The sequence below is a fragment of the Apteryx mantelli genome, chromosome 14 (assembly GCF_036417845.1).
Source record: "Apteryx mantelli isolate bAptMan1 chromosome 14, bAptMan1.hap1, whole genome shotgun sequence".
Classification (NCBI taxonomy): domain Eukaryota; kingdom Metazoa; phylum Chordata; class Aves; order Apterygiformes; family Apterygidae; genus Apteryx; species Apteryx mantelli.
In genome coordinates this window covers 275,240-524,552 of record NC_089991.1, presented here as the reverse complement: position 1 = coordinate 524,552, position 249,313 = coordinate 275,240, and the positions used below count along the sequence as shown (strand labels likewise).

Below are 249,313 nucleotides of genomic sequence, written 5' to 3'. Positions count from 1 at the left end.
CCCTTGCGGAATATGCTGGGAGAAGCTTTCTTAGGGAAGAGCTGGCATCCAAACCACCACACGCGGGTGCGCCACCGAGCCATTCCCATTCCCGATCCCGACCCCCCCTCGTTCCCGCGGCTGCCCCCCCCCCGCCCGGGCGCGTCCCGCGCCGCCGCCTCGCGCCGCCCTTCCCGCCTTCGCCGTTGAACGCTCACCAAGAGCCCGCGCCGCGCCGCCCCTCACACCGCCGCGCCGCGCATGCGCGCCCCCCCCCCCCCCGCCGCCGCCGCCGCCGCCGCCGCCGCGCCCGCGCTGTGCGCAGCGCACGGGTGGCGCGGGGCGGCGCTGGGCAGCGCGAGCGGGAAGGCGGCGGCGGGAGCGGCTCGGCCCGGCCCCGAGGACTGAGGCCGAGGCGGGCCTGGCCTGGCCTGGCGGTCTCGGGAATCTGCCGCAGCTCGCCTTTCAGCTTAGCGCGCCTAGGGTTTGAGGGCCGGGCCGTGCCGTGCCGGGCCGTGCCGTGCCGTGGGGCGGGCGGGCCTCGTCGGCGCCCAGCCCTGTGGCGGCGGCAGCGTCGCCTCCGCTCCGGGCCGCCGTGAGGCGGCGGGTGCGCGCCGCCCCGGGGCTTTCTGTTTGCTGTCCACAAGGTAATTAAAAAACAAACAAACAACAAAAAAGGCAACATTTTGCGGTCGTCTTGAATAGGCGATACCGTGTTCTCGTTTGGGGTTTTGCTCGGTATGAAGGTGCACATTGCCGCAGGACATCTGGGCATCGCTTAAGCATTAATAAAGCACCTGTTCACACCTCTGGTGTGCGGACCGCGTTTGTCGCTTCAGTTACGAATCGTTAGGGTGGCAGTCGTAACAGTTCCTGAGTAGTTTGCTTCATCTGCTTATTTTAGAGTGCTCACAGAGCACGTTGGTATAATTATTGCTGCATTAAGACAATGGTGGCTGGGAACCATCTGGTTGGTGTCACCCTGAGAAGTAATTGGATTTTTTTTGAGTGCTAGGTGGGTGCGTGAGAGCACTGAGTAACTGGTTGCCTCGAGTCCCCGCTGCGTTGTGCCGTCTGACGAAGGCGCGCAGCAGAAGATGGTGCTGCTGCAGCTTGAGCCCCAGTTCTCTCCTGCCTTCGAGTTCCTTGCACATAGGCTCTTGTAGGCGGCTGTAGCCTGTATTCCCAGCAGTGTGTATACAAAGAACACCTTAATCTCTGCTTTTGCCAGTGTCATATAGATCTTCTGTATGTTAGTGGTCAGAAGAGTTCCTTAAGTTTTATATGCGGTTATGCAACGCTTAATAAAGTATTGTGTGGCTTAATGCTGTCATGCTGAGCAGAAGAGTCCGCTAGCTCTGTCCCTTGGAGGTTTTCAGTGTGGAAGAACAGATCGGTGCAAACATTTGGGTTCCTATCTGCTTCGTTAAGCACCAGTTAAAGTTCTGACCTTTAATCATTATTTAAGGGACAGGAATTTACAGTGGGAGCCCTTCAGCCCTTCCCAGTGCTTTCAGGCAGGCAGGGTTCTTGTTGCCTAGGTAAGAGTTAAGTAAACACCAAAGTGTTGCCAGTAAGAAAAAGTATAGGACTAGAAATAAGGAAAAGATTGAAAATTAAAGTTTAGTTTTTTGTTTTTTGTTTTTTTAACCAAAATTCTCAACAGAGATTTTAGAGTTTGAGGGTGGGCTCATTTCCCAGGAGAAACACTGAAGAAAATCTACTTTTTAAACGGGAAGCTAGAAGGTCTGCTGGATGTTTCCACATTTATTGAAACATGGAAGAAAAATTAGTTTCAAAGCTACAGAGCTTTTTGCCAAAAAAGAAAAGGTCTTTCAGCTAGCCCTGGTCTTAACTGGTAGTTATTGTACACGGCGAGTGCTAGCGTACGTGAAGGGAGTTCCTGATCTTGGCCAGGTTGTCTAAGGCAGTTGTCCCTGCAGACGGGGAAACCAGGCGGCTGTGGCTGACCCCGTGCGCTAGTCTGCTGCAGGGGGCTGAGGACAGGTCAGACAAGGCAGCTTCTTGGCCATGGCAGTGCTCTGACAATCAGAGCTGGATGTGTGGTCTGGAGGGAGAAGGAGAGTACAGCACGGACTCCTTTCAGGTACTACGGCTGATTTTACTATGACTAAATTTACCCATTAGGAGGAAAAAAATGTAATGCTGAAATGACTTACTTTTGCAAATGACAGAATTTTTTTTCAGATTGCCAAGAAGATGACTTTTTCTAAGGGAATATATTTCCTGGCTCATGTTTACTCGGATTTCTCCCTCAAGGATAGGAGGGAGCGCGTTTATGCAGGTTAGTTCATACAAGTCAACAGCTGTTAGACCAGTCTTTTCTCCCCAGAGATTTGAAGTGCGAATTATAAAAACTGGAAAAAAAATATGCAGTCAAGCCCATCTGAGACAAGAACATTTTTATGTATAAAATTTTCTTTATATATATGGTCAGGATAATAGTAATATTTCAGATTCTCTAACCTAACCAAACCAATAAGCAAATACCTTTTTTAATGATCATGACAAGGTTTATTTTGTTGTTATTCCCTTATTGTTCAAAACTTTTTTATTATTTATTGTTTAGTCATCACAGGGGCACTGTAAGACTTAGACCCTTGAATTACTTTGATAATTGTTATTTGGTAAAATGCATCTAAAAGAGTATTTTCATGAAGCAAAAAAACTAATGACTTGCTGTGTTCTCAGCTGCTTTAGTTCAAGGTGTAGGATTTTGTGTGTGAGTGGATATGAGTATGTGCATATGTGCTCTGGGAATTGCCAAGCTCTCAGTTAAATCTGCTGCATCATTAAGTTTTGTGTTTTAAATTCAGCATTTCAGCCGTTGTTGTTCTGAACAAGAATCATTATATGCTTTCAAACAGCATAAAGGCCAGTGCTTTTTAGGGCCTGAAAAACCTGCCTTTGAAGTTGTGACTTGGCATGTTCATGTGTTCTTCCCATTTGTGGATGGATGAGGGAGGAAGACTGCATGCTTGTTCCAACTCCAGAGCAAAGAGTATATACTGCCTCTTAGACAGTGGAAAATAACACTGCACCAAAGGTAACTGAAGGTAAAATATAAAAGAATTGAGGCAGAGAGCACCTGATTTGTTTGAGATTGTGCTTCGTCCAGAGGCATGTGGTTTAATTGTGGTGGTGTAGGTCACTGAACATTCATGCACTTGCATTAAACAGTTACTGGAAAGTGTAGATTATAGACCCTCATTGACAGGCATTGAATTTCCAGGGGTCTCAAGTATGCTGTTCAGAGGAAACATTTTGTGATTAATGATCATCAAAATGGATAGAAAGTTTAATGACATATCAGACACTAAACCGCATCTTTGTGTCTTCCCCAAATATAGATACTTTCCAAAATACTGGAGGCATTCTGATAAGTAGAGTGTAAAAGTAAATAACAGTTAAACTTCACTTTGTATCTGAAATAAACCCATCTATGTGGATACCATTTTCAGATAGAGGGAGGTAATGTTTTGGGTTTTGAATTACCAAAAATCAGGTTGAGACTGATTTGTCTTGAGGCATCCTGCTGGCATTTTTGTTATGGAAACTTGTTGCACAGAAAGGAGTTGCACTGTGACTTGCATTGAGGCACTGAACTATTAAAAATTACTTATGCTGCAGAGAAAGTAAGTCTTGTGTTTCTCGTATCATCTTAAAGCTTCCCAACAAAGGTGCTGTTTTGTAAGTATTGTTTTGTTTTTGGTTGAAAAATATGATAGCAGATCTTTAACTCTTCTGGTGAATTTGTTTGTGTCTTACCTTGAGAGTTACCAATTATGTTTTAGCAGGTGTTTTAACTAACAATATTAAATTTGTTTCTGCTGGTATCAATTATTTCAATCTGAAATCTTCCCCCATCTACTTGTTATGAACCTTGAGAAGAAAGAACTAGTTTAGACTGGAACAAGCATCATTTTCAGATGTAAGCCCAGCAGGATTTTGAATGTCGAACTATACTGAGGAGTGCTGCTTGGTGGTGGTGGTTGTCTGTTGTTTTTTAAATTCTGTCACATTTTTAACAGAAATGTGCAAGTAATGTGCAGTTAGGCCTCCTTCGGGGTGCCAATCTCCGAATACTTTAGTGAAATGAAATTCTCAGAGCACTGTGAAAAAAATGTAGGCAATGTTATGAAAACATGGATCATTTGTTTGCCAGGGTCTACTGTTTCTAGGAATAGAACATGCATTGACTTCTTATCCTGAGTAGCCACCAGATTAATTTCAGCTTTTGGTCTTAATTTTTGACATTTGCTAACCTTTAAATGCTTTACACTGCAGCTGTATTAATGTCAGTGTAGCTTTCGTGTGTGTTAGGTGCCTAACATTTTTAATGGTATTCAGTTATTAGTGTTTGGAAAGATTTCTATGCTTATAAACACATCTATCACATTTTATCTGATTGTTTTGAAGAATCCACAAATGACCGTGAGTTTGATGGCAGTTTTTCCATGTTCTGTAAGCATTTCTCAGGCCCAGCTGCTGCTGAAGAGGTTCACTCAAGAATTTTCAGCAATGGGGACATGAAGTTGGACATCTGAACTCTACAAAGTACTAAGCACCTACAAAAGATAAGCCATTTATTTCCTTATATAAAGGTAGGGATGCATGATTATGCAAGCTGTTTTCAGCTGAAATGTAAGTGTCTCACAGGAGTCTGAGACATTGAGAAAAATTATCTAGAACTCCTGATTTCCATTTATAATGTCTGACTCCTGTGGTATTGCCTCCTGTCTTCTCTAACAATTGAATCCAGACAGATGTGTTAAAAGTGGCCTGAATAATAGATTCAGCATCTTAGTTTGCATTCAAACAGTCCCTTTATGGTTGAATGTAGGCTTGCAAGGAATTTTGCTGTGGGCCTAGAAATACACCAGCAAAGCCTTATTAATCGTTCCAGGAATGACTTCCATAATCCACAGCAGTGTCTTAAGAAAAATCGTATTTTATCTTGCACCCCTGAAACCTGGTCATGCTTGGATGGAGCATGCTGGAGAGGGCATGACAGTCCTCTCAGTCTTCTGCCAGATGCTGTGTCTGCAATATTTGAACCTATCCAGGCATTCATGACCCCATGAGTATTGCTTTGGAGGTCCTTGTCAGACTTTCTGACAGCAGCTCGCTGTAAGTTTATGTCTGACTTTGAATCACAGAGAAGGGAGTGTGTATAGAAGGAAATAAACTCAAGGGAAAGCTGAGTTTGGGAGGGAAAAGGGGGGATGAGGATGAAATATTTGAATATCTGTAGGAAATGGAAAGAATAGAAGCTTTCTGGAAGTTCTGCAATGCCTGTTGGTGATCTAATTGGAGCTTTGATAAGAGTGAACATGAATCTCAAACATGCTGTGCAGTTTGCAGAATTTTGGCCAGGATCTTCACTTTCATAAACATCATGGTTTATTAAAGTTTTGGCCCAACAGTCTCCGACAGGATTTATTCCTGTTCTCACTGCTGCAGCTTTCACGTTAACACCCTGGGATCATTTATTCCTGCTTTGTGCTGGTAATGCTGAGAGGGGCATAGAGGGTTTCTATGCCCTTGGTACCTCCTGACTCCAAGAGAAAAGCTTGAATACTACTATATTACAAAAAGCAGGTTGGAAAAGCAGCCTCTAATAACTGAGTCCCCATTTTCTATGTGGGGGAAGGATTAGATGTTTGATTTAAAAGATGCTGTTCTATTTTATTTTTTTTTAAGCCTTATTGCTGACCTCACTTCAGCAAATTCTCTGTGAACCATGTAGAGTTTGTAGTTTAGTCATCATCTGTCATTCTTGGACTTTTTTCTTTTAAAATGCCAATTCTTGCAAAGATAGAATTTCACTAATGAAGTACATGTCTTGTGATTCTGATGTATAAAAAAGCTTGCCTGCAAGCTTGGTCTCTCTCTTCTCTGCATGCAAATTAAATGCCTTTTTATTCTAAGAAATGGAAGAACTCTTTAAAAATCAAATATGACTGGGGAAAGACTGCACGCAGCTACTGATTATTTTTATGATGTCTGCTGCTAACTGCATTGCATTCAGTTCTGAAACTAAATGAGTCATGAATGCTGTATATCAGTGGGAGACCATCTATTTGAGTTGCATATGACAATCTGTATTAATGTTGATGGGTTTGGGTGATGTACACAAAAAGAGACCATTTCACAGTGTGCATAAGGTTATGATACATAGTAGTTAAAAGGACTGGGAGTATGCATGCTTTTTACTTCCCAGCCCACCTGTTGACATATCATGTGACCATAAGATAGCATTAATTTTTATGTGTAATCATAGTTATTTCTCAGAGTAATCGTTAGCATTCCAGCTCCTTGAATGAGAACTATCACACAAGCACTGTGATTTTTTTTGTACGCAAACCTATTCATGAAGCATTCATTTTGCAGAAGTTTACTTAGAGCTTTACTTAAAGCTTGTGTTTCCATACTAGATTTTTCTCCCCCAATTGTTTTTCTCAAGGTACCTATTATAAAAGGGTTTTAAAAAAACTCAAGAAAATGAAGCTCAGATGGTGGTCATTGTGGCAAATGAAGAGGAACACTTAAGTAAATTGAGATGGATTTTCTTTCTCTTTTCTGACATGGATAGATATGACTCATATTAACCCAAATGTGAGCATAGATGGCCTGTGCAGAGTTGGAATGGAAGGCCTGGAGTATAACCTAATGTGTAAAGAAGACTGAAGTCAAGGAAAATCCCTTTGTATTTGGAGTACTAGCCAGGGCAGTATGAAAGGGCTAGGGAGAATTTTTTTTTTGCACAGAACAAAGAACAGGTTTTTTTAAGGATAGACACAGAGTGAGGAGGACTGGAGGAAAAATCAGCTTTCATAAACCATGGTAGTGTGTTTCTGATTTCTCCCCTTCCCACTCCACTTCGTATGTGGTTCTTATGATGTCTGCAGTGCATTCGTAGCTGTGAGTGCAATAACAGGTAGAGATAACTGAGCTGAAAGGAAAGTAGGTACAACAGTACTGGTGCTGACAGAGGTTGATACACCTTGTTCTTTGAGTGGATTTTGCAGCTGATCTTGCAAAAGTCCTGATACCTGATCTAGTTAGTTTTAAATTGCAGTTATTGGCATAGCATAGAGACTGCACTATAGAGAGAATCTATTTAGTGAAGGATAGTCAGTAGCCCCTGGTTTAAATCTCAATATTTCTCTTCAGTGCAGTATTCCAATAATCTACAAATGGGAAGCTGTTGACAACAGGTTGAGAATAATAGAGGAGATTTGAGAATAATAAAGGACATTGTTAAATTTTTTGGAAAACTGAAACCTTTACAGTTGCCATCTTGAATCTTGCAGACAAACAGAAAAGCATGCTTGAATGCTGTTTTATTGTATGTCTGTGCAGACTGCTGCCATGTAGTGAATACTTCAAAAGCTGCTGCTGGCAAAACTCTTGTTAAGTGAAATAAATTCCTTTAATGAAAAACTAATCTGTGTCCAGTAGCCACAGAGCTGATCTGCTTTTGGAGACTTAAATCCTTGTGCTTGCTTTGTGTGTTCAGTTAGTGTAAAGTAGGAGATGATAGAACTCAGACAATACTGTTGCACAGATGTGTCCTGAAAAGCAATTTCAGCAGCATTCTTCTGCAAGTTTCAAGTTCTTTTGCAATAGGACTGGAGAGAGGACTGCAGTACCTATTTCATTAGAATCCAGATGAGTTGCTTTTTTTGCTTTCTTCCATTAGTTTTTTCCATTAGCTTGTGAATAGTAGGAGAAATCTGGGTGTGAGAGAGTCTGCGTGACTGTTGCTTGATGGTGAAAGGGTCAGTGCCAGCAAACATGTTTCTGTGCTCTACTTCTTGAGGTTCTCACTGCCAAAAAGAATGGGTGGTGCATGTATTTGATATCAATCAGCCAACATCATTTGATTTTTTTTTTTTTTTCCTTCTCTGTCTTTCTGTCCTTCCTGCCCCAAGCTGCTGAACAGCAGCAAGAGCACAGAGCAAAGATACTTTCTCCCTGGGAAGTACTCCATTAGTACATGCAAATGAATGCAGCTCAAGAAGCCTGCTTGGCACTGAAAGAGAAGTGCACAAGGATTTCTAGCTGGAATAATACAGATCCTTTTGCAAAAGGAGTACAACTGGTGAGAAGGGAGGATGACAATTTTGGGCCTGTATAAAATGAGGTGAGGTCAAGCCATTGATATACCCCAGGGTAACTGAGTGTGAATGCAGTTCTTTTTTGTAGTATTGTTCATTGTTGGCAAAGCGCAACGTCACACCAGTCATCCAAAACTTTGGTTCTTCCTATTGTGGTTTATTTTAACACTGCAATGCTTCTTTAAGGTGAGAAATGTACCTTTATCTCATACTGCCATTTGGGGAGGAGAGAGCCATAGAAACCTGTGTTCATTGGCATTCCTGCTTCATCCTCTGTTTGGACTAGCTTCCCTGAAGGAGAACTAGCTTGTCCCTCTTGGGAGGAAGGTCTGTCATGATGAGTACCATCCTTTTTCCTCGCTCAGATGCAGGAGTGCTAACCCCATTCTCTCCCTAAATTTGCACTGTGCCTGATATCCTTGTGTTGAATGACACTGTGCTTCTGTCTCATTCTTAAGTTAATTGAAAGGGATTGTTTCTCTGTGTGTGTTGCCTATGCGCTAATAACAAATCATAATCACTATACAGGCACTTGCAGTGTTTTTTATCTCTACAGTGCTCACAGTGCTTCCTCAGCCTATAGAAGAGTTATGTCTCCAGAAACACAGATGCTTGCTGTATATATGTGTATAGAGCAACAGTTTTTCTAATGCTCTCCAAATCTGCTTGAAAATAACTGTCTGTGCTTGATTTTGATATGACTTTTTGCTCATATTAGCTCTTCACAATTAGTTTTTTCTTTCCCCATTTTGTCACTGCTTGTCTAGTGTTCTTTTGATTTGATTACAATAAACGGGGTTTTGCATTAGTTTGCCTGGCTTTTGTTCTGACTAGCCATGAAAAGTTAATGGGGCCCACATTTCTCTGGTTAGTTGTTATTTTATTAGCTCGGAGTCTCCTGCTCGGTGGCTGAAAGCACAAGAAATGTGTAGAAGCTACAGAAGTGCAGATCTGTGGATTGGGAGCCCAGATGAAATGGTATTTCATGGAGCTGGTGTGGGAGGGCAATAGAACTATGAATGAAGAATTTTTTTTAAAGTTTCACATATTTATTTTCCACTGTCTGCCCTGCAGTTTTGTCAAATATAGCCTTATAATACTAATAATTTGGAAAAAAATATTATTATATTCCAACCTATTTTGTGCTGCCTTGATGCTGACAAAATTGGCTGTTTTTTGATTCCAAGTGAACTTTTCTGGATTGGATTGAATAGCAGACAGACAGAAAACATATGAGTTTAGTCAAATGGAAAGTCAGCAGATAAAGAACTCAGATGGTATAGCTATAATTACCTAGTAAATGTTTTGAAGACCAGACCCCAGATGTAAATGAGTGTAAAGAACATCTGTTAAGACTGGTAGAGCTGTACCAGTTTATGCTGCTTAGGATCTGGTCCTTGATGTGAGATTCTGGATTGCAGATGGACTGGTTTGGAATATAAAATATGAATAGTGCCAAAGTTCCAGCAGTCTGTCATCCTGGGCAAAGAAGCACTGACATTTCCAGAAATAAGAAAAAATGAAATTATTTCATGACATTTCTCTTCATTTTTTTAAGTAAGAACTTTGTTTCAGAATCAGAATGCAGTAGGTACAGTGAGCAGATCTGTAAATTGCTGTGATAATGATTGATGAGGGATCATGCCCAGTGGGACCTGAATGGGTTCATGTTGTTGTGTGTGGAGAAATCATTTCTTCTGAAAGTGGTAGAAGTTGTTTTAGTTATTTTTGAAGATTGTCTGAGCTCCTAGGTAATACATTTGTGAGCTAAAGGGTTGAGTTTGGAGCTGAGAAATACATAATTTCAGCTTATTGAATGAGATTTGGGGCAAATTACCTGATTTGTTTTGCCCTCATTTTCCTCTAGAGAACTATTGCAGTACTTGCCTGCCTTTCTACAGAGGTCTGGAATGAGAATTTTTTTTGTGTATATGGGCTTTGTAATGAAAAAAAGACATTACGATTAATGTGGTCTGTAGCTGAATGTTCTGGCATTGGTATTTTATTTAAGAATAGTAATGAAAAGAAACACTGCCTTTTCTTTAAGGAAACTGAGGAATTTGATTCTTGCTATTGATTGCAAAACTTGATTCTGACAGCTTTTCCTATACTCATGCAAGTTCACCGCTAAGCAGAAAGTCAACATAAGAGCACAGACTATTTGAGTCTATTCACAACGTATATTGAGGATGTGAGTGATATTTGTATTTGTCCTTTTCAGGGACTGAATTTCACCCTTGAAAACAGATCTAGCTTTAGGTGAATAGAAAGCCTCCCTAGGCTGCTAAGAGGATTAATGTTGAAGAGCTTGGTGCTCTTCTGTCACAGTGGGAGCTCTCACATGGGAACAGTTCAGGGATGCAAGTTATTCCATATCCCGTAACTTGTATTTTACTTTTGGGTCATCCATGACTGGAGAGAGAACTGGAAGATGTGGTGGTATCAAAGCATCATCCAGGAGCATTGCAAAATTACCTTTTGAGGATAAGTAGAGTTGGCTCTGTAAGAAACTGAATGCAAGATTCAGAAGGGTGTTTGGAAGGAAGGGTTTTGGGACAGGGTACCCCAAATTCATGGAGAATAGTAATACTCAGACAGGTCCTCTGCACCTGTAAGAGTGTAGCTCCATTGGTGTCATTTAGAGCTATGTCCCTTTCCACAGATTTACAAAAATACAGTAAGAAAAAGAGGTATTTTAATTTTAGCTCTCCAAAAAAAAGCACACAGTGTTGTTTCTTGTCACTCCAAGTGAAGAATACAGTAGTAACATTAGGACAGCTTCAGTTTTGGCATTAATTTGTGTGTCAAAAGTACGTTTGTGTGAAAGGATTAACTTCATCTCTTTCATTTCTTCACAGAGAATAACATGATCATGGATACTGGCAGTTCATTTCCCCTGTACCAGAGAATGCTGCCTCTTTGGCAAAACGGCTACTGTGTCTGTACGGTGTCTTCTAAAATGTTCTGCAGGCCTGTTTGCAAGGTATTGGAAATACCTTTGTCTCATCTCAGTGGTAGACTTGCTGTGTTTTTAGTATGAAGGAAACCATACTAGTTCTTATCATAGAAAATTTATTCAGGAGGCCATGCTGCCATGATTTGTGATTGTGTGATTTAAACAGGTTACAGAGATAATATATTCTATGCAAATACTAGTTATTCTGGGAATGCATGTTTGTTCACTGAACTGTAATGTTCTCTGACCGCTGAGGGAAAGCCATAATACAGACAAATATTATGATGGATTGCTTAGTGAGTTCAAGCCTCTCTGTTTCAAAAACTGTTGCCTCCATGATGATGCAGCTTTGTTCTGATAAAAGTTACAAATTCAGGTACAATTCGGAACTAGCTGAAGCTCCAGCTGATGGTTTTGTTTAGCTTTTTTGTGTATTTTATCTGTCTCATGACTTAAATGGATGCACATTTTAAAGCGCTTGTGTGGACAAAAGCAGAATTTCTACATCCACATTTTAAGACTTCTGCTTGCTTTTATGTATCTTCTTTCTTGAAGTTCTGTATGAATTTTCAGGATTATCTGCAGTCATTGTGGAGGTCTTGTCATCTTATTTGTTTTGTATTTCATTTCTTACATTGATTTACCACAAGAAAGCAAATAATGTTAATTATCCTAATGAAAAGGGTGATATAAACTGTGTATTAAAGGTGTGTTTTCTGTAAGAATTTGTTATATTTGATTACAGAAGAAATTGGCATATAGATAGCGGCACAAATTTAAACTGTACTCATGAAAGCGTCCAATGTCGACTTATGAGTTAATACAATAGTAGAGTAGCATTTCCGATTTGAATGTAGATGAACAGGATTCAGTATGAATGTTTCTTTTTCTTTTAGATTGATTCATATAAAGGCTTGACCTCAGATTGTTGCTATTATGTTTATTATAGAATGTAGTATGAGAGCATTTGTGGATTTTTTTTTATTGTTGTTGTTTTGGGTAGTTATAATTCCATAGCTTTTTTTTTTTTTAATACAAGCTGTTTTGAAAAGAAGAAAGAGGATATTTATACTGCAATACCTCCCTGTTCCACAAGAGACTGATTTAAAGGAAACTCTCTGTGCTTTTCTGATTGTACAACAATGATGGTGAGGGGGATGGATTATTTGCTTTAGTAATATTTACCTACACTAATTTATTTGAACAGACTTTTGTATATTAAGAGATATCAGAGTGGATGTGTTCAGCTCAAGCAAAATGGGGGACTTCTGGCAACTGCTTGTCCCACATGCCAGCAGTAGGTCTGTGAGGGACGAGCAGATACTAATAAAATGAGCAGCAGTTCTGGCTGGATCCAGGCAGGTTCTTATATGATGCCTAATTCTATACTGTCTGCCTGCTTGAATATGCATTTTGCCTGAGGAATATTTGGGCAGATTCCAGAGATAGCAAACTATGGGCTAGATAAATTGGCATAAATTGGTTTAGCTCATCGAGGTCAGAAGAGCTGTGTCAATTACAGCAGCAGAGTATCTCTCTTCCTCCCTTCTCAGTGCCTCTTTTGATTATGGATTGCTGTGCAAGAACAGGTTTGGAAAAATGGACTGATAAGCAGCTTTTAATGCATTCTGAATTAGTTTTGAAAGATGTTTTTTGCCATTTTATCCTATTCACCCACTAACTGAAATTGAGCTGCTGTTTTGTTTGCTGTACTGCTTTGTGTTAGATGGTTTGCCGCTCAAAGTAGAAACTACTGGAATAAATAAAACAGTTGTATGAAATGCTGCAATCACTACAGAAATAGCTAGTTGGCTTGAGTAAAATACTTCTCATGGGCATTCTGCTGGAAAAGCACTACATACATTTTCAATCTGAAAGGACTCTAGATCAATCCTGCTGTTAAAGCTTTTGATATTCAGACTGCAAAACAATTTGCAAATAAATAAGGATCTAAAAAATAATACTGTGCAGTGTGGAAGGTGCCTGAAGCTTTCTTGCTTACTGGTTACCTTTCTCCTTATGATTTGTGTCAAGATGTAGGTGGATGGGAACTAGACTTCAGCTAAGACATAGTATTTTTCTCTCTTACACAAAATGGTCCTGAATGCACTGGGTACATAAGCCAAATGGAAATACTATTTTTTTAGTTTGTGATGTTAATTAAACTTGGGTGTTCCAAGCTCCTGTGCTGACGGTAACGGATCTCTCTCTGCCTTTCCCCTAGGCTGCTGAGCCCTCTGTGTGCAGGAGATTTGTCCTGCCCTCCAAGCCTCCCTGCCTTGCCTACTAGGTCCTCGGAGACCCTCCTTCATGTGGCCTCATGGACAGAAGTAGCTCTGAGCTCTTCCTGATTAGCTGTATCCTGACGGTGTGCCCTCAATCCTTCCTTCCCTTAGAAATGAAGTAGCTTTGAGTTCCTCTCAAGAAAAGACGATATCCACCCGAGTGCTTACGTGCAACATGAAGTTGGGAGCTCAGATTTACAAGGCTATATCTGGTAAACATGTTATAACTGCATTTTGGCTTGTACAGAAAGATCATGTGTGCTGCTCCCCCCCCCCCAGACCTGTAAAATCATTTCAGTCCGGTAATGTAGAACTTAGGGATTATGCAAGAGTTTGCCTGTATGTGCATGGTGTTAGAAAATTGATTTGTTTTATTTTAAGACTATTTAACTGAAATCCAAAAGCACCTGGTTGCTCATCCTCTGTTCTTGACCCTTTCTTTTGTACTTGGTTCTTAGCTGTGAGGTGTATGCATCTGTAGACTACATTCCTGGGCAATATGGATATGAATGTAAGAATATGTGGCAAGGCTGCAGTGATAACCAGCCTTGTAACAGGTTGGCTCAGCTCCATGATGAAAAAGCCAAGTGTTTGCTACCCTTCAGTGTTTTTGGCTGCCAAAGGAGTAAGTACTAAGATAGGTTACTACAAAACAGTCAGTATTAGACCACATTTTATGATGAACTAATATGCATGATCAGTCAAAACCAGACAACAGAAAAATTAGCTTGCTTAGTTCCAGGGTCAGGAAATTACTAACTGAAAGGCTAGAATGCAAGCATACTTTGGTATGGGCACATAAGTAAATTACTCAGGGGACTGCAAATCGCTGAACTTTAGTATTTGACTGTATATATGCTGGAAGCCCACTCCAGCTGTGGATAAAAATTTGCCAGTTCAGACTTCCTTTATGGCCTTACTCTGCAACAGAGATGGTCTCATTTTTTTCCCTGGAGCCAACTGCAGTGGCTCATCTGGACTGGATTATTCATCTATACCTTTCACTGATGTTTTTTGTTTCCCATTTGTCCTAGTCTAAATGAGGACAATTGTCAGGGAGTCTGAAAAGTGACCTCTTTATGAAAGAGCCTACCTTGATGTCATGAGATATTGCTGTTATCCCATAATTCATGGAGGAGGTAGGACAACAGGGCATGAGTCCCATCCTATGGTGCTGATTCATTCTTAGCTTCTATACAAAAACTGCTAGGTTTCCATCTGGTAGCCTATATACAGATGGTATGATTTCAGTTTTTTGTCCTGGATGTTCCCTCCCATTTGATGCACTTCACTTTTCTAAAAGGTGGTCACCTCTAACCTCTAGTCCTCGGGGAATGGGAAGAGAAGGGTCACCACTCCACAGGTATCATGCACATGCTATGTTTTATAGCCAGATTTGCTGCTGTTCTTTATCATGAATATTGGAGTTACTGAAGCACGCTTTTCCCGACTTGCAGATTCTTGCTTTTGGATATAGAGTTGAGTGACTGCCTCATCAAAAAACACATCCCTATGCTTTTTCTGTGATTATTTTCCCAATAAGATAAAGGTATTAAATTATTTGTATGTTTTCGCTTTCATCCCAAGATCCAGGTGCTATTGCAATGAGCACCGGGTGTGTGCTTTCCAAATGTGAAGGAACAATCCCTATACTAATCTGTGATTTCAAAAGCAAAAACAGGCAGAGAATGAGAGGGGTTCTAGCACACAGACAAAGTAATCTTAGACTTTTGTGGTCTAATTCTGTTAACCCTTTTGTAATGAAACATGCTGAATTCTCTTCGCTTTTCAGTTTCCTCATCGTTTTCTGTCCCTGCTCTCTGTCCCAGGGTTTCTCTGTAAAAGGTAGTAGCTCACAAAGCAAGCAGTAATTTAAAGTAAATATAATGGATTCAGAGCTGAAGAAGTGGAATGTTGTGCTGAATGGCATATGCATAATTACTGTAGACCACATTGCTATATTCCAGAAGCCGTCTGGAAGAACACCTATGTTTTGGATCACTGTTTCTAAAGTTTTGCTTTGAGCAGTGTGCTTTTCCCTGTGCTTGTGTATGGTAGAAACAGAGGTAGCTAGGATTATAGAGTTACATCAGTGTTACAAAGCCCAGAGAGGTCCAAGAAAAATGAACAACATACTAAAAGTTAATTATATCATGCTCTTCAAGCTGTCTGATTTTTCCCTTGCGTTTCTTTACCTTAATGATGCAATTAACTGAACTTTTTCTGAAACTTATTTCATTACAAAGAAGAGACTAATGCTACTGACATTAGGATATGACTACTATGGTAATTGGTGCTGCAGGCATGCAGTTTGCATTCACAAATGTAATTGGGCACGAAGATGTTGATAAATGTTGGTTTTGTGTCTTTTCACCTCTGACTGTGATGTTCACATGCAGCAAAGTAATGCTATTGGGTTTAGGAGCTGTGATGAACTTTTCAATGGGATTCTGTTAAGCAAGGTGTATTATTATGAGTAATTGAGCTTGGGAGACAGTAAGGTTGGCCTTTTACATTTGTGAAGATGGCTCATGAGGTTTTCATAATTGAATATGTTGTATATTGCTTCTTTCCGTGTGAGGGTCAGCAAAAAGCATAAGCTTTCAATGCATCCCACTTATTCTGTGAAGATACAGGAGAAGTAGGACTAGAACATGTCCACTCTTCAGCCCTCTATTCTGTGAATTTTTCTCCATGGAAAAAACTGTGGGTAGCTTTGAAAATAAAGAATGTCATTTTTATAATGGGTAAATGCATGTGATCACTGCTGTGTTTTTCTTGGTCAGTGTGTGCATGTATGTGTGGTGTTTTCTGGGGGGTTTTTGTTGGTTTTTTTGAGTGAAAAATGTTCAGAAAAGCAGGTTGGCATTACTAGAACAGATACTGTTATTAATTCCTAAGAGCTAATGAGAAGTCCTGGAAGGATGCCACTTTCACCTGCAGTCAGTTCAGAGCTGCTCAACATGTTTGGTTAGAGAGCAAGGAAGAACTGGTACAGTTATTAAACTTACTTGCTTCCTCCTGTTAATAGATCTGTTCATCTAATCTCACAAATCTTTGAGCTGGTAACTCAGATGTGTAATGGCTCACACTGAGAATCAGAACATCCCTCTGGCGTAGAGCTTCAGGAACCCTAGAAAAGCTTTGCCAGACATCTTTGGAATGTATTTGATGTGGTTTAATTTTATTTAATCAAAATTAAAAAGGGAAGACATTATTAATAGGGAAGGAAAGACTTATCATCTAAGAGTCTGATTTGCTTTTGCTTCATATCAAACAAAAAAAAATAATCCACCAGTAAAATCACAACTGGCTTTTCTTCCTGCTCCCTTTTTGTTTTTGGAACAGGTAGCATTGGATGAAGTTATTTCTGTCTGAGTCATCACAGACAGGATCACAAAATATAAATGAGGATGACATATGGTCATGGGTACACAGAAAGAATGCACTCAGCACCTTGAAATGGTTTGTATGTAAAATAATCTTAGTTTTTAGATTTTTAGTTAATAAAAATCTTAGTTTTAGTTGTCCAAGGTTATTTGCAATCCCAAATGATGTGGACACTGTTTTAATAAATGTGGGGTTTTGTTTTGTTTTTTAAGAAACCTTACAAATGTTGGTAATAGGAAATTTCAGATACTGGCATCCTAGTCTGTTCCCTTTTATCTGTGCAAGAAAATATATATGACCTGTTTCACACACTAATGATGGTCTGTCTGTGTTTGTTTTTCCATTAAGAGAATTGATTCGGTGTTCTAGTGTTATAGAAGGTGTGATTGAAAGGGACCTCCTCCAACTGCAGAGCCTGTTCCCTGCTGTCACAGAAACCACATTGCATAATCCTGTCTGTAGATGTAGCAAGTTCTATTTTAAAACTGCTTAGATTGTCATCTTGTGCCTTATTTTGGAATGGTGTTCCAGAATTTCAGTCTTCTGTTAGAAATCATTCTTGAAATTTCTAGCCTGAACTTATTCGTGGCCATTTTTTCCTGTTCCGTGCTTATGCAATGTTGTCTGAAATAGCTGTTTTTCCACCTCATGTATTTATGGAGTGCAGTCATATCTCCTGTCCGGCTTCATTTTTACAAGGTACAAGAGGCAAACTCTTTAAAAAAAATGAATTCTCCAAAAATGAACTTCCTTTTCCCTTAATCACTGTAGTAGCCTGCTGTGCGCTTGTTTTGGTTCTGAATACATCCTTTTTCAACACGAGTAGCCAGATGGTACTGCAGTATAACATTATAGTAAAAACTAATAAAGCAATTACAGATTTATACTGATAAAGCACAACCATTGACTCTTTCTCTCTGGTGTTAGCAATACCTATTGATAATGCTTTACAGCTTTTCTGTTGTCATTATTACATAATGCTTCTCATATTAAAAATCCTCTCAGTTTACCACAGTCTTAGCATGCTGGATGGGTACTGTGATCTGTATGAAAAGGATTAAGAGCGTGTCTGCATCTTGGTCCAGAGTGCTGTACAGAGGTGCCTTAGCAAGGGTGAACTCCAGGTGGTGCTTACATGGAGCAGAGTGCATGTCACCATGTTGAACTAACTCATTCCTGAAAGCAGGATGGTTACTTTGATGTGTTGCTGTACCCAGGCTAATTAACGTTATTCACATTGCTTATCAGCTCAAGTGCGATCCAATACAGAGCAGCTGAATGACGCAGTTCTGTAGAGCTAGTATGGGGTCTAGGAGCTGCATGGATCTCTGAACAGCATTTCCATTGCATGTTTAGATATGTCCCAAGTTCTCTATTCTGTCCTTGAATTCTAGTAACCTCATTGTTTGTTGCTAAGGAGTAGCAGTCCTGTACCTTTTATTAATTCTTGACAAACACTCTCATGTTCATCATATTTCCTTCTGGCTCTGTAGCAGACTCGCCTTTTTAACCGTTCCTTTTCCAGTCCTGTTTTATGAGCCTTTCTTACATTGTTGACTTCTCCCTAGCTTACCAACATGTAGGTATTCTATGAAAGAACTGCTCTCCCTAACTTGACATGTTTATTTTATTTTCTGCAATAGAAATCAGAAAGAACAGTGAGGGGCAGAGGCATGTGGAAGTGTCAACTGATGAAAACTGGCATAACCTGCTGTCTGTCAATGATGCATTCCTGAAAAGTGTGACAATTAATGATTTGATAGATAGCAGAGTAATTTTTCCTATAAGAATGCCATAACAGAGAAGGAGGAAAATGCGTGTACTTCATAAGTTTCTGCAACTGAAATGCACAGGGACAGTATGCATGGTGTGGAGGGAGAGAGACTATCTCCCCTTTCTTTGTAAGGGGACTACTGGTAGTTAGAGATTTGCTTTGATTCTCTCTGTGATTGACTGGCCACAATTTCTGCTGAATTAAGTATCTTAGGTAGTCAGCTAGGACCAAGTGTTATGTAGTCATTTCTTTAAAAATTCAGCAAGTGAAGTAACACATGCAGCAGATGATGCACACTTTATCCCTATAAAATAACCTGTAATATGAACTAATTTATTGTAACATAAACAGGTCATCCATGGAACTTTTTTCATCCTTCAGTTCTGGATGTATTCATATGCATTTGGGATTGGGTTGATCTTTTCAAAGCAAATACAGCCTGCTCTCTACCCTGATGGCATGTTAGCAAGAGCAGAATATATAAAGCAGAGAGCCTAGTGCTTTGGCTGTATGTTGTAGAAAAGTAAGTGCTTGTTTTGACAAGAAACTGAATTGGTTATCAGTGGATTCATGCAAAGTGCCACACTTATTATTTTTGAATCCCTTTACCAAGAGCAATATTGTAGGAGGAATATGGAGCTTCAGTTAAACTTCCCATTGATATAGTTTTTGTCTAGTAGTTTTCTGTGTAGATCATGTCCTCTGGAAGAACTTCAGATTCTGAAATCCTGTTCTGTCTTAAATTCTAGTGACCCCTAGCTGAAGATTCCTAACACTTCACTATCACAGGTATGAAAAGCTATTATTCAGCATGTTTTGCAGAGGGGAACTCAGACCCTAAAGAAATCTGGCAGGGATTGGTATGTTCAAAAACTCTCTTTTAACTTGTGCTGCTGGATACTTTGAATTACATTATGAAAAGGATGTCCAAGGTGTTTTCAGAACAAGCCATGTAGCAGTGCATATCAGGAGCCTGTGTGGATGCCATTATCAAGTGCTGTGCCAAAGGTCATGGGAGTGTAAATTGAGTAAATGTCCCCCTTCCCCCACACACTTTTTTTTTTTTTTTTTTTTTTTTTTTTTTAAGCTGGATCTGTTTGGTAGAAGGAATTTTGGTAGCAGTACTCCACACCTGGAGTTTTGTTCTTTCACCAGTTATTTTCTCAGAACTGGTGTAATTCTTCCAAATTAACAATCTACAAGCAAGGAATGTAGTTTGGCTGTAGCACATCCACATCCTTTTACAAGCCAGTCCTTTCATGAAATTGTACAGCTCCATCTTACTGATTCTTGTACGGATAAGTAGATGATATCCTCCATTATGCTTTATTGAGGAAAAAATGACCATAGATGTACTGTGCCTGGATAGAAAATTTTCTTGACCGTGTGAGCCATGGACAAATCTTGTGAATCAGGTGTGTCTCTGTGCCAATATGAGGGAGAGCTCTGTTTATTTTTATTTTTATTTTATTGTTTTGAAAAAACATACCTGAGCTGCTGTCCTGCTTCAGAGAGAAATAAATCCCTATGCAGAGGGCTGGCTAACAGTGCTGCTGTCAGTTTTATTCTGCTGCTTAAATGAGTGTAGATGAGATCTAAATGGTAAAGTGATTTGGGCTGTCTGTCTACAGATGTGAGTTTTACCTTCGGCAGCTTTGTTAACAGAGAGGTGGAAAGTGCTAGCAGAGCCATTTTCACATGAACTAAACTGGCGTTTATTCTTTATGTCCAGCCAAATAGATATTTGGGGATGTGGATATGGCTTCCAAGTGTATGGATTCAATACCAGAAGCTAATTGAATCTGTGACCTTAAGAAGAGGAGCAATTACATCTCCCTGCTCTTTTAAAAATAACTGCATATCAGAATAGAAGTAACGATGTGTGCATCTGTTGTGAGAGGGATATGAAAAGCTAAATTTCAGAGAAAACAACTTTTAAAGTTAGAAGGAAATGATTAGTCTATTACTTGTTCTTTTCCCTTTTCTTGTTGCCAGGCAAGTATGGCTTGAAATGTTCTCTTGGTCTAAGCTGGCAGTAGTGGAATGGGGCATGTCACTTTAAAGGAAGGAACAATGTCTGAGCTGGACTGCAGTCAGACTTTTGCAGCTGTTCTAGAGGAGCAAATCTCTTGAAGCTCAAATCATCTGCTGAAAAGGTGCACTGTCACAGAGGAGAGTAACTCCTACTGGGAAGGAAGCCTGATACCATCTAAAACAGAAATCATAAGGTTGAAAGGGACAGTAAAAGGTCATCTAGGTCATCTCTCTTGCCCTTGGGTAGGAAGGCAGAATCCACTGTGTAGATATACTTTCTGAGGTCTCGCTAGGAGGACCAGGAAAAGACTGCAACTCTTCGTCCTCTGATGGATAACTGTCAGCAGTTCATGTTGTATGTGTCAAAGCCATTCACAGATGGCTGAAAGATTTTTCTGTGGAATGTTTGGATTAACTGTCTTTGAATGAGGAACATAAGTAGTTGGGCAACCATTCATTATGCATGTTGAGTCACAGTGAGGAGTAACAGCGAGAACAACTTTGAATATTTTTTTTATTAATAGTTTTTCAGATCCTGAAAGATCGATTGCTGCAATGTAAGTGAGTCCATGGTGGGACTGTTGTCTAATTCCACTTATTCTGAAATTTTGAACACTGGAATCTTTTGCACAAGGATAAGGGAAAGGTATGGTGAGACCAGATATTCATGGTCCAGAGGGACAGTCCTCCTCATTCTCCCAGGTTCACACACAGACATATAAACTAATGGGATTTCTTGCAGGATTCATGGTCTTATGGGACCCAGTAGGCACTGCTAGCTGTGATAATACACCAGAGAAAAACGGAAATCAAGGATGATTGACTTGAAGATGGCATCCCAGCAGAAACCGTGTAATTAGAGCTTTCATCAGACAGGCGCAAAATGTTCCAAGGCTGAAAGGTCATGGCTTGGATCTGCAGAGCAGCATCATGATGCATGAGTAAGGCTTGTCATATGTGTTTTGTGTGAAGGGGAGATGATGAGGATGAGGGAGAGTGGGACATGATGTTTCTCTAGACCTCAGTGTGCAAATTGTGCCCCTGCTAATGCATGGGCCATAAGCTTTTAGTCTGCACCAGCATTCAGTATACATGATTTTGTGTATTTGTATTTACACTATGGGTAGGGAGGAAGGGCTAGGAGGGAATGCAGTTCTGGTTCAGGTTCATTAAGAGTCCAGAATAATACTTTGCATTCAGATCTTCAAGAAAAGTAAAATCATGTTTTGAATGGTGTTTTTTGGTTTGGGTTCTCCCTGGCTCCCCGGGGAAGCGTTGTTATGAGAGTCATGCTTGATTTGCAGCAGAATTAAAGGTTTGGGGGCTTTGGGATCCAGTAAGGCATACAGCCAGCTGTTCAGAGTCCTCAGGCTTCTGCTCCAAGTTCCCCCTGACAGTGTGCTCCACTTCCATGACTGGTCCCCTGGGACTCCTCTGCTCAACTGGCATGTGGCCAAGATCAGGAGGGAGTAGCGTGGTTTTCAGAGGTGTTACCCAGCATGTCTGTAAAATGCTGGACTTCATCAGATGTTGGACTTTAACTCACCAGTTCAGCCTATTCCAAAAATTTCCCTTGTCACGGGTATGCTGGAAGTAGAAAATGCAATCTGCAAAAGCAAAGTCAGAATGGATTTCCAAATGTCAGAGGTGAGAAAATAAGTGAGAAAATATTGCCACCAGCTTTGCCATAACAACATTTTCCTTCTCTACTGGCTGCTGGAAGTTGGAGTATTAGAGAGCTTTTCTTTTTCTTAGAAAGTATATTAACCATGGTACTGTCTTAACACTGGGGTTTCTCTTTTGCTCATTTTTCAGGTTAGTTGGAAGAGTAGTTGGAAACACCAATAAAAATTGTAATGCCCTTCACCATGATAAAGTACTTGTTCAAACAGCTAATTACCTTTTAAACCAGAACTTTGTCTTTAAAACAACAGAAGGTAAGTAGTTGGTTAAGCTTTTGTTCTGTGGGGTTCTTTTTTTTTTTTTTAACCGGCCCTGTGTTTCCCATTGACTTTTTCTTTTTACTTCAGTTAAAATGGACAATCAGTGAAGTCAGGGCATAATCCTGGCTTTGTCATGAACACACATTGGCACAAAGTAAAAGAAAGTGCAAAGCAAGGATGGGGTTCTGGATTGTATTGCTATTGCATGAATAAGCTAGAAGCAAGTGATACCATGGATGCACAACTTGCTTTCTCTTTCCCTCAGATGCTTTGAAGATCTGTCATTAACCTGGAGTCTGAGCACCTCACTAGCGTTGGTATATTCATCTCTAATTCCTAGGAACTCTGAGCTGACACATCAGCAGAGCTCAGCGTAGCCTCAAGCTGAGGTATTAGCTTCATTTTGAAAACAGAACAGATAGATTAGAGTCACCTGAGCCAATAGCCCTGCCTTTTATTAGGGTTTAGTTTCAGTGTCCTACCTAACTGCTGCCAGTCCAGTTAAGGCAGTAGACAGGGTTAGGTAGAGAATCTATATGAGCCGAAGAAATTTTGGAATTCCAGTTACTGGGCATTTTTCCTTTCCAGTTTCCACTAGTGAAGCACTCTGCAGTAAAAGACCATCTTGGAGCAGTGTGTTTTCTGTGAAGCCTTATTAGGGTCTGCCTAGTCCCCTAATATTTCATGCCCTGCGGATGATATTTTCTTCACCACAGGTAGCTGATAAGGGAAGTTATAGACCTCTTTCTAATTTTGTGCTTAGCAAAACTGGTCAAAACACTGACTGTGATGAATTTGGGAAATACTGTCCACTACGTGTTTTTAGAAGTCTGAGGCAAAATCCTGGAAGTATTCAGATCTTGCTTCATAGCACAATAGTTCTGTTAATTTAAGGGAATCATTCTGTTGCTGATGATCAGACCTTGTATTCTTTCACATTCTGGTGAAATAATACCAAGCTGTGCTCCTACTGATAACTCTTTGCAGAAATGGATCACCAACATCATCTCTAAAAGATCTGGATGAGCAAGCTGAGCTATAAACTCCAGTCAAACACTCAGGTCATGCATGATGCAACCAGTTACCATTTCTGTCTTCTACTCTTTTACCTAAAGGTGACAGTTTTTCTTGTAGAGGGAGGAGTTTTCTTGGTTATATTCTGCCCCAAAATGGGAAATGCATGGAGGAAATAACTGCAGTCATCTCACAAGTTCCCTCATTGAAGTGAGGCTATTGAAGATCTAGCCCAGATGAGCTGTTACAAACACTCATGTGCCTTCCTAAACGAGAATTTTGAGGTCCAGGGTGTTACTGACATTCTGTAACATGCTGCAACCCTAAATCAATGTGTCACATTGTCACTACATTCCTGGGCTGTGCTGCTGTTGATTGTGTGGCAGCCTCTTCAAGGGCCCTGAAATATGCAGTGCTTGTGTCATTGATGCAAGCCATGTACCTCAAGGGCAGGTTCGCTAGCCTAACAGCAAGTGTCATTCATTAACTGACATTCCTGATTTACTTAGCTTTTCTTTTGACTGGTCCTATTTAAAAGCACCATTGCCAGTAGCATATGACACTGGCCGCAGATGCTTCTTACTACAACAGCCCAACAAAGATCCCTGTCGCCTGTTGCCCCACTATCCCAGTTACTTGCCTGTTAAACTTGCATAACAGATCTGCCCTGGATGCTCCTACTGTGAAGCAGTATTCACGGTTCCATGGTGTAATGCAAACCACTGAACCACCGAGGTGAAGCTGTGACACCCAGCTGCTTCAGTCTTCTCTTTGACATTCATTGCTCTCTCCCAGCAGCATCATATGCCTCCAGAGAGTTTGTAGCGCAGCCGTCTGGAGCAGAGAGTGGTAAAGAGAGATCCATTGACTTCTAGTAACTCAGCCTAGATTGCTGCCACAACATAAACTGTGGACTATCAATAAAAGCCAGACAGCAGAGAAGAATCCCTGAGGCACAGGGAAGGCTCAGGTTTTATTCACAGTGTGTGAAAAGGATGTGATAAGCTGTTTTTTGCTATTCAAACTTCTACAGCTCCTGAGAGGTGCCCCCTTTCTTCCCTCTTTCCCTCAAGCACAGGAGCTTGTGCTGTTAATTCTCAGCTGTGCCAATTACACACCAGCTTTACTGAAGGCTTTTGATTGACTGAGGAGGTGTGTTCATATTAAATCTTCAATGACATTGTTAAAGCCAGTTGGACCCCACACAGGTGCAGAATTTGTCTGAGATGTGTCCTAGATGTGGTATCTGCCTTTCTCTTCTCCCTGTTTTCTCAGTTCCTGAAGCAGAGGATACCATGTGTAAATGGTGGATGTTAGTGGTGGCATCAGTTCTCTCCTCAGTTCACTTGTGAGCATGCTTGTTGCACAGAGAACTTTCCATTTGAGAAGAGCAGCGCCATTAGAAAAGGATGATGTGAAAGGGCAAGAGAGTGAATCACAGACTCAGGGCTCAACCTTCTTCAAGGAGAAGGTTCTCAAAGTCCCAGAGCTGCAGACACTTTAATTAGGCAATGAAGAATATGTTCACTTTAGATAATGTGGCTTCAAGAAGTAGAATTGAAGCAGAGGAAACACGAATTGATCTTTAAAATATCCTGTCAGATGCAGAAAAGTTTGAGTTGAATTCTGTTGTCTCTCAACTCATGTTATTAACATTCCTAATCTTTCTGTGAGCTCTTGCAGTTTCAGGAGCTCCTGCAGTTTCAAGAAATTCAATCTGCCGGAAAGAACATCTCTCTTGTTTGTCTGTTGGCAGCAGTGAAAGGGATAACCCAAAACACATATAGTCAAAAGTCTTCCCTTAAGTAGTCTGTCTTTTGCTCAAAAGTGTTAACCAGTGTTTTTTGTGTTTGTTTTTCAAGGCAGTTTAATAAACTGAAACAGGAAATCATGGCTGTGCTCTGATGATGATTTAGCAGATGTTTGAGGTTTTTAAAGGTATTGTTAATGGACTCTAACTGTATTTGTTAATGTGATGCCAAAAGCTAAAGCTGTATTTATGCTGAAGGAGATTAGTTTAAGCCTACTGGTGCCCTTTCTTAATAACAGTTTGACTTTCAGAACTGCATCATTAAGCACTTCAGCCCAGGGACAGAGCCTGGTGTTTGTCCACCAAATTCTGCTATCAGTTTAACACATTTCAGTCTCAGAATGCTTTAAGCATCATGCACAGTGGAAAAGAATCAGTCCTACCCCAAGAAAGTGAAGAATGACTGAAGCCATCCAAAGCAAAACAGTTTGATACAATTTGATGCCTGTCAAAAAACAAGTTCAGTTTACCTGGACCATTATTATAGAAACATGATACAGGATGCAGGGCATCACTGAGGATAAAGCCTTGTGCTTGCTTAAGGAGTTTTCCCAGAGGTATGCTTTGTTCTGGTATATAATAGCTATTTGATATTTTACTCATCTGAGCTCTAATATAAAGATGTGCAGCATAAAATAAGTTAGTGGGCATCAGTGTTTCCCTTTCGCAAGTGTTGCATAACTGAAAAGCCCAAATAGATCTTAGTGGTTCTTCAGTCTCTGGGGCACTGAAGAAATGCCATGTGGTCCCTCAGTGTAATTCTGACAGCATTTTTGAAGAACCCTGTTGTGTATAGTGCATTAAGAACTGACATGGACAGAAGGTGGTAAGGGAAACATGTCACTGCTGCTTCGTAATACAGTTCCAAAAAGCTGGTGAGCAGCCTTTCCTGCTAGAATTTCTGGAGAATAAGTATGTTGCCTTTGTATGAACTGAGGAAGCTGAACAGCGGATAAAAAACGGAAGGAAAAAGCTCAAGTTGTAATGCAAGGTGATTAGGCAAAAAAATTAACATGAACAGATTGTTTTCTTTTGTGAAGACAATCAGAACAGCTGACCAGCATGTGTATTGGCCCCACGCTGTTCTGGGAAGATCCTGCTGCTGAATCTTCGCTTTGAAAGTGCAGTTTTATCTTAAGGGGATCAGTTGTCTGAAAATTAAAGTATGCAGAATACTGTCTAACTAGTAGCCCCAGCTCTGTGCTGCAATCAGCAGGAGTTGGTTCAGTTCTGAGGTATTGTTCCTTTCAGGTCAGTGGGAATGCTTAAGTGTCTCTGTCTCTCTCTCTCTCTCTCTCTCTCTTTTTTTTTTCTTCATTATCTCTTTGGAGGCATGAAAGAGACATTTGCACCAGGTTTAACAGAGCTGTGATTGAGCTGTGTAAATTCTGAAAGGAAGCTAATTAGTTTCCACTTCAGGCAGTAACAACCAGCAGTGTGGAAGTCCCCTTCCTCCATGGACTCTGGATTTCTCTGGCACGTAATAAGGTAAATGAGCACTTTGCAACACAGTTCATGTATATCCATAGAGGTTGGAAGAGAGATTCCTGACCCAGGGCTAGTGAGACAAGAAGTTCCAGGAGATGCAGCTGACATTCTGGACTCACTGATGGCAGCAGCAAAATTTCTTCTACATTAACTCTCCCACCACCCAAACTGTTTAGCACTTTCTTCTTTTTTGTTTAAAGCTCAGCCCCAGAATATGCGGGAAATACCCAGCCCCCAGTCCTGTTGGCTGTGGGAGGAGTTTGGACCTTACACCTCCCAGGAGTTGAAGCTGTTGGTTCTTGAGGATAAAGGTACTAATTGTATCTGTCAAATATAAACTTAAAAAAAAAACTAAACCCTTTTCGTTGTTTAACTTACCCATCCCTGCCTTTTATTCAAGCCAGTGTATCATATTGGCAGTGTTTCACATAATCTACTGAAGACAACAATGCTTTTGTGCACTGTCACACTTGAAACTGTTGTCCTTAGAGAAGGAGTCCCCTCTCAGAATTTTTTTAGCAAATGTCATCTCTCATGACTCTTAAGGGCCCTTCAGAGGAATAATATAGTTCCGCGGTTATGGTTTTTTTTGTTTTTCAGTGTAGGGTTTGCAGTTTGTTTATTAACAGACAGTAGTTTTATCCTTAGCTGGAATAAATGAGTCCTCGATTTCATTTGGGTTAGACAAGTCAACTGACACCAGGAACAGATTGGCCTGTTCAGAAAAACCTGACTACCTGCTTGTGAAACAGTGCTGCTGGAAGAGAAGCCTGGGCAGGTAGCTCCTCCACATGGCTCTGTGGAATAGCAAAGGAAACGGGCTCCAGAAGCTGCCTTTTCTAGGTGTTTCAGAAGTGGGAACTATCGACTAGTCAGTCATGACCCCCCACGTGCAGAATTCACCTCTCAAGTGATGACTCTGGGTGCACATATCTGAACCAAGATGCCGTGTCATTGCTTGTTAGGCTGTGCGGGGTTAGCCCTGGAGAGACTAACGTAAGTCAAGAGTGACCCTTTGTGGCTAATTGCAGAATTGCTGTCTCTGAATGGAAACCTCACTCCTCTAGGACTGAATATGGGCAGCTTCAGGAGTCATCTGTGGTGAGCTGAAAGCACAGGGGAAACTAAATGAAGCAGATTGAAAAAATCAAAACACCAGTTTTAAGTTCGACTGGATGTATATATCCATATCTGTGCCTTTGAACAAGTGGCTACCCTTTAGAATTGCAAAGCATCCAAAATGCTTCCAATTCAGTAGAAGTTTGAGCGCTCCTGTGAAACTGGGCCTGCCCACTTTAACCATTAGAAGAATTGCAGTTTGCCAGCAGTGGGTATTAAAATCTGACATACAGAAGACATATGAGAAAGTTAAAGATCATCAGAGGGTTACTGCTGAGATATGACTGCTGAACATAGATTCACTCCTTTCAGGACCTAGATTTCCAGGAAGTACATACTATAAATAAGGCTAAACTCTATTTTAATAAGCTGTTGCTTAAAAAAAAAAAAAAAGAGAGAGAGAGAGACTTTGGTACATGAAATGAAAAATGTGTGGTTGAATTGTTAAAATCATGAAGGAGTAAGAGAGAATAAAACATTTTTAAAATTCCATGGCAGCAATAAGGGGCCTTGATCTCTCTGACCTTTGTAGAGCCTATGAGGTTTGTTGTGTGCACACAGGCTGGGATGGGGGTGAAGGATTTCAGTATGCCAGTGAAATTGCAGAGGGCATTTGATTTATTGCTGGGCTCCATCAGAATACAGAGATCAGCTTTGCTGTTCTTGCATAAACATCTTGGGATCTGTAATGAACTATTACAATGAAGCTTTTGTTTTTTATTCCCTAACCCTTTCTGATATTACTGTTTATAGCTGCTTTACTGCCTGTACCCTCTAGTGAAGGAAAAGAATCTGCATGAAACAAAACGGGTAAATAATTCTCCAAAAATAAGGGTGAGAGCTCCTCTTGAAGAGATTTCTGGAGTTGATTTTCTGTGTATTTGCTGTCTCTTCTCCATTAGAAGGCACCAGAGATCTCCCATAAGGCAGCAGTGTTATCGCTTGTGTCTTACCGTACAGTGAAAATAAGTGAGAAGCTAGAAGTGTCTGTTCTAATTTCTGCATGACAGACAGTACCCTGCTTAGCCCCCCATCTCTTCCTTACGTTTCTGCTTGGCCTGTTTCAGTGTAGGCATGCCCCACAGCTGTGTGCTCTCTGCACTGAAGACCCCTGCGTCTGGAAGTTTTGCTTCTGCTTCCCAACTCTGAGTGAGACCAGGAATAGATCTTCATCTCTTGCCCAGAGATGTCCTTGCACAGTAGGATTCTGAGGAAGGGCAGGATCTCTATTGCTTCTGTAATTTTGAACTCTGATCTCCTTTCAGTCTTAGTCCTTTGGGGTCTACCATTTGCTTTGTTGCTGGAATTCAGTGTAAGAACCCTGAGGAAAATCCATGCAAGTGATTCTGATGTCAGCTTTTAATTGTATTTCAGACATTCAGCTTGTAAGTACACATAGGCTAGACAGTAGCTTTGTTTTCCTTTCAGATAGGTAGTTTCCTAGATTCAGGTCTCAATGCCATATGCTGCATGCATAGGAGCAAGCCTGTTTCCAGCGTGTTGCCTAAATAGTAAAGCTGGACAAATGGGCGTCAGGAGAAATAAAGGAAGAATGCAAGGATGACTATGGATAATGGAAAAGAGAACTGCAGTTCATTCCCTAGCCTATCTACGTACAATGCCCCTATTCTGTGCAGTAGTTTGGTAGCCTGTTACCCAGGCAAGTGGATTAGTTCAGTTAATGAGTGTCTGCTTTTGGAGCAGAAAGTCCTTTTTTCTATTCTCACTGAAAAAAATCCCTACTTGGCACATGCCTCATTTTTGGGTTGACCAAGTAGGAAAGTTCCATTTTTTTCTTATGAAAACAGGGGTAATTTTTAGTGAAATATTTTTGAGAAAGTATGCTCTCATTTTTTATTATAGGTTAAGCAAAGCCCCAGTGAAGGGGATTTAGACACTTAGGCTCTTTGTTCACCTTGGAAAATTAATCCCACTTCAGCTTTGAATAGGTACTAAGCTGAGTAGTGTATAATCCACTTCCAAGTGGTGACTGGATAGCCAAAGCTAGGCTGGAACGTGAGCCACTCCTGGAATAGGCTGGGGGCCGAGGTTGTCTGTTCTCCAGCAGTTGTTTCAGGAGAGCTGCCTTTCTGGTGTTTCATTTGCTGGGGTTTTGGCCTGCTCTGGAACTCTGCTTTAATATTTTATTACTGTCAATGTACATAGATATTGAAACACTCTGGATGACCTCTGTACAGAAAACAACTCTGAATTAATATTTTTGTAACATTTTTACTTCTAACTCCACTCACTATTCTGTGGTTTGTGGGGTTTTTTGGTTTTTTTTTTCTGGATCCTAGCTTTTGTTGAACATAAAATCTTAAGGATTAAAAAAAAAAAAGATTCTAATGACTTAATAAAATTTGAAAATTTTTACCTTTAAGTCATTAATATAAAAGATGAAATAGAAAGCATCCTTAATGTGCAGCAATTTTACACTGTTCAGGAACAGCTGCTTTAAGTGTGCAAAGGACCTCAAATGGATCTTCTGAAAGATAATATCTGTTTGTTTTTTTAAATCAGTGTTAGCCTCAAAATGGTGTAATCAGTTTTTATTCTTACTACTGGAGCTGGAGCTGTGCCTGTAAGAACAGCATTGCTTGTCCTCTGTGAACTCCCAGATCCAAGCTAACTGCATGAGAGCGCTGGGGAGCTCCTGGTTTTGTTTTGTTTCTGCTTGGAATAAGAAGTATACTATTTGCATTTGCAGAAAAAACTCTTCAGCAAGAAACACTATATCTGAACAGCAATAGGAAAAACAACTGAAATGAACAAGTAAACTTGAAAGCTGCCATAGGGGAGCAGACTTTCCTCTCCTTTGATAGGCGAATGGCTATGGCGCTTGCCAAAGATGCAGGAGACTCACTCCACATTTTTTCCTCTGCTTGAGGGAATCTGGACATGCTGCTAAGAGCTCTCCTTCCTATGCTGATGCTGTATGGCAGGATTTGACAGCCTTTGATGTGTCAGTTTGCATTACACTTTAGCAAATTCAGAATCAATTAGGCTGATAGGAACTCATCAGGATCTGGGAGGCGCTGTGTCTGACGAGGCAGGTTCCTCCTGATCAGCCGCCTGGTGGTACTGTGCCATCCTGCAAGATCTGAGTTCATAATTTACCAGTTCAGAGCTCTTTGGAGCTCGGAGCTGCTTCTCCTGGTCCTGTGACTGGCAGTTACTAGCTCTGCCTCCTGCCATTGAACCCTGCTTGTTTACTGGCTTCGGTGTCCATGTTGTAGGTCACTGACCCTGAGCCTTGGGCAGGGAAGGGAATCTCAAGTCTCTCCTGTTGTTAAAGCTGTAGATAAATAATTAAACATTCCCTAAGGCAAGAACCTGTTATCCTAACCCACCAGAGACAGTTTTATTTTGCTCTCTCTCTGTTCCAGTCACTGAATTATTTTACTCAGCTGGAATAACTGCTTGCAAAATCCTCATCCTGTTTATAAGAGTGGTCAGGTAGTCTCCCAAGGACAGGGTGTTCAAGTCCTTCTGACAGAGAGAACTGAATTGTCTCCAGGGCCATGGTAAATATTCTTACCTCTAGACTGTGTAGTAAAGATGAGTGTCCTCTGCTTTACCTTTACAGTGTATCTAGCCTCTCTGTCCTCCTGCAGCCCTCATGTTTATTTTTCAGTAAACTTGAGTTGGTGAATTTGACCAAATTTCACAGATAGTTCTAGGGGGGTGAACTGCATTTTAGCTCATTTATTCTTCTCCAAGTAATAAATGAATCGGGGTAAACTTGGATAAATTGCTCCGAGTTCTAGCTGTCCTGGAGGAAGGACAGGAGCCGTAGAGTTTAAGCTCAGTCCCAACATCCATGAATGAGAGAAGACAGTGTTTCCTTCTGCAAGGAAGAACATGGACAACAAAATGAGAAACTTCATATCTGTTTTTTTTATAGGAGCCTTTCAAACAGGAATGTGTCCATCTGGACAGAGGAGACGCATGCTCACTAGGATTCAGCCCTATAAAGAGTGGAGCGACTTTGGCTGTGCTCCGATGGAGATCTTGCTTAACTTGAAGATGTGAGTTATCCTATTGAAGTCAGGGCGATTAGCCCAGTCTTTAAGGTTGAATAGAGAATTAAGAGCTGTGCTGGTCTGGAGCCAGAGTTCTCAGCACCTTGTAATGATGACCCTTTCAGAGGAGGGAAAGACTGAGGGTAATTCCTTGCTTTGATATATAGTACATCTGGGTAGATGGGAGACAGTTACAGATCCTGACCCTTACTAATAGCAATAAAAATCTATGGCATCACATGAGTTAAAAACAAGCAAATAAAAACCAGACTAACCAGCAACAAAAGAAACATTTCATAAAAGCATCTCAAAACAGCAGAACATTTTCTGTTATGGTGGGATGATCAGAAAAGGTGGTCCTTCTCCCTGGTCACAGGAAATGTCTTGTAAATAGTAGCTAAAAAGTGCTGATCTGTAAAGTGGTTAAAAGACACAATGTACCTTTGATGCTTCTGCAGTTGAAGAATCGTTGCCAATTTGATCAGCATTAATTACAGTTGCAGGGCTTTGCCACATCCGAGAGCTGTTTTTTTCCCTTTATCTAACAGCATTATTTATTCAGTCCCCCCTTACATCTTCCCCTGTGTGTATATGTGTGTGGCAGTATATTTGCATGTTTCTCCCCTGCTTTCCTGTGTACTTCACCTCTTGTGACTGCTGCAAGCTCCTCCTGCAATCTGCAAAGGGAGATTTCCCTGCAATAGAGGCTTGGATCCCAGTCCCCTTGCCACAGAGCAGGACCCCGCACTTGCACACATTTATCTAAACTGCATAGCAGCTTGCTGCCACAACTGATATTTCATCTTATTTCCTCTCAGCTGCAGCTTCAGGTTGTTTCTGTCTACTACTATTTCAGTCTCATTTGCTGCTTCCTTCCCCTTCTGATAAGGTAGGTGGTTTCTTTTGTTTGACTCTCTAAGATTCCTGATCGGGAACTGCATCATCCCTGTATTGATCTGCTTCCAGCATGATTTTCCTCTTTGGTTTGGGTGGGGTAGCTTACTTGCACCTGACTACAGCTTGGAATACTGTTTTTTTGCAGACAATAACTTAGTCACTTTCTGCAATAGGGTAAACATTTTCAAGCTGGGAAGTTACATGACCACGCTGCCAGAGGAACAGCTCCAACAGGATCAGAAACAAAGGTGACACAGAGTAATGCCTGTTCTCTGTTCCTTTCTAAACTTTATTGTAGTTACAGAAGGGCTCAGAATAATCTTTGGTTTCTCTGAGGCAGAAGTGTTGGGACAAAAGTAATAATATAGTCTCATATTGTTGTGTTCCTGGTGAGTTTCAGTTGTTCAGCAGAACAGCGGTAGTACCCCTTCCCCCCAAACAGTGCTCAGGCTATAAAGAGGTGATAAGAGAAATCATTTCAGAATCCATCTGAGTTAGTGGCTCTCCTCTGACTTGATTAGCTGTTCTTACTGTTTGTGTTAATCACACTAAGCTCTGTTCCCCATTGGAGCGTGTGTCCTGTTTGCAGTGTGAGTGTAAATCCCTAGAGATGACACACAAGTGGTTGTATGTCCTCTGCTTTACTTTGTTTTTTTGTTTAGCTATTGAGGATAAAATATGCCTGGAAATTGCAGGATGCACTGCACCAGCTCCAGAAGTGGGTGCATGGGCGTATCCAAACAGCTGTATCTCATGCCTGTAAAATTTATGTTGTGGCAGTAAGATTGACTGATGAGACCTGGGGACCACTGGTCACTGGGGCTTCTGCCACTCTGTTCATGGAACAATGAGTGGTCTGAACATAAGGTTAATACAGAAACATGAGTAGTTTTAGCCCTAGTGAAAGTAATGATTTTAATCGTTTTGTAAATTCTCAGTATGAAACAGCAGAATGTTTATCATTACTGTCCCCTGGGTGCATCTTATAAAGCTATTAATCTTAATAAATATTACCCAGACTGTCTCTGAAATTAGCTTCGCTGCAAGGAAAACCTTCACTCTTTTCTCATAGCTTTTATGTATCAATGTATTTTCAAAAACAAATTAAGAAGCTATTGACTCCTATACAAGAAAGTTTCACTAAACAGCTGACCTTCTTGGCTGCTACCATAAGTTCACTATGGTGTAGAAGCATCAGTATGGGCACTTGATTTATGGCTATTACCTCCAAAGGTGTATTACATTGAAGAGTAAGTTTTGGGGCTTGAAAAGAGGTGCTTGTGTATTTTTGTTTCAGACTGATGGCCCAATCTGTTCCATTCAGAGGCCCCCAACAGTTTTCTGCTTTCTTTGTTTTATTGTTTGAGCTTGTTTTAGTCCTCCGAGATGAGAACTCCTCCAAGATGAGAACTTGTGATTTTTAGCTTTTTTAATAGTTTGCACTGGGGATTTTTGGCCTTTTGAAAAATGCACCCTTCCCTGCTCTTTGCTGGGGATAGTGAGTTCTAAGTGACTGGACCACGGCAGCAGTCTGGGTGGGTTGCAGTTTAGTTTGTTTGTAAAAGGCTTTGGAGAGAAAGTACCTTGTGTATCTCTGATTTGTTCGGGTACCTTTTGGTAGTGCTGGAGACTTCTCAACTCCAGTTGACTTGGAGAGGATAGATACTATTGCAGATTCAGCCACTACGATGCTTTGTGCAGCTGCCGCAGTTTGATCTGCAGTTTGATTCCTAGGATTGTAATATTGGGGATGAATTTTACCATAGCCCAGTTCAGGAAGACACCTAGATATAGGGGTAGCTTTTTAACTTCAGACAAACTTTGGGACCTGCGTAGAGGAAATCTCCTGACCAAGAGCATGAGGTTAGAGTTGAGTGCTTGGCTAAGTGATAGAGGTGAAATTAAAGTTAGCTGGAGAGAAGCAGCTGAGTGTGATGGTGCAAGGAAGGGGGCAGGGGAGCAGGAGAGAGAATGGAAGAGTGAGAAGTGGCTGGCAGCTGCATCTGTTATCTTGCTCATCTGGCAAGCAGGCAGGACCTGGCTGAGCCTCAGCAGAGGAGGTCAGGTCTATCTGCAGCTGTCAGCAATCCCTAAAAGGCCATGTGAGAGAGCAGATTCACAGGTAGGAGACAAAACTCCAGTCAAGAGGTAGAGGCTATTTCTGGTGTCTTAGGGAGCAGATGATCTTTCCTGTTTCAAAAATCCATATTCTGGCAGCTGAAAAGCAAAATCCATTCAGACAAATGAAGAGCAAATCTTGGAAGAACCCCAGTCCCAACCTCCCCCCCTTTCCCTGTCCTGCTCTCTGCTGTGCTTCACCTTCCATGCTGATTCTTAGAAGGCTTTTGGCTCACCTCTCCAGGGTGCGTATCTGATCTCACTACTCTGTGTGCTTTTTTCCAAGGGTCCCTGCCTGGGGAGGAGGGAAGGGACCAAACTCCCCTCCCCCCCCCCGAAAACACATATGTCAGTGTCTCACTTGAGCTCCTCCTGCATTTCTAATTCCACTCTAAGCTCTTTATACCCTCTGACCTCTAAATCTGTTGACTTCATGACCCCTGCTTCTCTTTCCTTGTCCCCATCCTTTACCCTCTTTTACTTTTTCTGCTTTAGGTTGAGCTCCTTCAACTCTGGATGGATGAAAACAGTTACAAAGTCTGTGTATATAGTTAATCATTAAGATTGAATTGGCAGTCCATACTCATGCGGCAGTCCCACTGGCGTGACCAGGCAGTGAGGACATCAGGACTGTCTCAAGAATTGTTTTTCTCCCACACTTTTTTTGTATAATCCCTCTTTTATGTGTTTCAATAACATGACTTTGTTGCTTTAAAGTGAAAAATTAAAGCCATTCAGTAGCTGTGTTTCCAGAGCGCAAATCTAAGAAAAATGAATTAGCCCAAATTGCACCTTTAAATGTTCAGTGAAAACATGAATGTCCTGGAAAACAGTCCTGGCTCGACAAAATCTACCAGTAGATTTTGCTGCCTTGTTACTCTCTTTTTATTCTTTTGTGTGCTTTATACTTGCAACAAGAAATAAATGCTGTGTATATCACGTGGATGTCAGTATCAAAATAAGTGCATATCAGTGCCTTGCATGTAAACACTTTAAAAATAAAACTGCCACTCTACCTATGTAAGAGTGTTTAAAACTATCTTGAGTATCACCACACTATACAGAATCATATCCTCCAGTGTAAATATATATGTTTGGGGAAGAATTGGAAAATTTAAAGCCTGTTTTCTGTCTGCTTCTGGACAGACCTGCTCTTCTGCCATGTAAGAAACAAACCAATCACTGTAACCAGCATTAAGCCATAAATCAGATTTTTTTTTTTGTTCATATCCAAAAAATTTTTTGAAGAAACTGAATGGTAACAGCACCTTGATTTTCCTTGAAATCTTTTTATTAAAAAAAAATGACATGATTTTATCCCAAGACTTTTGTAACAGCTTGGGACCCTAGCTTAAATCGAAAGGTTGCCACTTTGAATTTCTTCTTATATAGCTTTTACACTTTCGGGTGACCTTAGTAGCCAGAAGTGCCTTTTTTATTTTATCTGTCAAAGTCACTGTGGTTGTTTTATTTTGGATATTGACCTTGCTACAACTAGTCATGCTTTATCATCTCTTAATTCATCATAACATCACTGAAGCTACAAAATATCATGTAGTGGATGATCCAGGAAACATGAGCCGGATCCTCTTATCATTTGGTCTGTTACTCTGTTTGTACTTAACTTAGTGGGCAACAGTCCTGGTCTAGGTTACAAGATTACTATGTTACTAGGTTTCACTCGTAAAATTGATCATAATATGCTTTTTTGATACTCAGTTTTGTCTCTAGAGCAGTCAATGTCCAGTGAGAAGTTTACAGTCTGCTAAATGCTTCTGAATCCTTAATGATGATAAATTTTTGCCTCCTGTCTTCTCTTGGACACAACCGCAGACTGTTGCACAGGTCTGCTGAGAGCGAGCCACGTGATAGCGCTGGCCTGGATGCGCTGAGTTCAAGGATGGTAACATTACTGTAAGAGAGACGTGAGAGAGAGCTTGGTTTGGGAAGAACACACCATGGGCGCTAACACCTCCAGCAAGTCACCACCCTTTGATGAAAGTGAAGAAGGTAAGAGCTTTTTTTAATTGTTTTCTGGGATTACAAAGTTCATGAATACAGTATCCTGAGGGCAGCACAAGCCTGAGGTTCACTGTCAGCTCCCATGCTGGGATCTCCAAATGCCCAGACATCTTGATTAAGCAAAGATATGTCAAGCCTTGTAGCAGAACCATGCCTTTGGATCTACCTCAGAGCTATGGTCAAATGTCAGGTAGTCCTTTTGCCTCCCAGCATCTGTGGTTGTGCACTGAGAGAATAACTCTCTAGCAGAGAATTGTTTTTGAGAAGTGTCTGGGACACTGCCAGATAGTTTGAGGGCAGGGAAGAAATGCTGCTGTTTGGGAGGCAGCAAGGTTTTGTTTCAAAGATCACAGCACGAGGAGGATTGGTTTTAAGTGTGGTGAGAAGACAGCTTGAGCAATGCATATGCCCATTCCTGATTTGGACTTGGTGGGAGAGCCACTTAGAAACAGTCAGCAGCAAAAGAGTTAGAGGTTCTTAGTGACTGCGCAGCTGGGCAGATGTACAAGTTGTCACCGTGAAACTAGCACTCAGGTGTGGTAGCCTGGAAAAGAAGAATATATTGCTGAGAGCAGTTTTGGAGGCCAGCATCACTATGCTGCCAAGATTAGAGATAGTCATTAAAAGATTGTTTCATAAATATATTTCCTGTAGCATGAGTCAGTTTACTAACTGCCATATGGAATTCCACATGGATACATTAATAAAATGCATATGTAAATAAATATAGTGAGGTATGTGAGAACCTAGATGACTCGTGTAAACTGCTGGCTCAGCAATAAGATAACTCTAATCAAATATTAAACAATTTTGAATTGTTGAAATGCTCAGTTTATCCTAGGAGACTCCCATTCTCCCCAGGTAAGTTCTCAATTTGTTTCAGCACTCCGTGGAAAACACATGATGTTTATGAGGTCCAGCAAAACACTGAATGTTGCACATATGTCAGGGGAGGGGTGGTTAGGGCAGATCTGATTGTGATTCTTTTACGCTGAAGTTTGCTGACAGCTTTTATAGAGGAACTAGGGCCAGGAATCTCCAGCACCTTCATATCCAACAACTTTGCCATGCTTCTGCAGGAAATTTATAGAAGACAGTAACCTCAGAGTCCCTTCACCCATCTTCATCGCTTTCGCTATGAGGTCACCTTACCTTTCTGTGGCTTCCTGGCACACTGCGCTCAGCTGCAGTCTGAAGGAGTAATGCTTACAGGAGATGGCTGGGAGTCAGGAGGCTCAGGACTTAGTTTTGGTTTTCCTACTGGCTCAATTGACATCTCTGTAACTCAGTTAATTGTAGCTGTTTTCCCCTGTTCTCACTTGTTTCAGGGGCTGCGTAAGCAAAAAAGCTGCATCACTGTAGCTTTGTTAACATGATTAAGAAATGTAGGTTTGGATAAACTGTTATTCTCAAGCAGCAGTGGTTTCATGGGTGGTTCTAGACATACATGGAACGATTCAAAAAATCTGATGTTACAGTTTCACTTAGTTTGTAGTTAACAGTAGAAGAACTGCTGACAGAAATTTTATCACAAAAAAGGTGTGTTCACTTCTCCTAGGCACTTGATCATCAGTGAACAAGTCAGAAAGATGCAATGAGAAGTTGGTGCAGTGATGTGAGTAGGGGAGAACAGCCAGACAGCCTGAGATGTAGCATGCCACCTGGAAGCAATCGGGTTGGAGATGCAAGCTCTGGGAAGGAGGCAGGATGGAGGAGCTCTGGGATCCTATGGGTAGGGGAAGGGAAGTTCTGTTCTGATCGTTAGTGACAGAAATGGCATCGATAGACTTCTGCCACAGACTCCATTAAGCTGTCATTAATAGAGAAAGCCTTTAAAACTGTGGATGTAAAGGGGGAAGGGGGAGGGGACATTGGCCAAAACTTGGTCTTTCTCACTCAGTGCCTCAAGGACAAGGGTCTCAAGGAGCAACTCACTTTCATTCTGAAGAGCAACACTGGAAATGCAGTGATTATATTCAGAGTAGTGCATTAAGTGCCCATGATACCAAAGCCTTCTGCTCAAGGCTGTGGCCATCCCACCATTCAGTGTGGGGTGTGGTTTTCAGTGTGTAGCTATTGATGCATGTGGCTGCTTTTGGAAGGGAAAAGTGATTCTGTGCGGCAGCATGTTCCCCTTGCTGTCCCGGATCACCCTGTTGTGGTTCCTGCCCTTCCCTGTGCTCCTCCATTTGTCATCCTGTAGAGGAGATTTCACACATGGCACTTCCTCAGAGGCTGCATTCATTGCTGTTGCCCTCCAAGCACAATGAGATCATGTGGAATCATTTCCATTCGTATGCTCTGCATTGCTGGGCCAATAATGAAAGCTGAATGTATGTGGCTATTTGGCTAAAGAGGCTGTTGCTCCCAAATTATTAATACAATTGTTTGGAATTTTTCTTTTCTTTTGCATTAAAGTAACTGAAAAGTAATCAGTGCTGCAAGACTTTTCTGGGGATTTTCCTCCTGGGGCATCCAAAATGCTCAATATTGGCATCTTTGATAAATAACTGCTTGTGCTAACTCAGGATGACTACTATTTTTCACTTTCCTGATCACCTTCCTTGGGATGATATGTCCTGGCTGTGAGATTGACTGTAACAAATTGAATTTTCATTGCGCTGGCTGGTTTCCCTCCCGAATCTTTCTCTGGGTTTGACATGCTTGTACAGTGTCAGCTCCTATGACTGAAAAAATAAATACATCCCTAAGCAATGCAGTGACCTGTGCAGAGTGACTGTCCTTGTGGCAGTATATCTTTTCAGACAGGTGCTTCCTTATGAAAGCTACTTCAGTGCTTGGAAGGGGATTGGTTTTAACAAACAAAAGCTAACAGCACATGAAGCCCCTATCAGTCACATGACAAAGGGCACGAGACTTTCCAAGTGTGAAATGCTGTTACCCTATGCTCTGCTCTTTTTTTATAAATGAAGTGTGTTTATAGTGTTGGCAAGTTAAGGAAAAGGCCCAGTTCTGATCATCTTGAATGATTAGGTGTTGGTTTGGCAAACTTCAGTAGGCTGAGGGGCCACTGCTGTACCCAGACACGGTGTCCAAATAGCGCAGTTGTGTTTGCATGGCTCTGTCCTGATGTGACTGTAAAATCTACAAACTGTTAGCACACTTTTTCTCTGAGTAGTGATCTTTTAATATAATGGGAGGAGATAAACGCAGCTGAAATGGGAATATTGCCTATTAGCTTTTCTACTATCTTGGCAAATTTGTGACCAGACACTGTATTACCTTTGCAATCACAATTTGTCATAATCTTGTCCTTGTCTTAATTTCTTCCACTTAAGAGATGTTGGGTAGAACAGGAAGCAGCACAATTGCTTTTCTGCCATATGACGTGTAATATTAACTTTGGTGAACTGTGGTCATTTGAGAGTGGATTCTACCATTTTTTAGTGTACCTTAAATAGACTTGATTTGGGAGCTGTGTAAATATAAACAATGATAGCCTGAATTGTGAAAGTGCTCAGGTGCCAGGAAGGCTCATGATAAGTGAAGAAACCTGTCTCTTACCAGCCTGAATTCCACCTCTGGCTGTAAAGGGCTGCAGTTGCATCAGCAGTTCAAGTAGTTGTCTGCTCAGATACACTTAAGTGTAAATGTTGCTAGGACCCACTACACAGGAAGTCAGAACAAGCAGTTAAGAGATCCTGAATGTTGACTGCATGGAAAATTAGCCTTGTGAAGTAATTAGGTCCAGTAATTTTCCCATAAATTTTGTTATCTGCTTATTTAGATTCTGCCATCCTTCGCTCTGTGAGTTGTTTGTTTGATTTCACTGAGGCTGTTCCTGAAGTAAAAAGTCATTTAATGAGAGAGAGAGAGAGAATTTGGTGATGTGTACAGCACCCACTCCCATTACAAATAAGTGGCCCTCCTAACGCTAAGGCTCATGCCCTTTCAGAGCATGGGTTAATGAAGATAGTATCTCGCTGACACTTTCCATCCCATTTCTCATCTCATGTCCTAGTTCGTTCTTGTTTGTCTTTCACCGTCCTTGTGATAATAATCAATTTTACAGACTGTTAAGGTGAAAATAGGGAAGCATTTAATAGAAAAGTTTGATTGTGGTGTAACAACCACGGACAAAGGAACACGATACTTCCTGTCCTCATAGATCACTATGCAGTGTTTCTGTCCCATTGCCAAAGAACCCCAGCTATAAATTAGTTAGCAGAGGCTATCTTGTCTAGGAAAACATGCTTTCCATCTGCTGTGGTCAGATCATGGGAAAAGAGAAGGGGCCAGATTTTTACAAAATGTATGCCCCCCGAAATATGTTTGACTAGCTATTGCTGTAGCACCACTGACTGTGAAAGCAGATAGATATAACTAAATGGATGCATGGACATGTTGGTGTGTTACTGCTTATGTGAGATTCTTAGCACATAGATTTTAGATCATAAATCTGTTGGTGGAATCATTTTTCATCAAATGCCTTTTTTCTGTATTGTCCCTTTTCTAAATCATCAACCAGCAGCAGAGGATGATTATCTGTAGTGCAGAGTTTGAAGGCTGCTTTTGACAGTTCTTCATGAGTTTGCTTTCTTCTGAAACACAGGTATTCTGTCTCTGTCATTTAGAGAGCTCATCCAAGCCTGAGAACTGTGAATGTAATGCTAACTGGGTAAGAGTGTTCATATCTCTGAAAGTGTCACTTTATTGGCACTGGGGATCGTGACTTCTAATAAAGAAAGGGCACGTAATTAGAGAGCTCTGAGACACACAGCCTGTCAAAAGTGGGTAGCATGGATGCTTTTTGGACCCTTGTGAACTAAACACCTGTTGTGCATATCCCTGTGGTTGCAGGGAGTTCAGGGATCTGCTGACTTCAGGTGTTTTCTTCTGGTCCTAAAAAATAGCTAGAAATCCTTAATGACAACTGTACTCAAGTTCTAATTCACAAAGATATTCTGATATTCTCCATATCAAGGCCCAAAAATGAACAGAAACTTTTGTCATCCTGTAGGTTCTACTCAACAGTATTTTGTGTTCCTTGTTTGCTGTTCCTGTGAATAAAGCGTGTTTGAGACTGAATTTAGGAGTGGAAGAAGGGCAAAGCAATGGCAAGGGGACTGTTTTATGCAAATAAGAAACAGATATTCCAACCCAAGCTGCTGGGGTTTGCAGCACATCCATCAAGTGGGGTACCAATGAAGCACAAATGCTGAGTGTGCTGTATCAGCTGATATAACTGAGATCCGAATCTAGCTCTGTACTTTCCCCCCTTTTCTGTACATTATCCAGCATACTCTCTCCAATCAGTTAGCAAGAGATAATACAATGCAATTGTTCCTAGATCTGCTGTACGATAATCCAGAATATCACTGTGACAAGCCACTATTACACTTGCCATTGATTCAAGCCTGAAGACCATGTTGTACTTTTGTTAATACACTGGATTACTTTTAACTGGGCCTACAAAACCATTGTTTTGGAAAGAGCATTTTATAAATGTGATTAGGATCTAAAGAAATGTCTGTGCCAATAATGCCTAATCAGTAGCAGAATTTCTTCAATGATATCTCTCTGCTTGAATTTTAATTCATAAAGATATTTCAGTATTCCCCATATGATATTTGCATTTTATTCAAATGATGTCACGTAACATATGAACTTGTTTCCTGTATTCAGGAAACATTTATAAAAGAGGTGTGTTCTGAGTCTAACTAGCACTTTGTCGGTGCACCAAAAATTGGGTCTGCTTGTCAGAGAACAGTATTGTAATGTTCAGTGATTTCATTCCTCTATATTATCTTTAAATTTGCTTAAAAATAATAAAGAAATACTTGAAGAATACTTAGGCAGTTAAATAGTGCAATAAAAGTTCAGGATTGCTAAGAGGATGCCTTGAGGGTGAAAAGATCTGGATGTATATTGTGTCATAGTTTTTCTATATAGCCTTGGGGAAATTACTTCATCTTCCTGTGCCTCCATTTTCCAGCTGAAGAATGGGAAGGAGCAGATTCCTGTTTCTTTCCCTCAGGTTTTCTGTTTAACTCTTTGATGTGTAGACCAACTTTCACTGTACAGAGGCAGAGCACGTAGCACAGGATAGAAGGGCTAACACCTCATTCAGGGTCCTAGACTTTCCTTGATACGCCCAAATAGTAATAACACCTTTTCCATAATTTTCCAAATTGATATTGCTATAATTTAACTATTTTCTGTGGCAATGTGATTCTTTTTTGAGACAGATTTCTCAAGGGGCTTCATTTGTCTTCGGCTGAAGTGGGATGACAGCATTATTTTTATCTCAGCATTTCCTCTGAGTAGGCACAGTTGTGGGTAATAAGCTAGTGGGATGAAAAGAAAATGTAATAACTAGGCATAAGGTTCAGTGCTGCAAGGGGAGCTCTTAATGTAGGCAGGATGAGGCCATGTTAAAAGCTGGATTTTAGTTTGCACTGCTTCTGAGCAGAAAGGTATGGAAAGCATCCCTGAGGATAACAGCTAGAGGCTCTCCTCAGTTGGCCAGATTTCTTGGAATATAAAGCAGAAATTGAGAGAGCAGGTGAGGACAATGACTGGGCGAGATGGGCATACATTATTCTGTAGTCCTCTGCATGTGTTTCTAATCTTTAGGCCCATGGTTTACTCTAGTTATATCATCAGCGGTTTTGTCTTTGAATTGTCCCAGGACTGGAAAGAGCATGAGAGATATCTTTGTTCCTTTGCCTGGATCTGTGCTGAATTCAGCTCCCTTGTACTGGGGGACCTGCCTTAGCATTCCTGATCCTGGGATGGTGCTTTTTTCTACGGTTGCAGAGCAGAGAAGGGAGGATGAGAGAGAATGTAATGAAAATGAGGGAAATTAGGGTGACAAAAGGAAGACAAGTCACAACAGACCTTACATTTGTACTCGCTGTACAGGGATGGGTGACAAGGATGGGAAGACTTGAGTCCTCTAAACCCTTGATTTCCACTTGGCAGATGTGATCTAGGGACTTTGACAGGATTGACTTGTTTATGATGAGGATGTTTTTCATTAGGTTACATAGAACCTGGTTAGGTTCTGTTTTTTTAATCTGAATATTGCTTCTTGAACCTGGTTTCAGAAATACAACCCATGCCTTCAAAACGGAATTTCATGCTTATGCTTCAGTAGGTTCTTTATAGCAATTGTATTATACTCCTTGGCATCTCTTAAGCATAATTTGTTTGAGTGGACATCATCATGTGAATTTTCTCTCTGAAGGGTAAATGATTTGGCTCTTTCATTGTTTTAGATGCTATCAGGCAATGAAATGAAGATTTTCAATTCTGTAGATGTACATTCAGGATGAAAAACATGGGTTTGGGTCCAAATTTTGGACACCGCAAATTTCAGTACTGTTTCAAGGTGAGATTCTGGATTGGCTCACTGTGAAAATTTGGAATGGTAGGAAAGCTGAAAAAGAGAGAGGTTGAAATGTGATCATACCCCATTAACAATCTTAAATAAAAAATACGCCATTTAGTTTTGTTACAACCAGCTCAGTTATAATCCTGTGTCAACAATGTTAATGAAAACATTTAATATTAAAAGACAAGGAGGTAGAGGGTGTTAACATGTAAAATCTGGCTGCTGGCTTAACTCATCTAGATTTGTCCTTCTTTCAGATGTTAATGTCTGGCTGGACCACTCAGTTTCCGTAGTCTGCTCCCCTCTCTCACAGAACTCAAGTGTGGTATTTCAGGGTCTGAGAAGTAAAATTCCACTCTCCTCAAAATCATGCACTGCAGTAACTAGTAACAACATTCCTTTCACGGCACATAGTTCCTGCAGCTAACCTCTCTCTTCGTAGTGAAGAGAGAGGCTTTCGTTTCCCTCTTTCATTTTTCCCTGCAGGTGGTAACTGTTTTCACTCTCCTTTTGTATTCCATAGGTATCAACTGCCCTTATCTCAGATGAACATATCTAGATAACTCAATCGCTATCCATTTATATTTAGCTCTGATATTTGCAGCTGTTATTTAAATTTTGCAAAAGAACTTGTGTGCCTAAAAGCTGGTCTTTCTTCAAAGTGCTATAGCTGGAAACCATAAACTTTGCTTTGGTTAGATGATGGCATCCCATACAAAAAGGCAGGAGCAATGAAAAGGAGATTTTTTTTTTTTAATTTAGCATGCCAGTTTTAAAAGATAATTTTGAGCGCTGATTACCCAGTCAGTATTACACTACTGGCCAGGCATGCCAATGGCTGTTCTCAGCCTTTTTCTGGAGGAAATTTAGGCAGGCTGAGTGGACCATATGTCTGAGGCAGTTTGGTGATGTCCATGCATCATGTTTATGTTGAATGAAACTGCCTGGTTAATTTATTTGGAAAATGCATGCATTACATGAAAAAAGAAATCCTTTAACAGAGTATGAGTTCAAGCTGAAATACCTGTCATGATGATGTCTACACGTCCTTACTGTTGTGAGGTAGCAAGGATCTAGTTTAATGCAAGTGTCTGTCCTGTTATCCTGTGAGGAGCCCTTGTCATAGCTTAGGGACAGGATGTATCCCAGGGAAAATGGGTTTATTTCTGACCGTTCTCCTGTGCAAATTTGTAACAGGGAAGATTTGTCTGTTGCTGTGGCAGGGTGATTTACAACAGCTTCCTCGCTGAAAATCTCAACTGATAAAAAGCTTTGCGGACAAATGCCTCTTGGTTTCCATGCAATTCAGTTCAGTTAGTGAACGAAGCAGCAGCTGGCAATTATGGGGGAGCTGCACTTTTCAAGACGACCTGTGATCCCAGATACCACAGAGAGGGACAGTTTTGTAACTTCTAGCACGAGGTGCTCACACATCAGTATTTCTGTGAAAACAAGACTTCAAACTGTCTGTGCCTATTCAGTCCCCAGATTAACAGGTACTAAATGCAGTCTAGTCTACTGCTTTTAGGATCAGACTCTCCTGCCGCCTGCATTGCAAGCTCTCTTGAGGGGCTGCCACAACCCAAGCTTAAAATTCTCTGGAAGGGCAAAGCCTGACACAGTTGGTTCCTTTGTACATCCAAGCTGTCTTTCATAAAAAGAGATTTGTCTAGACAGGAGTCATGTGTGCTGCAGTTCTCCAGCTCTGCCTTCTTAAGCACTCTGAGGCTGCTTTGAGGCTGAAGTAGTAATCCATGGTATGGCCTTGGGTCTTGGCACTCTTAGTCCTGTCTGCTCAGGGGTGATGTGAACATAAGTATTTCAAAATAGCCTTAGAAGGCAATACCAGTGGCACATAATTAAGCTATCAGGCAGGATTTTCTTACCAGATACCTGGTTATAACCTGTGTTGAAAGTGAGTGTGAAAGTAAGCTTTGTTAGCACGGCTGAGTCTGTTTTTTCAAAGCCTGAAGTAGCAGACTCACTGTTGGAAAGGCCATCTAATGGGTCCCTGAGGCTGCTGTCAGCAGACAGCTGTAGACATATCCACTTGTTCTTTGTAAAGCAAGTGCTTCCATTCTGATTTCATTTGAATCTGAAAACAAAAGTCAAGTGAAAATGTTCACTCTAAGGGAAAGAGGCCTTGTTTTTCTTTTGTTTAGCAAAGTGGTGTATTTGGTGTAAAGTCTTATCTGGTAGGGGTTCTGGCTTGCAGAACACCATGCTGCTTGTACTAATTTAGGGTAATGATAGTAATAGTAGCTCCAAGGTTGACTTCCTCAGGGGTTGGAGGTTACAAAGGACAGGTATTTCTGAGAGCCATACCTGCCTGTGTGACCTAGACAACTGTGCTGAGAACAGAAGGCCAGTTGCCTTCAAAGAAAATTTTTAAAATCCATGGCGTCGCAGTCTCAGCAGAGAATGGAGGGATGCTACAGGGCATGGAAGGGAGAAAATGAAACCAACTTTCATGTAGCTTTTGTCCTCACCTTAGAGGGCAACACGGCTTAAAAGGGGCTGCTTGCCATCGTTTGGTCTCAGCACTGACCACCAACTGAATACCGCACAGAGGCTAACCTCTTCTGTCAGCCTCTAGCTACTGTTCAATGCCTCAGAGAGACAGTTGAAACCATCATGAAATAGCTGTCATCTCTACAACCCTGTATAGTGACCAGTGGAAGGGCATTGATAGCCAGGAGTGTCAAACTGACATCCCTCCATTGTGCAAAACTCACTTCAAGAATAAAATATGCTGGTCCCTGACTATTGGTGTAACAGGAAAAAGCTGGCATGAGTAGGTAATAAGGTGTTTCACTTTCTGTCACTTTTAATCCATCATGGATGTTCTTGCTGGACTGTATTGCTCTACTCGGGAGGGGCTTTCAGCAAAGCAGGTCAGATACGTGGGTGCCTTCCATCCACTCAGTAATTATTGGAAACAAGAGGGTGCACAAAGCAAATTAAGTCTGTGATTTCAAGCCCATCATGTCAGTGGTGCCTGTCAGTTCCAAGGGTCACACTAATTGAAGCTGATGAGTTATTAGAAATCTGTCAGAAGCTGATGCCTTGAATCAGCTGCTTAATGGGTTTTAAGTGCCTTTGAAGTAGTTTAGCCAGCAGTGGCTGGTCTAAGGAGTGGATTCCTGATTACAATCTTTTCTTAGCTAATGCCTGTTCAGGACAGTGCTGCTTCACCAGCATCTTGGAGAAGCATTAGCAGAATTCAGAGCATTCAGTTTAGTAATTACTGCCTTAGTGCCTTATCCTGAAAGATGCTGTTTGCTTTCCAGACAATTGGTGAGAGGGTTTGAACCCAGTACAGTTTATCCAGTTTTTTGATGTATGATGATATGATTTGCTGTTTCTCTGAATCTGTCTATTGCCCAAGTTGGAACACAGGCGAGCAGATGGGCTGATCGCAAACATTTGGTGTGTAGTGTCATTCCAGTTAGCACTTATGGAACGTGCTCCCTTGCTGTGCAGATGTGTAACTCCTAGATCCATCTCAAGCCAGAGGCCAAAAGGTGAAGTGAAATGAATATTCATGTTCCTTCCTTTGTACTACAATACACAGTCTGTAAAGCTGCACACTCTTTTGTTTCCCTTCTAAGCAAGAGAGAGACATTCTGGATGTTTAGTGGCAGCGAAGTTTGCATTCGGAGTTGCTGTGTTTACATTATACAGTTGTTGAACAGTTGTCTAGAATACCACAAGGATGCAGTGACCCAGCCACTTGTTTCAGTCCTGACATAGTATAAATGTTTGACGGACTGAACTTCTCAATGGATTTCAGCGGGAACAGGATGAGGCTTTCATGCTTAATGGGCAGGGCACTGAAAACATTCATTTGACAGTTCCTTGCCTAATCTGCCATTAAAAAAGGATGCCCCAGTGAACTTGTCTTTACAGATGAGCTGGAAAGAAAAAGTGTTAAACACCAAGTTTTAAACAGCCCCAAAACCTCCAAGAAAAACAAAAAATTGCTAGAGTAGCCTTCATTTTTTTTCCATCCCTCATCTAAGGGAGAAAAAGTAGAAATAACATAATGTCATCAAATTGTTGCCAGCCGTTTAATGTATGAACGTTTGCTCTTTCTTGCAGTCACCTTCGACCATTTCGAAATTTTGCGAGCCATTGGGAAGGGCAGCTTTGGAAAAGTAAGTATTCTGTGTACTAGTCAGCACTGGGACAGCTATAAATATAGCTGTCTGAGGAACAGGCAAATTAGAGAGGCTTATATGAGAGTAGAGACATAAAACACTGCATTGAATGAGATTTGACCTGAACTTAAACTCCTGGTAATCAAGAAAGAGTCTTAGCCTGATTCCTCATCCATTCCTTAGCCACAAATTATATTATAGGAGATTAAAATGAGATACTGATGAACCGATCAGCTGAATTTCATCATGTTTCTGGATAAGCATTTTCTAAGGCAGATTCCTCAGCAAAGCAACACTGAACATCATGATGCGTCTTTGAGAAAGAGCTACAATCTCTTTGAAAGGCTTGGCAAATTTTTAATGGGAATGTCTGTGAAACACAGTGTTTGTAATTAAACATCAGGTTACAGTCACATGTTGGTTTTATTTTTTCTGTTAAAGACTCCCATGCTTGCATATGTAGATGGAATTTTAGAAGGTCGTTTGCCCCATGGTAGAAAGCCACACTGATGCCAGAAACAGAGGGTATATTTTGCATACAAAGTTAATCAAAAATATTACAACAAAGAGATTTATTTGGGGGGTGAAATAAAGAAGATTGACTGAAACTGAAAATTTATTCCAAATTCATCAACTGTTGTGGAAACAAATCTGAAAAATGTCTAAATGTTTTGTTTTGCACTCTTATAACCTTTGAGTTTTTCTTTGAAGAAACATTTCTTTCTAGATTTGTTGAAATATAACTTTAAAAAGGGCCAAAAGTCAAAACCCAGGATCTTTCAAACAAAGCCCAAGGTTCATTGTGAGCTGAATGAAACCTTGGGTTGCTCTGAAATGTTAAAATACTGGATTCATTGCCATTGCTGGGAAGTGCAGCCAATAAATAGAAAAAATGCACTTCTTTCCTCATATTTCCTTGTTATAAAGAAGAGGGAAATTCAGGTGCTGCTCCCCACTCTCTGTATTTCCATGGTGAAAGGGACTCTTCAAAACAGTAACTGATTTGGGAGGGGTGGACAGTTTGAAGGAAAATGGTCAAGATTACTTATTGCTATTAAATAAAATGTTGACTTATCTGTGATTCCTACAACCACCTTTGTGGTGATAAATTCTTTCCTCTTACTTTCCCCGAGCAGCGGGATGAGGTATTTATGGTGATGCCTAGACTTGCAGTGTAAGTGCACAGACCTGAGACTTAGCTACATTGCCTTTGTTAGAGTTAGCGACTGGATGCTCGTGTGACCATATTTTACCTGCATAAATTTGCTGACCAGTCATCTCTGATTTACCACTTGATTTGCTCACTTAGGTCTGTGTTGTACAAAAGAATGACACCAAGAAAATGTACGCCATGAAATACATGAATAAACAAAAGTGTTTGGAACGTAATGAAGTGAGAAATGTTTTCAAGGAGCTTCAGATTATGCAGGGCCTGGAACACCCGTTCTTAGTTAATTTATGGTAAGATATTTCTCCTTTACTTACTGACTAAGTCAATGTTGTTAGTTAGGGACATCTTTGAGACCAGACTTACCCACTTTTCTACTGCAAGCAAGTTTCGGGAGCAGAGATGCATTGCTGTCCTCAGCACAAAGGGCTTCATGCAGCCAGCCGTCTGGGCGCATTGGCCTCTTCATTGGCAGGGTGTCCATGGGCTGTTCCTGAGGTGCTGTCTGAATGGAGAGGCCATGATGAGAAGCATATCACTCTGAAGAATGCTCTTGCATTCACTACGGACAGTGCCCGAGGTTCTTCTTGACTTTACTTGGAGATGCGGCTTCTTGGCAATTCTACTGACCTGAGCTTTGGTTTCAAAGGAATCTTGTTTAATTAAACAAGAAGTTTACCACTCACAAGTTAGTTTGTCTTCCCCTTGTGGTTCTTTCCTAGCCAGGTATTACTCATTACCCATAACCCGGTTTTATTTAATGCTGTTCCTTTGCAAAAAACAATAGCTTCCAGGACCACACAGTAATAGCACTGTATTGATAGTCAAGTAGTGCTCTTTTAATAGGGTTTCTTTTTGGCTGTGCTTTGGACTGGAAAAACCTGCTGTCTTCAGAAAGTAAGGAACTGCTCCATCTCCTTTGTTATTTTCACAGTGGAGGATACTTTGCCTTGAACAGCAAAGCGTAGGCACGGTTGTCTGAAGGTTTTTGTGCCATGAAACTTTGGGAGGTATGAAATGGCTCAGCCAGTCTTCAGTGGAAAGCTGAACGTAGTCTTTTAGAAAACTGGTATAGTGCACTGCTTCTCTGGTGTTTCAGCTACACCAGTTCACAACACATGAAGACTGCTGCTATGAGCTGCAGGCACCTTGTCTCCAGAGTGAAGCTGAGGCCTTGGACTGTTAAACATGCACCAGCACAACCTTCAGAATGGAGAAAGCGCACTTGACTTTCCAAGGCTTCCGTGATTGAATTCCTCTCAAACCAACTTTGTCTGGCCAGCAGGCGATGAGAAATCTAATATGGCAGGGGAGGGAGGGAGGGGAGAACAGATCAGGTCTGAAGTACCCATGAGATCGATCTAAAGTCAGCATTGGTCTCAGCTCTTCTCTTTGTTCTCACAACCTCTTGATTCTATGGTTTATTTTGTACTTTGGAAACCCTGCCTTAATACCTTATTGATATTTGACTGAATTAATGCTAATCAGCAAAGATAAAAGGGATTTTATCATTGAATTTACTGACATAAAAATAATACCATTCAAATTTTATTGCAGTAACCCATATATCTGTCTGGGAAATGTGTACATAAAAGAGACTCTTTCCTTTAAGAGTATGTGATAAATGCAGCCTGCATGCCCTGATTTTAGCCCTTTTTCAAACAACAGCAATGGGATTGATCAGTTCAGTGATAAAAGACACACTAATTCTTCCATCTTCATTTGATTCAGCATGTTTCCTTGCAGCGGTGAAGTAGAAAGGAGTTATAAATAACACTCCATTACTGTTAGAGGCTGCCAGATTAATTTTATTTGGACATCAGTAACATTTCAAATGGTGGGGTCTCATACCGCATGATTTTTTTTTTTTAAGGGGTTCAGTGGTAAATAACCTATAATTACAGGATCCCTCCAGACTGGTGAGTAATTACATTTATTGGATATAGGAGTAATTTTTAGAATGTGATGGAACTTTTCAATGTTAAGCACAAAAATGGGAATAAAACCCACCAAGGATCGTAAGTCTTTGAATAACTTTGTGTTCCTTTTTGAAATTTCATATGTTGCTTCAGTGCTGTATTGTCATTCAGTGTTTTTCTAACTAGATACAGCTTTGAATAAGAACCGTGGATCTGGACCTCCCAAAGCTTTGGGTATATCTCCAGATTTTGCTTTCTCATTTGAACAAGCAGTTTCAGGCAAAACTCAGTAAGCAGCTGAGAACTGAACAGCAGATGCATGTGTATAGACCAGTAAGAGCAAATCATCTGAGTTTTCCTATTTCTTTTGTCATGTCATTACTGGCTCCTGGTATAGCCTTTAGCTTTTCTGCCCTCTAAATGATACATGGACCACAGGCTTCAAGCAGAGTAATACTTTGGTTATGGTCATCACCTCAAGAAGCTGGACTGCTGCTAAGTAAATTCCATGAGGAAGAAGCTGATCACAGCAGATTGATAGACTGTCTCAAAGGGTTGCTCAGGAAATTGTTAAATTAAATGATGCTGCGTAAAGTGGAACTGGAGATAACGGCTGCATCCCCTGTTCTGTTGAACAACGGAGTTTATTAACAGGCTGCTGTCATGAAAACCAGAAGATGGGTACGAGTTCTTTTTGTACAAAAAGCTACTCACTGTGATTCTGAGCACAGCTGCATGTGCTATCTTAGGTCTTCTGTCTGTACTTTCTTGCTTCTATGGGTCAGTTTTCTTGGATATCCAGAAAAGAGGAAACGTCCATCATGAAGAGCTGATCATGACCCCGAAGGGCTGCTCAGCCAAAGACACTGTTCAGCCATAGCTGCAGGTTAGATTGCCACTGTTGTATTGAGTTACTGACCGCTCAGCCAGCGGAGAATTCACAGCGTCCCTAACACCTCTGAGGTATCTTAGATACCTGAGTGTTTGGTGGGGCAGTGTAGGCTGTCTGTTACAGGTGGTTTTCTTAGAGTACCAGCAAAGTAATGACGCTGGTGAGTTCTGGAGCTGTGCCACTCCACCCTCAAAGTGGTAACTGTTTTAATTGTTCCCTGTGGCCAAGGTCTCCTGACTGTGTGCAAGTGAATAGCAACAGCATCATCTCCCATGTCACGTTTCCGAAGTAGAAATGTTTCATTAGCTGCTATCTTGCTGGCACCAGCAGTTACGGCTGAATAAAAGAAGCCAGTGTGTGCTGTACACTGCCCAGCACTTCAGGAAGGCCAGGAAACGAGCATTGGCATGGGGTCCTCTCTGAAGCCCCTCCTCCTGGGCTCTTTCTGCTCTGTGCTGGTCAGTCACTGCCATTCATATCCCATGATAAACACGCCTTAAATCTGCTCCCACATGTCAGACTTCTGTCCAGCTCTCTTTGCAACCCTTAGGGGGAGGAAATTAGCATCCAAACACCCTCCCGAGTGATACCCTCAAAGAAATGCTGAGTTGCCATTCTGTCTCCTAAATCCCAAACTACCCCGCCTGATAAGGTGTTAGGAGAGATACAGATGACTACACAACTGACACGAGACGCCAGAACCATTGGCACTTCCTTTTCGTTCCTTTTTATTTGTGGCAGTGCTGGACTGCAGCCTAGGCTGGGGAATGCCTTCTGGGGTGGTCCACGAATTGAGCCATGAACTGGTAACTTCATGTTCCTCTCTCTGGCATGGAAGATGTTAATAGCATTCATATCTACCTTCTCCCCCAGGGCAATAATGCTGTGCTCTGATATGCCCATTCGTGGCATCACAAAACTCACTGTACCACAGCAATGTCAGGAAAACACTTGATGGCAATCACAGCAGAGAGCAGCCTCTTTGTCCAGAAAGCGAGAGCTGTTCAGCAGAGTGACTTTTGAGCTGCTAAGGACAGAGATCTCTCTGTTGTTAGCTCAGCATAGGTCTTCCTTGTCCTTTATTACTTCTTGGAAAGGTTTTACCTGCATTGCATTCAGTGAAACCCCTTATTTAAAAAACAGAGATCAGACATATTGGGTCTATACTCAGAAATGATTCAGAGCTTTGGGGGATTCATCATTTTTTATGAACTTTGCCTTTTTAGTGGTGAGGAGAAGGTTGCATAACCCCATTCATAGGTTTGGTGCATTCTGCTGTGTTTTCAAAGAAACAGTAAACCTGACTCATCATTGTGTTTTCTTATTCTTCTCCTGTGTGGGACTCTCTTGGCACCGGAACTGGCCCTAATAATGTCTGTACTGGTGATCACTGGTGGTCACTGGATGCTCCAGGCATGGAGAATATTGAGCACTTGAATCCTCCTTTTACTGGTAGAACCACTGGCAGAGAGGCCGGCAAAGTCTCGAAGTCAAGTTTGTTGAGTCCTTCCCTTTGAAAGGCTTGGGTTTTGGTTTGCTGGACTAGAAGTTTCAGCTATTTTTAATTTTCTGTCTCAGAATGAATTTATTAGGAAAAAAAATGGGGAAAAACGATTCAGTCATCTTGAAGTTCAGATTTAGAAGAAGGTATTGGTTTGTAAAAATGAAGAAAACAATAATCTTGCACTCTGTTCTGTACAGACTTTAGTCATCTACTGTAATATATGCTCAAATGTGGTCCAGGTTTGGGCACTTGATGCATCTTAATGCATCCATGCTCACTTAAAGCTTGGTGGTAAATTCTCTTAGGTAAATTCTCAGAAGAATCTGTGTTGAGGGTGCTCCAGCTGACAGGAATAGAGGATAGATGTGATGTTCAACATGAAATCAGTGATACTGGCTGATGCAAGCTGCATTAGAGTGATGTATGTGGAGATTTTTGGCTTTGGCTTTGTTTTTTAAGTAGCTGATAGTAACAGGTTCTACAGAAAATCATTGGGTTCCTGTTCTTCTAGTGGGCCTATTGGCAATTGTTTGCACAAGCTGTACTGACTTTGTTGTGGAACCCAAGCTAAACTGTTGTCAGATGAGGTACTTTGAGAATATTGTCAGTAAGAGTTTAGATGCAGGCAGGAAACTGAGCATGCAAAGATCAGGAAATTCTTTTTTACCAAATGAAAAAGTTTCAAGAAATTAAAGGCATTTCCAGAGGTATTTTCTGTCCCTTTTTAATCTGTTTTTTAATATTATCCTCCTTGAACCATGTTTATGCCATTTTAGGTATTCATTCCAAGATGAAGAAGATATGTTCATGGTTGTGGATCTGCTGCTTGGAGGGGACCTGCGTTATCATCTCCAGCAAAATGTGCGATTCCAAGAAGGCACTGTGAAACTCTTCATCTGTGAGCTGGTGTTAGCTCTCGACTATCTCCAGAGCAGGCACATCATCCACAGGTCAGTGAGAGTCTTCATAGGAGGACTGTTGTTCATAGGCTGCAGTAGGGGTTGACTAGGAATTGACACAATGCGCATACTTGAAACTGTAGATGTATTCAAAAGGACTCACTTGGCAATTGAACGCTTATGTCAGTGTTACTTAATTTTCTGGCAGAAAAATTTTTTGATCCATGGGATAAGGTGGCTTTCAAGTCTGCCCCATGTGTCAACACCATAAAGAGTCACTGCTTTCCAGTTCCTCAGTCTTTGTGGTGGATGATATGTCAAGCATTCAGAACCCAGATAGGTTTGGTTGTGTTTTGATTCTAAAATTGATCCAAACAGATATCAGTGTCATTGGTAAGTAAATAAGAATATTCAGACAGCGATACCTAGTATTTGTGTGGTGCCTTCAACTGAAAATCCCAGACTGTTTTACAGAGTGGGAAAGTGAATGTCTGACTGGTTTTCCTTAGTTTTATTCCAGGCAGGAGACTAGTGATTTGGATTTACTGATTTCATGTTCTAACCACAACAGTATGTTGATATCCCCCATGTGACATGTAGTCTTGAAAAGTATTTTGACCTGTTCAGGCATTTTTTCTTTTTCGTTTAGATCTTTCCTAATAGGGAGGATAGGAAGCCATTTGCAGACAGTAGAGCTGCAGAGGTGGAACTGGAGACAGTACAGTGTCGTTTACCTCACTCTACATGTGTCATGTGGTTTCTGGAGTGCTTCGTCTCATTTGACACCGACTGTTAAGATCGGTGAGGAGCAATGACAGATCGTTAATGAAGCTGAGTAAAAGAGGCTCGGGTTCTGTGATTAAGGACAGCTCTTTCCTAGAAGAGATTTTTCCTGGTTTTTAACTGATTTACCTTGTTTCTCTTTAATATGAAAGGACAAACAGAAGCTGAAGAGCGACACAAAATCTTCTCCCACATACATTTGCTTTTATCTAAAATGATACACTTCTCAGAGAAAAATATTTCTTATACTTTTACAACAGGGAGCATGTTCTTTCTCCACCTGTGGTGGTTATGGTATAACATATTTGATTTGTTTGCAGAAAGCTGTCTCTACTAGCTTTAATTGGCCACAGGTCATTAATGTCCAATTCAGTCACTGGAGGGTAGGCCTCAGGATTCAGAATTGTTTGGTTGTCACATTTGAAGGTGTTGCCCATTTGCTTACCTCTCTGTACCAAGCTGAAAGACAAAAAATGGGACCAAACACCCCTTTTTTCTGTATATGGCTAAATACCTTTCTAGAAGTGGTGAGAGTTTTTCTGATCACTGAGATTCTTCATGGCCAGTGAAAAAATATTTGAGCTCTTCCAGCACATTCGAAGACCTAAAGCTACCTCACATCTCTGCTGTTTCCTTTGACATAAAAGGGGACTTCCATGTTGTAGAAGAGAATGGCTGTCAAAGCTTTTGTACTCTGCTGCAGCATTTGATGCAGAGGAACAGGAAGGGAACGGGAAAGAAAACAGATGATCCTGACAGGAGCCTTGAATTTCCAGATGTCCTCCTCTGGGTCATGTCTTTTGCTTTATTCTAGCATCACAGATGAAGGGGAATGTACAAAATTTGGAGGAAATGATTAGCTGTTTAAAAAAAAAACAAAAAAAAAACCTGTAAGAATAACAAAACTAATTGTAATCAGCCCTCTGGAATTGTTCTTACTTGACGTCCTACTGATTACAACCATCTCTCAGAAGAAGAATTTCAAGAAAACTAATTATTAATGACAGAATATATATTTTTCCATTAAAGACTTTCTTAATTCTCAACTGAATTACTAATGCGACCTTAAAAGCTAGTTCACGCAGTGCAGAGCAGCAATAAGTCACCCTCCTTCCCAATGCCATTCTGATTGATTTATAACTTATTTTTCTCAATAAGACACCTGACACTACTGCCAGATGAAGAAATTATTTGTTGGATCCTTTTTAAAAAAAAAAAAAAAAAAAAAGGAAGCAAAATGAAATTTAATTAGACGATTTATAAAAATACAGTAAAGCTAATGCCAGGGTGAAATCAGAAACCATGCCACTCTATATAAAACCATCTTGATCAAAGTAAGAGAATGATCTAGTGTGCTGCATTTACTGTGGGCTGTATTACCAGCTTGAATAAATGGGAAAAACTCAATTTAAGTGGATTCAGTTCAGCAAAGAATTGTGCTTGGCATTTCAGTTCTCCTTGTATTCCTTTATTTCCTGCGAGCCTGAATTCTCACAGATATCTTTGAAAACTGATACACAAATTGCATGCTGTGTTCAAGTCAGTCCAGGACTTGAAGTTGGTCTTCAGGGCAATGTTGCCAAGGACAAAAACTGTTTTACGGTGCATTACGGTTTTAGGTAGCAGTTTAGGCACTACAGAAAAATCATACAAAATTCTCTGTGTTTACTGAAGCAAAACAACAACCAGATAACGAATAAAATAAAGGTTTTCCCTTGTTTGGGAGGCAGGAATTGGCTCCAGATGGACAGCCATGTTCTTATTTCCTGTTCCTGATGCATTAGGCAACACAAGCATCAGATGTCCAAAGTTTTTGACTTAATATCTGCTAATAACAGATGTTGGGCTGTAAACAAGACGGGACAATCAGAAGTATTAAAAAAGGAGGGCAGAAGATTATCTTATTTATAAATATCATTCATAAAAACCATTCTTGTGAGGTATAAAAATAAATCATAGTACAAAATTTTAAATTATTCTAATCATTAGTAAAGGAAGGAACATTCTATTCAAGGGCTGATGAAGATTAACACTCATGTCAAGCAGCATTTGTCTGCTTTTTCTAAAATGTGAAAGCAAAAAGGCTGACTCTTAGTATTTCCATAACAGTGTTCCCTCCTCAGTTGCAGAGAACCCCAGAGTACCAAAGAGGTTTTGCTTTGCTTTGATTTGAGACAGACCTTCTTGTGGATAGCTTCACTTTCTCAGGAGTCTTATTTTTCATGCTTCTTGTTTTGTTTTCATACCTGCATAGATTTCTGCTCTGTGATGCATCTGATCTTGGCAACTAGGCCAGTTCAGCTGCCTCATTCAGACTTGCTTAACCACAGGCACTGCTGTAATCTGGGAAACAAAACTGGCATGTGGTAATGAGGGTATTGGGTTAGCATTCTCTGCCCTGCACCTGCTCACAGGCACCAAATAATGAATGAGCATGAATTAAACATTGTGAAACAGAGACTAAGCTGTCTTTGTCCTGGACAGTGAGGGGTAAATCTTTATACTGGTGGCTTGGCCTTGACAAACTGAGCAGGACACAAGCGTAAGAGGAGCACAAGGAAGAAATCCTTCTCTATTATTAATAGATTACTGTTAACAGTAACATTTGTGGGAGTAAGAGGCTAGAAGCTCTTTATAACTTGATGCTGTAACAAAAAATCAGTATGAGAGGTAGACTGTTCCACATAAGCATCAAAGACATGATGTCTAAGAAAGAGCACCAGGTAGCTGAGAGACTATCATCTGCGTTCTGAGCTGCATTTCTGCAGTCATGTGGACATAAGCATCACTGAGCAGTGTGCTGGCATCCTGCTATGGGTGTACTGTAAGGGGAGATACAAAGGAGAGAGCTGAGGTGCAAAATCTCTGGGATTTCCCAGAGGGCTCTTTGTAAATAAAGGTGGGATTATGCGAGAAGATTTTAAAAATTGCCTTGCTTTCAATCCTGGGAACTCAGTTCAGAGTCATGTCAGGCCATTTGTCATGCTGTGGTGCAGGGAACCACAAAATCAGTCTGCTCTTTTGCAGGGTTCACAGCAGTGGCCTCTGACTGTTTGGTCTTGCCCCTTCTTCTGTGGTTAGTTCACATCAATAGTTGATGCCTGAACCACGCACCTTATTTAGGCCATAGGAACATAGGAAACAGCTGAACCAGAGTGACCTCGTTTTTATCAGTCTAGGTTTTCTGGAGGCCATGGCTTATCAGGAGAGGGCTGAGCACTTCATGCAGGTAATGTGTTGTTAACGAGGAGATTGTAGCCTATTGTGAGTCACAGACTTGCTCCTTTCCAACAGACCCCCACCAAAAATGAGTTTCTCTGGCATAAAAAAACAGAAAAACTAAAAGCAGGTCTTTCTCTTTCCCCCCTTCACCTGCCATCTCTGAAAGAGCCTGCAGAAAGCAACCAGGACTGTTTTGCAAGTGAATCATGCTGCTAGTCCATGAGAACAGGCAAGAAAGTGCAAGTGAATGCCTGGCCTGCTTCCTTGTGGGCTGGACTGCAGTTGCTGTGTGGCTGCATGCAGTGTCCCACAAGGATGACTGCATTGAGTAGGCAGGGGCTGGCACCCAGCTCCGCCTCTGTCACATACCTGCTGGTTGGGAACGTTGCTTGGGACAACCAGAAAAGCAGGATCTTCCTTCTCTAGCTGCTGTTTGCCATCTGCAATGAGAAGGAAACGGGAAAGTCACTAGCACTATGAAGGGATCCCATGGTGGGTTCCTTCCCAGTATCGGTGGCTGGTACACTGGCCAAGAAAACTGACAGTTGGAAGGTCAAGAGCCAGCATAACTTGTCAAAAGGGACGGGAATCAGAACTCTCTGTCTCTTCCCACACACTGCTGCTGAACAGTGCAAAGATCTAATCTCTGATGTAGGAGGTGCAAAGAGGAGAAGCATTTGAGCAAAAGAGGCCATAACCAGTGTTGTGGAAATGTGCTAAGGTAACAGCCAATAGGTATTGACTGGATTGACTTGTTCAGGACCCCCCCCCCCCCCCCCCCCCCACACACACACACAGATGTGGATTGTAAAACTGGGCCTGTGCGCGATCACAGATTACTGCAGGGACAGATCAACCTCGCAGTCAGAAAAGACTCTGATAACTTCAGACATGCTCTATTTAGATCAAAAGGTTTGTTGTAAGGTGGAGGGGGAAAGAAGGTGTGGACATGCAGCCATTTTGGGGACCCAGTTATAATCTTCCATGTAGTAGAACATGGGGTATTCCTCTGCAAAAGCAAGAGTGGAGCACATTCCCACCTATGCTTCCCTGCTTCAGCCAGCATAGAGGAATCTTTGAATATATCCAGTGTTAGTAGATGTTCTCTGCTGCATGGGTCCCAAAGTCAAGGGCAGTATGTAGCCTTAAAATGGAAAACCTCTTCCATTAACATTCCTTTTCTGTCTACCTTGTACAGTCATTCTGCTGAACTGGCAAGTTGCATCTAGCTCTTAGACTTTAGAACAAGAATGGAATATACAAGTGATTGCTGTCTTCCAAGAAAAGTTCCCAAGAAGCTAAAGTTTAAGCTGCAATATGTATTTCAAGCAGCAGCTATGTGCGTTTAAGATGAGTCCAGTAGAAAAAACCATCAATGGCAATCTGTAAAATTTGGAAGTTGTTTAATGAACGCTGTAACCCAAGGGGACAGCATTAGACTGATAAAGCGACTCAGCTGAGAAGTACAACATCTGTAATTGCAAACATCAGGAGACATGCAAACAATTGTTTACTTTGTTTGAACAAAGCTGTGCAGAGACAATGAGAGCTTGAATTATTTCCTACCTACATGTAGAAAAATGGAAAATATTTGCTAATTTACTCAGACTAGGCAATATTATCCTCAATGTATAATAAAAAACAAACAGTATATAAATCATCAATAAATAAAATGATCCCTCTTCATCGTTTGCATGCAGGGACTGATGTCACTAGTGCTAGTGTAGTTCCATAGGCTGCATATCAGTGTGAAAGAGATAAGAAAAGGACCTAGTGGAAATAAATCACGAGGAGCTTTTTAAGAAGGGTTGAAAACTGGAGGAAAACTGAAGACCTGTCTTTATGGTTCATTTCAAAGCTTTGAATATATTCTTGTATCAAGGGATTAAAATCATGCATTTTTCCCTAACTATTTTTGGTGAGTCTTTTTTTAAATGTTTTTGCTTAAATCAGTCTTTTATCAAAAGTATCAAATGTAGCATCACCATTTTTCATAACCAAATACAGTACTTTTGACCATCCAGACAGTTAGGATCTAACCTGTGGTATAGTTTTGTTGTGCTCTGCTTACAGAAAAACACACAGTTACCTGAAGTTGCCCATTCTGGCTTGATGAAGACATCATTCCATATGTGTTACTTGTGTGTTGGGGGATTGCACAAGGAAGGTAATGGTATTTATAACCCTCTGGGAATAGTTTGGTTGAGAAGATGCCGGAGAACTTCAAGGTATTACATGATGATAAGATACATTGTCATTTCTTGATCTCAGATGGCTAGGTGAATTCAAACTTTTATTTTAGTGGCTGCATTTTTAAAGGTAAAATTCTAAACCTGCTCATTTGTTCACTTTGAATCCCTGGGCCTGGTGGAGAGCGTCAGGAAGGTAAAGGGTTATCATGTGTGCTTAGTGGTTTTGACAGTTTCCTTATAGAGCATTAAATTGCAAGGTGTCTGGCTCAGTCTGATAGCAGGTGGAAGGCGAGTGATGTAATTAGCTCATTAAAAACAGGTAATGTCTTGTAAAGTCATTCAAGTGCATATAGTAGACATATCAGGTGTACATTTTCTCTGTTCAATGGAAAGCATTTCTTTATAGCATTGCTATAGGAATATTTTTTGTATTTAGGAGCAAAATTTGCAGGGAACCCATTTGTTTTTAAAACAAGGATGTTGAAGTGGCTCACATAAGAGATCAGTTCTGCTAGACATTTGCAGTTCCTTCTAAAGGAAGCAAATTAAAGAAAATTTGCTTGTTTCCACAGTCTGTCTACTTTTAAGTAATGGAAAAAACAAAGACCGTATTTTTTGCAGACTAAAAAGTACGTTTCTCCAAAATGCGTATATAGACAGATAGGTGGACTTCGGTCAAAATTATGCTTTCCATTAGTTCCTTTATAGTGATGTAGTTAATTTCATAACTTATTGTTAGATTCTTTATTAATTTTATTTTATGCATTTTTTTCCACTTCAGTATTCTTCTTGTTAAAAGCTTCGATGCACCTCATATTTTCTGCTGTTTGCCCAAGTGTGAGATACTTAGTAATGTGCTCAAGATTGGTAACTGATATACAGTAGATGCACAGATGTAAAGACTTTCCCTACTGTGTTAATTTTTTTTTTTACTAATCTGGAGGGAAAAAAGGAGTTAAAGAGCTGTTGAGATTATATTTCTCTTTCTAAAGAAAATAAAAGCATTAATAAATAAAATTCTAAACAAAGATAATGCATTAGAACACCTGTTCTACTTTGTGCAGAGAATACTTATTAAAAGCTGAACACAAAAATTTGGCAAATATGCAAATGAGTGCAATTCTGGGTTTGGGGGGTGTTTGTTTGTTTGTTTTTATTCCTAAAACACAAAACTCCTTTCTATAATTAGAAAACACAAAAACCAGCAGGGAAAAGAATATGACACAGGTCACCCAAGGTCTTTTGAGAAATGAACCTTGTCAGGGTGCCTGTGCAGTGTTTCCTGTGAGACCTCTGATAGATTTGCATATGCCATAACTTGCCCCTCCAGTTGGCACCATGGCTGCTAGGTCAATGTCACTGAAGAAGTTGGCTCCAGTGATTTCCATCTTGGATAGTTCCTAAGGACAAGGGGATGAAGTGTGTTAATGAGAAAGCAGGGCCAAGCTTGACCATTTTCTCTGTAATCCAGCCTGTCCTCCTAATGGCTAGGCAGAAGGCACTTCGCAAGATCTTTCTGTGATTTTGGGGGTGTTTGTAGCAGTGAGAAAGCCACCCATGGATAACTGTCTTGTCCCCTTTTTTATGTTGTAACTTTAAGTGGATATTCCCTTCCTCCTCCCTCTCCTCCTCCCCTGCCCTTTTCTTTTCTAGTGCTGTAATGTTATTAGGCAGTGTTAAATAGTCCAGGGCATTCGCATATCATCAGTAAATAAAATGATCCCTCTTCATTGTTTGCATATAGGTTTCATATTTTACCAGAAATATCCTGAAGTCAAAGCACAATATAGTACATTATGGTTATTTTACTCTTTAGGGAATTTTGGTGGGGTGTTGTCTTTTGGCAGTCAGAGTACCGTTATTTCATATTTAGTAGAAATAAAGATACCATCATCATTTACAGAATTAATAGTATTACCAGCCACAACACCATCCTGAAGCTCATTCACGTCCTTTTTTGGGGGGTATAAATATTTGACCCCACCTGTATTTTTTTGCATAATAATCTTCAGACACATCTTACTGAAGAATAACACCAAATAAGAGGCAAATATTCTTTGTGGCTAAGAAACTGTTATGCTGTCTAGCTGGAAATTCCCTCTAGGCTATTCCACCAGATAAAAGCTTCTCCAGACCCATAGGGAAAATCATAATACAGCTAGAAAGTTCAGACTCTGAAACAGTAACAAAGGTTTTTTCCGATTAGAGAACTAAGTAGGGAAAGGCAGCTCAGTCCATGCAGAAACCTACAAGGCTGTGTAGACTGTTTGCATTGCAAGTTGCATTGCCTCTCAGATGCAGGAGTGCTTCCTCTGTTGTTCTCTCTCTGATCCATGAAAGGGTGGTGTCTGTTAACTACTTTACTGTATTATGGTAAGTGTCAGTAGTAATGCAACCTTAATGGCAAAGTACATTATTCTAATTCTAAGTAAAATTCACCTGCACATGTAGGGCTAACATTTTGGCAGGGGAGGATTTATGTGATACAAAGGCCTTGTGTGAGGCCTCTAAATAGGTGTGCAGTTTGCCTCTGGAAAGGAATGACCTTTCCTTCAGAACATAAGAACAGTCATACTGGTTCAGACCAGTGTGTTCGTCTAGCACAGCCTTCTGTCTCTAGCAGCAGTCACAAGTAAATGCCTATGCAAAAGTAAAAACAGGCAAGCATTTTTAATACCTCTTCTTTTTTAAGTCATTATGATGTCTCTTGTTAGATTTGGCACTAAGCACTACATTCAGATTTATCAAGTTTGTTAGAAGTTCATTTATAAAGACAGCGCAGTGAATGAGAATACTAATGCATTTTGATCAATCTTCCTCCCCTGTATCACACTTTTTTTCAAAACTCAGTAATAATTTCCAGTTTTTATTATTTTATCACTTCAGGATTTTAAACAAATGCATGTGTTCCTAGATACTGTTATACTGCTTGTAACATATGTAATCAGGCTTCTTTAAGGCATCCTTTGCCTAACAAGGAGTAACTGAGTGTCTCACAGAGCTGTTTTTCCTCATAGCCTATCTGTATATACCTACCATCATGTGACCATCTGGTGTATTGTCTCGTATTGAGTCTACATCTCTGAATGGAGCCTCTCTAAGCATAAAGCCTGGTATGATCCAGACTGCTCACTGGACCTTGGAGGGCCACATTTGGGGAGTTGCAGAAAATGTGGTTCAGAGTTCTTGAGTCAGTGACTAGCTAAAATGCTACCACTCTCAAACCACAAATTATACAGGAAAGTGTGCAGAGCTGGCAAGTGTTTCTGGGCAACACTTCACAAAAAAGTAGGCAAATTTGTGTTCTTTCTTTTGTTTGTTTTATATGAAAATGAGCAGAAAGAGTTGAACTTAAAATGTAAAACTCTCTATTCACCATTTGCTCTGAATAGCTTCCTTTTGCTTGGAAAAAGAAGAGGCACTTTTTTGTCAAATGTCACTGTTCTGTGACATATGATTGTTTTCATAATGAAGTATGAAAAACATAAATTAATAGCTGGCTAAGAGGATTTTGCAGTAAGTATCAGTAAATCAATGTCCATGAGCTTCCAAAACATCTAATGAAATAGGTGAGGTATCTTCCTTGAAAAGCTGTTCTTTTGGTAGAAAATTAATTCCAGTTGCAAATGTGAAAAGCCTATGAAAATGAAACAGAAAGTCCAGCAGTTTTATTGCAGCTCTGTATGGGTTTGGGTTTGCTAACCCAAAGGTCAGCTTTATGCCAGTCAGTACATTTGTAAGTAAACAGTATATTTTTTGTTGAATGCCTTCCCGTGTTTGCACCTTTCATAATAGAAGCTTTCATCCATCAGTGTACAAACATCTCACCTAGACATAGAAACACTTTGCATGTTCTGTAGTGGTTCCCTTTACTTACAGCTGAAGGACTTCGATAATACAATAGGGACGATAGCTAAAACTGATGCAACTTGTTTACTTTGTTCCAACATATGATTTTTACTGGGAAATGGGGAACAAGTCTCAATATAGTATTGAAATTGACTGAGAAGAAAAAGGGGGGGAAAAAGATAAAAAGAAGCTCTAACATTGTAGGTGGACTAGCTAGATGCTGATAGACAAACCAGAGTCTTCACAGTCATATCTCTGTACCTCCATTTTTCCTTCTGTTGTTTGGTTAGACAATCTCTTATGCCTAAGTAAAACCTTGCAGAAACATTAGAGCAGAAGAACCCCATCAAAGAAGTCTTCTAAGACATGTCTCTAGAAGCTTTAGAGCTTCCCTTTAGAGCTTAGTCTTTCATTAGGTTTCTGCAGCCATGTTTCACATCACTGTTCTAGGCTAATGGCTGTTTCCCGTTTTCTGCATTTTTTTCTTAGGGATATCAAGCCTGACAACATTTTACTGGATGAGCATGGTAAGTACCAGTTACTTTTTAGTCATGCATATGCATAAAAGCAGAGTCAGCAGTAGTAGTACATCCATATTAGTGCATAGGTGCTTGCTCTGTTCCTCATTTTGTGTTGCACTCTCTCTTTTACTTCATAAGCAGTTTGAAACAGGAGCCTTTCCTTTTTTGTGCTTTGCTTGTTGCTTTTAAGCTTTACTTGTTGTCTTTTGGTTTTTGAGCAGCAGCATCCTGTATGTTTAGGGTGCTGTGCAATCCTGTGTTGCCGCATTATTTCTAGTGGTGCATCCGTGTTTATTAAACATCTCTGATTCAATGACTTCTATAGAAAACATTACCAGAGATGACACTTTTTCTGCTGCTGGTGGTCAGAGTTATTTGACACAGCTTATTGTAAGACTTTCTTTACAGGTGCTTAAAACTTACTCATAATGTAATCATTTGGATGGAAATGCTCGTGTAATTACAGGCTTTATGTAATGTACACTCACAAACAGAATGAATTAAGGTTGAATAGATAATCTCCACTCTGGCATTTTCTTTTTCTTTGAGCATTTGATATTGAGAGGGAGCTTGGAAGAGGGCTTGGGGCTGGATATGTTATAGATGTTGCTATAATTTTTTCCTTTAGTCTTTTCTTGGACAAAACTCCAACTATATTCTTGTGTTACTCTCTAGATTTTTTTTTCACCCTGGCAAAATTCTCCCAGTGAAGATTTGTCTGATATTTATTAGCTTTTAAGTCATCAGAAAAATACTTTGTCATTTAATATGTTCTGAAAATTCATGTAACCTGTTTTGAGAAATCTTTATTAGCAACTTCAGCAAGCTACTCGAAGAGAAAAAATCAGTACAGGAACATGGAGTATCTGAACTCATTTTAATTTCAGAGGTTTTAGTACAGACACTGAAATTCTTAAAGAATTGCCATAGCTCTCATGTGTAACTAGGTTTTCCTGGCAGCACCTGAGCCCAGACTCGACCAGTTTTGCATATGACCTCTAATTTCAAAGTGCTAGGTAATTATTTATTTAGGAGCTGTCAGCAAAGATGCTGCTGCCTTCATGTAGAATAGCCTGTCTCTCCTGTCTCAGTCAGTAGTTTTCCTTCTGTTGCCCCAGATGCAAATACAGTGGGACAGATTCTCTTCCCTCCTTTCCCCCCAGCTTCAGGTCCCCTAGCAGCTGCTCTCCCTCTGGCCAGCTGAGGATGGAGAGCTCCCAGCTGTAGCAGCAGTTGGCTCCAGCAACACCCTCCACTCTTACTCAGGGTGAGAGTGAGAAGGTGCCAGTTCACGGCTGTATACCATCAATTCCTAACTAGCTGACAGTCTCTGGTGATCTTTGGATTGGGTCTGATGCAGTCAAATTAAGGGAAGCTCTGAGCACTGAAATGTAGGTCAGCATTCTCCCAAAGAGGAAAAAACAAAGGGGAGGGGGGGAGCACTGCTTCTCTGCCATTGCATTCAGTTCAGTAGCAAATAACTTGCAAAATTTCATAACGACTCTGCAATTTGGGTTGATTTAGGGTCTAATCTAGCCTAATCTCTACTCCACTGTGACATTTTAACTGTTCGTTGCAGAGGTTTCAGAGTTTTGTTTTCTGCAAATGTACCCTTGACTTAAGTGTCCTTCTGACTCCTTGTTCTATTTCTTTACCTCTCCTTATGCATCTTCATCCATGGCAGCAAAGATGTGTCCTTGCATGCATACGGAAAGCTTTCTACACACAATTCAATTTTTTCTTGTCCCCTGAGCAACTGTTTTTGTAGCATGTTTATCTGTATTTAGCCTGGTAGATTGCGCTTGTTTTTCTGTATCTCTTTGCGTAAGGAATGGAGCTGCAGATTTCCATTCCCTCTCCTCTTCTTTCACTAGGCTTACAAAGGTACTATCTGAAAAATGTTATTTGCTAACATTAATTTTTATGATATCCTTGACTGAGACCAGTCCCCACAGAGTGTTAAGCACCTGAAAACCTTCAGCAGACAGACTAGGTTCATTTCTTTAGATTCTTCTTGCTTCTGTCTAACTCTGCCCTTTGGCCAATCTTTTCATCTGTGAAGTACCTTTCAATGGTGTTTCTCATTCACCTTTTCATATTTACATATTTACAGAGGTTCATGTTTGTGTTACAAACTGCAGTACCCTTTTTGTTGGTGTTAATCACTGACTACGTTGAAGGAGCCCTTGTATACATCATTTGATCTTTGTGTATGAGGCTTTCTGTTTCAGGTTTTTGATAGTACAAATACCTCTCATGATGCCACACATTCAAACATGTCCTCCTGCTGCTGACTGTCATGAACTTACCACACGTTTGTGTGTGTTTCCAGACAAATGCTTCCATCTGCCGTTCTAGTTGGTGACATTCGGTATTACCTTACCAGTTTCACCTAAGGGGTTAAGTGAGTCGTAAATAAAATGGAATATAAGGCGAACTTCTTTCTGCACAATAAATAAAGCAGTTGCTGGACATCAGAGATTGGGATCGCATATCATAATGCAAAAAAAAAATCCTTGGCCACCTTCAACAATCATTCCAAGCGCAAAATGAGTTCCTTTTTTAATGATAAGTCTATTGATTGGGCTCAGTGACAACAGGGCTCACCTGAAAATAAAAGAATGTAACAGATGGGAGTTTCCAGGAATTGTGATTAATTCTTCAGGAGGTTTTGGGCAGATCATTTGTCTAATAAAATTGAAAAAAACTTCATTTTTATCCATAGTAAAACTGAAGAGGTTTTGGAAGAACCTTGTAATGTCTTTGCTCAGTATTATTTCTTGTACCACAACCCAAAGGTTCTGCTCTTTCTCTATGATGGTGCTAAAATGGATGAGTTCGTGCCAATGTGGGCACTACACATATAGCCCAGATGAGAACCATTCCTGTTTACTCCAGGATTTACTTGCAGATACTCAGAGTGAACTGAGGCGGCAAGCACTGAAACCTTGTTCATTCTTACAGCCCTTTGGCCTTCATTATAAACAGTTGAGTAGCAGTAGCTTCAAATGGAGATGGCTTGAAGCTAATAGCAGACCACAGCCAAGTGTGCATATCTTTTAGTCAGTGATTACCATTAAATATCTATATAACAGGGAAGCGATGGGAGCTTATGGTTGAAAAGGGAGTATAAGAGCCAGGTCTTATAGGTTTAATTTGCAGCATTTATTCTCTAATCTCAGATAAGTAAATTAGGATACAATCTGTCCAAGAGATTCAGCACTTTACAGCTCCTACATCTCTAGCTTCATATACTTTAAAATGTTTTCTCTGTTGAATTTACAGAAACCTTGTGTTGTCTGCACAAAAGATGCTCTAGAGAGGTGAAGGAATTATGTAATAATAGAGGTGCTGAATTTAATAAGAACATTCTTTGCCTTAATGCACAGCACAGTGTGAACTGCTTCTCCCTGTTCTACCCATAGGACTCATACACGTGACCTGCATTTTCAGGAGAACCAAAGGCTTGATCTTAAAGTGCTAATTTCAAGCACATGGGGTGAGATTTCAGGAAGGACACAGTACCCAGAATGCAGCCCTCTTCTCTGGCTGTGCTCTGTTCAGAATCTGGCAACAGCTGGAGATTTTGAACAATTACAAAAACACTGGCCTCAGGATTTGACCCTAAAGCTCAGTAGCAACATCTGGTGTTTTCCTTTTGTCTCCCAGTAGCTGATGTCCCCGTTCATCCAGTCTGTTCTTTGTTCTGTAACACTGCGGTCACTGTGGAACCTTACCACACCATGCTGAGCCTTCTTCCTGCAGCCTAATTGGCATGATTTGGTAAGTTCCCAAGTGGGCTAGTTGATAGAAAACTTATGATTTATTTGAAGTGAATCATTTAAATGAGATCCAAAGAAGGGCATATTTGTGCTTGGAATATCAAATTTTTATTAATAGCCTTTATAATTCATACTTATTAAAACAGTTTCCTACAAAGTGGAGTGAGAGACCAAGCTGAAAAGAAAAAGGATGCAGGGACATAAAGGGCATGTAACTGCCCTGTCTGGATATGTCATTCTTCTCTTTCAAGTACTCCCCAACGATTTGATGTCAGTTCTTTTGCAGGTAAAGGAAAAAAGGACTTGGCTGATTTTGTAAGCAGTAAGAGACATGCGCTCTTGACAAATCAATCAGGCAGCATCTGAGAGATGTGCTCTGACATCTCAGTCATATTCTTCCAGCAGTACAGATGGCTAACCAGAGGGACCTCAATTTTTTCTTTCTTCCTTCAAACTCAAGCCTGACTGAAGCATCACAGATTTGATAAGGAAATCTATGCCTCAGTGGGACTATGGTCCCACAGAGCACACAGGTGCAGAGAATGGTATAGCCTAAATAGTGCTGTTAGCAGAGAAGTTATCCTAGTGAGCAGTATACAGAATGCCTTTTTCCCAGCCTGAGGCAGGGAATAATGAAATTGCTAATTGATAATAGAATATGAAATGGCTGAAAAGCTAGATGATAACTTTATGAAGAGGGGGTGAAGCATTTATTCATCTTTGCCAGCTCCTGATATGGAGATGAAAGTTAAATGGTTGAGACATGATCCAAAGACATTCTGCTCGGACACTCTTCAGCAGTCATCTCTCTGCCTAGTTTGTGTGGGTGGCAACAGTGTCTGGAGGTGTATTGACCATGGCTCAGTGCTAATGAGTCCAGTGCCTAACAGAGATGATCCTTGTCCCCCAAAATTTACACCCCAAACACTGAATATGCCCAGATTTGTATAAAGTATGACAGGCCAAATTCTACTGGTTCTGACTGAATTCTGATCCTCCTCCTGGTATGTCTCTAGAGGAACTGTAAATATGCCTACCTCCATCCTTCTCAGCCATAGGACATAGTGGTTTGGATGCATAGGGGATATGCAGGTACAGGGCTCCTTCCTTTGACTTTGCTCATGATCCAGGCTGTATTTTGCACACTGACAATGGGCTAATGCAGGAAGAGGGGGTGGGGAAAAGAGAGGGGGCTTCTGTCCTTTACATACTGTGTACACACTTATCTTTGAAGAGATGCAGGCAGGAACATGGACATGATAATCATTTTGGGGAAAATCAGAAGCTCTATTTTTGTTCCCTGGATTTGCCTAGCATAGATATTTTCAGCAGGCAAACTTAAATCACTCTTCTCACACCATAAATACTTGGGCAGGATTTTAGAGTTCTGCTTAAATCTTTCATAGCATCCAAACAAGACAACAGGAGTTCATTAACAAAGCATCCTCTCTTAGCCATATATAAAGGTGATCTTAGTCTGCTTTAATCATGAAATACAGCAGCAGTGAATTTCTAGCTGTTGAAGCTAATGACTCAGGGAAGCATTCTCATAGTATCTCCTTTGGTAGAGACCAGTTTGATTTGATCTCTGCAGTTAGAGGAAATGATAGCAATTCAGCTGCCCTCTGTTATTGCAGAGGAGGGTGATGAGTCTGCAGAACACAACATACCAAACATCTGATGGTTTTGATAAGTCCAACGCTGTCAAGGATGAGTGAATTCAGTGCCTTAAGAGAAAGTGCATGAGCTCAGGGAGAAACAATGACTTGCTAGCATTTAATCAGAAAAATAAGGCTGAACTAATCCAAAAGGTTCAAAAAGAGAAAATCACTTCAGTGAAGTCAGCTTTGTGTTGATTACCTGTACATGATTGGTCAGCTCACTGATTTGAGTGAATAAGCAGAAATAAATTAAGCACTTGTGGGAGGAAAAAAAAAAAAGAGAGAGAAAGAGACAAAGACAGGAGATAGGACAAGAGCTGGGTGGAAGCATTTGCTTTCTCATCCCTGAAAAGTCACATCCACTCCTTTTACTTCCTTCCCAGTTTGCAGGCAGCAGTTGTTCATGCTGTAGCAGTGAGAGCAGAAACCATCCTTACCCCACAAGAGCATTTTCATGTTTGAATTTCTTGTGCTACTCTTTTGCTTGCTACTAAGCAAAGATTTTGTTCCATTCTAAAGACATCCTCTGAGGAGAAAATGGAGAGAAGTGTTTAGCGCATGAGATTACCAAATGGCAAGCAGGTAGAAAGCCAGTGCTAAGCATACTTGGTAAGACTGAAAAATCCTCTTGAAAACAAACACCATTGGAATAAGTTCACTTGTGACTGGAGCCACCATTAGACAGGTGAAAAATGGCATCACTGCAACAGCAGCCTTGCATTAAGTATTCTCTTGCAGGATGCCTTATTTGACTTTTCAAGAGGGTGATGCTAGGTCAGCTAGGTCCTGCAGAATAGGTGATGTTCAGCTAGTATCTTTATAATTCATCTTTAGAAAAGCTAAAGTCTTCCAAAGCTGTGCTTTAGAAAGGCGCTAGTAAATCCACAGTAAAACATGCTTCCGATTGGAAATGTGAGGAACAGGCTACCATGTTCTGCAGTAGCTTCAGATTTAGAGCAGCCTTGAAGAAGAAAACACAGAATATATTGTAGCAGTCTTATGTGATAGTGCTGCTACTAATGTGATCCATTTCACATTTGCAGTTCCTCCCATTTCTGAGCAACAAGTTTGAGCACCTGCTGTTCACCAAGTTTCCAGGGTCTCAGAATTGTTACCGAGCCATTTCTAACATGCAGATTCTCTCCTTGTATGAACAGTAGTCTCTTGTGTGGGATGTTCTCAAGAAGGTCTCTGATTCAGTCTAGTGGGATGACTGGGCTTTTTAAACAACATAAGCTGATTCTTAAAGGCTCTTTTTCTAAGGCGATGTCTATGTTATAGACAGTTACTAAAACATCAACATTAGTGAATTTACATTGACAAACTATAATTAAATGAGAACACTCATTTTCCTATAGTTCTGTAATATTTCCTTCTGCTTCTTTTCTCCAGTCACTGTTTCTCTTCTGGAGTTACATCCAGACTGCATATCTCTACCCCTTTATGCCAGTCATCCTCTTATGTGTACAGCAGATTAACACCTGGTTAAAAGTTCTCTTTACCAACAGATGGGTACTGTGTACTTTTGTGCAGTACACAGCATAGAAATGCTATCAGCCAGAAACCCAAAGTTTCTGTTTCTCACCTCGGCATTTCCACATTATGCTGTAATCCCCTTTCCCAACAAAGGAGTAAATAGATGATGTTTAAGATATTTTTTCATAGTTAGCATTGTTAGCTACTGTGCTAGTACTTCCATGTCCTTTCACAGACCAAAGTAGTATTATGCTAAGTGTTGTGCAAAACCATAATCTAAGTTTGTCTGAAAGAAGCCTTATTTTCCAGACTGCCGCAATCAGCTATTTCTATTAGTCAGTCATCAAAAGTCAGAAGCGTGAGTCTTACTTTTATGAGCAGAAAAGGATTTTGATTCTTAAACTCCGAACTGATCACTGAAAGGAGGTTATGAATGTGCTATATACTGTCTATAAAACTGCCCTTCCCCTTCTCATCTTCAAACCACTTACAATGCTAAAACAAGTTATGGTCTGAGCTTAGGAAGGTCTCTCAGCAGCACTGAAATGAAACTCAAGATAGAAATAAATGAGGCTGGTTGGGAATTCCCCATCAGAATGGCTTTCATCAAAAATAGACCATTTCGTGGTATATCCTTTTAGACCGACATCAAAAGTATTGAATTCATGAGAGCGTAAGAGACCAAGATATTAAGTAGACTAAGAGTTCAAATACTTATTGCTTAAAAATATTAGGGAATATTTTTAAATATTAAATATAGTGGATTTTTTTTCAAAGGAAAAAAAATTCAGTTATCTTCCTCTCCCCCCATTCAAAATTTGGAAACAGTCAGAGTGATGTTCATTAAGTACTACTTGGAGAAGATACATCTGTAAGCAGCCTACAAGGTAAACTATTACCCATCAGTTCTCCCAGAAATTTTTTTCCTGGAAAATCTTTCCATAGAATATTTTAAGTTTCTGATTCAAGGCTATTTCTAGTATGAAATTAAAGCAAATTCAGTTACTCATTAACCTCTCTCTTTCAGGACACGTGCACATCACTGATTTCAATATTGCCACAATGCTGACTAAAGAAATACAAGTCACCACAATTGCTGGCACAAAGCCATATATGGGTAAGAACTGATAAAGATTACAGATATTTGAATTGCTGTTTTATGGGCTTGATTTGAGGGCTGTGCAGGGATAGAGAGAGTAACAGAGATAGAGATTTGATGAGAGTTTGAGCTCTCTTGTTCCTGCATGTAACAAAATGCATACATTTGTTTAAAATGAGAAAGGGAAGGGAAGCGAGGGAAAGGAAGATTCTGGAGAGGAATCCCCCTCTAGTAATACTCTAATGCAGTTGAAAAATTTGTGTCCATGTACTGATTTCACACAGTAGAACAAAGGAAGCCTACTTCAAACACTTTTAGTGACATTATGCCATACTGTACAGCTTGCTTTGGATTATAAAATAAGATAGTTACACCCTTCAGATCTCAGAGCATTTCACGAGCAGCAGTAAAGCCATGTAACAGTGATGTAAGCAGTGCTCTTACTACCTTATGTTGAGAAGGAATCAGAGCACAGATGCTTGTATTTGGTCCTCTACTAAACTAGCACAAGTCTTAGTGTTGCATCACTAGCTCAGAGTTTGTATTTTTATATAAACTGGCTGCTTTAAAAACTAGTATTACTCTATTTAGGCCAAGTGAGTGGACTTAAAACTTGGTATTTTCATGAGCTGCAGAAACCACTTAGCGTGGTAGAGAAGAGCTCAGATTCTGATGTCATGCTAACACAGTCAAGAACAGCTCTGCCAGCCAGTGTCACATTGATACAAGATCCACATAAGCAAGAGCCACCTTAGACTTTAGCTCTGATCTCTAGCACTGAGTACAACATCCTGTCTTCCAAATAGCAGGACAAGAAGAGCAAGGGCAGCTGTGGGGCTGCAGAATGCAATGATGTTGAGTGCACGTTTCCAATACAAAGGGTACACAGTTGGTGCAGAAGTTACCACCACAACTGGAAGATAAATTCTGAGCCTATTTTTCAGTCTTTTTGAAATTCCCTCTTATTGTATCTATGTTGTTGATATTAATAGATTTGGCTATTTCTACCAACAAGTGAAAACAAGCCATATGTAGCCCTAGAAACTCAGATGCACAGAAGAAAAAAGCGCACACAGGCTCTGGAGTGCTGGGCACAATCACTTCCCCAGTACTCAACACATTTGCACAGTCTGCACTGCTGTGCATGGAGCACAATGTTCTTTCTATGAAAATGTGGTACAAGCTTCCAGGTTTCTACTGTGCTAAGTAGCAGGGCTGGTTGCTATGGTTACATACTGTCCCTTTCCCCTTCTTTGATTCACAAGAAATGCAGTTGTTAGGAAGTCTTTTTTTTCCTTCCAGGCAATGTCATGGGGCAGGTCCCAGGCAGCAAAACATGCCAGGCAACAGTAGGAGTGCACATGGGTTATGTTCTCCTAGGGCAAAGTGACTCAGGAGTAGGTGGATCAGCCCTACTGCAGCCTTGAGTCAGGTGGAAGCACAGAGTTTTCAAGTATGATGGACCAAGTTTGCTGTCCTGATTCCCTAGAGGAGTGTAGAAGGGATTTGTAATGATAACTCTACTTGGTACTCTACAGAGGAAGCATAGGCTGAAATCTATTTATTCAATTGAGTCAGATTCAATTTTTCAAGCCCCTGGAGGTTAGGAGAAGTTTTCTGTCGTGCTGTTACTAAGCTGTCTCTATACCACAGTAGAGTTTCTTGCTTGTTCTTAAGGCGACTTTCTAGAGTGAGATTTTTATTGCAATACCCCATGTCATACCAGCAAAATACAGAAATCTTTAGTGCCCTCTCTGCAAAAAGTGTGTTCCCAATTTTTATTAATGAGACTGCTTTTGTTACTCCCAAGTGTTCTGTACCCTGTACACACAAGCAAGTCAGCATACACACGAGGAAGGAAGACACACAGGGCTTGCTCCCCATGAAGACATTGTTTCCCTACTACTCAAAATTTTTAGCTTTTTATTTCCCCCCCCCTTTAGAAGAACAGTGCAGAAAATTTACTTATGCCCATTTACTGGCTAGGTCAATGAAGTAGTCAGGCAGGTAGAGACCTGCCTGATACCTATCTTTCAAGCACAGTCAATAAACATACATCAGAATAACATTAACATACCTGAAAGAAATCCAGCCTGGAACATGCAGGAAATGGATCAGAAAGAAACATCTTGAGCTAATACTAAAAGAACCATTATGCAAACACTACACAGAGAGTCTTTGTATTAGATAAGCCATAAATTTGACTTTCTTAAATGAAGCAAAAACACTCAATAGCATTTCTGTACAGCTAACACAAAACAACCCACCCTACTTTCATAAGACCTTAAAAAAAAAAAATCTCCACACAGCTGTAGCTTATCCCAATCCTCTTGCAAATAACCCTTCTCCTATTAGGAGTCTCCTTTTTATCAGAATAACAAAATTGACCTTTCACCTTTGCATCACCTGGCACAATCCTTTTAAAAAGGAAAATACACACAAAACAAAAGCATTGCTTCCTGTTTTGTGAGTTTTTTTAGAACAATTCTTGCTTTCCATATCACAAAATAATCCTACAGTAATTTTCTTCTTTAATCTCAAAGGAGAAATTTATTGGCGAAGAAGGAGAAAGAGCATTTCAGTCTATGCCTCTACCCACTTCCTGCTAGTCTGGTAATTTCCTCCTTAAAAAGCTGTGATTTTCAGGCTTGGTTCAGTTAAAACTTGCTTTTTCTTGCCAAGGGTGTAGTTGGCACTATGTCCATGTTTACACTGCATATTAATGTTTCTAAAGAGCTGCTTTCATTCATTGTGTGAGGCTGTACTTAGTTTCTGCCAGATTGAAAGACTTTAAATATGAGCAAAGAGATATGAGTGGGAAGGGAACAGCTTTCAAAGAAGAAAATCTATTGAGCTCTAGTTGAAGAGTAGAGAAGCTTTCTGAGGGAAATGAGAAGATATTCAGGCCAAGTTTAGGTCTAGATTTAGTGAATTAGGGTGTTATTCTGAAGCACATTTACTATGAGATAACAGGCAAGTCCTGTGTCAGCAAAAGGTAGTATTCTTTTCTTGCTTGGGGGGAGAGAAATATTGAGAGGAAATACATGTTAGGAATTGTGAGGCTCTCAGATAACCCAGGAATGGGAGTACAGCAATGTAGAAATAATTCTGCACCAGAACAGATGGAGTTCTTAGTTCTTTATACAACACAAAAATTAATGGGGTCCAGTGAATCTCTTAGTGGTTATATAGTTATTATATAAACCATTTTGTAATCCAAATGAATTGGATTGTATTGATAGGACATTCAGCATTTAAGTTACAATGGTGATAGCACACCTGTTACTCAAGGCCATCCCATCATTTACACACATTAAGTCTTGCAACAGTCCATTAGGGTTAGAAATTATTGTCAGTCCCATTTCAGAGGTGCGGAAAGCAAAGTGCAGAGGAGCTGAAATGCTTGTTTGGATTTTAACACAATAGAAGATGCTTCATACCATAGTAATTGTATGTTTAGTTAGTCAGCAGGGTCAGATATCAAAGTGTGGTTGTTTCCAGTGCAGGCAAATATCTGGGTTAAACTGGCATGCTGTGAACTGTGTCAGATGCTGGCTCCACACCGGAATATAGCATTTAGCAGGACGTGACATCAACAGGTGTTCCTATTTAGCTGCAGGGAGTAGCAATAATACATTGCACAGCATTTGTTCTGTTGTGGCATCAGGGTGTTTTATATGCATTAACATTTAGCCTTCCACTGCCACTCTGAGGTACCTCAGTATTGAATTATTCTGCATTACAAGATTGAGACAACAGTTAAAGAACTTGACAAAGATCAAAAAATGAATTGTTGCAAGGAAACCCATGAGTTCCAATTCTTGTCCGCCTCAGTGGTATTTTGGTATAAGACCAATCTACCAACCATATACCATTGTTTTGAGGAAGAAAAAGAAATGATCAATTTGTGTCTTTGGCAGAATGATTAGGGATGCTTTCTGCATCACTGGAGCAAACATTCTGTGTTGCTGATTTCCTCTTGAGATTGCAGTAAGGCAAACTACTTTTTTTTCTGTATTTCACAGCACCTGAAATGTTTAACTCCACAAAACCTATTGGCTATTCCTTTGCTGTTGACTGGTGGTCATTAGGAATCACTGCCTACGAGCTGCTTAGAACCCGGGTATGTACCATGCAGCAGTTGTCATTGCCTATCTGTCTGTTTGTCTGTCTCTCTCTCTCTCTTTAAACACTGTACTGGAAAGATTAACACCTTACAACAGGGATGAAAGGCCTGAGCCAAATTCAAGGCTTTAAGGTTTATTACAACATAGGCAGTAGAAACCAAATCTTCATCAGAGTCCTTATGGATCACATCTAAGAGCTCCAAAAGAAACCACTGCAATATAGAGCAACTCATCAGGACAATTCCTCACTGTGTCCAAGGGCCTGTCAGTTGACATAAGCTGGGCAATGGAAACTGAGCCATCTACTTAATGAATGAGAATTCATGGAGTCTGGACTGTAATGTAATTTACTCTGAGCTCCCATCCTGCAAGAAAAAAGAGAACTTGCAAATAAAATCATATTACCATTGCAGTAAGATCGAGCAGGTTGAGCAAAAGTAAACCACAACGTGTGAATTATTAATACAGCACAATTCATGTCCTGTCATGTTGATGTTCTGCTTCTAACTCAGTTAAAGTTGGGGGCCTTGTGGTTTGGTGATTAGATGTTTTGGAAGTGTTTCGTAAAAGACATAGATAAAATTATTTAAATTATATTCTTCTAAGCAAAAGAGTGTTTTAACACCTTGTGAGGCTAGAAAACCTCCTCTTTCAGTAAGAGTGTGCAAAACATATTTGTAAGGAACTCTATAATCAGTCCTTGCAGAATGCCTAAAAAAATCATTTTGATAAATATATTTTAAGGAACAGTGAACAGTATCTCAAATTGTGAGTGATCAAGTTCAGACAAGTTAAGAGGGCATGGCTGTCTTAAGTGTTGGGTGACTGAAGCCATGTGTCCATCATAAAAATATTAATATAATATTTGAATATTCTGTTCTGAAAGTTCAATGAATTGCAGGACTGTTCATCGCATTGACTTTTGACTTGATGGTGTTATTTTCAAATGTGAGGGTAGAATGCTGTTATATATTCAAGCATCATGGCACAGCCATGATAAGATGGTAGCATTAGTGGTGGTCACCTTATGGGGGAAGTGAAAGGAAACCTTGAGTTCCATCTAGTGTCTGTACATATTAAACACAATGCATCTGACTTCATATCACAGTTTGTAACTATTATTTTGTAAAAGTATAAAACCCCATAAATACTGTAAAAATCTGGGAATCAAAAATCTTTCAAAATGGAAACACTATCCATTGCAAATTCTCTTAAGTAAAGCTGTGATATTGCTCTATTTAGAAGTTAAAAGCAGAGGTGACTGTTTACCTACATAGTAACAAATTGGTGTACTTTCCTTGTCTAGGCACATAATTTTAGATTTATTACCCTAAATAAACCTGAACTTATGCCAGGGTTGGCCTGACTCCATTTCACCTGGAATATGTAACCAGATAGTCTTCAGACACAGTTCAGATTTGTTTGCCATGAAACTGGATCTCTGGACAGAAATGAAGGGTCACTCTGCAGCTCAATGTTATACTTGGGAATTCTGTTCATTCACCTTTCTTGGGGCATTATTTTTCATATGATTTGATTTTTTTATTTTTTTTTCCCTGTAGTGGTCACCTTTCCAAAGGAAAGAAGGGAGAAATCCTGCTCCTTTCTACTTGTGACATCTCCAACATGAATAAAGAACTGAAAACATCCATACTTTTTACAGGGAATATTGGGAATGTTCTGACCACAACACTATATATAAAATCCTTTTTGATATCCCTTTAAGATACAAATATTGGCTAGGCCAAGAAAACACATGCTGCTTAATAACTCTAACCTTTGTTTTTGCCTCCTATATATCATGCTGTTTAAATGTCTGGTTATTTCTGTTGTTCTTGCTGACGTTATTATATTCTTTTGTAGTATTCTGTTTATTTCAACTGATTTAAGATCCCACAGTGACAGACTTTCAATGGTTCGATCTAGAACAGCAGTGGGAGGTTTGAGGAATGTACAAAGAGACTTTGTTTGGAGATGTCTTGCCTAAAAAGATTTCCTAAGGTGTTTAAAAAAAAACAAACAAACAGATATTAAAATGCTTTCCATGTTGTATTTTTCACAGAGGCCATACCATATTCGCTCCAACACTTCGACAAATGAAATTGCTCATGTGTTCAGGACAGCTACAGTAATGTACCCTGCTGCTTGGTCCAAAGAAATGGTGTCACTGATCAAAAAGGTGAGGGCAGCTGTGGAACTGGATAGCTTAGGAAAAGGGATATATTATATCTGGGAGCCTGCTGAAACCAGTTGAGTCTTTCCATTGTGCTTTATGACCTTTGTAGTAAGTTATGGGAATTCATTGCAAATTGTGTCCAGATCTAGTGTTAGCAACCTTCAGATGCTAGATAAATATCTAGCTTTTTATGTTATACCTGGACTAATATAATCAACTAATGGTACTGCTTCTTGGACTAATAGTGGTGAAGTTTGCATTGTCAAACAAGGTTGCTGCTAATGCATCTCTGCTAAGGATATATGCAGTGTTTGTTTCCAGAGCTTCTCCTGTAACTTTGTCTCTCTGAAATGATACAGCTTGGAACTGAATATTGATATATATCTAAATGAATCTGGGGGAAAAAAATACATAAAAATTTTGATTTGAGAGAAGAAAAACTGTTCTTCCCCCTAATTAAATGTTTTGCAAAAAAATGCTGATACTATTGAAATTCTTTGTTGCCAAGAATATTTTGCACCACTGTAATTAGTTTTTTAAAAAAACTGTTGTTGTCAAAATTGCTTCAAAATCATTATTGGAATCATTTTGATACTAAAACCATGTTCATAGTGAAGTCATATCTTCAATAAAAAAACTATTGCTTGACAATGTCAAACACTGTATACACCCAATGGCAACAAAGTTGGAATATTGTCCCCTGCTTAACAGCACCTGATTTTGCAAATTTTGGAAATTATTTAAATAGTTTTCAAATTTTCAAAGAAATATAAGTAAAAAATAGTGCTTAATATTTCTTTCATATGTTTTTGTTCTGAGTAGTACATATAATTATTTCTATCCATACTAATAAAATACTCTCAAATTTTCTAATGAAAATGTCACATCAATTCTTTGCTGAAACAGAAACACAGTGTATTTTCCAAGCAGAAAATTGAAGACTATCCCTATTTACTTAAAATTAAATGGAGCTGGAATTTCATTAAGCCTAACAGTAATATAGGGATTTTTACCACAGATGCTGTCTCTGTTGTTGTTTATTTTTTTGTTTGTTGAAAGCTTTTTCCTGAACCACAACATGCTGCAAGCCATACAGGCTGCCTTGTGAATTAATAATGCAGTGTCACAATTATTTAAATTTCCAAGTGCCCCTTTTCATCTGGTTTAACAGCCATATGTATTATATATGAGGCAAACTGGGGTTTTGTCCTGGCTCAAATACATCCTGTGAATTTTCCTATTTATTAAGGTTTAAAGCAAATGATGATTCATAGCAGACCCACATCACTCATGTTAGGACTTAAAACACAGAGATCAGTCAGGAGAAAAAACAAATTGAGTGATGTTATCATTCAGTCACTCCATCTCAAGCACCCTGATGGCGCAGTTTTTGCTTCTTAGTATGTACTGCTGCTGTTCACATCCTAGCTACAAGCACTAAAACTAAACAGGGTTGAAGTGGTCACCTTATTGACTGTATTCAGGAAGGTGGGGATTGTCTGTTTCTCCTGCTAGAATTTTGGAGAGCATACTCTTAGGAGTTTATGCAGTGTTGAATCCTAGAACTTTAGCAACAAAACTCAGTCATTTCCTTCCACATGAGCTATTCCTGCAGCATTAATAAAAAATGCTGAAAATAAGCAGTATGATTTTCATTATTTCACACTGGAGTTATGGATATGAATATTCCATTACTGGAGTTAGAAAACCAGGATGGTTTACTGATACACATTAAATTGGGAATTCAAAGGCAAGAGTTTAATTCCTCATTCTCTAACAAATGCCTTTTCTAACCTTGGGCAAATTGTTTAATATCACTGTGCCTCATCTTCTGTTCCTAAAATGGGAATAAAAGCTATTCATAAAAATAAGAATAAATAGATGTAAAGATTGTGAGTCACTTATGTACCCTGGTGAAGGGAATCTTAGCTAGAGCAATAGAAGAGACATAGCCTTTCAAAATGCCCTGTATTAACGTAGGATTGTTAAGTATGCTTTATTTCCTGGAGCTGTGTTCTGTGGAGCTTCCACCATTGTTTTTGGTAGACAAGTAGCATTTTAATAGCTTTCAGAATAATTAGAGTGGCTTTTTTTTGTTGTTCATGGCATTTATTGTTTACCAGCTTTTAACAGCCTGTTTCCCTCTCAGAGGTAACTTACATTTCACCACAGATAAAAAGTCATTTAGTTGCTGGTGCTAATCTCTTGGTTGTACTGGAGACAGGATAAGTACAATACTTTAAAAAAAGAAGAGCCAAGCACATATATATCCCTTGGTAATACAACGGTACGGAGGGTAAAATTGCTCCAGATATCAAAGACAATAAATCTATTCCTGCTAGGATGTTATTTAAACTGGGTAAGTGAGAAAGTACACAGGACAAATTAAACAGACTCTGCAAAGTCCCCTTGGAAAAAGAAAAGGACTTGTTAAAACGGAGCACTTGGATGATTGCTCACACTCTGGGCTGGCTGATGTCATCCTTCTTAGCACTGTGCTTACCTTACTAATAAGAAAGAACTCGCTGGATTGTTGTCTTCTCTGGTTGTGGCCAAGTAAGCATCCCAGTGGAAGAAGCCGTTAGCTGCGAGAGTACCTTGGCTCTTACACTGCAGTGTGTGTGCCAAACACTGGACTCTGTGATAAGCAGGATGAAACTGCGCTGAGGTCTCTGCTCTGAGCTTTGGGCCAGCGCCAGCTAAACTGCTCCGGCTCTGACAGCAGAAGAGAATTCCAAAGGCAAGTGCACTGAACAAATAAGGCCACTTTCCTGAATGCAACCTGGTGGGACAGAGTTGGGTATTTCTCCCAGTTAAGGAGAACTTTTCCCTTTGCTACAGGCCAGTGCTCTCTTGGGTCTGTAGCGATATTGCTTCAACTCTCTGAACTGTCAGGGAGGGTAAGGGTAGGACTGCCTGTCCAGGCACATGAACCAGTGAAGAGCACCCAGGGTGGAAACTGGACTGAAAGATAATGAAGGAAGACTGAGAAGAGTTAGGGCAGCAACGTAAGGAAGCGCTAGAGCATTTCATCTTTGGCAAAAAGGTGCAACACAGACTTTGCACCGAACCAAGAAGCACTGTGATCAGAGAGGTGTTTCTGAGATGTCTCCCCTTTCCCTTCCTGCTCTGAAAACAAGGAGTTGTTTGCCACCAGCCTACGCTAGAGACAAATGGCAATGGTCCCCACCAACTGCTGATAGGTTAGAGCAGGAAAAGTCATGGCCCTGTTTCTTCCTCCGTTTACTCTTCTCACATGTGTGGTGCATAGCCAAACTTAGTCTAGCCCAAATTCTAGAAACTGAAAACTACACAGGCCTCAGACTTACCCCCAATAATAAATGATACACAAAGCTGTCCTTGAGAACTTTCTCCCTTGCCTTTGTAACTACATAATATTACCATAGTATTTAAAGCATTCCCTGGGTACCTGCTGAATAAGGACAGTAGGAAACAGTATCTAGCTATCAAAGGCAAAATTGGTGCATTTTACAAAGCAACTGCTGACAGATATATATTCAAAAATCTGATTGTTATTTCTATGTCCTAGCTTTTATCTGGTGGAACTTTACAGCTGACATGTCTGTATGTACCTAATCTCATTTTATCTTTCGGGTCTCATTTCCTAATCTCTTTCATTTAACTCTCATTGCAGTTGCTTGAGCCAAATCCTGAGAAGCGTTTTTCTCAGCTGAAAGATATCCAGGACTTTCCATATCTGTCGGATGTAAACTGGAATGCTGTTCTTCAGAAAAGTATAATGCCAGAATTCATTCCCACAGTAAGGCAATTTTATTTTAAAAAAGTTTTAGTGGGTCATAGTGTCTCTGTTTACATAGTGCAGCCTTCCCTTGTGCCTTGCACCAAATCAGAATGGGAACACATTTTTTGCAAAAGCATCAGATGAAATAAGTTGCAGGAGAAAGAGAAGCAAGGGCAAAATTTTCAACTTCCTCTGTGCTGTAATAAAGACTAATAAGGGATGACCACAAAGTATGGCTGCCCCAAACTTGATGTACTCTGTAATATTCTCAGAACTTCTCGATACAGAATTGATCTTACATGCTCTTGACCATCCTGCCATGATAAATGAAATATGTGATCACAGTGCTTGTGAGCCATCCTGCACTGAACCACCTTTCTGACCAGCCATGTTTAGGACTAGGTCTCCAAATGAAAAAAAAAGAACAATGAACAGACATAGGCTCATTAGCAGCCTGGAGGTCACCACCCATTCTGTGATAACTGTTTATCCCTGGCGTGACTCTCCCTAACAAGCCCATGCATAGACACAATGCAGAAAGTCATAGGGAAAGAACAAACACAGTAAATCAGTGTATCTGATCCTTTTTTAATTGGAGTAAACCAGCACAGAAGTAACATAACCCTTTTGGAAAAAAATCCAAGGACCGTCCTGTGCAGCCTTACTCTAATTGCTTTTCACTTACAGCCAAACAAAAGGTGGGCTAAACTATGAACATTTGTTGATTGTATGTATTTTCCTCTCTGTTGGTTTTCTCTGTGGTCAGTGTACATGTGTATTGCTTTAAAACAGTTTTGCAGGTTACTGTACTACCTCCTAACATTTTGCAGCCCACTGGAAGCCCACAGCCCACCAGTCAAGAAACGTTGTTCTAGCTTTCACTTTGAAGCAGCCAGTGGGTTGAGTATAAGCAATAACCCCCCAAAGAGCAGGTAATTTTTAAAATGATGCAAACACACCTTGACAGTGTCCTCCTGGCTGGGGGAACTGATAAAAGTGATAAAATATGTAAGCAACAGGTGTTCTGGCTATGTGTGTGGTTGTAATTAGCTTATATTTTTTACAAAATTCAGTTCTCAGACACTGTCCAATTTGTGAGAGCCTCTTCAAGACAGGGATTGATCAGTTAAGACAACCTTTCTCTTTCCTCTAGAAAGGCAGACTGAACTGTGACCCAACCTTTGAACTTGAAGAAATGATCCTAGAATCCAAACCTCTTCATAAGAAAAAAAAGCGCCTGGCTAAAAGGGAGAAAGATACCAGCAAAAGCAGTTCCTCACAGGTGACAGAATTTCTTTATTAAAGTTATTTAAAGGTCAGCTGCATTTCTGAACATCTTAAATATTTTATCACAACCTCAGTAATAGCTCTTTCAAATACAAAATTGAATCTTTATTTGTTACCACTGGACACAAACACCCATAAAAGCAACATGTCCTTTGCTGCTGCAGGTGGCAGCTGACCAGAATGTTGTCAGAGGCCTGAGTTCCATCTCTGTGCAGTGGACAGACCTCAAAGAGTGGGTTTGGTTTTATGAAGCCAATATGACTTGTGAATAATTATTCAAAAAAGAAAAGAGAAGATGGGTTGGAAATGTCTTTATTTTCAAAGGAGGCTTGTTGGTCAAATCACCTCACATCAAAGATTGATTGGCCTCTCAGGGTTTGACCCTGGATGGTGGTTTGGCCCTTGTATTCATCCACTCCATGCCCTAGCACAAGCACACCATCTTCTCTCTTGGCACCAGAGCCTTCCTGTCTTCTCCCATGTCTTTTGCCTTTCCTCACGCAATGGAAAAACCTCTTTCTTTGCTTCAGCCCTGCTCCCTTTCACCTCCTTCTCCTCCAGAGTACATATCCCTAAACTTAACTTTAAGTGCTAAAAGGCCAGTTTTGTAGCCCAGTAGAAGTTAGGGGAATGCAGAATCTGTGTAAATATTTTCTCAGTTCTCATTCCTGTCAGATGGGAAGATTCCCTGAGGTTTGTAAAGCATGTCTTGTCTGCCAGTTCTCACAAACTCAGAAGCAGCCTTGAATCACAGTTGGTGATTGACTCCCATACATCAGCACAAAGAAAAACTTGCCTGGTTTTCCTGCTGTATTTTTGCATGCAGGACAGACAGTAAGATTTTTTTCAACATTCTTTCTAACCAGTAACAGAATATATCAAGGTGCAACATCTCAAGTGTACTATTTACTGCCACAGGTGTGTTTGAAAATAGTGGCTCAAAGGAGATGAGCTGTGTAAGACAGCAACAAATGATAGGAGTCCCTAGATGGAATTAAATGTGACGGGGGACTGTAACTCCTTAGGCGGCGGTCTACAAGGCTGGCATCTGCGAGGGTGTGAGCTGTGAGTCACGGTCGGTGAAGTGTGTGCGGTGGCAGGTGAACCGTGCAGGACCCATGCGTCTTTGAGGTCGCCCTTTAGCATAGGCTCAAATGAAGGTTTCAGAGGTGGCATGTGTTGCTGGGCCCAAGCGTTGGGTGTACTCACAGTGGCTCGTGGTGCTGCAGAGTGTTAGCTCTCAGGCAAAGAAGCCCAGTGCCAGCATGATCGCAACCATTCTTTCCACCAGGAGTTAGGCCTCATAATTGTTTTATTTGCCCCGGGCTGTTTTTCCCCACTGTCTGCACACAGTGTGCCCGTGGCTGCTGATGGGCCGTGCCTGAGGCGAACGCACATGACGCTGATCCTGGCCTCCTGCTTGCTTCCCCCTGGCCTCAGAGCTCCTTGAGCTCAGGAAATGAGACAGGCTCTTCCCAGGGCTCTGCGACCTGACAGCTAATAATAGTCGTGTCCACAGTACTGCATCCTAAACTCCCAAAGCACCATTCAGCACTAACAGAGACTCCCTTTGTTTTCCCCATTGGACAAGGAGGAAGCCCAAGCTGGGGCTAGAACATTTTTGCAGGCATGCAGAGATGTAGCTAAGAAACTTCATGAGTCTCTTTCCAAAGCTCCCATTTCCTCCCCTGCTGTCTGTAGTTTTCAGTTGTTGCGCAGTGTCATATTCTGTGCTGTAAGCGCCATGGGGAAGAGAGTGTCCATTGGTATGTTCTGCAGGGCGCATAGCACGCGATGGTTGAACAGTAACAACCGGAGCCCCTATCTATCTCCTACTTCCCAGTCCTGTGTTACGCAAAATTCTCTTTTGTCTCTTTATCCAATACAGACAAAAAGAGGATGCAAAAACACACGAGCTTTGTGTGCATTTCCAGATTGCTCCTACTTTTCCTGAAAAGTACCTGTAAATAAATTCTTTCTCTGAGAGAAAGATGTAAGACTGAACACTCAGTTGCAGTTTGGGGGACTATGGAGAAATCTAATAACCTTGGGGAAATTCAGCTGATTATTTAGCACTTTGCCAACTTAAATTTCTCCCATAATGTAGACTATAGGAATTCGTGTTCTCCAGATTCTGCCTAAACTGCCGTGGGTGTTTCTGCTTGTTGTGATTGATCATGTGGTTGTTTCCCTTCCAATGGTAACAGGATGGAGAAATTGCGATGTTGAGACAAGATCCCCCTGTACATGCTGTGAGTCTGTTTGGGAGTACAGCTCACTGCACAGTTAACAGAGCAACCTGTGCTCGAATTGTTTCTTTCATATTGGCTTTCTACAAGCGAGAGCATGAAATAACTCTTGAGCTGCTGCTGCTGTGGCCTCCATCAGTTTGCACTGTATTGTCTTGTACACTGTGCAAAGACATCTAGGGGTACATCCTGAGGCCTGGAAGGCTTCACTGTGGTGAACTGTTTTATGCATTTGCAGAGTTCTTAGGGTTTCTGCAATAGCAAAATTCCTGTAGGAACAAGACATATAATTTGGAGCAGGTATACATCCCAGTTTTAAATGAGAGGAGGGGGAGTCCTAATACCTTTCTCCCAACTTGCAGCGCTAAAGATATTTTGTATCTAAAGATATCTCTATCTCCTTGAAGTTGTCCTTGAAATATCGTTTTTGTGTTAACTGTGAATCTATTCCATTTCTTTTCCCATCTTTTTATATTTTCCATTCCAATGTGGAAGGCCTGCCATCTTCAAAAGCACCTAGAGATACTCCAAAGGGACTTCATTGTTTTCAACAGAGAAAAGTAAGTACTGATATAAAAGTACTGACTGACTCTGGCACATTGACAAGGCAGATCTGATAACCTTCCCAATTCCATGCAGTAGCCACAAGGTAGTATGATGAGACCAGATCTACAGCTCCCCAGCAAATACCTGCCAATGTAAATCGTTCTTGTCCTTCTCTGGGCCCTTAGCTCTCTCAGGCCTGGGTCAGGGGGTGGCAGCCCTCTGAAATAAGGCGCAAACTCATGCCTCTGGATCTGTAGCAAAGCATATTTCTTCCCTTACTGCCACTTCACTATTCCAGGATAAAGTGCTGGTCTTCAGTGTCTCCCAGTCTTATGATCCGCTACAGGCCCTGTGCCAAGACTGAGAGACCTAGGGAAGAACAGAAACTCTGTTTCTGCAGTCGCGTAGACAGTGTTGCAGAGCTGGGCCCCAGGTTTGTAATGATCCTGCTGAAATAAGGTCTTCTCTTTGTGAGCCTCTTCCGGTAACCATTCCCTAGAGACAGCCTGCTGAGTTCCTGCAGAAAGAGCTCTGAGAAGGGGCAGCTCCAAAGCAGCAGGGAGAAAGTGGTGATGAGGGGGGCTCAGAGCAGATCCCGTGTAAGAGATGCTGTAGCACACGTGCCGGGAAACAGAAGGCTCACACACAGCCTGAGAACAGTGTGCGTTTGCATTGTGTGCGTTTTCCCTTACAGCTTGAATGTTCCTTTCTTTCCTTAAGGGTGAGACACCACCACAATGAAATCCAGGAGAACATAACTATGGCAAAAAGCAGAGCTGCACATAAGGAAGATAGCCAGAACAATAACCTCTGAGACCAGCATAACCCCTGCCGGAGCCTTCCTTGTGGGTCTAGTGCACACCTTCCTACACACATTGGTGGAGCTTGGCAAACAGAATCATCCGCTGCTAGCAGGCCACTGCAGAGAGCCCAGCACATGGCTTCTGGGGCAGGAGCTCAGGCGCTCTTTCATTCTTCCTTCCACCCTGCAGCAGGTGGATCCTGCGGGTGGGGGAGACACCCTGGGTGTTGCCCCAATAATTTGCACAGTCAGTCAGAATCAGATCCTATTTTTTTTTGCCTTTCTTGGTGACAGGAATGTGACCATGTGAAAATGGATGAGACTGTAAGAATAGCATTCATCCTTTCAGGTGTGGCTAGCCTGTATCCTAGTCTTTGGTGCTGAGGGTCAGGTGACTGCCAGTGGTGGTAACAGAAGGGTTGACAGAGCATCGTTAGTAGAGCTGTCTTTGCTAGTATCAATCTCGGTGATGGGTCTGCAGCAGCACATTGGGTCCAGGCTCTTTGGAGGTCAGGGCTCTTGCATGGACGTGTGACTGCTTGTTCCCGATGGAAGCAGCTGCTCTCAACTGTGGGCTTGTGGCCCATGCACGGTGACAAAGGTGTCCTTTGCTTGCAAAGGTCTCTTGCTAACATTTCTCGAGTCTGGGCATGGAGGTGGTGATGAGCAATGATTTGATTCACTAACTGGAAAGAGGCAGCAAAGGTTTCCTGGTCATTTGGCTGCTCCCTCTCTACATGATGTTTCTTGTACTCCATTTCTCATAGAGCAGGACTGGCTTGGTGGGTGGTCAGAGCCTATGGACAGATGAGAAACTGAAGAGATAACAACCACGTACTGGGGGATAATGCAGCAATCCAGAAGCTTTTCCAGGTCACATTGAAAATCCCATCACATTAAACTACTGCAACTCATTGAATTTGATGGGGTTGCAGCTTCCAACATCAGAGGTAAATTTGGTTGTGTATCTTTAAAATAATCTGTCATTGACTGTAGGCCTGATTTAAGCAGCTACTGTTTGCAGCAAGAGCTGTGCTCCTGGTAGGGTCTTGCCCAAGACTGAGATTGGCCAAAGAATCTCTCTTTTATGGTAATGTGGGGAATGATGTTATTTAAATGCTTTGGCAGACCTTATTTTTCACCTCCTTATTCAATGTCTTTCCTATTCTCAGGAATATGATGTGTGTGTGTGATGAACTGTTTGTCTCCCATTTGCCCAGAGCTGTTCTTTATATCCCCCTATGCCTTCCTGTCACTCTCTCTGGCTAAATCTGATGAACTCAAAAATCTGAATAAAAACAACAGCAAAGGCAGTGCTCTGTCCCAGATCAACAGCCAGTGTTATTTCTGAGGTCACTTGCATTGCAAGCCAGAGTGTGTGTTTCCACTGCCTAGAGCCAACTAGGGCTTTACTGGCTTCTTAGTTTAAATGTGCTTTTTTTTCCTGCCAGAAGCTAAACTTTCAGACTCCCTCAGGAGCTACATCTTGATGGATTTGGGCCTTTTCTGACAGTCAGAACCAAAAAAAAAAAAGTCAGCTGATTGATAGTCTGCAGTAGACAGGGTGTCTTCCCAGGTGCTTGGGACAGGTTGATATGTTAATACGCCATCTTGCACTTATCTGCTGTCAATGGCTGTCCGGTTTGCCCTGGGAAGTGTGTGGTTGCCTCGTGTGCCCAAGCAAGCGCCACCCTGCAAATGCCACTTGAGCCGGCCCAAAGCCGAGTCAGGCTATCGCCCATTGCAGCAACTGGACAGAAAGTCCTGTTAGCGCGTTTCATTGCTGCTCTGGCACAGAGCGAGCAATCTGGTGCAGAGCAGCTGAGTCATAGTTCACTTCTAAAAGTTCACTTCTTTAGTTAGCTGTCTGTCACTTTCAGGTCTCTCCCATTATGGTGGGGAGGGGGACCGCTGAAGGCCAGACGGGGAAGAGCAGCGGCACATTTGGGCAGTTGCTCTGGGGTGGGCGCTGCTGGGCAGTCCAAGTCCAGAGCTTAACAAGCAGAGGCCAGACCCAGTGTTTTGGGGAGAGGATAAACACTGACGTGAGGTCTGACGACTGGGCCTGTTTCAGTGGCCCATTAGAAAGGGGAACTTCATCGGCGTGCCTTGTTCTCATAGCTGAGTGCTCTCTAGCTCACCGATTACCTCACTGTGCAAACCGCTTTCCTGCCAGGCTGCTGCAGCTGCCCCCTCCCCGGCTCGGCCGCATCACGCGCTGTCCGCGGCCTGCGCTTTGCAGGGGCCGTGCTGCCCCTCCGGCCGCCTCACCGGGAGGGGGCTGCGCTCCCTACGGCGCGGACAGGCCGCGCCGGGGAAGTCCAGCACTTCCACGGGGGGGGGGGGGGGGGGGGGGGGGGGGGGTGTCGGTCCGTGTCCTTCCCCACGGGCTGGCAGTAGCATGCCAGGCTCCTGCGCGCTGCTTCTCTACGCTCCCGCACGTGCCCTGCCCGCGGCGGCTGCGCCCCGCCTCGTGCCTGCAGCGGTGGCTGTGTCTGCACCACCTGTAACTCAGGTGGGAGCTGAGGTCCAGCCGCGGTGCAGGGCAGGTGTCCGCAGCGCAGCACCGAGCGCCCGGCTCGTGGCGGGGCGGCGGCAGCGGCTCCGGGTGTCCGCGCTTCTCGCTACCAGCCCCGGTCACGGGCGGCAGCCGGAAGTGGCGGCTGGGGTCAGGGGGAGGTCACGCGGAAGCCGGAAGTGGCGGACGAAGTCAAGGGGAGGTCATGCGGTGGCCGGAAGCGGCGGCTGGGGTCAGAGGGAGGTCATACGGTGGCTGGAAGTGGCGGCCGAGGTCAGGGGGAGGTCACGCGGCAGCCAGAAGTGGCAGCTGGGGTCAGGGGGAGGTCACGCAGCAGCCGGAAGTGGCGGCTGAGGTCAGGGGTCACACGGGCGCCCCCGGCGGTGGCAGGGCGGCCCCGGCTGCAGCCGGGCAGACTCGTCCTGCTGCGGCAACAGAGACACAAAAAAACCCCCACCCCACCCACCACCCCCCCGCACCCTTGCAGTACTATCGGGGGCTGCTCCTGCCCGCCGCCGCGGGAGCTGCGCGAGGCAGAGGCGCTCGCCGCCCTAGCGCACCGCACCCCTGAGCGCCTGCCCTGCCCCGCAGCGGCTTGAGCCCTGCCTGGTGCCCCTGCCCCAGGTGCGGCACCGCCGGGACCCCTCTGCCGCCCAGGACCAGAGAGAGCAACAGCCCTGGGAAGAAACACAAACAACCAGCACCAGGAGTTGTTTGGAAGGAACAATTGCTTTCTTTTCTTTTTTTTAATAAAATGTACAAAGTAATAAAATTTCTTACATGAGGCGCTGTGACAGTTGTTACAGATGTTACAAAGATGATTCGGGCTTCCCGAGGGGCCTCACGGTGAAAGGCTGAGGAGCACTGAGTGGAAACAGAGAACATGAACACGACACACAGACCCACCTGCCCCGCGGCACCCCCGCTACCCGCCCCCCGCCCCGCGCTGTGCTGGTGGCCAGCTGTGCTGCCTCCGCTCCTGCCTGGCCACCTGCTCACATCGCGCTCTCTCGCACTGCAGCATCCCACGAGCACTCAACACGTACAGTACAGACTCCAAACTGAGGACCTGTCTGAGTAGCATGCATGCAAAAAAGGGAAAGGGAAAACCCAACCCAACCAACAACAACAGAGGTTTAAGGCTATGCATAAAACAAAATGAAGCAGTATCTTTAAAGCTAGGTAGCAAGTAGCATTTGTGAAACATAAGGCTTGGGGCTTATTGATTCTTCAGAACAGGTTTATTTGCTTTTCCTTCTTGAGCACCGATGCACCAATTTTCTTCCTTTGCTTGAATGGGGATTCTCTTTCCTTCCTGGCTTGGACATTTAACTCAGAGAAGTTATATTGGAGCGGCCTCCCGGGGGTGCGACAATGCGCTTGCTTGCTGAGCGAACACCTTCATCGATCTGGGTACCTGGAAGAGGACAAGAAAGCACAAAGGGAAGGAGGAAAGCGAAGTTAGAGCATTTTCTTCACAGGACTGAGCAGACAGGAAGCCTGAGGTCTCCCAGCAGGTCCCGCCATGTCCTTCATCATGGCTGTCTATGGTGACCTGCTCCACCTCTGCCTCCTGTAACAACCATGAGGAGAGCTGTGGCTTGAATTTCTCTCTAGAGGCCTCTCCTTGAATGGAGCCATAGGGCAAGGGATGGCTCTGATGCTGTTCTGGCACCTCCAGGCAAGCTGCAGCCAGAACCCTGTTACTGCAAGCTGCAAGCAGGGTGGAGGGTGGCTCCCACCACGGCCCCCAAGGGACACACGAGGCCTCACCCCGCCACACTCTGCTCTGGGGCTCAGCTTGCCCCACGCCATTCCCCAGCCACCCGCACCCCAACCCAGGCCCCGGGACGCAGGGCTGGGACGATGCGGCCGGTGGCTACGTGCTCCTCCAGCCCAGCCCAGCCCCTGCTCACGTTCACCTGACAGGCTGAATCCGGACTGGTGGAGGTTCCTGACGGGGGGCGTCTGCCGCGTGGGGGACCCCCGGGTTGACCCTGCAGGGGTGCCCCCTTTGGGGGTGGTGGTCAGGTCAAACACGGGTCCGTCATACATGCCCCGCGGCACAGCGTGCATCTCAGCCATCTGTTACCAGAGAAAACACAGGACGGTGACACTTCTCCTCCCGCAGCAAGCGTCCCCACCGCCACGAGCTGGATCAGGAGCTGACAGCACCGCACTCCAGCTACCCGCTGCAGAGGTAACTAACCCTCTGCCGCCCTGTGCCCCTCTGTCCTGCACACCAGAGGCCTCTGTGCAGCATGGATGCCTCCATCACCCCACAGCTCATTTTGTGTGACAGCCTCCCTCCATCCCCATCTGCAAAGTGTGCACAGGCCCTGTGCAACAGACAGCCCCTCAGCAGGAATGTATGCTGCATGGATGGGGAAGGGAGAAGGCCATTTCTTGTCAATCTCCAAGTTTTTAAATTAAGCTCCTCCCTTCAGACTCCTGCAGCAGCAGAACAAGGGAGCTACTGGACAGGCATCATCCACTGTTTACCCAGTCAAGCTTCCTGCCTCTGATGGTGGCACACAATCAACACTGAGGGCAAAGTTTCAGATATAAGTCAACTATAAGTCTGAAATGCACAGACTTGCAGCACTGATGCCAGGGTCCAGTGAGAAAAGCAGAGAGAAAAGCAATCAGCTACCAGGGAAAAGGGCAGTTCAGGCAAGCAGTGTCCAGCTCCCCCATTCTGCTGCCACCGGCCATCTCCTCACCTTCCTCCTGGCCTTGATCCGCTTGTAGACAAAGTCAGGGAAAGGACTGCTGGGCAGGAAGCGTCCAGTCCCCTGGGTCACATGCAGGTTGCCATCCTCCAACACAATCTTCCCCTGGCATATGACAACCAGCGGGGCCCCACGCAGCTCCATCCCTTCAAAGATGTTGTATTCAGCCACCTGCAGCAACCAGGTGATGGTGATCAGGAGAGACATGAGCACTGCGGCTCTGAACTAGAAGGCCTGTCCCTCAAGGCTGCTTCGTCCCCATACCCCTTTGCTGGAGTCACCAGTGCATGGAGAGGAAACCAGTAATAGCCTTGCCTGCTCGAGAGGCCTCTAGTTCACTACTCCATCACACTAAGGACCCACCACAGCCTCTGACATGAACGAAGACCTGCTGCCTCAGAGCTCAGTGTCAGCAAGGACTCGAACAACAAAGGAGGGCTTACCTAGGCTTGACGTAAGACATGAATAAAGTATGCTGGCAAAGCCAGGAGATGTTTGATTTGGAAGAGGAACCCAGATAAGGAGAAATGTGTGTCATTACATCTGCATGAGCAAAGTTCAGAAGAGCAACACAGTTGGGTGAGAAACACCCCGTGCACAGACCCCAGGGCTCAAAGACATCCTTCCTTGCATTCACAACTCACATCACCCAAAGCTTGTACTCAGTCCCTCCTTCTCAGAGCCAGGCCTGCGCTGCTGGCAGTGCTCAGCTGCTAATGACAAGGGCAACCTTTATACAAAGCTCCTCAGCAACCCCTCCCTCCAGCACTCCCATAGATAAGCAGAGGACTTACAGATTGATGGTTTTTTGCTGTGACAATCTTCACTGCATCAGGATCCCATATAACTAGATCACTGTCTGAGCCCACTGCTATTCTCCCTTTCCGTGGGTACAGGTTGAAGATTTTTGCAGCGTTAGTGCTTGTCACAGCCACAAACTGGTTTTCATCCATCTTTCCTGTGGCCTGCTCAGACACAAAGAGAATGAAGCAGTCTTTGGGGAAGGGGAAAAGAACCAGCCCGGGAAGCACTATGCTCACAGTCAAACACAAGATATCAACTAGCTTGGCCCAGACCCAGTATGTCTGTTCTTATTATTACCTTCAGATAGACAGACAGAAAAACTGAGGTATAAAAGGGAAGTGACTTGCTGAACCAACTTGGCAGGCTAGGGACTGCCTCAAACCAGGGATCTCAGCCCCCCACCTCCCACAAGAATCCTGCAGCACATGTATACTTCACAGGTCCTGGTTGTTCACCCTGAACCTGCTACACCTCCCTCTCTTGGTCTTGCTTGTTTTGCCTTACAAAGCCAGAAAGGAGATGTGCTGCTGAGTGTCCAGCTCTGCTAGAGACAAGAAAACAGGACATCCAAGGTGTCTGCCCATCCTGTCCAAACACTCTCCTTTCTCCCTGCTGTGCCTCTTACCACTGCCTTGTCCCAGATGACAGACATCCGTTCCTCTATGCCATTGGTCCCTTCTGGGATTGCTGTAAAGTTGTCTTTTCCAATTGCTTTCTGTGCAGTGCTGAACGTACAGTGGGCACTTCCCGAAACCTGGAGGTCACCACTGAAGGGTGAGGGCAACAAAAGCATCATCAGTCATTTTTTTGGTAAAACAAAAGCAGAGACACGAAGGACAAGGATTTCCTCTGTGCATGGACAGCCCCTAGTTCAATTCTCTATTTTACTCTACATCCCTGTTTCTACACTCCTCCTGCCTGGAGACTTCTGCACAACTCGGCCTCTGTGGTGGATGTGTTACCTGAGAGCCTGACACAGCACAGGGGCAGGAAAGCTCAGCCAGCACTGCACCATCCGCACGGGGCACAGACAGCATGCTGCACATGGAAATAAACAGCTGAGCTCTTGGGGAAAATGCCCTGAGGAACTGTATGAATACAGGAGAACAAGGTGGCCTTTGTGTCAAGCCACAAAATATCCTTCCATACCAGACTCAGTCATTTGCACTAATTCAAAGGGGAAAAATACCCAGAGTGGGTCAGAAAAACTATTTCTGGCAGCTTGTTGGGTTTTCTTGGGAGGGCAGCCTTCCTGTCACATGCAGAAGGGTTTTTTTTTTTTTCGATCTGAGGACTGTCCTCTAAAGCCAGCCCTTTCATGATGTATTGCCAACTCCTGCATCCCCAAGGGGCAGGCTTAACCTTCCCCTCCTCCAAGGGAAGCCTCTTGCTTACTGCAAACTGGAACTGGGGCCCTGAACAGCTCAGCAGCTACAGAGCTGGCAGGCTCTTCGCTCTGATGATACGCCAAGAGCAGGCCAGTGCTCCAGGCAGGTGAGAAGGCATGGCTACAGGTGCAGGTTTAGGTGGGGCTGAGCCTGCGCTGCACCGTTCATGCTGTTAGTCGTCCTGAGCGCAGAGGCCACCCCTGCCCTGGCTCCAGCGCTCTGGGAGGGAGACCCAGCACAGCTGAGCTGTTCTGTCCAGCTGGAGTTCACTGACGGCTCCTCTTAAACACAGCATGGACACTCGAAGCATGAGCTGCAGTAGGACAAACAGCTGGCAGCACAGACCAAAAAGATGTGCTTAAAAGTGTAGGCTGGCTCAAGTCTCAGCCTCTGGCCCAAGCCACAGCATCTCTCCCACATCACAGCCACAAAAGCAAACGTCCCCCCACAGCCAGACATAAATCTGCCAGTGAGATTACCCAAGTCAGGAGTCCCCCAAAAGCAGTTCTCTCCAGGGTGCTCGGAAAAGCTTCACTACTACACTTCACAGCAGCTGCCTGTTTAATGCTGTTTATAAAGAATCCCTTCTGCCCCGAAAAGGCCGCCAGTAAACTGAGATGCTTTAATCTGTCCTATTCCCCATGATGACAGCAGAGGGCAGAAACGGGCAGTGCGGGAACCTGATGGCCAGCAGAGCAGGGTGAGGAGTTGAACAGAGCTCTCTGGAAACCACCTGGCTGCTGCCGTTACTCGGAGAGCCAGGAGGACACATGGCAACTGGAAAGTCATCCTTGCTGGGTAAAAGGCAACCAAACCAGCCCAGGCCAGCTCCTAAAGCCACCTGCGAGAAGGAAATGACTGTGAGCGTTGGGCTCCCGGACTGGCTGCGCTGGAATACAGAACAACACATACACAAAGACCCTGTGCTCTGGGCTGTGAATCAGTCCTAATCCACTGGCAATCTCTATCTTCCCTTAATAATTTCTATCATATGTCTGACTGACTGTGAAGTCAGAGACCCCGGTCTATGACAAAACATCTTCCTAATCTCCACCAGATTTGTCCTCATGCAAGAAAAGCAGCCAGCCAGCCCAGCTGGAGCCTCTCCACATGCTGAAGCCTCACAGAAAATGACCTGGGAAAGGTGTCAGGACAGAGCATGGGACAGACATGTGTGGGCTGCAAGGACTCAGAAGTACTTGCCTCTCCTTTGGGGACTGGGGTAAATATGATACTGAAGTGGAAGTGAAGGACTAATAAACCAGTTCAGGAGCTGGGCTCACTTTTCCCTCTCCCAGTCCTTAAGATTTGCACCTATTTCATTCTTCCAGACTGAGTGGAGGCCCATGTAGCTCATTCACCACAGCAAAATCCAGGGTGAACTGCATATTCAGACCCCAAATCCACTGGCACCTCTCTTATGCCAGCCATGACATCTCAGTACATATCCAGCAATGCCTCTCCATCCTGGCACAACCCAGGTTTATCCTAAATCACCGTTCTGCCAATACTCCTTTTACTGACTCACCATCCCTTGTTCATCTAGTCAGAGATTTTTCTAGCATTAGCTCAAAGGTTATTTCCATTTAAAACTGCCTCAGTGTCAGATGTCCACTGGCTAACACGGACCAGCTGCCACATACACAATTCAGCAAGCAAACACTGAGTGAAAGGAGTTTGTGATTCACGCACGGCATGTGGATACAGACAGCAATGGACTCTGCTCCTTGCTGCTGAGCTTTCCTCGCCAGTGAGAAGATGGAGTGTAACTCTTTGAGAGAAAGGTCAAGTCAAAGTGCTGAGGTGATTTTATTACTTGCTCTGTATTTTCAACAGATCCCTTCCCCACACCCTGCCCTAAGGGTGAAAAAAGCTCTACCATCCCCGTCAGATGTGCATGGGCTGTCCTTAAAGGCCTTGTGCACTTTGTATGTGGTACAACTGCTTACCCATATGGGTGAGAGAAAAATCTGCCTTTTATTCAACACAGTGGATTCATGCTAGTTAATGGATACCCTGTAACTCCAGATCTTTTTCTGCACAGTTGCAACCCAGGCGGTCATTCCCAATCCTATTTTTGAAGAGGGGCTACTCCAGCTTACAAGCAAGCACAGGGTTTTATTGGGAGGGCAGCCTTCCTTTGCACTTGCTTCTATTTAGTAGCATAGACCTAATTTGTCAAGATCAGAGTGAATGCCCTGTTACTGACAAATCTATATTAGCTGGTTCTCATTTCTTTGCCTTCTTCTGGGCACTTAAATGGTTCATGAATACTTGTCCCAGTAATTTTCTTGTTACTGATGTTTAACTTATGGTGCCTCCCCCTGACATCTCATCAGGCAGCTCATTAAATAATCTACAGTGAAGTGATGCAGGCTGGACTAATGTCTAAGTTACCCAAATACTCTATAACCTCTTCCTTCCTTATTCAAGGCAAAGGCCTGCTCCTTTCTTACTAGCAGTATCAGCCGTTACAGCCATCTGCACAGGGGAAATTTTCTGTGCCTGCCAGTCACCTACCTGGCCAGGAGGGAGTTGATGTAGTCGGGGGTTGTTGGGTCTGGGCTCAGAGGTGGGGAGGTCACAAACGCCGCAGCCTTGGCCCAGTTCTTGCTCCAGTAGTGTGTCCCATCAATCCCAAGACTAGCTGTGATTGGCTCGCCAAACACTACGTTGCCTGGAAAAGGGGACAAAATGGATCTTGTTTTGGCAGAGTCTTGAGACTTTCTCCCTTGCAGGGTTATGAACAGCTCGGCACATGCCCAGAGGACCCCCTAAGCCCCTACCAGCCTGTCCTGCGTTATCTGCTTTGATTTCAGGAACTGGAGCAGACAGAAGGGACTCCACAAGGCCCACAGTGGTATCAAGAGGAAGCCCTGACTACCACCACTGTATGCACAGGAACCAGGAACCGTCCCAGTTCAGCTATTCAAGGGTGCAGAGTCTCTGCTGGCACTGGAAGCCTGGAGGGAGCACAGAGCAGGAAGACACAGCCTCAGAGAGCTGTATTCTCCAGCAGATACCACACACACATGAATGATGCCAGCAGCTTGGCCTCCTGCTACTGCAGGTTGTTGCTTCGAGACTTGAGCTGCCTTTGCAACGTGCCTCAGCAGAGAAGCCTCCTGGTGCCCTCTGATCCGTTCTGCAAGGCTGGCTGCTCCAGCATCACAGCTCTGCTTGCTAGAGGCACTTCACCCTGGTGACTTTCAGCCCAGCAGTGACACAGCCACATTTCAGAGCTGACACACAGCACAGAAATACCTGGCAGGAGCCAGGTAATTCTAGTAAGAAGCAACAGCTCACAATGGGGGAGGCAGACCCACAATGCTGTCTGACACCTAATCCACACTAAGCCGATGGTCAAAGCTCTCACAATGTCTTCCGTTGTCCTCTCCTTCAATTTCTCCTTCCTTATCCCTTGTAAATATTTAGCAAGTGCCATCAGAGTGCTGGCTGACTCTGCTCTCCCTGATCCTGTTTCTCACTTGCATACTGGTTCTTTTCAGACATATCCTGGAGTCTGACTCCAGGGACAGAGCAGGTGAGAGTGCAGCAGCTGGTGACCGAGGGCTTTCTGCAGGCCAGGGCTCGTCACACTGATAAACTAGGGTGGGGACTGCAAAATTGTGCTCTTCTTTCCAAACAGTCTCTGCAGTCTGGCTGCAATGCTTCTGGCATACATTTATCATTGTTTAGTCTCATAGTTACCAGTCCCACCCAGATCCTCTCTACAAATACATTTTCTACATTTTCTTTGTCCTTTTGTAGAGGTCATAGATCCTCAGAGTCTCACTACCATTCAGGAACTCCAGAGTAGATAGTGCAGGAGGGTGCGGAGCTCCTTCACTCCTCATCAGCTGGAACCCCAGTCTTGAAGAAGCCCACACTGGCAGAATGCTCCAGGTGGCTAAGCCAGAACTGGTGCAGCTTCCCATAAGCTCACCTAGCACAATCCATGGCTTTTGTGGACCAGCACCATCCTACAGTCCTGCTCATAAGTGTGTCTCACTCTGCACATGTGTCTGCATGCATGTGTTTCCTTTCTGCCAGTGGCAGGAGTGAGGGATGTGAGCAGGGCTGTTGCCACTCCTCACACCCAAGGTCTTGTGCAGAGAGAACAGTTTCTGTCAGCCTCCTTGTTCACCACCTCTTGGGGAGGAGAGGCAAGCTGAATGTAGGTGCGTATGTGCCTGCATGTGTGGGAAGGGACTCCTTGTGCTCCAGTGCCAGATGGAGCTCCCATCCATCCAAAAAGGCCCCCAGGCACCTCCTCAAGGGCCGCCACATCAAGCAGAGGTTGGGGCTATATACAGCAGCTCAGATCATGTGCACATGGATGGGATGAGTCTCCTCGCTTAGAGAACCCTTCACAGCCGCAGATAAACTTTGGTATTTAGAGCACCATCCTCACCCACAGCCCACACATTTGTGTTACCTGATGTGACAATAGAAGGTGGCTCCAAGCGGCTGGTGCCGTGTCCCTTTGCCCCTTCACAAGAGTTAGGTAAATCCCTGAACTACCTGCAACCCCATTAGACTGCTTTCAAGGCACAAGTCTCCTTCTTGGCAAAAAACAGGAGGACGGGGGACTGCTGAACTCAGCTGTTCAGGATCCCAGGGTGACAGCAAGGCTGTATGCAGCAGCAGCTGCTCACCTTTTTTCCTGGCTTGCGAGATGAGGTCAGCAGCACTTTTACTCATCACTTTAGTCACATACAGAGGGCAGTTGGTCTGGCTGGCAATAGTGATGGCCCGGAAGACAGCTTCTGCTTCCAGCTGGAAGAGAGAATGGCACATGACTTGCAGAGAAGCACCAGACTGACAGGGAGGAGCCCCTGCTCATCTCAGCATACCATGGATCACTGGTGACACCCTGTGCCCTCACTCTTATCCTTGCCACAGGACTGTCCTTCTCTCAAAGTGTTAAAACCCTCTGGTATGACTCCAGGCTCATAAGGATACTGTCGGGCTGATCAATATAGTCTTGGCTGCTTCCTTAGGATCCCCTCAATGTCCTCACCTGTTGCCCCTTGCACAACACAAGTGTTATACAGAAAAGACCCTTCACTCCAAAGATAAAACAGCTCTCAGTCACACTGCAGGACAGTTCACATGAAGTTCACCAGTTCAAGCTGCAATCTCAGCCAAGGAGCTCAATCTCAGTGCTACTTCATCAGCTAATCAACATTCAGCCTGAATTTGAACCCTGTAAAGATCTTTCACAGTGGTCTATCCAAATGATAACCCATTCAGTTCCTGCTTCCACTCAGGCAGCTTTTTAACAGCATTTTAGCACTTGTTATAGCAAGGAATTCCCTAAGGGCAAGTTAATCAGAGAGGTTTGAGGGGAAAACTTCAGTCTTCCTAGGGCCTGGCTCAAACCACAGGCTAGGGGCACACGATCCTTTGCAGGAGAGGGCCTGCTGGGTTTGTGCTCTAGCTGTGGCCAGCACAGGGAGCTGGATCCACTATGTTTTCCACTGCCAGGTTCCAGCTCTCTTCCCTGCTGACCAGAGGGGCCAGGGGGACTATTACCCATGTGTGACAGCAAGGCTCGGAGACATCTACCAGGCCTCTGAAGGGCCTGATGAAGGTTGGTCTGCTCCACTGGACCATTCCAGTGCCACTGGCTCTCCTGGTGCTCTGCTTGTTGTAACTGAACCTCATCCTGTCCATGGCTGGGGAGCAACAGCTACATCCTGGCAGGCTGTTCGTGTTGGGTCTATCTGTCCCACTATCTGGCTGCTGGTTCCATAGCCTGTTGCAACAGCCGCTCTGTGTTTCACTGTCTCGCTTGCTGTTAGAGCAGGGTGGATTTTCAGCACACAGGATATCTTTGGACTCTTACATCAGCCCTCGTTCAGCCTGAGCTCAACCCCGGAGGTTCTCCAAGTGTTTGCTCTACAGCTTGGCGTAAAGCTTTGGCATGAGAAAGTTCAAAACAGAAGCCTTAAAAAGACAATGTACCAATCAGCTAATTCCCTGGGGACACAGGGACTGCCAGCTGCAGGGAATGCAGTAAGCGCCTGTGGGCCAGGCAGCTGGTTATGCAAACCTGAGCTCTCCCAGAAGCTGGAGAAACAGACCACTTCACCCAGCTACACACACTAATCATACACCCTGCTTCGAAACTTTTAGGGGCTTATTTGAGACAAAGTTCATCAGCCTGGTTAAAAAGAGTTTTTCAACTTCTGTTCAAGACTGTTAAACAGAAATGCAAACAGTAAAATACTTTTACCAGTGCACTTACAAGCTTGTGCAGCCGATGAGCTTTAACACGTGGACAGGAGCAAACATGGCCATCACAACCACAATGAATCCACATTCTGGAGTGGCACTATCCTGCACTACCAAATCATCACCATGACCTGATACAAGAGTACGTCTTTAACCCCACCCCGTGAAGCTCACTTTGGGACAGAGCACACTCACTGAGCTCTGCAGCCACCCTTTGAATATTTTGCCACCACACAGTTGATTCAACCTACAGGCTTTGTGGAGGGCGGCAGTGTCATCTAACATTTTCCTAGGTAGAGGGTGTTCTGGAATAGAGAAGGGACACTGTTTATTTTCAAAGGTAATAAGATCTGGATTTGGCTGGACAGGCTATATCGAGAGCTTTCTTGTACTGTTCTCAGTTGCTTTATGCTTTAATGGCATTTCAAGATCAAACACTCAACAATCCTTTATCGGCTTTGGACAAGAACCGCAGGGCCTGTCTTACAATAATAGGACAGTTCTCAAATTCTGGCACAACCACAGTATCCCATAATTGTGCATTAGCTTGCCAGCTAGTGGCAAAAGGTCTAGAGCCATAAAAATCAACATCATTTTACACACAGAGGGAATCTAGTCAACTATATTTTACATTAAGTCTTTTCTCTGTACAGGAAAATACTTTACTGTCTCATACTTTGAAGACAATAAGCTCTGTATTATACTAGACTACATACATTGTTACCAGCCATAATACAATCATCTTCTCCTACTGTTAATTTAAGCCAACTGATTCTATTTCCAGGAGACCATAGAGTACAAATCTGTCCCTGTGCTCCCCTACTCAGAGCTTTGCTATTGTACCAATTTTCTATTGTTTCCTTCTTTCATGTGCTGTGGTAAGTTAAAAACAGTTCTGAGCAGGGAGCTATCTCAAGCTGACATTTAAAAAAAAAAAAAAGCCTAAAATTAGACTCAACTCACATTAATGAGCCAAATAGAATAGAAAAATACCCAGCGAGCTAAAATTAGAAATAATCTAATTAGTGTCTTGACAATAATTTGTATCCAGGAAATTCCCTCTCTCCTTCCCTCCCACTCCTTCCACCAATGACTTTGTCTGTCTGATTTTAACACACTTTAGACCTTAAGCAAAGGTTAGACAGAGAGAGGCTGCAATCTCTGTTTGCACTCTGAAAGACATGAATGGTGAATTTTTAGAGGGACTAACACTCATCATTTGATTCTTCTCAGGCCTTTTACACCAGTGGAATCATCTATAACAAATGAATGCCCAATAACTAGCCCTAAATGCTGCTACACCCATACAGATATTTTTTACTGATTATTTAATCTCCTGAAGACTCGGAAGCCCTTGTCTCTGCTAGGAGACTCAAGCAAGAACGAAAAATGTTCATCACCAAAGTGCAGCTCTCTCTTTCCTGAGCTGGTGATGAACAAGACAGTATTGCCTTGTATATACTGATAAATGGATATATATGCATACATACATACATACACATATATATACATACACACATACATGCACACACAGAGGCCTGTTTGGCCCCATTAAACTAAGCCCTACTACAACATGTGGGGAAAGCGCTTCGGTGCAACAGGGCTGGAACAGACATCTGTATCTTACCTCCTCAGGTCTGCTCAGCACGTGGCCCTCAGGACCAGTTATTCCCATCTCCAACATCCTGGTTTGTTCCTGGAACATTGAAAGGACAGAGGGTTGTTATGAGACTCCGAATCTAGTCACCACACAGAAAAGCAGATCCACCAGCACTGAACACTGCCTCTAGGACCGCCCTCACCTACAACCTGAGGACCCAGCATGCATGGTGAGTAATCTAGGCTTTCTGAGAGGTCACAGGGTTCAAGGGAAACAGTGAGGATGGGGAAACAGGAGTGCTTGGAGGGATCCTGGACACTGACTAGAAGGTCCTCTACGAAATAAGCAGAGAATGGAGGAAAAAGGGTTCAAAACTCCCCAGCTCCATGAACAGTGCTTGATACATTTACTGCCCCTTTCCCAGGCCCTCCCTGGCTCCTCTTCCAAAATGCAAGTAGAAACTACTAAGAAGAAAAAAAAAGTCAAAGCTAATAAAACTCAAAAATTCTCCTCCCAAGGACACTTCTGTGTCCCCCACTACTATTATTTAATCACTCAGGTGTCAGCAAGTGCTAAATCCTACCCTGTATCAGACTATGTAGATGTTGGGGGTGTGGGATGTTGGTTTCTGTATTAACAATAACCCAAATATTTTGATGTTATAAATAAGGACCATGGATAATTTTTCTGTGTGTTTGTGTAATTACTTGCATACCTCCCTTCTGTACCCTAGAGGCATTCTTCTCTCAGACACCCTCATTTCAAAGAGCTCTCTTAGACAGAGGTCAATAGAAATGTGCAGGGGGACATCATGGCATACCTGGACCTAAGCACTCAGGGATCTTGCTAGCCCTCACACCCATATCCAAGTGCTGTCACTGGCCTGCGGCAATGTATGTGTTTGCTCTCCACCTGCTACCTGACCCTTGATCTGCAGAAACTATGGACAGTTGCACAACAGGCCAAGAACTCTTCAAGCATTGCCGTGAGGTGTAAAGCAGATGCACAGCAACAGTAACAGTAAGCCTGCAAGCAAGATTTTTTAAATGTGCGTTTTCTTCTTCTTGTGTCCTGTACAGTACGGAGCATGTTATTGGCACTAAATAATGCCATCAGTCTGTGCCAGGACTGTGTAACTCTAGCAATGATAACAAGTACATGTACAGCTTTTAAAGAGTGTACTAAAGGATGAGATTGCACAGGGTGCAACTGGTGTGTGTTGCCTCCTCTGACGCTTTCTCTGCTGCAATGCAAATGCTGGGCAAAGGCTTGACGATATTCTTTTCAAGTCTTGCCCTTCACCTACCACAAAGCACTCTCCCACCATCCACAGCATGCCAGAGTGTCAGGTCTGGAGTCCTGTTTGTGCCCTATTTCTGTTCAGGCCATGCATCACCTCTCTTTCTCTACAACTTCCTTTCCTATGTTGATCGAGCTCTGGAGAAACACACTGACTGCAGCACCACTGAAAGTCAAAGGGACTGAAACTGGGAACAGAGAAGACAAATCCTCAACCCCTCCTCTTGGGAACAGCCACCAAGTTGATGACTAGAAGCTTCATGTCTGCAGTCTAATCTAATAGCACTCTGAACCCCTCACAGGCTTGTAATGTTCTGTTTCAATCAATGCTGACAGAAGGAAGCAGCTTCCAGGGCTGTGAAGTGTCAGTAAATCTAATAGCTTTGGGGTGTCTTGTGGGTAGATTGCTGAAATAGAGATAACCTCTAGTGAGGACCATGCCTTCGATCACTCTTTGTTTTTATGTGAAACAGCCATCAGATTGGGCAGTGGAGCCCTAAAAAGTCCAAAGAAAAACTGATTCTTGTCATCTGAGAGGATGTTGAAAGACTGACCTCTTAATTCACACTCCTTCACCTCCCAAGAATAGGAAAAGAGACAGGAAGAGACAAGTAGTTATAGAGCATAACTGAGCAATGTCTTCCCCAGTCTTAACAAACATCGATGCATTTGGACTTTATCTCATCCAGTACCAATTACAACACAGTAGACCAACACAACCTACCCATTTGACCCCTAAACAGCATCTCTTCATAACAATTCCCTTGCAAATCCAGCTCCTTTAGCTGACTGCCTGCTTACAGCAGGGAGAAAATTCTTCTCTTGCTGTAACACTTTTCAAATACATTTTAACTCTCTGAACTGATTGTGTGCAATGCAAAGGCCTTTGTCTCTCTCTACTGAAAAAGAGCTGCGATTAGAGTGAACGTACCATACTCAATGGCCTATTCTGTTCCACTAGGGTAATAGCTAATGCACTGTTTCAGCTTTTCTTACACTGAACTGAGCTGTCTACCAGATTCTGCATTTAGCAAAGGAACATAAATGAGCTTTGTTTTTATCCAAAAGTAAGTAAAATGTCTCTCGTTTATTGCTCAAAAGCTGCAACACAGTTCCTTTGAGCCTCACAGAAGCTAATATGAAAATATGAGAAGCTCATCCAGATGGAAAATATTAATCTTTTCCTGATAGGGGTTAGAGTAGCTATTGCTGGCGACAACATGTCTGGCACAAAAACAAATGGCCTCCACACAACGCTGGCACCGAGGAGTCTGTGGATGGAAAAGCCGTTCCCATGCAGGACAAGCCCAGATCGGGTCTCCTTCAGGGCAGGGCTGCTCCTGAGGACTTGCTCTTGAACCGGCTCGCGCCCTGAAGGCAGCTGGCACTTTGCAGCTCAGTTCTCTCCTTGCGCCCCTGTCTTTCCTCTTCAGGAATAGTGTTCAAAGGCTTCCTGAGAAATCATCTCAGCCCTTCCGAAGAGAAAAGGCCATATACAGCCAAAGGCATCAAATTACAGAGAGCAACTGAATCACTTCTCAGCAAAATTAGCACGATGTTGCTGAAAACCGACACCGTGGAGCAGCAATCTAGTATCGCCACCCTGCACGAGGGGCTGGTGCCCAGCACTAGCACAACTCCGCTGCTGTTTGGGGACAGCAGGAAAAAAGCTAAAGCAGTTTTTAAAGGGCAACCAGTCAAAAGTGAGCAATTCCAAGGAAACAGTAGCGACTGGCTGCTGCTGTGCAAACCCACTGTAACCCGATGGGAAGCAGTGTGCAATCCCTGCATCTATCCCAGCTCTCACATATTGCTTTGAGACAAGGTAAAGCTCTAGCAGGGAGAAGATGCCTCTTTTCCAGGACACAGAGGTTTCAAATCTCTTTTCTCACTCATTTCATTCACAAAACAGCAAAAGCTTTATAAAAAACAAATTCCCAAATTATCTTGTGCTTCTTTTAAACCCAGCTATTTTATATTTCCTGTATTCTGGCAGAAAAGTTCTGCCTGTTCCAACACGATGCTGCTTAATGAATTAATTTCCTAAAACTTTTTTTAAAAAAGTGGCAACTTGGACTGATTCAGCCAAAGCTGAATCAAAAAAATAACTTTTATTGTGAGAAGAAAATTCTACAAAGTTGGTAAAAACAAAGAAATGAAAATTAAGGCTAAATTAAGCTTTTATTTTCTGATGATGGGCAAGGAGCAACTTGGATAATTTGAAAAAAATTGTGAGAAACCTATTTCACTTTTGGAGTTTCACTGGGGGGGGGGGATAGTGGCTGTTCTGAGCTCATCTGTAAAAGCCTGTCTTTCTAACACCATAAGAAACTGCCTACTTAAGGAAAAAACTATTGCCAATGTTTTTTTTTTCCTTTTAAATGTCATAAAAATATTTTCCTTGATCTTCAGTTTCATTGTACTTTTTTTTAAACAAGTTGAAATGTTTGGCTGTATCTGATATCCCCTTAAATAATTTGAATTTTTACTATCTTTAGAAAAGAAAATCACGTTTGTGATAACAGAAGAATCATATGCTCCAAAACACGTGTCCTTTTGATTTCTTTAGGTTGTGTGTTGTGTTCATATGAAATGGGCTCTGATCCTATTGTTCCACAGAAACAAAACATTGAAACACCATGAGCCAGTTTCTCTATGCTGACATGCAGATCAATGCCCTGAAGAACTGAGCTTAAATGTCTTGCAACCTCCTTACTGCAATTCCCACCAGATACTTCACAGCAGAAAACCTTTGTAAATCTAGTATCACTGTCAAGCAGCATCAAAGAGATCATCTTTAAAAAGATGCCCAGGCAGCTTTAGCGTCCTTTGCTAATATATTGCCTCAAATCTGTCTGCTTAGGCTAGATTTTCAGTCCCTGCATAACAAGAATAGTAATTACCTGTGCAATTATATCTCCATTTTCAGCATGAACTTGAGCTATGGCACCCAGCTCTCCCAGGCAGCTGAATATCTCATACAACTAAAACAGAGACAAGAAAAAAATGGTTACTACTCCGACACATTCCCCTGGCTTGTGCATGACCTTAAAGATCCCCACAATGCATCTTTCAACAGAAAACTTTGGCAGCCTGCAGGGAGGGGGCAGTGTGGAGAGGAAGGATTCAGTGTCAGCCACTCAAAGACCACGCTCTGTGGTCATGTCGGGTGGTGCTTTCGGAAAGCCACCTGCACCCACTGATGCTCTTCATAATCTCAAATCCAACTCCCTGCTTGCCATCTTCACAGTGGAAGTTCAGTCACACTGCTGCATGTGGCTGATAAACTGGACTCACTGCTGTGCAGGAGAGTCCAAGGACCACAAGTCTGAATGAAGAGAGCAAGGATAAAAGGAGCAGTGGCTGCAAGCCTTCTACAAAAACTATGTGGACTGCATCTCACCCCAGACCTCTCTATGTTACAATTACTCAGTATTACAACTGTTTTTCCAGCTACTGCTCTACTAAAACACAACCAAAGTGGTAATGGAGCTCTTACCTCTGTGTTTGACATCTGGTACAAATCCTTGTAGGCCATATAAACCATGAAGGAGTTAATTCCTAGGGGACAAGCAGAGAGGGGAAAAAAAAAAGTAGTGAGCTGAAGAAGTGAGTGCTCTCTCTCTCCCCGCAAATACATCCAAGGCATGTGAGAATTACTCAGACCTAATGGAATGGGAGCCTTTGGCAAGAGCAGGAGGTCAAGCAGAAGGTTGTCTGTTTTGGTTTGCTTTCCCTGTTAGTTTTTCTTCAAGACACTCACTCTCCATGCAGGATCCCAGCAGACATTCACAAACAAGAGGATGAAAGAAAGCAAAACCACTACCTGCTACTGGGCTGCAGCATTCGGCCCTGCACCCCGTAAGGACAGAGAAGAGAGCCCACAGTGGGTTCCTGTGAGGAACGGACCACCGATGCGGAAGGTTATGAGCAGAAGACACTTGGGACCAGTGGGCTTTTCCCTGGATGAGCACGGTCCCAGATATTTATACTTTCTTTACTTACAGCACCTTTGTGCTGAGGCTCTGAGCAAGACTTGTGCTCACTAGTAATCTGAGCTCTGATATTTTCCAAAGCACTCGCACATCCAATTTTTGTGAAATTCTTTCTTAAAATGCCAAGAATTCTGATGTTTTGTAACAATATTTTGACTTTTTTCCCAGGAGTGCACAGTACTTCACAAATACCATGAAATAACCCTCCTCCTACACCCACTCAGGACCATCCTTGCACTTAACAGGTGACAAGGAAGATGCAGCTCTGCTTAAGCTGACAGCGAGATGCCAGCAGGCGGGGACACGGCCCTGCCTCGCGCGCCATCCACAGCGCTGCACAGACCCTGCCACGCTGCCGTGGGGCCAGCGAGCCCAGGGGCAGGGGCAGACAACAGTGACAAGCGATGGGGGAGACGGCACGCAGCGAACCTTTTTCCTTGACCATCGTCTGCACTTCCTGCTTGACGCTGTCGTTCCAGTGGGTGATGTCCACGTGCAGGGAGTAGTCGCAGCAGGCCTTGCCGTCAGCCCACTCCCGCCACTTCTCGTAGGCATCTGCCAGGCTGGACTCGGGCTCCGGGAACACGTGGTCCACTGGAGAGGGCACAGCAGAGGTGTCAGGGAGGGTGCTCCTGGCCCTGGCAACCACCAGCTCCGCCAGTTAGCCTGCCCTCATTGCAGACCCCACTGCCTCCCCGCAAGTCACGGGGCACCTCCAAGGTCCCAGAGTTGTTTTCTGAGCTGCCACACACTATGGGCAAAATAAAACATCGAGGCAACTCTGAAGAGGTCCCCTGCCACCTCCATGATTTGCTTGGAGTCTTTCAAGTGCATTATCGGAAAGTAAAGGCTCTGTGCATTTCCTTAACAGCCTTTGGCACAGCACCAGGGGCTTTTACAGGCTACTGCTGAGAAATCAGCTGAAAGCTGAAGGGCCTTGTCCTTCTTCACCCCTACTTCCACCCTATTAAAACGTAGTGTTCTCCCACACTGCCACACTAATGCACCTTTTATTGCCCATGATGTAATTCTCACACCCTGTCGCAGTCCATTTTACATAACTTTCTTTTTTTTGGCCCACAGGGTAAAGAGAAACAGTGAGGGGAGGGCAAGAAACCCAATTCTTTACTGAAAAGATCAACAATTGCTCTTGCACCCCAAGAAACTCTGAAAAGTGCAGACAGCGGTGACCACTGCACAGGGAGTAAAACCTGGACTATAAACCACTGCACATCTGTGGCATTCTCCAGGGAAGAACCTAGAATTCCCTTTCCTTTTCAGTTAGCACTGTTTATTTCTCTGAGTGGTGCAGGATACTGGGGCATTGCTCTGTTCCTCTGCTCAGAGTCATCTGAGCACGCTGCCCTATTTTTATACAACAGAAAAAAATATATATTATGTCATTGTTCCTCTCAGGGGCATCAGTGCTGCAAACACTGCAACACTGCAGAACGCGGGATCTGAAGCTGGGCAAAGAGCCCCATGCAAATCTCCTTCCCCAGCACTTCAGTATCACTGAAGAGTCCCAAAGACTCATCCTGCTCCTCATTCTCTAGTCTGCAGAGCGCTGAATTTCAAAACCTTGTAAATGGAGGCAAACTGTACTTGCTGCTACACTGAACTCATACATCAGTCCCTGTTTGTACTCAGCAAAGACAGAGATCACTGAAAAGATGAGCACACTCTTGTGGATCTTTAAAATAAACAACACCAAGAAAAACAAACAGAAAAAGGAACAACTGGGCAACATTTCAAGAGTGCAACAAGAACAACAAAAACCCTTAAGACCGGGGAGTTCTATTTGGATTGGGGTTTTATTGCAAATACCTTCCACAGCTCAAAATAGGAGCATGTCCAAAATGCAGTGCAAAAAGCAGTCAGATGAGGGCTAACAAAAGCAATATCTAGCACTGGCACAGCTGGCCCACATTTGCACTGTTATTCTAATGCACACCCTGCCTCCCTCCCCAGGCATCACTCTGGTAAGAGAGCAAAATTTGGACCTTCCTTCCTCAGCCTCTCCAAGAGAGCTTTCAAGGTGTCCTATATCGCACCCGGTGGTTTACTGTTACCCAGTAATCAAGCAGAAGAGAATGCACTGAGAATTTTCATGTTTCAGTACCCAGAGGCATGTTTCATCCATTGGTCAAGAAAATTTACCTTCAGGGCCCTCCCTCTTTACTTCAGATGGATGAAAAGACACCAGCGTTCTGCTCCAGCCAGACCTGCCCTGTCACAACTTGCTGGTAGCAAAAGCAAGGGCTGCACACTTGGCTACATTTTTTCTTACAAACCCTTTTCCATCAGAGATGCCAAGGCAGGGAGAAATGTGGGATGGCCTGGCAAGGAGAGCAAGCACCCTCGACTGGGTCTCTGCATGAGATGCCTCTCAGATCTCAGCCACTTGCTTGCAAGTTTCTGAGCTTCCAGAGGGGCTCCCCTTCTCAACCCATCTCCCACATTTTTCCCAAATCTCAGATACATTCCTGTTCCCAATTGCTTGTGACATGTGCCTCCTCCACAGTCAGAACCACAGCCAGCTGTCGAGCATCCTTCTCCTTCCTCCAAACTTTCCCCTCTTTCTTGTCAGTTGTCATCTCTGTCCATTCCCACTGCCCCAGGTAGGAAGTCCAACACACCCCTCTTGGACTGTATTCTCTCTCTTCAATTTCTTACAATAATTGAAAAAAACCTCTGCACAAAACACAGAAGCCAATATCAAACAGATCCCATGCAAATTTAGGGTACTGAATGCAGCAGCGCTTTAACTGCCCTCAAAAGCACATCAGCCTGCTGGAGGCTGTCACAAAGAACCTGCCTGCTGCACTCACTGATCATAGTAGTTCCACCAGCCAGGGCTGCTTTTGTCCCTTGGAAGAAATCATCCACAGCTGTCATCCCCTTGTACGGCATCTGCAGGTGAGTGTGGACATCAATTCCTCCAGGGATCACCATCTTCCCATTGGCTTCTATGGTTTTGACCCCTCCAGGGACAATCAGATTGTCTCCAATTTGCCTGATGAGATCACATCAAGATGGTAAGCCACATGCAAAGGAAAACCAGCCACAATATGATCAAGCAATAGTTCAGCTAGGGAGCAGCCAAGACCAACTCCCCCTACCCAGCAGAAATGCCCCACTCCTTCCCGTTCCCATACCTGGACTTGCAGGTACCAACAGAGTGAAGCCACTGTGCAGCAAAATGCAGGATCCTCTTGCCTGCTTGAAACTACAATTTGCATAGTCTGGGGCAGGCTGCCATCTGTCAAACTACTTTAGTGGTGTCTGTGATGGCACCTGCTGTCTGGGACTGGCATTGGGTTGGGGTAGCTGGGGTGTGTGATCTGATGGGAACGCAGATTTCTGGAGCATATTATAAGAAACTTCCTAGGACACTTCATGCCCCACTGACTCAAGAGTCAGAAATCCCCAGAAGTTTTACTGGTGTAACATTTCTACCTGTTTGCCCAGGATGGATGTTCATGAAATCCCTCACATCAGCCCTGCTTCCAGTAAACTGCACCCCTAATCTCTCCTCTCCCCCTAGCCTTCTGCCCACCTTAAGTAAGGCTCAAGTCTGAGACTTACCTACAGAGAAACGTGATTTCCCAGCATAATGCCACAGCTGCTAGGCCAGCCCAGGGCCTGTCAGGGTTTTGTAATTCCATCCACAGAACTAAGTCCCAAGGGCAAAGGAAAGCCTCGCTCTGGGGAGCTGACAAGAAGTTCACAAAGTGCATGGACACGGCTGGCTGCCACATTTAGGGGCTCACTGCACAACCTGGAAGCACTGTGCTCACTCTCTTCCAGAAGAGCACAGAAAGAGGCCTTCCTGCTCCAGGACCTTCCCTTTCACTATCGGTCCTTCATGCACCTGAAGGACCTCTTTGCTATCAGCAGGGCCATGCTGTAGTGAAGGCAGTTAAAATCCTAAGTACCTAAAAGTATCTTCTGAGAACAACAAACCTGGATTGTTTCAGTATATATGTATTCGTAACTTAAAATACCCTTATTTATAGTCCTCTAGAGTTTGTGATGTTCTACCACATGACATTCTCCTCCCTGGACATAGCCAGTTCTCCTGCTGGCCAGGTCACCTGAATCTCAGGACTCCCCTCACTCAAACCACCCCCCTACACACCTCAATCCCTTTTTCTGCCCATACGTAGTGCTCAGCCTTCAAATCTCTTCTTTCAGAAATCCTATTTTCATCAAGCTTTCCTCAGTGTTCCTTGATAAATCAAGATAAAAGACAAATTGGTTTTAGGGGGAATTTCTGATTTCCTTGGCATACTAGGGAGGTGAATAAGGAGCATACTACATTTCCACATTTCATTCAACCTTAGCCAATCTACATTTTTTTCCTTAGAATACCAAACGTTCAGTAGACAGAACTGCTTGCTGTAATGTCTTCACGGCAATAAACCAGCAGCTCTTTGCACCTTTTTTATTAAGATGATTCCACCACCAAAGGATTCAAACTGCTCACTGTATCCTTACAAGGATTCACAAGTGAGTGTACTTCACCTCCAAGGCAATGAAATTCTGTGACCTCCAGGTTGAAGATGAGGCTAAGTCATTTGCACAAGGTTTCAAAAAAAGAGCTGTGCCACAGCAAGACCTGAAGCTGGGCTCTGATCCTTGCTCAGGTACTATTGCTAGTCTATCAAGATTGCTCTTGCCCATGAGCTTAAAGCAGCCTCATAAAAATACAATCCCTCTTCTTGAAAAGTATTTCTCTACTGCTGAACTTTTTAAAAATTCTATCTTGGAGAAGCAGAATATTTTCCTTTTACCATAGAGCAGGTAATGCTTTTTCAAGTTCCCCTGCTATACACTATCATGGTTCTTTGAATTCACCCAGCTTGGAGCTGGTCCCAGTGTAATGTATTTGCCACATCTGAACTGCAGCCTTTAAACAACGGAGTTATTACTGCACCTCTGTAACACACACAGAAGCCTGGGAGGCTCAGAGGTTTGCCTGTAATTCCCAAAAAATCTCAAAGATGTAGATGACCTGAAGCACAGCACTGTCCTTGTTAGTGCTAATAAATGGAATCTTGTGTACTATCATTCATGCTGATACTGTTAACCTGGGGCAAAACAGTAGCCAAAGATAAATTTTGTTCCTGGTGCAATTAGATACTACTTTGTTGTACAATGGATGCTGTGTCATGAAATCACCAGCCTGACTGCAATTCAGTCACTAGAATTACTATATAAACACGTCACACAATCATATATGTGCCCACACACACTGCAGAGAGCTGAGCCTCTAACCAGAGTGGGCTGGGTAAAATTATGAAGTTTTACCTGTTGGCAAGCTGGGTACAGACTACATCCACAAAAAATTCAATAACCATTCAGTCTGAAGCTGAGTTAATGGGAGATGGGGACAATACACTATGTAAATCCCATACTTACTTTATGAGACCATCTTCCATGTAAATATCAGCATAGAATGACTGGTCATCGTTGACTATTCTCCCTCCTTTAATAAGGAGACGATCACTCTGTGAAGGGAGAAAAATAAAGCAGTCATCCATACTAGGCAATATATGCATTTCATGTGTTTCTTACCTGCTAGTACAGCACCTTTCCTGGGAGCTACCCAATTGCATTAGACAGCTCACCCCAACAGTGGATACTGCAAAGTTCACATCTGTATGGATGCTTAAAACAACAGGAAGGGCAAGGACTGAAAAATGTATATTCACAGGGCTGTTTCTGTATGAACCAGGTATTGCCAGAAACACCATGGAGATGGAATTAATATAAAGGAGAAGCTCTGGGGACTCAGCAAATATGTTTCTATAAGATACACAGACAGAAATCAAAAGCTTCCTAGACCAGGTCATTATGCACATAATTCTGCAGACAACACAAACCACATACCAGTATTTAGAGCAAGTTCGTTATCAAGGGCAGTCCTATATCCTTAAATCTTATCCAAATACCATACAAAATAAGTTCCATTAAAAAAGACAATTTATCTCATCTGTTAACACCTTGCAAAGACCACCAACAGAACAGACACTTACTGGCAGCCCTGAAGATGATGCATCTGTTGTTGGAATCTGTCCCTCCCATACAATACTCAGAGTGGTCCTTCCTGGATAATGCTGTTTTACAGCTTCATAGACCCACATGAGGAGGTATCAAGCTGTGTTCCTGTCTCATCACTTACCACTTTCTCTGTTCTCCTAACAATGTAAATGACCAGCAGCTTCCTCCAAAGCAGCACAGCCTGGCTGCCCACCGACAAGACAAAGGAGGGGCATCCAAACTAGAATTGTTCTTACCTCTCTTCCTGTGTTCATGCTTTTGGATCTGGGCAACCCAGCATATACTGACAGGATAAAAACAGCTACTGCCTTAAGTAGCAAAATTAAGGCAAAACCAGTAAGAGCTGAGACTTCATTTGGAAATACCAAACCTTTTCAGCAATTTGAACCCCTGAGAACTAACGAGTTACTAAATGCATGTTTGGGGCAGGGGTTTCATAGGCTTTGCACAGTTCTGGCAAACATGTTCAAAGGTCTTTTTAAAACAGGACTTCTAATATTGCATAGGCTTAAAACTCAGTTCCCTTTGGACTAATTTACTATGCTACTGCAGACAGCAGAGAGACAGTAAAGGTACAACATACAAAGCTGAGGGAACTCTGCAGCAAAGATCAGCTAAGATGGAATTGACTCCTGTGCAGCATATGAAACGACTGAGAGAAAACTTCTGTGTTCGCTAGGGAGGTGGGATGTGACCCAGAAATTAGCTACCCCAAAGGAGAAGAACCTCCTGACTACAGACCACTCAACTCAGTAAGTGACATCAGCTGGCAACTCTCCAGCTTTCAAGCTTCCTTTACTTTCCTCTCAGCTCCCTTGGGTGCCTGCAGCCTAGGTTTTGGCATCTGCAGGTGGTGCAAGTCCCCTTCCACAGCCAGACCCTGGCCCTAAGCGACTTCAGTGGGGCTCACCTGTCAGGCTCACTCTGTGAATGCTCTTGCACAATTAATTCCTCTGCAGGGAACTGGGTTTGTTCTTTATCGACTGCCCCTGGGGTGAACTATGAAAATATCACCATAGCAATGGTAATTTGCAACCTACATCCTGGTAATAGTAGGATATGAGAGAATCCCCTCATATCGCTGCAGCTTATAACCACCAAAGCCCTGAAACCTATGTGTGTTTTTATGACGCTCTCATTCACGTATTGTTGAGACAAAGAAAATGGGTGGGGAAAGGACTGTAACAAGCGGAGCTCTTAACCTGAACTGCATCTTAGTCCTGGTCAAGAGGAACGAGTGCTCAGGAATTAGTCACGGTCTCTCCTCATCTAGCATGCAGGGGCTTTTCCACCCTTATGCTGGTTACCAGCGATTTTAGTCCCAACAATTGAGACTTGCCTTCCCCACTCAGCACAGCTTAGCACAGAGCAGAAACGTAACCTCCTACCAGGAAAAACAAACAGCTAAAGCCGTTATCCTCTTCCTGTCCCAGCTTGGTCTTCCCCACACAAACAGACCCAGAGCTCAGCTGACGAGAGCCCAAGCATCAGATGCAGGGCTGCGGCAGAGCAGTTCGTGTCATGGGATGGCTCTGGAAGCAGGGACATGCTGCTGGCTGCAGACCTCCTTGCACATCTCCAAACGGCTGACTTCTGACAGATCACAACCCCTGAGAAGAGATACTAGCCCCAACTAGACACTTACAAAATCATTAGCGCCTTTCATTTGCCTATGTTGTCCTGATTTATAGTAAAGATAGGAGCACAGTTGGGCACAGGCTAGCCCCAGTGTCCTGGGTTTTAGGGCTCGCTCTCACAGTCAGCACTGTGCATCTCTCAGATGTGCACACGTGCGGAGCCAAGGGCACTCAGCTTTGGGGCCTGAGGACCCTGAACTGTCCCTGAATGGAAATGGATGCTGTTGACGAGCCACTTTTTCTCCTCCTCCCTGGCACAAGTTACTTAGCAGCTTCTTTGTTTTGCGTCTATCCAAATGTTGTCTCACTAATAACAATGTTATTTTAAGTTCAAAAAACCCTAGAAGTATGAAGTGTAACTGCAGCCAGTTGCTTATAGACTGTAAATCACAGGAGGAAGGTAACTGAGCCACGGCTCCTATGGATGCAAGTGAACAGCATTTAAGCAACACTGCAAGAAATGTAGATAGAAATTACCATGCAACAGTATCAGGAATAATCCCTCTCCAGAAGCCTTCTGGTGATAACCATGGATGAATCCTGTTCATAAAAATCCATGGTTCATGTAACAGTTTAAGCATGTGATTGCTCTTCTCTCGCCCATGCTCACACACATCTGGCACCTGACGGAGGCACTGTTCTCCCAAGTTCTCCAGCAGACAGCAGAACCTTGACACACACCACAAACTTCCACAGCAAGACCCAGGTTTGTATTAAGTCATTCGCCAGAAATAAACAGTATAAGCAGCGTTTTGGGCTGAACCATCTGAATTCCCAGTGCCAATGCTCAATCTGTCCGTAGAACCTAAGAGAGGAGGACAGTCTCAGATTCACTGATAAGTGTAATAAGCCTCACAGCTATCGCTTGTTAGTAAGGAGCAATAGGAAAGGGCAGTCAGTCCCGCATCAACAGTTCCCTATAACATACTTGTAGCTTCCAGGGCTCACTGAAACTACTGGCAAAGCCCTGCGGGACAGACATCGCTAGGACACAGAAGTAGTATCTGCTCCCTGCTCTGCACAGGGGGGTTGCTGCTGCTGTGTGGATCCACAAGCTGACGACAGCTTGCTAGACACAAACATCCCAGCTACAGGTTGCACATGGGCAAGGAGCAGAAGGAATTTAGAGTTTTCTAAATAAAAGAATCATGCAGGTAATGGGAGAAAAAGTAGTGTGTTTACTGCTCAGCTCCTAAGAGCATTTTGCAAAAGAGAGAGAACAAAAATAGGCACTTAAAAAAAACAACCACAAACACCAGATCCTTTTGGCTGAGTTTTACATAACCATATTCTGATTATTTGTCATATAATGATTTTTTTTTTCCATTAAGGGGGACAACTTTTACAAAATACAACCCAGAGAGAACTTTTTACTAGATTCTGCTTTTCATTTTTGAGTGTACCCAAGAAAAACTCCTGCAGCATCACACACTCAGAGCACAGCTGCCTTGGACTAGGGCATGAGATCCAGACATGGACACAGACACCTGCTAGGTTTATTTCACAGGCCCAGTGAGACAAAAAGAAGCAGAAAAAGTGGGAGAAAAGAAATGTCACCTCTCCATTTCTGCTTGAATTGGCACCTAAGGCTCAGTCCTCCTAATATGTACTACCAGGTGCTCATTCCTTAGTTATGGCAAATCAGGGCCATAGTTAGAAACACAGGGATGACAACTCTTGTTTCACATTCCAGCCAAACCTCTCCCATATATCCGTATAACCTATGCCCCAGCAGACTCTCCTTGGTTTCACCAAGCCTACCACTGCAGAAAATAAGGGTCTGCCTGCCCAGATCCAGCAGCATGATTGGGCCTATATTTTTTGTCTTATCCCTACCTTGTAAACCTCACCTGACTTGCTCTCCCAGACAGCCCTTGGGTTCATTTTTGCTGGCATGCAAAAATGCCAGCAAACGCTGGTGATGCTGCCCTGCCTCTCCCACCCCGGCTCCTCAGGCCAGAGGAAGCAAAGGGCAACAGGCACAAGTGTCACAGGGAGCCGGAGAGGGTGATACTTGACAATTACTGAATAAACTGTTAATATGAGCTAGGAAAACATGCCTGCACACAAACACAAATGGCCATTTTGTGGCAGATGTGAAGGGCTGCTCAGTGCTAACTCTGTTAGTATACAAATTAAATTGTTAGGTTTATTATGGCTGGAGCATGAACGAGACCTTCATTCAAGGGGATCAGGCTCTGTCTCGGGATCTTCCCCAAGCCTGGCTGCCAGACGCTCTCCTCTGTTCACACTAGGAGAGAAGGGCTGCATTAGCTCCTACCCATTAACTGCAAGGAAAAAAACAAAATAAAACCCAAATGACATCACATCTACAGGCTCTGGCATTGTCCAAGGATGCATCTAGATGTAAAGCGGGGGAGGAGGAGGAGAGAGGAAGAAAATGAAACAGTTACGAGGAAACAGGTCCGACTTAATAGACAGACTTCTGCAGCATGTTCCTCCGGAGCAGCCCCAGATTACAATAAATTCACTGTTTCCCTTGCCAGAGCTGTCTGTGCTTCTCCGCACCCGCCCAGTCCCCTGCCAGCCCGTGTCAGGCTGTGTCATTAACCACCGTGAGCAGACGGGGTACTTCCCCACAAGGCCATGCTGGGAAGCATCCCTTCTAGCACAGCTCTGCCAAAACCTGGTGGGACTACCACCAGCTCCAACACCTCTGCCCCAGGGCAGCTCTTCGTGCTCAACCTTCTCTGTTCCTCTTCCTGTTGACATTCGGAATCGGTTATAAGAAGCTTCCAAAACCATCACCAAATTCCCTCCTGCTGCTCTTAAGCATCATCTGATCATTTGAGATCCCAAAATATCAAGGGGGCTCTAAACATTTCTCGGTGTGACGCTGCAAGGGGAAAGGGAGGCAGTAGCTTCCAGAAGGCAGCTGAGTCCAGCCAAGAATAGTGCTCACCTTGTTTGCAAGGCACAAGGGCATAATTAGTGTTGCATGGGAGCAGGTGTGTGGTTTCACCGCTCTTTCCCTGTAAAAGAAGAGACAATTGCAGCGCTCTTTCATCAGTAGCTGGATGACTCCTCCTGCTAATGCATCACACGGCAGCGTGGAAAGGCCCCAGGCTGGAAGGACAGAGATGGCCAGTCTTTAACCACACTCGCTCACTCCCCATGGTCTGCATGGTAAGGAATACTAGGCTAACGGCTGCCAGTTTACCAAAATCTGGCTCGTCACATGATTGAGGATTTCCTCCCCACTCGTACCCAATACGAGATGCTAGCCGTCCCTGTGCAGACCTCATTGCTTTATAGGCGCCAGAGACACCATAGCAAGGATACCTGTGGGCCATGATGAGGTGGTTGAAAGAGATGGGCATAGCCCACACCACGAAAAGGCTTGGGAACCCTAATCTGTCTGGGATGGGAAAGGTTTTTTGTGATCAAAGCACAAAGACCAGGAGATTCTGATTCAACCAAAAGCTCTGTTAATAGTTATGTTGTGAAATCAGGGCAAGCCATTTCCCCACTTCGATCCTGCACTTCTCTTTTCACAGGGATAGAAAAACATATTGTGGACAACAGGGGAGGAAATATTTTGACTGTATCTCACAACAACCAAAGAAAATGAGCTAATAAGTCTCAATAAAACAAAAGGTTTGACATGACTTTTCTCCAGAGCTGGGCATCCAAGCATCAGCCTGCCTCTGGAAAGCAACACTGCATTTGCTGGTCTGATGCACTCTGAACACCTAAGACACAGTGAAGAGCAACACTTCCAGACTCAAGGTGGTTAAGCAGGCACTCTGGCAAAGCCAAGAGATTATCAGCTTCCCTCCCCTCCCCTCCATTTCCGTGTCCTGCCCACATCGCACCAGATACGCCCAGCCTTTGGTCTTCCTCCAGTGGCTCCAGCCTTGCCTGTCATACTGTCAAGTGTATGCTTTGGCCAGGCATTCCCAATTCAGGCTGGAAATGATTCCCACACCTGTATATCTCACACAAACACACACACCCCTCAGTCATGCTCCTGTCTTCTCCACTAGAAGAGCTTTCCCAGAAAAAAACAGAAATTGCTGCAGACAGATCCATCAGGCAAATTCTGATTTTCTAGAGATCTCTGTCAGACACTTGCTACGAATCTTGACTGCAGCTTTGTTGTATATGGAAAGAAATAGGAGCAGAGTGTTTGTGCATCTCCAGAATCACACTAGACAGTTCAAACAATAGCTGTTGGAAAGTAAAAATACTCAGATTTCCAGTGCATCCTTCACAAAAGCCAAACCTGCCTGCTGCTTGGGTTACAGAGGCAATGAAGGCACTACTCCCTGCACTCATATGGCTCAGTCCTCCATGCTTGCGTCCCAGCACAAACCGGCTCCTGTAATTCTCAGTCCCCTCATACTCCTGATACCTCAACCATAATGCTTTAAAAGGTCTCTGAGATATCCTACAGCCTAATGGCACAATACAGTCCTCAAGTCTCTAACAAGTGCAGCTCAGTTGACAATCTGCCATCCACAAAAGTTGCTATGCAGCCTGATGCACAAGAACAGATACTGGGATGAAAATCTGAGGAGGAATAAACAACCAAAACAATACCCAAGGGAGCCACAATCTGCAAAAAGCGACTGAAAACACTCACGTCTAGGGAAGACACTGTAGCTGAGATTTTCTTTCTGTCACACTATTAGAAAAAGACAAGACCACCAAAACAGTGACTTCAGTTCTTCGTTGCCTCCTCTGGAGCTCAAGGCATGGCTGCAGGCCATACAGGTCATGTGCCCAGAATTTCAGAGGAATCACCTCCACCCAACCAAAGGCAGGACGCAACAATGCTGCAGAATATCAGGGCGAGCGTCGTCAGAGAGCGGCAGGAGCCACAGAACAGAACCACCTGTAACGCCAGCTACAAAGACACCGCTCATCCACAGCGTTTTGGGCTTCAGTAGCTGATGAAAGGATTTAGCAGTGGGAAAAATAAAGCAATGGGTGAGATTTTGTTAGCGCTGAGGTCAGAACGTTCCTGCTGGATTCCAGAGGAGCAAGAAGAGGCTCCACGTAGCTGTATTATAAAGGTCCTTGTATAAAAAGACCCAGAGAATGGGAGAAATTCCACCTGCAGCAATAATGCTGTTATCACTGTGGTGCTCTAAGGATACAGAAAAGGTAAAATTTGTAAAGAAGTAATGCTGCTAATTAAAGCAACTGAATGAGTTGGGATGACAGAAGAATTTCTCTCTCTACTGCTTAATGGTCTTTGTGCTTCTCTGGGAACATTTTGTTCACATCTGTACATTAAAGAGAATAATTAAGCTCGAGTGCTTTGTTTTTCCTTTTTCTCCTAGACACCACAACCGTCCTCAGAAGAAAACCAAGAGTGAGGCTAAGTCAGAGGAAAGCCCTCAGCGAGGTGGAAGACCTGATCACTTTCCCAGAAAAACCACACGTGGCCTCCTCTAACCCAGAGAGGGAGGGAGCAGCTGCATCCCGCAGAGGAGGGCGCAGGCCGGATCCGTGCATGAAAACCCTACAGAAAGATGAGCAGAGAGGCACCGACGGGAGCCCAGTGCAGCTAGGCTTCCTCCCGCCTCACAGGAGACGTGGAGCCAGGCTCCTTCTCCGCGCTGGAGGCAACAGGGGTGTGTGCCGCCGCAGGTGTGGTCCCCTACACCGCTGCACCAGGCAGGGACCACGGCACCCGACGGGGAGCAGCCCGGCATCCAACCGATCGCATTTGCCTGCAGACAACACCTTGCACAACGAGGTAAGAAACACATCCGCCGGACTGCAAGACATCCATGGCTGCCTGACACCCCGCCCCGCAGCCGCTACCCAAGAACAATAGGAATCAGCACACAGGGAGACTTGCACGCTTCACCCCCCAGCGTTTTAACACATTAAATATCATAGCTGTACTGCAACAGAGAGCAGTGACCGTCTATAGAGGTGTGCACGTAAGGCGGCACCGGCGATGTCCAACGCCCAGACCACCACCTCCCGCGACAGGCTCGGGGAGCGGGGCCAAGCCCGGGAGGCACAATACAGTTTGGCTGCCCCGGTGGGCACCAGCGCCAGTACTGCTCCTCCGGGATGCAGCCTCGGGGGCGGCCTGGGGCATGGACCCCACACGGGGGGAGTTGGGGGGAGCGGCCCAGGGCATGGACCCCACATGGGGGGGGCAGCCCGGGGGATGGACCCTGACAGGGGGGTCGGGGGGGGCAGGCCGGGGGACGGACCCCCGACGGGGGGGCCTGTCTGTCTGGTGCCGGGGGGGAGGGCAGCCCAGGGGATGGACACCACACGGGGGGGGGGGGGGTCCGTCTCGGGCTGGGGGGGGGCACCCCGCGGCGTGGCCCCGCGCGGCTGCGGGAGCGGCGGCACCTGCGCGGACCGAGGCGCTTTGTGTGGCGGCGCTGCCCCGGGCAGAGCCCGCCGGGGCCGCGGCTCCCGCTGCCGCCCGGCCCCGCGCTCCCCGCGCTCCCCCGCCGCGGCGGCCCTGCGCGCACAAAGGCGGCGGCGCCGCGGAGCGGAGCAGCGCGGCGGAGCGGGGCGGCCCCGGGGCGCCGCCGCAGCGGGCACTGACCGTGATGCGCGGGATGTTCTTCTTGCCCTGGTACGACATGGTGCCGCCGCCGGCTCCGCTCCGCTCCGGCTCCGCACAAAGCAGCCCGCGCCGCCGCCGCCGCCGTGCCAGCCGCCCCCGGGCGGGAACGCGCCGCCCCGCCCGGCCCCGCCCCGCCCGCCGCGCCCGCCCCGCGCCGCCGCCAGGGGGCGCCCGCGGACAGCGCCGGGCTCCGCGGCACCGAGCACCGGGGCACCGAGCACCGGGTACTAGACACCGGCACCGGTACCACGCAGAGCCCAGGCCGTGCGGGTGCAGTGCCCCGCCGTGCGGCGCCAGTGCCCTGCCCGCTCCACCGGAGCACCGCACCCAAGATCTATCTTGCAACAGATCCTGCTGCCGGACAGCAGTTAATGGTGCTTCGCCCGTTCGCCAAATCTCAGAGCTGAACCGGCGCAGGCGTCGTTGTCAGCCCGATGCTCCCGCTAGACAAACACGGCACGTGACCTGCACGTCTGCTCAGCCCTCGCTTTGTTCCCTCTCCAGACCAGAACCCGCACCGTCCGCCGCCGGCAGGGCCCCCGGGGCGCTCTGCTCGCCGGCGGGCGCCGCTCCCCGGCGCTGCAGCCGCCTTGAACGCTGCACCCCCTGGGCAGCGGGGATGGCCACAGCCGCCTGCCCGGAGCCGCGCGCTGCTGCAGGGGCTCGGCGGAGTGTCGCACAACCAGCACTAATTACATTATCGCTTTAAGAACACAGATTGGTACAGCGGCCCCCCCTTACCACAAGCTTTGATGTTCCTACTGGCTCAGTAATCCAGCCCAAAGCTTTTATTACTCAGAGAATTTGTTATTCTGTCAGCTGAAGCTCTCAGAATGTTTTACTATATACATATTTATTCTGAGTCCAAAAAGCCTTCATCAGCTTAAAGCGAAGGTCAGCAGCTTCTCAATACCCTATTCATTACTGCCAGCGCTACTCGGGTATCTGCAAAATTGTATGGGCAGCCTGGCCCAGCTGGACCACTGCCTCCCTTCCTACAGCTACAGTACCACTGCCAGTGAGCCTGTCTGCACCAGCAGTCAGCGGGAGAAGGGCCGGAGAGCCTCCTCCTGCCCTGGCAGAGAGGCACGAGCAGAGCCACCATCCCTAGGGCAGCAAGGTGCGTGCCAGCACCAGAAAGGGAAAGGAGGGGGCAGGGCTGTGCTGGAGCCTCTGTGTCCCGGGAGGGACTCAGGAGGATGCAGCGTGCCCATCTGTACTGTTCTTGCCACAGTGCTGTGATGCTCCCAGCACAGGTTCTGGTCTCTGGTGAGATTAGGCTGGCTGGTGCTGAAATGTGAGAGACCCTCAGCCCCATCCCCAAACCTCCTGAAACCTCACTCACCCATTTTCCAAAAAGTGTAAGAGTATCCCAGTGCTGGGTGGTACCACGTTATTTTGCCTGGCGTCAGTAAGAAAAAAAGCACAGTTAATTAGCTAATAAAGGATCAATGGCCATGCAGACAGATGCTGCTGACTTGAGCACCTGGACAGTTTCAAGAGCCCAGTTTGCATCAGATCCTTGGATGCTGGCCAGCCACAGTGACTTCAGAACCAGTTCCCTCTTTTAAAGGGATGTTCTTTTCTCCTAGTTGCTATGTGACACTCGCACAAATACAAGGTAAAACATGCTGCCCTGTGCCCAAAACATTCAAAATGGAAAGAGATGTTTTTTCTATAGGATCTCTTCCAGGTGCAGTCAGCGAGGGGTTGCTCACATGCTTCAAAAGATCCTCAACAAGAAGCACAGTCAATCTGAAAGTTATTTAAAGGTAGCAATATCCTTACAGCTCATAACCTATTCAGAAAAACCTGGAGGGATAACATAGCATTAGATGTTTGTGGACAACCAGCATGGTTGATAGAAGCATGGCAAGGAACACCACTGGTCTGAAGAGAGCAAAAGGCAGTTGCTGCTGCTGCAAAGGATTTGTCATCAAAACAAAGCCAAGTCTGACTGCTCAGGAGCCGAGCTCAGCACTTGCCTGTAAAGACCAGGATGCTACTGACCCTACCCTCCTCCAGTGCAAAGGATGAAAATAGGTACTATGAGTCCTACATTTCTGTGATCAACAGCTCTTTTACAGGCAGGCACAACTGAAGTACAGTGAATATAACCAGTCATGAAATAAATCAGAGCTCAAATGCCGTAACGTTCAGCTGACCTGTCAGGGCAGCCCGTCCCTGCACATGCAGTCTCCTCCCCACCGTACAAGTATGCTTTGCATAAAACTATTCCCTCCTCTCCCAGCAGTCAGGCTTTTAGGGTCTGAGTCACCTTCGGGCACAGGGAACCCAAGGATGTACACACCATTCCTGGTGCACTCTCTCCAGATGGAACATCTGGTGGGACACGGTGTCTCCAGAGGTTGGTTACCTGCAATACACAGCCAGCCCTTCCCATTCCTACTCCAGCACACCAGGAACCTCTATCACGCACACACCTTTAGACAAGCTTTTCTTGTGTCTGTGTGTGGAGTCTCTGGAGAAAGGGGGTTGCTGACTCAGAGCTGTGGCTCTTTTTCTGTACTCTGTCCCCTCCCCATTGAGATCCATGGGGTCACCTTTACCTCCATGGGTGAGTCCAGCTCCCTGCGGTGAGCGCTCACAAGTGTTTGATGATCAAGATACCATGCTGTCAGTGCTGTTGGCTCCAGCTCTCCCAACTGCTGCTGTTCAACTTGGGAGCCTGAGCTGGAGGAAACTGGGAAGAGAGCCCACTGGCCCAGTTACTGAAACACACCAACAGTTATACCGGCTTTCGCACCATTCCCACCACCCACACCATCTCCCAGAGGCAACACAGAGCTCTGCAGCCTTTCGAATTCGCACTCTGGAGCACACATGAATGGGGAGAAATGTGAAACTCAGCTGTGCATGTTGGACACATGAGAGGTCTGCCAGGAGGGAGCAGAAGGCAGTCTCTATGTTGTTTGAGGTAGGTGGGGGGTCAGTGACACAAGTTTTCTACAGCTGAGCAACTCCACATAGTTTTCTCCTGGCTAGAATATACTTTGGGGCTTTGGTAGTGGAAACGAGGGGAGGAATCAGGAGATGTATAGGCTGAATCAAACTAAACGTTTATGTCAGGACTTAATGTTTTCAAGGAACTATCATGTTAAAAGTACTGGGCATTACTGCCAATCCACTCCAACTGAATTACACATTTCTTGAGCAAAATGATCAATACTGATCTCAATCACCTGCCCAAACTGAGATAAAGTTGGGTAATTATTCAAGCCAGGATTTATTTGCAGCCTTATTAAGGATTAGCAGAAGCCAGAGTAATTTTAGAACTGCATTCCTTTCTTTGTACTGTTCTGAGGCTACAGATTATGCCATCTGCAAAATCCCTGTGAACCAGTACCAGAGCCTGTCTGAGATAATGCTTAATGGAACTTAATGAAGGCTTTGGAAGAGCAGAAGTCCTTGGAAGGGACTGTCCTTGAGCATCGGGGGCCCAGAGCTATCCCAGTGTGCCCATGGCAAATGCTGAGACAAAGCCTCTTTAAAAACATCAGTTTCCAGCCTGTGGTTTGTGGACAACTAGAGGTTTGTGGAATACCCCTAAGCTGTCCACAAGAGGCAACAGAGAAGAACAAGTCTACTACCAGTTCACTTTAATCTACTATACAAGACTCCCAATCTCCACTGGAAATTTTTAAGGATCCGCAAACTGAAAACCACTGCTATGTTGTATTAGGATATATCATAATTTAGAGACTCAGGAACTCTTCTAATTCCTCAAACTTTTCATTTTGCCCTCCCTTCTTAAAGCTCTGCGTAATCTTATTCCACAGTTACAGGTCACAGTAAGGAATTCACAGCAATTTTCTTCTGGTTCAAGCGGCTGAAACACTGCAGTGGCCAGAAAGGGAGGGAAGCTGGGAAGGGGTAGCAGCATTCATCAAGGGCTTTTGCTACCAGTTGCAGCTGAGAGGCCCAACGCTCAACAGACTTAGTGAGTGATCAGATCCTCATTTCTCCAGAGTAAGTCCACCTCTGGATAGCCAGTGTTTGGAGGCACAGTGGGGGTGCAGCTCAGGAAAGTGCGTCCTGCCCCTGCCCACTTCGGGGCAGTGTAGTAGACCACCACCACAGTGCTGGCTTTCCCAAGGACATCTGCCTGTGGACAGGGCTCATTCCTACAGATCGTAAGTAACGACTCTCTAACAGATCAATTAAATGCATACACAACCATATAACTATGTTTTATCTGGAAAAGCCAGCAAGGCTTTAGTTAGATTGTCCTTAAAAGGAAAAAAAGAAGAGCGAGAGAGAGAAAAAGAGCATCTTGAATTTCTATGAATTACATGGAGACAGCACCTCACATTTCAAAAACATCTAATCACAGCAGGACCTAACTCCTATCTTCAAAGGTGACCTAAAATCCTGGGCATGGATTTACCTAGGTGCCTAACTCCCTATGGAAAATCAGCTCATAGCCTTAGGCCTAAATCCTTTAAGAATCCAGCCATGCTGCAAGCAGATCTGCCTTTGACTATTAACTGCATCTCTCACTGCACACAAGGGGATGTAATTCCCCATGTGAGGTGCTTTTACAAAGGTCGCCTAAAGTTCCCAATCAGAACAGGATCATGAGGTGTCTGAGAGCTGAACAAAGCCCCAGACTGCAAAGGACTGACCCACCCCTGTATCAAAGCAGGAGAGTCCTGCACTCCCCCAAACAGCTCTTGCACCCCACAGGACTGGTGAGGGTGGATGCATGCACACAGGGAAGGCGTTCAGGGGATGGAGAAGTACCACAGCTATTCCTTCCCATCACCAGAAACAAATGAGGGTGAAACCAAACATGACAAACGGAATAAGCTCCTATGTGCATATGAGCAACTGCTGCTTCAAGGCCAATTAATTCAATTACAGCCTGATTCTGCAGAGCAATGAGTTGCTCTTGACTCAGGGTGACTCAACAAGTGCTTTTCCTTTCCTAGAACTGGGTCCACTTACTGAGCAACACCCAGGGCAGGAGCAGGAAGGGCAGCTGTTACCCTTGGGGGATCCCTGCGGTAGCTGGCCCCAGCTGTGCAGCAGGTTTCAGGAGTCTCTGTCAGGGCTGCTGAAGCCACTCGCTCTGCTCAGTGATCCTGCAAATTTCAGCAACGCCTGGGTGAGAAGTTTCACCAGTGCCAGCTTTGGCAGATAATCGCCTCTCTCCAGCTCCTCCCTTTGAAAACACGATAGAAATGAGGAGAGCACAGCAGATCAGGACGCATGCCTTGGTTCTATTACTGATTATGTAAATTAATGATTCCCTGCCTCTCTCTCACTCTCCACCCCCCACAAACCCTCTCATTTCTGCTCCCTGCCTCCCTTCCCAGCTCAAGTCTTCCTTCTGTGTGCTGCCTGCCTAGCAAACCTTGGGAAAGCCAGCCGAGCTGGAAGATGAGAACTGAGCAGAGAGCATCCTCCAGAGCTCGCAGGGAGAGGCCCGGTGAGCTGCCGCAGGCACCCCGAGGAAGGCGGCCCGCTCCTCTCCCAGAGCGGGTGGCTGAGGGCTCATTTGGCGTGACGGGGCTTCCCGTGGCAGGGGGCTCCCGCAGGCCTGTGGCTGCGGGGACTGTGCTGAGCGCAGCTCGGCGAAGGGCGCTCTGCATGCAGGCTGCAGGTCGAGGGCCACCCAGGGTTAGCACGAAGGGCACAGCTCTCCCCAAGGCAGGCTGATAACTGGAAATACTCACGAATTGCTGCTTCCCAGGGCCATGGCATTGAAAGCTGTTCCCCTCATACCCCCAGCAGCCCCCCATGCACTGCACTGAAGAACACGGCCTTTCTGGGGGACAGCGGGGAGGAAGGGCTGGGGAAACAATGCCCCTCAGAAAGCTGTCAAGCTCACCGCAGGAATCACATGAGGAAAAAGGGGGACAGGACAGAAACACAACAGAGTAAAAAGCTGGCATTGGGTTTGCAGAACCGAAGAGTATGTGGCAACAAATATTTAATCTGTAAAAGGCCTCGTGGGGGGACAAGTGGTTGAAACTTGGCTGCAGAAGTGAGACCCAAACTAAAGCAGCAATACAGGAAAGAATAGGCAGCAGCAGAGCACATCACCAGACTCGCAGGGAAAAATGAGGGTGCTGAGGGAGACGTCCGATTCCCAGCAAGGAGACGCGCTCCTCTCTGCAGCTGGCCCTCGGCCCCAGCAGAGACGCCCGTGCCTGCGAGTATACGCCAGGCACGGATGCTTCTGCCACAGGATGTCACCCGCGAGCAGGGCCAGGCAGCAGCGGCTGCTCAGGCCCCCTCAGCCTCAGACCTTCCATGGGGAGTCACCCACAGCCCAGCCTGGTGGGGGACAAGTGCTGCCTCCCGCCCAACACGAGGACCGCAGTCCCACAGCACAGCAGCAGCACTGCAGGGTGCTGCTGTCCCCTTCACATCTTCTCCAACTTGCAGTGCTGCAGAACGCCTGGGCCCCATGGCCTCCTACAGAAAGGAGGCACAGCTTGATTTACGCTGAGCGTGGACAGCATCCCTCCAGCAAGGCTAAACAAGGAGGCTCTCAGCTAAATGGATGGTGACCCAAGGCACAAAGCAAATGCTTAAAAACATCTCCCAGTCTACAGCTGTGACCTGAAGGCCCTGCTGCAGGCTGCTGTGCTGTCACAGCGAAGAGCCCACACAAAAAAGATCTGCAGGGATACTGAGGCCTTGCTGACATGCTCTGGTGGAGGTGCAGTATTGCTGGCCAGGGGACTCCCGGGAGCCAACAAGCACCACTCCTCTAATTGGCAAAGGCCAGGACAGCCAGAGCTCCCTTTCTGCGCAGGCGGCTTCAGCACCGAAGGTGCCTGGCCACGGCTGGCTTTAGCCAGCAAGCTCTTCCAGCTCCCTCCACATGCCATCCAGAAACTTGAGATCCCAGAGAAAACCAGATGTCGGAAACCACAAAGGGACCCAAACCTCAGTCATGAGCGCATCCAAACTTTTGCCACATGGCGGGTGAATGCAGCTGTGACAGTGATGCAGGAAGGGACGGCGCAGTGGCATGGCTTCTCTACCAGCACATGATCAGAGCATGTGCTGCTTCCGATGGTGCTAGTTCAGTCCCTTCAGCCTCTCTCCCCACTCTTTCATAAATCAGTCTCTGGCATGACTGGCAAGTTTGAGCCAAATTCAGGTCCTTCCTCACTTCTTTAACATGTACATTGAGAAACAGGATTTTCATTAAGTTCAGTTATTTCACTGTGATGTGAGAGGTGCAATATATTGTTTCCTTTCTCCACTTGTGTAGAACTTCTATGAAACCTTATTGTGCAGTGTGAACTCACTTTACCTCTTCCTAGCAAAAACCTAGGAATTGTATCATTCCGCTTCGCCTTTTCTGCTTTCTGGTTACTGCATCTTTACAGATACTCAAGATAAATTTTCAAGTTTTAGTCTGCAACCAGGAGAACTAGGAACTGAATGGAGGCTTAGGTGAGGGGGTTTTATCTGCTTTTTTAAATGAAAGCCAAGTGCATCAAATAAAATTTTAAGACAACTATGAAGAAAAACTTTCTAACTCCTGTAGTATGAAGCACAAGAACATGTTTGTCCATGACAGGCCTAGGGATTCCTTAAAGCTTTCCCTTCAGCTATAGCCCCCGGGTTGTCTGACAATCACAGAAACAAGAGCAAAGTAGGATGTTCCTAGTGATCACAGCTGCTGCAAAACAAAGAGAACACCGCATGCCTTACTTGTTTGTAAATCTCACTATTTTTTAACCAATTTCAATATTCTTGAGGCCTGGCACACACCAGCAGGGCTCGGGACACAGACTTAGGGGAAAACTGACAATCCCATCCTTCTCACTGCAGTATTTTATGATACAACCCGACATGTCCTGCAGTCTCCACAGCAATGCCTGCAGCCACACCAGCACCTGAGATGGGACAATGAAATATCTGGATATTGCAGTGCCTGTTGTAACAGGATCAATGGTGCGCATCACACTGAGGTGGGCATGGCCCACAGCGCTGACTCACCGGGAATGCTTCCTCCTGCTGGGACCCTGGCAAGACTTGCGTCCCTCCCCTCCTGCTGTACTCACCGCTGAAGCTTGTCTTTGGCAAAATGCTAGGGCCAAACCTGAAGGGAAATCACTTCATTTCACTTAGCTCCCTCCACAGAGGGAACTTTGGCTAAGCAAGAGTGCCTGGATTTCCACTGCAATGACTCAATTCCCTCTCAGTGTGGAAGGGCCAGCCCAAGTTCATAAAACACAGGCACCTATCTCATTCCCTCTGACATGCACAGTGACAAACAGAGCATCTGAGCTCTCTGCTCAGCACCGTTTCTTTCTCCTTCTCAGCTGAATGGAAACACAGGTTATTGGATCCAAATCCATTTGCTGTAAAATGGACTCAGCTATTCCCAGCAGAGATGGGAAAGATGCTGCTGGTCATGACTTGCAGCCATGAGCCAGCCCAGCTGAACAAGCCAATTGCTCCAGTTATATTTTCCATCCTCTCAGTCCTGTCTCCAGGAAGGCAGCCGGCATGTTTGTTTTTTGTTTCTTCCTCCCATTTCCTCCATCCATCCATAGCAACTGCTCCCTGGCGGAGGAAGTTTAATGTACTCCCTCATCCTCCTCTTTGCAGAGGTAACAATGGAAGGCGCCCGAGTCGGGAAAGCATTCACCCAAAGCAAAGCAACAGAGGAAATGCAGCCCTGGCTGGCTTCTGTGGTGGCTCTCCAGGTACTACAGCTGACTGTCCAGTGGCGAGCTATGCACCCACTCAGACCGCCTCTGGGGCAGGTCACACACCCTGCCTAGGCCACAAGTTAAATGACTTTTCTGGGTCTCACACTGCTTGTTTTCATCACCAAACCTCCTCACTTGGATGCCATTCGTAATGACAAGGCACGTTGACTCAGCAGACGCAGGAAAGGAAAAAAGGGCAGATGGTAAGCAGTGCAGGAGAGTGAGGAGCTCAGGTCTGGAGAGGCAATGGTAAAGATGTTCTGTGGGTCCTGGATATAAATAGTGGTGTCTCAAGTATCTAGGAATATGAACTAGTGACTTCTGTCTACAGGCTATTTTCTTTAGTCTTAACAGTTTCATAAATTCAGTCAGATTAGAAATTAGCCAATCCCACTGCTGTTTTCTGATTTCAAAACCAACCAGAAGCACTGTGTACCTCTGGTCTATTTTTCATTATTTCTTCCACTCTTTAAGGAGTTGAGGCATCCTGGGCAATGCACTTAAGATTTCATTCTCCAATAACACCACTGACTTTACTCTGATAATTCCTGTGCCTAAGAATTCCAATATGCCTGAGAATGACAGCAGGCTCTCAGAGCATGTTTCCACATGCTACATTTCTCCTTCATCCTCCTCCTCCCATGGTCTTGTAGCTGCAACTCCCAAACTGGTCTTCTTGTTTCCGCCTCATGTGCACGACATCTCCTGAGCAGAATTCACCCTCTTAATCCAGCCAGCCACCGGTATGGTTGACACCAGTAACAAGTTTGCCCCACTAACTCCCATCAATACATCATCAGATCAATACTCTGACCTTTTAATCACCTTTGCTGGTCTCCTTAGAGAGCTGGCCCACTCACCAGCATTTCTCTGGAACTGAAGTGAAGGTTCATCCTGCTATGCCAGACTCAGGACAATGCCTCTGTGTCCCTGAAACCTCAGCTCGCACTTACCTTCTCACCACAGTGCAGACCAGTGAACACTCAGATGCTCAACTCTTCCTCTCACCAGACCTGTCATGGAGTTAGTGTTTGCTATGAATTCTATATCTGCATTTTGGATTATTTTTCCCAGTTCTCTTTGCACTTTTCCAGGTTGAATCTCATTTTGTCACTTCCAGCTCAGTGCTCCCCCAAGCTGACATTCATAGTATCACTGTCATCTGAAAACGGCATGCTGTGTACCTCCCTTCCGGATCATTAATAATGCTTCAGAAAAGAGCTGTTTGTAATGCAGATGCATACAGCTTCCCACTAGACAATTCATATGCCCTTCCTTTAAGCACCATACATTTTCATAAGAAACTGTATCATTAACTTTCTAGTCAATTTTTAAGTTCATGCCTCAGTGTTTGTGCCTAAGCTGACAGGTTACAAAGAGCATGAGACCACTTCAAAGTCACCTCCCTTTACAAAAAAGAGAACGCCTTTCTTCTGGGCTGTCCTGATCCATCCTTACAGCGTGGAGAGGGATGGAGGCTGGCCAGCAGCCTCACCACTGTGGGACTTTTGTTTCCCTAGTGGGCATACAGGACTGTGAGCATAATCTTTCTGCAGAGGTAAAAAAGACTAAAACAGTCCACTGAAACCCTTGCAAACTTTGCCATAGGGAAGACTGACATGGGACAGATAAGGAGGTGACCATTTTGGAACTGGCCTTGCACAAGAAGGGAACAGCAGAGTCACTGTTAAGTGGAACAAAAAAAATTCCAAGTTACATCCCAGGATTTCCTCTGAATCTTTTGGAATATTTGTGTCTTGAAAGCTCCCTGTCTGCTGGCAAGACAATATGTTAGGAAACGAAAGCTCCAAAAGCCCAATCCACACTGCCAGTGAAATGCTTAATGTGCATCAGAGACAAATATTCCTCCCACCCTGTGGATAAGCAGAGCTGGGATTGTTCTGTCTTGTTGGAGATACTGACATCTTAGATAAAAACAAGAAACAGAAAAGATTATTTTGGATAGAGCAAACTATTTTGCTATGGCCAAGCCACAATGTTTCATTTCAGTTTAAATCTACTGAAGTTTGCATTTAACACTTTCACTTGTATTCATTAAACATGCTTAAAGTAATTTCTAACATAACAAAGACTCTTCAAAATGAGAATGCCATGGGGTTTGCTTTGAAAATCTCAAAATGTTTAGCTATGTTTCAAAACTTTTTCACAATTTCCCCTCTTTTCTAAAATGGGCGTTTCAAGAAAATTCACACCAATTTACAAGAACAACAACGAATGTCCATGTGACTGGATCTACAATTTGTTTGGCTCCGAAAATATTTTGATCAACTAGACATTGCCTGCCAGGATGCTCCCCAGTGACCACTTCATGATGATGCTGACCACGTACTATTTGAACATCCTGATGTCTATTTAAGTAACTGCCCACTTGCCCCAGATTCCAGCAGCAAATTTGGCTGCAAATGGCCGCCATCAGAACAGAAAGCCACCGAGACATAAGAACTACTCCTCACACAGGGTGACATGCTGTGTAGCCTCCTGCACAGACTGCCTTCTTTCAGCAAACGCAAAATGACAGAGGGGACAGAGACCTATCACATCAGAGCATGTCCAGCCCTCTTCTACTGGCAGCCCTCCGCTTGCCCTCTTCCATCTCTTTCCCCTGCTCCCAGTAAGACAAAATCCTGGCATTGCTGAAGTGATGGGATTGCCACATTAGAAAGCTCTATGTTTCTTACAACTTCTGATTCAAAGACCTGGACCAGGAATCCCAGAGGAGACTGTAGGAAGCCACACTTCTGAAAGGACTCTTTAAAGTCCTTCAGCCACATGGGCACAGTGGCTAAGTGTGCTTTATTTCATACCCACACCCACCTTTCCTTGAAGGACTCTGGCTGTCCTGTCTTCCAGCTGTCAGTCACAGAGGTGATTGCAAAGGTGGAAGGGAGAGGCGGAGGTTACAACCAGAATGCAGGTAAATGCAGTGTGCTCTAAAGCAGAGGGTACAGCTGAGGTGCCCTCTCTTCCCACCTATCCAGTTCCCTATGCTGGTCCCAAAGGCTCTCAAGCAGGTTCAGTGGAAGGTGAATCTGGCCTTCAGCTCAGGTTCAGGGCACCTCCTACACAGCAGCACTGGGGCAGCCAGGGGAACCATGGACCAGTAGAGTGGTCTCGCTAAGGGCCTGGCTAGCTGACTCAGTGAAAAGAAGCCAACTCTGCATGCATCTGCTCTTCTCAAGAATGATCTCATCCCACATATCAGGAATCTTAAACAGGGTGGGAGCTGGCTCTTGAAGAAACACTGTAGATTTCCAGATGGCTGGTCAACACCCTCCTGCCTGGGGTGCACTCCAGCCCACTAGCTGCATCTCATTTGATGCATGCAGAGAGCTCCAGCAAACAGAGACCAGATAGCTTCCTGGTTATCGCTTCGTACCTGCATCTGGTATTTTCCTGCTTTGGGTTTCATGGAACTTTTCCATTTCCATTTCCTGCCTGCTCCTCCTTAATTCAAACCACTGATGTTGTTTTTTTTCTGGGAAAATGTAGCTTGCATTTCTAACTGTTTCTGCTTTTACAGTAATAAACATCCTGCTTTAAATACCACGTTTGCTGCTGCCTCTGTGAGAAGAGGAGGAGGGCAAGAGCAGGACGCGGTGAGGCCCCCTCTACCCTTCTCCTGGCCTGTTTGGGGCCACCACCCCAGGCTGTGTTTTGTGAGTTTTAACCGAGCCACACTGTGCATTTTAACTGATCTCTGCAACACTGGTGGGATGTCTCGTCCTCTGCACACGCAGCCAGGCCTAGACTGGCGTGGCTGTTACAGCCGGGCACCTGGCCAGTGACCGCCTGCAGCAACCAGCTCCAAGCCCCAGCAAAGCAGGGAAGACGCTAGCCCAGGCGCACAGCCTGGCCACACTCGCGCTGTGGGGCCAGCCCAGGGCAGCCGTGGCCAGGGGCTGCCCTATGGAAAGCGGCAGGGCAGGCAGGGACAGCCCTGGGGCTGCAGTCGCAGCACAGGGGAGCGCCCGGCAGCTCCCGGAAGAGCCCGGCCCAGCCCAGCTCCGCCTCTGCCCCACTCATCTGTTCAGGCCAGTGAAATGGACCATGTGTCATTTTTACGCGGGAAGGGTCTTGGGATCTATCATGAGCACAAATGCCTGGGAATCAGGCCTTCATCTTGCACCTCACCCTAAAGCCCACAGCTTGACAGGGACACAGACCCCTTGTATCATGCTGGGCTTCATCATTCAGAGGCACTTCAGAAGAAAGAGCAGAGCTACTGAATCACTGATGACACATCCTATTGTGGGTCTTCTTGTGTCATCTCCCACCCAAGTACTGAGCTATAGCCCACTGCTGGTCTCTGGTCCAGGGAGAAACAATTACAGCTATTCTGGAAGCCACTCATGAAAACAGACTTTTCCTGATGCAGCATCAGGCAATATTACACATGCATGTCTTTCTGTGTTTTCCATCAACCTCAGAAACAATATGCAGTTTTAAAACAATGTCACCTCTTTTACCTACAGGAATGAGCTGTTTTTTCCTCTGTCCTCACCCTCTGAGATTGTGGTTTCAAATATTTCACGATCAGTTTCAGCTGACCTAAGTCCCTACAGCTGCTGAGCAGAGCAATCCTTGCCTCCTCCAACCTCAGGCTGCATGTCTCCACCCTCTCCTTCATGTCAGCATCAATACATACAGTAAGGAAGGGTAAGCCAGAGGCAACTTTTTTGATAGGGTTAATTTTCAGCTGGAACATGAGGAAAGGTATTTGCTTCAAGAAGGCTGAGAACAGGCTGAATCAATGTAGGACTGAGTGATCGGCCAACCCATCTTTTTTACATGACTACAAAACTAAGTTTCTTTCCTTAATAAGAGTTCTATAAAGACCTAAGTTTTTCCATGAACAGGCTGACGTTTTCAGGAATACACCACTCAGTACAACAGTTAAGAGTGTTCTTCCAAAGCCTCAGCTGTGCAAGTTCAGCATGCTGCCCTGGTGTCTTATGGATGCTGTGGTTAGATGCTCCAGGTGCCCATGTCTCCCAGTCAGTTCCCTGCTCCAACTGCACTTCCACACCTCCTGGGTCAGCTGGTTGGCACAGGCCATACTACCTACAGATAAGGATGCGGACAAAAGGAAGCCAAGGACCATCTCCACCAGGATAAATCACTTAAAGGATGTAAATGATAAATCAAGCTATTTCAATGTTAGGATGTGTGTTTTTTAGTAAAACTAAAGCTTTCTGCAGTAAGGAGGAACTCCAGTTGAAACCCCAATTTCTTCAGAAAACTAACCCTAAATGAGTAACTCTCGTGAAATCTAATATCTGTGTCTTTTTATACATGGTAGACAGGTCATCACACTTCATAGTTTTGCATAACTGCTGGCAAGTATCTGTATCCTAGCATGAACAGCCAAAATGCTGACTTCTTATTGTTATGCATCACAGAATCACAGAATGGTTGAGGTTGGAAGGGGTCTCTTGGAGATCATCTAGTCCAACTCCCCTGCTCAAGCAGGGTCGCCTAGAGCACGTTGCACAGGATTGCGTCCAGGCGCGTTTTGAATATCTCCAGAGAAGGAGACTCCACAACCTCTCTGGGCAACCTGTTCCAGGGCTCTGTCACCCTCACAGTGAAGAAGTTTTTCCCCATAATCAGGTGGAACTTCCTGTGCTTAAGTTTGTGCCCGTTGCCTCTTGTCCTGTCACTGGGCACCACTGAGAAGAGTCTGGCCCCATCCTCTTGACACCCCCCGTTTAGATATTTGTATACATTGATAAGATCCCCCCTCAGTCTTCTCTTCTCCAGGCTAAACAGGCCCAGCTCTTGAAGCCTTTCCTCATAAGAGAGATGCTCCAGTCCCCTAATCATCTTCATAGCCCTCTGCTGGACTTTCTCCAGCAGTGCCATGTCTCTCTTGTACTGGGGAGCCCAGAATTGACCATCAGGTATTAGATTTCTTTAAAAAAAAAAAAAAAAAAACACCACACACAACATGCAGGATCTTCTCAATAAAAATCGGAGTATTTAGCATGAAACTCCATGAATTATAACATGGATTTCACTGTTGCATTCATATCACACAAACTAGCCTAGTGGTCTGGGTTTGTTCCCATTGTCTGTAGTAATACTGGAAACAACATAACTCAAAATCTTTCTGTTAAAAAAATGCAAAACCAAAGCAAATCCCCTTCCTCAGCTCTCTGCTATGTTAGGTTACACTGCCGTTATGAATTAACACTATCAAAGCGCTTTATGATTCCTTGCATAGACACAAGGTATTAAACTGTGCTAAAAGGCAGCGCACAACTGCAATTGTTAGATCATGCCAAGTTCACTAGTAAGTAAAAGACTGCTGTTGGCTTGGTGTTTCTGCTATAAACTACTGGCAACGGAAATAAAAAAGCTGAAGACCGAAGTCGTAACAAATTTCAGAAGCGTCAGAAAGAGAAAAAAGTGAGAGAACAGAGTTAGTTCAAGCTTCCTTCTCTAACCCAGCCTTATATGTCATTCTGGAGTTTATCATAAGCTAGATCTGTGTGGTGTCCCAGAGCTGGATGTTGGAGGGGCCCATGTGATGCCAGCTATCTCCAGGGAAAAGCAAATGACTGGCTTCAACGGGTTTTCTGAAGGGGAGGGACCCCAGGCCCTTTTTTGCTTAGTGGTAGTTTGCCCAACAATACTGGCTTCTGCTGAAGGGTGGGAGCCTTCTCCCATGCAGCCTCGCTGACAGAGTTGCCTCAGCCTGTGGTGAAGTTGTAATCCCGTGTTTGTGGGATTACAGCCAGTTGCCTTGGAAATGACGACTTCACTACAGAACCATGCAGCAAGATGGGACGAAAAGTCTGGGGATAAGTGTAACAGGCCAATTGTTTCTGGTCTGTTTTGTTGAACAAAGGGATGAAAAAACAAGTAATCTGTACAGCTGAGTAGCAAGAAGGTACATGAAAGAGGCTACCATACATTTCTGTTTTATCATCTTCCCTAAACAGAGAGCACTGAGGAGTCCCTTTACATTATAAAGCTCACTTTTTCTCCTCTTAAAGCCACCTTGCCTCCACAGGTGCCCAGCTGAAGGCAAGCAGTGAAGTCCTGTGCTATGTATTTATAAATTCTTAGTCCTTAGTGCATGTCCTTACCACAGGAGTTCAGAGAATGTTGTATGGGAGGTGCAGAGAAACACACTTCACTTCATGATAGTAAAATAAGTGACATAATCCACTCTGGTTAGACAAAAAGCATGGCCATGCTCAAGAAAAACTGCAGAAAAATTCAGAAGGGTGTAGTCCATGTAGGCTATTATTTACAGAAACCTGCACTGAGCTAAACTGTGCTTGTCAAATAAGGTCTGTATGAATACTTTAAGAGCAGAATCATGCCCCTAACATTGTTCATCCAAATCTCAAGTGCTCTGCAATGGCAACCCTTGAGGTAGTAGATCCCTGTACCAAGCAAAGTGGCCTCCTGGTTTTACCAGAGAAAAAGCATTTCTCTTCCTTGGAGTAGTCCTGCACTGGGATCAGGCAGCTGGGATGAACCTAGAAAGCTCATTTGTCCTCATAGGCACACACCAGCTTGCATGGCCAAGAGCATATCTAAGTCACCTCTGACTCTCTAGCCTGAATGACCAGTTACCCTTTTCATTCCCAAATCAACAGGTAAAGCTCAAACTCATATCGATGAAGCAAAGGCAAGGCAACTAACTGCTCTTAAACACACTCTTTTAGTAGTATAACAGTATCGTTTCACTGTGGCTGAATCCACTGCTTCATTTTCGCACTTCCAGTAGACTTTGTAATAAAGTACAGTTGAAACATCTACCTGGGCCTGTATAACAACAGGTTGTATGACATGACATGTTATCACAGGGCATTACACATTGCAGTTGTCTTCCTGCAGAAGTAGTGGTGCTTTAATTATAATTAATGCTATTACCAAAAAAAAAAAGTTGTGTTGGTGTCTTGTATTCCCAAGAATCTGATCACTGCAAAATTAGTAGATGCAATTCTGTCTGCTGCATATAGAATTAAGAACTGGCAAATCTTTTACTCTCAGCTTTCCCAATAAATGGTTGTGTGGCCAAGGGTAGATCACTTAACCTCTCTCTCTGTCTGTTTCTTAATCTGCGAAATTATTCAGAGAAGTTCAATCTGTCTCGACAAAGGAGCCCTTGTGCGCTCCGAGTCTGCAAAGAGCTCAACACAAGCAAACTTTGTGGCTGCAGACGCTCACACTAACCTGCCGCAGCGTGGCTCAGTATGCAAGATGGGCATTTCCTGTCAGGCCTGTTGTACTCTGGGACACTTCTCAACATGAAAGTTGTAGCACTAAGTCATATGATTCCTCCTAATCATGTAGGCACAGAACACTTATACATGAAGCTTCCCACCTTCTTGGACAAGAAATGCAGATAAAAAGGGTTTGGTTGCTGATGCCTGTCAGGTGGAAGACCTGAGAGGAAGAAATCTCAAAGTAGGAATCATTGGGAAGAGAGGAGTTGTTGAAGGAAAACCTCAGCTACAAAATCATGGAGACAAGGATCTAGACAAGACCTTAAAAAGGAATGAGACTGTTTTGAATTTTTGGTACTGCTAATAAAGAAGAGCCCAGAGCAAAGTCTGCAGACAGACTGTCTCAGTTTCTGTTTCTTCTCCAACAAGCAGCAGCGTAAAATTGATAACATACTGGTCAATTCTGCAGCTGCAATTAAAACCATATGGACAAGGTTGGTACTGAAGGGAATAATGTTAATTTTGTTCCCAGCTCTCTAAAATGGCCTGCAAAAAGTGCAAGGCTCAAGAACAGGAACCAAATATTGTGCCAATAAGGAACAAAAAGCAGAGACTGAAGGAGTAAGAGTTGTCCAGCCGGAAGTTCCTACAGAGAACAGGCAACCTTGAACAAAGCCTGATGGGTTTCATAAAAACTAGAACAGGCCAAGTCATTAGGGCCTCTGCACTTCACTGCTTCTGCTCCCATCAGGCTTTCGCTTGTGAGGTTAGTCCTCCAGAACATAATGTTTTCAGTTCATCAAGGTTAGTAATCTGGACACAAACTGGGGTATATGCAGAACCCTTATACACCTACATACCTTCTTCAGGCTAAGCTGCAGACTTGCTATTTCATTCAAGTGATTTTTGCTTCCATTTTTAAAAACAGGTTTTATTTCTTTGCCCCATTCACCCTTAAAAAACAATGCCTGTGAGACTACCATTTACTAAAAAGTCCAGCCCCAAATGAACTCACTGACCAGCAGCCCAACTAATGGCCTCACTTGCCTCATATGTAAACGAGCAGCAGGCCCACTGAAATCCTCACTGAAGGACTTATTCAGCATTGTTAACTTAATGATCTTCCTGTCAAAGTCACACTGGTGTGAATGGGATCAGAACCAAAAATGCAAGCAATCTCAACCTCTGACAGAAGGATCTACACTGCTGAGCGGGAGGGAATATCTATTTAATACTTTTGAGTTTGGCATGACTTTAGAAACTTTATACCTGATGCTATCTCCAGCGATGCCACTTCCAGATCAACGTGAATCACCGGCTTTGGCTACAGTACTTCTGATTTGTGCCAAAGCAGGATCAGAATCAGTCTGTTTTGGAGCAGCTACTCCAAAACCCCTTTTTAGAGGAAGAAAGAGGCAGTAGGGGGGAGAGAGATGTACTTTCATAAAAGTATAAAAGGTCCAACTGTAGCAAAAAGAGTCAGCTATTCTGACACGCACCTTTACCATTCTTGGTAATGCAGTACAGATCTTTTGCTTGTATTTCCAAGAATTGCTGACATCCCACTTTGCAGGCAGGAGCTCTGCAGACTACAAGATGACAGCAAAGCCCTCTTTCCCCTTCTTTCCTTCCTTTAAAGAAACACAGGAGGACACTGTAGATCCTCCTCCTGGTTAACCAGAGCTAGTATGAAAGAACCCACAGCCTGAACTACAGCTACAGTCTGCACGGTCTGCAGTTCTGCTGAGTAACAGACTTCCACTGCAAGTTATTCATCACAACGGCGAGTAGCAATTATGCACTCCTCATCTGTCTTTGCAATCCAGACCCAAACGGGAACAAACCTCCGAGAAGCAACAACGTTGGTCCAGTGCCAAGTCTTAACTCCCCACCAAGAGTGTCATCCTGAGCCTGAATCCCCCTGCAGCCGGAGCGCAGGCGGCCGGGTGGGGAGAGTTCGCACGGGTCCCTCGCACAGGAGAGCAGGAGCCACCCAGCCCGCTCTGGTTGGGGTGGCGGGACAGTGCGCAGATGCTGCGGGCCCACACGCTCCCCACCACAGGCCCCCGTGCACCCCACACACCCCACTGCAGGCCCCCACGCGCCCTGCCACGCACCCTGCTGCAGGCCCACGCGCTCCCCATCACAGGCCCCCGCACGCCCCGCCGTGCACCCCATGGACCCCGCCGCAGGCCCCCACATGCCCCATCACACTCCCCATGGACCCCACCGCAGGCCCACACGGACCCCGTCACCCTCCCCACCGACCCCGCCACAGGCCCACACGGACCCCACCGCAGGCCCCGCCGCCCCAGCCCAGCCCCATCCTGCGCCGAGCCAGGGAGTGGAAGGGCACGGGGACGCCCAGCCCCATAATGCGTACACGCACCCCCGCAGCCACCCCACACCGCCCTGCGCTCTCACACTCGCCCCCAGCACACGCACCCACAGACAGGCACCGCAGCACCTTCCCAAACTCACTCACACACGTGTTCGCATACTCGCACTCGCCCCTGCCCATGTTCAGCTCACTCCCCTCCCCCCATTCACACTCACCCCTCACTCACCCCCTCCCGCTCACTCACACGCCATCACCCCCACACGCTGCGCTCGCCCTCACGCTCCTGCCCCACTCACGTTCATCCCCTCACACTTTCACTCGCCCCCTCACTCACATTCACACTCATCCCCTCATACTTGCCCCCTCACGCTCACTCACCCGCCCCCTCACCCTCATCCTCATCCCCTCACCCTCATCCCCTCACCCTCATCCCCTCACCCTCACACTCACCCCTTCCCTCACACTCGTCCCCTCTCACACTCACCCCCTCCCTCACACTCGCCCCCTCACTCACACTCACACTCGTCCCCTCACTCTCACACTCACCCCCTCACTCGCACTCGTCCCCTCACACTCACGCTCACTCACCCCTTCCCTCACACTCGTCCCCTCACACTCACACTCGCCCCTTCCCTTACACTCATCCCCTCACACTCGCACTCGCCCCCTCACTCTCGCACTCGCCCCCTCACTCGCCCCTTCCCTCACACTCGCACTCGCCCCCTCACACTCGCACTCGCCCCCTCACTCGCCCCTTCCCTCACTCTCGCGCTCGCCCCCTCGCGCCGTCCGCCGCCGCGGCCGGTACCTGGCGGTCGGCGGGGCCCGGGCTGCGGAGCGGCTCCCGTCCGGGGTCGGCGCGGGGCTCGGCGACGGGCGGGGGCTGGGTCTGGGTCCCGGTGTCGGGCTGGGTCCCGGGGCCGGGGCCGGGCGGGGGGCGCGCGGCGGGCGGCGCGGCGCGGCGCTGACCCACGCGCAGCGCCCCGAAGTCGAGGGTCTTGCTCTCGAAGGCGCCCTCGACGCTGCAGAAGAGCCCGCCGCGCTTCTGCCGCGGCACCGCCGCCGCCGCGCCCGGCCGCGCCAGGTACACCGGCAGCTCCTCGCCGCCGCGCCGCCCGCCCGCCGCCATCCCGCCGCGCAGACCCGCGCGCCGCCGGGACGGGGGCGGGGGACGGGGCCGCGGGCGGGGCTGGGGGCGGGGCGGGGCGAGCCGGGGCGGGAGGGGCGGGAGGGGCGGGAGGGGCCCGGCGGGGGCAGCGCGCTCCGGCCAGCGCCGTGCCCGCGCCGGGACGGGCCGCGGGGTGCGCGCGGGGGCAGGGTGCGCGCGGGGCCCGGTGCGCGCGGGGGCGGGGTGCGCGCAGGGCCCGGTGCCGGCTCAGGCCGCCGCTGCTCCGGGGCCGCCGCCCCCCGCCACGCCGTGGCGCCCGCCCCGGCCGCGCAGACACACCCGTGCCGGCACGCCCGTGCACACCCATTCCTGCAGGCAAACCCGTGCAGGCACACCCAGACGTGCACACCCAGACGTGCCCGCACACCCGTGCACACCCAGATGTGCACACCCAGCTGTGCAGGCACACCCATGCACACCCAGCCGTGCAGGCCGGGCCATGCACAGCACACGTGGAGCCGCCTGCCCGGCTGATTTGCAGCGTGGCCTCGAGAGCACCGCCCCATCTCAAGAGCGCGGCAGGCCTGAAGGACCAGGCAGCCAGGGCTGAGCCTCCAGTGGGCGCTTAGCCGAGCAGCACTGCCACATCTGCCATGGCGCTTTCGTTTAAAACTCTTTTCCCAAGTGCTGGTTTCTTTCCAGGGACCATCTGTGTGCAGTACCTGGCCTCAGCGTCCCAGCAGGTGGGTTCTCACAACCCAACATTTGCATCACAGGATGTTGTCAATAATACTTTTTCCAACCTTTTTTGTGAAAACAAAGCAGCCCCGTTGTCTCTGCCAGGCCCCTGCAGACCGACGGGTCTCGCTTACGGAAAAGTTCACAGGCAGCCTGGCCCGTGGCGGAGGACAGCGGCGCCACGGAGAGCGCTCCAGGAGCTGGCAGCACGGCAGGAAACGCGTGGGGATGGGTTCCTTCCTTGCGCGCTCACGGAGGCAGGCAGCTCCTGTGACTGCACTTGGAGCACTGTAATCGGCTCGGTCCCCTTCTCCTCCACCTAAGCGGAACAATTTACAAAACCCTGCATTTTTGGCTATTTACCGCACAGAATTCACAATTGTACTTACCAGCTTCATAGGAATCTGTGAGGTTTAACACACTCGTTTGTAATTCAGATGGCAGTGTGTTGTTATTACCGTGTTAACAAGACTGTTACTACTACTTGAAGTTTCATTTCCTGGAACAAATTTTCAGCAAGGCCTGAATAAATAATTCTTATGATAAGACCTTAATGGTTCTGTGACAGCTGCGACTGAAGGAACTTCTGCATTTGGGCATGCATAGCCCTATAATAACGAAGACTAGGGAGTGAGAAACGGTGACCGTCTAGACGTGGGAAGACAAGAGGCTGGGCCTTGGCTCTGGATGTTTGTCCGCTGCCTCTGCAACGATGGACAGAAAGGCGAGTTGGAGAGCATTTAGTTTCTGTTTCAGATTTATATTCTTTGGCGGTGTTGTTTTCCATCGGGCAGGTCTGACGTGCCCTTACAAAGGAGCGAGGGGTCCTTTTGCCCCGCCACCCGGCGCCATGGCAAGGTGGAGTGCAGACAAAGGGCGCCGAGGGAGTGCTGTCCTGCCGCGTTATCCTCCTCCTCCAGCCCTGATTGTCCCTACCTCCGTAAGGGACATCCTTAACGCGAACGAACTTATCCGCTCCCTGCTGCAGGTCGGATCCGCTGAGCAGACGCCGAGAACCGTGCCAGCCAGCCTCTGCCCCCAGGAGGGGAGGGCTCGACACAGCCGCTGCATCTCCCTTCGCTGGCTGGCGGTGAGGGTGCGCCAGGCGGCGAGCGCAGGCGCTTCCCGGTTAACAGCGCTTGAGGAGCGAGGCTCTCGCAGGATGACAAGCGGGCTCGTCACCCGCAGCCTGCCAGACGGCTCTGCGCGCTGAGCGCCGAGAAGGCAGAAGGAAGCCTCTGTTTCGGCCGGGACCGCTGCGTGTGGCTGCGCAGCTCGTGGGGAATGCAGATTCCTTGGAACAGCGCCTGGCTTTTGTCTCGTTCTGCAAACGTGCAAAAGTTTTGGCATTGTACAGTCCTTATAGCAATATTTATTTAAATCCTGATTCTTATGTTTATCTTGTCTAGTACCTTGCTGCATACATGGTCGCAGAGAAGTTATCAGCACTGGTAAAGGAGGGTGGGGGCTGTTCTAAGAAACGAAGGTATTAAAAGCTGACCTTTAACGGAAATTCTTCACTGTATGTTCTTCAGAGACAGTTCTTGGCTTTATTTCTCTACCTTCTACTGCACTTGTTTTTAGATCACATTGCCATTCACTTTTAAGATTCTTTTTGTTACCTGACAACAGGTGTCATAAAGCCTTTAGTTAGCAAATACCATGAAAATTAAAGTTGGGGTTCAGTAGGTGTTCACTGCAATAGCCTTTCTTTTGGGCCCAGCAAAATACGTTATTAATATTTCGGTATATCTCAGACCAGATTTGAAGCTTTTAATTATATAATGGTAAAATGCCCATGTCCTGTAATTAAGCACATTTTCTTTTCTTTCAATTGCATGTTATACCCTAGTTGACAAAAGTGCTTTTTATGCAAACAGTCTTGAGCGGTGTATCTCCAAAACCTGCTGGCAAACCTGGTCTCCTCATGCTTGTCTGTGCAAAGTAGTTGCAGAGATAGAGATCAGGGAGGGGTTCCCACCAGGAAGGCTGTCTTCGCCCTCCGAGCCCGGGAGCCCGGAGCTGGCAAGCATGTGAAGTCATTTATTTTGGTGCTGCAGTAGATCCTCTCAGAACCAACACATCAGCCCCACAGAGCATTTCCTTGGTTCAATAACTGCATTAATTTCTCAACCATGGAGCAAGAGTACCCGTCTGTCGCAGTTCAGGAGTCCAAGCTGAGCCTGCCAGATGGGCACTGCTGGTCACGTCCTGAAGGAAAAGGAAGAGGCTAGCATTCCAGATCTAGGAACCAGCATTCATTTTATGGGAAATTATGTTTCGGAGTGGCAAGCATCTAATTTACTCCTGATTAGAGCATGTCTTTCTAGCTGAGCAGGAGCTTCTGTTTTTGTGTTTTCATTAAGCAGCACTCAGAAATGGAAGCTGGTCATGTTACTGGTGAACCGTACTGGTGATGAATGGGGGGAGCGTGGAGCCTTCCTGGCAGCTCCTTTAGCCAAATCCCTTTCTGCAGAAGGGTTAATTAATGAGCTGGGACGTAATTGCCTTGTCTGGGGTGGGTGCATGCTCATCCCGCGCACTTGGACCATGTTGGCTTCCCCACATGCTCATCCCACACACTCGGACCACGTTGGCTTCCCCACGTGCTCATCCCATGCACTCGGACCGCATTGGCTTCCCCGTGCGCTCATCCCACATGCTCAGACCATGTTGGCTTCCCCGCGCACTCATCCCACGCACTCGGACCGCACGCTTGGACCGCATTGGCTTCCCCGCACGCTCATCCCACACTCGGACCGTGTTGGCTTCCCTGTGTGCTCATCCTGCGCACTCAGACCACGTTGGCTTCCCCACACGCATGGACCGCACTGGCTTCCCCGCGCGCTCCAGCTGGGTTCCCCAGTGGTGCCTCCGCGGGGGAACCGCAGGGCTGCGGCAAGAGCGCGGGGTGATGGTGACTGTCCCAAGCATTTTTCGGGGAGGCTGCCCACTTGTTGGGAGAGATCTTTTACACGTTTGAAGGGGAATTACAGCTGCCAACTGAATCGTTCAAACAGAGCAGGTATTGACGGAGAAGTCGTGCTAGGTCATCTCGCCTGCCTCTGCCAAGACATGATTGTTCTCTGCTGCCTATTTTCTCGTGTTTTCGCCAATTCATTTTCCGTTCGTCTGGCAGGCACGCAGTTACTTAACTGAGTAAACTGCAGACCGTCTGTTGGCAAATGCTTGTGCTGGTGGCTCCCAGCTGCCAGATGCTCCTCCCTAACTGATTTTGCCTGTGATAAAACCAGAATATGCTTTAAAAAAAGAAAAAGCAATGTCCCAAGCTGTGGGTTTCTGTTCACATAAATATTGCCTGTGCCACTGGAAATTGCTCGCTACATGGGGAAGTTGAGATCTCGTCTCGTTTCCCTTCTCTCCCTAGCACTGCGAGGCATTGGCCCTCGCTTTTGTCCGAGAGCGGTGTGAAGCAGCATCACAACACTAAATGCTACAGCTGGATTTTATTTCAGGATCACTGATAACTATCTGGAGTTCTTGCGTTAGAGGATTTTCCTGGGCCTCCATTGCTAAGCAGAAATTAAATATGCTCCAAAGCATAAGCTAGTAAACTACCAAAAAGAAGCATTTCCCCATGCGTGAGGTGGTCCAGTCACTTATGTTACAGCGGAGCGTGCCTGTTTGCAGCACAGCCGAAGCCTCCAGCACGGTGGCAGGGCAGCGCGACAGCAGGCGTATGGGATGCTGCAGGCTCGCAGGGTTCGGGGGGCTCCTGGGGCTTGCAGGTCTTGCAGGGTTTGGGGGCTCTTGGGGCTCACAGGGCTCTTGGGGCTCACGGGGGCTCGTGGGGTTTGGGGCGGTTGCGGGGTTCGGGGGCTTGTGGGGCTCACGGGGACTTGTGGGGTTTTGGGGGCTCACAGGGTTCGGGGGGTTTGCAGGGTTCAGGGGGTTCACAGGGCTCACGGGGCTCACGGGGGCTCGCGGGACTCGTGGGACTCGCAGAGTTCAGGGGCCTGCGGGGCTCGTGGGGCTCATAGGAGCTCACAGGGGTCTCACAGGGCTTGTGGGGCTCATGGGGCTTTCGGGGCTTGCAGGGCTCATGGGGGTCTCACGGGATCACAGGGGCTCGTGGGACTCGCGGGGCTGACAGCTATCGCTTGATATTCAGAGGACTCTTTCCAAAACAGCCTGTTACACCAAAGTGCCGGTTTGCCGTACTGATGTATATGGGCCTCCCTCAGTCACCAGTAACATTATTTATGTTTTTGGGCACGTTCCTCTGTCAGCTGAGCAGCAGCCAAGGCCCAGACACACTCAGAGGAGCCAAGCTGACTTTGCAGGAATTGGCTCCCTTCTGGTAATTTCCAGCATTGTACGGCAGCTGATCTTGGCCTTTCACCCCAGAGGAACAGAGAGGCGGCGGCAGGCGGAGGGCCATGCCAGAAATTCACAATATTCAGTGTCTAGCCTTTCATTCTTGTTTTTCTTTCTGGAGTTACTCAGCCTCTTTCAGGAGGATAGGAGGGGTGGGAAGGGAGCGTCTCTGTCTCCACAGCTGTTATCACAACACTCATTAGACTCCAAGAATGTCACATTATTTAAAAGAAATTGGCTGTTGGCGTTAGCTGAGATTTGACCCCCTCCTTTGCCACTCTCACAAGCTCAAGCATGAGAGTCACGTCCTGAGTGAGGACATTTCCTTCCTCGATGTCAGATCAATACAAAATGGTTTTACGCTAGTTTTCCTGTGGGCCTGGAGGCAGCAGATTTTTGTAACTGTGCATGAAAGGCACATAATGGTGGCATAATTTTGTTAGCATGATAGATGCACGTCTGGTTTCGTAGCTCATGTGCTGCCATGGTCTGTAGGTTCAGCCGGAGGCACAAGGAGAAGCAGCAGGGCAGCGGTAGTGGCAGGATATCTCTGCTCCCTCCAACCCCATCTGCTTCCTACAGGGAATTTTCCAAAAAAGGTTTGATAAAAATAAATTCCTTTATTACATGCATGATAGGTAACAATGATGAGATTAGTTGAAGTTATCTTGTCTCACGCAAAATTAGAACTGCCTTCTCTTGCTCTGCAGGTCTTATTTACTAGGATTTCCTGCTCTGAGAGACTGTCCAGATAAACAGAATTGCTTTGCTGATTCATTCTTGTGGCAATGTCAGGACAGCGTCCAGCACTGCATTTAGTGTGCCTCAGGAAAAGTCAGGCTAAGGACAGACACAGAAGAAACAGTGAAAGAGCCAGACGACAGGAAAAATCTGCTTGTTCTACCTACGTTCAGACAAAGAGGTTAGAGGTGGGTGGGATTTTTTTATGCCCCAAGACATGTCACGCTCATGAAAAATGAGCAACTGAGGAGCCTGCTGTCTTCGTCAACCAGGGAAGACCAGCAGCGGCTGTTTCCATCACCATGCTCCATATTCTAGACTTTCAGATGCAGCAGTCTAGAAGGTCAGAAAGGACCTTTGCGATCCTCCAGGCTGTTGTACATATCGAGGGGTTCTGCATTTGATTCTGCATGACCGTATCTTTCAGAAAAACATCTGACCTTGATTTACACTTTTAGTGCTTGGGAATATGTGACAGGCATAGTAAGTTCCTAAAACAGAACCCTACCATTGCTGTTAAAAATGGACATCCCATATCACCTATAAATGTACTCAACTTCAAGTTCTAGCAATAGAGCACTCATACGCCTCCACCCTCAAGCTTCAGGGGTCTCCTACTATCAAGTACATGCAACTGTATTGGCACTTACAGGTAGTGATCAAGTTCTGCTTAACCTTCTCTTTGTTATTACAATTATATTGTTGTCCTCAAGAATAAACTATAAAGCATGTTTTCCAGTCCTTATACTGTAATTGTGGCTGGAACGGTGGCAGTTTTGTCATCCACTGGGACACAGGCAGCTAGAATTGAAGACAGTGTGGCAATAGTATAACAGTCTTAAATGCAGCCATAATGTGCTCCCATTTGGTACATCTCTGCTTCCTCATCCAAGGATTGGCATTTGTCTTAGCCGCAATGTCATGCTGGGTGCTCGTGTTCAGCTGGTTTTAAAGTCACTATTTCCCAGAACAGAGTTTCCAGTACCAGTAGGCATGTCTTTGTTCCTGGACGTATGACTTTATGTGCGTCTCGGACATGCCATTTCACTTTATTGGCCCCAACTTTCCATGGTATGGCAGACGTGCTGCCCTACCCACCCGTAGGTAAGCAAGACAATACAGAGCCTGTTACTTCTGTATTGGGCTGGATGTGCTGTACTGGAAGAGGTAAATTAATGGACAAGACTGGAAGGACAAACTAGAAAAGATGGGAACAGGATGCTTGTCTAACACAAAAACAATGAGAAACTAATGTATACTCTATTCTTCTCTGTTTCCTTTATAGCGGGTATGGGGGAAAGATTTCACCATAGGCACAGATGTCATCTGACAGATTGCTAAACAGTACCATGGTGGCTTTAGTGAAGTTCCTTACCAAAGCCAAACCACTGCAGAGTTATAAAGAACAGCGATTTGACTCTGTCAAAATCTGTTCAGTATTTCATGTCAAAGCCACAAGGGAAGGTGGGTTCATAGCATGTTCATTTCTATTGCAAAATGCTGTTGCATTGTTAGAGGGTGTAACTTCTAGCAACACATGCAGCCCTATTTTAGTGTGCTTTTGGAGCCTTCCATGCTAATGAGTTTCATGGAGAGCGCTACTGTGATGAGCAGTTGGAATATATTTATAAATGTCTGTGCTAGGCTATTCCAAGAATATTTCTGAAATAGAGTGATGCTTTTTATTCCCAGATTTGTTTAGTGTTGAGCAAAATCTGGGGAAAATTCCAACATTTCAACATATGTTTTTTCTCCTGAAATGAGCTGATAGTTGAAATGTTAACAAATAATAATTGTGGAACAGGAGACCGCTCCATCCTCCTCCTTCTCCTTGTCCCTTATGGAGGGACTACCTCTTCCTTAATGCAGAAGGACTCTCATGACGCTGCAGACATCACAATCAGACCGAGTCACTGAATTACGCGGTTGTAGGAGACAAAGGGTGCCAGAGTTATAGCTCTCACAAGACAGCTGAAGTAATGATCCTAATAGATTCAGAAGTACAGATCAGTCCGGGTCAGTTCAAAACCCAAAATATTTCAAAATGGGTAAAGGCTACATAGTTATCTGGACCCACCAGAAGCAGTGAGGAGGAACACCTGGCAGGTTCTACAGCTGGTCACCTTGTGTCAGGATAGAAGTAGTTCAAGACCAGCCCAGAAATGCAGCTCCAGACCTGCAGGAGCGACCAAGTGAAACTGCAGACACCTTCTGCAGGTAGCAGGCCGGTGGGCAGTTTCAGGACCACAGTCAGGAAGGGTGAGACTGTAGCCGCTGCAGCAGCTGTCTGGCTTGGTGCGCAGTGGGCCCCTAGGGCCTGGATTAGATGAATTTATGCAAGGAAAAACACATTCTGGATCAGTTCAAAACCACAGATATCCTGCCAGGCTTGTGCAGAACCCAGTTCAGCAAGAGTGGTCCGTCGGTTCCTCAGGGTTCACGTCCTGTCTCCTTCCCACTCCTCCAAGCCGGTCTCTTTCCGCCTGTTCTGCTCGTTCCCTGCCGCTGGGATGCCACCGTCCAGGGCCTGCCCCCATCGGCACAGTCCTGCTCAGCCGTTCCCGCGCGAGGACTCTGCCTTTGCCTTCCCCGTGACAGCAAATACTGACTTGCCTCGAGCAGCAGTCTGCCTGCTGCGGCTCCCCTCCTTCCCAGTGCGTCCTAGGGATCATCGACTACTTCTCGCTGCTGCTGCTTTTGTTCCTGGACAGAAGTCTGGGGACTAGGCTGAGATTTTTCTGGTTTCACGGTGTCGCACTTGATCTAATAAATCCTTCCAGGCCTAAAGCAGGCTTTTCCTCACCCTCCCCTCCCATAGCCTTGTTTGTAGCGTCAGGAGAGCACAAAACAAAAGCAAACAGCATATCTAGAGATGATCAGTGATTACATGCCCATAATCACTAAATAGATATCAACAGAATAGAATTATCATGGATTTAAAGGTACTGGGCATAGACACGTACACGTACTTGGAGGAAGCAAGTGGTGAAAGGTGTTTGGCCAGGCCGGTGAAGCAGGCAGGGCTGGTGCAGCCGGTGGTGCCCGCTTTCTGTCGTGGCACCGCATCCCCTGGTACTGTTGACCTCAGCAAGCGTCTTAGCTGTGCAGACGCTGCAGGACCCCAGTCTGCTCGGCTGTCAGTCCAGCAAATAAGTGCAATCGCCAGCATTTTGGAGGAAAAGTGTGTTCTCTGAACTGGAGTGAGTGATGTCGTGCAGGGACTAGGATCTGTGCTTGCAGCAAGCAGGCCTGCTCGTTAATTCAGACGAGAAATGACTGTGCTGGGAAAGGGTTGCTATCTGAGGATGCGCAAAGCCAGGCTCTGCTAACCTGGCATCAGCTCCACGATACGCCAAGAGAGATGAACGCGCTGCGTGGCGGCGGCGGCGGCGTGTTTGAAAGCGCAGGAGTGGCGGCGGCAGCCTGCCCACCTCGGGTCAGCGCTGCGCCCCGGCCCAGGCGCCGCTCGCAGCAGCGGCGCGAAGCCTCCCCGCCCAGGAGGAGCAGCGCTCGCCCCTGCACGCCTCAGCGCTCCACGTCCTCCCTGCCAAGTCTCGGCCTCGGCGGGATGGACGTCGCCCGGGCGCATGAGCTGCCAGGGCGCACAGGGCAGGGGCAGCGGCAGCCCAGCGCCACCAGCGGAGAGGAACCGCTCCCCGACCGCCGAGTCCCCGCGAGCCAACAGCATTTTCCCTCCTCTGTCACAGAAGGAATTCGAGTTTCCCAGGAAACCCTCGTAGCGGGAGGGAAGAGGAATCTTGCGCGTGGCGCGGCTGCAGGGGAGCGCTGCGCAGGGAGCATGCTGGGGACCTCACCTCTGCGCTAGCGTGCAGGACACGGCAAGGTCGCCTGGCTGAGCAGGAGCGCGGCACAGGAGTCGGGCGCTGAGCGGCCAAAAGCCTAAGGCAAAACCCCTGCCAGCTTGCCTGGGCGTCAGCTTCGTTTCTGGGCTTCCAGCACCGCTGCCGTCGCACGGGTCAATTTTCTTGGGTTGCCTGCGTGTGCCTCCTCGGACAGGACGAGGGGCCGCAGAGGCACAAGCGTCCAAGCTGCTTGCGGGGCAGCACACGGACGAGCGTTTTTATGCACAGATCACAGTTGCTGTTTTCGGAGCGGCAGGAAATTCCATTTCTCTCCGCAGTGGTCGCTTGCAGATGTTCGTGGCACAGCGGGGAGGTCTGAAGGCAGCCCCGCAGCAGTGCAGAGGAGAGGCGTCACCGCGCCGCGTGGCCAGAATGCCTGAAACGCGCCACGGGAATCCCGGCCGCTGCCCTGCGCCGGCACCAGGCCGCTAAACGGCCAAAGCTGCCGTAGTCCTGCCTCCCGTCACCGCAGCGGTGCAAGGCGCGCGGCACACGGAGCGAGGGATCCGGTCCCGCCACGGTGCGGCAGCTGACGAGGGCTCAGCACCGCCATGGTGGGCGCTGAGCGAGGAAGGAGCTGCAAAGGTCAGAGCAAGTTTGAAAGCATTTCTCTCTTTCCAGACCACACAAGGGAATCGTATCCTAACAGCTCAGGCTTTGCCTTCCATCTGTTTGAAAGCAGAGGGGGGAGCAATCATGAGAGGGATGTTTATGCTTGTTGGCCAGAAAGCGAACCCGAGTCCTGGCTGAATTCTCCATTTGCTGAAGGCAGACACTGCAGGAGAGAGGCACCCCAACAAAAAGGTACCTTTTGTACATGTTACTGTAAACTGAAGCAGTGTCTTTGGAGGTTTTGTGCATCAGAAAGAACAGAAAAAGAGGCCAAATGCAAAGATCCTTTTGTTAGATCCGCAGACATGTCCCCCTCCGATCAGCTGAAAGTCCTCCAGAAGTTTTCCAAGGCATGTTTTTTCAGGTAAGCAGCCAGCTCTGAGGACTCATTATAAGTTACAGTTGCTTTCAGCTTTACTATACTTATTTAACTCTAACCAGGTAAGTAATGGCCAAAACACATTATGAAAATAATTTGCACTAACACAATTAGCACATTTCACGTGACAGCTGCAGAGTGTCAGGAGACCACCGAGTGCCCCAGGCCTAAGCCCATGGCAGCAGCGTGGACAAACCTCGCAGGCGCCTTCTCCCGCCGCATGGGGCTCCTGCTTGCCCACGGCTCCGCAGCCTCGGCCACCGGCACGGGTGGAGCGCACGGACGGCGGTGCTGGGGGCAGGCCGCCCACGTGGCAGCCGTCCCTGCTGCGTGGGACCTGCTCCATCCTGCTGCCCAGAGCAGAGCCGCTCGGAGCAGGGCGAGCGCCGTGCTGGTGCCCCGCAGTGCAGCCGAGACCCGCGTTCCCAGGGCCGCCCATCCGGCACTTTCACTGCAGCTTCTCTGGAGACTCTTTAGAACCATAAAAGGGATCTGGGAAAGATAAATACTAGGCACTTTAAGTGGGGTTTGCATTTCTGTTGGAGAGCCATTTGCTGTTTTGTGGTTTGCTTTGGTTTCCCTCTCCGGGGTATCGGACGCCAGTGCTGCACAGGCAGCATAACGGCAAGGGTGCGACAGGATCAGGGTCTTGGGGCCTCGTCCCGCGGCGGCTGCAGCCGGGTGCCACAGCCTCGGGCATGGCGTGGTGGAAGCATCTCAGATGGACAGACAGCTGTCTGTCGCAGCAGGCTCTTTGCCCGGGAGCCGGCCGGCCGAGCAGACGCGCTGCCTTCAGCGGCCGCTCTTGCAGTCCGGCACAGGGAGCAAAGAAGAAGTGCCAGGTCCGGCCTCACCGGATCGTGGCGCCGCTCTTCCCCACCGCCGTTGCGAAACGGGCTCCGAGCAGGACCCTCAGCAGCCCGAGTCTGTTTTCCTTGCGGCAGGGCCAAGACCAAAGGGGACGTGGACGTTTCACTTAGGGACTAACTTGAAAAGGTCATGCGAGTTCTGAAACTTGCCAGTCACAATTTTATTTCCATTTCTACTGCTTACTACTGTTTGCTGTCAAAAGTAGCCGATACAATAGCAATGGTTTCATCTTGCTGCACTGCACTCGGGTAGGTGGGTTGGTTTTATCACAGTCTTATTTTAACACGGCTGGGGTAAATCTGGAGTAACTGGAACGCAGCTCGCTGGAGATGCATTTCTGAAAAATTGGTGCAGATGAAGTCAGAATCAGACTTGCTATGTATTATAAAGAAGCTAAAACACTTACTGGTTTTTCACGGTTTTGGCAAACAAAAGATGCCTGACTCCACCGGTCAAGTGTAGCAACTGGGGCTCCGAGATGCGGTGGGAAGAGACAGGCAAGACACGAATGAGCTCAGGGCATTGAGGAAACTCCTTGAGGGTTACACCCTGCATTGCAGGGCAGAAAGGGGCAAGTTTTACAGAGCATAAAGCAAGCAAAGCAGCAAAGACAAGAGCCTCTCAGCAGATCGGGCCCCAGCAAGCCACACCTCTGTCGCACCTCGTTATGTTAGTACTTGTGTTCAGTCGGTATTCGCTGTCCCACATGATCTCCTCTTGGAATTAGTGCCAAATTAGCCTACAGCCATTAAAGGACTAGTGGGCTATATCTTCAACAGCGACGTTAAAATAGATATAAATAGACAACGTCCCTCTATGCTGCTTGCTAAGGATGTCCTAGAGAAAAGCGTTCTCAGCCTACGTCCCCGTGCCCGGTCCGTGACATTCCCGCTGCGGAAGGCAGTGCGAGGGGTTTGCAGGGAGGACGCTCCCTCGGCCCGCTGCGCGTACGAACGCCAGCGCGCAGCGTGCACAGCAGGAGCCGGGCCGCTGAGGTGCCAGCAGTTTTGGAAGGGCAGCCTGGAGGGGTGGGTATCCCCCGGCCTTACAGGATCCCTCTGCTGCACAGACACGAGCAGCATCAACATTTCCTCTTTCTATTGCGTGTCCATGCGCTCCTTCCTCCAGTCCAAGGGGGCTTTTCCTAGATTCTTGCTTGGTTATGTCATCTCAGCTGCTTTTACTTCTAAACCACTGACTGTGAGTGTAACACCAACTGCAGAGCGCAGGGAAAGAATGAAAATTAAACCGACTGATCGCACCGTGGGCTTGTTCCTGCTCAGCAGTGGATTGTGCACCACAGAAATACCATTGTGCTGAGCGTCATCACTCTGAATTTTACTAAGCTTGAAAAAATAAAAAGGGACGATAGAGACATGGATGAATAGACAGAGAAACGGACATGCTGGAAAGGGTGTAACCCCACGTCCAAGTTGCAGTGTTTGGATATGGGCCCTTAGTAGAGCATGGGCAAGGTGTGTGTTTCAGATGGATGTGAACTTTCAAAACAGAGCGAGGCGTTTCAGATTGGAGGATTTTAAAAGGCAGCATATTAGCCATTTCCCTATGAAAGCATATTTATGTCGTCTCTCCGTTCATGACAAACTTTGAAAGTTTGAGTTTGAAATCAGTCTGCACCCCAGAAGTGCCAATGCCTTAACTACAATGTCATTTTCTTGCATCTCGTAAAACATACACTCTTTTAGGAATTTCAGATCTGCAATTGCAAAGTTTGTAAATTTCAAACTGAAAATTTATTTTAGTTTCAAATTTATTGCTTCAGAGTTAAAAGCTCCAGTACTTTAAATGTGCGAATGCTTTGAGAGAATTCCTGGCAGTTCATTGTTTCAGAGTGGTCTTCCTGCTTAGCTGTGTCCTTCGTACTGTCCCGCTATTTCTGAAGCGTACGTTCTCACAGGGAAGCGAGGATGTGTGCGTGTGCCAAACACACCCGTGTGCAGGTGCTCCAACGCGCACGCGTGCAGTATCCGTGGCTCTGCTCTTACAGGTTTGGGCCGGGTGACTATCGTCATTCCTTCGCTCAGCACTCAGGCCAATGCACTAAAGCCCACGCAAAGGACGCCACGGTGAGCCCTCAAGCTTCAGTGCGCTCTGCCGAGCAGGTAAAAATAGAGACTTGCCTTTCTTGCCCAGCGAGAAAGCACGAGAGTTTCACAGCCCACAGCCGTTAAGCAGCTGCAGCTGTACCGGCTGGTTCAGCAGGGGCTCAAGGAGGCATTTCCCAGAGCCGGTCACTTTAACACTCCCCATCTTGCACGCAAAGGAATCCAAACTATCCAACTTGCACAGGTTGTTGTCTTTTTGATATAAAGGGATGACTGCAGCCAGTGTTACCTGCCAGAATGCTCCTGTAGGATTTGCTCAGGTTTCACTCATAAATATCTCTTTTAGGTACCTAACGAAAAGAGTCTGATTTTCTTGTGTGCTCAGCGCTTCCAAATCTGCCAATTTCCCTTTTGCTCTTTCAGTGTATGCTCTTCATTAATCCTGAAAGCCATCCAGTTGTACTTCATTTGTGCCTGGACAGGAGTTCAGATCCCTAACTTGCAGCTGCTGCTGAAAAATGCTGTTTATTGGCAGCCAGGGCACTGGAAGGGCAGCGGATTCCCCCCCGGGGGGGGGGGGCTGCTCTCGGATCCCCTCCATCCCTCTCCAGGAGGCGACATGCATTATGTTTCCCCAGGACCGCGCAAAGCAGAAGAATAATCTTGTTTCGTGAAGTGTGTTTTGTGTCAGGTTAGCATTACTGAACGTCTGGGATTGCTGAAAACAGACAAGGAGTGCGCAAACAAAAGACATCCAGAAGCATCTGCCGGCGTGTGGGACACCTTCGCGGGACATCTTTGTGGGACGCCTTCGTGGGACCCTGTTACACCTCTGTGACCCAGGAGCGACAACGCTCGCTTGAGCAGTTCGTGCTGGTGCCCACGAGGGTGAAATGCCATCTTTTAATGACTCATTCTGCCCACCCATGGACACCCAGCACCAGCGCAGCACTCAGCTGGCGTGCAGCGTCCAGCTCGGGCAGCCTGAGGAGAGCTTAATCACCAGGTAATAGTCTCGTTCTGGGCAATGCTCGTGTTTCCTGTAAGCCTGTTCGTAAGGGGTCCCTGCTGGCATGGTTACGTCCTGTCTGAGCTTGTGCTGCAAATTTCCCTTACTCTGCTCCCTGTCTCCCTCTTTTCCACCATCCTTGTCCTTCCTCCCGCGGAGCCCTGCTGGGGGCTCTCGCGGCTCCTGGCACCTGAGGAGCCAGAGCCAGATCCAGTGCCGGAGCAGCCACAGTGCTCTGCAGGCAGTGGGGTGCATTGCCGCTACGAGCACATCGGGTCTCAGAGGTTGCATCGCCGCTACAAGTACATCAGGTCTCAGAGGTTGCAATGCCGCTACAAGCATGCTGGGTCTCAGAGGTTGCATCGCTGCTACGAGCACATCGGGTCTCAGAGGCTGGCAGGACGGTTTGTGGCAGTTGCTCTAGCAACGGGGAAATGCTTACCAGGGAGCGGAGGAAAGTCAGCCATGTCTCTGGACTTAATAATACGATTTCATGTAAGACATCCAACAAGAATGCAATAACTCAGCAACTCTGCTTTATGGGTCTAAAAGAAATCAGATGAAGCTCTGCGATTTTTTTAACCATCCGGATTCTTTCTGCAAGTCACCTTGCTTCATGAGTGCTCGTTCTCCCCGAGTGCCCTGCGGTCAGCATCTAACGAACATGCATATTTGTGTGACTGTTTGGTTTGGAGAGCTCTTCATTCACAGAGCAAACACGACCCCGTGGGCACCCGGGGAGCAAGATTCACTCACCAAGGTCCCAGCAAAGAGCTTCTGATGCAGCTTGTCAGGAGGCCGCTGCGGGGTGCAGCACCTTCACCCCCGTGGTCAGGTAACAACGCCTTTACGTTACTGCATTAACGGAGGAGTGCAACTGCCGGTTCTTGGTTCCTCTATATGATAGAATATTTTAAATACAAACTGAATGTTGTACTATTTATAGTTTTCTTAACAAACCACAAATTAATTCCATTTGTGAAATTCCCCTTTTTGAAAGTGGTTCATTTCCTTTCCAATGTTATTAGACTTAATTTTGCTGTGGAATCATAGTAATTATTATTATTTTTACTGCTGTGGTTGTTGCTGCGGGGCGGCAGAGCCTTCTCGGGGGGGAAACGTCTTGCAGAGTTGCTGTAGCAGCCATGGCAGGAATCCAGAACCGGCACGTTTCGTGCAGTTAGCACTCTGCTAGTATTTCAGGTGAAAAAGTCCCGTGATGCCAAGCGGCCCTTCCGCAGTGGCCGCGGTGCCACCCTCGCGTGGTGACAGCAGTCCTGCACCATGCCGGCAGAGCAGCGCCGCAGGGCAGCAGCAGCCAGCGCCTCCTCCGCTCCCAGCCCGGCGGCTCCCAACGCCCCAGGTGGGAGACGCGCCGGGATCCTGCTGCTCTGGCTGCGGAGGGGAGCGGGCCTCCAGCTGGTAAACTGCCTCCGGTTTCTAACGGACCACAGCTAGTTTACATCCATTCTGCCTTCTGTCAGCTTTGTCCCTGAGCCAAGAAAAGGCCCTCTCCCCTCAGCAGTGCTTATCTACCTCGATATATCTATTTATACTGCACAATACACAGATATTTACAGTGCTGTTCTCTGCCTTCACAACATTGGTTTTGCTAAACAAAGCAAGCCAAGCTTGTTCCACAAGTCCTGTAGTGGATTTATATGCATAATTCCCTTTGATTCTAAATCAGTGCATTTTAATATTGAATGCCCTTCAGTTTGTTATAATCAAAGAAAAGGAGAACATTTGGCTCAAGTTCTTTGCTTCATTCATTATTCGAAGATTATTGTATAAGGGGGTTGGATACAAACAATTTTGGACCCTACAACAGTAGAGATTTAAATCTAGATCACAATTTTTGTGTCTTGGGCCCATTTAATGTGTTTTACTGTCTTAACAACACTTTAAAGACACCAGTTGCAGTGGATCATAGGGAAGACATTAATTGTTCTTAAAAAATAAACAAGACATTAAGGTATTGGGCTATTCTGTTGCAATAAAATATTCTTTAGGCTAGATTTGTTGGGTATTTGAGTGTAAAAAGATGGGATGGGTGTAAATACATGACCAACACTTTGCACTTTCAAAATGTGCTTTCCGTTTCCCCTCTAGACGTCCCTTGGCAAGTTCCTCCCATTAGGTCTTTTTGTAGAGCACACAGCTCCCAAGGTTGTGTTCTCTTTCGCCGCCAGGATTACAGTCTTCCCAAGAAGAGCTTAATAATATTTTGTCTCTCTGACAACCAACGCAATAGCAGCACTGCTGTTTGCTGCTGCCCCAGCTCACAGCAGGAAGATTCTTCTCGGCAAAGTGAAAACCTCCGCAGCAGTGGGACGAGCCCGGTCTGTTCTCCTGAGCAAGGGGAGGTGTGACACCCCACCAGCGTGAGGGAGGTATCAGCAAACTTCCCTGGCAAGGCGGCACCTCAGTTGTCTGCGAGATGTCTTCACTGCAGCAGTTCAGTGCCTCTGAGCAGCTCTGGCAAAAAGCGGTGTTTCAGAGCCCTGGGGAGAACAGTTGCTTTAGCAAGAACATCCTGGCTAGTGTGGGTCTCCTATCTGACAGATGTTTTATTTCAACAGCCAAATCCATGGAAGGAGGAAGCTGTCCTTTCATACCTTCGGTGGCTTTAGGCTTCTTCCAGAGAGGAGCAAGGTGCTGGCACTGGTGTAAGGCCACCTGCAGACCTGCTGCAAGGCCATGCATTCCTTACAATGGAAACCTCTAGTCAGGTGGAAGAAGCTTAAGCAGTGAGTCCAGGTCCCCATACACCAGAAAGAAATAGGCAAAAAGCTGATGGTCTGGAACAGGGATGCTGTAAAAGTAGGAAAGAGGTAGGAGACGGCTGGTGCTAGAAGGGGCCCTGGTGTGGACTGCTGTATGTGCTGGGTTCATAGCGCTTCTTCTAGCTTGAGCTTTGACTGCTTCTCTTTTTCTCCATGTTCCTGCTGCCAAAGCTGGAGAACAAAACTGTCTGGGACTTTTTTCCCTTTCTGAGTTGTCTTGTCTGACTTTGCAGATCAGGGCTTAATTACAGCAAGGGTTTGCTCTGAGGAAGGCAAAAGACGGACTTTGCCCCAGCATCCCTTGGAAAGGGTGAAGGAGGCATTTCCTGCTTCTCCTGAATGCTTGGATGGGTGCGAAGATACAAGGTAATGCTTCAAAAGCTCATAAAAGACTTCAGCAACACAGTTCATCAGTTTCCTCTGGTGGTTAAATACTCATGAAAAATCATAAATCTTATTTCCCAAATGGGCACTCTGGGAGATCTCAAGAGTCCAAGGGTTAAATGTAATGAAAGTTAATTTAGTTTTCTGCTCTGTTGTTCTTTTATCTCCCAAAGAAGATCAGTTTGAATTAATCTGGTAGAAAATGATTCAATATATATTTTAAGCAGAAGTTTTATTTTCCTGGTGTATTTGGTACTTTTGAGTAATACAATGCAAAGCAAGAACAAAAGCCTGAATTTCAGACTCATTCTCTTTTTTCCTGACAGACCTGGTTCATATTTTCAAGAGCTTTGTTTAGCCAGTTGGGTATCTCTACTTCTCCTCTGCTTATGATACAGCCCATAACAATAACATTATTCTCTAATATAGAAGTCACACTCTGATCAGCTCTAAAGTTTATTTTAAACTGGAGAACTTGCATAGATTTGCCTAGGGGGAAGATGTCTAAAGCCTTTCAGAGAGCATTACCTGCAGTGAAAATTAACTTTTAGTGCTTGGGAATTACAATGGAAAATATTATTGGTACCTAAGGATGGTGAAGTCTGGCCAAAAAAACAGACATTTCTGTTTTTCATCACTGTTGTTACTGGTTTAGGTAGAGTATTTTCTGAATTTGATTGGCTACTACTAAACATTCTTCCAAAACTGTTTGCTTGAATTTTATGGAAACTTGCTTTTCAGCTCTATTTGTGCCAGCTTGCATTTATTTTCTCACAAATTCCTTTTGAATTTAATGGCTGAAATGTCTGCAAAAATAGACATTTTTGCAAGATACAGTCATAGAAGAATAGAAATACCTGAGTTGGGAGTGTTCAACTCAGAGTCCAGGACGTATGCTCATCCATTAAGGGAGGAGAAAAGACATTACCAGATGAAAACATCCACTTAAAACAGGTATAATTCAGATGAATGATTGCTTGTATGAATCTTTCTGAAGACACTGAAACAGAAATTATACGTCAAAACAAAATGTTCTATTATTTTATATTAAAAATGCATCTAATAGAGCAATGCTGCCTTGCAGATGTGCCACCAGCAGGCGTAACCGTGCAGTTGGCACAAGTGCACCAGGCTGCTCCGCTGCAGGTCCCGGCTCCCTGCAGCGGTGCGAATCCAAAGGCAGCAAATCCAGTGAAGGCATCACGGCTCCATGGGTTTGGATGACCTGGAGGGCTCCAGCAGGGGCTCAGGTGAGGGCGCCCGAGACCCTCGGGAGAGCAACGCCGGGGAGACACCATGCCAGGACCCCGGGCTCCTCACCCACGTGGACCGCAGCTCCCAGCGGTGAAACATGCCGGGGTCAAGCGGCGGAGGGGATAGTTGCGCTATGGCTTTTACCTGCTTTATTTATACAGCAGGCCCTGCTTTTTAACAAGTGAGGTTTGTGCGCAGGCTATCAGCCCGCAGGTGCTGTGGCTGTGCTCATGCAGCGTCTCAGCAGCATTAACGGAGCCCGACCCTCGTCCACGCGAGGAGAGGTGTCCAGAGGCAAGCGCCAGCGCTGGAGAGCGTTAGGTGACCGAGTACGCTGAGTAAAGAGATTACGAGGTCCTTTTTTTCAAAAATTGGAGCAAGTGTCTACATCTTAATAAGGCCCCCCCCCAACAAATACAGATACAGCCTTCTCCCCCAACACCTGGGAAAAAAAGGGATTTTTTTGTTTTTGTTTGTTTGTTTTTGGTGGGCAGGCCTATCAAAAAGCCAATAAATTCAGATTTGGGCCCATCCTGGAAAAATTGAACTGCCTTCCCTTATCAACTAATTACCTCAGGATGCCCACTGAAGGACAGACTGATGCAAAGCCTTTTTTTTTTTTTACAGAATTATGACCCAGGAATATGCTATATTATGGCCCAGCCTCTCCAGTCTTCCTCTCCATGGGTTGAAAGCATGTCAGAGGGAGCAAGCGGGCAAGGAAGATGTGCCTCAATGGTCTGAACTGCTCAGCTTCAACGTGACACCCATAAACAGATTCCAGACAGACACTGAATATCTCCGTGAATGTAAAGTGAGATTTTTTTTTAAAAAGGTTGCTGTTTTATTTTTTATACAAACTAAAACACCAGAGGTCATTGAATCCTATATTAAATACATAAATTAAAAAATAACCATTCATAAAACTTTACATACAATAAGGATTCTCTTCTACACGTTAATACATATAGTACAGATACATGTCCAGTGTTTATCAAAGGGTCATTCTGCCAAGTCATTTACAATTCTCTTCTGGAATACACACCAAAAAATTTGGGAACAACAACAACAAAAAAATATATATATGTATGTATGTATATTTACACACACACACACACATATATATATGTATATATAAATAAAAAACACACAGGTGCTGATGTGAGGAAGGACAGGGAAAAAACAAGGAAGCCTTTGGGCCACCAGCAAGTGTGTGGCTGTATTTGCAGCTGCCCAGCGGGGCGGGAAGCTGGCCTGGTCGGTCCCCAGGGGATGCCATGGAAGTGACTGCTCTGGTGGTTCAGAGGATCTTCCCACTGAGGCTGGGCGCTGCAAATACAGCACGTGTACAAAAAGAAGAAAAACCTTAGTGCTGCGTCCCCAAGGCATGTCAATAAGAGCAGATGGGGCTTATAATACTGCAAGAAGGCCTTTTTTTCCTTTTGCTAACCCTACTGCCTAAATTCATCTCCCCTAACTAGGCCTTCATCTGAAGTACTTAAATTAGGAGGTCTGACCCACTGACCAAGTCTCCTTGGTCAGTGGAGAAAAAGTGGCAAGTCCAATTTTGTTCAAGCCGACCTGCTCCATGTACGTGCCTCATCTACTGCTTCGACGGTACCAGCAGCCTGGAGCACCATGCTCCTGCTGCAGTCTAGGGCAGAGGGAGTGGAGGAAGCCAGGGCTATGCTGCAGTCCTCAAAAGCTGGGACAAATTGATCTTTCTTGCTGGTTGGTTTTGGGGAGGGGAGGCTGGCTGCGGTGGCTAATTTGAGGGAGAATTCTCAATACTTTGCATCACTGAATGTCAGGAACAACAGAAAGCCCTGGATAAACAGCTTCCGGACAGGGAACAGTTAAAAAAGAAGCCCAAAAACCAGAACCAAAACCTAGATGCCCATGAGATGTAAAACTAAACTAATGAGGAGTGTACCAGTCGGGGCGGCTAAGCAATTCTAGGTTCAGTTCCTCATACCTAGATTGGAAGTACACTTTCATACACTATAGCAGTGATTTACTATATACAATAGGGATATATATATATGTATATATATATATACACCCACAAACATCAAACTCATTTTGATCTAGCTGACAGTAGAAGGTTTGTATTAGTCACATCAGCAAGTGTGTTTTAGGCATGGCTTGTGTTATGCTGCAGGGAGAGTAAAGCAGATGCTGTTGAGATCTCCAGAGGAAATCCAGCAGTCTTTAAAAGTTTGTAGACCATTTACAAGTCACACCAAGGTAAGCTGTGAATTGTCTGCCACCCCTGGAGCCCTTGGAAATGGAGCACCTGCATGCATAGGTAGGACTATGTGTATATGTAAGAGTAAAGGAGGAGAAATAGGGCAAAAAAGAGAAATGAGAGGAAGATGTGCTCAGCACAGTTCAGAGGGCCTAACTGATGAAGTCTGCCACAAAACCAGTCAGGTGTGTCCTGAAATTAGACACTTTTATCTATGCCATGAACCTTCTCTATGATTGCCTGGAACAGATATTACTTTTTTGCAGAAGTTGCTTAGTGATCTGAACATGTTACAGGTATGTGGGGAGACTCGCAAAGGGCCTGACTGCAAAGCTTCAGGGCTGAACTGCTAGCGGCACCCTTGGAAAGCACCTGTGGTAGGTCTGGGCCAACCTTATGCACAGAGTGGGGAGGGAGAGAATTTGAACGAAGAGCATGCAGTGGGCTTGCATTCATTTAACATAACTCACAGCTGGTGCAGAAGGCAATAAACCCCTTGGTAAAACAGACTGCTTCTAGAAGTTGCAGTCATTTTGTAATTTAAATTAATTTTAAGGAGAGAAAAAAAACATTTCCTAATAGCTTCTAAACTTCAATGCAAGGCTCAGCACAACCTCCTGGCATGCAAGAAATGGGGATGTCAGAGCACTGTGGAGAAACAGAGCCCAGCACTGCAATCCACTTGGGTGACTCGACATTAATGATTAAAAGCTATTCTGGCCAAAAAATACCTGTGAGGGAGAGGAACCCCTATATTAGACGAACTTCATCCCTGCTATGGTCCAGGAACTGCCTTTGACCTGCTGAGTCATTGTGGCAAGTTACTTTACTGCTTGTGCCTCAGTTGCTTCATCTGTAAAAATAAACAAGCAAACAGAAGAGATTCTGTAAAGCGCTCTTAAAGCTTCTGATATGCAAGGTCTGTGTGCATAAGCTGTTGGTACCTGTGAGCCCTGTCCTGAAGGTTTAAGTAATGCACAGGCTGTACTCTGGCCCTTAGTTTTCTATCCTCCAATAAAGTCCATTTCAATCCCAGACAAAATTAAGGCCCCATTGTGCAAGACACAGCTCAAACAACAGGAACCTGAAGTTTAAACAGACAAGACTCCATTTCCAGGGAAATGAAAACAGAGATGCAGATGAGTGCAACATCTTGCCTAGCTCATACAGCACATTGGGAAGAAAAGGGAAGCTGAATGCAGCTGGTTTGCTCCCAGCAGATGTAGGAACTTCTTTTCTCAGGTTTGTTGCAGGTGTTGACACTCCTTGAGGTTTGTTTCTTCCTGACTGTGATCAGGCTGCAGCTGTGACGGCGCTCTGCTTCCTTGCGTCAGACTGAGTCCCAGGCTAGAGAGGTGAGCAATGCTTTGAAATGCAAACTACTTCTGGTTACTCTTAATGGTGGAAAAGTCTAAACAGAGTAGTGATACATATTCACGCTTGAGGATGAATTTCACACAGTTTTCCCCCATTTTTGGTTTAAGTGTCATTGGTTAGTAAGCCAGCTAACAAAATCAGTTTGACAAGCCAAACCAAAACATTTAGAAGGGTTCCTATGTTCAGTAGCGTCCAAGTTGAGACAAAATATTTGGAAGCTGATGCTTTGTGGATCAGATCATATGGGCACTGGGGTTAGGTTTTGTTTTTTTTCCTCTTGCCCTCCAACACATTTTTTTCTTTCTCAGAAGCCACTCTGCAGGCCCAGTCCAGTGATCCTCAGTAGATTATTCAAACAGTGAAACCAAGTGTGGTCATTATTACCTCTACAGCAGTCTTTAAAGAGTATGGAAAGTGTCTGACAATGGACAGGCTGGTCTTCATGGAGGGTGTGCGAAGAGAGATAAGGCTACAGCTCTGTCAAAATCCTCCTTATGCCAGACACCTGCTTCTTCCCTTCCTTTGACACGTGGAGTGGTGCTCCAGTACGGTCTCAAACACAAATCACGGTGCCCAGTCCTGCCTGTCACGCCATAAACCAGAATGCATTTTTTTTGTCTTTTTTCCCCCCACGTTGCAGCTGTCATTGTTCCTGAGTGTAAAACCAAAAGAGAGAAAGAGTCCCTGTAGTAAGAAAGCCAGACTATTGAAACTGAGCATTTTATGGTCAGTACCTCCTCACAGTCCATAAAGTGTTTCTCCTGCTCTGTCCTGTTATTTTTGATCTGTTCGTGGGAGGACAGTGTTACATTTAAAATGATCGCCCTGCACAGCAGGGATAGATTTTTCTGTTGTAACTTTGGTTCCATGCCCAAGACACACTTTGACTTGATCAGCTGAAAGTGGTTCCTCGCTGTTCCCTTTAGTTTTTCCTAAGTGATGTACGTTCACCGTTTATTTTTCTTCCCCATTTTTTAATTTTGACATATAGAATTTCATTAAATGCAGCATATATCATAGCGTTAGACAGGAACTGTCAATTAACAAATCTTGAGTGATGGCTTTAAAATATAAGGTGGTTGCAGTCTTGGCTACAGGTGGTTCATTTGTGTTTTTTTTTTTTAAATAGGTGTAAACAATGTTCTCTTCATCGGGGGGGGGGGGAGCTGGAAGCATTTGCCTTTCTAAGGACTTATCTGTGTGGTCTGGCACTCTAAAAATAAAAGAAGAAGAACATCTATATCAGATAATTGATAAGTTCCTCTACCTGCCTATCCAGCTGACAGGATGAAGTCTATCAATCAGACAACTGAAGAGATCTGTTCTTATACATATCAGCTAACTGGACAGACTGTTCCTGTTTGGCTGTGTGAAAGGCATTTGTGAAAATTCTGGGTATTTTGGCAAGGAATTAGTTATGAATTTAAACACAAACCAGGCCTCTCCATTTGAACACTGCAAGATACATCCCTCTGGTCCATGAAATTTCCCACCGGTATTTGCAGATGAATATTTATGCATTGGCCCATGGAAAACTGTCAGTTTCAAGAAGCTGCCTAAAATTCACCCGTGACAGGAGACATGACAGCAGGTGACATGCTTGTGGTTTCAGGCCAACCCCAGAACTTTCATCAATGCAACAATGAGGCAAGTGCAGGCTGGTCCCCTTCTGAGGAAGCCTTTCCTGTGTATAGAAAAGAATTTTAGGTTTGGGGGTTTGAAATCTGGAAAAAAATATGGCATATTTTTTCTCTGCTCTCTCACCATTCAAGTCTACATGATAAATTTTACTGAGTGCAAAATACATGCAAACCAGATTTCCCTATGTGATCACAGATAAGTGTTTACATGAACATGGATACACACAAGTACAGAAAAAAACCCTCAAATAGGAAAATCCCATATAAACAGGAATTAGAGAGTTCTGGTATGGATGCTAAATTTTTTTGTATATGGTTTCATTCACCCACTCTTTCCTTGTTTCAAATGCTTGTCCTTCCTTATCTGAAAATCATAGCAGCGAGTGCTGTACCAACCCTGCGAGAGAAAGAAGCCAGAAAGCATCATCTGTGATTGCATCATGGCTTGCCCTCAGCTAAATAAAAGGTTGGGAAAGGATAAATTGCAACAAGGGATGAACACAAACAAAGACTTTTTGTCATCAAATGGTTCCCTAGATGCATTTCAAAGATGCACTGTGTTTATTTTGTTTCATCAAGGGAACTATTTGAAGTCTCTCATGATAAGGCTAGCAAAGTAAACTGGCGTCCAGAGGAACTAAAGCAATTTTTCAAAAATCTCCCTGATGATATACACCGTCAGTAGTTCTAAGAAGCAGAAATGTTGATGGCACACTCCCCATGCCATGCTCATCCCTGCCGTGTTACTTCAAATGTCAAAGTCACCTAGGGATGCAGTTGGATTTTAAAGAGATTGGGAAACAAAACAAACTTGTTTAGTTATTCCCTCTGATTCTGTGTATTCCAGCCTCAGAAAAATACGACTTTGCTAAAATTTCTCTCAATCTTGCCAATGCCATTCCCAACCTGCTTCTGTCTTGAGCCTTCCCCTCGGGACTTGAGAGATAAGGATCTCATGGAGCTCAATGGAGTGAGTGAAGCCTGGGACCAGACAGAGGAAGAGCAGCTAACAGCTGCCTATGTTATCATATTGCTTTTGAGGAATTGATAGGCAGATTACAATATTTGGTGTTTTGCACTGGTAGAGTGATGTGCCTTGGTAAAACATTCTGCAGACATGAGGCTTGCTGTGATGCTGTGTCTGCTGCAGCTATCTTAACAGTGCAAGTGAGTTCACAGCAATGCAGGTCCTCTGGAAAAGCACTAAGTTCATATTCCCCCTTAAGGTTTTTCCATTCTCACAGTCGATTTGCCACTCTCTACATCACTACATCTGCATCACTGGCATGGCTATTTCCTCTGCCTTTCAGCCTACAGAAATCCATCTTCTTGTTTCCTACCTGACATAGCAAAATATGCAAGCAGAGGTTGAAAACAGCAAAAGAATGAGCCCCTAAATGATGAGAAGGGCTTCATTCATCTGCTGGGTGATCCTAAAAATGGCAGAAAGCACCAGCAGGGTCTCCAGGCCTGTAAACTACACTTCACTGCGCTCTGATGCTTTTCATCCTCTCTGTGGGAGTAGAGACACAAGGGTCTTGTGAACTAGACCCTCCTAGGCTTCCTGGGCCAACCTCTGCAGAGCAACAGTAAATCCCATGAGTGAAATTCTTCTCATAATGGTGCTGTAGATAGAGCAGCTTTCCTCGTCTCCATGAAGTTACACCAAAGGGATTTACACCTGCTAAACCTCAGGTGTTGTTTAAAACAAGCAGAAAACTTGGTGAAGGAGATGTGTGTGGGGAAGGTGAGTGAAGTCCTGTCTCAGTGACACAGTCCTAATGACCCCAGCAATGAAATCGGCCTCAATGCTGCTCTGTTTCCATTGGAGCTATTATAGTCCAGCCAGTCCTAGAGTGGACAGAAAAATGATTTAGTTTCCTTTGACTATTAGTCCTGCTGAATGAATGCACAAATGAGGAGTCAACCTAATGCATCGAATGAGCTGAAAGCTTGTGCTAGAGATGTGACCCAGCAGCCACCTGCAGGTGGAAGAATCACTGCATGCAAATAATAATCATCTGCTTGATGCTTAGGAGGAACGTAGAGTTCTGACATAAACCCCTCATCAGCTTTCTCCAACCAGACAAAACCTGCCTTCAAAATAGGCCAAAAGGGCATAAATGAAATCAGCAAAGTGGAGTTTTTGGGGGGTTTTTTTATGTTCTTGATTTTTCTCCTTGTACATGTCTGTTTTTCTCCCTCCTGCTTTGAGCAGAGGGAAGGGATGGCTCCTCTGCAAGAAAGGATTCAGTCTGCCTTTGAATACATTGCTGAAATAATTACAAGGTTGTTAAGACAGCAATATGAAAGTCACTGTGGAATCGATGCACACAAATACCCACTCAAGATTTTTTTTTCTTGGCATGCAGACACTTAAATGTTTCAGGGCACTTTAGGTATTTTCACAGGCTCCAAGACAAAGAATTAAGCAGCACTGCTGGAATTCTTATCTCAAAATGGTAGGGATTTCTCTATTTTTGGAAGTGCTTACTTCAAAAGATAGTAGTATATATCTGCAATTCCTGAAAAGCCAGCCCAAGTGATTCATCCATGTTATATCTGTAGCTCCTAGGTTCCCTTCGTTCCTCTTCCTCACTGGCATACCAAAAACATACATATAGTCTCATGAAGTATACATTGACCATTTTGCCCTGGAACTAGGGTTTTTTCTATTTTAAGTCCAATTACAGGTGGATGAAAGTTTTCATGCATATCACCTTTTCATTTTCTAATGAAAAATATCATATTTATTAGCATAAATTATTTTTATCTATATTTATGGATCTTTTTGGCATTTACCACACACTGAGGGGGTTTTTTAACCTTTGAAAAACATACTTTTTTTCAAAACTAAAAACAATAAAACATCAGGAAGACATTTCCTGATGAATTCTAGTGTTGAAGAAAATTGTAATTTGCATGCTCCCAGCATGCATGCTCTACCTGCAAAGACTCTACTGGGCTCCATCTTAAAAGAGATGGGATTAGGAAAGACTGTTTCGTAGTTTAATGTCATGAATGCATTTTTAATCAAGGTGACCTAAACTGAGCAAGGGATATCTTACAAGGTACGTTTTCAAAGAACTGGGGGTCAAGATTTTGGGGTTCTTATTATTTCTTCCACCATAGCCAATATTAGCACTGGCAAAACTAGGGTGTATGAGCTTCTTAAAAATTCTGAAACTGCACCGTTGAAAAAAGGACAACAGTATAAGCAGATGGGGAGAACTAATAGAAACAGATTCTTGCAACTGTCACTATCAGTTCATACTATGTACTTTGACAATTTTGGCTTCTTAAAATTAGCCTATACTTAACCTGTCTGTTTCAGAAAATCTTCTAATTTTTCCACGAGTGAGCAGAAAACTGTAAAATTAATTTTCACTAGTTATGGCCACTCAAAATAACTTCCAATTACTGTGCTGTGTCATCAGTCCCAGAAGGCTGCTGCAGAAACTTTATTAGTGAGTGTGCAGCCATAACTTAACCTCTTTAAAATAACGTTCATTGGATCAAGGCAGTATGTTTTAAATAGTGGCAAATCTATAATGAGATTGGCAACTGTTTACAAGAGCCATGATCACTGATCTGTCAACCCCCCCACACACACATATACACTTCTTTCCTTTGGTTCATTCCCCATTCAGTCCACCCTCTGCATATACTGCTGGCTAAGCCCATGAAAACAACCATTTTGAGGTCTGTCCAGCCCAGGAAGCAGTGGATTCCAGTTGCTATAGCTAATTAAAAGCTGTCTCTCCATCAACACAAAACTGCAGGAAAAAACACTTGATCTAGCTGAAATGAAGCACAAAGTAGGGGGCTTTTTTTTTTTAATTAAAATTTTTTAATTTAAAAAAAAAAAAGGACCTATGACACTTAACTATGACCAATATCTTGAGTTGCACCTGGAAGCAAGTGCTAAGCTAGTACAAATGGTGGAAGGGCACGGTAAAACATCTTCCACACACACCGCTTCATTCTCAGCTTGTCTCAAGGGCAGTGCAGAAAAGTTTATTTATTGACATAGCCCATAGGACCGAGAGTTATAGTGAGAAATTTAATACTATGGGTCTGTCCCCTAATCAGAAAATTCTGATCTGTCATTACACAGCCTGGATAATGTTGTATTTAAAGACTCAAGGACATGTTCTACTGCATTTATACTGGGTCAGATAAAAGATCCACTTAGTCCAGCATCCTGGCTCTGAAAGTGGCCAGGCATGGAAGGAAAAATATAAGGCCAAGCACATCATAGCTGCCTGATTTATTTCCCCATCTTTCCATTGCTTTTTTGAACTCTGAACTTCCAGCTGCTAAGCATGCTGTAGCCAAGACTTCTCTAAATACTACATCATTAGCTACCACTTTTTGTTTGTTTCAAAGTTATTACACGATAATTGCTTGTGCTGGAGGAGACAGTGAACAATAGCAACCTGTTCAGCCATTCTATGCCCCTGGTGAATTTTCCAGACCTCTCCCACACCTCCCTTTAATAGTGTTTCTCTTTCTGAGCCTGAGGTGCCGCTCTCTTTCCCTCAGCAGCTGATCACCCTTTCTTGCCCTTCTTTGTACTTTTCCTAGTTCTGAGCACTGAGCTGATGTTTTCATAGCTTTATTTATTATAACCTCCTGATCTGAGAGGTAGCAGTCAGTTCAGAGCCCATTATGATGTGTACAAATTCGAGATTTAAAACTTTTTCCCAGCTGTATCACTTTGCAAACATCAATACTGAATTTCATCTGCAATTTTCTTGACTGCTTGATACTGGGAAATTCTAGTTGGCTTTTATTTTTACCATTCTGAATAGCTTAGGATCATCAGAAAACTTTGTCAATTCACTTATAAGTATGTTGGATAGCATTGGTCTGACTGTAACTCCTGTGTAAGCTCAGCAGTGACCACCATCCATTGTGAACTGCAGCAAATTGACACTGATCTGCTGAATTCTCCAGATATATATAGTATAACACACAAGGATCTGATCCTCAGGTCTGTGCAAGAAGCACTAGCCTCAAGGAAATAAATGAAGCAATCTTACCTTTCCAAGAGGCACATTGACATCAAGGCCAAAGAATAAAGGCAAGAGAGAAGAACAAGAATAGAAATAGAAACTGCAGAAGAAAAAGAAGACAGTGTAAAAACAAGATGTCACAGTGTTGTAAGCATCAGGATTAGTTCTTTTTGTACTCTGCAGGACAATTCAAATCATTATGTATTCAGAGAACACTATATTTCCCTAGTTGCTCCTGTAAGTGCCAAATCACCTCCGCATTTAGAAAACAAACAAATTCCATTTTTGCATTAATTTTGGTGATGAATTACAGTCAGCACCATTTTGAAAGCCTGAGGTGTATTTGTCACTGAACCATGATGGGTTGCTCAAAGTCACAAAACTGGATAACAAACATAGCATGGGACAGTTTTTAAGTGGATTCAAAAACATTGCCTGTAATCCACGCTGGAAATAGCCCGGGAATAATGCATAATGTCAAACCCTAACATTAAACATTGAATAATCAATTTTTGGATGCTTCATTTTAATCATGAATGCATCTTCTTCTGGGATGTAAGTTTTTGTGAGTTGAAAGCTCTTTTTAAAATTGACAATAAAAAGTCTCATATTCCAGATCTTCATTATTATGGCATAAATTTTAGTTTGTTTCTGATTTTCATCACACATTATGACCTCACGTATTTCCAACTTAATATATATTAGAGAGAAAGACACTGAGTCCTAGCAATACTAGAATTCTGGCAGAAAAGTGGAAAGGAAGATGCATACCAAGTTTTAGATTAAGCCCACATGTTTCACTGTAGGAACATATCTACTAACTCAAAGGACTCATTAGCGTTACTGTCATTGTATTAATATAGTCAGTATTTCATATTATATATGTACATAGATATCTACACATATAACTATACTGGCAAAGCGCACACTGGCAATGCATCTTATACCAGCAGTGGAAGTCTGGTATTTCTAGAAAGGATGCTAATGTTTTATTTTGGACCCATGCTGTGATTTTTTTTTCCCAACAATGCTACCTAACCTATCTAAAATTATAAAAACTTTACGTGATAGAGCAGACCTTACTCTCCAAAAAAAATACAGCCCAGCTCTGCATAAAGTAAGTATAAAAATACATACATACATATATATGTATGTATATGTATGGATGTATGTATATATGTATATAATTCTTGGATAGTTCCATTTATAGGCAAGATTTTGGACTGTACTCAAACTGCATAATCAATTGCAAGCTTCAATATAGAGGACAGCATCGGAACCAGAGTTCCTCAGTCCTGCCAAGTAAGGGCAGTCTTCAAATCTTCACTCAGTTTCATTTGGTCCTTCCTGCTTGCTAGCCTCACCTTGGCTTTAATAGAAGCATTGTCTATCAAGACAGCATATAACAACCATGTAAAGGCTTCATCATTTGGTCCAATATCATTCAATGTAATCAAAAGTGTTCCTCATGTAATCATTTATTTCCTAAAATGAAACATAGTTTTTGTGGAGGGGACTCTAAGATTAAAGTCTAGATATAATGAAAGTCACAAATTGAAAAGAAAGCACAGTAGAAAGACACTAACAGGGTCCAACTGATCCAGCTAAACAAAAAGGACATGTAGTTCAAGAAAATTAGGTCATGACTCTCAAAAAAATTGATCAGTTTGCTTCAGAAACATAACAGAACTAACCTTTTCCTCCAGATCCTTGATTTGTCTCTTTTGGATGTCAGTTTTATCTTCTAAATCTCGGATCCTCTGGAAATTAGAAAAGAAAACATCTAGACCAAGTTCTTAGTAGGCTTGCTCCACTGAACAAGTAACTCAGTGTCCCAAGTGCTAATAGCCTAGACTTGAACAGATCCATTTCTTTGGCAGGGATCATCTTGTGCACTATCATCGGTCCATCCACGAGCCCTCCCTAATCCCAGCTTTACCTCATGTACCACTGCTCAAATATGCTGTTGCATATATTTGACTGCATCCTCAAATGATGGAAATTAAACTGAAGTCAGAGCTGTTCTTATTTATATCAATAGAGGATCTGTTCCATATTTCTGCTTTTATATTAATCATGCGATAAAGAGAGGGAAAACATACGGTCTGGAGGTAAATACTATTATATTATAGTTACACTCTTTAGAATTATATCATGATTCATTAAGATTTTTTAGTCTGATGTGTTGAAAGAGGATTAAAGTATTATCACTAGATCTGAAATGATAAATGTATATGGTACTATGAAAATACTGATTCTGTGAGCTGGAAAGATGTAATTTGTTGCCAAGTTGTATTTTAAACAGTGCTAGGTACTATTAAAACAATATAACATGAATTTAACTTTTGGCATTTTGGGAAAAAATATCCCACAGAGTAGGAGACAGAATTACTAACCATGAAGAATGAAGCTATGAATCTCTGTATCTTTTCTCTGTTTAGTCAGGGAGTAAACTTGTGGGCCAGCAAACAGCAGAAAGCCAGAGGGGCAAACCAGGAGACACCTGGAGCACCTGGCATCTGGAGAGTAGATGGCATTCCTGTGACCATCTTCCTAACTGTCTGGAGATCAGAGAACTAGCAGATGGCAGCCTTCAAACACTACCTCTTCCCTTCGTTGCCCCTCATCCTTTCCCAACCCCATCTGCAATACAGGCTGCGTAAGAGTTTTTCAAAGAAGCCAGAACTCCTTTGGCAGTATTTATCAAGGCAATGGTCATTGCTGAAAACAAAAAGTTCTTCATTCCACAAAGGCCTGGTAAGAAGGGTGCTTACCTGAAATAAGGTGGATCAGTTTCAAGTCTCCAAATCAGAATCAGGCAGGACTGTGAAAATTACATCTTCATGTCTGTACCAGAAACCCTAACCACCATGCAAGCTCTTTCTCTTATTACCATAAACAACAGGTGATTAGGTTTTGTTTCATTTTACAGCTGTCACATTAATTAGCATACAGTGACTGTTTGCCATTCTGCTTTGGGACCTCACAGCTTGCACAGCAGCAAACACTGGTCTTTGAATGTGAAATGTAGTATTATACCTCAGTGATAAAACAACAACTGCCCACTTAAGGAGAGACAGAGCAGCAGTGTCTGGAAAAACAGACGGGTCTCCTATGTAACGTGAGCCAGAGGCCTTCATACAGTTCCTCCTGTACCAAGTCCAATAACTAGGGGCGACCATTTGTATTACAAAGCTGGATTCATAGAGACAGAATTCTGGATGAAATCCATTTGGTTTAAAATTTTAAGAGTCAAAATACACCAAAATAATCCACCACAAAATAATATTGCGTGCAGTTGTACACACAGTAAAGACACAATCTGTAAGATAACTCAAAAAAATAGATGCCAGGCTCTCACATGAACCTGGAGCTTGCCTAAGTTTGACCTCAGCTTATGTTCTTACACAACAAAACTGAATAGATCCACATGTGTTTGGTTCCTGTGTCTTACCTGATGAGCCTGCTGGAGCAGCTCCATCCTCTCCTGAAGAATCTGGCAATCGTATTCTCTGCTTTTCCTCAGCATCTGACGTCTTAGTTTTTCTACTGCTGTCCTCAGCTCTTCCTGCTGTTTTTCAGTGAGCAGTTCCCCAAACTTTATCACTGTTTCTTGCTGCAAAGCATTGTACAAGGTGGCTTCAAGCTCCTGGATCCTCTGGTCAATGCAAACCAAAAGTCAATTAGAGATGAAACATTTTATAAACCCTTGTGGGGATGGGGCGGGGGTTAGTGGCAGATTCAGGCACCTGCATGAGAGGTGTTCCCTATGCTCAAGCGTGCAAAAATGTGAGAAGCAGAACTCAAAAATGGTTCAGTATTTTCACCAAAAAAAAAAAAAAAAAGGCTTTTATTTTTATGATATTTCAATATTAATTTTCACTGAAATCCCTCCCTGACTTTTTTATAAACAGTTACAGAGATGATCAGGAGCCAGATGGAATTTTCATACCTATTTTATAATTGTAATTAGAAAAAGATGAATATTTCACCAATTCTAAAATTTTGACCTGCTCTGTTAAAAACCAAGAGAAGAAAGATTGAAGGTCAGCGTATCAGACTGCAATGCTCTTGCATCAATGAGTACTCTTATTAACTGACAAATGAAACACGCTGAACTTGCACATGCACTTATCAGACCTATGTGCAGTCCTCTTTGATATGGCAGTGTTTTACAGCAGAAGCTCTTGCTATTTGTGGCATATTGTCTTCTTGCTACGACGTGTGCTAAATGGGCCATCTAAGATTCCAGATCTGAGTTCCAATTGGTTGCACTGACTCCAGTTGGACAAGCTGACCTTAATGAACAACATCTGCTTCTAACTGACAAAAGAGTTTCTGACTTCAGAGTACCCTGCCTTTTTGAAAAGGCTAGGTGTCATGCTGAGGCTGTGCAGACTGCATGGTAGCGAGTTAGCAGAATGGGAAAAAACAAGCCAGATTTAAAAAAAAATTCTCAGGAAATACAAAAATCTCTCTTTTCCTGATCCTACAGAAATCTGTGTCATGTCAAAGTGCTGGCCAGTATGTGCTGTAGCATTTCCTTTGTACATACCATGTATGCTTGGTCAAGAGCTTGCTTCCTGTAGTCTAATTCTTCCTCCAAATAACCTTTTATTTTGCAAAATTGCTCCTACAATGAAGGATCATTTGGACAAAAAAAATGAATTAGTTACTCAAAACGCTGTGGAAAGTGTTATTCGATCAACTACAGATGTCTGACTTGGGCAGGACTATGAGACTGGTCTTTAATTGACACTCTGCAGAGTTATTAATATCTGACTCAGCTAGAAAAGTAGGAAGAGAAAATAGCTGTGTATGCTTTGGTAGGACCTGATCTACATGGAACTAAATCCATCATCTCTTTGTTGACTTCAGTGATATTGCTTGGCATTTTAGTACTGTAATTTAGGGTTTTCTGTGTGGTTTCCTAATATATCTCCTTTGGAATCACAAACAACTCCTTTTTCAGTTTCTCTTATTTCAGAAGTATGAAAGTGGAATAATCTAAACAGGAACAAGGCATATTCATGTCCACATTATTTGGGGAAACCTGCTGTGCTTATATTCTCAGCCTATCTTAAGTAAAACTGACTTGAGTATAGACATACCATAGGAACAGAATGTAAACCACTACAGTTACCCACTCTTATAATTATGCTTGTTCATCTTTTATGTTATTTTCATTAACTAGAATAAGAATAGGGTAAGGTACTAACTTTACTGAAGTTCAGTTCAGCTGTGAATGTCTTGCCTTTAGAATAAGGCCTTAAAACGTAATGGAAGAAAACAGAGTGAGAATTCACTAGTTTCCCACTTACTGGTATCAAATAAAATGTGATACAACTGACGTTTAGACTGTGAATCTTATGAGGCAAAGAGCGTAGTCTTTTTCATGTCTGAAAGTCACTGAGCAACCGTTGAGCCCTCTGTGCTTAATAATAAACAGTCATCCTCATGGAAAGAGGGAAAGTTTTCAGACAATAACTATTTCTATTTCTCTGTGATTATGCTGTTGCATATGAAACAGACTAGTAACAAAAAATTTAGATGAAGCCTGCTTACTTAATTTGCCAAGAGACCTTCTTTTAGTGAACTTTTGGCACACCAAATAAATGCAACACACTCACTGGCTTGCTTCTAAAATGTGTATTCAGAAAAAATTCCCTACCATATCACTTTCCAGTTCCATCATCTTCTGATGCAGAGCAGCTTCAGCTCCCTCAATCTGCTGGATCCACTGGAGGATAGACAATGAGAGTTGTAACCTGCTGTGTTTTCTAGGGGCACAGGCAGTGGCAAATGGACATCTCCAGCATCTTATCAGTCTATTTTTAGTTACCTATTGCTAGCTCTGGGCCCTTCTTGAAGCTGTTCTCCTGTGAGTGGTGCAGCTGTGATGTCTATATGTGATACTTGATAGAGAGGAAGCCAGAGGCTCACCACTGAATTACTGGAAGATGGAAAAGCACACTTCCTTGGATGGACAGGGGACAATATACATCCCGTGGGTAAGAGCCTGTGGGGCTGTAGCATCTGAAAATAGCTTAGCTGTGTAGATGTTGGTTCCCTGTGCGTAGGGGAAATTGCTAAGTAGAATCTTTGGATGTCATCTTGCTGACATAGTTGCCTGTTATGTTTGAGCCACAAAAAACAGTGTTAACCAACCCCCTTTTTCTTTTTAATTTCCAAAACAAGGAATTTAGACAAACATTTTCAGTGGAAATTTTGCATACAGATCTCTTCAGAAGCTTTGGAAATCTCAAGACTAGAAATCCCAGGCATTTGCTAATTATGGCTTAAATGCCTGACAGTTTCTCATTCAGTTTACAATTGCAAGTTTCATTTCACATTCTTTTTGCATTTGCAGCTGTTCTGACTTCATAGCTTGGACCAGTTGTATTCGATATTCTTGCTGCTTTACCAAAGGTGTTTGGAATTGTGATTACATTAAGGTATTTCTATTCTTGCAAAATCTCTGGCTGATATTCAGTATTATAAAATACTACTGCTGGTACAGTTTACTTTATTTGGGGAACCACTCTCCTGGTATAAATTTTCCTATACTAGAAAGTTTGACAATATTGAAAACCACAGAACAGAAAATTTCCAGAGTTAGATGAGGTCTTAGATAATACATGAGAAAAGCAAGCACACATTTTACCTTTTCTGCCAAGGACAATACAGTGGAAGCCTGAATTATGGCCACCTGCTCTTCATTTCTTAAATTCTGTGAGGAGGAAGAGAGGGGAAAAAAAATAAGCCTAAGAGCAGCAGTTTCCCAGAGGAGAGTATTTTTCAAAGAAAGTCCAAATCTTATTCTTTCTGCATTAAACCAGCAAATAACAGAAGTCAATGAATACAGATTATCCAGACAATAGATTAGCTCTAGAGTGCTTAAGGGGAACTCTGTAGTGTGTGTACGATGTCCTATTCCCATCAAAATATTCAGTGTGTGTTAACATATTAAAAAGAGCACTGTTTTTGCCTTTCTGCATGATGTGCACTGATTATATGTTTTCATACCACTACATCTTATGAGAAATGCAGACTAAAATTAGATGCATTTGTCTGTCTTTATACTGGTTTTATAAAGCTGAATTTCCATTAAGCTTTTTTTAAAATAATGCTAATTAACATCAGCATTAAGTGAGGAAACAATCACTGTCTGTAGCTTTTACTTCTTATACACTTTCTTAAAACGTATTTAATGTTGGCCAGACATACAGGATGTTTTCTTTCATGTGGATGACTAAAGCGGGCAGCAATGCCCACCTAGAAAGCCACAGAGAATTTGCCTATTTATGAAACTGCCTGCAGAGGAATCCTAGTTCTAACAAAGATGTGGTTGGCTCAGATGACCAATCTAGTTCCCACACTTTGCTGAAGTTTGGACATGAGTCCTTCCCAGTCTGTTAAAAGAGAGGTTAAAGCTGGAACTTCATTACTAGTTCCCTGATTACTGAAATCTCCCAAATGCTTAACTTCTGGAGATAAACACTCTTTAAATGAATGATTCTAGTATTACATAATTTCAACAAATACCTTAGAAAATAGCCATGGTAGTTATAGAATTCACTTATGCTAACTGCACGCAATACAACTTGTATAGGGAAAGCATCTCCCACTTTTGCTTACCCCATTATCACCTAGGATGTCTAACTGCTTTATGAGGTCTGGGATGCTGACATCCTGCAAAGAGAGAATAAAATAAAGGCATGGGGTGCACAGTTAATCACAGCTGCAATATTTGCCCCTCCTATAACCAATACTGAGATCAACCAAACATTTTGTATTATCTCATGCAAACATGTCATACACTAAATTCCAGCTGCCTTTGAGCCAGGGTTTATGATTATGGTAAGAATTAGGAGTCCAATTCAATTGCATCAGTCATCACACATGCTTACCTTAGACTGAGTTGAAATGCTTAAAATTTGGTGGAGTTACTAGCAGAGATGGATGTAATGGATTATGTGGTCAGCATCCATCACTGCTGTGTTAAGAAGTGCTGTGCTACAAAACTAACCTACCTTAACTCCCTCCTTCATGCAGTAGATCTGTAGAGCACTCACACCATCTGAGAATGGGTGAATCTGGAGATTAAATGGTGGGGATCGTCTCTCTCTTTCCTTAAAGTAAATTGAAAAGACATCAGAGAACATGTTAGAATGAAAGAGATGTGTAGAGAGCTCATTAAATGTCATAGCTACTGTTTTTATTGTGCCTTGCAAATATAAACTCTTATTACAAAAAAATGCAAGAAACAATGACATCATCATTAACTACAATTGGAAAAATCAAACAGAAAGACTCTCCAAACAGTGTATCAAGTGGGATAGGATGCTAAAACCAAGTGAATTATTTTGCAGCAGTTTGTTTATTTGATGGATGATGTCTATTTGCAAATTGTCTGTGGGAAGCCTGTCATCTGTTTAAGACTTACATGTCATTTAAAGTGATTTCCCTAATAAAGTGTTGAACACCTATATATTGTTGCAAATACTCCCTTTAGAAACAGGTATGTGACTTAAGACTGCTAGGATACTCAGACTTACATATTTGATCATCCTGGTAAGTCATATGTTCTAACATCTGTGGAAAGTAATAAATTCAAAAAATAAATAAAGTTGATCAGATTTGCTATCTTTATACACCTTCACTGGATAAAACCTACAAATATTTGTCCAGCTTTAAGGGATCAATGGCAAGAATAAAAAAAATATTTTGAAAGATGTTATTTCTCATCCCTTTCAAATATTCAGGCAAGCACAGAAGTGAAGAACAAATTTCACTTTTAAATGTATTTTGGTTTACAAATATTTAAGTGAATTTATAAGTTCAGTTCCAAACCAAACAGAAACGCAGCTGTCAGCTAAAACTGTGGGAAAGGTGGTAAATATGGGACAAATCTGTCACAACTCTGATTCACGAGAGCTAGAAAAAGCTCTGTGTTACACACTCTGAATGGCAAGTGCATAAAGCCTTAGACAGCAACTGAAAAGTGCAACTGAAAAATAAAATAGCTTATGCTAGAGAACAGATCAGATGGAAGGTCTTCTTGGTTGGGACTCATAACAAGAATTCATAACTAAAGAGAAACCATCTAAAGAGAGGAAAATCCAAGTCTGATATTCTCCTCCTCTTGACACATACAGAATCAAATCTAAGCTGCTGAAGCTCCTTACGGAATCTCCAAAATCACCTGAGGTAACTTTGTTAGTTTGTGTTCAGGTCATGAGGAAGCTCCTCAACAGAAAATTTGTCTGAAATCCTGTGAAAGTGATAGTGCTTGGAAGCAGGCAGATAGTCTGAACATCTGCCCGCAGTCTCTGTGGCTGTTGTTATTTGTTATTTGTATTGTGGTAGCACCTAAAACCTCCAGAAAAAAATTAGGACATTTCCAGGCCAAGTATTTTAGAAACACAGACATGCACTGTTGGTTTTGACACATACTAATGTTGCCAATAATAATGTTAAAGACTATAGGAGTAAGACTCCATTCATCTGTATAAAACATCTCCTATCCTCACTTTAGGGGCAGGAAACTGAGGTAGAAACTGTTGTAGTCCTGAAAGTGTGCCAGCAGGGCACCCAGGGTCAGCAGAGTTTCCCCCAGCAGGGAGAGGAGATCTCTCTGAGATCTGAGCTGTGAACCAAGATTCAGCCTTGAGCAAGGTACATGAAGATAGGGTATAAGCCTTGCTTATTTGGTTAATTTAATTAATTTCCGTTAATTTTAACAGATCCTGGCCAGCACCGGGCATCTTTACTCCAGGCCAGCAATAAAACGAAAGCATGATGACAACAGATTGCTTCCAAATATTAGAAAAAACATATCCACAGCTGTGGTAAACTAGCAGAGCCACACTGAAGTTAATCAGCTAAGCTGAACTATGCAAACTGGGCACCTGGCTCAGTGAGAGGTGAACCAGTCAAGTACAGAGCTTACTATTTCCGGGATACTAGAGCTGACATACTTCTACAGCCCATCTCTAATTAAATATACCAGGCCTGATTTGTTTGTCTGTTATATCACTAAAATGCAGATGCAAACACTTCATTAAAGTTGGTGTCCCATACAAGTGCACTATTTCAACCTGCTCCCAACTCTACTGTAAGGAGCTTGTCTGTCACCTCCAGCTCAAGGTTGCGGAACTCCAGCAGCTCATTCTGGTCTCGGGCATCCTGCAGCTCCTGTTGCAAACGGTGGTTTTCTGCTTCCAGTTTCTCTATCTAATAGAAATACGTAAATTCATGATCTGTGTGACTGTTATAAGAAACATTGAATATTTAGCAAGTAGCAGTTCAGGGAGCATAGGCAGTGCAAAATCCAAACTTCAGACATGATTCAATACTTGCTGTGTTACCTCAATGAGTCTTTAGTTTACAGGTAGCCTTCTGCTCATCAACTTGCTAAACTTCATAAAATGCTTTGGCTGAAGGTTTTCCCAAAGGAATCCAATCCTAGTGAGCGTTAGCACTTTACAAAAGTGTCAAATTAACTATTAGGTTAGTCTACGTTAGCTATTAGACACTGTTCTCACGGTAAAGCACTGGAATAGTTTGTCTGGGGAGGGGTTGTGGAGACATTATTGTTGAAGGACCCTGTGAACAGGGTGTTTATTCAGACACAGAAACAGCTGGTGCTGCCCTGGAGAAGGGCTTGGGCTAGATCAGAAATTCCCAGTGCGCAGCACATGAACTGCCACTGGGATGTGGGGACAGCCGTTTCTGTTGCTGTCTCTGTGGAGGCAGTTACCCAAGCAGCCATCCAGCTCTGGGTGAGCATTCACATGAACTGCACAGGAAGTAGTTCTGTTGATTAGCAGATAGAGGTGCCATCAGCCATCAGTCAATTGACCACCTTGCTTGCTGTGGACAACTCCATCACTAGCTCCTCTGCCTGCTGTCTTCTGCAAGTCTCCAGCTAGTGCCAGGACCTGTATTTTGCAATCAGGTTTTCTGAGAATGGCCCAGACAAGCAGAGGTAGGGAGCACAGTAAGACTGAGGTCAAATGAGCCACCCATGGGTGAGGAAATAGAGCTGGAATTGCAGTTTTTCTGGGTGGGGAAGCACAGCACAGGGCTGGAGGCTTACATGGTGTTTTTATGAAAGAAGAGAAACACAGGCTAAGAAATCTTGCTTGTGTAGGTGAAAGAAGGAAAGATACTGAGTGATGGGTCTTATGGTCTCTATTGCTGATGGCAGTAGTATGTATGGCCACTGTTGGTGATATGCCAGCAAGGCTGAGGTCCTTCCTAGTCCTATTTTCCATGTTTAAAATATATATATACACACACATATACACACTCATCTATATAGAGAGGTGATGTTCCCAAATGCATCAAGCGACTGAGGAGGTTAAGTTTCACTGGAGCTACAGATGACATAAGCCCTTAAAAATACACAGAATGTACGTAGTCTGGGAGCATGAAAGAGTTCTGGTATTACAGGGTGACTGCATTTACCTACTGCTGTTTCACACCCAGAAGTAGAGATCAAAATGTCCTGACCAGGCAGCAACAGCAGAGACTTCAGTGTAACGTTACATGAAGGCAACTGTCTGCACCCTGAAGACAGAATGCTGCAGCAGAGCTTCCACCTGTCAGGATGCGAGTTTATCCACAGAGCTAGGTAAATCAGCCTAGTAAGTGCTAGCAACAGCAGTGCCTAAGCCAGAGCTAGAGAGGACTTGTCTATCTATGTGTTATCCTATCCATATCCATATCCATCTATATGGTTCTGTCCTCATACAACATCTAGAAGCACCAGACCGCATGTTCAAAAAGTGTATTGCATGATCCAGACTACCCTTCAAAGTGAACACCCAAAAGTTTTGAATGTACCTTGTCTAAAAGCTCTTGATTCCTCTTAATGAAAAGCTGTTTGTCTTCCACCCAGTGTGAGTCCTGTTGGATGAAGCAGTACTGTTACAGAATAATCAAACTCCATGAGATTTGGTATGTTTATTGAAAAATGGAGCTGCAATATACAGGCTTTAAAATCCTACAGCAACAAACTATGGATTACAGAAGAACAATGTATTAATCAACTGAATTGTAGCAAGGCTTCTGAACTCATTAGACCCACCTATTTACTCAAGAGTGACACTGGATCCTGTGAAAGTCTGTACTGAAATTGTGCTAGGGATATTGTGAGCAGAGCAGGTAAAACCCAATATAGCAAAAGAAAATACACAAGAAGTGCTTACCTGTCCCTTCTGTGCCAAAGTTTTCTCCAGATCTTCTATTTTGGCTTTATATCTCTGGACTTCAGCTTGGAGCTGCTCCTGAGCCTATTGAAGTCAGGCACAGCATAAAACAGTAACAAAAAGAGAAATACAGCTGATACACAAAGGAAACCAAACACAGCAAAGAGTCTGGTGAACATTTCCACTGAGTGAGTAACCAGTATGAAGATTCTGGCTCAGTGATATTTTATGCTGCTTCACAGACTGGCATAAAGATGACACAAGGGGACAGAATGGAAAATCAGCACGCACATGCGCGCACACACACACCCCGCCAAGTTTATTATTACTATGTGTTGCATTAGAGTAGCAAAACCCAAGCTCAGATATCCAGTGTAATAGGCTCTGCTCAAAGAACCTAGCAAGAGGCAGACCCTGCATTGAAGAAAATGTGCTGAGCAGATGAGACAGGCAAAGGGTAGTAGAAAGAAGCACTCATATCTGCCTTGGAGGTTTTCAAGAACTGACTGGACAAAGTGCTGAGCAACCCACTATGATCTCATAGATGACTCCTGCTTTGAGCAGGAGGTTGGACTAGAGTCACCTAAGGTCTCTCCCAGCCTGAATGATTCTGTGATTAAAGGGACAATATTTTTCGCCTTGGAAGGCTTGCTGTAATCTGCATCATGCCCAAATTTGATTTTAGTTTTCACGACTCTGTCAGAAACATTCAGGTGAGAACTTCTAAACATGATGCAATGCGTGTCTTTGTGAAAGCCCAGACTTCATTTACATTTACAAACCCCTGTATCCCTGAGCAAAAGACAGGAAATCCCTTGTGATTCTGTGCCAAATGGCAGAATTGCATGCTTTAGCATGCTTGCTTAAATGCAGAGTTTTCAGGTTCAGCTGGAGGACAACACCTTTTAAGTTGAGTGACTGTGTCCATCCTTAATCATCAGTCTCTTTAAATGTGCTCAGCAAATGAGTGAAATAGATGTCTCTCTGTTGTATGGATATTTAACTCCATTTCCTTTTATGTCACTTTCAGGTGTCTATATATACTAGTAGCAACAAAAAAAAATCCTTTTTCCCACCATGAACAAATACTGACCTTGGCTTCTCTTTCAGCATCTATAATGCCTCCTGTCTGCTCCTGCAGTAGTGCATAAGCTCTCTGCAGGGCCTGGTACTCCTTTGTCAGCTGTCGAAACCGCAGCTCTGATTCTTCAGCTGCTAAGCTCTGGGGGAACAGAAAGGACATGTCTAAGCACCAGACATCAGAGCATTGCCAAGGAATGCAAATGTGATTTGTTAAAAACAGTAGTTGGTTTACAGGTCTTGATTCAAAACAGCTTTTTAAATGAGATTGCTGTAACATGAAGTAAGAAGAATATGAGATTTATAGTGGGTTTATATGTCTTCAAGCTAAAAGAAGTGCGACAATTTTATTTTCTTGAGGGGGAGAGGAAAAAATCATCTCGAACTGCAACAAAGTCATAGTGGTAGGCTCTAGGGACTAAATTTTGAAAGAATCTCCCAGCTAGCATTTTAGTATATCAGTAATCAAAACTGAGGCCAAACTTACAGAAAAACATCACTCAGTATGCACCAGTAAAACCTGAATGTCTTTGAGAGCCTGGCCACTCGATTTGGAAGTCAAAGTCTCTTGAAAACTTGGCTCTACGTGTGGAAGAGTCAGATCTTACCTCATCCAAATCATCATCTGGCGTTGCTGGTGTTCTGTCTGTTCTATATGAGGCCATGGAGGATGTTTCAGAGTCCATGGAATCATCATCATACCCAAAAACTGTATCCACCACATGTCTCTAAAGAAGGAAAAACATGCGATTTCTGAATCTCCTTGGAAACAGACAGTATGGTTTCTGATGGGGGAAAAAGTTAGTCAGCTTCAAAGTTGCATTGTTATGTACTAAAGAAAAAAAAGAAAAAAAAAGAAAAAGGAAAGATATGAAAGAATAGCTATGATCTGCCTCTGCAAATATCATCTCCAACCAAACCAAAAAGAAATGACATCGAAGACTAGATCTGGTACTGAGGGAAAACAGAAGTAACGCTGTAGGCAGTGCATCTTAAATTCTCATTGATCAGTTTGTCTGCATAATTATTCATATGTCAAGTATTAAGTGCTCAAATCTGTACCCTGAAACCAAAGACTGCAGGTCAAGCAGCTCCATCTTTATAGGACATGACTCACAGTTTTCATCTGATGGGTTAATTCAATTATTTAGATTGGAGATAATGAGGTGTCAGACATGCAACCAAACTGTAGTGTGAGCAGTCTCAACATGTGGCAGTTAATATAGTACTGAGAAGATGTGCGAGATAAAAGTCTCCATTCCTTTGTACCAGCTTTGTGCTACCATAGCTTTTACTGACTTATGCCAAGTAACAGCAGTTTTAGGGAGAGAAGTGCTGAGATATTCAGCAATATCAGCAATGTCCATGAGAGAAGAATGAGGTTCTCTGTTCTCCAACTTACTCTAGTCCTTTAGGACATTACCTTTGAAGATCCGTCTACATGTTGACAGATATCTTCTGAACAGTTTTGGGGTTAACAAACTGTTCTCCTGCCTTCATGCAAGGGCAGAGACTTTTCCTTAGCATACTGCTACTCCCATTACATTTTCCAAGTTTTAGACTGAGCCATATCCTCAGCTCAGAAAAATTAATCAGCAGAACACCAGTGCCTACAGCAACGTTTTTCACTTCCACTGCTGTCAGATTACAACCTTCTAAACCTGGAATCTGAATCATGCAAAAACATTCACCAAAGTTGCCAAGAAACTTTTGGATTTATTATCTTTTTTTGGTCATTATTTTTCCAAGTGAAGATAATAGCCATATCTTCCCTACTGGTACAATTTCTGGCTTAGAAATAAAGTTAAACAATGGAAATATTCTTTATTCCTTGGCTCCCAGTTCTGTCTGCTGTGTATTGCTTCAAAACCCATATAGAAACAATGTGAGGATACATCTAGGACTTACCAAGGACTTACTTAGGACTTACTAGGTCCTAACTTCTCTGTGTTTAAGATAGCACTGCATTACTTTCATGGAACATGGCTGACCTACCAAGAGATGTCCTCACAGGACAAAGAACAACCAAGCTCTGTTTCCTACGCAGTCTCACCGCTCTCTGGAGATGAGATCTGGCTGTTGCAAAATCATTCCCTAAATCCAACTGATAAAAGAGCTATTTGAATCACTGTTCACTGCTCAGCTCTAAAATTGTTCTAAATTATACCAGGGACTGGACTAGATCTAAGTTCAGGATAATATAAGAGGCAGCTGAAGGCCTGTGAAACTGAGCCAAAGGGAATGGCACTCAAGTTTTCAGGCAGAAACTTCTACTTGCAGAAAAAAGATACATAAGAATTTTGCTTTAGTATGAATTGCAGGATTGGCCCAGATGTGCTATGAAAATCAGATAGCAAAAGACAGATAGGAAGGTCTCTGGGAATGTAAATACACCTCAGCGTAATAGGCCTCAAGACCAATATTTACACAAAACAGATTGAACAAAGATTATAACTTTTTCAGAGAGGGGGAAAAAAAGCCCCATTTTGCTGAAAATAAAATAGTTATGCATCCTTAACCGGATCTCCAGGAGGACCTAAAAAGTTTTCCTGAAGAAACTAACCCGTTTATAAACTCCATCACTAAAGAAGCTTGTTATAATCCACAACAATCTCTTTAATTAGAACGTTAAAGTGCGTTTTCCTGCAAAGCCTACTGGCATTTTTACAAGCTGAAAAGTCTTTTTCTTCTTACCTTAATTGGCTTTGAACTCCTTTTATGCTTTCTGCGACGAATGAGTTTTTCCCTATCCTGAAAAATAAGATTAAAAAGTTACTGGAGTTAAAGTTCGTGTTTCTCTTCTTTGCTGTGCAGCCATAGAAAGCCAGATCTAGAGATGAAGTCAGTCACTGGGCTTCCACTGACTTTTTGTTTGTATGTTCAAACAGAAAGCTGACTCCAGGTGGAAGGGAGGACTTGTTCACACATGTGTATCTGCATCAGTTGAAAACCTTCTGAAGAAGGGAAGAAGGGATATCTGAAAAGAAACTCCAGTTGTACAGTTGCCCTGACAGGCTGTCAAACAACAGGAGCTGATCAATTTCTTGTTAAATTCACGGGGAGGCCTGTTACAGGGAACTGGTTTGGGCATTGTATCTGAGGCACACAGTTTGCCTTCCATGCAGAGGTGATCCTGCTTCTGTCTCCAAGTCACTAAATGATATTAGTGATGGTTTCACGACTCCTAGAAATGATGTCTTAGAAGAGGCAATGACCTGTTTTGGAGTCTCCTTTTCCTTCCCCTCAATACCAAAACGCAAATTCAGCTGAAAAGGGGATGGTTAGTATTAAATGCTATGACTGAAATACTAGGGAACCATTATCTAGCAGCATGCTCTGTTGCAGCACATGAAGGATATTGCACTGTGTCCTGCATCTCTCTTTACAAGGGGACTTTCTAATGGTAGTGTAGTTATAATGGTAAAACAGCTTGGCACAGCCATGTCTTCTGAAAACATAAGTATCTTCCCGAGCTCCACAGTTCTTGGTCTGTGTTCATTTCTAGAGCTGACCCAGGGAATTTAAAGACAGCTTAATTTATACACAACAAGAGTTATGCCTTAGGGCTGTAGGGCTGCTGCCCCCATTAGAAACTTATTAATTAAACACATTTATGAAATCATACAAGCAGCATCCATATGCTTCTACATCTAAAAATTTGTAGGTGTTAAAAGTGAGGTAAGATATTAACCCTCAGACCTCTGTTTATAAAAAGAAATACTAACAGAGGTGAACTGTACACAGGAACTGGTCATAATTCCTGGTGCTCTGGACATACCCTTGTTAACTCGTCAATTATGTTCTGTTGTTCTATAACCTGAAGCTTTAAAAACTCCGTTTCTTGTTCCTCATTAGCCTGATCCAGGTCATTGAGAGATTTTAATTTCTTTAGTGGAGGATGTGATGTCATTTTTTCTCTCTGTGATAAGAAGAAAGAAACAGATAAAATAAGATCCAGCAATTACTAAAAAAAGAGACAACCTTTCAATTAGAAATCAGGCATTATTTTTCATTTAAGCTGTGTAGTCCTTTAAATATGCTTCAGCTACAAAATTTCTATAACTTTATTAATACCTACTAGCACTTCTTAATAAAAAAGCAGCACAGCAAGGCCTAGTTCTTCAAGCAGAATAACAATGCTTTTTTTTATTTATGGTGTGGCAGTATAGCCTCTACAGCAGCCCTTAAAGGTGATATAACACAGCTCTTCCTTCACAATGTACCTAGACATCCACCAAGTGGAGCACATGCTTGTATGCCCACATGTCCAGTCATGTAAGAGGGTATGCAAGCAGTATCCACGCCTGTGACCCCATGCACTTGCTCATACCCATCATACGGCCTCACGTAGTGAGGAAAGGCACATGTTTCAGTCATGTGAATGACATGCATCCAGTCCTAGGCAGAGGAAGTGGAGATGGCTACAGCCCACAGGAGGTAGTGCAGCCACCCACAGCTCGCTAACAGCCATCATCTGGGCATCTCTACAGTAAAGCGTAAACGTCAGGGAGTTAAGTTAGAACTTGCTGTGTGTGCACATGCACTGGTGGTGCTGCCCGCTCACGTCTAATGCACAGAGACTTTAAAGTGTCTCCCATTTGCTGGGGGAGAGCCCAGTGGCTTGTGATCTGTATTGCTACAGCTGTGGAAAAAGAATTGTGATTTGTGACATCTGTGATAAATTTATCTGTCTTCTGGGCATGTGTAAGTTGCAGAGTATTAAAGTTGATTAACCATGTAATACTAAAGCCTTTCTTCCATATGACAACAAAGTGAATCTGATAGTCTCAATCTAATCAGCAGGAGAGCTGCATCCACATTGCAAAACAGTCAGCCTGCTCAAGACAACGGTGGCTCTTGGAGCCAGAAACATAACACACAAACACACTTAGCAGGGGAAGTCTTCTCAGCACCTGCCAGCTTATATCGGGCAACTCGGGACTTCCATCTCCTTTTTTTTTATTAATGCCAAGGCAACATTGTGCACATGCAGGGACTACATTCTGACTGATACTCAGAACAATTCCTTTTGAAGCATCTACAGACAGAACTGCTCTAACTCCATTTCACATAGCACTGTTATGAGAAATTTATAACCTCAGCCACCACGCCACCTTTCTCACTCTCCAATATCCATCTACCATGCTTGTGTTTTATGGGAAGACTGTATGTGCTCAGTGGCAGACCAGAACCTTATTCTGCCATTGTCAGCCATACCAAAACCATGTACATTCAAGGATGTACATCAGGCTGGCTGAAAACATAGCCCTTAACAGCTTCGTTTTTGAGTTCCAGATGCAAAATTGCACAGTAGGATGTGACCCAGTGACACAACAATTTTTATAATTGAGACTCACAAATCTAATTTTTGGGACAGTATTAAAGACTATGGTTATGCATTCACTTAAATATATTGCACGGGTATGCATAATACACAGCAATACAATATATAGATCTTACTATATAAAGGCCTAAGTATTGCTATATCTTATCAATAGTACACACACTATAAACATATACACACTTTCTTTATGTATTTACATGCATACACTGTGCAGACATACCCACCAACACAGACATACATCATGCAGTCATCTTCACTTTGCTCTTCAATACCAACCATTTCTATATTTTCTTTAGTGACTGCTTTGAGCTTATCTTCCATGCGCTGCAAAGACTGCATCAGCTCATCATTTCTCTTCGTGAGGCACTTGTTCTTTTCCAGGAGAGGTTTACATTGTTTTTCAGCTTCTCGGACACGCTTCAACTGGATTGATGACAGCAATTAATAATTGTAAGTAATTCAAATAAAAGATACTTTTCCTCCTTTGTTAGAAGTTTTGGGGGGATTTTTTTTTACCTTCCCTGTTGACCACTGTCCCAGTAAAAAGCCAAAGAGAGTGGCAAATGGAACTGGCAAAACAATCATAGTAATGCTTGGTCCTTCTATAAACTTACTTCACCAATAAATCTCAAAGCATAACTCTGCATATCTGTTTCTGAAAGATGGTGTTACCTATGGGAAAACTGAGATGTAGAGATAAAGCAACCCAAAAGCACAGTCAGGCAGCTGCAAAGCTGCTACAAAAGACTAATTCTAGAGAGAAAAACCATCCTCAGCCTCCTGAGTTGCTAGCGTGACGGGTGGAAAAGGCATATTCATCATTGACTGTATCACCCTTGGAGCCTTTTCCTTTTGCCTTCCCTAAGGCTCCCAACCTCCTCTGTCTGACAGTGCAAAGCTCACACACCAGTTCATTTCGTTCATCAACGAGCAGTGTGTTCCTGTCTTCCAGCTTCCGGATGGTGGCATTCAATTCTGCTATCCTCTTCTGGTTTCTGCGCAAGTCCTGTTCATTGGTAACAATATAACATAGTTACTGGTTCTTTTCAGAATACATGTTTGGGAAAAAATGAAACAAAAATTCCCCAAACCACACACCAGTCATCTGAAGTTGTCATCATCAACAAATGATATTTCTGGATTTTTACAGTATTGAGCATTTTGGCAAAAGTACATGATTTTTTGGAAGAAAGTATCTTGTTTGGGGATATTTTAAGATTTAAAATTTTCAACTATTAAGAAAGGTAAAAATCAGCCAAACAGATGTTTATATTTTTTCTGATGGGGGGGGAATAAAAAGCTAAAAGATTCTAATTTTTATTGCCTTTCCCCATATGTCACTTCTATTTTCTGAGCCACTCTGAAAACAATATGTCAGGGGAAGAGTAAGGACAGTCCTTTCTTATCAGTTGTATTTATCTTCTTATTCCTGATTCATGGTAGCATCACAACAACTCTCCATCACTGGAGAGTTGCATGCCTTGTGACTGACGGCAAGGCCAGTATATGCGAGGGAATAAGACAAAGAAAGAAGAGATTCTCCTAAGAGGCTCCCTGATTGCCCCCAGCCTTCTCCCTGCCCCTTCTTGCTTGTCCTCCCAATTCTGTACATTTCTTTCGGGGGATGCAGGCTATCTGGGGAGTTGTGTTCATGGAATGATACTTTCAAAGGGGCCTGGTTATGTATTTGTATATATTGCTGTATATTTGTTAATACAGCAACTGAGGAAACAGCCTTACATAGCTTTGTCCCACTGGCACTTTTTTCTGAAGAACCTATGGATATAATTTCTCTGTAGTGTATAAGAAAGTGGGAACATTTTCCCAGGACCCAAGAAAATAATTTAGCAAGAGAAACACAGCCATGTTTCTGTTTTGCAAGCGAACGTAAAACCTGCGTACAGGGCTGCTGCAGTGCTCTGAACCATCTCCGGCCCTTCCTGGGATCTCTCTCTTGGGACTGCTCATGTTACACTCTGCCTCCTTCACCAAGAAGAGCTGCTCGTCCAGAGCTTCCTTCTGCAGCTGCAGCTTCTGCACATAGCCTGTCTGTGTCTCCAGTTCTTTCTCCAGGGAAAATATAATCCTGTCTTTAGCCTTGATCTCGTCCATCTGAATGAGAAAAACACCAGGGCAACAATATTACTGTGTAAAGGTAATAGCACTTCATCGTCATCCAATCTAGTAGGATGTGATTTACTTAATACTCATGTTCAGCACTTATCTCTGCTACACCATACTGCACCATGGTTATAAAACAATACACTTTGAGATTTCAGCCATATCCATACACCATCACTGCATCTGTTTCATCAGCCGACGGTGACTGAAGCCCAGGAACTGAACATGGTATGATTTGGTAAATTGCTCAGCTCTTGTAACCCCAACGGACACAGCGGAATGAGACCCAAAGTTTTGAAAATCAGATGAAGAGTTCAGGCTTTCACATTGCCTTTTGGTCAGTTATTTATACTTGTGAAAACTAAGTATAAACTCTGACCAAACAAAGAAGTTTAGACTAGCTCCTGCTCTTGTAAATGGAGCTAGTAGACCCGCCTCTCACAAACAGAAAATCTGTGCAAACTCAGGTTTTCTTAAGGCTGACTGAAAAACTGAAGGCTATTAATCTCACTGTTACTTCATTTCTGCCTAATATCCCAGGACTATCCAAAACAACAAAGAAGTGCCTCTTATTTCATTTCACAGCAACTTTAAGGAGTGATGACAGGAAGGAAAATCGCTAATTACAACTTGTATAAGATCAGTACACACAAGCCTTGCAACCATGAAGACTGGTACAAAGCAGCTAATGTCATTGAACCAAGAAAAGTCAGTGAACCAGAATTTGCAAATCAGTTTGGGAAATAAAAGTACTTTTATCTGGGAAAGATATAAATCATTTCCTCAAAACAAAAATGTTACCTATGCTAAATTTTGCCTAAAGCTGCCAAAGATACTTTATGATCTTGCAGCCTTCTGGGTTTACTGAAATCTTCCCAAAAGTATTTTTTTCAAATGAGCGGGGCTAGACTCTGGTCTCTGTCAGCCAAATGTCACTCTGACATAATTTCCTCCACTCTGATGGCCACACAATGGATGCGTAAACCAGTTGTGCAAGTCAGATAAAAATAATTCTGGCCTTGTGCACAGCTCTTATGTGTATAAATAGCATCATAAAAGCCTTTCCATCAGTTGTTTAAGATGAAATATCATTCAATAGATACATAGAGCCTGAGTTGCTCTTAATGTTACTAAATGGCACAGTGTTATCTGAATTTCACTGTATTTCCTTTTTATATTAAAACCCTGAAAATAGGCCCTGGATTTCAGACAAGAAAAAAGAAAAGTAGTTGGTCCTCATGGCTATGCAGAATTCCAAATGTAGATCAAAGTAACAGCAAGGGTCAAAATTCAGAAGGCACCTATGAAGAACCCACTGCTACCAGTCTGTGCTATGTTATTTATCATTTTGGCCATGCAAGCATATATCTCCAGTCCACAGACTTCAAACTGAAATGTTCACTTTTGACAGTGTTCAAATCACCAATTCTTTTACTCAACTGTCAAATCTCGAATTCCAGCTTCCAGGCCAAACTTTCCAAAGCTGCAAGTAGGCCCAGCTCCTTGGATGTCAGGGAACAATGGCCACTTACACCTCTGCTGATTTGGGCCTTATTTTGTTCATTTTTCTCCAGTAATTACTGAAGGCTATGTCAAGATCAAAACAAAAGATATCTCCTCCCCACCCTCGTTTAATGTACTTAGGATACCATTATAAAGGTTAGAGAAACTAATAAGCTGCAAATGCAGATGCAAACATTATCTTTTTCTAACACAATGCACTGCAGACGTGTTATCACCTCAGCAAGCCAATTCCTTTTTGACTAGACAAATCACTTTTACTCAAAGGTCTTAGTAGCCCTCATGGCAGTTGCTCTAGCTTACTGACTCTGATCTATCTCCTGCTGAGAAATGATAATGAGAAGTTTTTAGTATTTTTGCAAACTGAGATACATTGCTGAGTTCTGTTTGTACATAAAAACTGAGAGGCAGAAGAGGCAAACTGACTACAGCATAAGAAGACACATGAACTGTTCTGATGCAGTGAACTGTTACTAACCAGGCGACGAATATCCCTTTCACTCTCCCATTTGATCTTAGAGATGGCTTCCTGGTGGGACTGATGCTCACTCCGAAGATCACCCGCCTTGATTTTATCAGCTTGGATCATATTGTTAAGGGCCTCATCTACCTGCTTTTTGGCAGATTTCAGTTCAGTAATTTCCTGCAAAAGCTTAAGGCGCTCGGAGTCAAACTGTTTTCTGGCCTCTTCACGAGCCTCAATTGTCAGCGCTGTCCTTACTTTATCACTGCTCCCATCCCGCAGTGCACACAGCGCTGACTTGAGGCGCTGGATTTCACTGTCTCGGACTTTCACCATCCGCGTCATTTCCTGCTCATGCTGTTTGATGAGGTTCTCCCTCACGGCCTGCAGCTCCTTCATTTTCTCCTCGTGGAGTTTGGCTTTGAGCTCTGTGATCTGCACGGTCTGCTTGCGCTGCTCCACTTCTCGGATCCGCTTAGTTTCTTGAGTCTTCTCTCTTTCAAGTTTAGCAACCTAGGTTGAAATGAGAAGAAAGTCACCTGCCACCAACGTAGTGCTGTCAAAATGAGCCCACCCAGAAACACAGGCATGTCAAATTGAGGAAGACCCTGCTGCAGACCCTAGATGCTCCCCCATCCTCACTACAACAAAATATGGGCCAAATGCTGGAGCATTAACATAATTTTACACTGTCTTTACTCAAGCAAAAACATCACTGTCTTCTCCCAGTGTCCTGCCTCATGCAGTGACACCACACATACTTTCAGTATTTCCTTAGGAAATAAGATTCTGTGTATATGTGTGCATTTGTCTAATAACTTTTTAACCCACCAGCCAATTACAGTAGAATTTAACAGAAAATTAGAGGGCTCAGAAATAGCTAGGTTCCTACAGCTTTCATGAACGTGGGCAGTCAGTTAGAAAAGGAAGAGTGCGTGTCTCTAAATGATCCCAGCTGACATAAGGTGCAAGGCTGGAAGTCCAGGAAACATCCTGGCTTTTATAGATGTTCTTACCTCTAAGTAAAAGCCTTAACCAGCATTTGTGGTCAATTCTTAGACTTAAATCTACAGAAAAACACACTTCACTGGTTATTACACTTATGGAACTGCTAGCTTTTCTTAAAATATGTCCTTTGCTACTCTTCATCAAAAACAGTTTTTAAAGTTCTTTGTCCATAACTTTGGAATCAAAGTTACAGAGCAACTCACCAATCTTCAGTAAACTTACACTAATATAACTCTAGGTACAACTTCATACCCCTGAGTGATCCCACAGTAACAAACCTGTATAAACCTACATCAAAGGAAAACAACCGATAAGGAAAGGCTTCAGTTCAAAGCAAATTCAGTAAGCTTATTATTTACAGTGAAAAAGAAAAGGGGGATTTCAAAGATTGTAAGAATACCCTTGCCAATTTCTTTTTAAATAAAGACCACAAAGAATGAATAAAAGCGAGCAAACCTTTCGTATTCAAACAGAAAAAGCAAGGAAAAGAAAAATCAGTATGAATAAAAGTAGTAATAGGTCATCTGAAAGTCCTCTAAGAGACACTGGTGGTCTAGCCTGCAGGCCTCATTGATTACCTGGATAGGAATTAGAGAGGGTAAGGAGTCCTATCAGCTATATGTACAGAGCTGATTGACTGTCTTTTTTTCCCTCTCTTATGCTATCCCCATCTAGTTTCAAATATATCTTCCCCCAAAGAAGCCTTCAAGGGGAGCTGGGGAAGAAGAGTTTGAAAGCATACTTTTATTTCAGTTTCAGTCACCAAAGTCATTCCGATAATTAACAGATTCCAAAAATGAGATGCATCTGTCTCAGAGGGCTCCATGGAAAACAAATGTAGAAGATTGTCTTAAAACTTCCTCCATAAGGCTCTGGAATGCACAAGAACTTTTCAAAGTAAAGTATTAAAAATACATGCTTTTTAAAGGTGGTCTGCACTTGCAACTCACACTGACTTGTCTCAAGGACTTTAGAGGCTATTGATACAGCAGATATATGCAATAATAAATGTCATATACAACAAGAAGACTTTGCAGCCAGGGTCTACTGAGCAGTCTGTTTTAAGCATAGTTATATGATTTGTGCAAGACATTAACTTGCCCTTATTACACCAATCACTTCTGAAAAGAAAACCATGCCTAATCCTAGCCCCCACTGTCCTTTGGGCAGGTTTTAGGTTTGCCTTTACTCCTTTTTCATTCTAGGTCCAGCCTTGACTTTGAATATTCATGACTAAAAATAAGCCTTCTTTCTCTCATTAACATATCTCTTCCTGTTTATTAAAAAGTAAGTTTGACGTACTGCAAAACAAGGTGCAATTATTTTAACTGCTCTATTCTGGCATGACACTGAAAGACACATGCAAACTTTCAACAAAGTAATTTGGGTATCCACAACAGTGTGATATGAAGACTAAACCCAACCAGAGCCCGAATACAAACCCAGCTGAGCTCTGGGACACCTGTTTTTTACGGCTGTTAGTTTCCAGACTGACTATTTTATCTATTGAAATGCCATTAGTCATGTTAGACTATCTTGTAGACACTGTACCATTATGAAGGGGGGGAAAAGGGAGGATGAATGAGGCCTTTGTGGAAAAAAAGATAATTGCATTTGAAGAAATGGACAAGAGGCCTGCTTAATAAAAGACTATAATGCCTCAGGAGGTTTCTACCCTCTACTTTGGAAGAGTGAACTTACTGCTAGTAAAGACAGGAAACGTCCAAAGATCCAATTTATTCGAGCCCTTTTGTGGAATGAATGCTTTCTTAGAGCACCTTACAATGTTGTGTGTAATTGGCTCGTTTGGCATCCTATTTTTAACTTGAATTTAGAGGTAAGGTTGGATCAAAATGTCCAGTCTGAACCAGCTTATGCCTAGTGGAAAAGGGGAAACACCTAAAATCTGAATTCTAGACCAAAGTAAAATTTGCCATGGTGGCTGCTCCTCTGTATCCAAACTGCAGAAAAATTCACAAGTGTGATCTACTTCCAGAGGCTGTAGTTTTTAGCCCCTGGTTACTCCATAATGACAATTCCTTGAGTACTGCCAGCACTCAGTCCCATTTGGTCACAAGAATGGCAGAGAGCATCCATGGACAGGCCACCTGGAAGTTACTGAAGCTCAAGCAATTTCATCATTTTGTTCATGTTCTGCTCATCTCCTTCCCACATGTTTACATATATTTCAGATAACCCTTTCCTGTTTTCAAGACTTTCCTACTCTTGTAACTCCTGTTATTTTGGGCCATCCTCGAAGCGATGACTAGTAACAAAAATCTGTATTGGCAACTACCATATCAGAATTCTATAGATGCAGTGATAACAAAAGCAGCAAGACTCAGAATATAAAGAAAAGCATTAGGGAAACTCCCTGGGTCATCAGTTTTCTGGCAGCCTGCCTATAACTCTTTAAGAGAATAGCTAAATCCTGCCTGTGTGCAAGACATGAATGTCAAAGCTTGCAGGGAAAACAAAAGAATCAAAAACCATTTTTGCTTTCCAAGGCTGTAATCAGCCATCTGTAAAAGAAAAGAATGCAGAATGAATTTGAAAGCATGATGGTGTCAGTTTTCTTGCAGCTTGCAAATCCTGTCTAGTTTAAAAGGTTGCAAATTAATGGCTATAAATCTCATTGGTAGGTGAGGGGACAATGCCCCCAGAGATCATCAGAAAATCAGATAACATAGAACTGGCTATTCTTACTTTCACCTGGCTTCTTCTACAATTATACTGAACTGGTGGATGGTTGTCTGAGATTACCAATATGATTAACCTTGACATATTGGCATGAAAGCCTTTCCCTAAAGAAAGAATTTTTTTAAAAAGAACTCCTGGAGGCTGAAGGATTTGCGGCTATTGAGATTTGGAAGCTAGAAGCAAGGCAATCTGGGTTTGCCTGCCCAGGGTATATGCTTATTTGTGAAGGAATCAGAGCCAGATTGACAGACTTCAACTATAATTCTCTTGGAGAAAAATATATTAATAGACATCATCCTCTGAAAATTTGGCTGCCACCCAGCAGCAGGTTGGGGATGCTTGGCTTCAGGTAGCATTGTCTCCAGTCCACTTGATAAGAATTCACTTGGAGTGAATCCCACTTGAAAGGATTTTAATGGAAGGTGAGCAGGATACGTGCAGAGTAGGTGAAAAACAGCCAGTATTTTATATTGGATAACACCCAGCCTATTGCCTTTTTACTGGCTAAAGAGACTGAAGTAGTATAGAGAGATCTTATGTGCCTTATAAGGGCTCCCCTAGCATAGAAAATGCAAGAAAAGAGCATGAAGACTTTGGTAGAAGATGTAGGGAAGAGTTGAAGCTGCAGCCCGCAGTCCCGAAGTCGTGCCAAAGGCTTCTAAAATATACAGGTGGCATCTCAAACCTTTACAGGCATGTCTATGCTATAGACAGGGGTGTGGCTATACCCTGAGTGCATGTTACCCAGCTGGCTTCAGACTAACTTTAGATATCAGAGATGGTAACTGTGGCAGACCATTGGTACCTGAGCAAGCTTTAAACAATGTATACATACCTTAATGTACAAAATACAGTTCGGCTGCACTGCAGATGGATTACAAGGGTCCATATGGACTGTCATGCTATACATTTAAGGATCACTTCACTCAACTTTGAAATAAAGGCATCTCTTGCTGAAATAAGCAGTCATTCAAAAAACAGCAACACTACACAATTTCTAGACACTGGAAATTAAAAAAAAATAGTATAGTTAGAGACAATTTGAGTGGATAGGATGAAACCCACTAACTGGAATATGGCCAAAGACGTTACAAAAGACATACTGCTCCCTTTGAGGGCCAGATGCTTCTTGAACTTGTACCTCTGTAAAAAGAGGGCTTTTCCACTGAAGCAACAGAACATCCACAGTATGAAAATGCTGTATTTGGGGAAAGAATCAGATCACTGCTCTGGAGAAGAGTTGTGTTGCATTTATTGATTTCTGTGATACAGTTTTTCCCATGTGTTTTTTTTTCCTTCAGTGCAGTTACTGTTATTTAAAACCAAATCCTTACTCACCTTAGATTTCTCCTGATGCAGCTCAATTTGAATGTCTGTTAGCTTGGTCCTGAGTTCCTCATTGGCAGCTTGTAGGGCAACAATCAGTGCCTCAGGCTTTTCGCCCTTGCTACGTCCTTTTTTTGACATGGTTTCTTATCAGTGAGAGTCCATGCGTTTAATTCTTTCAAATAAGGACTGCCATCTTTTTCTGTTCCTTGCAGTGCCAGTTAGTTCAGCACCTACTGTGTGACATTCCTTAAGGTCCTGTCCTCAGCTGCTTTGGAAGCCCTGTGAGAAATAAGATATACTATTATTTGTCACTGAGCATGACAGCACAACAGCTCACGTGGTTACAGGACATAAAAGACAGCTCACTTCTCCAAACACTGTAATCTTTGTCTGAAAACCTACAAGGGAGATCCCAGCACAATCAGACTTCTGTATGTGAGTTTGGCATACCAGTGGAGATTCCAGCTAGGTCCTTTTCATTTTTTCATAAAGGGGCACCATACAAAGAAGATACAAGTTTGCTTACCATAAGGATTAATGTTGCTGAGACTACAGGACAAGAAAGCACAGGTCATTTAATCCCAGCATTGCTGTCTGAAGTAAGCACGAAGCAGGCATTTTAGTCTGAAGGATGTGCTAACAATCTCTTCCTCCTATCCTTCTCAACCCTTGACCCTTCCCAAGACCCTGTGTCAAACACAAAGCCCTTAGTACAACACACCTACGGTGTGCCACAGGAAGAGAGGGGAAGTGCTTAAGGCCTCACCACCATTCTAGGTCCCTGCAGAAGCAGGGAACTAATCAGGTGCAAAATCCTGGTACGAGGCTAAAAATTGTCCCCTTTTTCATTTTACAGGTGAATGCAAAAAACTCCACCTACGCTTCCCGTTAACTTAATCTGGGCAAAAATTCTGTCCTAAACCAAAATGATGTTGTCAGCCTAAACCCACACACATGAGCAAGATGGGCCGATCAGGAAGCCAAGAGGTTTTTCCATATCACTGGGAATACCAGTGTCCCTCTGTCCCATATTTTACCATTTGTCTTGGCTATTGGCACTGACTGACAGTCTTGGATAAAGATGTACTCTGTCTACCCACAAAATAAACATGGCTTTAATATGCTCGCTAGAAATTTCAGTGTCTGTGTGTCTCAGCACTGAACTTGACCCAAGACTGTTCCGTGCTCAAGCCTGCAGAGTCCCTCTGACACTTCGGCCACACCTGCGAAGCCTGCACATGCTTCGTCACAGCCGGCTGTTTGGAGACACGGAGTGTCTTCTGGCTGCATGCCACTTTGGTCCTGTCCTATGAAAACATATGCATGCACCGGAGAGATATTAACCTTTACACACAGAGAACAGGTTCCGTCACCCTTCACTAGATGAACTGTAACCAGTAATTACGTACATCTTTTGAGACAATAACAGAATCCTCAGTAAAAAAGTCACTGCAAATTGAACAAAGCAGATTCACTCCTTCTTCCTATGTTGAATTTGCTATAGTTTAAACCTGTATATTTGCAGATGAATCCTGAAAACACTGTCCCGTATCACCCAGTGCTCCACATGCTGCTCCCAGTCACACTGATGCATAACCTCTGAAATCTCAGAATTGCATTGTATATATACTACTATAAATGACAGCAAGATCTGATCCACATTTCCTACAGTGCCTCATATTCAGTACTGGGACAAATGATCACACTAGCTACACAAAGACTTTTTCTCCAGTCGGGCTGCAACAGTACAAGATCAAAATAGAGCCCCCAGTTTAATGGAGTTCTGTTGCAGGTGTAGATGACTGAGAAAGAAAATTGGCTTTGGAAAGCAGTTAGTAAAAATGGCTTGTTCCTGTCATATACCATGTGACACAGCACAGCACTGGAGGATCTCATGTAGTGCTGGCTTGGAAAAATAACAGGGCAGATGGGAAAGAAATGGTCAAGAAAGCAGAAATCTTTGGCTGTCAATGCCATATGAATACCAATACATGAAGACTTGTTTGGGTTAGAACAAAGGCTGATACTTTCACCAGATTAACCCCGACAAGCATGGCTCTGGAGAGAGAAAAGAGTATATAAGCTACGCAGTAAGGATAACAGATTAAAAATTCACAGGAGATGATCTCCTGCCTAGCAAAAATGCTTCTTTGCAGTGTGGTCTAATATCCTCAGCCATTCTGAAAAGCAGAAAGCACATGCAGAGACTCCTCCGGCACAGAGGCCGTTGCGCAGAGGGCACAGGAGGCTCTGGGCACACGCTGCAGCTCTCATGGGCCGGGGCTGCCCTCCCCACTCGTGCGCGCCAGTAACCGCTGCTGATGGCACACGGCACCGGTTGCAGCCCTACAGGCATGAGCACTGCTTCATGTCGTGCAATGACCTGCTCTCAGGTCAGCCCCCACAGGCAAGCAGCAATTTGTAAGAGATGGATGTTTTTCACTCAGAAATTAGATACCTTGGACGTTTAGGCTTGAAAGGAGAAAGACAGGTGATTACACGTTGTTGCTCCACACATGAAATGTTTCAGTGCTACCCAAATAGCCACCGCATATGAAGACTGAACAGAATGGAAGAACAGCAAGGAAAATCCATGTTAAATGGCAATGGAGCATGCACACTTGAGTTAGGGAAAAAACAAAGTAAAGGTGAAATCTAGAATGAGGTGCAACAAGCACATTCTCAGTCTCCTACAAAAGGGTAACTTGCTCCCTAACAGCTAATCAAATATGCATTTGTATTTTTTTCTCCACAGATGTAAAACACAGGTTTAGCATTGGGATACAAAATCATTTCTAGAGGCAGCTGTGACATGATGAACTGCTGAGATAACAGAAACTTCTACTAACGCACCAAGACCCATGCTGCTTACAATCCTTAACATGCTGAGTTGGCAATATAACTTTCCCCAAAGCTGGCTTACTTGCAACTGTGCTGCTACAACGCTATTAAATAAACAGATCATGAAATGATAAATAAGAACACACAATCACAGTGGAGATAATCCCAGTGTAATATTAACAGAGTCCTGTCACACAATCACCATCACTGCACAAGTGACAGTATCTTAACTAAGAGTAGCTCCCAGAGGCAGACTCTGTTCTGGGTTACTTAATGGAGTTGGCCAAATTTACAGGCACTTGTTGGGAGTAGTTCCAATGGAGCATATGAAGATCATTCATGACTTGGCAGGCAGCAAACTAGAGTGTATATTCATCCTGTGTCCCATGACTATAATCACTGGTGAACAGCAGTATAATATGGATTTTCATCAATCAATAAGGCTTAATGGACCTTAGTTTAGTACCATCTATCCTAGAGTCAGTAAATTTAAGAAATAATTATAAAATGGCAAAATATAGCATATTACTTTAATACCAGTATTGTCTCAATAGAATAAGCAAATATGGGTGCTCAAAAGCAAGAGGAAACTACTGATGCTCTTTGCAACATTATGATTAATAAATGTGCAGCGAAAATATTCAAATAAAACATTAAGGTCTTCAAATTTATTTGGTTTTGTTTGTTTTATTTAATCTAGTTCTCTATTGTCTCTCCAAAGAATATTGTTCTGGGATGGAGTTCCTATATCTTCAAAATGAAGGGGAGGTCTAAATATAACTCAAACAAAGAATGCACTGGATAGACTTACAGCAAACTCTTTAGTAGCCCACAATTTTCTCAACTGCATTCATAATTTGATGATACTTTTACCATTATGACTCATCATAAAAGCAGCTGTGGTAGTATTCTCCAAAATCAATTTGTGAAGCATGTACAGCACATCAATACGCTGGTGAGCACAACTTATAATGACTGCAGTGTTATACCTACATTTATTTTCAAATACACCTGTATTTGACACTAAATGCATTTGTATGCACCTGTAACTCCAGTTCTCAACCTCTCTCTCTTTTCTTGGAGGCATTCATCTTTCGCATCATCCTCCAACATGTCACAGACACCACACTCTTCCAAAAGGCACCTGGGTCCTTCCAGATCTCCTTTATATAATCCTACTTTATGGCTTGTATGCTCAGAACATTTTGGAAGCTTCTCTACCCCACCATACGGCAATGCTCTATATCCTTCCTGTCTTCATGCAGACCACACAAGTGCACTTAGAATAGCTTTAAAAAGCTGAGCATTACAGAGAGTCTCCAAAACTGCTCTCTGGCCATTCCTGAGACTCTGGCTGCAGACCTACAAAGCAGAAAAAAACTCAACATGGTTGAGTTTCAAGCAACAGCACTCATCAGGTGATGTAGCCTTCATTGACAGATCTACCAGTTGTCAGCGCACTGCCTCTTCAAGTGGCCTCCCTGTTTTCTTGCTAAGCTGCTTCTAGCCCTCCTCTTCCAAGAGGCCTTGAATGTATGACCCGAAATAGACTGATGTTCTTTCATAGCAGAAGTTATGGCTGCTTATAAGCAGGAGTCACTTATACTTCACAGAAAAGAAGAGCGTGTGCTATTAGATCCAAGTATTGAGATCTGGGGGGGAATTGCAGCAAGGGTACTTTATTAATTCAGTTTCAAATTTTGGCTGTTGAGCTCTGCTCCAGACTACTCTAGGAAAATAGGTACAAATATGTATTGAATATATACTGCAGATCACAATGTGGTGAGACTGACTGTCTGCAGGAGCACTTAAGAAAACCTATTGTAATATGATCCTGGTTAAAGACAGTTCTGATGGAATGCAATGTCATCAGGTGGGTAGAACAGGGACTGTGATGTAGGACTTCCACATTCTTTTTCCATCCCTTCCACTCACTAGTGTGTGACCTTGGCTAGTCCACTTAAGACAGTGACTTTCTTCACTAGTCTGTAACAATAATTTTATCTGGCTTACATGGGTTTCTAAAGAGTGGAACTACATGATCAGTATAACTTCAAGTTCTTTGTGGTTCTTTCAGTATATCCTTTACATTCTGAATAAATAGCTAGATTTTTTGTTTTCATAATTTGTTGAATTAATCACACAGAATTATTATTATTATTAGAGTAAATCCTACAGATTTTAACCCAGGTAAAAATAGCCAGTAAAGTCAATGAGCACAGACACAGGATCAGAAGAGTGTGTGTCCTTCTTAAACAGAAATCTTAACAGGTGGTCTAATTCTGGTTGATTTGGAATATGTGAGGGCCCATGTGTGACAAAATAACTGCGGGTGAAAAGGTTCTCTCCCTGGCAGAGCATTAACCTTTCAGTTTGAACAAATGAAATTAATGATGAGTAAGAGTCAGGCTCTGTCAGAACTCCAGTACAAGGAGAGGCAATAAGACAGATCCCTGTTACGGATCAATACAATGCCTCTTTTGTCAGAGCTTTTACAACATTTGTCTCTCAGCCACAGGGTCTTTGACAGAAACATCACTGATTTCTAGTTGGGCTTCAAGATGTTTCATGAAAGAGTGACAGAGGCCACTGAGGTACAGACTGAAATTCTGTGTTAAATTGCATTAGCTCTCACTTCTGACCGACCTACCTCTGTATTGGTCTAAACGGACCAGAGAAGCAAAGGCTGTAACAGTTGCTCATCTGCTTGCCTGGGAAGCAGTCCCAGCAGTGTCATCTTGCCAGCACAGTATCAGGTCCTGTAACTTGCGCCTGGCTACGGCAGATCCTCCAGGAAAACACCTAGTCTTCATTCAAAGGTTTAAAGAGAAAGCAAAACTAATGCATTTGTGTCCATCTTTTTCCACTTCCACAATTTAAGAATAACTTTCTAAGGCCAGGTATGTTGTCCTGCTAGGGGGTACAGTGCAAATAGAAATTTTCAAATGAGCAGTATCTTCCGATACAGGGAAATAAAAATTTACATTAATAATGCAATTAAAATCACTCTAGACTTAATATTGACATCTGCTGCACTTAAGACCTCCTTGCTCATTGTCAAAGCAGTGGCAAACATAGATTCATCTCAATAAGCTTTGGTATATACAAGCAGTACAGAAACACAGAGGAAGGAAGAGGAGCCTTTTTCTTGCATTGGCGTTCAAGCAAGAGAAAACAAAGAACAAAAGGCAAATTTTAAGTGAAGAAAATCACTGCAGATTACTCAAGCAGTCAGTGCTAGAACTCAGATGCCATCTGCTCTGAACATTGGTTACTTCTACACTGCACCCTCTCCTGAAGAGATCTGTGCGAGATTCACAAGGAAAACTTAGGGCCCAAATTCCTCCTGGTAATGCCTTATCAGTGCTTAAGTTTGAAAGTAATAAGCCTACGTTTAACAGTCCTGAGATGTTCAGATTTCTGGTGACTCAGCCCTCTTGGGATTTACAAACTAAACATTCCCACTGTCAGGGCCTCATTTGTAAATGTGCTCATAGCTGAAGTGATTTTTCTTTGAAAGTAGTAAATTGCCTAAAAAAGTGCAGCATGGGGAGTCAACAGGGGTTTGTGAATTAGGATCACATTCAGTTAATAGTTCTGACTACAGAAAGAGGAGAAGGGAATTATGTTAATGATTTTTTCCTCTTTCCTTCATTTTCTGTTTGTCATACTGGAGGAAAACAAAAAATCCATTATTATTCCAGAATAAGCACAGGCAGAGTCCAAAACAGCATGGGGAAAATGCCTAGTCAAAGCTTTACAAGTTTGCCTTAATAATATGCTCTCCCTATCAACACACCTGTCCTGTCCACAGCTGTCTCACATGCATCCCAAAACAGACTACGAGAGCTGAACCCCATTTCCCACAGCCGAGAGTGGGACAGGCCACTAAAAATAATGTTTCATGGTCTCATTTCCTCAGAGGTCTTGTAGGAAAATGGATGTTTTTAATTGGGCTACTGAAGTATTTTGGCTATCCAGAGCTCACCTGTCTACTCAGTCTCACAAAACCCACTTGCTTTTGACAGGTAAGCATTGAAGCATCTGTCCTTAAACTAATTATCTTAACGAGAAGAGATATAGACATTTCTGTTCCACACCCAGTGGTCTAAAATGCCTCTTGAATAGTACAGAGGAGGAAAAATGTGGTGCAATAGCAATTTGCAAAGCCATTTACATGCTGTGTTTCCCCCATCCATCCTGCAATCCAGAATGATAGTTTGCCCCTCAACATAAGCAGTCTGCAGTCAAAACCAAGCAGTAAACATCCAATAACAAGACAATGATCTCTCTTGCAGGGCAATCTGGAAAGGGAGATAAGCAGTTCAAACAGGGATCCTTGCTAAACAAGAAAAAGGTGGCAATAATTTTCAGAGTTATTTCAGCAAGTATAGTAGAACAGAAAAGGGATTCCTTCCAAACAGTCCAATTTCTTAGGCCAGCTAACATTTGCACCAGAGAAGTCTGAAAGGGAACTGTTTCTCTGTCAGCACTCTCTCCCTCTTTTTGCATGCTCCAAAAGTACTGCTTATTAAAAGAACTGTCAGTGAAGACATGGCTGCTGGCATTAAACACTGCATTTAAAGAGGGAAAAGTGCTGAAGCAGCTATTTTAAATTTAAAAAGAAGCAAATACATTACAAAATGCAGGAATATTGCAGCAAGAAATAAGAACATTCTGCAGGCAAGAAATTAGGTAGTTCATTTTAGGCCTAGGGTGTATCTCTCATGTTGCACTTCCAATTACATGAGTGTCTCTGGAGCCTTGTTTTCATTACTGGTTTCATTACTTGTTCCTGTTCTCATGTCCTGTACCCTGTGTTTGTCTGTGGAGGAACTGGTAACAACCAGGTGATGCCATTACAGATCTGCCCTCACGTCCTGTCCGCAAGAAGGCACAATACTGTTCCCCATTCTCCAGCTACCAGTAGAGAAAGGTTTTATGGATGGTGCTGGAAAGAAAAGAGCATCTTTTGTTCACTCTTAAGTTCTCACAGAACAGAGAGGCAAGGAGAAGGGGAAGGGGGTCTTTACTCCCCCCTTCTCCAAGCAAGGGGACAAGCACAGTCCCCTTCAGCTCAAGGGTGAGACCTGGAAAAATTATTCTAAACCACTGAATCATTTGTTTTTCAAAATGGCAAACCACTTAAAGAACATCAACACTCTTTCAAGCCTTTCTCAGTAAGAAGTGTATCAGAAATTATACTCCACAGAAATGCTGTTCTTCTGAGGAAAATGCTGTCACCCAGTAAAACCATCCATCTGAATTTGCTTTTCAAGCCAGCTCTTTAAAAAGTGTGTTGTAACTTGCACTAAAACAAAGTTCTTCAGAGATGAAGACGGACAGAAAACTGTAGTTCTAAGAAGAACTGCAATGGGTAAGGGGAGAGGAGAGAATGACTTTGCAGCATGAAGACATCTGCTTACGTATCTGTCAGCTCACTTTGAATCTGACATCCAGTGACTGGCACACATACTGTCCTGGTAGTGTCCAAGGACAAGGACCAGCACCATCATGAACGTTCACAGTAGGGCCAGGCTGCTGCACCAGTCAGCTCACATCACAGTCCATCTCCCACACACATGCTCCCCTGCTCACAAGTCCAGGCAGGAGAATCATGGTCCAAAACTATGTTAGGGCTAAGGCCTCCCGCTGAAGGGCTGTTACAAGAGCGCTCTGCACCAAACAAGGCACATCTCAGGCTTGCATCCAGCAGTTTGAAGTGAATAGCAGGCCTACACAATACAGCATAGCAGTGGTTTTGCCATTAACTGGGAGAGATGTCACCCTAGGAAGGTGCCTGTTGCAACTATTAATGCCCGTTTAAGGCAACAGCCCTCCTGTCTTTGTGACATATTGCCACACTGTCTTACTAACATCCAGCAAAGCACAGACAGATTTTTACAGACAAATAAATGGCAATGAGCATTGCTGGCTCTTTGACTGCTGAAATACCTGGCTCTATCAGCAGAGGCTCCAGAGGGACAGAGGAGCTGCAGCTCGACAAGGCACCGTGTCTTGCTTTTCCCCTCCGAGCTGGCTGCAGGGGTAGGCCAAACGAGCATACCACTGAGGGAGCCAAGCTCTGGAATGACTTGTGCTTTGCAAGCAGAACTCCCTCATTCCGATAATTCAGTGGCTGCCGAAGACATGTTTTGCTTTCTAATGGGACTCTGTCAAGGCTGATGAATTCTGAAAATAATCACTTAGAGTACCAACAGCTTTGCTGAAAGGACTAGGTGCCATTCTGACTTCCTCTGCAGTCAGCTGGAAATAACTTGGTCTTCACTGTATCTGTATGAGCGGGGAAAGAACATAACCCAGAATTTCCAGTTCAAATGACCCTCCTTCACTAGCACATTGACATTTTTTTCATCAAGAGGCTGCAGTGTCTGTTGTAGCTGTCCAGCCTTGTAACTAAAACAAAACCATATGTCTGAAGCTTCAGCAGTTCTTAAAATCCCTGAACCCAAGCCTATGGTTCCTATTTGCTTTAGCCAGATGCACATGTCTCCTGGCATGAACATGACATTTCAGTTTATGGGAGATGCCACACAAATGCTCAAGCACATCACATTATTCTACTTCATATCTACTGTGCCTTCCGTCCCAGAGATTATTTACCAGCCTAAGGATACCAGAGACTGCTTCAGTATTCACACACTGAAAGGAATTGTAGCTACACCAGCACCGACACTGAATGTTAAAGTGTCTCTATAGACCCAGAGGTATCCCCAGTAAGAGCAGGCTTGGTTTCGAAGACTTGAGGAAGAAGATGCATGCAGACACTCCTCATTGTGGCAGTATTTGCCTTTAAAGGGTGTTTCAGTCAACAATTCAAGAAAAGCGATGCACAAAGTTTTATTCTGACTTAATGTGGATTTCAGTCTTCTGTTCTTGGAAGAAAAGTCTCTGTATTAGGACCACGCCTAACTCAAGAAAAGTGATTCAGGATGCGGACAGGATTCAGGTCACAGAAGTCCTAGCAGGCCTTTAAGTTGTCTGACCAGCCACAGGTTTCTTGCACAGCAGGTTGCATTTAATTAATTGGAAAAAAAAAAAGTGTATGTTTTTGTAGAGTTTGGAAGAACTCTAGCAGGTTAAGCTACTCTGTACCACCTGGGACTCAAGGAAGAGTAAAGTATTACACAGTATTATAAGTACATCTCTTTTGAGTCTGTATCCACATGAATATAGAAATGCATAAGAGAAGTAGTAACTATTTTTGCAATTGTATCTTAGCAAATTATGTGGAAATATGGTACCTCAAGATGAAACGCAAACAGCCTGTTTTGTTCTGCTTTTTTGTTGCGGGAGTTATGCCTGTTAATTAAATGCCCCCCATGAATTTGTAGTACAGCTACTAGTCCTCTCCATATCTGCTTTTTCCAAGCCAAAATGTAGGGTGTCATCACACAGCGCTCACTGTTCACTTCTTTTAGAAATAGAGTTTTTGCAACAGTTAAAAGGCTTATCTGAATTCAGTAGCTGCAAATGCAAATGAGTTTGTGTTCTTTGCTATCCCAAGGAATGCTCCAACAGTAAATAAGTAACCTGTTTTGACTGTGTTTTTTATTTTGATTTAATTTTTTGAGAGAAAAATTTATCTGAAAATTTGATCATCTTATATCCGAGGCAGAGCTAAGATTATGTGATCTGTTACTTAAAAGGGGACAAACAAATTGACATAAAACATACATGACATCCTTATTCACTTTTTTAAGAAACTGAAATACCTATATTAAAATCACCTGAGTTTCTTAAGAAATTATACTCCCTCTTTTGGTGGAAAGGAGAAAATGAGCCTTTTTTTCTAGACTACTGGCTCTCTAGTACCCTGGTGCTACTACACCAGCATTGTTGCTTTCCAATGGTCTAAAACAGGGTAACACAGAAGAGAAAAACGTAGGAGGAGGCTACTGCATATGCTAATTTTTTTATAACTGGCTCCCTCATAGCACCATCATGCAGAGTTCAATGGTATAGATGCTTTCAAAATAGCTCTTGCCCTTATTTCCACACTTAAATATATCTTGCTGAGATGACAGTTCTAAAGCACCTTCAGAAAAGCCTCCAGAATTAGAACTGACCCTTTGATGCAAGCCTCTGAGATGTACACAGAGAAACCAACTGTCAGTAGCCCAAACGTTACCTGGAGCACTATTTACTGGGGAGTTCTTGTGGTTACTGATGTTGCCTATTTCCAGAAATGGAGCCAGCACTCAGCCACAGCTCTATTGTTACCAGGCTTCAAACTTCTCTCTGGGAAAACTGTGGAAGAAAAGTAATCGAGTAGGGATGGACTAGGGGAAAAATATCCAACGAAAAAATAAAAAGGAACTGAGGCAAAATTTCTGTTACCTGCAAGATGGGCTCCAGGAAACTTTCCTGGCAATGGAAAATGCTTCAATAGAAACAGAGGACTTGAAAGAAATGTTTATGAACCTAGGTAAGGAACAGTATCACAGAGGGAAAAGAGCTGAAAGAGGACTAATTGGTCATTTCCATCTTTCAGTGCTATGCTTCTGTGCCTATTAAAATAAAGTAATTACCTCCCAGGATGTCACCTCAGCATTTCAGTTAGCTGGGAATGATATTAGGTTTAGAATGCATTAATAGAACTGATGTTACAGTAGATATATGTATATGAAGCTGCACGCACACACACATTATATATGCATGTATTCTACTGAGCAGAAAGAGCAGACTGCTTCATTTTTATCTCCTCTTCCAGGAAACCCCCAGAAGATGTTATCTTACAGTTCATCAGAAAAAACACCATTTACAGAGCTTTACTCAGTCAGCAATGAATGTGGGAGCTGTAGTCTCCAATTCAAAACAAAATATATCTATAAAACTTACAATGCTGTAAGTCATTTCATCTTCATTTTTGCTTCCTTATTTAGATTTTCTTCCTAAAAAGCATTTTGTGTTTCTCTATTAAATTCCTTCACTTCTCCAGCTTTCACCTGCTCCAACACCTTTTTTGAGATCACTATCCTACAAGGCTTCTCAGAGCCAAAGTGTACTTCTGCTCTCATTTGAGCTCTTGGACATTCTGTCCCTTAAGAAGTCTCCACATCAACATCACGGGCAAACAGAGGATCATAGTGTCTCTAGGATTCCCTTACTGGCACTGGAATCTCCCAGCTTCTCCAAGGGCCACTCCTTCCTTTCTCTGTGTATGCTATTACAGAATCACAGAATCGCTGAGGTTGGAAGGGACCTCTGGAGATCATCTAGTCCAACCCCCCTGCTCAAGCAGGGTCACCTAGAGCACATTGCACAGGATTGCATCCAGGCGCGTTTTGAATATCGCCAGAGAAGGAGACTCCACCACCTCTCGGGGCAACCTGTTCCAGTGCTCTGTCACCCTCACAGTGAAAAAGTTTTTCCTCATGTTCAGATGGAAGTGTCTGTGTTTCAGTTTGTGCCCATTGCCTCGCGTCCTGTCACTCGGCACCACTGAAAAGAGTCTGGTCCCATCCTCTCGACACCCTCCCTTCCGATACTTGTACACGTTGATAAGATCTCCTCTCAGCCTTCTCTTCTCCAAGCTAAACAGGCCCAGCTCTCTCAGTCTTTCCTCATAAGAGAGATGCTCCAGTCCCCTAATCATCTTTGTAGCCCTATTGAAGGGGACTGGCTGATAAAGCCCCACCACCTGCAGGCTTCAAGGGCAGAGAATGAAGATTCGCTATAGGAAGGACAGGTTGCATCCAGAAAAGTGTGCTCAGGAAAGGAAGTGGCTTTACATGTTATTTTATAATGCAGGGACAGCTGAAGAACAACAGAAAGCCCTGGGAATACCTTGTGACTCCTCCTCACTGGAAGAATACCCTAGACTTGTGAATATTGATCAAATTCTAAGAATCAGAAGCTGAGGGATAAACCCGCAAGTGTGAACCCAGGACCATACCATAAACCTGCATTTAGAGAGCACCATGTTCCGAGTTTAAAAATAGACTTATTGCTGCAAATAATGTAACAAGTATCTTTCTCATTTGTAATTCAAGCACTTTATGTTCAAATATGAGGCTTCAGATAGTCTTTGCCTAACCAACATTTTTGTTGTCATTGCTCGCTACTCTCTCTCTCTCAACCCTCTCTGAATCCCAGTGCCCATACCATTCCCTTCACCTCTTCCAATCCTTTTGGAGTCTTCCAGGAATCCCTGTGGCCACTGAGCATGGGACCCCAGCACTGACAACGATCACAGCACTGCTAAGTAGCTGATCACAACCTGAGCAGACAACACTTCAAGGAAAGTAGGAAAGGGCAAGCAGACAAAGCAGAACACTCACTCCTGCGCACAAAAAAGTGGAATACGAAGCATGAAATGATTCTCATTCTCCTGTGACAAAATACCAGCAACTCAGTGGTTTAGAAATTAAAGATAATTGCGGTTTGGGGTTTTTTTTGGCTGATGATTCCCCTCCCCTTCCTCACCCCAAGCCTACATGGTTCATTGCTTCTACCAGCATTGTCATGTTTAATATTATCCTGCGGGCTCTTACAGCAAAGTCCAGCTCTCAGAGACATGCTGCTAATAATAAATAACTAACTTCAGGAGTTCTGTTATTCTGCATGCAGTTTGCCTTTTGAAACAACTGATATTTGGTCAAAACATGAAAATTTGTTCTGGAAAGCAAAAGGCATCAGTTAATCACTGAAACCTGCATGATAATCTTTTGACATACAAAATACTGAGAACCAGGAAGTGCCAGAGCCATATAAAAGTATACGGCAAACTTAGGTACTCACTCTCTCTACCCGGCTTGCAAAGAATGAACATGGTAGCGCTGGGACTGATGTTACCAGAACAGGAGTTCAATGCTGTGTGCACCTTTCCTGGTGAATGAAAAAAAATCTGTAGGACATAAAGATGAAACAGATAACAAGGATTACAGAATGACTGATGAATGCACAAGGGCTCTTTATCAGTCACTGTAAATAGCGCATCCTAAAGGGCCCCAATACTCCTCTTGCTAAAACTACTGTTGATTGTCACCTGTCTTTTCAGAACTGCCTCTGAGAAACAGAAAATGTTTCAGTTTGCCCAAATATGGAGCTGGGAAACAGGAATATTCCCAGGAGCAGTACTGCCCTCATCAATCCCCTGATGGCTTTGTAAATTGAAACTAGATTTAGATAATTCCCCAAGTCATAATGCAACAGCAGGGAAGCCCTAAATATCTCTAAAGCTCCCGCACACCTTGGAAGATACCAGATGGCAAATCTTCCAGTTACAGCACAGCCATTGCCACATGTCAGGTTATCTAATGGAGGAGAATCTGAAATGGGTACCAGAACTGAACTGCTTCTCAGCTATTAAGTGCAATTAACTTCAGGTAGTGTGTTCTAGCTAGTGGGACTGGCTGCTGCTGCTCTGTTCATCAGTGAAGAACATCCTTTTATACCAGCAATGATCTACTAATGGGAATTACTGCACAGGAACTACAGTGGTCATGGATCACATAATCACTTCACCACCTAGTTTACACTGAAAGGAAACCTGCATACATTGGAAGTGAACTACAGCATGCTCCTACTATGTCCCTTGATCTGGAGATCAGACAGGAGAAGCAGACTTCACAGCAAGCCATGGGGCACATCTGTTCTGCAGTGCAAAGGCAGTTTTCACTGCCCAATACCAGAGTTTTAAGCTTTTTTTCCATTTTTTGCTTTAATAAGAGCATTTAGCAGCTCTTTCTAAATGGCTCTGATAATATCAAGACACATTTGCACTGGTGTAATATAGAATAATTGCCATGAAGTCATGGGAGATATGCCAGTTAAACCATAGAAATCAGAGGGAAAGTTTTACCTCCTGCGTGGAAATTTTATTCTTAAATGGAATGAGAGATCTACTCAGAAAATTAAGGTAATGCTCAAGAACCAAACTAAAAAGCATAATGGTGATTTTCAGCCATTTTCTCGCATCGTCCAGTAAAAGTGCTGTGGAATGAGTTTTACTGGTGCAAAATCTTGGGACAGGTGCACAGTACATGAAAGCAATCCTTACACCACTATGCTCTTTCACCTCTTTCTGGAAGAAAGATAAACCTCTCTTTTCCAAATCACAGCAAAATAGGGTTTGGTTAGACCAGTTATAATTAAATCAACGATTGACGCTGGTTTTAATGCAAAAAGGACGAGAGAAGGGATGAGCCTTACTGTTGGACAATGAGTCCCAGGGGCAAAAGCTCTACTCTTGAAAATTGGTGAAACACTGCTTCTGGGAATTCACCTGTCTCACATCAGCATAACGATACCCATATCCGCAGCAAGAGAACAAACACAAAGGATGACAGACCAGATCAACCTTGCACATTTAGTCTATTGATTTGACTGAGTTTCCCATAGAGACATGTGGAGATACATAATTGTAAAGATATGTTATTACTCTGTTTTATGTAGAGCAGCTCTAAATAGAAGGAGTGAGGTTGGTCAGAAATGTATGACAGAAACTATTTTTTCACTGGAACTCCCATTTGATTTGACTAAATGAATATTTTATGCAAAAGGAATCTTCTTTCTGTGGAATTCTTTTCCATTGAAAAAGCTTTGTAACATTCAGATGCCCAAACTGAAATATTCCAGTTTTGAAATAACACTGTGATTCTTGAGGGGAACATGATTTTGGTTGCTTCATGACTGTTTTCCTCTCTGGGATGTCACTCAGCCAGTCTCCAACGTCCCATGGCACCCTTCACCTCTCACCCAAAAGAAATCACAATGCAACACAGGAGGTAAAATACGAGAAGGAAGTCTTTTTGAAAACACAGCTCCCTTAACGTACCATGATGCTATTTTAGAATCAAAACATACTTGGTTTAGCAAAAAGACAAGCCTTTTGCATTTTGAGGGGGGTGGGGGGGTGTTCAGCCTACCCTAACCCTAACCACAAAGGCTAAAAAACAATCATTAAAGAACACATTTAAAATTATAGGCAGGAGAATTAGAACTATTATTTACTTATTTTAAGAAAAAATGGTTCTGGTACTGTCAATTATAGTCTAGGAAGGTGAGATAACATTGGGGAATGAAGTAGCATTTAGCACAATTTGAGTAACTTCTGTAAGTCACTTTTGGCAATCTGTTACTTCTAGATACACCTTAGCCCTTGTTGTTTTAAAATTAATATTTTGTGTTAATTGCAATTAACATTACCAACAGTCACATTCCAGCAATGCAATGAACTTTAGTCCGAACAAAAAATAGGAGCAATAATCAGATGTTATAGAAGATGTATGCATTAACGGCCTAAAGTGATGCATCTTGTTAGCATTAGGGTAATTTCAGGTTTAATTTTCTTCCAAACAAGTTTTTGTACAACAGAAAATGGCCTATATTTTCTAAGATTGTAACTAGCATTATTTTTCTATGATACTTTGAAAGTGAAGTATTTTCACAGTGCTTTAGATTGGTTCAAGAAAAGCAAAGGAAAATAGTAGATGTAATTAAGGTATTTCAAAATGGAACCTTGCAGAGTTATTTAGATTTAAAACCTGACGCTGCTCAAATTAAAGTCAGCAGGGGTCTACTAACTAGCTAACACAAGGGTGTCATAACTCAATCTGCAAAATACTCTGTCTCATTACTGTTATTGCCCTGTAAAACAAAAACCAAAAAGAAATGAATTAATCACCCCGAGGGGCAGCCCCATAAAGGTTTGAGGAGAACTTTCCTCTACTGCCGGTGGCGGGAGGTTGTCCACCCGCAGCAGGGATCAGGGTTCTGCCCCCATGCCAGGGAGCAATGCTCAGTGCCCTAAGCACCCTGCAGAGCGGTGACGAACGCAGTACTCAGCCGGTCACTGAGTCACAGTCCTGCCACATCTTTCCTTGGGAATCACAAAGCACTGCAGGCATTATGCAGTTCCTCAGGAGTCAGGAAAGTGTAACTGCTAGTAAACTTGCTGAGTTTTGTTCAGAGAGGTTCATGCAAACCTGTTATTTTCATCCTGCTGAACTCTATCTACTTCAAGGAACAAATAACAGAAACTGAAGGACTTTAGCTAGTTTTCCCTCGAAATCATGAAGACCATAAAATGGCCTTATGTTGCTCCAAACTGGACCTAGTCCTTTCAGACTGTGAGCCTCTGGATAATTGTAGAGTGCTAATAAATTTCAGAATCAGATGAGCTCCATTTGGCTTCAGGTGTCACAATCAGAGGAGTAATCTGAAAGATGTAAACTGATCAGTGAGTTCAGTGGAGCAATTTCAATTGACTCCAGCATTTGTTAGGAAATGGACTGATCTAGTCAAAAAGGAGGTCTCCACTCATTTCAAGTAATTTTGGATCACACAACTTACCCAGCATCATTTAATTAGAACATGTTCAGAATAAACAACATAGAAACAATTTGTTAGAACTGATTGGAGAATGTGTTTTAAATAAAATGGTTTTCTGGAAGAAAAATCAGTTTCACTGAAAGAGAAACTCACAGAACACAATGATGGTGATGATGAAAAATTTGTTAGAACGCTTTTTAACCTTTTCATTCCATGTTGATGATGTCAAAATGTCTCGCCCAGATTTCATTCATGTGTTTAATTCATTTTTGGTTATTCCACTATGCATTCTTATTTTCAGATGGAACATCTTTACCTTATAAAATTAAATATTTCAAAAACAGCAAAATGAAGTGTTTCAAAGGAAAAGCTTTCAGAATTATCATGCTATAACGATTTCAGACTTTCTGTTCCAAAACAGAACAAAAACAGGTTTTGAAACTGCTGGTATTTTTGGCAGTTGGGGGATTCCATTTTCTTACCACTCCACTATTCAGTGCTCCAATTAGGATCAACACATGGCACAGGCAACCAGACTTGGGGGCAGGGCTGCCCGGCTTCCAAAAAATCATGCAATGATTATAAAAGAAGACGACTAGCTGCCATGACAGTCTGTGGGCTTGATCTTGCTGCCTTTAATTTTATCCTCTAGCCAGTATCCTCTACAAGACAGTTGGTGGTCTGTGGGTAAATACACTGGCAGGACTTGTACTTGAAGAAGGGCGGTTTTTCAGTGCAGGAGGGGAATATATTATACATTACATCAACAAGGTGTCTGGTCTTATTGGTAGTCTCCTTGTCAGGGAAAGGTATGATTAAGAGTTCATTAGAAGTGTGAATTATGTATTGCCTGAGGAGGAGGAGAGGAGAGCGAGGGTATAGCCACCTTAAATTGACTTCCTCAGCATCCAGCATAACCAAAGAGGATTACATTACTGTATTTTGGAAGTTGCATCTTTTCACCTATCAAGGTGGCCTACTCTTCAAGAAGGAAGGGCACAGTCAGTTCCTCACCATACTGTTTTTAATGCATGAAGCTTGAATTTTATGCCGAAGTATTTCCAAGTATCTGCTTTACCAAGCCTCCTCACAGGTTTTTGCTGACTGCAGGAAGGAAACAACCTTTCATACAAATCTCTAGTATCTTGCAATGCCTCATATTCCCCACAGGGCACTAATTATGTTACTGAAGAGCACTGTCCCTGCAGTCTGCTGTGGAAGTCTAGGCAAGTTAGGAAGCTATTTTCACCTGCTGCCAAGCCCTTGCTTCCCAGTCCTGTGCTGAGCACTCTCAATTCCAAAGAAGGGAACCAAGGAGATGTACTAGTCCTCAGCAGTACACATGACCCTAGATTTTAGTACACAAACCCTAGATTTTAAGTCTGCTGGAGAAGAAACACAGTTCCAGGTTCTTAGATAAATAAATATCTCTAATTCCCTTGATTTCGGTGTGACTCAGGCTGTGGTTTACAGCCCTCTCTGTGAAGTACATAGCACACAATGCTGATGCCATTAGACAGATCAAATCAAAGAAGTTAAAAACATCATAGCATTCTCAGACTGCAGAAATATGCTACCTTAATAATCATTTCAAATTCTCAAATTCTGGTAGCATATTTGTTAATGCAACCATTTGGAGATTGCAAGAAGCATCTATCAGATGTCTGTAAGGAAAAAGACCAGTAGAATCATTTACTATGAGTGACTGCCAAGCACAATAGCAGTGGGAACAGCTCTTATCAGCTTTGCCCTCTACTGGTATGTGTCAGTAAAATCAGTAGGAATTATTGTTGGAGCCCTTTGGAGCCACAAAAACATCTAGTTAAGCAAGAGGGCTAAAAAACATTTTATTTATATATATATATAATATATATAAATATACACGTGCGCGCACGCACACACACACATATATATACATATACCCACCTCCATCCTGTGGAGGGATTTAAATCCACGATGACAGGATTAAGCCCATTCCTAAAGCATAATAAATTCAGTTTGGAATTCACAGGCAAGATTATATTTTGCTCCTCCCACCAGAAAATCCATCCAGTAAATTCTCAGATAAAAAGTCATGCACATTTCTGTTGAGATGGAGCTTCAATGGAAATCTAAATGAATTCCCTACAAAATGTGCCATGCTTCTCACAAGAAAAATTAACACACTGCTGCAGGCTGTGGAGAATTTATCAGCAAGAGATCATGGCTACACTTAAACTTAATTAGAACTGCTGCTGTATGAAAAGTCACATTTGAATCTCAGGCTTCTTTTGACATCAATTCAAGGTTAGCTGCATGATATAAACAGGCAGAGGAAGCTTATTTATATTCACACTCCCATAGTCTGGAGCAAGTATTAGTCCCATAGCATGACAAGCACTGAGTGTGCAGATAACACTGTGCTGCCTCCCTTGGCAGAAGAAGCTATAAAAACATAAATGCCTTGAAGAAAGCGCACTGTAATCTTTAACATTAAATGTAAAAAGACAAGTACAACCAGCTGAGCAAATCTACTGAAAGCTTCTTCCTAGTCTCCTTAATCATCTATTTTCTTCCCTTCCTACAAATTTCACCCACTGTTGTTACTTTCTTTCTGGCTTCCATGCTTTCATTTTTAAATCCCCTTTTTCTTTATTTGCTGTTTGCTCTAGTTCTCTTTGCCATGGCATTATAGGTTAACCTTTCTGAGAGCTTGGAAATACACTAGCAAAAGCATAGCAGGAAAACCATCTATTACCACTACCAGGTAACAGCATTATTCCTTTATCTGAAGTGGTAAAGGAATATGCTCTAAATTTTCCTCCCAACAACAATCTACGGAAAGTCCACTCTTTCTCCCTTTCTTCTTCTAGTTGGGGTCAGGCTATTTCAAAACAATCTGTCTTTAGGGAAGGCCTTTGTCATGAGTGTTGAAGGCTCAAAATTGGCTCCTTTCTCTGTTTTGGCTTATAATGAATAAGACAAGTTCCAGAAAACACCCTTCTAGTCTCACTGGAAGTGAGTTTTTGTGTTATCAAAAGCGCAAAAGAAACAGCATGCTCTTTGTAGGGGAAGCTTGGCTGAGTACAGAGAGGCATGAACACACACACCACTCAAACAGCCATGGGCATATGTGCTCCTGTTTGCACATGTGACAAGCAATCCTGTATTTGTTTTATGGAAATTGCTTGGGGCCTTGTCAGGAAAGTAGCCAAGGCCATCACTCTCTTACAGCATTGTAACAGTTCCCTGTTTGACTCTGACTCTTTGTAGCAAGAATTTTATCTTGTTTTATTGTAATAAAGTACGCTAAAGGAATCTAGCTGGACCATTTTTGTCTTGCGAACTATGAATTTACTTTTTGCATGAGTCACATACAAGATCCATTTGAAATGGGATGCCCCATTTGTGTGCGAAAACTGAACATCATGTAGGGGACAAACATACTACACGTGGCAGACATGGCTGGTTGTGGGTGCAAACAGGGTCAAGGTCACACGCACAGAAAATAAGCACGGATGGAAGTTTTGCTCCCATCTCAGTAAACATACTATGCTACACACCATTTTATATGTGCATAGACATACAGGCCTATATTTTATACACATTCAAGCATAACATACATCTAATAACATCACCTCAGACTGTGCCTTTTGCAGGTGGTAGTTACTCGGTAGTTTCTCTTTGTTTCTGTGAATTTCAAAACATTGCTGACAGTCCAAACCTACATCTGCTCAAAAAAGCCTTTAAAACAGCAGCCCCCAACTCCTTCTAGCCGCAAGGCAACAACCCAGGGCACATAATGCACTGTGCATTACAAAGTTAATGTTGTGCTCCCATCGCTCTTGCGTATTGCCGTTTTAAAAAGCAAGAGAAATGTCTTGAGTACCTGCAAAACCTGATCTCAGAGAAGCCAAAATCAGAACAAGGGAGGAATATAACGAATTCCATTTTTAATCTATCAGGATAAAGCTAACTTTCTGCTTGCAAAGAATGAAACAAAGGAAATGAGATTAGAACAAATAGACACCTCTGGGACTTAGAATTCCTCTCTTATCTCACGTGGAGAACCTGTCGCTATACTTTGGGAATTCCTTGGGATTCTGAGAAGATCTTTTTTCTTATGAGGAATCGGTTTCAAATAAAAAGTAAAGAGACACCAGGACCAGCAATGCTTCTACCCCCAACTCCTATGGACCAGCCAGTGTCACCCCTGCTCAGTGCCTGCAAGGGAGTTACAGAACATCTGGTTTATGACTGGGCAGAGGGGAAGGGAGACACAGGAGAAGATTAGGAGAGAATTTTAAATGGAACCTCAAGACATGCAAAAAGTTTAACTGCTAGTCATGTATACCCTGAAATCCCTCCATTAAAACATGAGCTTTGGGATTCCATGTTTCCAAAACAAGAAAGCTTACAGTCAGGTGCACTGCAGTTTTCAGATGTGGCTAAAGGAAAGAAGCTATCTACAAGCTCATACAAACACATTTCTCTGCATCTAGGCCGCTTTTTATTTTCTGTCTCTCTCAACTGCTTGCTCTTGGCCAAACGCTTACATGGTGATTTTCTCAAAGACCATCCACCTCATTATCTTCTTTAATTGACTTTTCAAAATATTGGGCCAGGAGAGCACTAATGAGCTCTGCAGCCTCTTGTGCTGACAGAGCAGCACTTTCTGCTACTGTCACTGGAGTCCGGCTTTCTACTGAGCATAAGAGACATAGCCAGCAAAGGTTATCCCGAAGACTATGAACCACGTAAGACTGCTTTGCAGAGTCACAAGTGCCTATGGAAATACACAGGGGTCAGACTCTAAAGATTATTTCCTAGGCATTATTCCCGTACCAAAAATAAATGGTTTTCAAAATAAATAGGTAGTTTTGTCTAAATCTTTTGTCATCTCTTAACATAAGCATGCTGAAATATGAAGGTTCACAGGCAACAGCATTATTGTGGCACAGCAGGTTACAAGCCATCAGCAGAGCTGTGGCAAGTTGATTGTTTGCAGCTGTGCATGCATACTCTAGATGTCTCCACGCACCACAGCCAGAGGAGAAATAAGGCCGCAGAGTTCTTAGAAAGATGCAGCAAATTAGAATTGATTTGCATTATATAGGAACAAGAAAAGTGTAAGATTCTGGATCCAAGCTTCACTTAGAATTTAGAGATCACAGAGCCTGAAGGAAGCCATGTCTAGTCTGTTCCTCTGGCCCGTTTTAGCATTGGAAGCCATTTCTTCGATTTTGGGTTCAGTGCACATGACACACTTTACTATTTAAATCTAAGACTATAGCTGTGAGCTCCATCTGAAATCCAGCTGGAATTCTTAATAAAGGTCAAAGAACACAGTTTTTTATTACTATATTTAGCAAGCAGATACAAATATAAGCGCAAATAGTAATTTTTTTAGAAAAGCAATAACATGACAGTTTCCACTGAATTTAGAGACCATTTAAAGTCCCTTTAAAATAGTATCCATAAAGTATGATCCTTTACAGCAAAGCAAGGTGTCTCACGAGCCTGGTCTAAATTTGACTCACTCCTGAATAATAGTGTTGGGCTGTTTGGCCTCCACACACAAAATCAGTACATCTCAACACAGGAATAACCTTGACAAAATGATGAACAAACTAAAACACATGCTGCCGCATCTTCTGAAGAACAAGGAAACCTACATTCATGTCACAGTTGTAGAGATCACAGTGCAGGCATCTAGCAAAGGCAAAACTAAAACCAAACAACTGCTCATAACAGCCCTTTGCAAGGGCAGTAAAATCAACTGACCTATGACTCCATCATCTAGATTTCTAACACACAATAGAAATGGACCGAAAAATAGACCAAGAATGCCTCCTCCTGCATATTTTGTGTCCAAATAACTCAGTGGAATTTGGGTCTCTATGAAAATAGCCCCTTAGGCTCTACAAAAATCCCAGCTGCAATATTTTCCTTTAAAAAAACTATCATTGCTTGAAAAAAAACCTTTTTCTCATTAGTGCTGGGAAAACAGAAAACATTTAAATTCCCATCCATCAGAGTGCTGCTAGCTCTGACAGGCTGTGACAGAGTATAACCTACTGCTCAGTATGTATTATGTTTTCCCCTCTGTGCCTGATCTACAGAGAATAGAAGTCTCCAAAGCTACCATCTATGGGGATGTAGGACCACATTTATAAAGGTAATTATGTGCCAAAATATTCGCAAGGGGTTCTCAGCAATGCTTAGGCTCTAACTCCCATTTGAAATGGGGATAATTATCCCAGGGTTTTGAAAAATAGCACATGAAACCTATCTTAATTCTTAATGGCCTAAATAGCTTTAAAATAAATAATCAGACACTGAGTCCCTGGGTTCACACTTCAACAGCTCAAGTGCCAGAACTAGACACCCTGGATTCAGTTCCCAGCAAAGATCAAGACAATAGCAGCAGATTAAGATCACATTCTTTTGTTTAGTTCCTTCCTTTTTCCAGCGCAGCTCTGAGAGGAGTTTTAGCAGCTGATGTCTTAGCAATTACACATCATGGGCTGGATGCTCAAGTGACAAAGATGCACTTCTGTGAGAACCTAGTCCCATCTATTTGTAATTCTAGAAAGTCTCCAAGACTACTGGACTTCCGAAGAAATTGTGCTTTCTAGCTACAGAAGAAAGCAAGATAGTGGCCACTAGATCTAAGGCACAGTCGATGCAAGATGTTAATCACAAGGATTTACTTTTATGGTATAATATCTTAAAACCTGCCACAGGGCAAGAAATGAGTGCCTATGTCTTTCCAAATGATGCTAGAATAGCAAGATTACACCATAATATAACCACTGGCTTTTTAATCTTTGGTTGTGAACTGCATAAAATAAACTCAGGACATTAGACAAAACAACATTATCATCCCTGTATTCCTTTTCACCTGATAGCTGCATTATTGCCGCCATTTGTGGCTCCTAGCAGAGAGGACATCTGGAGATGGGGCAAAGATCTATTTTATCCATTTGGAGATGGGCAAAGGATTGAAAGATGAAGACTGGAAAGAAAGGAATACTGCACACTGTGCAGCAACAGTGGTGAAGTCTGCAGGAACAACCATTGCCCTGATGCTAAATGCCATGCAATCTTTCCTGCACTATTGCTCAATGGACACTAATTTCCCTAGATGTTGGGCTGCACGTTAATTTGCATTTTCTTCTAACTTCGGCAACAAAGCACAAACAAAAACAATCTCCTGTCCTCAAACAGAAATAAAGAGATCTCCAAATATATGTCTATTTAACTCAAGAAAAACCTGCATGCAGCAATAGGACGAGAGGGAGAGAGGGGCTTCACTTCCCTCCGTGTTTTAACCCAAGAGGGAATTTTGATACTGTTTCAGTGAATATGACCAAATCCTCATTTGAAGGTAGAGCATTTCTTGTGGCCCTTCTCTCCTCTCTGTTCTCTACTGCACTACAATGACAGCATCAAGGTATTCTGACAGTAGCTTAATACTAAGGCTGATGAAGAAAGGTCATTTTCAAACTGTATACCACATTCCCTGGCATGTTCCAGCTGCGGAGTGCTGTTTGGACAACCCAGAGCAACTGAAAACTTTGTTTAGCCAGAAAATCAAAACGGAATTACCACTAATAGTGTAAAGCAAAACAGGCAAGAAACACTATCAAATCTTTTAACGTGTAGAGACAGGTATGACCTGCAGAACTCAGATCTGCAGTTCTGAACAAACAGTCCAGTTTCAGCAACAGTATTTCAGTCCAAATCCAGACCAGAGACCTCACACACCACCAGATCCCCAGAATTAAGGCTTCCTCAGCTAGATAATACCTAACATAGGGAAAAGATAGACACAAAAGTAAGATGGAGTCTCTGCCCCAATAATCTTAGTGACTTGTTCAAAGTCATATTGCAAATACTGTGAACAAAGTATTTTCCAGCTGACTGAAAAAAACATTTTGTCCCTTTTTTTTTTGCTAAACCCTTTGCTAAACCATGATGCTTCTGTCCACTTTAAGTGTAGAGCATGTATCTGCACAACACTCAGTCACTTACTCTGTCTTTAATGTACATCCCAGCAGGCCTCATTACAGAAAAATACACTTTTATCTGTACATTTGTACTGGGAAGAAAAAGATGCTGCTAATAACACAACAGCTGCCTAATTTGAGGGTCACCAAATACAAAAGTATCTGACATAGCAAACTCAGAGAAACACTTCTGTAAAAGAACTTTGCAGGGAACTACTGAAAAACTGTGGGGCTGAGGAGATTTCCATTTTCCTTTTCTGTAACAGGACGTTTTAATCTAGTAGTTATTCATTTATCTACCAAGCTGCAGTTCAAAAACCTTACCTGAAGTATGAAAAAGCACCTTCAGTTGGTGACTGTTTACTAGCATGTCTGTACAGTGCTAAAATAAAAGGGAACTTTGCCATTGATTGCAACAGAAGCTGAAAGTAGCAGACCAAGTGAATTGATAAAATGCTACTTACAGCTGAGCCTGGGGATTTAGGAAATAATAATGAAACAGGATTCAGCTTACTCTTAGAATCTTAATCAGCCATAGTGCCTTTCATCTTGAAGAATGAATAAATTAATGTACTGGTGTTTTTTCTCACTCTTTGAATGATGCCACACTCATACTGGAATGCTGCAATAACTGGTGGGCAGGCAGGAGGCTGGGAATCCACAGCTCTAGTTTGACTCTACACATTTCAGCAGTGTTAACCACCATTCAGCTTATTCACAATAACACATCTTAATTTCCTCTCCCAGTAGAGGGCCAGAGAAACATCATTTAGCCCAGTCAGAGTCTAAATATGAAACTAGGTTCAAATTAAAATGTAATTGAACAGTCCCTTTTGTTATATAGGAATCTTCTTCTCCAGATGTATATTGAGGATGGTCATGAGTACCCAACTCTCATCTCTCCTAAGTAACCTCTGCGATAGATATTTGCGCTCTCCAACTTTCACTGCATTGCAGACTTGAATGATTCAAGACATATTGTAATCATAGACATGTTTTGCCTACTAGATTGGGATTCAAATGAAAATAACTTAGAATAAAGCAGACAAATTCCTATGAAGAGCATAGGAATTGGAGAGTACAATAAAAAATATTGACTAATGGCTTTTTTTGAAGGAGAAGAATGTAATTGTGCGAGGACTCAAAGCGACAATTTGTCAGATCCAACCATAACAGTCCTAAAACACCTTGGGTTAGTGTGAAAATAGAAAACAGATTCAGTAGTCTCCTTTCAAAATAGAAATTTCTTTTCCCAGATAGGAAAGGAGCTTGGTATCTGAGCTAAGAAGTCTATGAAGTATATTTGGATTCAAAGCAAAAGAAGTGAAACAACTGCTGCTCTTCTGAAGTTAAAGGGAGCTTTGACTAAATAAATAGCATAGAATATAGTCACAGTGGCTGGACTTTGCTTTTTCAGTTCATCAAATAATGAACATCACTGAAGATTCCTGCATCCTCCAATTTACAACAGATGATTTTCTATATGCAGCACATCCAATACATGTAGTCTAAGCTTTGAAAATCTTTTCCCAGTAGGTTTGCAACCACGCCATAATAAATTGGTTCTGTTGCAATTCAGGCTACACAAACAAATGATTTCCCACTTTTTTATGGTTTGGGGCAATTTTGCATACTTATTTACAGCGTTAGAGCATCTGGAAGTAAGTGGAATGAATTTCACCATGTACTATATATTGTGTAACCTTTTGTATTTCACTAATACATAAATCTTACCCTTATCTTATCACACATCCTGCACTGGATGGGCTGTTCATCCATCACAGTTATTCCTTGTAAATGTATCAAGAAAAAATGACAACCAATCATGATCATAATTTATATTTAAAATAAGTATTTGTTTTAATAAAAGCATATATATACATTAAGTATATATTGAAGTATTTTGGCTAATTGCTTCACCCCAGGATTCTGTCTTATGAGGCACATCAAGTTGCTTTACACACTATAGTAGTCACTTCTGGAGTGAAACATGGTATATGCGACACTGACTGCATTGCCAAAAAGCAACAGGTCAAAACCTTGCAGAGCAAAATAATAATAATTCCACTCAGACATAGTTTTAGCACAAATAGTACTACATCCTCATTGTCCCTTCTTCATCTTCCATTCAAAACACTTTTATTTTGCTTCTTGGAAATGAAAGATCACATCCAGGTGTCAAAAAAGGAGGACAGGGATGTGCCCCATGTAATTCTATCACTTCCCACAATGCTAAGATGCAACTGCAGTAATAAGATGGGAAAGCTAGACCTGAAGGCAGTGGCTTTTATTTTTGGTTAGCTATAAAATTATTCCCTGAAGTTTTCATGTTTCCCCAAACACTCTTTGGCAGTGTTGCATTTTTACCAGTGGAATCACTGAGTTTGCAGACTCTTAATTTGGGCAATAGAGTTTATCACTTCCCATTTATAAATGGTACATTTGACCCTTTTTTCTTTACCACTACACAGATTACTCCCACCAAATCTTAAGTGACAGAGATGACAATGTTTTACTAGAACTGGTTCACATTTCAATTACTTGCTAATACCTTAATACCCTGACTGTTCCCTACAGTCCACATCTCCTTTTCCCAGGCCTTTGATAACAGTCATTTTAATATCAAATACATGAAAAGCTATTATTTCACTTCCTGTCTCTCTTACCGGCAAAGGAGGTCACAGGAGATTTTTTTTTTTAACAGCATCACTATCTTAAGCCTATGCACATCTCTAACACAAATGATTCTGGCACGGCAAAGCTCTGCTTTAAGATTTGCATTTCTTTTTACTGACTAAAACCTTCGCTAACAAATAAAAAACTGCACTTCATGGAGGAAATTGTCATTAGCCAACTAGGAGACTTATTAGACATCACATATGCACCATTTATACAGATGTGAAATAGACAGATGGCCTCCACTTGCCCATAAACATTCTCTTCATGCCTCCTCTTTTAAAGACGCAAAGGAAAATATATGGCCCTTTTGGCAGGCTGTGTCCTCCACCAGGTCTAAGTGACATATGATGTTTTAAAACACCTCTGCCAGTATGTAAAACAAAAATAAATGACTTCAGCAGCCATTAACTGTTCTTCCTTGGTATCTCTCAATGATTATCGCACCTCAAACATGAATAATGAATAAATGACTTTATAGCAAATAAAGGCCCTTCTAGGACTTCTCAGAAGCCTGTGTGTCGGTGGAAGGTAGAAATGTATTCCTGAGTGGCTGGAAAGTGCACCCAGCTATCAGGAGGGCAAAAGAGGGTTAGACACCTTTGTACATGTCACAAAATCGAGCGGTTCTATGTATGATAACTCCTTTTAGACAGGAGATATTCTTAAGCACTTTGGGCAGCAGTAGTTTAGATAAACACAGTGGAGTGCGTACAGTAAACAAAGAGGCAAGTTGTGCTAAGCAGAGATCAGGCTAGAATTAGGAACACAAAATGCTGACCAAGAGACAAGCATGTATTTCTTTACACATTAAAAGCCATGTGGAAGCCCCCTGTCATAAGGATTTCTACTGAAACACAGTAGAAAAAAGTGTAATATTTGCTAGTATTACTAAGAGTAAAAGTGACAAGAATCATTAGGCTCATATGCTTCTTTCCAAATCTATCAGTGCTATGTTGTATTTTCTTGGGCAACAGTATTTACTCCCCTGTTCCCCCAAGACCCCAGCATCATCAATAAAGAAAGTACAATTTAATTATTTGCAAAATACATCGAGATCTTCATAGAGCCACGTAAGCTCACAATATCACACTATTAACCAGAGGGCTGCATCTCACCCTAAAATTGTCCTGACTCTGTTGAGTCTGAGTGGACAAAACTCTAGACTAGAACATGATTAATACTGTAAGACAAATCTTCTCCCTGTAATTTTTAAATCTCTCTCCTTCTCAGCACTAAAAATGAGAAAGTCCTGCAGGATGGGGGAGGGAAAAAAGGGGTAAAATCTAAGAAGATTTCAATACAGTCTCAAAATGTAGAGCTGGTTAAATGGAAAAAAAAAGTTAGAATTTATGTAGTGTGGAAGATCCCGAAAATTCAAAATTTCCATGCCTAACAAAGAGAAAATAAATGGAAACTTTGATATTTCTCTCTTGGAAATATCAAACTGTCTTATTACATTGTCTTGTTATTGTGAAATCGATGCATCATTATTGAATTACTATTTTGATTTATACAGTACATCACACTATTTTAAGTTGAAACAGTATTTCAGCTTTGTCAAAACCAAATGACTGGGTCAAACGAAACACTAATTAAGTTTTGTTGGAAACTGTAGCAAAGGGGTTCACAAAACCTGTGGGTTTTGTGAAGATTTATTTACCAGATCTGATCTCAATTAGTTGCTTTGCAGAACAGCTTTTACAGCATAAAGAAAAAAAAACCTTAACAGCAGACACACTTCCCCAACTTCCCTTTACAGGCTTATCTACAGAGTTGCAAGGAAGACTTCTGTCCCCCATGGATGAAGAAAACAGGCTGAAGAAGTTGCAGTCCCATATTAGCTTGGATTCTAATTTCACAAAGATATATTTAAATCCAAAACATCACTGCATGCTAACTTTGGAAAGGACTCTGCCACCATAAGTTATTGATGGAGCAGTTCCCTGATAAGTTTGGATTTCGTGATCTCGCTGGATCCAGGCTGCTATTTGGAACCTCATCTGCATTTCTGTAAACGCTGATGTTCCGCTTCTAGCAACAGAGTAAGGCACTCAGTACAAATCTGCTCACTATTCATAACAGCGTACTTGATTGTGTGAGGCTTATGAAAAAGAAAAAAGTAGAACACCAACGGACTCAGAGGGTTTGCAGAGGACAAGGTCAGTTTCAGCCTCTCTGTGCATAAAAGAATAATAGATAATAAAAGAATAATAGAAAATACCATACAGTTCAGCACAACTGACAATCACCACTCAAAAGTATTTAAAAGCTTTTAGCTCGGTGCACTGTTAATATTAACCAGTTTCACAAACAATGAGAAATAGGACATATGCAATTGAGTATGTTTACAAACTCATAGTATTTCAGAGGTAGGACATTATTCTGGGCTGATTCTTGGTTCAATCGAGTCAGTTACCCATGTATCACTGCAGAGACCCCTCTGCAAATCCCGAGGGCTGGGAGTGGCTGCTGGTTCAGAGAACAGTTAGCAAAATGGTAAGATGAAGAATGGAAGCAAGCAGACCAGGAGCTGTATTCAGCTTTCTCAGAAGCCCTACCACAAAGGAGAAAATACTTTAAAAGGATGTTGGTGCAAGCAATAGCTCATATCCTTTGTTGATTTCTAGAGATCAACTGATCATCCGTAACAGAGCAGATGAATCAACTGTCCATTTTCTGATTGAATTCTCCAAAATCTGCAAAGTTTCAGTCGGAAGTTTCCTGTGATAACATAGCACCTAAAATATTAGGGAGAGAACACCTGGAATTTGTGAAGGGTGTCATTCCTGCACTCATCTATGTTCTACTAAAGAGAACTTGTCTCACAGTCAAGTCATTTTATTACCACAGAACAAGTTGCCTGCATCTGAAAATGCAATCAAAAGAAAGGGATTTTTTTCTTCCTCTGTAGGAAAGGTCTCGCCCCACCTGAGCTCACTGTAAGGGTCATACTTCAGCTTAAGTCATACTTTCATTTTCTGCTTTCTGAAGGCAGGGCTGACAGAAACCACGTCAAGTCTCTCACACTCCCAGGCAGGCTCTGCATGAGAGGTCTCAGCTCCAGCTCTGACAAAGCCTACTATTACACACTTGACCCTGCTCAAGGACAGGCTGACATTCGCTCCACTGTGATGTGGTTTTAGCTACATGAACAAGAAAGAACTGTAATCATTCTGAACTTATTTTCCTTGGGGCCTAGCGCCAGCATTTGAACTCTGTTCAGGCTAAAGATTAACATGCTAATTCAGACCTCCACTGACCCAACTTTCCACCAGGCAAGGCTGACGTGATTCAAGTTAGGTAACCCTCACATCAGGGGTATTTCCAAATCAAGACTGCAAGTCCAAGCGCCCTGGACCTGGATCCCAACACTGGCTCTAGATCCAAGAACATCATGCTTTACAACATGCCCAAATCAAGCTGTCCTGCCTTTCAAGCATTTAGAAAGGTTTGACTGCTTTTCAGGGAATCAAAATGATATCCACTTCTAAGTCAGACAAAGAGAGAGCTTCTTCTGCAAGCTTTAGTCAAACAAAACTCTGGCCGCTAGTAATTCTTCCCTGGGTTTGCAGGTTCTGAATGCAAGTTAAAAAATGCAAATTAAAGCAAATACCACTATAAAGTTTCTAATCCTCAGCAAATATTTGTGGCCTTTATTTTACTGGATTCTCAAATCTTTGGTTTTTTACCATCTCAGCAAACAAGGTGCAACAATTTTAAGACAGACATTCTCTACTCCTACAAAATGGTGAAACTCTCTTGGAATCAGGGGAGTAAATCCAGTGTTTGCCTGCTGAAAATTTCATCATAGAGGCTAGATCAGATCTACGCTTATTTGTTGATCCGGTCTTAAGCAATATTCATAGGAAATAAACATTTCCCCACAAGCCAGTTCCTATTGCTTCAAAAATTCTTTTAGATGTATAGGGAGCACTGGCCACACTTCCCTCTCTCCAAAGCTTGCCTCATTTTGCTTGCAGAATCTGAATAAATACCAAAGTAAGTTTTTGCTTTGGCTTTTATTTACCAAGTTTCATCTATGCTTTGTTTTGCTTCAGAATAAAATTCAAGCCCTAATTATTGAATTCTGTGCTGTATGCATGGAATAAAATAAGTAATGGAAACTGTGACTCTGATTTGCATTATGTTAGTATGAAATCATAATTCAGCATCCCAAGTACAACCCAAAAACTTAGCTCAGACCTTGCTCCAGATACATGCATGCTTTTGCGCAGTTCTGTTCTACATTTCTTTTTATAGCCACAACATGGTAAATTTCACATGCCAGTATTTTATGTGTTCTACTCTACCGAATAGTGATTAACAGATCTTCAAAACAATTTTTGACCATCTCCTGCTTTTGACTGTACAAAAATCATAGTATTATACTTGGATTTTTAATCAGTACCACCATAATTTTCATATCAAAACATCTTCAGAACTAATCTCACAACACCCCTCAGATTCAGGGCTCCACACAAGGAATAGGGTTCTGCTAGGCTACTCATGCTAAAATTACCATTGGCCCTTACTCTAAAATATGAACCAAAAAAATCCTATCCAAGTTGCTGGCAGCTCCATGGTAACAGTGAAAAGGGGACAGAAGCATTATTGTTATCTGCAGCAAAGCTGAAGAGATTTGTTAACCCCATATTCTAGCATTCTGTGGCTAAAATACCATCTGTCTCTTTTTCATACATTTTTTTCCTAGCAGTTACCATAACATGATGCGCACTGAGAAGGGCAACACCAGCGAAAGCATGAAATTCTACCCTACCCTGAAAGGAAACAGAAATTTTACAGAATCAATATTTTTCAGTGAGATACACATGGACACAGATTAGACACGCTGTTTGAGAAAGGCAGAATTGTCAGGGAAATAATGAACTTCACCAACCTATCCAGTTCATTGCAAGAAGGGGGTCTAAGAAAGCATTTCAGTGATTCTGCCCTTTGCCTTTGAGTGCTGTTCTAGACCCATTCTTAATTTACTAAAAGGATGTTTTTGTAAGGGTATTTTATGCAAATAGGGTGGCACTAAAACACAGCCAAAGACAACACATGCAGCCTGAAACATTGCAGTTTCCAAAATTTATAACATCAGGTCCTCCTTTCTTTCATTTTGATTTTAATAAGCAAGAAAAAAACAAATTTTATGTAATTGAAATATATATATAAATAAGAAAAAAACATAATGGGAGGGAAACATTTGTGTTTCCTGGAAACACTTCCTTATCTTTCTTTCTAAGGCTGTAACTCTGATTACCCATTGCCTTGGCAAATGAGAGGAGGATATTTTATGTTCACTATTAAATACTGTCAAACATTTAAGTATTTTTTTCTACTAAATGGAAGAGAAAGTTAAATTGCACTTTTTTGTCCTTTTTAGCTCAGCTCTTAATACAGCTGATGGCAATAGATATTGACAAGATACCAGATAGTGAATAAAAAAAATCTGTGTTCTGGCCTCCTGTGCTTCACTTCTAGCATTTAACAATATAGATCTGCATGCTGAATTTTTTCTTTTTTGAACACCTTATTGCTGACCAGAGTGCTATCTTCTTGAGATTTCTTATCAGTACAAGTTTAAAATGTGTAGTTTTTTTCTCCCACTGTATCACCCTCAATGCACTGCAGAATATGATGTACATATTTCTCTAATTTCTCATGTCCTATATCCCACTTGCCCTTTCCTCCCATTTTCTGGGGAAAAAATCTGAATGTTCCCATGATTATACTCCAAGTTCTGCAACTAAGTCAACACGAATTACAGTTTGTCTCTTCAGGTCAGTTTTTTAGCAGGAATGTGAATGTATATGCGAAAATCCTATTAGCCATCTATATCATCTTTTAGAGTCAAAATACCTTTAAAAACAAAAACAAAATAGTGGTTCCCTCAACTTCCTCAGGAGTACAATAAGAATATCTCCATCTTTAAATGGCACTTGCAAATTTAACTAAAATTTAACTAAAAGTTGTGTTTTTTCTCTGTAGAGTTAGCAAAACAATAAAAGCATACAGCTGTTCTACTATACTTGGGCAGATACAGCAAATTCTAGCATGTCAGCAGAATGACACCTGGGCTGCATCAAGAATTTCTATACAAAACTGAGTTATCTGCAGGTACACTGGGATGTAACAGTTTTTTTTTAAATGTCATTTTAATAGAAAGTCTCTTCTTGTAACTTACGCAATCTTTATTCATCTGAGCAGTGCCACTGACTTCCTATCGACATAAGGTCTCACCTGAGTAAGCTTTGTAAGGTTAGTCCTACAGTTCTTTTTAAATATTTGAACCATATTCCAAAAGACATCAAGATGTTTGAAAGAAAGGTGCTACAATAAAAATATTACCATAGTCATGTGAATAATTGCTAAGATAAGAACAAAGAGGACATTTATATACAACAAAAACCTGAATGATAAAGTGTATTCCACTTTTTAATAATTACAATTATGACAGTGCTGCCTGTTTTTAGTCAGTGTTATGTGTCACTTGCACAAGCAGTAAAATTCACAGCAAAAACAGTTCTCACATTGCCATTTTAGAGATACAGAGCTACTCTAACCTGCTTATCCCACCATGCTGTGAAGCAAAATCCACACATGCTGCCACTTCTGAGGCTTTGTTTTATTAATAATGAACGAAACAATAAGAATTTATGTCCAGCTCAAGCTTTCTTGCCAGATTCAATTTCTTTCAGAGCTTCTGATCTGGAGCTGCTTCAGGCTCTCCTTAGAGCCTCCACATAGTCTCCCACGTCTGAACTGAAAAACAAGACAACCTACCCTAGACCTTTTCCCAAGAGGATCAAGGCTGATCATCATGCAAGGAAATACCATCATCCTGTTGAAGAACTATTCTGAGCAAGTATATGCTTGTGCTAGCTGCCTTTCACGGCTGTACCACCGCATGAGGAGCCTAAACGCAGACCTTTCAACCTGTGAGCTCCCCCTGCCCTCTCCACCCTGAGCATCTGCAAGCAGCAAGTCAGGAAAAACTCTCCACCCAGAAGCTGTCATGGTGAGGCACAATGAACTCTTAATCACATGAAGCAAGGGGTGACCTAAAAGACAGAAGCCATTGTCTGAAGAAAGATCTTTTGAACATTAGAAGCAACATTCATTAGAAACACTCAAGATTACTCACTTCTGTACAAACTGTTATCAGAGTTAGTCTTTTCCATTTCTGAATTGTTGCGGTTCTATTCTTTTACCATGTGTCCAGAGATAGGTTCCCTCAAGATCCCTAGAGTCTATGAGCTCTTTAATGATGGTCCGTAACAAGACTTTCACCAAAAACATGATACTAGAAATTTTCTTCTCCATCAGTGCATTGATCAAATGAGGGACACATAACTGCCGTTCCCTCCCCACCTCCAATAAAACAAATCGAACAAAAACATCCCACCTAGTGACATCCTGACTTAAGCAGTCCTACTGATAAGGGGCCAACAGAGCTCAACATAAAAAAAAAAACATTTTCATTTAGAATTAATCCTCACAGCTTACTATTAAAAACTGCTCCTGAAATGTACATGATGATTTTTAACAGAACTGTGCTTCTCTGAAAACGGAAGCATCAGCTATTATTGATTGGCACTCTTCCCACACGTGAAGAGGCGACGGGCTGGATTCTCAGCTAGCGAAGGTGTAAGCGCGAAACATTGGCCACTAACCCCAGGGAGATATTGGTTCATACATGACACAGCAAAGCATAAAAAAAAAAAAGACCCATTTATAAAACGTTTGAGATACCTTTTCTACACACAGATTTCCATTAAGGCTGCATCTGAAACCAGAAAAAAAAAATCTTATAGTAATTCCAGAGAGATTTTAATAAGCATTAAGCTATTATACATCAATTCAAATCAATTTCTAAGGACAATGTTTACATCTTCATTGAGTCAACCTAACACAGGCTGCCACACAGATCACCGACACTGACTGCATATTCCAAGAAAAAGGCAACATGTAGGTCATGCTGTGACCTACAAAAAATACATGAAGCAATTCAAAAGAGATCCGCTAACACAGAACCTTGTGAACATGGGCTAAATATCACTAGGTCAGTAATACTTACCAGTGAATCTGCCTGGATGTCTATTTGCTATCAGTGCCTCTGAAACACTAGTGGATACACTCTAATCTTACAGGTTCTTTTCTAAAGGCATACCCAAATTAATTAACAGAACCATTCCTTTAGTTATAAACTGCCAGATAGTAAATAGTACAATTGCTCTTTTAGCTGTAAATCAAAAAGTGTTCTTCAAGTGCAATTGCCCCAAATATGCTTTGCTGTTGTTTTTCTGGAATTGATTATAATTTCCAATCAGGGAGGGGTGATGGGAAGGGGATATTACTAAGGGTCCTATGAAAATAAAGCAGATTCTCCTAGCTTATTCTCCAAAAATGACAGCATTTCAGTTTGCTCCTCACCAATGTACAAAGGCAGAAAATAGCAGCTTGCAGAACCTTGAATATTAAGTACAAATAAATATAGCTTAAAAAAATCTCAATGACTTGTCTATGAATAACATAATTTTAGGAACAAAATAACATTCATGTATGTGAAAATATAAGAAGAAATGAAATGTCTATTATCTATTAATATAAGTTCTTTTAAGTTTCTTTTTAATCATTGCTAAAATGTTTGTATACCAAGCCTAAGCCAAATACATGCAAAATAATAAAGTATTGATTATAATTAATTTCTATTGCCTGTAATGTTAAGAGTTCTTAGGATTTTACATACACCATAGAAATGAACAGGGTAAACATTTCTGCCTCAATTTTAAAAGAAAGTCAACTTAGTGAATTTTAGCAAATCAATGCATATGTAGGAAATGAAACCCAGGAGACTTGACTCTCGCTTTCTCGCTCTGTTAATCTACCTATATAGCTAATTATATCTAGTGCTATACAATTTTATTAATTACTATCAAAATTGCTAGGACCGAATATGGATTCAATACAATGCTTGCACCAAGCATCCACTCCATTTTTTCCTATGGTTGCTCAGGGCAAGTTATTCACCACTGTTCTTTGGGCACCTCAGGTTTCTAGAGCACCAAACATCCTGAATTCATAGTTCACTTCCCACTATTGAAACAGATATGACTGTGACAAGCTTCTAACATGCTTGCTCTTTACCTACCACAACAAATGCACAAATCTAGACAAAACAAAAAAAACACAGGACCTATTTCTCTTCCTTCATTTCTTGAACCATCTGGAGCATATCTGGATTTCAGTACAAATGCTGTAGGAATTCTAGCATTTGTCTCACCCAGCCTCCCTTCCCTGACGAACAAAATTTCTTTTAATCCTGCAACTAACTTTCTGCTGCTTCCTGTCTCCTCTTGTTAGAATGGCTACTAAGAAGCTTTTTTTTAAAAAAAAAGGAAAAAAAAAAAAAAAAAAAAACAGGTTCGTATGCCCTTGGTCAGGTCATTTCTTCCCGCCCCATGTTGCTCTGTCAGATGATCAAAGTCTACCACCAAGTAAACTGGTGCTTAATTACGTTCACCCTGGATTCAAACTTGAGAAACTGGACGTTTTCAACCCTTTAACTAAGGAACTTTCATATGAATAGAGCCTAGTCAAGGTCTAATGATACTCTGTTGGTAAACAATACAAAAAGTTGACAATTCCATAGAATTTGCCAAAAAAAGAGATAGTAGAAAAACCCTAACATGAAATCCATTTACAAACTATACATCGTCAGAGTCCATAAACCATCACATCTTATTCTTTTCTCGCTTCAAAATTAATCAGCAGTCCATTGCAACAAATGAATCTACACAAAAGCAAAACTGATGCATTCTACCATTAAGGGGGTCACAACAGGTAGTTTGAAAACAGGTTCACAGCTGAAAACAATAGCAGCACAAGCACAGTACCACTGCCCATAAAGCAAAAGCGTCAACAGTTCAATGATGCTGTTATGATTTCCCCAACTTTAACTGTATTTGTTCACTCATTACTGATTACCTTAAACTACCTGGGAACTTGATGGAACTTTTGACAACTGTTTCTCCTTTTTTAGTTTTAATTTCCATGCTAGTTAGACCTTTTATTGGCTACAGCCCATACAATGTAAGGTTTAACAAATCTTTCCCCATGACACTTGAAGAACATTATAATAGCAATTTTAACACAATTCAACAAATAGAGTTTGATAAATGGAGTACAAGTGTCAAACAGTAACTCGAAGGTATTAGCTCCCTGGGGTATATGGGAGGGATGCATAAATTGAATATGGGAGACAACATGCATTTTATCATCAGCTGTTCTCAACTACTTCAAATCAGTTATTTTGTTATTTTTGATAAAATAAATTTAACTCGAGATTATGTTAAAAATGATTTTGCAAATTCTAATATTAAAGAAGACCTGCCATACTATAGCAGCTGTTCTCTCTAAACAACTTTCTCAGGTACATCACACTGCTGTATTATTCATCATAGCACTATATTTCATCTAAAGTTAGAAATATAATTGTGGTTTATCCAGTCTTAATCTGTATTCACTATTTGTTGGTGTCTGTCAAACAGTTAACCGGGAGGACTGTCATTATGCAGCCATTTACTAAAATGTTTGCTGCATTCATTTGCCTATTTCTAGTCTAACTATGCTATATGGTTGGTCACCCAAGTCAGTTCATTTTGCTTCTATTCTGACAGTAGCTGATCCAAACTATTTAACATAGGGAACTGTCTGTGAGGTCTAGATATGATCTTCCAGACGAATAACACAGGCCCTAAAATCCATAAAGCTTCCAGGATGTGTGACATTTTCTCAGCTACTCACCAGTCATTCAAAAGCATGCAAATAAATAATACAACACATAAATTTTAGTGAGATAACTGAAATCCTGTATTTATCAAAATATTTACATATCATGATTTTTTCTTTAAAGTTTGTTGGATATTTTAGTACCCAGTTGGCAGACTGTGAGCCTAACACTGCTCTTCTGTCATTTACAAAGAAGCTCTAAATGCACTCGTTTTAACTTGACGGTGTGCAGTGTGGCTAGTCTATGCATTCATCTCATGAATCTTGCAACATGTTGTTGAATTTGCTATTTAGAGCCCCGCCTCCTGGAGTAATGAGATTAGTTGGGAGAGAAAAGATTTCTAGTCCTCACTTTTTAAAGAAATTCAAAAAGACCTTACAGAAACTAGAAATAATATACAAACTACATTTTTCTACCCTCATGGATTCTGGATGTCGACAGCTGAGAGCTGATGACATAGAGAATTCCACAGATGCTTTGCACAGATGTAGATGATGACTAAAGAGAAAACAGCACAGAATCAATCTCTGAAGATGGGAAGATAAGAATGTTATAATCTGGTAAAGACCAGATCATCAAGTGATATAGATTTACAGAAGAACTTTGAAGAGGTTTGCTGCTGGGAATTTGAGCAGACTATTGATTTAAACAAACACACATTACACTCATGACATCATAAACCCCACTAAACCAATTATTTTAACCTGAATTAAAACATTTGTTTTGCAGTCTTGCAATCCAAATATTGCATTGCCATGCACAAAGATTAGAGAAATCTGACTGAACCCAAAAGATGTGGAAAATGACTGATTAGAAAGTGACCCAAAATCCAGGTATCTGATAAGGGCTATTTAGCTGCACCATGACTTCACAAAGCAAATATAAAGCACAAATATTGAGCCCAATGCAAAATGACCAAGACTCAGTAGTGAAAGCCAAGTTGTAAACATCTTCAGTTTCCCCTAGTTTGATTTAAAAAAAGAAAAAAATAAATTATCGTTTACAAACTACTTGGATTTCAACTGCTCAGTTTTACCCTTTGTTGTAAAAAAGAGAATTCTAATTGTATTGAATACTAATGAGAGACACATGCATCATATGTCCGTTCATAACACAAACTATCACATTTTGTCTGTTAATCTCTACCAGGGAAGTAATCCTTTCTAATCTTGTGCTGGAGAAGCCATCAAGTGCAAACAAAACTAATCAATAAAATGATGGATGGCAAATTAATAACAGAAAATCAGATAAAATTCCTTTTTTGATCTAATAATGCATCACCTTATGTTTACTAATTAAACTGAACTCCAAAAGATAGACCTGTACCTAAAACGTCCTGCTGGCTATCTGCTGCTGAACATGAAGAAATAGTATGAGAGAGGGAGAAAAATGATCAGCAGAGCCAGAGAAAATCCCCCAAGAATGAGCTGCTGAGACACACACGTTTGAAAAGTAATGACCAACAGATCACATAAACCCCAAACCAGCGGCTGATGACACGCAGTGACTCAAGAGATGCCATGCTTCTAGAGTGACAGGTCTGCCACAGCTGTATTTTTTAGAGAGTTTCTCCAAAAATAACACACCCTCCCTTTTCCCCTTCGGTGCAGTTAGCACTCCTATATAGGGACCTTTTTCCAGGAAGCATCGAAGAATTTAGCTTTGATTTTTATTTAATAGTGCTCACATTGTGCTAGAATTGCAATCTCAATAGCTTTCCAGTTAAAAGAAGAGGGATACATACTGCTTTTATAAATGGGTCATATTCTTGCCCACAAGCAGAGCCTGACAAAAGGGGAGTTTATACAAAGGGTCACTTGGAATTACAAGTATTTCCACTTAAGCAATAAAGTAATACCTGAGATGCAGTTGCTGTTATTAAGCATAGTAAGGAATGGCCAATGCAATTCATTAAAATGTGAGTGTGGCCTACATTACTGGCAGATTTTGCTTGCTCCACAATCATGGTCTCGCCCTATTCTGCATTTTTAAATCAAGGGGAGGTGACAGATCCTGCCACTGGCAATTCCTCAGCTCTGTGGGCCTCAGAGCAGTAGAAAAATGGTTTGTCGTTGCAACTAGGGCCTCTGGATTTCTCCTATTATTTATACCAACACTGAGTTGGATTATTCTATTACTCTATCAGAATGAGTCCTTTTGGACTCAAGCTGAAATCTGGGTTTATTTGCCAAGCTGTTTGCTCACAGTTCCTATTTGCCAACCTGTGACTTTCCTCTTCCCCCTGCCACTTGGGGAAAGGGCCTGTGAGGTTCAGTTCCACGGCAAGAGCTCTGTGGGAAGAAGAGAAAGGCAAAAAAATAACCCTGCTATGTCTACTGAAGGATGCAGAGAGGCAGGCAGAGGTGGAAATGGCCAGCTTGATTTGTAACGCACAAACGCAGGGAACCAGCAAGACAGAGCTCTCAGTGTGCATGATCAAGCAGTCCCCATACCATTTGCCACTTGAATGTAGTGCTAGCACTTCTCATCATCCCTAGATCCCCCATTACCAACAGGCTCCCTCTGAAGATGCATGGTCTTGGGCTGAGCACACCTTGTCACCTGGTTCACCTGCTACAAGTCAGAGCAGCTTCATTTGTAGGTAAGTAGCTGAACAACCTCTGATCAGCCACTGTTGTTTTGCCCATTTCACAGGAGGCAGAGCTTAAAAAAATGCTTAAAGTCATGCAGGGCTGTGGCATCAACATGGGGATGAGGACATGTTTTCTTCCATCCCTGTATTGAAACTGCTGTATTGCACTGTTCTGTTGAAGGCCAAGATACTCTGACTTGCAAATGCTGTGCGACCCTTCTATAGCATAAAAACATGTGAGACTCGAGTTAGGACTACTGACTTCACTGAAGTTACACCTGCCTCATGACAGTAGAATCCATCCCAATACCTTTTTATGGTCAGAGGAGTATTTTCATTAACTTTTTAAACCATTATATCAATTGTCTATCAAATATATAAATAGAAATCAAAACAGGAAATAAAAACTGAAATGATTCTGGGCATCATTTTGCCAGTTATGTTTCACAGCATTTTCCTGACTTGAACACCCTCAGGTCACTTATCCTTTGTATTGACAGTGAAATTAAGCAGCATTTTTCTAGCTAAATTAAAGTCTTGATAATAAAAGGTCAAGCAGATCCCAGCATGCATTTATAATGACAACAGCCAATCACCTCTTTAAGATATAGTTACAATTTCCCTGTACATTCCATTCCATTCCTAGTAAGCAGGATACAGAAGTTCTTATTCAAAAGGTTATTTAGTTAGAAGTGGCTACTGTGAGAAGAAGAATTACCAAAAGCCACTGAAAGATGACAGAGACAAGTCTATTAGAAGGGAGGCTGAGGCAATATACTAGTACTTGTAGTATCATAGAGCCTGAAATTAGGATTGGGGTGGGTGCTGCAAAAATACATGGGTCAAATTCATCTCCAAGTCAGGGACACGTTCCCCTACCTTAGGCACTAATAGTATAGTCAATCCAAGATCAGCAAGTCAGAAAGGTCATAGCATCCATCTCTGGCAGCCTGCTCCTTTCATCTCGGAGCTCATCTGACACCGGAGAATCCCAGCAGTCCCCAGCACCGCCACAGTTCTGGGAAGGGACGAGGCCCAAGGGACAACGGCATGTGACAGCTCCTGGCAGCCACCTCGGCCAGGCATCTCCTGTGGCACTCCCCACAGAAACATCCCAGCCTCACCTCCTTTGAGGCCCCTTCTCACGATTTTGCTCACTGAAAGCGAAGGTGGCACTGGCTGCAACCCCATTAGCTTGATCACATCTGTTCGGCCCACAGTGTCATTTGCTACAAATCTACCAATAGAGCACCCATATTTGAGGGGATCTTCAACAATTAGCAACTAACCACTCTCAGATTTCACCAGTATCATGACCATTCCCAGGGAACCCGTTAGAATCACCAAGATTCACCTCACTCAAGCAGGAATCCAAACCTGACCAAGTACCAGCAAAGCAAGTGTTTACAGCAGATATGGATTTGAAATTCATATACAGAACATCAGCCCAGATCAACAGACACAAAACCCAAATTGGGGCAGAAGCAGTAAATGTAGCATTATTGCCAGAAATAGACTAAACACTCTGTTGATGGGCTGTCCAGATTTCTAGACTAGGCATGCCATGTGCACCAATGCAGAATTTGGCTGAGCAAACAAGCAATATTGAGAACAAGAATCCAACATGTCACCTTACAGTGATGCATGGGGCACTGTCAGAAGGCAAACGCTTTAATAATGCATCTCATTCATTTTTTCCTTGCAAGAGTTCAAGTTAAACTTTTAAAATATACACTTCTTCATGTTCCCAGCCCATAAGGTACACTCAGTGTCTTTTATACATTTATATTCACAGAAAAAAATGGAGACAGACTACAAATGAGTATTCAGTGCCATAAAAAAGCCCAAAGGCATGGTCCAGATCTGTACAAAGTGGCCATAATGAAACTGAGGGAGAGTAAATCAGTAACTTCAGAATAAATCACACATCAGCCCAAGCTGATGTTTCATCAGTTAATGGCTGTGTGTAAAAGACGTGTTGCTCGTACAAAGAGACGCAGCTTGCGGGGCCTGTGCCTGCAGGAGAGGATCTATTTATGCACACCTCCGCGGTTACACCAGCCCCGGACTCCAAGGCATATGCAGGTGCATTTCCAAAAAGACACGCTCAGAAGGAAACCTTGTGCAATGCTACGCTTGTAACGGAGCAGGCAAACATGCACCGTGAGCAAAAATAAACCAGGGAAGAGCCTTTTCAGCCGCTCTCGGCTCGGCCGCGCTCGCTGCCACCCCCAGATGCCATCTCACCGAGGCCCATCCCGCATCGGCGCCGGGAGCCGCCGCAGCGGCCTCAGCGCTGGAAAACCCCTTCCCTCCGGACACCGATCGCGCCCTGGGCGCTCACCCGGCGGGGGAGGCCCGGCAGCGACAGAGCTGGACAACAATGCTCCACAGCGGGCTCGAGGCAGCGCAGGTGACTCCTCGGCGCAGCGCCGCAGGCTGCGTCCTGCCAGCCACACCTCTGCCGCCGCCGCCATCCCCGTCCCCGTCCCCACTGCCATCGCTCCCCCGCCCAGCCCCGGGCCCGCCCCGGCCCTCCTCAGACCCGCGGCCCCTCGCCCCGGCCCCCCTCGGGCCCTGCGGCCCCTCGCCCCGGCCCTCTTCAGGCCCGCGGCCACTCGCCCCGGCCCTCCTCAGGCCCTGTGCCCACCCCCCGGCCCTCCTCAGACCCGCGGCCACTCGCCCCGGCCCTCCTCAGACCCGCGGCCCCTCGCCCCGGCCCCCCCTCAGGCCCCACGGCCCCTCGCCCCGGCCCTCCTCAGGCCCTGTGCCCCCCCCCCGCCCTCCCCGGCTCCGGCCCCGCTGCGGCTCCCGCTCCCGCGGCCGCGGCCGGCCCCGAGCAGCCGGGCATTGTCCCGCGGTCCCCGAGCGGCCCCGGGCGCCGCCGCCCCGCCGCTCACCGTGCCGCGGCCAAGGGAGGATGCCGAGGGCGAGGGACGGGCGAGCCGCATCCATCTTCCCGCTGTCGCGGCTGCTCCAGCGCCAGCGCCGGCCGCTGCCGCCGCCTGCGCGCCGATGCCGAGGGCGGGCGCGCCCGCCCCGCCGCCTCCCCGCGGCGGAGGCCTGCGCTGCCGGGCCGGGGTCTGCGGCAGGCGCCGCCCCTGCCGCCGCCGCCGCGCCTGCTGCAGCGCGGCGCCGCGCTCCGGCGCCATGGCAACGCCGCCGCGGCGCCCGGCCAGGCCCGGCCCGGCCCGGCCCGGCCCCCCGGCTCGCCCGGCCCGGCCCGGCCCCTGGCGGCCCCGAAGCGGCGGCAGCCCCCGGCGCGGCCCGACCCCGAGGCGCTGGGCTCCGAGGCGCTGGGCAGTGCCGGTGGGGCGGGGGCCGACGCCTGGGGAACGGCTCGACGCGGGGAGCAGGGACCTGCGAGGGAGGCCTGCGCCGGCACCTGCCCTGGGGACGCGCCGGGTGGTCCCGCACGCCACGTACCTGCCGCAGGGCGCACGGCGCTGGGAAGGGCCGCTTCCCCGGGGCACGGGGCATCCGGGGCACGAGGGCATCCAGGGGATGAGGGCGTTCCAGGCACGAGGGCGTCTGGGGCACAAGGGCATCCTGGGGACACGAGGACGTTCAGGGGATGAGGGCATCCGGGGCACGAGGGCATCTGGGGGGTGAGGGCATTCTGGGCACGAGGGTGTCTGGGGGACACGAGGGCGTCCTGGGGACAAGGACACCAGGGCCTCTGAGGCACAAGGGCGTCCCCGGGGCGGCAGCATCCGGGGCACGAGGGCGTCCTGGGGACACAAGGGCATCCCGGGGATGAGGACACCAAGGCCTCTGGGGCACAAGGGCGTCCCCGGGGCAGCAGTGTCTGGAACACGACGGCATCCCTGGGGGCGCAAAGCATCTGGCCCCAGCCCCGCAGCCTTCCTACCACACTGGGCCGCAGCTCGCCGTCCCCTGGGAGCAGCCAGCCCTCGCTGCGCCCTGACATGCATCAACGGCACAGACAGCCACTAGCACCACAGCAGTCCCTTTCTGTTGATGTAGGTCGTTGTAATCACAGTACTGATGTAAATACCTTCCTGTACAGTGTATAAATGCTGCAAAATGCAGCTACAGCTGAATTAATTTTTGTGCCCACGCACAGAGGAAAATAAAGCTTAACAAAGGGGGCTGGGAGGCATTTTCTTTATCTCACAAGTCATAATTTGGGAAAAGAATAGTACTAACAAAAGAGTCTCCTAAAAGAACACCTCATTGCAATTTTTTCCCCCCAAAGTGAGAAGTGCAGAAGATATCCAACAGAACAAAACACCTGAGAAGATACTGATGGCAAAATTAACCAATGTTCTGGTAAATTTTCTTTAGGCATACCAAATTGCAGAGTACAGTTACCACAAAATCCAGTCCCCGCACGTTTAGGCATGCACAGAATAGTTAAAAGGGAAGGGTCAGGCAGAGCCTATTCCACCGGCGCTGCTGTGCAGCACAGCCAGCATCGAGCAATCCCCAGCACCTCACCATGGACAAGAGCCAGCAGTAAAAGGCTGTCACATCTCTCGAGGACTAAAGGTAGGGTGTGGAACACGTCATGGGTAGCACCAGTGTTTGCAGTCTTACAAAAGCAGGAACTGTTTGGATAAGCCTTAGAAATACTGCTCACTTCAAACTACAAACATGGGACAAAAAAATCCCTCTGAATTCCCTCCTATATGTCCTGGGGGGAAACTCCTTTCTAGTGCCAAATCTGGTGATCAGTTTAGCTCTGAGTGTTTGAGCAGACAGTTTCCCTTTATTTGATCTAGTCTATTAATAAGAGTCCGTTAGATTTTTCTTTCTGATTATTTATTACAGATGTTATTTAGGTCTTTCCCTAACAGTGATTCTGTCAATACACTTTATGCTTCCAGTCAACTAATGCATTAAGCTGCCCATGCCGAATGTAGAAGCAATTTTAAGTTAGCCTGTTTCTTCAGTTTTGTTTCTGGTGTAACAGCTGACTATGGGCTGCACCCTGCCATTTTTAATTCAGGTATAACTAACGATTTCTACAAGACTATCTAATGAATAAGAATCTGTCCCTATGTTCAAAACAGTAAACAGCTTTTTGTTTTTGAAAGAGTCTACTTATTTCAAATGTAAATCTTACAGTATCTCAACCAAATAAAGTTACATAATAGCAGAGGGGATAAAAGTTTTAGGCACTCATAGAAAGAGTAAAGAAATGCCTCAATTTATTAAGCAAATACAAGCAGGCAAAAATGGCAAAACAACTAACTCATTTTTTAAACAAGGAAATAAATGACTACACTAAAAAAAATTCTTATTGAGCCACACACATTAGCAGAAGTGATCAAATACAGAAATCATGTTGATGAACATATTTTAAAGTCCTGAACAGTTGTTCAATTTGCTCTTTTTTCTTTAATATTTGCTCTTTTCCTTAGTATTTGCTCTTTGGGGACAGGATGATTTCCATGCGACTCTCCCAGACTTGGCTGTGCTTCATACAATACCTGTATGCATTTGTGTGAATACTGTAATGCCTGGACAAATATTTATATGGATATTTATATTCACTATTAGCAATTATTGGTAATTGAATCACAGGGTACAGCTTTATGTAATGCTTATTAGTATTACGAATGCCTTACATTTTCTGTTGCAAGATTGGGTTCAATTGCTTATCCCTTTGCCAAACTTCAACAGTTTGGGCCTGAAGATCTCCAACAAATGGGCAGGCATTTGCTTCTAGCTGAAATATTTTGGAGTATCTCAGGTAACACATTTAATCTCTTTTCAAGAACAGGTCCAGAGAAACTTTTTTTTTTCCCCCTGCGTGGCCAAAAACAAACCCTCATCAAATGCTTTAATTGCTCTGATTTCCATGATGTTTAAATAGGACTTGAAAATTTTATGGGTGGTCAACCTTTGTGTTTATCATTCATGCAAATATTTTTCCATAATTCCACAAGTTAGAATACTCTGATAAATCAGAGCTCTCTCATGCCAGTAAAAAAACTTGATTTTGGTATTTCAAATCTTTGGATATTTTCTCCTCACAGAGTGGTTTTATTCTTATTCTAGCTGCCCTTTGGCCATCTCTACCTGCAAGTAAGAGCACTTCCAGCCTCTGGATAAGAGAGACAAAACTGTTTTCTCTCTGTTGTGACTGAGGTATCCAAAGTTTCTCTGTTACTTGACCAGTGAGAGTGTCAGGGAACAGCAAGGGCATGCTGCTATGCAAGGGAAAGAGAGCGGGGGCGGAGGGCAACAATTTTACCAATGACCTCACTCATATACTCACAGTTGCATGTAGCAGTTAGGAGTGTTTGCAAAATACATCAAGATCCAGTTTTACTGCTTGAGCCCATCTACTGTAGAAATGCTGGTTTGATGGGTGCTCAGGAGCATAAAACACGACAGAACAATTTATAGCAATACTCAGAATTAAGAAAACAGGATCCCTCTGCTATGTGCACACAATGCACAGAGAACCAAGCACTATGGTGGTACTGCCTTACCTGCAGGTTTCCTGGTGTACCCACCAAAACGACTGCTCTCATGAAGTACAGGAAGCATGGATAAAAGGGAAAGAGCTACCAAAATGCCATTTCACTGAAGTGGTTAAAATCATCCCTAAGACATGTGGAAATGGCTGAACTAGATTTCTAGGGGTAAATAAGCACAGTAATTCTGAAACAAAGGTGTAACTACCTTTCTGCCTTTGCAGTTACAGCGTTAGTTACAACACTGATACTGATGCTATGTCAACTAGTGCTTCTTGCACACTCTCCCCACATAAGGGGTAAGTCCCCCGTCACTTTCCCACAACAGAACGGCACTGCCTGGGCACACTGCTGTGGTCACCACTACAGCCTGGGCTCACTGCAATCCCTGCACAGGCCAGGAACATGGCACCTGCTGCCCACGGGCCAGTGCACTGCCCTTCCCACCCAGGCGATGCTCCCCTGTGGCAGGCCACGCGAGCGCGCGGCAGCACTGCTGTAAGAGGGGCTGCACTAGGCAGCACCTGCTTCAGCACATGCAGCTTGTAACCATCTCCTGGCAGCATCCTTCAGACACACCATCGTCCGGTCCTCCGCTCACTGGTGTAGTAACAGAAAACTTTCAACATTCCCCAGACCCTTCTGCCAGCAGCAGGGCTGATAGGGGCGAGGAGGCAGGTCATGTCATGATGGGTAGACAAACAGCCCACTGCACTCCTCACTGCGATCCATGTTAACGGATGTGCACAGAGGTCCTGGTGGAAAAAAATCAGGGCTCTTCCCTCCCTAACAAGGAATACACAGTATTTCCAAAGAAGAAATGTTTATGATGCTTCTCCACACTCCCTTGCCAGATGATACAGGCAGGTAAATAGCTCATTTTGCACGGTATTAGCATTTGCCATGCCTCAGGTTTTTGTTTT

General features: G+C 43.5%; 3 protein-coding genes and 2 long non-coding RNA genes across 16 annotated transcripts; 3 read left to right on the top strand and 2 right to left on the bottom strand.

Moving 5' to 3' along the window:
• Positions 1–11,002: 11,002 nt before the first annotated feature.
• On the top strand, positions 11,003–21,348 carry LOC106487197 (uncharacterized). 2 transcript variants are annotated; one of them, XR_001293021.2, is made up of 3 exons: positions 11,003–11,106; positions 13,304–13,576; positions 21,305–21,348. It is a non-coding gene; the product is annotated as an uncharacterized lncRNA (long non-coding RNA). The 2 variants fall into 2 exon arrangements; XR_001293022.2 differs by lacking the exon at positions 21,305–21,348 and adding an exon at positions 16,713–17,019.
• An 11,451-nt stretch (positions 21,349–32,799) lies between these two features.
• On the top strand, positions 32,800–89,739 carry STK32A (serine/threonine kinase 32A). 3 transcript variants are annotated; one of them, XM_013945996.2, is made up of 15 exons: positions 32,800–32,850; positions 33,032–33,106; positions 36,810–36,986; positions 47,744–47,879; positions 48,457–48,512; positions 49,825–49,976; positions 54,775–54,948; positions 65,433–65,470; positions 73,411–73,500; positions 77,508–77,605; positions 79,672–79,788; positions 83,441–83,566; positions 84,702–84,830; positions 87,580–87,644; positions 88,351–89,739. In XM_013945996.2, exons 3-15 carry the CDS (start codon positions 36,972–36,974, stop codon positions 88,442–88,444), a joined length of 1,290 nt encoding a protein of 429 aa, XP_013801450.1. In that variant the 5' UTR covers positions 32,800–32,850; positions 33,032–33,106; positions 36,810–36,971; the 3' UTR covers positions 88,445–89,739. The 3 variants fall into 3 exon arrangements, with proteins under 3 accessions (XP_013801450.1, XP_013801451.1, XP_067161221.1); XM_013945997.2 differs by lacking the exon at positions 47,744–47,879; XM_067305120.1 differs by lacking the exons at positions 87,580–87,644; positions 88,351–89,739 and having other exon boundaries at positions 84,706–84,787.
• A 1,921-nt stretch (positions 89,740–91,660) lies between these two features.
• DPYSL3 (dihydropyrimidinase like 3) lies at positions 91,661–143,661 on the bottom strand. Of its 3 annotated transcripts, none has more exons than XM_067305117.1 (14): positions 143,338–143,661; positions 114,433–114,521; positions 111,840–112,024; positions 109,438–109,602; positions 108,513–108,574; positions 107,917–107,997; positions 103,742–103,810; positions 100,533–100,653; positions 98,395–98,551; positions 95,112–95,253; positions 94,477–94,647; positions 93,674–93,853; positions 92,873–93,035; positions 91,661–92,367 (listed from the first exon to the last, which is right to left on the bottom strand). In XM_067305117.1, the coding sequence occupies exons 1-14, from the start codon at positions 143,656–143,658 to the stop codon at positions 92,279–92,281; spliced, it is 1,995 nt and encodes a 664-aa protein (XP_067161218.1). In that variant the 5' UTR covers positions 143,659–143,661; the 3' UTR covers positions 91,661–92,278. The 3 variants fall into 3 exon arrangements, with proteins under 3 accessions (XP_067161218.1, XP_067161220.1, XP_013801393.1); XM_067305119.1 differs by lacking the exon at positions 143,338–143,661 and adding an exon at positions 123,259–123,350; XM_013945939.2 differs by lacking the exon at positions 143,338–143,661 and adding an exon at positions 117,189–117,206.
• A 10,339-nt stretch (positions 143,662–154,000) lies between these two features.
• On the top strand, positions 154,001–163,762 carry LOC106487227 (uncharacterized). The gene is made up of 3 exons (XR_001293037.2): positions 154,001–154,121; positions 162,508–162,673; positions 163,305–163,762. It is a non-coding gene; the product is annotated as an uncharacterized lncRNA (long non-coding RNA).
• JAKMIP2 (janus kinase and microtubule interacting protein 2) lies at positions 163,678–244,888 on the bottom strand. 7 transcript variants are annotated; one of them, XM_067304632.1, is made up of 23 exons: positions 244,842–244,888; positions 200,751–201,020; positions 195,720–196,217; positions 193,502–193,711; positions 192,507–192,605; positions 191,876–192,022; positions 190,034–190,174; positions 188,950–189,006; positions 186,864–186,983; positions 186,269–186,397; positions 185,176–185,259; positions 184,811–184,873; positions 183,098–183,196; positions 180,994–181,092; positions 180,599–180,652; positions 179,625–179,690; positions 178,632–178,700; positions 177,516–177,593; positions 176,415–176,618; positions 174,655–174,720; positions 165,870–167,515; positions 165,657–165,778; positions 163,929–164,006 (listed from the first exon to the last, which is right to left on the bottom strand). In XM_067304632.1, exons 2-21 carry the CDS (start codon positions 200,877–200,879, stop codon positions 167,495–167,497), a joined length of 2,433 nt encoding a protein of 810 aa, XP_067160733.1. In that variant the 5' UTR covers positions 200,880–201,020; positions 244,842–244,888; the 3' UTR covers positions 163,929–164,006; positions 165,657–165,778; positions 165,870–167,494. The 7 variants fall into 7 exon arrangements, with proteins under 7 accessions (XP_067160730.1, XP_013801401.2, XP_067160733.1 ...); XM_067304631.1 differs by having other exon boundaries at positions 165,657–167,515; XM_067304633.1 differs by having other exon boundaries at positions 165,657–166,954.
• Between the last annotated feature and the right edge of the window lie 4,425 nt (positions 244,889–249,313).

What these genes read in the sequence shown, in the direction of transcription:
- DPYSL3 (XM_067305117.1), bottom strand. Translation starts at nt 143,658, where the DNA reads ATGGCGGCGGGCGGGCGGCGCGGCGGCGAGGAGCTGCCGGTGTACCTG. An exon ending in ATGGAAGATGGTCTCATAAA is followed by an intron (nt 112,025 to 114,432) that starts GTAAGTATGGGA and finishes TGATCTCATCAG; the next exon opens with GCAAATTGGAGACAATCTGA. An exon ending in CTCGCAAGCCAGGAAAAAAG is followed by an intron (nt 98,552 to 100,532) that starts GTGAGCAGCTGC and finishes CCCCTTTTCCAG; the next exon opens with GCAACGTAGTGTTTGGCGAG.
- STK32A (XM_013945996.2), top strand. An exon ending in CATTTTACTGGATGAGCATG is followed by an intron (nt 65,471 to 73,410) that starts GTAAGTACCAGT and finishes TCTCTCTTTCAG; the next exon opens with GACACGTGCACATCACTGAT. An exon ending in TGGCACAAAGCCATATATGG is followed by an intron (nt 73,501 to 77,507) that starts GTAAGAACTGAT and finishes TGTATTTCACAG; the next exon opens with CACCTGAAATGTTTAACTCC.
- JAKMIP2 (XM_067304629.1), bottom strand. Translation starts at nt 200,879, where the DNA reads ATGTCAAAAAAAGGACGTAGCAAGGGCGAAAAGCCTGAGGCACTGATT. An exon ending in TGCATCAGGAGAAATCTAAG is followed by an intron (nt 196,218 to 200,750) that starts GTGAGTAAGGAT and finishes ATTTCAACCTAG; the next exon opens with GTTGCTAAACTTGAAAGAGA. An exon ending in ACATCCTAGGTGATAATGGG is followed by an intron (nt 179,691 to 180,598) that starts GTAAGCAAAAGT and finishes TCCTCCTCACAG; the next exon opens with AATTTAAGAAATGAAGAGCA.